This window comes from Ciconia boyciana, chromosome 5 (genome assembly GCF_034638445.1).
Source record: "Ciconia boyciana chromosome 5, ASM3463844v1, whole genome shotgun sequence".
Lineage (NCBI taxonomy): Eukaryota > Metazoa > Chordata > Aves > Ciconiiformes > Ciconiidae > Ciconia > Ciconia boyciana.
The window spans coordinates 51,261,530-51,505,814 of NC_132938.1; the positions used below are offsets into that span (position 1 = coordinate 51,261,530).

General features: G+C 47.3%; 14 protein-coding genes across 34 annotated transcripts; 6 read left to right on the forward strand and 8 right to left on the reverse strand.

Annotated features, from left to right (window-relative positions):
- Positions 1–13,695: 13,695 nt before the first annotated feature.
- Positions 13,696–22,268, forward strand: HOPX (HOP homeobox). 4 transcript variants are annotated; one of them, XM_072861480.1, is made up of 4 exons: positions 17,012–17,224; positions 18,348–18,473; positions 18,729–18,904; positions 22,129–22,268. In XM_072861480.1, exons 3-4 carry the CDS (start codon positions 18,761–18,763, stop codon positions 22,204–22,206), a joined length of 222 nt encoding a protein of 73 aa, XP_072717581.1. In that variant the 5' UTR covers positions 17,012–17,224; positions 18,348–18,473; positions 18,729–18,760; the 3' UTR covers positions 22,207–22,268. The 4 variants fall into 4 exon arrangements, with proteins under 4 accessions (XP_072717583.1, XP_072717581.1, XP_072717582.1 ...); XM_072861481.1 differs by having other exon boundaries at positions 18,395–18,473; XM_072861482.1 differs by lacking the exons at positions 17,012–17,224; positions 18,348–18,473 and adding an exon at positions 13,696–13,996.
- A 523-nt stretch (positions 22,269–22,791) lies between these two features.
- Positions 22,792–33,886, reverse strand: SPMAP2L (sperm microtubule associated protein 2 like). 5 transcript variants are annotated; one of them, XM_072861476.1, is made up of 9 exons: positions 33,632–33,886; positions 32,739–32,772; positions 30,465–30,515; positions 29,323–29,445; positions 27,558–27,677; positions 27,144–27,264; positions 25,899–26,030; positions 25,225–25,400; positions 22,792–24,618 (listed from the first exon to the last, which is right to left on the reverse strand). In XM_072861476.1, exons 1-9 carry the CDS (start codon positions 33,801–33,803, stop codon positions 24,504–24,506), a joined length of 1,044 nt encoding a protein of 347 aa, XP_072717577.1. In that variant the 5' UTR covers positions 33,804–33,886; the 3' UTR covers positions 22,792–24,503. The 5 variants fall into 5 exon arrangements, with proteins under 5 accessions (XP_072717577.1, XP_072717575.1, XP_072717573.1 ...); XM_072861474.1 differs by lacking the exon at positions 33,632–33,886 and adding an exon at positions 30,097–30,280 and having other exon boundaries at positions 32,493–33,568; XM_072861472.1 differs by lacking the exon at positions 33,632–33,886 and having other exon boundaries at positions 25,899–26,018; positions 31,145–33,568.
- Positions 33,887–34,018: 132 nt separating this feature from the next.
- Positions 34,019–40,072, reverse strand: ARL9 (ARF like GTPase 9). 2 transcript variants are annotated; one of them, XM_072861477.1, is made up of 4 exons: positions 39,889–40,072; positions 39,218–39,386; positions 36,273–36,448; positions 34,019–35,143 (listed from the first exon to the last, which is right to left on the reverse strand). In XM_072861477.1, the coding sequence occupies exons 1-4, from the start codon at positions 40,030–40,032 to the stop codon at positions 34,964–34,966; spliced, it is 669 nt and encodes a 222-aa protein (XP_072717578.1). In that variant the 5' UTR covers positions 40,033–40,072; the 3' UTR covers positions 34,019–34,963. The 2 variants fall into 2 exon arrangements, with proteins under 2 accessions (XP_072717578.1, XP_072717579.1); XM_072861478.1 differs by lacking the exon at positions 39,889–40,072 and adding an exon at positions 38,024–38,098 and having other exon boundaries at positions 39,218–39,356.
- Positions 40,073–41,637: 1,565 nt separating this feature from the next.
- Positions 41,638–56,235, reverse strand: SRP72 (signal recognition particle 72). The gene is made up of 19 exons (XM_072862334.1): positions 56,081–56,235; positions 54,739–54,859; positions 52,802–52,925; positions 51,850–51,993; positions 50,971–51,082; positions 49,789–49,820; positions 49,041–49,165; positions 48,891–48,948; positions 48,567–48,698; positions 48,029–48,157; positions 47,435–47,507; positions 46,803–46,867; positions 45,717–45,812; positions 45,149–45,252; positions 44,462–44,539; positions 43,677–43,814; positions 43,377–43,414; positions 42,902–43,061; positions 41,638–41,892 (listed from the first exon to the last, which is right to left on the reverse strand). Exons 1-19 carry the CDS (start codon positions 56,187–56,189, stop codon positions 41,718–41,720), a joined length of 2,013 nt encoding a protein of 670 aa, XP_072718435.1. The 5' UTR covers positions 56,190–56,235; the 3' UTR covers positions 41,638–41,717.
- Positions 56,236–57,163: 928 nt separating this feature from the next.
- Positions 57,164–63,485, reverse strand: LEPROTL1 (leptin receptor overlapping transcript like 1). Its single transcript, XM_072861337.1, has 4 exons — positions 63,323–63,485; positions 62,784–62,859; positions 60,635–60,821; positions 57,164–59,577 (listed from the first exon to the last, which is right to left on the reverse strand). Exons 1-4 carry the CDS (start codon positions 63,336–63,338, stop codon positions 59,461–59,463), a joined length of 396 nt encoding a protein of 131 aa, XP_072717438.1. The 5' UTR covers positions 63,339–63,485; the 3' UTR covers positions 57,164–59,460.
- A 182-nt stretch (positions 63,486–63,667) lies between these two features.
- SARAF (store-operated calcium entry associated regulatory factor) lies at positions 63,668–74,137 on the forward strand. 2 transcript variants are annotated; one of them, XM_072861336.1, is made up of 6 exons: positions 63,668–63,808; positions 64,272–64,447; positions 65,713–66,103; positions 69,211–69,316; positions 71,194–71,312; positions 71,811–74,137. In XM_072861336.1, the coding sequence occupies exons 1-6, from the start codon at positions 63,739–63,741 to the stop codon at positions 71,834–71,836; spliced, it is 888 nt and encodes a 295-aa protein (XP_072717437.1). In that variant the 5' UTR covers positions 63,668–63,738; the 3' UTR covers positions 71,837–74,137. The 2 variants fall into 2 exon arrangements, with proteins under 2 accessions (XP_072717437.1, XP_072717436.1); XM_072861335.1 differs by having other exon boundaries at positions 69,208–69,316; positions 71,811–74,136.
- Positions 74,138–86,780: 12,643 nt separating this feature from the next.
- On the forward strand, positions 86,781–103,373 carry REST (RE1 silencing transcription factor). Of its 3 annotated transcripts, none has more exons than XM_072861332.1 (4): positions 86,781–86,870; positions 88,202–89,112; positions 94,714–94,797; positions 97,819–103,373. In XM_072861332.1, exons 2-4 carry the CDS (start codon positions 88,212–88,214, stop codon positions 99,519–99,521), a joined length of 2,688 nt encoding a protein of 895 aa, XP_072717433.1. In that variant the 5' UTR covers positions 86,781–86,870; positions 88,202–88,211; the 3' UTR covers positions 99,522–103,373. The 3 variants fall into 3 exon arrangements, with proteins under 3 accessions (XP_072717433.1, XP_072717434.1, XP_072717435.1); XM_072861333.1 differs by lacking the exon at positions 86,781–86,870 and adding an exon at positions 87,085–87,204; XM_072861334.1 differs by lacking the exon at positions 86,781–86,870 and adding an exon at positions 87,214–87,231.
- Positions 103,374–110,455: 7,082 nt separating this feature from the next.
- NOA1 (nitric oxide associated 1) lies at positions 110,456–120,560 on the reverse strand. 2 transcript variants are annotated; one of them, XM_072861327.1, is made up of 7 exons: positions 119,567–120,559; positions 118,663–118,827; positions 117,606–117,802; positions 115,080–115,211; positions 112,750–112,866; positions 111,987–112,104; positions 110,456–111,398 (listed from the first exon to the last, which is right to left on the reverse strand). In XM_072861327.1, the coding sequence occupies exons 1-7, from the start codon at positions 120,507–120,509 to the stop codon at positions 111,193–111,195; spliced, it is 1,878 nt and encodes a 625-aa protein (XP_072717428.1). In that variant the 5' UTR covers positions 120,510–120,559; the 3' UTR covers positions 110,456–111,192. The 2 variants fall into 2 exon arrangements, 1 of the variants encoding a protein (XP_072717428.1); XR_012042462.1 differs by lacking the exon at positions 111,987–112,104 and adding an exon at positions 111,699–111,963 and having other exon boundaries at positions 111,261–111,398; positions 119,567–120,560.
- A 68-nt stretch (positions 120,561–120,628) lies between these two features.
- Positions 120,629–141,281, forward strand: POLR2B (RNA polymerase II subunit B). The gene is made up of 25 exons (XM_072861315.1): positions 120,629–120,799; positions 121,098–121,170; positions 122,912–123,062; positions 126,328–126,440; positions 126,707–126,926; positions 127,842–128,000; positions 129,054–129,218; positions 129,756–129,952; positions 130,672–130,791; positions 131,172–131,358; positions 132,477–132,620; positions 132,903–133,042; positions 133,159–133,270; positions 133,715–133,869; positions 134,136–134,334; positions 134,444–134,612; positions 135,082–135,178; positions 136,494–136,588; positions 136,869–137,119; positions 137,207–137,296; positions 137,572–137,679; positions 138,140–138,253; positions 138,347–138,507; positions 139,937–140,132; positions 141,027–141,281. The coding sequence occupies exons 1-25, from the start codon at positions 120,781–120,783 to the stop codon at positions 141,114–141,116; spliced, it is 3,525 nt and encodes a 1,174-aa protein (XP_072717416.1). The 5' UTR covers positions 120,629–120,780; the 3' UTR covers positions 141,117–141,281.
- On the reverse strand, positions 141,277–159,614 carry IGFBP7 (insulin like growth factor binding protein 7). Its single transcript, XM_072861328.1, has 5 exons — positions 159,075–159,614; positions 145,995–146,104; positions 144,296–144,412; positions 143,038–143,164; positions 141,277–141,471 (listed from the first exon to the last, which is right to left on the reverse strand). Exons 1-5 carry the CDS (start codon positions 159,556–159,558, stop codon positions 141,452–141,454), a joined length of 858 nt encoding a protein of 285 aa, XP_072717429.1. The 5' UTR covers positions 159,559–159,614; the 3' UTR covers positions 141,277–141,451.
- Positions 159,615–163,046: 3,432 nt separating this feature from the next.
- LOC140651634 (probable E3 ubiquitin-protein ligase HERC3) lies at positions 163,047–183,587 on the forward strand. Of its 5 annotated transcripts, none has more exons than XM_072861321.1 (23): positions 163,047–163,173; positions 164,183–164,315; positions 164,984–165,060; positions 165,623–165,844; positions 166,612–166,703; positions 167,302–167,432; positions 168,215–168,363; positions 168,680–168,756; positions 169,070–169,164; positions 170,395–170,454; positions 171,151–171,253; positions 171,414–171,597; positions 171,920–172,098; positions 173,268–173,363; positions 174,573–174,677; positions 174,752–174,874; positions 178,155–178,295; positions 178,401–178,567; positions 179,612–179,678; positions 179,882–179,961; positions 181,008–181,191; positions 181,575–181,674; positions 182,315–183,587. In XM_072861321.1, the coding sequence occupies exons 1-23, from the start codon at positions 163,089–163,091 to the stop codon at positions 182,527–182,529; spliced, it is 2,865 nt and encodes a 954-aa protein (XP_072717422.1). In that variant the 5' UTR covers positions 163,047–163,088; the 3' UTR covers positions 182,530–183,587. The 5 variants fall into 5 exon arrangements, with proteins under 5 accessions (XP_072717422.1, XP_072717425.1, XP_072717426.1 ...); XM_072861322.1 differs by having other exon boundaries at positions 163,074–163,164; XM_072861324.1 differs by lacking the exon at positions 170,395–170,454.
- PIGY (phosphatidylinositol glycan anchor biosynthesis class Y) lies at positions 176,776–177,452 on the reverse strand. The gene has a single exon (XM_072861330.1). It carries the CDS (start codon positions 177,450–177,452, stop codon positions 177,222–177,224), a length of 231 nt encoding a protein of 76 aa, XP_072717431.1. The 3' UTR covers positions 176,776–177,221.
- On the reverse strand, positions 177,486–178,011 carry PYURF (PIGY upstream open reading frame). Its single transcript, XM_072861329.1, has 2 exons — positions 177,790–178,011; positions 177,486–177,627 (listed from the first exon to the last, which is right to left on the reverse strand). The coding sequence occupies exons 1-2, from the start codon at positions 177,984–177,986 to the stop codon at positions 177,486–177,488; spliced, it is 339 nt and encodes a 112-aa protein (XP_072717430.1). The 5' UTR covers positions 177,987–178,011.
- A 4,386-nt stretch (positions 183,588–187,973) lies between the features above and the next one.
- On the forward strand, positions 187,974–241,215 carry HERC3 (HECT and RLD domain containing E3 ubiquitin protein ligase 3). 5 transcript variants are annotated; one of them, XM_072861319.1, is made up of 25 exons: positions 187,974–187,994; positions 192,878–193,135; positions 209,730–209,889; positions 211,349–211,425; positions 211,729–211,950; positions 214,360–214,451; positions 215,474–215,604; positions 216,197–216,357; positions 216,880–216,956; positions 217,718–217,842; positions 218,386–218,445; positions 220,825–220,936; positions 221,662–221,851; positions 223,604–223,767; positions 224,297–224,410; positions 225,680–225,703; positions 225,790–225,879; positions 227,697–227,867; positions 228,503–228,646; positions 229,980–230,146; positions 231,306–231,372; positions 233,176–233,258; positions 236,542–236,725; positions 237,485–237,587; positions 239,388–241,215. In XM_072861319.1, exons 2-25 carry the CDS (start codon positions 192,910–192,912, stop codon positions 239,594–239,596), a joined length of 3,153 nt encoding a protein of 1,050 aa, XP_072717420.1. In that variant the 5' UTR covers positions 187,974–187,994; positions 192,878–192,909; the 3' UTR covers positions 239,597–241,215. The 5 variants fall into 5 exon arrangements, 4 of the variants coding, with proteins under 4 accessions (XP_072717420.1, XP_072717417.1, XP_072717418.1 ...); XM_072861316.1 differs by having other exon boundaries at positions 187,982–187,998; XM_072861317.1 differs by lacking the exon at positions 187,974–187,994 and adding an exon at positions 188,094–188,209.
- The last annotated feature ends 3,070 nt before the right edge of the window (positions 241,216–244,285 follow it).

The window sequence follows — 244,285 nt, forward strand, 5'->3', positions numbered from 1 at the left end:
AGTAACATAGAAGGCTGTTACTGTAACCTTTAAACATGACCAAACCTTCCGCCAAGCATTCTTGTTAGCTTAGTACATCTGCATGAGGCTAACAAGCGATTATACTAGCTGAATGGCATGATTGTGAAACAAGATATGAAAGGATCTTTTCTGTCTGAGCTCAGATGGTTGGATAATATTTTGCTTGATTAGGATTTTACGATATTTTCTAGCTTCCCAGGATCAGCACAGTCTTGATCTGACTGGGAGGAGAATGTGAAGCCATCCATCTAGGTCAAATGAAGGTCAGAAGATGTCTTACTGGCTTTTGCTAATGAAGGGTAGATATGAATGCTTTTGTTCCTGGTTGAGCTACAAGAAGAGCTTTTTTAATTTATTAAATTCCCGACTCTCCCTCCTGTGGAAATATTAAAAAAAAAAATTTGTCCAGGAAATGTACGTAAACAAAATGTTCCCTGGACTCCATGCACTGCTGCCCAGCAGACACTGCGGTTGTGTTTTCTCAGACAGCTGGGCTCCAGCTCCCAGCTTAGTTGTGGGTAGTTTGGAAGCGCTCAGCCCCTTTGCTTCAGGCACTCTTTTGAGGGTTTGCAGGTTTTCTCAACCGGAGGCGGTAACACACTTTGGTTTGAACAAGGAGAAAAGCATCTCTCCTTGAATTGCTGGCAGAGTCTTTCAGGACTGGGGATCCTGAAGTTCTCTTGGGTGTGACAGAAACGTATTAAACCCACCATGCTTCGACTGAAACATTTAAGGCTCAGAAAATATTGCTAGGTGTTGAAAACCCTTGCCTATTGGAGAACATCAGTCCAGAGGTGCTGGCCATTAACAGTCACCCAGGAGAGAATTCTCTCTTCCTCTTAGGTACCAGTGCAGCGTTAGCCTGTACTCATATATAGCTGCTCCGTTTGTCCTGGGTGGCACAGAAACATGAGCAAGAGCAGAAGGGAGAGGTCTAAGTGGGAGACCCATGGTCTGAATCCTGTGGGAGACAAGTCAGGATGAAGGGCTTGAACTTGTGCATTTCCATCTTGTTCCCTAGGCGGCAGCATTTGTTTTCTTTTAAGTCTCATTTTATTTTGTGTTCTCAGTAGGGGTGTAGGAAAGACTTTTTCTTAATAATTATCGTTTGCATGCATAAATGTTCTGTTAGGAGCTGTTTCTTTTCATCTGTATTATTCATGTCATTGATACACAGTCAATCTCATTTACTTGGCAAAGTTAACCTGCTTTTTTTCTGATTATTGAATCCAAGTACGTTTGCTGAAAGAGACTCTACAGTACACCATTTTGTAAAAATTTTATTCTGCGGGCAGATGCCTCATAGGTGAACCTGTGACATTCATTGCCATACACAGGATTGCATTGGGTTCTGTCTTAGCTTTACGATTTTCTAGCTGGTCACATAGCAGTTGCTTCATTGTATAAACCCTAAACATTTATAGAAGCAGCATAGGTTTCTGGATAGAGCATTCTTAGCTAGGTAACCTCAGAAAAAAATAGAAATTTTCCTCTGTGACTGAGTCTCATCTTTACATCGAGGAAAAATTAACCCTTTTTAAGTGCTTTTTTGTCAACTGGTGAGAAATTATATAAGATTCTGGTACACTTGGTTTATTTTACCTTTTAAGTAGATCTGAATTCTTCTTCCTGACATTAGATGCAAAAGCATTTAGAGTTGACCTAAAATTCTTCCTACTTAAGCTAGTCTGTTCCAGCTTCCCCAGTGACAAGAGGCAAAGGGGCTGAAAAATCCCACCATGAGGCTCTCTGGAGCAGAGAATAGGGCAGGGACTGAGATGTTGAACTTGTCTAGTAATAGTCCGGCATCATTGTAGGTTCTGTGGGATATTGCAGCAAGCCTCAACCTGCTAGCCTGGAAGGGCCTAGGTTTCCTGGAAGTCCTTTTCCTTATATGCCAGTCCCCTTCAATATTTTGGATACCCTGCAAGCTGCAGATGTCCGTAAATGGACACCTGAAGTGAACCCTCTCTCTTCATCTCTGTTTGAAGAGCATCTGTCAAAGTGAGGAGTGGGTCCTTTAGGAAGTTTTGGGGCTGCTCTACAATAGCTATCTGCGTGCATACTCTTAACTTCTGGTAAGCATTGGGAAACTCCAAGTAGCTTGTTTCTCTCTGTGAATTTCTAACAATCAGCTTTGCATTTACATGGGATTCAGAGCTTTTCTGGGAATTTTTTTTTATGGTGTAGGTGGTGTTCTGTAAATTAATGGATATGCTTGCCCCACAATGTTCCTGCCTTCCCTAAGCTTATGCTAGGAGAATAAATACAGCTAGAATGCACAAAGCAGTAGTGAAATGATTGTGAATGCGAAGTGATGTCAATGATTAAGTTTATCTAATAGGAATCATAGAATCATAGAAGAGAATCAGTGGAGACAGCATGGGGCCCATCCTGCCCAAGCCGCCCTGACGGCCAGCCCCTGGCAAGGGACACCAAGAGCAAGGTGTCCCTGGGCAAGGGACACCAGAGCAGAGTCTCCCGAGGCCCCATCCCTGCCACACAACAGCGTCCCATGGAGCTGCGGGCACCCGGCACATCCCCAAAGCCTCTCTGGGCACCTGCCCCTACTGGGAGCCCCGAGCGGCTCAGCCCCCAGCCCCGAGGGCAGTACCGTGCCCTGCCCTGAGGGGCTTGGCTCTCGCTCTGGGTTAGAAGCCCCCTGGCCATCTGCCCCATCCCCCACTTAGCCCAGCCTTCCCCCCGCGTGCTGCAGTCGCCCATCGCCCAAGTCAAACAGCAGTGGGGCTGCCTGATGGTGTCCCCGGGGACAGCTCCCATGGTGACCTGTCTTCTGTGCTGCCACAGCCACCACAGCAGCATCACCACCTGGCAAGCCCCAGCCTTCGTCCCCACCGCCCGACTCAGAGGGTCCTGGGCATCACACCGAGTACAAACCCGCCCGGCAGGAACGAGCTCCCAGGGGCTCTCTTGACAAAGCGGGCAGACACCCCCCAAAACTGTAATTGAAGTGAAAACGGGGATTGTAGGTGGATGTCCCTGACTTACGTAGAGAGGTGCAAAGTTTTCTGGGCCAGGTGGTCTGACCCTGAGCTGCCTTGAAAAGAAGAGCTACGAGCCCTTGGGCAGAGACAAAACAACTCCTCCTCCCTCTTCTCCTCTTGGATTCCTTCTTGGACTTGGCCCTGCAAACCCTGACGATCAAGCAAAATGCAAATCGTGTCCCTGGTGCAAGTGGAAAAGAGCCTGTGGCTCCCGTCTCCGGCTACCAACTTGCCCCCTGCAAGGGCAAGCGAGGGGGCTGGAGAGGCCATGCCGGGGCCCACGTGTCTCCGCTCCCCCGGGGTTTCCCTGGTTCAGGAGAGCCCCCGGTACACCGCACTAGAGCACTCTGCTGCGGATCGTGCCTCCCAGAAACGTGGCCTGTACTGCATGAGTGCATGCCTTGAGACCCAGACACCTCAAAGCTTTCTTTAGCCTTGCTGCATATGTGCCAAGACTGACACGGGTGCCATGTGTCTGTCAGTCCAGCACGTGCAGAACCATACATCCGAAGCGCCTCCTGTCCAGAGCCTTCTGGAGGCAAAAAGAGGGAGGGGATGTCAGTAAGCGGGAGCATGCCCTGAAGACCCTTTCTGTGTTAAGTCTCTCTTGTCAAGGTGGTGGGGACCTGAGGTCCCAAGTGGAGGGAACATAGAATCATAGAATCATTTAGGTTGGAAAAGACCCTTAAGATCAAGTCCAACTGTAAACCTAGCACTGCCAAGTCCACCACTAAACCATGTCCCTAAGCACCACATCTACACGTCTTTTAAATACCTCCAGGGATGGTAACTCAACTACTTCCCTGGGCAGCCTGTTCCAATGCTTGATAACCCTTTCAGTGAATAAATTTTTCCTAATATCCAATCTAAACCTCCCTTGGTGCAACTTGAGGCCATTTCGTCTTGTCCCTATAATTTGTCACTTGGGAAAAGAGACCGACCCCCACCTCGCTACAGCCTCCTTTCAGGTAGCTGTAGAGAGCGATAAGGTCTCCCCTCAGCCTCCTTTTCTCCAGGCTAAACAACCCCAGTTCCCTCAGACGCTCCTCATCAGCCTTGTGCTCCAGACCCTTCACCAGCTTCGTTGCCCTTCTCTGGACACGCTCCAGCACCTCAATGTCTCTCTTGTTGTGAGGGGCCCAAAACTGAACACAGTATTCGAGGTGCGGCCTCACCAGTGCCGAGTACAGGGGGACAATCACTTTCCTAGTCCTGCTGGCCACGCTATTCCTGATACAAGCCAGGATGCCATTGGCCTTCTTGGCCACCTGGGCACACTGCTGGTTCATATTCAGCCGGTTGCCGACCAACACCCCCAGGTCCTTTTCTGCCGGGCAGCTTTCCAGCCACTCTTAGAATCATAGAATCATAGAATTGTTTAGGTTGGAAAAGACCTTTAAGATCATCAAGTCCAACCGTTAACCTAGCACTGCCAAGTCCACCACTAAACCATGTCCCTAAGCACCACATCTACACGTCTTTTCCCCAAGCCTGTAGCATTGCATAGGGTTGCTGTGGCCCAGGTGCAGGACCTGGCACTTGGCCTTGTTGAACCTCACACAATTGGCCCCAGCCCATCGATCCAGCCTGTCCAGGTCCCTCTGTAGAGCCTTCCTACCCTCAAGCAGATCAACACTCCTGCCCAACTTGGTGTCGTCTGCAAACTTACTGAAGGTGCACTCGATCCCCTCATCCACATCATTGATAACGAAATTAAACAAGACTGGCCCCAAAACTGAGCCCTGGGGAACACCACTTGTGACCAGCCACCAACTGGATTTAACTCCATTCACCACCACTGTTTGGGCCCGGCCATCCAGCTGGATTTTTACCCAGCAAAGAGCAAGCCCATCCAAGCCATGAGCAGCCAGTTTCTCCAGGAGAATGCAGAGAGCAATATGCGGTTTGTGGCAATTTTTGTGTCTGGAAGTCAGATAGTTTTGCAACAGTAATCAACGTTTAAAACTTGACTATATGTATTGTTGTCAGCTGAGAGCTAGATAATACTCATGTCAGAGTCAAATAGGAGAAGGCAGTAAGCAAGTCATCTGCCTGGATCAGCCAAGGTAAACATTTCCTAAACTCTGGGCATAAGGGTCTGTAAACTCTTCTTAGCACCTGTTATTATCTGATTGAGCCCAAAGAGAGGAAAAACCTGCATATTTTGGGGACTTCCTCTACTCCTCCACAGAGGAAGAAGGATGCTGTTTAAAAAAGTAGTCAGAAGAAGAAAAGGAGATTTTGAACTCTGAAAAGAAAACCAATTGTTTGGGTTCATGGGAAGGGAAAGAAACGTTTGTTCTCCCCGGACAAACATTGCCTTTAGACTCTGCCATGCACCGGTAAGCCAGAAAACACATATAAGGCATAATGTGCTAGAATGGGGATCTTGTATACATGCAAAATTTTTATTAAATACTAACAAAAATTTGTTCCCCGTGAGGAAACAAATAAACACTAGAACAGGGACCCATAGAGGTTCTAGGAACAACACTCTTCGAGATGTTCACAATTCAGATGCTCACAGACCTAAGCAACCTGATCTAGAGGGCCCTGCTTGGAGCGCAGGAGATTGGACTTGAGAGGTCCTTTCCACCTCAATTATTCTGTAATTTATAACATCAAGAGGCTAGTGCATTTGCAACTGGCATCTGCACTACCCAAAGTTGGGTGTGATCAGAACCACCCTGATAGGGCTGACTACTTACGAGAAAGCACCTAAGCCATCTGGAGTGCTGTGTGTAGGTACATAGCAGAGAAATGTCTCTGAAGTTTTTGCTTCATTTCCCATCTCTTGGATTCAAGTTCTTGGGCGCAAACGTCATAAGATGAGTGCTTAGGTTCAACAGTCAGCGATTAGGGAATGGTAAGATGACTTTCTTCAGAAGAGATAGTACAGTCTCAGAGGCTCAGGAAAGCCTCCAGGTCTGCAGAAAAGGCAGGCCTGAACCACTGCTGACAGAAACCAGCAGGCTGTGAACAGTCCCTGGCTCACACCAGGTCTCTCCGGGCAGGGTGCATGTGTGTTCCCACCCCCAGGTGACCCCAATTTCCAGTGCAACAGCAGGCTGGGCACGGAGAGCAGAGCTGACCCCTCACGTATTTCATTTTCCCCGTGGCTCATATTTGCTGTGACCAGGCACAATGGCATTTCTGCTCACCCAGCTGAGCCGTGGGAACGCCACTGAGCCCATGACAGCCCTGAGATGTACTCGGAGCCCTGATCCATTCTGGGGGTCAGTAACATGGGACACGGTCAGGGGGTTGGGTGGCCAGGCTGAAAGCAGGAGCTGGCTAAAAGCAGTGCATGTACATCCAAGACACACGACAAAGAGTAGGTAACCCGGCCAAGCTGAGACCCCACTGCAGAGCTAGTGATCTAACTCGGCAATTACACATCACAACAAAGAAGGGATACCACTCTCAGCTCAGTAATGAGCAGACACACACGAGCTACTTGTACCCATTCTGTTTCTTTAGCTTACCGTGTTATTGTAACATTCAGTCCCTGTAAACTAGTTGTGTCTGTAGAAGTGGAGTCACTCTGGAACTCTATTGCTTCATCCAAAGTCACCAATTTTCTGTCCTGCCTGTATGTAAAACCCAGGAGCTTTGACAAATCCCTTCTGGAATTTGAGCTTTGCTTCAATGCACACCTCTTCCTCTCATTTTCAGCAAATGAGACCCCAGTGGCAAGGGGAGATGGTTTATCAGGAGGTGGCACACACAGAAAAAACTTTCCCTAAGGGCTGAATCTGGCAGGGCAGTTCCAGTGGGCTGCTGGTTTGGGTCTAACCTAAACAAACATTTCCCTGCTTCTTCCTCTTCCCAGGAGAGTTAATGCCAAGAGGTGACGCTGCTGCCAGACTGGGCAGTGGCTGGGAGCACCCGGGAAAGTGTCGGTGCATTGTCAGGGCTGTGGGTGATGAGCTCCCAGCAACTGGTGAGAGCTTGTGGAGCAGAGAGAGTAGGTCCCTGTGCTCTGCTGTGTCAATTTATGGCCTAGTTATAAAGCACAGCAGTGATCCCAATGGTGAAGGGTTCTTCTGTGTCCTTGTCATCTCTCCAAGGGGCACAAGGGCTGGATCAGTGAGAAGGAAGCTTCCCTTTGGCTTTCAAACAAGAGGGATGATGACTGCAATCTTCCCCTGGCAGGTGAAGAGTTCAGCTCCAGTGTCCAGAGCTGTTCAGCATGGAAGATGGTGATGCACATCTTCAGTGAGTTCAGCCAGGCTTCCAGCAGACTGGTGAGGACAGAGCATGAAGCTTTGGGCTTCACTCCGTGCCCTGGGAGCTCCTGCAGTCATCCCTGAAAACGGGGAGCTACACATATCAGGGCCACATATCAGGAAAAGATCAGCAGTGCTCAATTCGACAAGTTCCCTTGGTAGGACCCTGGTCATCCCAGGGAATAATGATGTGGCACAACTCTTCCTCAGGCATGCAGGGTTGCTCTCTAGCTGTATAATTCATTTCTGAGTCTGAAGAGGGTCCAGAAGTATGTCGCTGTGAACACCAGGATGAATGCGGCCAAGTTCCAGAGCTCCCTTTTGAGCTCTGCGCCAGGGTGAGATGGACGAGCTGCCCACACCTCCTTTCCTGGCACCAAGGGAGGGAGCATGGAGTGACAAGTTAAGGACAAGCAGAGTGCAATCCAGGGTGGCTGATACTGGGACGTGTCAGCCCCTTCTAGCCACCTGCTCTTTCTCTTCCAGACTTCATGGTCCTTCCAGCCTGCTAGATGAGGGTCAGTGAAGTGGCATTTTCAGCCAGAGAGAACTCCTTTGTCCCTGCTTTCCCCTAGGCCAGAGAAGGTCCAGAGCAGCTGGATGCACTCTACAGCACTGCCATGAACTGTTTCTTTTGAAGCTGTGCAGAGATCTAGCACAGAGGTGATGCTGCAGCATAGCAGTAAGATGCCCTGGACAAATCCTGCCACCCTGGCTGGTGCAAGTTTGTCCGTTCTTCACTTTTGGCAGAGGTTGCCCAGTGCCACAACCCAGCGATGTGGGGGCCGGGGGAAGAAATCAAGTTGGGACAAATCAAGTAAGGAGAACTCAAGACTACCGTTCCCTGACTTAAAGCCAGCTCAGCCCCACAAGTCAGCAAAGCTATGTCTATGTGCAGAAGAGCTGAATGGGCAGCAGAAGCTAGAATTAGTATCTTGCTAAAAAAAATATCTGCTAAGTGAAGTGTATTCCAAGGGAAGCAGGCTCTGGAAAGCCCTGACAGCCTTGTCCAGTCCTCCCTGGCCATGCAGACAGGCCAGCGCTGGACAGCAGGAGCAGCGCGGTGATGGGGACACAGCTCTCCAGTGGGCTCTCTCCGCTCAGCCCCGCTGTGCCCACCCCACTGAGCAGGGTTCCCTGTGGCCAGGCCAGAGACGTAAGAAACAGGAGACAGGGCCCTACACCAGGCCCTCTCTGGAGAAGATCTTACTAGCCAGGAATAGGCCTGAGCCAAGAAACAGCCTTTGAAGAAGGGAGGAAAACCCACCCAGGGAAGCCAGACACACTGGCTGTATGTACACCAGCCAGCCAAGAGACGGGCAGATAGACACTCGGAGCCACATGAAGGCAATCCCACGCCAGCACCAAGAAGCCCTCCTTCTGCTTCTAACAGCCTCAGCTTGGCAGTGAGCCCCCAGGACCTGACCTCACTGCCAATGGGAACTGGCACCCCTCGCCTCTTGTGTCCCCCAAACCACTCCCCTCCAGCAGGACAGGGAGCAAAAACTCAGGCTGCAGGCAAGAGTGGGACTTCCGCAAGCAGTGGTGCAGGTACAGCTTCTTAGCTCAGGTTTGCTAGGCTGTTTGTGTTTGTCTGAGCCTGCTGGGCTCTCCCCAGGTTGAGCACTCTCCAGCTGCTTGCCTGTGCAGCACAGCACCCTGCTCCCAGTGCTCCTCCCTGGAAAACACCCCCATCCGCCAGCCCGGTCACTGCATCCTGAGAGAGACAGCAAGGAGCATCCTCCTCCAGCCTGGATCCTCTCTCCGAGACACGCTGGACACAACCAACCCTCTGAGAGCGGAGTGCCCCAGCCCCCAAAGCTGGAGCAGGGGGGAGCTCCCAGCAGCAGGGGATGTCCCGCTGCGGGTGACCCGCTCCCTGGGGCGGCGAGGCTGTCGGAGCAATGAGGGAGCCAGCTCTGAGCGCCTCTGTTGTGCTCACCCAGCTGTCCCCATGGCCAGCCCAGTAGAGAAGACTGTTGGCAGCTAGCACCCGGGTAGCTGCAACACCTCCATCAGTGCTGGCTTCCCAAAAGCAGCAAAACTCGGGTTGCTAAAGAGAAAAACATTTTTAAAAAGTTAATTGCACAGGGCCCCTGAAGCCGCTCCCCGACACCCAGCAGCCGGAGCAGAGGTCCAGTCTCCATGACATCCCTTCCCTGTTCACTGTCACTCTGCAAGTCACCTTGGTCACCTGCCAGTGCCATGGGGGCCCACGGGTGCCCTGGGGGCTGCGGCGTGTGTGGCAGGGAGACACCCCATCCTGCTCACAGCCCCGGGGCCTGTGGCGATGCCCCAGCAGCTGGTGGCACTGGGGTCACCTCTCAAGCAGGCGCCCACGATGGGTGGCCCTGTGCCACCCACCCAAACTGGTCCGACAGAAACCGCAGGGACCGCTGCCGGCTGCGTGGCAGCGCTGCCGCAGAGACCGGGCGCCTGCTGCAGCCAGGGACGCTCTCCCTGCCCCTCACAGCGAGCAGCACCCATGGGCTGCCCGGCCTGGGACAGCACAGGGGAAAATGTGGTCCTTGTCCCTCACAGTGAAGGCTGAGGAGAGCGGCTGGGCTCGATGGCACAGCTACGGGCTGGTCTGCGCCCGTGCTCACCCTGCTTCGGGTACGCCTTCGTGTTGCCTGCAACCGGGAGGGCCACGCTGGACGCATGCTAGAGGTCTGGCAGAGCTCATCCCTGCTCCGGGGAGGGATAACCTCCTTTCCTTGACCTGTATGCAAGTATTTGAGTCAGGACTGCCAAAACCAGGCAGCTTCAGCCTAGAGGTTCAGACCAGGACAGATTTCAGCAGACATTTTCCAGCCTCCCGCCTGCCTGACTTCCTCCCTAGAAAATGTGCAGCCACCCGAATCTCTGGAAGGGCGCTCATTCCTCCTCACATCCCTTCGGCGCTCCAGGAGTAGAGAGCGGATTTGCGTGTCTCCTCTAGCCTCTTCCCAGCCTCTCACCAGTGCCGGGGCCCGTGTTTTCCTGGGCTCACACGTGCGATGCCCTGCTGGCTCTCTCCACGTGCTGGGGCACGCTCTGCCTACAAGCACTGGCAGCGCTGCTGAAAAAGCCTCCTGGCAAGGAACTGCACGTATCGGCGCCTGGTTTAGTCACTTCAAAACAATCTGGTTAGTAAGAAGGAGAGAAGGGAGGAAGACTGTACCCCAGGCAGAGATTGCACATGGAAATACCGATGAGATGACACTGTTCTCTGAGAAGTATTGGAACAACTGGAGGAGCAATAAAACACTGCAGTTTCCATCCACACGGCTGTATCCCATGGACAAAGAAAAGGCAGGGATCTTATTGGAAGTCGCGTCTGATTCGTATCTGTCTGGCCTGAATCAGTTGGATGCCGAGGAGAGACAGGCTGAAGCCTGCCCACTAAAACAAAAGGAAAAGGCATGAAGGAGAGTGCAGCTGAGGCAGCTGCTGAGCCCGGGTGGGCAGCGGGCAGCCCTGCTCCAGCAACAAGGGCAGCAAGGAGCCGCCTGCGCCCACCTCCTCCTCTTCCCCCTGCCGGGGACATGATCTGAGCACTGTGTGCTGCTTGCTCTTGGGCCGCAGCTAGTGTTGCTGCTCTCCCAGGGCAAAACTGATCAAAAGATCAATGATTCAGTCAGGTTCTTGTGTTTTGGGGTATCCGACAAAGGCAATTGTTAGCTGCACCCTGCAGAGCAACCCATCTCTTACGCTGTGCTGGGACAAGTGGGTTTTGCAGGTAGAAATCTCATCTGATTAGCTGCAGGAGTTACCCTGTGAGTCAGTACTGGCTGGTTAGGAAACTCTTCTCTAACTGAACAGAAGCCAAAAAATTCTGTAAAGCCTTGTTTCCAGACACATTTTTTGTGTTAGTAGCCAGAAAACCCCAGCACATCAGGAGAAAAACACTGGAAAACAAAACAGAAGATGGCTTTTGCGGTTTTCCTTTGCATTGGTGTGTTCAGGGGGAGAAGGGAAGGTTTTGCTCCCGCTCTGACAATTGGGTTGGGGTGGGTCTCTGGAAAACACACACTTTTTAACTCACGTACTTAGAAGAAGAAGATCTCTGCTTAATGCCCAGACGAGAGCTGCTGGTACTAAGACTCATTTTCAGGAAGGAAAACATGGCAAAAACGAGGAGAGATACGTGCATGCAAAGGAGGCAGTATGAACAATCAGAAAAGCTGAATTATATCCTATTCTCTCCTGATGGCTTGATAAGTTGCTTCCCCCCTCTCCTCTTCATCTTTTTTCCATCCTGTCTCCACGCAGCGTTAGAGGGACAACATTTGGGCCAGGATGGCCATGAGCTATGTGTCCGATGCCCCCCACAACACGTTGCCATAGTGCAAGCACGGGATGATATTTAAGCCTCTGCAAGAGGGGTCCAGAGGAGTGGGATGCTGAACACAGGCTGCAGCTGCCAACTCCTTGCTGCAATGCCACGGTATCATGCAAAATTGTCAAGTGCACATCACAACAGCTGTATTTCTTCCCCTGCAGGGAGGAAAACTCTGTGCTGGACCTGGGTGCACCCTGTATTTTGTTTCTCTTTAACCTAACTCTCCTGACAAAGGGACATCCTCTGGGGACAGGATCTCCTCATACCAGCTGAGGCATAAACACCAGCAGTACTCTGACCCTCTCCCAGGAAGAGAAATGGGGCCTAAAAGATTTCAGGATCAGAAAAGCATTAGCATTTGCCAGCCAGACGCAGACGGATTCATGACGTGAGTCTCGCACTGTCACTGCAGGACTCCCAGCAGCTCTGAAGCAGTGGCATGTCTCAGCCTGAAACACGTCACTGCCAGCGCTCCCAGTGCAAGTCTGGGCTGGGTTCACAGGCTAAGGGAAAAGGGCTTTTTCCACATTAAAGACTTGCTCTCTGTTGACAGTAATAAACAAGGGAAGAGAGGAGCCGATCCTGTTCCCGCGGGTCAGGTTACTCACATTTTGCAATGCTTAGGGCACATGCATGGAAGAAAATAAAAGACAGCATACAAACATAAGAAAATCCTTCTGGGCGAGACTATCTTCCCATCTGTCCTGTCTCCAAGGGCTGCCAAGAGCAGGTGCCAGGGCAGAGCATAGGCATGGGGCAGGTAAGTAGCAATACCCACCAGAGCTCCCCCGAGCACGTGGCAGTATGCAATTCAGGGCCTCTGCCTGGCCCTCCCACACTGGGTTCAAAATCCAGGGCTGTGTCCTGCTGCAGGGGTCTGCTCCAGCCCCCTTGAACGTGCCCCGATCCCCCCAGCCACGGCTGCTGGAGCCATCCCAGTGGACATGTTTTCCAACCTGCTTGCCCCCACTCATCGCTAGCCATGCTCCGGTCACTTAGCACCAGTGATAAACGGGGCATATCCCCTTGGCCAGGTGCCTGCCTCAGGCATGCAGGATCAAGTCTTCTCCTGAAAACCTCCTCTGGCAGCCACTGAACAGCACCGCTTGGTTTATCAGGCAGTGAGGCCATCCCTGTAGCAAAAGCCCTCTTGCTGATCACCGACACCCTGCTAGGAAAATTGGCGCTGGTCTGCCTGCCCTTTGGCGCAGATCTCTTTGCAATCCCCTTGCCTTGGCCCATGTCTCCCGCCAGACTACAAAACCACTCAATCTTCGGGACGGTTTTGGCTCATTGCTAAATGTATGGCAGGTTTCTTGCCTGGGTTTGTCCAGCCACTTCTCCCCAGGGGAGGACTCCCTGCCCCTGGCTCCAGCTAGCTCCACAGCTTTTTGCATCCAGTGCCAGTTTTCCCTTTGCTCTGGCAGATAATCTCAGCCGTTGCAACCCATACTCAGTTTCTCATGAGCCCTTTCTCCAGCCCCTCTGGTTTTCCAGCATCCCCTTCCAGCTGTCTGTGAGCCGAGAGAAAATCAGCTCCTCCCCGCTGCACCCTGCCCCGCAAGATGCCTCTTTTTAAGGTGCTGTCTAACGCTTCCAGCCCACCCCACTGGGGACTGCAGGCTCCCAGGCACTTGAATCGAGGAGGGTGTAGGTCTTTGGCAGAAGAGGATGCCCTGCCCTCCTCCCCATCCCCAGCCAGGCTCCTGCCCTGTGCCTCTGAGGGCACTTGGGCTGCAGCAGCAGGTCAGAGCCAGGACCCAGTCCTGCCCCTGTACCCAGCCTGGCGGGATCACAGGGCTGACTAAAGCGACAGCAGAGTCAGGAACTTTAAACCTGGACAAATCATTTGCAGGGGGCTGAAGTGAGACGAGAAGCCAGCCCTGCACAGCAGCGACCGCCGCCATGCTCCATCAGCAAAGCCAGGAGCGGGGCTTCCCACGGCAGGGGAGCGGGTCGCAGCCTGGCCGCGGGCGCAGCGGTGGGGGCCCCAGGACCCCCGGCGGGGAGGCAGGTTCAGCTGAGACGCCGAGGAACGGCTGAGCGCGGTTTCCGCCGCACCCTGCCTTCACCCTTCCTGCACCCCTGCAGGAAACGGCCCCAGCGGCCCTCGCCCAGGGCCCACAGGATGGTGTCCCCCAGCCCAGAGCATGGCGGGACGAGCCCCGACGGCTCCCCGTGCCAGCCGTCCGGCGAGCCCCGCAGTGCCTACAACCATGCGTTGAGCCCTGCCAAGGAGAGTGGATGCCAAACCTGAATTACCAGCCCAGAGAGTGGCTGTGGATCCCGGGAGCTCCTGTGATTTGTGGCAGGTTTTTCAGGTCCCCGCCTGTCACACACACACGCAGATACTTAAGCAGTCACCCAAGGACCTGCGGGGTTCTTGTTTTACACATTCTGGGCCCTGCCAGCTCCAGGTAAGCGCAGGCTTTGAGCTGGGGGTGCTGGGCTGGATTTGCAGTTGGGGATGGTGGGGGGTGAGGGCGGGAGGAGCTGACCTGCGCTTACTGATGCTGGGGAGGCTGGAGCAGCACCCAGCAGGGCTGTGGTGGGAAAGCTTCACGCTGCGGCAGGGAGAGGGGCACTCAGGCAGGCAGAGACCCCAGGCTGGGGCTACCATGGGGACCTGCCTCTGCTTCAGCAGCTGCTGTCCTCTTGTTTGCTTTGTTCCCGTCTGATATTATCTTCTGAAAGGCTGAACGGGTGGTTTACAGGATGCATGACAGGTGGTTTTTCCTTATTTATGGCAGGGTCTGGTTTATTTTTAAAGCCTCCGTCCCACCTTATCCTGTGCGCCATGCCGGCTGATGTTATCCACAGCCACCCCACAGCAGGAGGCCGAGCAAAGCTCGGGACAGGACATGGCTCTGCAGCAGAGCAAGGGAGGGCAGGAGGGCTCGTTTGCATTGAGAACTGCTATTTTGATCCCTGCAGTGGCAGGAAATAGCTGCAAGCTAAAACCAGCCGCAGATGCCTCCGGTCGCATCCCAGCCTTGACAGTGGGGAGAGCACTGTGGAGGGGGGCAAGAAGCCCAGCAGGGGCTATGGGCCCCATCAGCTGGGCAGGAGCTACTGCTCAGAGAGTTTTCCAGGGGCTTCGGCTGCAGTAAGTCATTAGAAAGCTGCACAGCCAGCCAGCTATTGTGTCTGCCGTTCAAAAAAGTAAAGCTGAGCAAAGAGAGATCATGTCTTTTCTGGAAAAGTAGCTGCTTTCTGCCAGGATAGTAAATGCTGACTGCACTAGCAGCGCTGGGCAGGCACGCTGGGAGACAGAGGGATGTCCTCTCCTGTCTCAGGCCAGAGCTGGGAGCCCTGCTAGTAACCCCAGGGTGTCTTGGGGGAGCTGGGTGCAACCGCAGGACACGGGCAGTATAACTGCGGAGGGAGGTCTCTCTCCACCCCACTGCTCCTACCTCACATCTAGGTCAGGTCACTCAGGGCCTCGTCCAGCCGATTTTGAGAGATCACCAAGGATGGAGGTGCCCCCACCTCACTGGTCCCTGTCCCCATGTTGGACCCCCCCACACTATGAAGATTTTTTTTCCCAATATCTAGTAAGACTTTCTCTTGCTGCAACTTGTGTCCATCAGCTGTTGGCTTTTGTCTGCTCGCTCCAAAACGGCCCCGGAGGTGCATTTAAATGCCCCATCAGCCACGCTAAGAGCAGCAGGTGCTGCCTGCACAGCCTGCATGTACACAGCAACGCTGGCTGCAGCCGCCCGCAGCCCCGGCAAACAATGAGCCCCTTGCAAGCTTCAGCTGGTGGCTGTTCTCACATTGCTCCACCTAAAACAAGACAGTCAGAGCCAAGTGTGAATTCCCCAGGGCTCTTCAGCTTGACACATAGGACAGAGCAGGTGTCACCAGAGCTGTGGTTTCACTGTGACAGTGCATCTGGCATTGTCATTTCTGCCTGGGTGGGTAACTCCCTGCCGCCGAACCTGTGCTGCCCAGGGAAGACAGCAGTGGGCATGGGACTGCTCACAGAGCTGAATGACGACCACAGCCCCCCAGCCTTGCTGAAAGCCAAAAGGACAGTTTACATTCTTTGCCCTGAAAAAGCCATGTTTTTCCAATGCCTGCAAAATTTAGGCAGAAAAAAGCAGTGAGCAGTGGTGCTTTTCAGCAGCTGAGCAAAACAGTTGTGATTCTCCATATTTCTGCCAGGCTTAAAGAAATGTAAGCAGGAAAATCACCTCTCCTGTACAGGGGAGAGGTTCTGACGGCCAGGCTCCAGGCCTGGGATTAAACGAGGCTCCATTTAAGTAGCAGGTAGGTGAGTAGTGGTCCAGATACAGCCAGTCAGGACATGTAGGGACTCCCGGTGCCCTCAAGTCCTGTCATATACCCCCAATTTTTAGCAGCCAAGAGGTGCCAAGTGCTGGGTGCCACATGCTACATAGGGCCACATGGCTCCTGAAAACCTCCAGAGCCCTCCAGGACCCCCAGGTTTTAACCTTTTCCTGAAAGCCATCTCACAGCCTTGAGAGGTAGGAACTGTTCTCCCTCCAGAGCAGGGGTAGAGGGGAGACAAGGAAAAACCATCAGGCATCACGTCCTGCGTGCTGGGGCACCCCGAGCTGCCAGCAGGTAGAAGATACTGTGTCCTACGGGGAAACGCCTCAGGAACCTGGAGATTATCAGAAATAGAAACAGCTGTGAAGGTGAAACATGAAAGTTGAAGCACGTGTTCCCTATGCAAATCAATGCACACACATCAATGTACATTAATGCAGCAGCAGGCTGCAAACGATGGTTTATAAACCGCCAGGACGTGTTGCTGCTGGTGGCCCAGGCTAGATGCATGATCCAGAGGTGATGAGGAGCCCTGTGGTGACTGGGCTTTCTAGGAGAAGGGCAGGTGGCTTGGAGTTGACGTGGGGTGCTGATCAAGGAGGGGAGGAAGGACTTGTGGCCTGAGCCTGGCCTCATCTGCGCTTTGACCTCATGGAGAGCCCGGCAGCCATAGTGCTGGAGAGCAGCACCTCAAGTCCAGGGGATCTCCTCCCCCCCTGCATCATTTCCAGAGGTCTCCAAATGCCCAGGGTAGGTAAGCAGCATTCACCTGCCCCACCAGCTCACACGCATGAGGGACTGAGCTTTATCTGCCCCCTTTCTGTACGGACACCTCTGAACTGAGCTGACGCCAGGAAAGCCCAGGCAGCTGCTGCCGCACACCTGAGGCTGCAGCGCTCTGCAGACAAGGCCAGCGTGGCTTGCAGCACCCGGGGTTGAAGATCGTCTTTCCCCAGCCCATCCCGGGTGGTGGATGATGCTACCAGTGCACTCCATCACGCTCAGAGGGGCTCCAGCCTTATGCAACCACTGTGTTACAATCGGTATTTACCAAGTGACTCAAGCAGAGTGGGCTGTTTCACAACCAGCTCTGGTCTATTTATAAGCCCCTACTCAAATGCCAAAGCGTCCTTTTATTAGTCGAAGCAACCTCCTGCAGACAAGGCTCAGTGGGGCCTTTGCTTTTTGAGGTAAAGCTCAAAGAAGAGGATCTCTCCAGCCTCTTATGAATAGGAGAGCTGGCTCCCTGCAAGCTGCAAGGCAGTTTTGGAGCTGAGCCCCATCCCAGCAGTGCTGTCAGTGAGAGCCCTGGGGCATTTAGTACCCCCCAGGGTACCGAGTGGGTTCAGGTGAGTTATCCGTCAACCGGGAAATCAGTTGGGTTCAAAGCTATGCAGTAGGGGTGCAGCATGATGGAGGTGCCAGGGTTTCATCCCAGAGCCAAAGAGGAGAAGCTGGACTGCAAGGCGGAGGCAGGGCAGGTCTGGAGCTGAGGAGGGGAGCGGACGGCCCAGAGGAGTCCCACGGCGGGCCAAGGGCTCCTGGCAGCACTGGAGAGCCAGCAACACCAGCCGGCCCGCCTGACAGAGATGGGCCAGGCAACTTGGACAGCAGGAGAGCAGATCAAGAAAGGCCACATTTTTGCATCCAGCTCCTCCTCCGCCAACACCCCACAGCTTGGTTTCGGAAACACCACGATGATTCAGTGTCAAGGGACTTGTGCATGCTTCGTGGGGGCAACGCCTCGTGTTTTAGTTGACCGAATTGGCAGGCTTGACCCTCTGCCCCAAGGGAGCAAACTTGAAACCCTGCAGAAGAGAAGTGTGGGACTTACCTAAGGTGTACTTACTTGTTTTGCTTGTGCTTTTGTCCCAAGCCTGCCAGAGATTCATGCAAAGCACAAGTGGGACAAACATTACTCTGGAGGAGAATGTGGGCTCCTTGCTTCTGCCACTGCCGGGAGCACCTAGCACTGATCACAGCCGAAGGCAGTGAGTGCTTGGGCAACGGACATGCACCGGGTACGGTTCTCCGAGGACTGACCCTTCACTTACACACCGAAAAACAAACAAACAGTTCAGCCATGCTCAGGAACAACATGACTAACTGTTTATGCCTGTGCATGATAACATTAAGTATTAGTAAAAACAAAGCAGCTCACCTACTCGTCGCCAGCTTTGTGTGATGTCTGGCCATGCTGCTAGGAGGAGGACCACGACACTGATCAGGAGGGAAAATGGGGTGATTGCTGCGTGCAAGCCCATGCTCCCAACAGATCCTGCATCCTCTGGTTTGTGATTCCCCTGCACAAACTTGCGTGGTGCCTAAGGAGAAGAAAAAAACAACAAAAAAACCCCACTAGGCTGGATGCCAGATACTGTCCCCTCACCCAGCGGATAAATAATGTTTTTTTAATTAATGTCTTTAAATTAACCCCCCCAACATGCCCGTTGCTGTGACATCACTCCCAAGTGACGCCCAGGCCTAAATACGGCTGTAAACAGGAATCGTCCCCACAGGAGTCACACTGGATATAAATACAGCAACAGGGGAGCACTGAGCAGAGGACAGGCTGCAGTTTCCTGCCAGCTAAGGATGGTGAGACAGCTCAGCTGGGCGCTGTTGGCGTGTGGTTGCCACAGTGGGGAAACCGAGGCAGGAGTTTCCGGGGGGCTGGGGCTCCCGGCTGAGCTCCCCGGCATGCCTTTGGGAAGGGAGTTGTGCCTTGCTGCGGCCAGAGGCTGCTGGGGAGGAGGGAGCTGGTGGGGACGGGGATGGCAAATTTGGGGCTCAGCAAGCATGGCCCCAACGGCCACTCCCAGCTTGGGCAATGACACCGGCCCCTCTCCGCAGTGCCTGGCCCCATAGCCCTGCCCCAGGAGGAGATGGCCACAGAGAAGCCAGTGACTCCCACTGAGGAGCAGCTGGAGATCTTGGAGTACAACTTCTGCAAGGTGAACAAGCATCCTGACCCCACCACACTGTGCCTCATCGCAGCTGAGACCGGGCTCTCCGAGGAGCAGACCCTGGTGAGTGTGCACCCCTCGCCCCTGCCTTGGCACCAGCCCTGCTCCCCCTGCATGCCTCTGTGCCCCACACACTCCTCCCACATCTCCTGCCTGTCCTGTCCCTGGCTCTCTATCATACCCCCTGCACCCTCCTGTCCCCCCACATGCCTTCTACTGCACCCCCTGCACCCCTCTGTGCCCCATACGCTCCCTACGTACACCCTCTGCACCACTCTGCACCCCGCGTACTCCTTACTGCACTCCACACTGCACCCACAAGTCTCCTCTGCACCTCTGCAACCCCCAGTGCACCCCCAACCCCACACTGCACCCACAGAGCTCTGCTGTACCACCACACCTCCCTGTACCCCACATCCTCCTTGCACCCCACATGTTCCTGCCTCCGCATCCCCAAAGCCCCTTCCCCTGTAATTGCAGCCCCTTCATCCCACAGCCGTGGCCTCCTGCATAGCAGCCCTGTGCCCTGCTGGGAGCCTTGCGCCCTCCCTGCCCGGGAGCCACATCCCCAGCCTGGGCTTGGAGACCAGGCTAGTGCTTCCCGCAGGCAGAACAAGGGCACACGCCGAGGGTCACTGGCTGGCTGCGGAGCCCTGAACATACAACCCATGCACGCTGTCCTTTCCTTCCAACCTATTTCTGATAGTCTCAGGTGCCCAAAACCACTGCTGGCTTTACGGTCTGAAGAAACTACAATCATTTGAAAACAGATACAGGATAGATGCAGCTCCTGCAGATGTGCTGTGGGACATGCTGTGGATGAAAAGCTGGACATGAGCTGACAATGTGCACTCGCAGCCCAGAAGGCCAACCGTATCCTGGGCTGCATCAAAAGAAGCGTGGCCAGCAGGTCGAGGGAGGTGATTCTGCCCCTCTGCTCTGCTCTGCTGAGACCCCACCTGCAGTACTGCGTCCAGCTCTGGAGCCCTCAGCACAAGAGGGACATGGAGCTGTTGGAGCGGGTCCAGAGGAGGGCCATGAAAATGGTCAGAGGGATGGAACACCTCTCCTATGAGGAAAGGCTGAGAGAATTGGGGTTGTTCAGCCTGGAGAAGACTCCAGGGAGACCTTATTGCAGCCTTTCAGTACTTAAAGGGGGCTTATAAGAAGGATGGGGACAGACTTTTTAATAGGGCCTGTTGTGACAGGACAAGGGGTAATGGTTTTAAACTAAAAGAGGGTAGATTCAGACTAGGTATAAGGAAGAAATTGTTTATGATGAGGGTGGTGAAACACTGGAACAGGTTGCCCAGAGAGGTGGTAGATGCCCCATCCCTGGAAACATTCAAGGTCAGGTTGGACGGGGCTCTGAGCAACCTGATCGAGTTGAAGATGTCCCTGCTCGTTGCAGGGGCGTTGGACTAGATGACCTTTAAAGGTCCCTTCCAACCCAAACCATTCTATGATTCTATGCTCAGGCTGTGCACACTCCCCCTCACTGCAATTAGCTAGTTCAGCGTCCCCAAGCCCAGATGTCAGGCACGTCTGTCAGCCTCTCCAGGAGACATAGAGGCCTCCAAATGTCCCTCCACAGGGACAGGCTGCCACCGTCTGGGGCTTCCACCGAGCCCTGTGCTCCACCTGGCTACCTGCAGGCTACCCTGGCCTTCAGAAGCAAACAGCTCCTTCCCAATTCCTTCAGGTTGTGGTGCAGCCATTTTTGATGCAGGTGTTTTATAAGCCACTAGACCCATAGCAGCATTGATGGGTATAGAAAATAAATCCAGTCCACTGAAATGTTAGCAGCATTTTGCAGAGAGCTGCCAAGCCTGGCTCTCCCTGGGCAAATCCAAAGGGATATGAGAACTGAGCAGGCAATGCCAGCATTTAGCCTGTCCCAAGGAAGGATGCTGGTATAACATTCATTGCCCTGGTAGTCCTTGGCTGGAGTGGAAAAGGAGACCGCTCCTCTACTGTGCTTTGGTGACAGGGGGGTACCACATTGCACTGCGTGTTTGGGGCAGCAAGGAGGCAGTAACCCTGAAATACATTTTCCTCCTTAGAAAGGGCACTGCTCCATTTTTTTTTCCTAAAGCAAGTTGTAAATACAGGCCATATATGCCCAGGACACCTCTGTAGATGTCTTAAAATCTTCCCTGATAGCCATCTTTTTCCATGAATCCAAGGTGCTCCTAGAGATCTGGAGATGAAGGTCATGTTAGGGACAGGATCGAGACTGGGATGGTGAGCTGCAAAGTGCCTTCATTACGTATGACACAGAGAATCATCGCTCCTGACATGTGGAGTGCTTTATCAGCTAAATATAGCAGCCATTTTAATAAAAAATTTAGTAAAAATGAGATGCAAAGAGGTACTGAGTCAACAGGAGACGATGGTTTAGGACAGGAAGTTAAATTTTTGGGAGGAGGCTAGGCAGGCAATCATCTGACTGGATGTGGTCCAAGGCAGTGCTAGTGCAAGAGCCACTTGTAGAGAGCACCGTGGTTGTATCATTACGGACCACAATAGATTCAAAAATAGCCATGAACAAATATAGCAACAAAATGAGCAGCAACAAAGCAAATCACAGGCATATTCCCAAACAAAAGGCTGAGCTGTGCTTCCGGCACACATGAGTTATATCTCTCTTCTTACAGAGGTAATGTGGCTTCATCCAGCTGCATTTTATCTAACATTTGAAATTGCAGCTGTATTGAAGTGGCATCAGCAGCTCTGGGAGTGGGCTTAGAGATGGTAAGTTACTACAGAATAACATAGTCATGCACATTGCTTGAAGACTAAGATCATTTTTAACCCATTTTTTAAATCTGTTTGTTCTTAAATTTGCTGAGAGCCACTGTGTTGTCCCTCTCATCCTTTCTGAAGCAGGTCAGCTTTTGATTCCTGTCAGTTTTGGACCTGCAGTGATTGTTTCACTGCTCCAGCCATTTAAACAGACACCATCCAGCAGCTTCTTAGCCAATCTCTTGCTGTGTTTGCAAGAAAAAACTGGACTCACAGCAATAAAACAAGGACTCATCCATACTGTCAGGGGCTGAAGCGAGCAAGAGAAATGAGTTTGAAAGAGGTGCACACATAGGTGACAAGATCGCTCGGTCAGGAACAGCTGTCCTGCTGCCTGTACTGCCTGGGAACAGTGCAGTGCCTTGCCACCAGCTAGCAGTGCCGCGAGTTTCCCTCACCACATCTGCACCTTTAGCGAAGTTATTCAGAGGGTTCGCTCAGTCCAGTGCACTCAGTCTCTGTTGTTTTCTTTTTTCCTCCAGAAATGGTTCAAGCAGCGCCTGGCAGAGTGGAGGAAGTCTGAAGGGCTGCCCTCAGAAAGCGGGTCTGTCAGGGACTAGAGGATGCTGCTCCAGTCCCCATGCCTGCTGTAAATGATGGCGAAGCTCTCCAGAGCGGGTTTCCTTGGGGTTCTTCTGTTGCAATAGGTTTTGAGATACAAAGTAATACCCTGCTATTTAACACAATTTTTATTTAAAGTGTACATAACCAGGAAAAAACTATTATATATATATGTGTATACGGCTTCTGATGGCTGCATAACCTGTCTAGTGATTCCCATCCATTAACAGCAGCTGCACAAGGCAAAGCAAATCTCATGCCCTTGTCCCAGGCTTGCAGAAAGGCTGCCATGAAAGGTTCAAACATAGAAGGGGGAAAAGATTTATTTTCGTTGTGATCCCCACAGGCCACGTATGTGTGCTAGCTTTAATATACAGCTCATCCAGAGAGGAGGGCACCTGGAAAAGCAGATGTGTTCTTCAGGTGATTCAGGCTCAAGATGCCCGAGTCAGCTCTGGATATTGGCAAACCGAGTGCCTACACCATAATCAGACCAAGCCAAGCCCCCCTTGAATGCATCTCTCACGTTTCTGTTAAAGGTCACCAAAGGGAAAGAACTGGTCTTCTTTTTTTTTTCCAATGCATTAATAAAAAAACAAAGTTTTTTGATGAGAGGAGCTGTGTTATGTCCCTGCTTGTGCTCCCTGCCCCAGTGGCAGGAGGCAGACTCCTCTGGGAGGGCAACACTTCTCCAAGGCAGCCTCAGTGCGCACCGGGGGTTTTCCCTCTTGCCACAGGGATAGCCCGCAGACATGGGCAACCTCCTCTTCTAGGGCACCCACGGGTCCATCCCTGGCAGCCCACAGAGCCCCACGCACACCCCAAGCCCCGAGGTGGTAGAGGCTGGTGGTGCTAGGGTTGCCCCGCAGGGTGGGGTGGCAGACCCCAGCCTCCTTCTGACCATTCTCAAGCCTGAGGGATGCAGCTGCACTGGGGCTCTTGCACAAAGCCCAAACTCTCATCCATCCTGGTACAGGACAATGCATGGGCCAAAAAATAACCAGCACCATTGCCCAGTGACCTTACCTTGTTCGAAAGGGTTCAAAAATCCTCTGCTTAGTGGATTATTGAATCAATTAGTGGATCCTCTGATTAATCCTCTTCTTGTTTGTGGTCACCTGCCTCTACCCCTTTGGAAGCAGAATCAGCTTAACACAGGGAAGATTAAGATACACAGGCACTGAAACTGCCGCATGCTTTGGGTTTGTCCCTCGCTGGAGAGCATCTCTCTTGCCCCAGTGGTTACTGCCCATCGCCAGTGGTTAGTTGTCAGTGCAAAGCACACCAAACTTGTAGGAAGCAGACAAAAGCAATCTCCCTGTGCTGTGTCCTACACAGGCTGTGTTGTTTCCCTGCAATCCAGCTGACAAACTGACTCACCCTCAGACCCGACTGGCGCTCAGAGTTTGTTCTGCAGAGTCTGGCACCGATATCTGTTTTCTTCTTAGCCTTTGCAACGTGCCTTCTCCCTTACACTGAGGGGAACTCTGCTTCTTTGATTTAGGCTCCACAAATCCCAATGCAGAGCTCCATTATTTTGCCCAGGGTCACACAACTGAATATCTGAACTGCACAGATTTAACCCACCTGTGTAACTTGTATCAAAGATGCATGCAAAGCAAAAGGCTGGATCTGCCCATTCTCCAGGCATTTGAGAAAACAGGCCCCAAATCCAAGCCAACTCAAAGCACATGCCACCCCAGCATTTCCAAAGTCTGTACTAAAGCTTTGCACCTTATCAAATCCAGCCCTGGATCTGGAATTTTGCAGCTTTTTGTGTTTCTACTTCTGTCACAAGCACAAAACTTTAAGTGTCACTAAGAAGATCTCTAAACTTTAGCAAAAATTTTGAAACCCAAGGTCAGGAGTTGTGTTGCATCAACCTATTGCGCACTGTCGGCTTTGGTTTGCCACACTTCTTTATGTGAAAGAACAGTTCCTGTGCTGGCTTCCCCCAGCAGTTGTTTCATTACTTCTTTAACTATTACAGCAAAAAAATAAGAAGAGTGCTAAACTCCAGACATAACCTGTCCTAAGGAGAGAGGCTTCCCACATTAGGTCAAATTCTGCTCGCTTCCCCTGGTGACTCTTTTGTTCTTAAGGAATCACCATTTTATTTAACTCCCCAGATAAGCCCAGTGAAAGTGGCTGCTCATAAGAAAATGTTCCTGCTGGGTGCTGCCTCTGCGCCACGTTCAAGCAGGTTCTCCAGCCACAGCACAGCCCAAAGAGGGTGATGTTCCAAGGGGTGATGGAGGCAGCCGGCACGAGCAGCGGGCTGTGTTTCTGAGGGAGCTCAGTGCTTAATTGGACGAGCCAGGTCTCGGATCCGCGCAGAACAAGTTGCCTTCTTAGCAGTCTCCTTCACTGTGAATGCGTCTGAGTTGAATTGAGCTGAGCCCATAGGAGGCCTGGGGGAGCAAGGACAGAGCCTGTCAATTCCAACTGGAGCAGGGCCAGCTCTCAAAGCTGCCTGCCAGCTGACACACCTCCACCTGAGCCCTGCCCTTCCTTGTCCAGGGAGGACAAAAACAGTCATGCCTCTGCTGTTGTCACCAGGACACTAGTGAGAGGGGGTGCCCCATCTCTCACTGAAGCTGTCACAGCCACTACAGCCAGGCATTTCCTCACACTCCGTGAAACATCCTACCCAGCGTTTCCTGTAGCCCAGGCTGAGGCCAGCTGCATCATGCTGGGCAACACGAATGTGCTACACTGTGCCATGTGTCAGCTGGTTGCTTTTTAGTTAATAATTAAGAAGTCCCAACCAGTAATTCCTACTGGAATTAGAAAGTTCCTATTTCTTCTCTTTTCATTCTCCTTCCACCTCAAAAATGCTTTTTAAACCACAACCCATGTAGCATTGGCACATCCACCCATATAAAATCCATGCATTTTGGAAGTGGAAGAGCAGTGGCTTAATCACACTGGCCAAACCCAAATCAACAAGGTGCCATGGCCTGCACAAAATGGGCTAAGGGCTGATCATTTCCCCACGGCAGGGAAGCAGCACCTACCTTTTGCAAGGCTGGGCCAGTTCCACAAGCCTTGGTGTGGCCACTGCATGCTTTGCAGTCTTCGTCACTGGCCACTCAGCATCCCGCAGGGGCACATAGTCAGGATGCAATCTTTTTGCCCCAGCCAGCTCCAGGGTCCGAGGGCTCGCAATTGCCTCCTGAGCCAACTTGGAAACCTGTGGAAGAATGGAGAGGAAAGTCCTTACAGGTGCTCCGGGCATTCAAGGGTGACCAGCCTGCAACACTGACCACGCATAGATGGGACATGATCCTGTCCACAGTTGTGTCTGGCACCAGACAAGCTGTGGAAGGAGAAACCACTGCCTGGCCAGTCCCACAGCCTGCCCTCCAACCTCCTCTTACTCACAGCCCTTTGTCCAACCCATCCCCCAGCACTGGAGATCCCAGTTAGACACTTGCCCATCTCTCCCCATCCCCACAACTGCAGGCCAGCCACAGGTTTGCCCTTCTCCGGGGATGTCTGCTGGGAGACAGGTCATGCTCTGGATGGAGGACAAGTCCTGCTCTCCAGCCCAGGAAGCAGCAATGTCAGCGTCACAGAGAGAAGCACATCCAGGGCTGCCATGAAAAGAGCCACCAGCAACTGGGCACCCAGTGCCCTCCCTTCCGCACGGCGTCCCTCCCATGCACGGTCCTGGGTGATGCTGCCTTACCGGACGGATGACAGATTCGGGAAAGCTGTGCTCATAGCAGCAGGTCACCTTCCTGACCCGGGGCTCTGCGAGACATTGCAACCGCGAGGATGCTCTGGCCAAGGCCGCGACATTTGTAACCTGTGTTGGCACCTGCATAGGTTCAGAATGGGGGAGGGATGTGCAGACACAGAGCTCATCCACAGCAGCCCACAGGGATACACTCCCTTCTCCAAAGGGATGAGCACCCAGCACCCTTCCTCTACAGACATGGTCACAAGAAGGAGCATTCTTACTTTCCCAGCACCCGTTATTTTTCTTTCACCTGAACTACAAGGTAATTTTGGTGCTTTTGGGATTTGTACGTCTTAGCCAATATTACTTTTTCCCCCAGCTGTCACCCACTCATAGCCAGGAGATGAATGCCTGTAATGAGAGCCTGTTAAGCCAGGTAAAAGTGCAGAGAAATTTCTTCCAGAGTAATGTTTATCATATTCATCTTCCTGGCTGAATCAAATAATTTCCTTGCTAAGGAGAGATGCTCAGATTTCAGGGTAAAAGTGCTGGTGCAGTTAACTGCATTCCTACAGCAAAAATGATTATTGCTCGAGCATGGGACTTCTTCCCCTATTTTTCATAGGGTTACTGATGCCAAGGCCCGCTCCAGCACAGCCTCCCTTATTTCCCAGCCCAGAGATTGCAGCCAGAAAAACTTAGCCTTTGCCATGGAGATGACTGTAATCTGAGATTGCCCCAAGCCCTTTCACTCCTGCCAAAGCAATGACCCACCTAAAAGGAGCAAGTTCAGAAATACATCTCTAAATTAGGCTTCTGGTAAAACACTGTTAAAATATACATAGTGTTAGCAGGCTCATCCCCCCCTACAGACACAGACAGGACCACAGCTGCCCAACTACAAACACGACTGTACTCCCTAGGAGCTAAACAGGCCATTCCCATCAGGTTTCTCCACTTTCCCAGGCTGCTTTATCAGGGGATGCAGCCCAGATTCCTCCCTTGGCTCTCCCACTGTTCTAGGCTGCTCCAGCCTGGCTGTTTTCTGTCTCAGCAGGGAGATTTTCAAAGACAGCATCTCACTCTGAAAAGGCAGTTTCTCTCAGTATCTCAAACCTCAGCAGAACCAGACAGCTTCTCGCCTCCATAGCACACACTGGGCACATCCAGGGGCAGGACACAGGGTGTAAAAGCTCAGGACAGTTTGCTGCATCCCCGTCCCCTCCAAATCTCACTCAACCACCTCCTCACCTCTCTGGCCAGCAGGAACTCTGGGTGCAGCGCCTTTGGCCGTGCAAGCTCCAGGATCCGCGGGGAGGCCTTATAGCTCAGTGCAGCTGGCGACACGGGCCACTCGGGGGACGGCCGAGGTCTGGAAGCAGAGAGTGATGGCACTGCCACTCACAGATATTCCCCCACAGTAGTTAAACCAGGCTGCAGCTGGGATATTTAAGCCTCGTGTAGAAGGCAGCTTTGTCTTGTGGCCATTTCCAGTGTAGAACCCACTCATCCCATGAGAGAGTCCAGAGGTCAGAATCCCAGCTCTGCATTTTGCCTTCTGTTGTACCCATCCTCTGTTCCTGTATTTATTACTCTGAAGCTGCACTGATGCTACAAGACCCAAGGGCCTACCTATAGCACCCTACAGGCTTTCTGGCCTCTCACCTTTGCTGCAGGTAAGCAGCCTGGTATTTTTTAGGTTCAGACAACTTCAGCAGCCGATCAGAAGGGGAGCCAAAATCCACTAGCGGGGGACGCTCCCAGATCGTTGATTTCCGTCCACAGCTGTACAAGAACAGGGATCATGAGGAAGAGCACAGAAGAGTTAGTAAAAGGCAACAGACAGGGAACATGATCCTGGCAGATGGTATCCTAAGTCTGGTTAAACATCTGTGCTTGCTGCATGTACAAAAGTTGGCACCGGTGCACATGGAAAAGCCACGAATAAATGGGCATTTACACTTGAGATTTCCTGACTTCAAAGGTAAATGCTGTTTGCATATGCAGAGTCCTCTTTTAAGCACCCTCAGTGCCTTGCTTTCAAAGTCTAGGCCTTTCCCTGGACCATGTCAAGAAGCCACTCCACAACACAAACCTGGCAGCATCTCTGTTGTTCAGCTCTGAAAGCTGCCAATTTAGAAACCTCTTTGTTGCAATGGCTTAATAGCACCTTGTGCTCTTGCAGCTCCTTTCTCCTTGGGATCTCCCCAGGCTTGCCTAGCGCATGCTCACCCAGCTTTCCACCAGCCACAGCTGTTAGCAGATGCCTGTCATCATCAGGGAAGAGGTGAGCAGAGGCAAGCAGGAAGGGCTGTCAGACGGACACCGTTAGTCAGAGACAGAAGCTCTCAGGCAGATGAGAGCCCCTGAACTGGTGACAGTGGCAGAGGAGAGAAAACTACAGACACACATGTCTTGACATTCCTCCAGGTAGAGGAAAGACAGGAGTGTAACATGGTTTCATCTCTATTCTCATTGCTAGGACTTCTTCCAGACTAGCAACCACCATCCTGTCTCCAAAAGAGCTTCATCCCCTCCAACAGAGCTACAGATGAGTCGCTTCAAGTAATGCAGCATCACCCGGCCTCACTGAGGTTTACATTTTTTACATCATTTTTCACTCCTGTTCCCAAACATGGACTGCTTTGACTGGTTGTTCACCATGCAGTGACAGCAGAGGTTTAACTCAAGGCAAGAGACCTGGATTCCCTCCAGCCAGCAGGATGCTGCAAGATTTCTCTGTTCATAGCACTTCCTAATCTTTACCCTCAAGATTTAGGCGAGGCTCCAAGAGGATGCAAAGGTTCACTAATTGTTTCCAGGTGCCTGGATGGGCTGCATCAGCCCCAGTACAGACAGGGAACACTCTAGGGACAGACAGTCCCTCTACATGCACAGGTATGACACATACATGTTTCCATCAAGGCACGCATGCATGCACATGATGTCTCTGCTTCCAAGCTAAAGCAGAGCTGTTGTTTTTTTTTTCTTTTTGTTACAGCAGAGGAACATGCTCCCACACCCTTGGAGGCTGAGACCAAGGCTGGCTCCTATGGCAGCTAATTCAAACCCAGAGTTCTAATCACACCAGCAAACCACCACGTGTTGCAGAAGCCCTTCCCACAGCCAGGAAGTGGGTATGAGGAAATAAAAGGGCACCAAAACTTAGCACCCCCCAGTTCCTCCTCATTTTGGAAGTCAAGCACTCAGGGTGACTATGCCCCCATAGCACTTTCTTCCCTGCTACAGATGGCCCTTGTTCCAAGCATCAGTACAGCCTGGTGGGTCTCAGTGGCATGGAGCCACCTGTGGGGCAGCGGTGGCAGGAGAGGAGATGGCATCTCCCCTTCCCCTGGGAGCCAGCACATCCCCCTGATTAGAGAGCATCTGAGCTGCCTCCTTCCCCAGGATGTGCTACCACATCACTGACCTGCACTGATGCTTGCCAAAATCTTGCTTGGGCTTGGCCAGTGCCACTGTTCTTGGGGATGGTCGAGCTGTCACAGCACCCCGCGAGAGGGTCCAGATCGTCTCTTGGTTTCCCCACACAAGCCTAAGCAAGAACAGTAAGGGTGTGAAATTTTAGAAACATGCACAAGTGTGAAATGTGCTTGCTGGGGCTATCCTTCCCTGCCTGATGGCACACACACACAGTGCCTATGGCTCCCCACAGCTCTACAGTGCTGCTGCCATCCTCTAAGCACTCACCTTCTCTGGCACTGAATTTCCTAACACTGTCCAGGTGGTTGTTGTCAACTCAAAAAGAAAAGAGCCTTCAAGTGATGAGTCTGGTTTTACAGTTCCCAGTGGATATGCAGAAAGGGTCGTTTCATTACACCTCTGAAACCCCCGGGGGACTTTCATGATTGCATTTTTCTTGCCTCACCATTACCACCTAACTATAGCACAGGTATGACAGTAAAAATAATAATAATGTTACGGTCAGGGTGTGCCATGGAAAGTGGGTGAGGTTTCGCAGCACATTAGTGGTTACTCTCCTGTGCCCAGGGCAAATTTGGAGTTGCTCATGCCCCATTGACAGAGAGGTTGTGGTGGGAGAGGGTACCAGCTAGTCAGGACAGGGAACAGCAGGGTGATGGGTTTGTAGAACCTTTTTCAAGCACAGTGACACCCATCCAGACAGTGGAGAAGAGACGTTATTATCAAGAGACTGTTGCCCTGGCTTGTCAAGCCATAGATTGACCTCGTAATGCAGACAGCAACTCTGTTCCTAAAGCTTGACTGTGTTACTCCAGGATACAGCAGCCTGTGGCTCCAACAAGGTCCGGTCCCCTGGCACCACAGCACCATCCTACCCCGCAATGACTCAGTGAGGCAGCTCAGATGGGGCAGCAAAGGCAAGACTCAGGTCAAGCCCAGTTTTTGGACTGAAAACAAGAAAGAGCAAATTGAAGAGAGCCCCTCACACACTGAACATCTCAATCTGGTTTTTTGGAGCCACTTCTGCTCTTGAGAGGAAAGCAGTAGCAAGACAAAGGCAAAGGGTCTGCACCAGCTGAGGCCCCGTCAGTCCCCAGCCCTCGATCTAGGGCTGTCTGGGTGCCTCCTTACCTGGGATCATTTGCACAAGCTGCTTTCTTGGGTTCTGCAAGTTCTCGTATCCTGTCAAAATTGTAGAAAAGGACAAACGTGCCATTAAACATACAGTTAAACTGACAAAGCATAAAGAAGCTACTGCTGTACTCAAAGCCATATAACACACTCTCGAACCCCCATGCCTTTGCCTCCATCCCTTGCGAGAGTGTGTTTAAGGGATCTCTCCCTCCAAGTAACTTTCCATTCATTTAATCTGGTGGACTCAGCAGCCCATGGATTTTTGTGCTATCTCTTGGATTGCAGAGACACGAATTTGCAATTCTGCCCTCCCTACAGGGTCCCTTTGGGACATGGCAGAGAGAGGGGGAAGGTACTTTTCTGGTTAATAACATGCCATGCAACCCAGCAGCTAGGAGATGGATGAGCTCCCAGCCTACATGAGCCCAGATGAACAGAAACACCTCTTATCAACACTCTTGTGGTTTACTAAAAGGCACCTTGGAGGCAGCAGTGTTCCCACATGGCTTTAGGAGCACTGGTGAAGACATATTTTTTTATTTATCATTTTATTTTCTCTCTTTAGCACAGAGGTCTTAGATGCTATAGGGACACAGGAATATACATAGTCTGTGCCCTAGGAGCAGCACTCCTAAAAATGTAAAAATGTTTTTACTGAATATTCATCAGAGCAAAACCTTTCAGGAAGATCAGATATCACTGTTTGCTCCTGCTGCTCAAGTGTCCCAGGCCTGAAATCCCAGCGGCTGTGAAGCGCTTGTGCTTTGCGAGCCTGGGTACAAAGAGAAGAACGAGACGATGCCAGTGCCACGAGTGCACTGCAGAACTCCCTGGGGTCACGGACCAAGCCCACACCCACCCACTGGGGCTGCAGGTGCCCGCCACCAGCCAGCTGGGGAACAACCACACGATGCAAGCAGCTGTGGAATTGCCCCACCATAGAAAAAGCACAGAAGGTGAAAGCCTGGGGCATTGCCTCTCTGCCTAGTACCACCCGGCAATAAGGCAGCATAGCTCTAAAGAGGAGCGGGGATACCAACGGAGAGAGATGTTTGCTGACAGAAAATGGTCTGTGCTTTGGGGACACACCTGTGGTTTCTCTGATGGGGCCGATACCTCTAGTGAGACGCCAAGCCTCAGCAAACGCTCGCCAGAGAGCTCAGCACCACAGAGACCCTTGCAATGGCAGGCTGCTGTTAGAGCCTCCTCACCACATGCTCCCTGCGAGACGCCTGCTGATTTACCTCCCTGTCACGCCTAAGCACCGGTCACAACACTGCAAACATGGCTCCCACTGAGATCCCACAGAGAGAACTGCCTGGGGGACTTTGGCCCCCTGCTACCAGTTCAAGACAGGACACACTCTGGAAGCCAGCTGCCAAAAACCAGTTTCAGCTGTTCATTCCCAAGCGGCTCCCCAGAGGCTTTTCCTTGCAAAGTGCAAGGGGGTGAAGGATAGCCACGCGGAGGTGTCCTCCCCAGCCCAGCTGTACACAAAGCTGGCACTATCTCTGCAGGCAGGCTCATCGCCTTTCCTCTACCGCTGGCACAGATCCGCCACATAGCCACAGCCAAACCTAGCACAAAGCGCACGTGGCCCTAGTGCCCTACACCGCTGGCTTGGACACTGCTGTGCAAAGCTTGCATCATGACCCAGCCAAGGGACGAGTCACACGTACATCCAAGTCAGGTTCCTCAGCTCACTCAGGTCCGGTCCCTCAATCGTTAAGGTTTGGGTTTTTTTTCCAATTACAAAAATATTTCTACTCTTCTGTCATGGCAAAAGCGCTGGACAGACAGGCATCCCCACACAGGACGCACCTGCAGCAGCTCTGCGACTTGAAGGAGTTAAGCCACCACATTGAAAAGGGGACAGCCCTGGGGGAGCCTCTGCCTTTTGGTCACACTCATGCTTCCCGGCAGGGAAAACGAGGCCTTGCTGCAGCCAGACACAGAAACACACCCCCCACACACTGCCTGAGCTCACACAGACTCATTGCTTAAGCGGGATCAACTCCTTCTGACCTCAATTCCTTGTAAAGCAAAGGGTCACAGCTTCCATTTTGAAAGGGCAAGACGATCAGACGTTGTTAGTCATGAGAAGCAGGGGACGGGAAAAACCAGGCATCATTTCCTCTGTGTGTTTATCACAGTGTCATCTGATATATCGACTCGCTGCTCGGCATAAATCCCCAACTGAGCCCTCCCCAAGAGATGTGGGGCACGGCCTGGGCACCCAGCCAGGAGGCCGGGGCTGGGAGGGTTTCTTACCTGTCACGTGAGCGTGCGGACAAGTAACAAGAAACTGCAAAGACAAGAAGAGGTGAATTTAAAAGCTCGGTAACGCCTGCAGCCTGGGCTGCCTGGGCTGCCTGCTCTTCAGTGTGAAATAATACGCAAGGCAGATGAAGTTTGTGCACCTCCTTAGGACACAATTGCTTGGCAGGTATTTATATTGTGTTTCCCCGGCACCTTGCCGGTGCGGCTGCATAGCAACGCGCTTGCACTTGTGAAGTGCTCCTCGACGGTGGCTGCTCCTCGCCGGGGGTGCTGGCAGCCCCCGAGACTGCAGGATGGAGCACCCCAGCACCACCTCCCCTCACAGCGTCCTCCTCCTGGGACGGGACAAGCACCAGCGGCCACCGCTAACCTGCGGGCTCCCACCTGGCTCAGCGTAGCTACCCCTTATTATCGCCTTCAACAACCCCAAGGGGATGTTTTGAGAGCCTCGGGGGGGTAGCGGCTGTGTTAAACTGGGACTCTGTAGCAGTACGAAACAAGCCGCCATGTTTTAAAGGGGGGGGGGGGGGGGCAGGAAAACCAGAGACGTGGTGACACCAGGCGCCATTTCAGGGACCCACATGCCCCGATGGCGGCAACGAGCTGGCATCGCTTCCCCCGGCAGACGCTCTCAGCTGTGGTGCCGGGGGCCTGCCGGCGCCTGCCAGCCGTGCCGTGCCGTGCCGTGCCGTGCCCGGGAGCCCTCCCGCCGCGGCTGGGCGAGGCGCCGGGGCACGGGGGAGCCGCTGCCGGCGCGGGAAGGGCTGCCCCCGCCAAGGGCCGCCGGCCGCGGCACCCCCGCAGGCCCTGTCCCCCCCGCAGGCCCCGTCCCCCCCGCAGGCCCCGTCCCCCCCGCAGGCCCCCGCCGCCCCGTCCCCACCCACCGCCGCGCGGCCCCGCCGCCGCCATGGCGCGCGCTCCCGTCGCCACGGCAACGGCGGCGGCCGCGGCCCCGCCGCGCCGGCCCGCGGCAGAGGGAACCCGCCGCTCTGCGGCGCCCGGGGAGAAGGAACCCGGCTGCCGGCGGACGCCAGAGCGCCGTGGGCAGGGGAGCATGTGCAGGGCCCCTGCGGGGGCGGGCCGGCTGGGCACCGGCCTCTACCGACGGTCGGGAAGACCCGCTTTCAAGGTGGCTGTGCAGGAAAGGCCTCGAGGGCCTCCCGCAGCGCTCCTTGCGGGGGTAAATGAAGCCCGGACCACTGGTTAGGTAAAATTGTCTGCTTTACGCATCCGTTCCACAGCACAAAACTAGAAAACCCTCATACAATCAGTGCGGTTGCAAAACAGGTCCTTTACAGAACTGCCCGGATCCTGGATTACATTCTTGGAGTGTAATTACGAGGACGCTGGGAGAGTGACGCTCATCAGCAACTCATCTTCCTCATCTGCTGCGCTAACAGAAATCACTTTCAAAAAACAACAGGTTTTTCACACGTAAGAGTGCTTGCTTGAGGACAACCTGGGCTAAACCAAAATAAGCCGCTCGGCCCGATGGAGGAGTCTCCCACCTTTGGTGCCAATTTAACTTAGATGGTTTCAGTCACTATCTTAAATCACAGTGCTATTTTTCCCCTGTAGGCAAAGAAACACTTAATGTCTTATCACTTTCATTTTCTTGTTCTTATCCACTAAAGAAGCAGCAACCAGCCCAGTTTCCAGAGATTACCAATTTGCCGCTCCCTTAAAAGCCGGCTCCAATATAGTGACAACAAAATTGTCACTGTCAAAAATACCAGTCACAGCACTTTATACTTCTGACACTCTCAAGAAGCAAGGTCTCATTTTTAACAGAACAACACTGTTAACAGGGTTCTGCAAAACCTGGGAAGTAAACATATTTCAATTTAAGCCTGAGACAGCAAGCCAGGTTAAATTCACTGGATACAACTTCGTTCCACTGAAGTCAAGGCTTGATTCCCACCTGGCAAGAAGCCATCTCAACCCATCTAAGCTATATATCCCCTTACCTCTGCTGTCTGAGAGACTAATTTTCCCCTACAAATACGCTAAAAAATACACTACTTTTCAAATGCATTTTCAAACCACTATAAATTAGATTTTCTTACCAACTAGACATCATTTTCATAGGAATTACACACCCACAAGGAAAAGTACATTTCTGTATCTGTACATTTCAGTCCCCACACAGCAAACTGACCATACACTAACACCTTGTCTCCCTCAGCTGCAAATATCACGTTGTAGGAAAAGAGCTGTCACTGTGTTTCCAAAACCAGCTGCGCTATCAGCTCCTTGGCATCCTTCATGCTGGCGGAGATCTCGGAGCCATCCTCTGCCACGTGGGTACCAATCAAGAACATCTTCCTCTCGTCCCCAATATCAGACAGTGCCAGAGCATCGTGGATATCGGTGATGCAATATGCACCTTCGAGGTCCTGATACGCAAAAACAAAACAAGCCTGTTAGTTACATGAGGTGGCGGCACCATTCCTGCTTTGAGCCACTGCCTTTGTCCAGGGAGGGGAAGGGTCTCAAAGGCTCCGGGGGCACCATTCTTACGTACCTTCATGAGATCAAGTTCCCATGCCCTAAAATGCTTTGGGGAAAAAAATGTTTATCCTTAACCTAATTTCTTCCCAAAGAAATAAGGGTACAGTTCTGTTTATAGTAATTCCAGTGTTTCTGATCACAATGTACGACAACCTGTACAAGGCAGACAAAAGTCTTGCTGGCCCAAGACTCCAGGCGCCCCGCACAGAGCTACAAGAACAGGGCAAACGTACAACAGTCATTCCCTGCGAACCTTCTCAGCCACCCGTGTTTCTGACTCTGGGACCCAGAGAATCAGTAGTAGCATTTGTGTTTGATGAAGCCAAAGCCTGTGCTTGCGTTCAAGAGTAACACAAAGGGCCACTAGTAACATGCCTAAGTTACTAGAAATTTAGGAGGTAACAAGGTAGAGCAAACCAAGCACACAGCCCTCATAAAAGAAAATCCGCGCTTAAAAACCCTGGGCTGTTCCGTCATCTGACCGTAGCACAGGCACAATTCTATTCCAGGGACAGCACCAGTCATTGACGCTTTCACAAAGATCTTAGGAGAAAGCACTGCCTTGTGAGGAAAGCTGCTCTTCTCTCATGCTTCAGCAGCAGCCTCGGGAGCAACCAACCGGACAATCTGAAGGCGAACAACAGTGCTTCACTTTTCGGCTGCTGCGAGGTAAAGTGGTACCTCTAGACAGACATTCAGAACAGAAACCTAACTCCAGGTCTAACTGTGGTCCCCTTGCAGCTCCCAAGCAGTTTCCCAAGCTCTACAGCAGTTTCCACCATTATTTCCACCCACAGCTCTGATTACACTGTCTCCAAGCACAGGACCTGCATCTTGCAGATCCAAAACTCAACCCCAGATTATTTTCTTTTGCGGTCAACAGGTGTCCCAGAAAGACCCCCAGCTCCCAGCCATGTGGCCTCCTTAAAGGCATGAAGCCTCCTTTGAAAGGCTTTGTTGCTGTTTTCAGAGCTGCTGCCAGCCCAAGCTCAGCCAGCAGCGAGGAACTCTTACCTGCTTGTTGGCCAGAACCACCACCGGCAGGGTGGAGTTGTTCTGGATCAGTTGATGAAGCAGCTGTTTTGCCACAGGCAGTCGGGCATGATCAGCCGAGTCCACGACATAGATTAGCAACAGCACATTGGGCAGGTACATCTTCCAGTATGAACGCAGAGATTCACTGCCCCCGACTGGAAGAGAAGACAGCAGTGCAAGATTCACCAAGTAATTCAAGCAGCGCTGCTCCCAGAGGTGCAGAGAGCAGGCCCTGGGCTAAAAACCCAAGGTATTTGGGTTCACAAAAACTCAAAGTATTTAGGCTACTCTATATGAGACTGGAAATAGCTTTATTTTCCCCAGTCAAGTCCCATGCAGGCATATGTGTATGTTGGGGGGAGGGGGGAGGAGGGCGGAAATCTTTCCATTCTAAGCTCTTATTTTGAGAGGATTCTGGGTCCAGTTTCTTTATGGTTGCTTTCTGCCTTGTTGGTTCTTGCTCTCAAGCTAGTAGGGAGAGCTGAAAGAGGTTCAGTGTCCATAAACACCACATGAGAATGTCCCTATATAACTTATCTCCACATGCCCATCTCATCTTAAGACAAAGCAAGCCTACAATTTCCAAAGAAGAAATTTAACTCTGAGGTGGGGAGGGCTCTCATCAGATTTGTATGACACTAGGGACTAGTTCAAAACTCCCACAGCTTTCATACTGCCAATAACCAGAGGTGCTTAGTAGGAAAGAAAAATCAAGTCCCAGCAGACTCTTTAGGCAATTCTTAGGTGATGGGAGAAATCTTTGCACAGGATACCCCCGACCCGTTCTCTGCTGCATACAGAGGAAAACTGTCCACCTTCAAAACCAGGTCTTATAACAATTCTGTGGTGAAACCATATGCAGAAGTTGCCCGAGACTGTTGTTCCTATCTGGGGACAAAAAGAGTTTGGTAGTTTGCAGAGTCTGACAGGAGCAGGAGTAGCAACGGTATATTTCAGATGTGTTTTCAGTTCTCCGGGTCTTCTCCTAGGTACACTGCAGAACCACTCGCCCAAGCGTACTGAGGTGCTCAAAAGGTATGGGTGAGTCCCCCAAATGCAGCAAGTTTTCAAAGCAATACACTTGGGGTTCCCTGTAATTGTCTCCTGCCTTATATGGGAGCTCTTTTCAAAACTGACTTGCTAGTCAGCCACCTTTTACTGCCCTCAGTGAGTTTGCTCTGTTTCAAAGCGATTTTGCTTTCACTTAAGTCGAAACGATTCAGTAGTTTCAAGAACGTAGAAAGCAAAGCAACATCTCCCAGTAGGGCGTGCCTGACTCTTCTTCAAGAGCCCCAGCGTACCTGTAGGCAGAACTGTGAGTCTGCCACTGTGGAAAGGAGCCAAAGGGCTGTGACTGACACGTCACGCTTGGGACAGATGCCTCTGATTCTGTACTGTGACATTTTGGGGGCTCACCACCATTCCCTCCATTAAGTGCATTCATGCATAGCATAACCCAGGGGTCAGCAACCTCCCAGAGAACATTTTTTTTCCCAAACCAGAAGGAACTCAGCAGAAGCCAGGAGCTCCTATCCCTTGCAAAGGCAAGATACCACACGCTTATCTATATGATGGTACAAAAAAAAGATAGAACAGTTTTCTATCTGTCTGCCCTGCTGCCTGCTGATCATCTTGTGCCACGTGATCACAGCATAGGCTGCTAACCCCTGGGCTAGGCAACGGTACAGACTAGATAAGTAACCAGATTAGAGAGCCATGCACGGATTTACCTGGCTGAAACTGGCCTGAGACATTTCATTTCCCATGGGTCAGATCACAGCCATGACATCTCAGTCACTACCAACCTGGACCAGAGAGGGAAGGACGACTCAGAAACAACAGGTTCTGCTGTGGGGTGCGCAGCGCTGGGCCCAGGCCATCACCGGGCAGGAGCAGAGATATTGTGGGTTTCTCTGGGCTCAGCTACACAAAGCACCTCCCAGTAGGAGACACGGGTGTCTCATACCTACTATGAGAGGGGCACAGACTACAAGCATCTCTGGAGAGGTGATTTCCCTAAGGCACCGCAGAGACTCCTACGGTAGTAGGACTGGGAATGAAACTCTGCCTTAGCGGCCTCATCCTCACATGCCAAAGACTTACCTGGGAATAGAACAACTCCTTTAGGCCTGCTGACAAAGGTTCGGAGGCATCTATGGGCTAGCTGCCAAGTGAGCCAGTCGAGCACTGGTACAGCACAGTGCAGAAACAGTAGGAAGCAAAGGGCAGCCTGTGCCTCCACAGAAGGCAGGCACTGATGAGGCTAGGATGTCAGCCTCTCTGTACCAGGGACTGACCTGACTCCAGGGCCTCTACCTTCCCCATCACCTAGAACAGCTGTGACACCCCAAAAGCATCACGGGAGATGCTCTCTGCAGGCACAGACGATACCAAAAAATCAGTGCTAGGGACAACACAGAAAGTTTAGTAAAAACCTACAGACATTCAAAAGCCATTAAAGACAAGAAAACATCACTTATGAGGCTTTTGAACAAGAAGTGTACAAAGCTTCTCTCTTCTTTCACCTTATTACTTATTCCTCTTCTGCTTTTGCCCTTTGCCAGGCATGAGCACTAAGGAGAAGCTGTACAACACACAATGGCTACAGACCACAACACAGGGCTTACTGGGGACACCTCTGCTTTGGGCTGGTTTCACGCAATCAGTCTTGTTACCCTTCTCTCTCCGGGAGCAGAACTCCCTGGAGGACAGGGCTGAACACACACAGATCCCTTCTAACACCAGTGTATCATTTTGTTCAAGAAGTGGGGTGGGAAAGCAGAATCCCCAAGGAGAAAATAATCACAACTTCACATTATCAGAGCAGGCATGAGGGAATATGGAGGTTTTAAAATATAGGCCTGATCCCAAGGACATGGGACAGGAACTTATTTTATGTTCCGTACTAAAACAGGTTCACTTACTCTCCAGGAACTCCATCTGGGACTCTTCGGTGTTGACGCAGATGGCGTTGAAGCCCTCGGTGGGAGCCACGCTGCGCTTGACGTGGTTAGTTGCCAGGGAGTGGAGAACGCTGGTTTTCCCAGCCCCATCCAGGCCCAGCACCAGTATCTGCTTGCCACGTCCTTTCCCCTGCAAAACGAGGGGCAGCACGCTTAGCCAGGCAGCCAGGGCATGTGCAAAGCTTAGCAGGGCTGGGGAAAAAGGAGGCTTAACAAGGGGCCTGGGGGGAACAGCAAAAGCCACTCGACGGTGAAGAGGGAGAAGGTGCCTGCTGGGCTCCTGCGGCACAAGTACAGGGCCGCAGGGCAGGCGGGGCGATGGGAAGCCAGGGACGCGGCCCCGGCGCGCCCGGCGAGACAGCACGCAGCTGGGGAGGAAAGCGGAGAGAGCGGCCCCGGCCTGCCCGGCCGCCCCGCCGCGGCCTCGGGCCCCGCCGCCCGGCCCGGCCCGGCCCGGCCCGGCCCAGGGCATCGCCGCGCTGCCGGAGAGCGCCAGGGGGGCGGCGGGGCCGAGGGGCCGGTAGCAGCGAGGCGGGCGGGGGCGGCGCAGCCCCGCCGAGCGGCCCCGGGCGGCCCCGCCGGCGCTCCCCGACCCAGCGGCCTCGCCCGCTGCCCCCACCCGGCCCCGGTACCTGATCAGCGGCGGCCGCGGCAGGGCGGGCGGCGGGCGCCGCGGCCCGGCTCCGCAGGCGGGCCCAGGCCCAGGCCCAGGCCGCGCCGCCCGCCAAGGCCAGCGCCGCCCCCCACAGCGCGGCGGGCCGCAGGCGGGCGCCCATGGCCGCCCCGGACCGGCCCGCTCCGCTCCGCGCCCGGCGGCCCGCAGGGACACGGGCACGGCCGGACGCGCACAGAGCTCCCCCTGCAGCCCTCAGTGCACGGCTCCCTCCGCATCAGCTGCGTGCTCAGGGTCAGGCCGAGAACTTACTAGTTTCGGTAAAATAGAGTGAACCGCTCCGCAGGTGGCTTTTTGCTGTTAGAGGAAGGCAGCCTTTCCCCACAGCTGCTGCCGCCGCCCTCTCCCCGCCGCAATGGGATTTGTTCCCAGCTTGCTTCTACCTGGGCACCCACCTCCGGGGGAAGCAGTCGGGGCACTGTCCAGGCAGCCGGGTCAGGGCTCCAGCAGTGCCGCAAGTCAGCGCTTCCATCTGGTCAGCGTTTCAGCCAGGTTTGACCAGAGAAGACACCCGGAGGAGAACACAGAGTTGCATTCTCCTCCAGTATCTCCTCTCTCCAAATCACCCTCCGGAACCTCCATGGCTGCAGGATAGCACGCTCTCTCCTGTAGTCACCAGCTGCTGGCTAAGAGGCAGCACGGCACCCAGGCCAGTCATTTACAACAATCCTTGCTATTCAGCACTCACTTGGCAGCAAGTGACTCTGCCAGCCATTCATAAAGCTGTTTTCTCTACACCGTTCTTCTTTCTTCTCACCCAGAGCACAACACACATTCAGCCCCCTTCCAGATGCTCCCGGGGTACAGTCAAGGTAATAAAGACTGGATTCTACTTAGTAGATTTGTACTCCATGGGGACTCAGGGCAGGTTTAAGCCACAGTAACATTTCCCTTGCTCCCCGCCTCTCCAGGCCTTTGCTTTAAATTCTTTCAGAGGCAGAAGCCTTTGCCTTTTGGGCTGACATCTGACAACTCTCTCACACCCGAGGTGCTATTTCTACCCACTGAAAGTCCCTTTACGGAAAAATGTTTTTGCTACATTTCGGACCAAACCAGAAGTTTCAGGAGATGCTTGGGGGCTACCTGGGGAGAGCAGACATGTCTTCCTTCTCACCGCCAGCTTCCACTTGAGCTTCCACTCTTCAACGCAGCCCACCACCACAACCAGCCACTTTGTTTTAGCTCACTCTTGTTTTGCCAAGACCACTAGAATAAGGCAGCTGGCTTGCAGAAAAGGGAACACTGAGTCAGCTGCCACACACTTCGCCACGCTTTCTCCCAACAGCCTTGTTCTCCCCCTTCAGATTATCTTCTCCTGTATAATCTAGCCCATATGTTGTTTTCCAAGACCCTTTGTGCTTGTGCTGTTTGGTGGTCAGACTGACTGGCATGAGACACAGAAGACAGGGCTTGCATCATGCATAGTCAGAGACACTGTCAGATAAATCTGTTAAGGCCTTAACATATGCAGGAGGAGTATAATCTACATTTCAAGAAGTTCTTGATTATTCCACATCTTTTAAATGTTTGGCAACGTGGACAAATTTCTTCTTAGGGGCTGCATTTGAGTTTGATGGCAACACCCTAAGTCACAGTGGGGGCAAGTGTGAGGAAGGCAACTTGGTGAGCAGACACATCACGGTGCCTATACCAGCCCATCTTCCCCCAGACCACTGACAGACAGGACAGAGATCCAGACGCCAAGAGCCTTTTGCCAACACTTGCTTTTGACCTTTATTCTGCAACCAGCATCACCTCCTGAGGGAAGGAGGTTACACATCCTGCTTTTTACCACCCTCCTTTAGCCCCTTTCTTCTTCTTCTGCTGCTGTTTCTTCTTGGTGGCCGGGGCACCAGCGGGTTTTTGGTGCCTGGGGGGGATGACGTTACTTGTGGCCGATACAGCTGCAGCGCTGCCGGGCCGAGGGGAGGTAGGTGGGCTGCTGGCAGTCCTACTGGCGTCCCTGCAGGGAAGACGAGAGAAAGAGATACCACGTGGGTTCACAAACACCTGCAAGATGTGGCACTACTGCAGGAAGCTGACAGCGAAAAACAGCAGCTGCCCCATAAGACAGCATTAGGTAGCATTATGTATGGGGGGGTACTCATGCAAGGAGATCTTAAATAAGCTTCAACACACATAGAAGGGCTGATGGACGACGGGAACATGTCTCAAAGGGCAGGCAATCGCCTTCTAACTGATGTTCACTAGATAGTGTAAGTCCTCAACAACAAAAGCAAGGCTAACTTTTGAATAGACATGTGACAGCTCATGCAACACACAAGAAGCCTTTCAGGCCCCCACGCTTAGGCAGTGCAAACCCAACATCCTTCCTCTCTCCTTAACCACAAAGGCATCTTTGTGCCAGCTCTCCTTGCAAACACTGCTCAAGCCAACAGTACCACAAAAGGCTTTTCATGCTTCTGTTTTGAGACAGCTGTGTAAAGAGAAACTATCAGACAGCACTGGCAATTCCCTGCGTTGCTATTATTTCAGAAGTACTTCCTTCTCTCAGATGCTAGCAAGTCACCATCTTGCTGTCAGGCCTCATACACAATGGTAAATCCCGATTCCAGCTCAAATAATCAGTGTCAACTTAGAAGGAAGTACAGTGTTTTCCCAAATCATGGCTAATGGTTCTCCAACCAGCAAAAGACTTGAAAGCAAACAGCTTGAGAGAAAGCATGCAAAATTCATCTCATCGTCAAAGCTAAGCACATTAAAAGACTATGGGAATTTTATTTGCACCTTGGCACCTTCAAGCATGCCTATCATGTCATTTTGGTTTTCAGTGACCTACAGGGATCTTCAGGAACAGCAGCTGGTAGAAGGTTCAAGTGGCAAAGTACAGTTTCACTTGTGCTACCCACAGCTGGCATGGTGACAGAGCCACAGAAAAGCAGCACAAACCCAGCCCTCCCAGCCGCGACGGAGTGATTCCCCACACCAAGCCCTGCAAAATGGGTACTTACAGTTCAGAGGAGCCAGCTGTGGTTGAACCCTGAGTCCCCTTGCCAACCTGATCCTTCTTCTTGCCCTTCTTTCGTCCACGATAGTAGGAACGCTCTCGCATTGGAAGCCACCGCTCAGGGTCGGGAGTCACCTTGGGGTCATAGTTCTTCGGCAGCTTTCCTGGAGAACATCCAGTGCCACGAAATGAGATTGGTCAACACACTAGAGAGGCATCACCAAGGGATACGCATGGGATGTCAGTAGCCAGGAATTGCAAAGAGCCCAGCAACCCACATCATCCTAGCAGGGTGTTGCTCTCACTTTTGTGGAAAAACGCCCCATCCAAACAAGCTATCATGAAGATCTGGGTTCACAGGGACCCAGTCCCAGCAAAGGACTCCTGCTCCTGCGGAGCTGAAGGCTGGCTATTTGAAGAAACAATCTGGCAAGGTCTCTGGAGCTGTGCCATGTCAACAGCTAGGAGATGCAACTTACCCTTCTTTTTTTTCTTCTTCTTCTTCACATCGCCTTGTCTGAAAAGCAAGAAGGGAAACAGCCACTATGACACAGCACGGACACAGCAGACAAGTCAACTAAAAACTAGCTCTGGAAGAAGCTAAACCACTCCCATCTCTCTCAAAACTTGGTCTGCTGCTACGTGAAGCTCCCTGCAGTTAAACAACAGGCTCCCTTTCTACCAGCCTGCCTTCTACAGCAATGCCTCCACCACACCAGGTGTGGTTCTTGTGCCACCCCAAAGAATGACTGCACCAGAGCTACAGCAGCCCACTTTACCCTTGCTCCTTCTGCTGGTTGTCTCCAGTGAGCTTCCCAGCTTTCTTCCGAACATAGGTTGCTCCATGGGAGTTCTCCAGCGCATCAACATCTACTTTCAGTGACATGGTGTCCGAGGAAGGCAAGTGTTTGCTAAGACTGCAAAGGAAGAGTTCAGGGATGCAAACTGGCAAGCAAAAGATAAACACCCAGGTTTGTCCAGATAACAACGGGCAACTTCAGCTTGAACAAATTCGGCGTGTAGCAATGCAGACACCAGACAGGCCTACAGGGCTAGTTGCAGCTCTCTCACCAGCTTCCTACACAAGCTGGGATGGGCTGCTTAATCATCATCTGCCTCATTTTTCCCTTCTTTGATACGGGGACAGAAGCAGCAACTTCCTCTGAAAGCTGCTCAGGGTGGCAAAAGCAGTATGTGAACCTGATATTTTGGGTCACTGAGAGCTTAGCCATATTTTGTCGGGCACAGTCCTGCATTACTACCGCAGGTTTAAGATTCCAGCAGAAAAGACGGAGGAGCTCCTATTTGTGGTTCCACCTAGTTTTAAGTTATCAATTCTGAGAGGAGGCCAAAGACAAAAGGGCCCCGGGATCCTGCAGTAATCAAACCAATTAGGCAAATAATGTAGCTCCAGACAACTTGACCTCGATATGTAGCTGTTCTGGAGATGTTCCTTGCCTTTCTTCAGGTGAGAGTGGGTCTGAATTCCCCACACAGCTGAAATCCAAGGGAGCAATGCTCAAATGCTTCCTTCTTTGCTCTGATACCACCATCAAAAGGATACACTTTAGCTTTTTCAGGGTCCACCAGGGAGTAGGCAGAGATGAGCTGTGCCAGAGTATGCACATCTTTTGGGTTTTGCCTTTATAGGGAAAAAAAAAAAAGTGGACCAAGTTACCAAGGTACACACTCAACCCAAAGACTTGTATCACCATGCAGTGCTTGCTGCTGCAGCATAGCTACTATCTGTGGGGACAGGCATGTCAGTCTGTGGTCTCCTCCAGAGCACATCACCAAACATCACTGGTGTGGACAAAGGGAGGTGCAGACATCTCCACAGTATCATGAAACAGGCAATGAAAGACAAAAATCCCTCAGGTCCCAGTAGCAAAGGCAAGTTAACAGTCCCCCCTGCAAAATTCCATCAAGTGCATAATGAAAACTAAAACCTAGACATCCATGGTTTATGCAGCACTAGAAAAAATGATGCATCCCAGTCCCCAAAGCAACCTTCACTGCACACAAGAGGCCTCTGGGACAAGTCAACCAGGTTTTCAAGTGAACATCAGCTATAGATCAAGTTAACGATCCCAACTCCTTCCAAAATAGGGCTTTGCATTGGAGCCCCTGTGCAAAAGCAACTCTAAAGGTGGGCTACCACTAAACCAACATTGTCAGACACTGCCTGGCACCAGACAGCTTGCAGAGGTCTCTGGGTGGAGACCTCCTGTTCAGCAACCACCCAACTCACTTCCAGAGCTCCTCCAAGTCGCTGATTGCTTCCTTCTTCCTGCCATGCTTTAGTTTGAAGTTGGCAGCTTCCCTTATCAGCGACAAATGGACAGGAGACTTTGGCTGAAAGACACAGCAGCCATTAGTTCCTCATTACCACAGCATGGAGCCCAGCTCTAGCTGGCTTTAATACCCCCGAGACCTGGCCAAGGAGAACTAGGTTAGCACCCTGTCATGCAGAAAATAGACCACCTTTGCACTCTAGGATGTGAGGCAGAACTGCATAGGACAAGGCAGCTTGCTGCTCCACAATGTTTTCTAATCAGGGAGAAGGCCCAATTGCTACATTTGGGCACCCATTGCCCCCACTCTCCTAATGTGACAGGAGCTGCTGCTCCCCATTTGCAATACATCTAAAATAATGAAACAGTGATAAAACGAACGCTTACAAAACAGGAGCTCACAGGTCTCCAAAACCCCAACTGGATGAGCTGCTGGGGCCGTGCATCAATAGGAAAAGCTGAGTTGGACTAGCTAGAAAAGACTGGGACAAAGCCTTGCACATCAGTTCATCTGGTCTGACTTGCCTGGAATTGCTGATACCACTGGATAGCCTGTGTGAAGACCTCGATTGCACTGTCAATGTCCTCTTCATGACTGTACATTGTCACCAATGCAGACACCTGCAAACATTCAAGAGCAGCTTATAGCAGATCCTCACAAAAGCTGTCTGTAGCCAGAGAGTCAGCAGTTAAATGACGGGATTTCCTAAAAAGCAGACTCAATGTGAGCTTTCTGCCTTGTCCCTAAAAACCAGCTGTGGTAACAGGCAGGATACCCAGGTGAGACCTTCCTACCCAGGTCCCTCCCAAAGAAATGTCCCCACCAACCTTTCTCCTACAGTACAAGCTTAAGACTGCATTCACAGAAAGAACCTTCTTGTCTTGACACTTTCTTTGCTTGCCACTGGGGACAGTTTCATTAGAAACCCTTTTTCTTCCCCCATTTTCTATCCCAAGAGCCATTAAAAAAAAAAAAGCAGCACTGAAGAGGTGATACAGACACCACCTGCTTATCTACACCCCAGTCACAACTAGAGGTGACCCAGGGCAAGGAGCTGGTATTGCTGACTGCCCCCATAAATTACTTTGATCATTCGCACTTGCAATTGGAACAGACCTACAACTGTCAAGATGCTTACGCTGTACACTTGAGCATTTTCAAGGTCATCAAGCTTTTCCAAATACCAGATGTGGACATGCATGCAGACCGGGCTGATGCTGTGGGGATGGAACATATAGCACTTTCTCCCTAATGCCTGTTGTCCTAAAGCTGCTTCAAAAACTTCTCAACAGTACATACCAGGGAAGCAGCTGCTCCAGTCATGTTATGCAAATAAATCCAGGCATCACACAGGTTTGAGGGATTACGAGAGAATGGGAACATAGGCAGAGAGCATCTCTGCTGACAGGCAGAGACTTCTGTGGCTAAGTTCAGGCCACCTGATGCAAGTTATAATCCCACCTTTGTCCAAGACAAGGAAGATGGGCTCAAATTCCCTGCAGACACTCAGGTCAAGTGAAAACCACAGGGAAGAGGCAACAGGGAGCAGGCAGTACAAAGCTGTGCTACAAGGGAAAAACCTCACACAGTTCAGACTGAGTTTTGCTTACCATACCAGGCTTGTGCTGCAGTTCTTCTATGCTCCTCAGGATCATGCAGGCTTTGGTGACACTGCCTAGAAGAGAGACAGGGAGGAACATGCTCTGAGTGGCACAGTAACACTTCACTCTGCCTGTGAACTTCCGACCAAAGGTAAACAATGGGGACATAAGGATCCCCTTCTCAGAATACCTCCCCCGTTTCCAGGAATAAAGGACAGGCCTCTACACAAAGGACCTTTGTGCCCTTGCCACATCCTGCAACGGTTCAGGAGCAAGGTTTTGCAAGCAGGGTCCTTTCCAGGAGCAACTCTGTGCTGCCTGACTGTATACAGGAACGGTGGCATCGGGGAGCCCCACGCTGCTCCCGAGACCCTCCTGCCCCAGAACAGATTCAGCCCTATTATTCACAAAGACTGGGGGCATTCTGCCAGGAATCTGTGGAGCCTGGACATCCAGACATTAAGCTATGAGCTCTATCCTGCCATAGCCATATATACAGAAAAATGACTGAAAGCATCTCTGTTTTGCACCCCTGATGCAGCAGTGACTGCAGCAAAGATTGCCCCCTAAAGCCTGTTTTTCTCAGCCCCTGTACCATTATCATGTGCAGACACTTCCCAACAAAGGAGGACACTGGATACCTTGAGCAATTTTTAGCTGGGCCATCGTCAGCTTGATCTCAGCTGCATTGGCAGGGTGCTGGTCTGCAAAGTCCTGAGAGTCAGAGGAAAGAACAATTCAATGTGTGTGGGCACCAGGCTGTTGCTCTGGTGAATCATCTCTCATGCTCAGTCACAGCAAGCTGGCAAGAGCCAAAGGAAGCTTTCCAGCACAGGCAGGCTTCAGCACACAGCAGAGGAGGGCCCCAAGCTGTGCCAGTGGCCCATCGTCCTCTCAGATTTCCATCCCAGGCCACTCACTCCCTCCCAAAAGGAGGCTGTTGCAAACTGCTTGCAAGCAGAGCAGCAGACCCCATTGCTTACCCTAGAAGAAGTCTACTACAGCTTCCTAAGCATAAAAACCAGAGGTGCAAGGGAACTACTTCCCTTTAAAAGCAGTATCGTTCAGTTGGGTGTAAACGCTTTCCAGCAGCATTAAACCAAACCAAAATAAGCACAGTCAGATACCCGTGGAAATTTAAACCAGACAAAACACGCTAAGGGAAACAGCACACGAGAACACAAAGCACAAGTTTAAATGGAGCTTGGCCAAAGAGGTACTTTCTCTTAACCTACCTGCAGAAGCCCTACGGCCTTTGCATGCTGCTTCTCACGACACAGTTGGGCTGCCTGGATAAGCACAGGGAGCAGATGCTCAGGGCTCTGCGACTGCAGGCTTGCCGACAGCTTGCGGCACTGATCTGCCTGAGGAGTGGGAAGAGAGAATACACTTTTCTCAACCTCTGCAAGCACCTAACACAGGGCTAACATACCAGTTGTATCTAAGAAGAGATGCTCGTGATGGCTTCCCTGAAATGGGTATACAGAACCAAGAACAAGTCCTCTTAGAAGCACTTCAGATGCATAAGAGAACCCCACACACCCCTTCTGTCTTTAGTCATCTCCATATCATCCTCCCTACAGCAACACCCAAGTCACTACACAACGGGCTGTCTATTCTTTTAGGGATGATTTTTTTTTTCTTCTCACTTATATGCCTAAACCAAGTGGTCTTATCTTCTGACAGAACAGCTGCATATCCATTTTTGCCTAGTGAAACTCCAGTGGAGAGTGCTAAACTGCTAGCTACTCACTGCAGATCAGTTTCCCCTACCTGGTTAGTGTACATTGCCAGCAAAGCTTTGTTGAATTCAATCGCCTGGAGCTGTTTCTTGGAGAGTTTATGCTCAACACCTTCTGCATTGGTCAGCTTCACCTTTTTCTTTGAGTCAAAGACATTTTGGTCCTGGAGAAATAAGACATCATGAGAAGATTTCACTACGTTCCTTGAAGAAGAAAAGGTCTCTGGGTCTGTGATTTAACTACTGTTTAGGAAGGAGTCTTTCCTGATTATCCCCCTTCTCTCCACAGAAGCAGAGAAGCAGGCTGAGTAATCACCAGGAAGGGCCACACTGAAAGCGGCAAGGTAATTCTATACCTTGTTAATTGTGATGATGTTATTTGCAATGACAGCAAGCAGTCCTACATCTGTTGGCCTGCAGATAAGAAAAGCAGAAAGCGCGTTGTTATTAAACAGTGGTCTCCCTACAGATAGAAGACTGAGCGTTTGTTTTAGAAAAGCCCTTACTTCAACTTGATTATTTGATTGTAGAGCTGTAGAGCATCCTCTGTACGACCCTGCAGTTGCATGATATAAGCCATCTGACCATGAATAATGGCCAGTTCAGCCTCAACGTCTTCCTCTGTCACATCCTGAAGGAAAACCAAGACAAAAAGAAAAAAGCTGTCAACTCACTTCTCTTCCCCTGGCTTCAGCATTCTGTTGGCAAATGTCTATGAGCTCTCTTGGGCAGCATTAGCAGCAAAGTACCCCAGCCACTACAGGTGAAGGTTGTAGCCACAGCACGAATACAAGCACATCTGCGTTAAACCAGGAGAAAAGAAAGCTTCACCTGCTCTTGCAAGAATCTGAGGATACCCTTAACTTGTGTGCTGAACCTGGCCCTCTTCTTGAGCCAATGACAGTGATTACAAAATTCCTGTTTCCTACCACCCACTCAGTGTGTTCATCCATAGCATGAGCAGGTCACAGGGAGGTTTCAGACAACCTGCACCCATCCCTGCATGCACCAGCATAGGCAACTGTGCAAGGAGCACAGCAGCAAACAGTCTGCAGTCTTAGCTACACTTCTGCAACAACCACGATTGCTGCCCCAGCTTCAGAAGCAGGTACTAGCAGCAGTGGCAAGTCTTGCTGGGTAATAGTGCACAGCAGCTTTAGCAATCCTCTGGCTATCTGCAGTACACTTTATGACCGCACCCGCGTTCACGCTGGTGCAAAGCGAACACTTTCCAGAACAACATCAAGAACTTACAGAGTCTTCTGATAGCGACTGGCGGCACAGCTCTAAAAGGAAAAACAAATTGAAGAACACAGTTCAGAAGGCTTTAGGGGAAAACAACAGCCTAGAAGCGTGGGGGAACATAAACTTCTTTCATGTGTCCCTGAAACTTCTGCAGCATTACAAGGGCACATCAGACTACAAGTCTGATGATGGATGGGACTGAGCATGAGGGAGAAGACTAGATGATGCAGAAGAAGTATCAAATGCACAGGACATACTGTCCCTCCCAAAGCTACCTTCTGAGAGCAGAGTCACACACTCATTTTTCTCTCCTGAACAAATTTCCTTAAACCTAGCTCCTGATCTTTTCCATAGGGATCAGTCAGCTGCAACTGCTCACCATCTTGGGAGTCAAGTGCTGCAAGCCTGCAATATTCACATTACACCACCCTTTATGGGGCAGCAGTTCCATCAATTTTCAGTACAGATACCAGTCACTTCTTAACTTGCTCATATATCTCACCAGAACATCACTTGTTTTGCTCTCCAAAGGACTACTATCACAGCACATAGGTTCAAATTACACATGCTCAATAAATCAGTTGTATGGGAGAGCTGCTATCCTATCATCAAAATTGGGACAGAACTAACCTATATATCTGCAAGAGCAATTAGGTCAGAAAGAAACTAATTCTTCCTAATTCTCCCCCCACCTTTTTTTTTTTTTTTTTAAAACACACACAAAATCCCCCTTCCACCCCATAGAAAAAAATCCTCTCCACAAAAAAAGCTCATTTATTGGCTTATACTAATTTCATACCTAATTCAGACCATGAAGTATTTTTATTTTTTATAGTATACTTTTATATATATACATACACTAACAAAACCAGGAGTCAGAATAGATGAAACATCTCATGCTTATGAGAAGAGATTATACTCATGTCTACTTTCTACTTCAAAAAACTGCTCAAAGGCATTGAACACCAATCAGGGGCTCTAAGAGAGCCAGGAGATGGTACATGCCGCATGGCTCTGGAAAAGAGCTGTAGAGGAATGCTTTTACAAAAACACCAGTTCTGTCAGGAACCTTACAACAAATCCTGCTGCTGGTCAGTTTTTAAATTTTCAAAAGGTCTTTCTCTCTGATTAAGCGTGTCTACAGAGAGCAAGTAACTACTACTATCATACAAAGCTTCACCATGTTTTTACCTTCTGCTTTCTGTAGTTTTTTCATTGCTTCATTCAACTTTCCTTGCCCAATCAATGCACATGCACTGTTATAACACAGCTCGTAGGTAGCTTCTCGAAGGCCCAAATCCTCCTATAGCATGAAAAGCAAATGTAACACTGCATAAACACCAACTGATCTATACAGATTTGACAGGCAATGGATACAAACTATCGTTTTCATGAACACCAAAACTATTCCTTGCAAAATAAATTTAGAGCCAATTTTAAAAGGGCACACACCTGGCAAATAAGTCACAGTGCAAAGGATCTTCCCTTACACTGCACAACAAAGTCAGAGGCAACTGACAAGGCAGCAAAGGAACTCCAGCCTGAACGTGAGGACTACTTAGGCTGCTGAAAGAAGGCAGGTAAGAACCGCTACTCTAGAGAACTACAAAGTGGATCCACAGCGCTGAACAGAAAGCTGAGCATGCTGTGCACACCTCCAAGTACAAAGATTTCTAAAAAAATGAGAACATTACAATCTGCACTGCTCATTAACAAAATTATTCCCAAGCATGGCTGGGTGATCCAGGCAGTTAGCTTTACCCTGGGCAAGAGGGTAATGAGACAGAGGAAAGTGCTAGTCACCACAGGTGTTCTGCCTAACGCAGGCTCAGAGAGATGTACTTCCTGCTCTGCTGTGACATCTACTAATACGAGTCTCCTAGAGATCAAAGATGAAGTACAACTCATGAACAATAACAGCATTTATTCCTCCATACAGGGGAAACCACTAGGTGATCTTCAATACACTCAGAAGTCATTAAGAGACAAGAACACATTTCTATCCTGTTAAATATCTACGCTTCCAGATTGTTTATTCCTTGGCTCTCACTCACACACACACTTACTTACTGGCATCACCTTCTCCCATGTGCTTTGGGCTGCCACAACAGCCGAGAGGTTGGTTTTTCTCTCTTCCTCATACTCATCCTGGGAGTTGCGGATGAGATCCCTGTATGCAGCCAGACAATCATCGTAACGCTCCAGCCTGTACAACTGAGAAGGGGAAGAAATTAGCCTTCAGAACAGTATTTCCCTGTGTACACTAGTAACTACAGCCTCCTTCCTCCCTTCCCATGGACTGGCAGCAGCAGAGCATCATATGTTTTAAGCAGAACACTACTAACATTTGCATCTACCTTTAAGAGCAAACTCTATAGATTACATTTGCAAGGACTCAAGCAATGACACTAGATACCTGCACACAAACGGCACAGTTCTTACTCGTAAAACAGCTTCTTTAAAAGCAGCAGTTTACACAGTTTTGTCCTCAAACAGCCTTTTTCCAGATTAGATCACCTCTCTGAGAGCCATGAAATGAACGGTCTTTCATGCAGCTGAGAGAAGACAGCCAATTCTTCACAAAACTGTTCTGATCAACCAGGGAGAAACCAGAGAACAAATGCAACTTCTTTTCTGCTTCACTCCTAACACCCAAGATGTCAGGTCCCATAAACCATTCCTGGACAGGTATCCAACGCAAGCAGATGGTTCAACCCCAAACAAATCTCATCAGCTCTCTTCCATCCTCCGTCCCCTCAGCCAAATGGCTATTACCAGGCCAGACCCAGGAAGGGAGAGGGAGTCACAGATGCATTGGTTTTGTTCATGGCAATAAGATGACGACTCTGCCTCCAGCAACAGGTGACTGAAGCTCCACAGAAGTTGGAGCAGTTGGGAACTCTACCTCTCCTTACCTTCAAGACAGAGAAGGAAATTCTGTCCCCATACTTGTCCCACATCAGATGAGGGACAAGGCATCCAGCATATGAAACTCCCACCAGGAAGAAAAGCTTGTAATTACCACTTGTCCATAAAGCTCCTTCAGTTTGTCTGTCTGCTGACTGGCACTCTGAATGGTCTTGAGAGCATTTTCAATACGATTCAACCTGTATTCACAGTAGGCCTTCTCAAAGGCAATAATGTCACTGCAAGGACAAGACAAAGGCTGAGAGCAGGCACTGCAGTCTTCATTCAACAGCATTCACCCACCTGAACACACTTGTTTAAGCAGCCCTAGTTAGTCAGGCTGCTACATTCCCAAAGAGCCAAACACCAGAGGTGAGCACATTATCCCAGATTACTGAATTATGTATCTGTTGAGCACTGAAAATATCTTAAACCTACTTTGTGTTCAACAGAGAAGGAATATCAAAACTTCACCTAAAAGAGGAGGTTTCTTTTTCTGGTGTTTCCAGACACATGGCATTTCAAATCCTCTCCTCCCCCGGCCTCCTACTGATTATGTGAATCAAATGCTTAAAGGTAAAACAATACCAAACTTCATTATGTGACTCCTTCTTAAGGAGAAGGTATACCATTACAGCAAAAGATTGTTACTGCAAACTTTCAAAGACAATTGACTCGCACAGAGAGAGAAAGGAAAGACTGTATAAAACACAGTCCCTCTTATAGTCTGATACTAAGCCAACGGTAATATTAACCTATTTTGAAATATCAGCACAGCAGAACTTGCTGATGTTAACATAAACTTGGCTTCAAAGCAAGCTCACGCCAGCAGGGAAGTGCATTATCAAACAAGCAGAGCCTTGAATGCTACGTTCCACCTACCCCTGAGTTACCACCTAAGCCAAAGGAAAATTGGAACTAAGGGAATCAGTGGTTCCCTTAGGTCATCACTGGTGCCACTTGTCACCAGCTATTTCTCTGTCTATTTAAAATTATCTCAGTCCAGCTGAGTATTAGGGGAGTCTGAAAACAAACGAGTGGCATTAAGAATTAAAGCAAAGCAGTGGGCCAGCCTAGTACAGGACAGGACGACTTCAAGGCAGAACAAGAACCACCTCTTTCCCTGCTCTGCAGGATGCAGAGACAGACACATAGTAGAGCCAAGCTAAAGAAATTATAGGGAGAACTCTGAAGCTAGTTGAATTTAGAGAAATTACTCCTCCTCCTCACCATATACTAAAAAAAACGAGCTTAAAAACTTAAATTAAACCCCTTCCATCCCAGGAAAGAAAGGATTTGTGAATAAGGTAATTATGTTTTAGTCAGATGTGAACATAAACGAGGGTATGTTTCTTCGCACTGATACTACAACACACTTTTCTGGGAAGTTCCTTAACAAGAGCAGTATCTGAAATACAACAATTTTGCTGCCAGGCAGTTCTTGGGTATCAATTTTCATCCTAGTCGTTGCACAAAGAGCATCTTTATTAGGAAGAAAATGAGATTAATGACAGAAATGGGAACCTCGACTTGTTCTCAAACACAAGTTGTCTCCAAGGTCCTGATTTTGAGAACGTGCACAAAGGGCTTGGACCACCCCAAAAGCTGAAGCAGTACCTTCAGGCTGGCAAAGAAAAGGAACCCCAAGGAGCAGTATGATGAGACAGCCAAGCAAAGCTAACAGCTCACTCCCACTGGCAAGGGCTTCTCCCTTCTCTTTTCACTCCCCATGAGATCTGTCCTCTTTCCTTGTACCAGCTGTGGTGCTCAACTACATCAACAAACAGAATCAGCTCACGAAGGTGGCTGAAAACTAGATTAGGGACAATCCCTTCATCAGTAACAGCAAGACATTAGGCTGTCTCAAACTCATCCAGACCACCTCTCACACCCAGAATAAACCAGTGTTTCACTGAGAAGCCCAATCCCAATAGCTCTGAGCACCTCCTGCTCTTTATTTTGCTGCCTCCTAATCCCCTCCACCGAAGCTGCAGCAGCTTCTCAAGGACTTGTGGTTTCATATTTTGTAGAGTACAGCAAGACACAACTCACCTGGTTAACACTTTAGTGTGGGTGTTGATTACGCCGAGGGCTTCCTTGAAGTTCCCGTTCTGGATAAGACACACTACTTTACACTGAAGTGCAGTCACATCGTCTTTGCTGATCTGCAGTACTGGATGAGAAACCAGTTTCAACACAATGATCTAACTCATTATCAGACACACTAAGGCTTTGTAAGAGCCATATGTTGTTACAGTTGCAAAAACCCATCATAGAGAGCAGTCACATCAACGTAAAAGGGTCCTGGCATGGCTTGCTTTGGCTCAGATCATGAAAAAAATCCTGTCAGGATAAAAGAATCCAGTATAAATACTGAACCTACCTGCAGTGACCGCTGCGCTAACATGCCTGGGACAGAGCTGCACCAAAGGAGCCGTACACACCTGGACAAACCTTTCCTTGGCATTTCACTTCCAGGCAGAGAACACAGTGCCAAAACCTCAGTGCCACGTAAAGCATATACAGGAAGAAAAACACTTGATATAGAACAACGGTATGGCTCTAGGCACGTAGTCACTTTATGTGCTAATACTTTCTGCCAGTGGAAGGCAGTGAGGGAGAAAAAAGAGAGAGAAACAGATTTTTGTATTTGATTTTTTCATGTGACCTCAACTCTCAGATCTGCCAGGACGGGAGATGAGCCCCTACTCCCTACAAACAGCAAAGAGAGGACTTTTAGCCATAACGTGCGCTGTACTGCAATCCCATTTTGGATGCCAAACTATCTAAACAACACATCTCAATGTGGACTCTCACTCCCGAGCAAGTTATCGCTGCCAAGTCAGTTGGTCCATATGCACAGCAGCGCTCCTCCAATGCCCAGGGGAAAAGCCCTCCTTCCTCCCACGATCAAAACTGAAGGAAAACCCACGGGTAGCTCTGAAGGCTTGGCCCGCAGCAAGGGCTACGTGATGCAACGAAAGCAACCGACGGTCCCGGTGCAGGAGCGGGGCCTAGGCGGCTGCCCCGTCGGCTCCCCCACCACCCGCTTCTGCCTCTCCCCCAGCACAGTAAAACCTCCGGCGGCGTGCCGGACCGCCGCTGGGCGCCCTTTGCCCGCAGCCCTGCTCCGGCGGCCCGGTAGGAAGCCTACACACGGAACCCCCCGTTCCCCACCACAGCCGTGCCCCTGCGCGAGGCCAAGCCCGCCCAGGCAGAGACCACGGGCAGCGACGCCGGCCGGGAGAGATATGAGGCCGGGGGGAGGGGACACGACACGGACGCCGGGAACGGCCCCGCGCCCGGCCCGCACGCAGCCTCCTCCCGGCGGCGTGCGGCCCCGCGGCGCGGCAGGGCCCGGCGCCGACATGGCGGCACTCACGCGCTCACTCACTCTTGTTAACGGACTTGAGCGCGCGGGCGAAGTCGCCGTTCTGGCCGCAGCGGTTCACCTCGCTCCACAGCGCCGCCGCGGCCCCCGCGCCGCCCGCCGCCGCCGCCATCTTGGAACCGGGAGGAGACACACACCGCGGGGCGGGGCCGGCGGCTGCCCCGGAAGCGGAAAGGCCGCGAGCGCCGGCCGCCACGTCGCGAAGGGGCGGGCGGGGCCCCTCCCTCCGCCGCCCCTCCCGCTCTTCCGGCGCCCCGTTCCCGTCACACCGCCGCCGTCCCGCCTTCTCCCGCCAGGGCGCCTGACAGAAGGCACGGGGGGTGCACCTGCGGGGCGCACCTGCGGGGCTGGGGCGCTGAAATTTTCCCCGTTACGCTCAAACTTCTTATCCTTAACGCGCACATTGCGAGTTTCGAACGAGTTCATGAGAAAACTGCGTGCAGCTGTAGCGTCCCGGTTATTGCCGAATTACTCGGCTCCACCTTTCTCCCAATGTTTTAACGGAAGAACTTCTTTTTTGTTGTTAATATTTTAACCAACTTTTCCCCCCTCTCAGAATAAACAAACGAAAAAAAAAATTAATCAAATGAACAGATATGAGCATGTGTGGGGAGGGGGAAGGGGGCCATTGCCCCCCCCCAAAGGATTTTCCACCAATTCCCATTACTTTCGTCTGCTAAAAGGCTACCATCAGTTTTCAAATTTCAGAAACATCGTGAATGATTACAAATATTACAAAGCCTGGGTTTTTTAAATAAAAATTACAAGCGCACCAGAGGGTGAAGGTGGCTATCACTTTGTAACGCTACCACCGTCTCAGAATTTGGACTTCAAACACAAACTGAAGATAAACTGCGGACGTGAGATGCGACCAGCAAAGCCAGCTCAGCGCAACCAGTACGGCGCTGCACGGTCGAGCCCCTTTTCGTAGAGCACTCCAAGAAAAATGACACAAATACTCACTCTGAAGGACTACTGAGTAATCTGGTGACATCTCTTCAACAGGAATGACAACCACATTAAAGAAAGAAAAAAACAATGAATACTTTAAACAAAATACTCTTTTATTAGAGTATTTTTGATTAAACATACAGAACTCAAGATTGCTGTTTAAAACTTTTATCATTCAAAGTTCTTCCCTCTAGAAGGATGGTAACGCTCTCTCAGTGCATGTTACATGGAAGGATCATACCTCTCAAGTGTCTAGCTCGTAAATCAGCGATACTGCACGTACTCAGCGTGCAAGCAAAAGAAGGTAATGCTGTAATGCAATTAACATTCAAAAAATGCACCGCCACTACATACACGGTCAGCTCTATGGCCAGTGATCCAGAGATCACTGTTGATCCAGAGATCACAGTGATCCAGAGATCACATTGAGAAGTAGGCTTAGCAGCACAGGAATGAAAAAGAAAACACAGTTCCTGACCACAAAAAAGGAGTCGGTAACAGAAGGTTTGTACAAGCCCTAAGCGTTCCTCCTTCGCAAGGACTGCAAAGGAATGCAAATTTAGCCACTGGTTTGGAAGATTTTCCGAAGCATCCGTCGTGCTGGGGGCAGGGATGCAGAAGTCTTGCTGAAAAAGGTGATGAAGCGAGTGATTCTACAGCTGGTGAACCACTTACTTATGGCTGAAAGACCATCTGCTATAGACTGCCTTCTGCACTAGGGACCTGACACCTATTTGTTCCTCTACCAGCACGGATAAAATCGAGCTCTTATTTTATACAACAGGACGACATTAACAAAGCAGCGCGTGTAGCTACAACCCCTGCTGCCCCTACCTGCTGGTGTAAGTTCCTTGAGCACATCATGTAAGTAACTACCATCGCTACCAGACCTCAAATATTCAAGCTTTTTACTTTGTTTACATCTGCGCACAAATACTACAGTTAGGACCTGCAATTCAGTGCCTTTTCATACTGCTCCACTGTTAAGCAAAACCTAAGCAATTGTCAGCTTTTAATTATGCACAGAAAGTTTTCTAGACTTTTTTTTAAAGACTTCAACAAAAACATAGTTTGGAAGTATGTTTGGTCAAGTTTATAACTGCTTGTGGTACAATCAGACCTGGTTAACTGGCACTCATCAACTATCTCGTGACGGAATGTCTAATAGCACATTTCTTTAAATGAAAAATCCAGACAATTGAGAGGTATGCAGAAAACTTGTCTTAAATATTTGGAGCTACATGTGCAATCTTACAGAACGCAAGCTACAGTTACAGACATAACATTAAATCTTATTAACCAATAGTGCCTCAGAACTTAAAAACAGTCAGTGAAATCAGTTCAGCCAGTGACTTCCAAAAAAGTCATGCCTCAACTGCATTGTGTGAAGGGGGGAAAAAAAAAATCCTTCTTAGGCAAGTTTAACACAAAGTTTTCATCTACATTTGAAAAACTGTTTTATTATATATATATATACTATGTATAAAATAAATTAAAAAGGGGAAGGAGGAAATAGCTTTGTATATGCTTCAAATTAACACAGACCAGTAGTTCCATAAATGAACATTTTACCATCTTTGTGGTAAAAAGTTGACATAAAAGTTCAAAACCATACAATACTTATAAATAGAAAGAGTTCAAAAGATATTTTTTTAAAAAATGGAATTTAAACATCATTTTCCCTTCCCCTACAATACACTTCAGTTTTGTATGTCATAGCATCAATACATTTACAGAGCATTTGAATGTCACATCCACACAAGACTTGATAACAAAGCAGGTAAAAGTGCTAGCGGTGATCAAATTTAGGACTTCTCCCAAATAACTCTACCTGCTCCCCAGCCTTCTCCTGAAATGAAGGCTATCAACATTCATCACCCAGTTTGAGGTATGGGCAGAAGAAAAATCTGCAACTAGTACTCCCCGCCCCGCCTCACCTCTGCTAAAATATAGCAACAATCTATTGATCTGGTAATTGACAATGGTGGTGCACAATCTCTTACCTCCATTCAGCTTGTATATAATTTAATCACTATATAAAAAGTTTTTTTGAAACACAGTATTAATGCTTAACTTAAAAAAAAAAAAAACAAAAAAAAACCCACTTTAAATCTTCTTTGAAACCATGTTTAAATGTTCTTGTTCCAGATTTAAAGCTTCACATAAACACCGGACAGAAGGATGACAATTTTAAACCAAGAGAGCACCTAAAAACATACCATAGGTAAAAACTAAATCGATCATCTCTCCACTTCATAAAAATGTAGAAACCCTGTCAGCAACAGTAGCACACTCTGAATGAACAAGGTGAAAAGGAGCATCTAAAATACTCAAGAGGCTTGCTACGCTACTTCTCTTTATTGCCCATTCTCTCATTTGTATGGATGGCCACTGCATGACAAGATGCCCATGATAGTTCTCTTATCTTCCTTTCACCACTGCTGCCAGCTGAAGTCGTCGTTGCTGCCAAAGACCAAGAAAAATCCTAGGATCGTGGCGAAGATGACTGTATTCCCCGTCAGAACAAGTGCACATGCACCCCAGTAAATCTGTGAACAAGGGGAATTTAGTTAGACGCGTTTTGAACTGAATACTGGCAAGACAAAAGGTAACATCTTAATGTCACATTCTAGACAAAGTTCAGCAACAGGTCCGTGCTGCAAGAAGGTGGTATCTCATGATTTGTGGTTACGCCAAGAAGGCTGGGTCCTCCCAAAATGACTCAACCAATTCACAGTTACCCAAGCAGCACTGCAAGTTTCCTCTAGCCGTGTTCAAAGCGCTGGCTAGAAGGCACAGCTCTTTTGCTGTAACATCCAAGAACAGTAAAGTAAGCCTAGGCAACAGCATCAAACACGGCTGCAGCCCAGCTATACTTGCTAACCATGCTATAAGACTTTTTTAAAGAGACATTTAAGGATGCAGGTCTCCAAAATGCCAGCAGATATCCCAGTAACAAAAAAGGAGGTGAATGTTTCCCAAGGAGAGTAAGTGGATTACTCAAAGGGTATAAGGCATTCAAACTGACCATCTGAGCTGTTCTTGCCTAAAGAGATTTTATGAAAGTGCACTCCATGTTTTTCGACTTCGTAGTGCTCTCTGAAATTCACACAAACAAGGTCATCTTTTAAAGGATTTTAGTGAAAAGCCGTATACTGGGAGAGATGTAATGACAACTCAGAAGTTTAAAAAATAACACCACATATCATTAACAGTGAGTGCAAAAATGCATTGTTTATTCATGCTTCTTTAGCCCAACTATTCCTCAAATTGCCTTCTAAGTATTCTATATGCTTTTATATTTGGTTACTTGCCTATTAAGTTTTCACACTATTTTCTATCTCATTTTCTCTGCATTGCATATAGGCTGTTAGGATTTATTCCACAACCACGTGAAGCAATTGGCAAGCACGACGTTCGGCCATGCTTCCGTTTCTACTGTTAGTTCTTCTTGCCAAAAGAACTCTTACTCTGTTTCTGCTGCAAGCATCTTAAGTACGTATTTGTAAGAGCTGCTTAGTGCATGAGAGCTTTACCTTCAGTAAAAGCCATAAAGAACAAAGTTTTCTAGGAAAAAAAAAAATCATAGATTGAAATATTACTAACCAGTTCTGCTCTCGCAAACACTATCGGTAGCCCAAATGCTGAGACAACAATGCCTGTTGTAAGAAATATTGCTAGCTCCTTGCAGGCATTACTTGTAGCGTCTGTGTCATCTACCAATCTTCTTGCTATGCAGTACGGGATAGGAGAAAGGATGTAAAAAAACAGAACAAACAGTGGCCAGTACTGGCTGAAAAAGAAAGGAGAAGAAAAGTTAAAATTAACTTGATTTACTTCCTGTTCTTCCTAAAATCAATGCAAGGCATTTTCCCCATCCCACATCCACATTCTGGAAAGACAGACACAAGCCCAGAGGAAGCAAATCCTTTGCTTTGGAACAAGCTGACAGTAATCCAACAGACCATGCTTGTGAGCAGCTTCAGCTGACCTCAACAGCAGCAGCAGAGAGCTCACTAACAGGATATTCATAAAGCAAGATTTCACTAAGCAAGCCTAGATCTAACAACACCTCACAAGATGAGCTTAACTCTTAAGTTTAACCTGTCAGCTTTACTTAAGAATTGCAGAGATACCTTTGTAGAGCCCCCACGTCATTTTGCCCGTAAGCTTTCAGTGCACATACATGGAACAGGGTATTGTTCTCAGCCAATACTCAGCTGCCATGGGGCAGAGATACTTTTTTTTTTTTTTAATCTGAATGCAAGCAACAAAAACCTACAAAAATTACACCATCATATTTGGCAACGTTTTCTTTTATTGCTTGCAGCTCACCAGACTAGATTTCCCAGACACACCAATGCAGCTGCACATTGTTTCAATAAAACTTTATTGCAGCTTGAAGAGTGACTGCATAATGATCTCCTTCCTAAGGGTTTGAGTCACCAGCCCTGGTTTTCTAACAAAAGAAAGCTGGCATAAGGAAGCGAGTCATATATGTAGAGAACTGCAATTCACAATCACTACCAGGACTATCAACAGGATATTTGATGTTTATTTAACATTAAATAAGTCGATTTAAAAGATTTTCTGTTGTCGTGGTTTAACCCCAGTCAACAACTAAGCACCACGCAGCCGCTCGCTCACCCTCCCCCCTCCCAGAGGGGAGGGGGAGAGAACCGGAAAAGCACAAATAAGAAAACTCATGGGCTGAGATAAGAACAGTTTAAGAACTGAAATAAAATAATAATAACAATAATAATAATAAATTGTCATGAAAAGGAAAATAACGAGAGAGAGAGGAACAAGACCCAGGGAAAAACAAAATACCAAGTGATGCAACCGCTCACCACCCACTGACCGATGCCCAGGCTGTCCCTGAGCAGCAATCGCTGCCCCCTGGCCAACTCCCCCCAGTTTCTATACTGAGCATGATGCCATATGGTATGGCATAGCCCTTTGGCCAGTTGGGGTCAGCTGTCCTGGCTGTGCCCCTCCCAGCTTCTTGTGCACCTGGTAGAGCCTGGGGAGCTGAAAAGTCCTTGCCTAGTGTAAGCACTGCTTAGCTACAACTAAACCATCAGTCAGTGTGCTATCAGCATTACTCTCATACTAAATCCAAACCACAGCACTGTACCAGCTACTAGGAAGAAAATTAACTCTATCCCAGCCAAAACCAGGACATATGTAAAGTCAGCATTCACTTGCAAAGGGTCAAAGCCACAGGCCTAACTTTCTGAACTTTTGGTCTACTACATCCTATCTCCTGGCAACTAAGAGATAGGAATCAATAGGCCGAAAGTACAGATAGCAGCTGCAATTATTCCAGACACTACATTACCAGGTGTGGTACACAGCCAAGGGTCCACCTGACAGTCACCGACAGCCCAGCTACCACTAAGTAGCCAGAGAAAATGCAAACGCTCCCCTGATAATACAGACTTGCTGTCTACTTCAGGAGAAGCTGTCTGCATATCAGCTGCAGAGGGACAACACTGGAGACATGCTAGGGCAGTGCATTCTCTAACAGTTTGCAGCCAGGCCTGGTAATTTAACTTTTGTTGCCTTCACTTTTATGGTGAATTAACTCCTAGATGGTCTTTTTTTCCCACCCCAATCTTCTGAAGCCAAAACCCCCAGCCAAAAACCCTCCTTCGCACAGAAGGCTTATCAGTCCATCATTACGAAAGCCAAACTGTTCTGGAGTTACAGACATGCAAAAAGAAACAAGGAGTAGGAAGAGAGTGCACGTTACTTGTATTGGGGAAGGGCACATCCAAGCATCAAGAACATCAGTCCGACTGCTCCCCCAAAGGACAGGCTAATCAAGGCTACAACGAGAACACAGACCGACAGCAGGTGAAGGGTTCGATGCGCTGCATAAAACGCCGACTACAACCTTCAAGCAGCGGCGACCCAGCCTCCGCCGTGGCGAGAGCCAGGGCGGGGCCGGGCGCGCTGCTCTCCCGCTGCCGCGGCAGAGCTCCCCCCGCCCCCCGGGCCCGGGGCTGCCGGGGCGGGCAGCCCCCCGCGACGCCCAGCTCCCCTCCCGCCCCAGGAGGGCCGCGCGGCCCCTTCACCGCCCGTCCCCGCGAGAGCCGCGCCGGGCCTCCCGCGGGGGCGCGGCCCCACCGGCGCCGGCCACAGGGCCGCCCGCCCCCCCTGCCCGCCCCAGCCGCCGCAGGGCCTCCGCCAGACGGCGGGGCGCCGGGCGCGGCGCGGCCCACGGGGGGGAGCCGGGGGCGCTCCGCCGCCATTGCCAGGACAACCGCCCCGCCCCCGCCCCCCGCGCACCTTTGATGCCGGCCATGGCGCCGCCCGTCCCGCGAGCCGCACAGGCCGAGGGGCGCGCGCCGGGAAGCGGAAGTGGCGCGGCCCCGAGCCGCTTCCGGGAGGGGAGCGCGCAGGCGCCGAGCGCGCCCCGCCCGCTCTCCTCGCCCGCTCCGGCCGCATGGACGCGCGCGACGTGGTGCGCGCGTGGAAGGGCCCACGGCGCCAGCTCCGCCCCCTCCCCGAAGCGCGGGAAGCAAGGGGCCCTCCCACTGCCCGCGGCTCCCTCGCCGCCCATTGGCCCTGATGGCTACTGGGGCGGGGCCTGAGGGCGGCGCCGCGGTGCGCGTGCTCCTATTCAGGCCCCGCCCCTTCCGGTAGGATCAGCCAATGAGAGGCGCGGTTCCCGGAGAAGAGGGGTGACTCGGCTTAGGGCTGTCATGGCGCCCGCGCTCGTCCTGCTCCTCCTCTGCGTTGCTGCGGGCCCCGCGCGGTGCTGGGACCAGCCGGGTGAGATCCCTGGGGCTGGGCGTGTCTCCGGTTGGAGGAGCCTCGAGCCCCTCAGCTGCCCCTTCCGCCTCTCCCGTCACCGTGGCGGCGGGGCGGGGTGGGGGTGCGGCGGCTTCTCACGGCCTGGTACGGAGGAGGGAGCGGGCCGGGGCCTGCGCCTGCGCCAGGAGGGCTTTTCGGTTTGGGCTCCCTCTGAATCGGCTTGTGCCGCGGTGCCGTCAGTGGTGGTTGTGCCCCCCTGAGAGGAGTAACCCAGAGCCCCCTCCCAGGCAAAGGGGGAGCTCTGCCGTGTTCCCCTCCGCGCGTCTGAGGCTTCTCAGAGCTTCGCCTCGTGAAGAGGCGCTGTCGCGTCCTCTGCCCTGTCAGCCAAAGGGAGGCCCTGAAGGGAGGCCCTGAAGGGAGGCCCTTGTGGCTAAGGGGAACGCGTCGGGAAAAACGTTGACCTTTGCGCTCCCTGTTTCAGGGAGGGTGCTGCTGAGGGAGGTGCAGGCGCTCACTCTCCACAGAGGTCAGTACACGACATCCCGGCGGACAGCTGCAGTCCCTCAGCTACAGTGCACGGGAGGCACTGCTGGGTGTTCCCGTGTCCCCGAGGTTGTTCAGTGTTACAACAAAGGCTGGGATGGCTACGATGTACAGGTAACTGTTTAAAACTTGTTAAACGCTTAATGAAATCATCTTCCCCCAGACTTGGTAACTTCTGAAGGAGAAAAGAGTGACAGGCTAGGGTGTCAGTTCAGCTTGTGTTTTGTTAGAGGACCTTTGACAACTAAAGTTTAACCTAAATGCTTTTGGGGGTTGGATTTTCTAGAACTACTGTGGGTATATCTTTGAAATATTCCTGAAGGCTGTAATGTAAAAACACTGCATAGCAAACTTTCATTGGTTTTAATTAAAATATTGCTCGAGTTTATAGAATCAAACTCTTGTGAACCCTTGAGGATGCTCTTGCTTTGGTATTGCTGTGTCGATTTCCAGTTTTTGGAGTAGGAGGGGCTGTAAGTATTTGCATCACTTCAGCTCTACCTTTTAAAAACTAAATTTCAGACTTGCATGACTTCCTCTTGCATGTTAGTATGTCAGTACTAGTCAGTAAATAGTTGTGTATTTCTGTTTTCTTAGCTATCATCTAGGCTTCTGCCGATAGATTAAGCAGGAATCAAGGCTGAAGATAATTGTTAAAACTGATACAGCATTGTAAAAGTACAGTCAAATTTGAATTGGCAGTTGGTACTGCTGTCCTGAATTATTAATTTAGAAACCTTTTTGCCTTTTTTTTCCCCCAAAATATGTGTCCCTTGCAGTTAGAGGTGATACCTAAGTTCAGATACTTCAAGTATATATTCTGCTGTTGAATACATACTTCGGATATATTCAACAACAGCAGAATCAGATGGTCGTTAAGTGTTGCATATGAATGCCTAATGATGTCTTTCCCAATTTCTTTTGATTTCTTTGTGGACATAAATGGAACCAGGTGCACTGCATTTCAGGCTTCCATATTATATTTTTGTAGCTGCCATCCAGTTTATATGGGACAGGCATTTATTAAGTAACTGTTACATAGGGTACAGGTTATCTTTAGAAGTATTCCTATATCTAAAGAAGGGATATTTGAACAAACCTGTTCAGTGAAGAAAAACAAAATCTTCAAGAGTTGTAACACTTCTATGTTCCAAAAGATAAATTTTTTTTTAACTTTTAGAATTTTAAAAAACATTCTTAGTTAACTTCAAATTCTTAGTCCTTTTCAAAATAAGAGTCCTCAGAAATTTCTTACTCTGTGGCCTTTCAGATGACTTGTTAGCAATTACAGCTTTATTTCAGAGCGTGTTTGGCGAAGGAGACAGGTATTTTCATCTCTGGAGCAGGAGGTTTTACTTTGTATTGTGTTTATTTTTCAGTGGCAGTGCAAAGCAGACTTGGAAAATACCTACCGTTTCGGACGGATCGAAGTGAGCTGTGAAGGCTACGATTATCCGGATGATCCTTACATCTTACGAGGCTCCTGTAGTTTGCTGTTCAGACTGGAGCTGACTGAGGAAGGTGAAAGGAAAGTGAAGAACGCTGGAAGCTTTGGCTCTGGCTATTATCAGTCAAGGAAGGATTCTTCAGATTCTGGTGCTGGAGCAATTGTTATAATTGTTCTTCTGGTTCTTGCTTTTGGAGTGTACAAGCTCTTCCTCAGTAACCAGCAGCCTCAGCAGAGTTTTGGTGACAGTGATGGATTCAGTAGGCCTTCCTGGCAGAGTCAGCAGGCACCTCCTCCGCCTGGTTTTAAGTCCAGCTTCACAGGTAGGGCTCCAAGCCATTTACAGTACTCAAAAGAGCAAGCGGGATTGTACTGTTTTATCTGCAGTAAGCGCAGGTGGGATAGACAAAACCAATACATTGGCAGTTGACTTTGCTGAATTGGCTGCAGAGCCTGCAGCCAGCTTTGCATTCTGTTCTTTGTTCAAAAGTGAAAATAAGAACTTGGTTTCCCACAGGCTTTCAGGGCAGGCTGTGCAGCAAGCTGCCCTTTGAACCTTTGAAAATCCATCTCCCCATGCTCTGCAAATGTTCTTTTTGCACTCTGTGAAATATGAGGATTGTGACAGGGAAGATTAATTTTCATAAGTAATCTGGAAGAGAGGGTAGTCTTACGTAGGCAGAAACAAACTCATGCCAAAGAAGCGCTTTGAAACTTTACAAGGAGGATCTTTCAGCCATTGGGCTGCTGACCCCTGATTTCACTCACAAAACAGTTGATAGAGTTGCGTATCATGTACCAGTCCTCTGTTTAACATGTGTTTTGGTGTAGTCCCAGAGGTTCAAAGGTTTGGTTCCTAGAGCAGAGAACAGTGTCTGTGAACTATCATTAGAGGTGCAGCACCTGAATCTCATGTGGTGCCTTTCATCTGAAGTTGGAAATTGTATAAGCAGTGACAAGGCTGCTGCTAGGAAAAGATGGGCTTTTTCTTTTCCCAGAAAACTGATTACTTTTGTCACTTAATAAATGGACCACCTTAGGCGGTCATAGTGTCTAAGGGAAATAAACGTTATTCATCTGGTGTCTGACCAACTCCTTAAACCCTGTGAACATGTGAAATGCTTACAGCACTGGAACTGAAATTATATTCTGACAAGTTGCATAATCTCCATCTTTTCTTTATTTTTTTGTGAGCTAGAGAAGGGGTTCTATCAATTAAATAAGTAGCAAGGATTAAGTTCGTTTAGTGAAAAGCTTATATTTTAGTAATGCTTGTTAATGCGTTCTTCCAGGCTTGCTCAAGCCACTTGGCCAACAGAGGGTGCCAGTATAACTAACTCTTTTGGATACCCTTGTGCAGCAGAAACTTTCAGATGTACCTGCAGCAGAAAATTAAAGGGGTTCTGCTTCTGTATTGCTTGTGGCTTTGCAAATTGGTTTCCATGTAGTTATTTCAGACTTCAGACAGTCTGTCTCTGCTGCGTGTGCATCAGCGACTTTGTGTGTGCATACCACTTGCCACTGGCGTTATTGTGGTAGTTACTAAGAGCCCTGGTCATAAGACGGGGCTCTGTCGTACTGGGCACAGGCAAAATGGAGTGAAAGGTTACTTTGGGGTTTTTTTTGTCCTGTTCCTTGTCAATTAATTGCACCGATGCATTTTTTTCATTGCAGGAGTCTGAAATCTAGCAAGGGTAGGGCCTTGAAAATGTTTTCTTGATTAATACTGAAACTTGAGACACTCAAAATGCATGTTGGGAGCCATATAAGTCTTAACTTACGGCATTTTTAATAACGAGTGTCAATGATTTCTCCTTAGATTTCAAACAGCATAAGGAGGAAACCTCTTGAATGTGGGGCCAGCTTAAAAATATTAAGTGTTATGCTACTTCGTGCATTTAGTATCTGCCTTAAATTTTGGCAGCAAAGCAAAAGCACATCTCTGAGTGTGCATGTCCATGCGTTCCAGGAATGTATTAGTCTTTCAAAATCTGGATGGTAGTGAAAAGCAATGTCATTCACTTATTGCTGTTAATATTTAATTTGCCTCACTTTAAATCCTCTTAACATGCAGAATGCATCCTGTGAAACTTGTTTAGCTAGCCTATCTTAATTAAATTCTGCTTTTTCTCTGTTAGTGGTTTGACATGATCCTTAATGTTTACTCTAGATATTTCAACAAAAAATCACTCAGTTTTCCGAGTCAGTGTTCAGCCATGGTGCTTTTGAACAAATTAGTTGGTTCGTCTCCCTGATTAACATCACTTTTACAGTAAGTGTAGTACTGGGGGTTTTTTTGCTCCAAGTCAGCAGAGTTTAATCAGTGCATCACCCAATGAGAGTTTGTCTTTCTCCCAATGTATTCAGAAAGAAATTCAGTATCAAATCCAACGTAGACTTAAACTGAATATTTAAACTGAATATTTAAATATTTTTCTTTTTAATCTTCTGTGACTTCAGACGATCCACACCAGCTTGAAGACAAAACAGGCCCTGTATAACTTTTACACACAAAATCTCTGGTCCACTTGTTTAGGTGGCATATTTCAGGGAGACCGTAATCTTCAGCAGTCCTTGCCTTTTACAGTTCCTTATGTGCTAAACCTATGGTGGAGCTTGTTCTTTCATCCTTGTTTTCCTCTAGACCAGAAAATGATTCTACTTTGGTTTTGCATCTTCTCTTTTTATTTCTAAATGGAAGACATTTGGTTCTGAGTCAGAACCTCATGTTATGCAGGTCACATGAAAAATCTGTGACTCTCCTCCCCTCACAACCCACTGGATATGCTTGCAGTTTCATCAAGGTATTTGTCAAGTGCGGTGACTCACGCATAATAAAAAAACATTGCGATGTGATTGCAGTTAGCATGTCTTTTGGTAACAAATACCTGACTAGAATTACCAGAAACAATACAAAGTAATGTTAGCCATTAGACTGATCCACTGTTACTCAAAATGTGCAGCTGTCTTGAGTGAGATTAGAAGCAGTGTGTCCTAGTGGTTAGTTCACTCTCTGGTCTTACATACTTGATTTCTGTTCCTGCATCTGCTTTTGGCCTGGTGTGTGACCTTGAGCAGATTACTTTTTCTTCATTTCCTTTTCTATTTTTAATCTAACTTGTCTGTTTATAAATCTGCAGGCAGGGTCTCTTTGCCATGTTTTGCAAACATCAGGGCTGTGAGATTGAGTGGAAGCTAATTTTTAACATAAAACTCTTTACATTATTTAGTGTTTGTTTCTATGGTTTTTTTCCTGCTTTCTGAGCTGTGAGGCCTTTCAAGTTAAGCTTGGTCAAGAATCTGCTAAAATCAGGAGTTTGTGGTCTAATTTTCCATTATCTTTAACAGAGGAGAGTCTTGTTGCAACAGCTGGTCTGAGGATTAGGTGCCACTAGCTGATATGTTTTCCATTTTCATTTTGTTTAAGAAGGTAACAGCTTTGGGACTCATTCCAGTCATGGAACCAATTCAGGACCAGGATTTTGGACTGGATTAGGAGCAGGAGGCTTGCTAGGCTACTTGGCTGGCCGTCACAGGTAAAGTATGTATGCTATGCTGTTGGATTTTAAGTATTTAAGCTTTCAGGGGGTATGCCGTATACTATGTTCACACTGTTTCTGAGCTTTCAGGCCTGTATCATTCAAGCTATAAAATCCTACCTCTAGAACAATTTTGAGGACCAATCTATAGCTCCAGCAGCAGAGACATTTTAAACGTGTTTCTGGGCAAGAAGAACTGGGAGGACTGAGGTACTTCATTCTGCTTTAGCTGGTTAGTCTGACCTGGAACGATGGCCTGCAAATTTAAAATGAGCATTTAAACATCCATCTGCAGACTGCCTTAAAACATGGATAATAATATTAAGCATAAAACCATCTCTGGATTGGTCTCTTGTATCAGTGTCATCTTTCCTAAAGTCAGTCTGGATGGCAGCTGCTCTTCTGTGATTCTCAGTGTGGTTAGATTAAACAGCCTTTAATCTACAGTCTCCTAATGGCCCATGTATGGAAATCCAAGAGGTGTGGTTTTTCCAAAGGGTTTGTAGGTCGTATGTAAGTTGCATTTTGGAAAAACATAACACAAAGAGCATTCAAAAGCAGTTTCAGTACTGGAGTAATCTGCTGGTCATATTTGCTAAACACTTTTTAAACATTTAAAATGCATCATTTTTAGATAAACAGTTTAAAGGGAGCAATTGCTGCCATTTTAGGCTTCACTAGAGAAAATATGTGGCTCCTGCAGGGAATCCTTAGAGCCCAAGCAGTTTCCTCTATTTATCAAATAACTGCATGTGTATCAAGTCTAATTCTGTAGGAATGCAGTAATATAGTGATTAAATATAACCACATATGTTTTTATATATTGAAAGTTTGTGAAGAAGAGATCATGTGGACAGGAGTGTGTTAAAGCATCTTCTTCCATTGTGAAGTTTTTTGGTAATGACAGAAGCCTTGTCAGGATTGCCTGTTTATTAGGGAAGTAAAAACTTGGGACATAAGAGAATTTCTAAAGTGTGCAATGTGCTGTCTTGATCTCATAGAGTCAAGTAAGGTGAATCTGGGACAGTGATGCCATCAACAGCAGAAATTGTCTATAAATTCACTTTGAGTAGAGCTTTAGAGGTTGAAAGGTCATATCTTGTTCTATTATATTAACCCTGCTAAGAATTCTTAAAAGGTATAATGTGTTAAAGGTTTTATTGACTTGATATTTCTTAAGTCTTAAATACATGACCCTTGTGTTTAAGCATTTTATTTATGTATTATCTACATACAGGTTCGTTCCAAGTCAAAATACATGAACAAGCTTCCTAACCAGGGCTTCTTTTCTTTTAAAACAGTCTTTGGTCCACTATTACCTTTTTCAATCATTTGAAATGATGTGCCTGAAAACGCTGGTGTGAGATAGCTATTTGTAAATTTCAACAGCAGGAAATTCCATATCCATAGAAGCAAGTAATTTAAATCAGTCAAAGGTCATGATGTGTTAGTCTTATTGATACAACCTTTTCAAGATAGTTAACAGGACAGAGGGATGTTTTCTTTTGGCTTGCATGGCTGGGATGTAGGTGTTGCCAAAATGCATTTAAGCTTCAGATGTCAAATCTACTTTCTTGTCTGAGAATTTCAGAGGAGAACATTTCCTCATTGGCAATTGTTAGAATTGCTTATCCTGAAGAATGAGGTTTAACTTCCTTTTGGAAGTCTACAGATGTTATTGTGACAACACTGGATATCCTTGCTATCAACATATATGTTAATTATATTAAATAGAGAGATTTCCAGCTTTGAAACAACTGCCTGCTTATAGTTTTTCCTCAAAGATGCAGTCCCCTTGTTGTTTGGAATGGTAATTCCTTAATTTTTTCATAAGGGCACTAACGAAGCCTTTCTTCTACTCTGTTTCTCATCAGAGCACAGCCACGTTCCCCATATTACAGTATGTGGACAGATCCCACAGCTGCACCTCCAATGAACGGGCAGTCAAGCAATTCCACACGAGGCAGCAGTTCAGGAACAAGAACTGCTTCTGGTAAGGCAAAAGACCTTTTAATCTCCTGAAGCTCGAGGCACTTTGACCTATCAAAAATACGCAGATGTTAGTTGAAGTTCAGCAAGCATTATTTGTTTTATCTTACCACTTGGTACAGGTGGGCATGTAACAATGTCCCTGATTTGTTTCCTATGGAAGTAGGGCAGCATTGTGGGGCATGAAACTCCCCACAGGCTACAGTGGGCATGGTACCACCAGCACTGGGTTTGTCTCTATCTGCAAGGTGCATTAGCTTTGGTTTGGTTTGCACTACCCATGCCCTTCTCTAACAAACATGATTTCTTTGTAGAAAGCAGGTTGTCTAATCTGCAAGACTAGAATATTTTTCAGGCCAGTCAGCTCAACAGTTGCTTGCTGTTCTACTTTGTGTGAATATGTTTAACTCATCTTGCTTACCACCTTTAGCCTTTTTAGAACTGGGGAGAGCCCAGTGCAAAGGCTGTGGTAGAGCTCACACTTTTTTTCTTCTCTTTGCAGGCTTTGGGGGCACAAAAAGAAGATGAAATCCTTGATGTTATTACATCTGAGTGATTGAACTAAATCTTCCTGTGTGCTAGCACTTTTTTTATTAGTTGTAGGCTTCAGAAGTGGATATGAGAAGAGGTGTGAAGGACTAGGCAAAGAATTCCTCTCTGTCCCTGAGGAACTGTGGACCCTCCCTCTTGTTTAGGGTATTACAGGTGCTGGAACATCCACTATTTCACAACAGCAGCTTCTCATAAGATACAGAATAAACTCATCCAAGTTAAGAAGAATGATGTTACAGTGCCTATACATCTATCTGTACTTGAGGGATTATGGCAATGGTAGCCTTACCAGATTTTCAAAGCAAGTAGCTTACAATTGTTCTGGGCTTAATTTCATGTAATCCAGAATTTCTGAGTTTTTCTTTTTCTTGGTGTTCCAGCATCTGAAAGGCCTAGTCTTTAATCCACCTGATATCTGAGGGGTGCTGCTCTTTGAAGCTACTTTCATTTGTCTTTGTAAGAAATCATGTGAACATTACTGTAAGTGCAGTCAGCTACTCAGATGGGTGTTGGGTTTTTTCCTTAGTGGAAGAGCAAAACTGTATACATAGAGAGAGACTAATATAATGTTTGTATCTGTGCTATGTGGCTATTGGAGCCAAAATTTGCAGATTCAAGGACATTCCATGTTTTAGAGTTTATCCAAGTGGCTGTGCAAACCTGGGGGATTTTGTGTATAAATTATGAACAAAATAATAAATAACCTGAAATGAGACAAGATGGTCTTCTCTAATTTGGACCTTTTTCTGGAAGACTGAGGTCATTTAAATTCAGGTGGCTACACTTTGCCCACATCGAGGCTCTAAACTTTTCCTTTTACGGTGGATGTGAGCAATGCTATAAAAACTTCTGATGTGAACTGGCGCTTATCTCAGCTCCTGTCTGTCCAGGACACAGTAAACCAAAGGTGCTCATTGCAAAAGGGAAGGGAGCATTCTTAATCCAAAGCTGATGGTATCTCTAGAACACAGCAGGCCTTGAAACTAAGGAAAGAAAGGAAATTGAATGTCTAATGGAATGTAAACTTTCCCAAATGTACTTCTTAAAAACAAAGTGTTGTCAAAGAGTGGGAAGCAAAGAGGCCTTGCTTTGTTCTGTAATATTTTGGGGCTCTGAGAAGTGTCATATAGTTCTTGTGTGATTGACTGTGCCCTGGGAGAGGCATTGCTGAAAAAGACAGAAATTTCTCAGGGTTTGCAGGGAGGGGAGAGGGGAAGACTGAAAAATGGTCTGCTTGACCACCAGGTCTTCTCCAGAGGCCATCCCAATACAGGTTAGAAGTGTGTGTGTGTGCACAGCTTTTCTATGCTGGCAGCAGTCTGAGAAGCATAGCTTCATCCTTGTGAAAATACTGTGTCTGGGAATTGATGTAAACTGTTACAACAAAAGCAAAGCACTGTTTTGCTAATACCAGCTGCATCTCCACAGGGAGATTTAGCAGGTATGGTTAGTCTAGGAAAGTGACTTCAGTGTTACTCATCAAAAAACAACCATGTCCATTCATGAGTACAAGAAATAATTGGCTCACATGATAATGCCCGAGTTCAATGTCTGGCTTAAGCAACAACAACAAAAAAAATCTTCAGGTAGTCAACAGAAGCTACAAAAAAGTGTAGATCTTGTGCTGAAAACATGGGAATCATGATAAAATTGATAACTTAAGGATAAAATAGTGATTTGCTGCTCAGAGCTGCTTGAGGATTATGGGAAAATATCTTCATTAATAGCCTGCTCTGTCAACCTAGAAAGCAGGGAAATGACAAAGACCTTACTGTTGGCCTATTAGAAAGTTTTACCTCTTATGAGGACAAGTATATGATAAATCTTTATCTTGTTGACTGAATATAGCAAAATAATGTATTTTAAATGTGGAGTTTTTACTTATTTCTAAGTGTATTCAGGTTGAAACTTGTTGCAGCCAATACTCTGTTTGCCAACTAATTACATAACAATGAAAATATTTTTGCTAACTGTTTGGGTAGTTTGAAGCTGAAGTTTGCTTTCAAATTATGATATGTTATAAAATGTTTTAGACAAAGTTTTCATTTGTATTTATTGTTTCTGCATGAAATGTTTTGCTGCATAAACCTGATTAATACCACAGTTTCTGAATCTTTGTAGCATATTTTTTGCCCTTCCCTCTGGTAAAGTAATTAAATAAGTGAATAAGGGGTACTTTTGTCTTTAAAGCACTATCTTGAGGCCTGCAGGGATGGCACTGTCTGTTTTTCATGATCAACTTCCCAGCTGGTGTAATAACAGCCTTTACCCCCAGGTGCAGAGCTGGTAAGCTGTATATTTTGTTTCAACAAAATAAAACAATACTGGGAATAGAGTTATTTTATTGATGGGATTTTCAGTAACATACTGAACCATGTAAAGAAATGAAAGATTTTCTGTAAATCAAGGTTTCACATCTGAGTCTGTAGAAAAGCTCCATTATGTTGGTGAGTTCCTGGTTTTACAAGGTGGTTAGCTGAACCTTTCAAAAGAAGTTACAATCACTGCTGCTGTTCGTGGTTGTGGATTTAGTGGAACTTTACCCTGGGATAGCAGCTGATAGATCTGCTTCTTATACTGAGAATGTGTCACTGCTGAACAGAGACGTGGCCTACAGATAGAGGCAGTTCAGCTTCTTGGCAGTAGTAATGTAAGGTTAAACGGAAGCCTGCAAATTCTGATATTGAAGTTTCCTTGATCAAAGATCAAGGATGTTGGTGAGGCTCCTGAAAATGAATGAGAAGAACTTATGGAAGGCAGCTTAGAGCTCATACTTGTGAGAGACCTTGAGCTTCCTTCCTGAACATCTCACCTGGAAGGTCCTAGTCTTCATTCTGCTCCTGGACAGGGTTTTGGCAGCATCTTCACAGCAACTTCATAGTTGCAAGGCATATGTAAATGCTTAAACTGTTAAATGCTGTTGTAGGATAATTGCAGTTCTATTTGGCACCTGGGACTCGTTCTGCTCATGCTCTGACATGGCTTATATCCTCACAGAAAGCTAAAGCTCATTACAGGAACAAAACTCCTGGTTTTACAGCTGACTTCCCCTGAAGTATGTGATGAAAGAAGAAAAGGTGCAGAGATAAGCTTTCTCTATGCCACTCTGTCTTGTGACTCAAGCCCCAGCTCACATCTTGGGCTAGTTCTGCAGACTGTCATGATATGCAGCTTGCTCTTTTCTGTGGGTGCAAGGTGTGCATTAGACTTATCAGTCAGGCGAGATGGTATGTTGTTTCTTTAAAAAATAAAAATCTTCCATGATCATTACTTTATATCACTAAGTTCCAAAAGGGAAATTAAGCCAGGTGGCACGATTTCCAGCACTAGGAGTTGTTGCACAGAGAAATTGCTGGAATAAAGTAGCAAGTAAGGCCCACCTAAAAGCTGAAAATGCAGTATTTGTATGCAGACTGTTGTCCACTTAGCACCAATTACAAGTGTTGTATCTTTCCCTCCTTAGCAAAGCAAATTCGTATTGGTTCTTAATGTTTTTCAACCAGTGATTCTGGTACAGAAATAGCCCAGCTGCCTCCAAACTAAAGTATATGAGCAAAACCACAAAAAATAAAGAAAAATCTCATGGAGATGCAGTCTGTACCAACAGACAATGCTGTTGTCTCGTGTTGTCTGTAATGAAATGTTGTTAGGTCCCTTGTTCTCCTTCCGTACCTATTGGGGCAGTTCAGGGTTCATTGCTGCTTGGGAGAGGCCCATATCCCTCAGCATATTTTGCTGAAACCTTCTGCAGCCCATTCTCTTGCTTTCCCACTATTGTGTCTGACTACAGTAGTTTTCACTTTCTGACATCTCCTTTTCTATTGCAGCTGTGTTTTCCCAGTGCTTATGAAAATAATCAGCAGCCTCCCTTTGTGGCCTGTATTTCTTATCTCCCACTGTCTTCTGTCTTATAGTTCTGTCCGTTCCTGCTGAGTGTCAATGTTTCTTCAGTGAGGAAGTGACAAGCACTTGCAAAAAGTACATTGAGCTGCGAATGGCTGGAGTAGATTGAAATGAAGTCAAGGGAGCAAACTGCCAGGCTGTGAATTGACCTTTGTAGGCAGTATGTCTGTGAAAATAACTTTTTTCAGCCTTCTGTCAGAGAAGGATTTTTGTCAAGGGTACAGTATTGGCAGCTGGTGACTGGAGCAGATTAAGGACTGGTGAACTGGCAGCATGGAGAAAACCTGAAAACATCCTCTCCATCCTACTTTAGGAATGACAAGGACTTGTATAACCAAGAAGCTGGCCTAGGATGTGCTAGCTCAGCCACTCCACAGACGTGCCATTGCAAATCCTGTGGGTAGATGTATGTTTAAAGATACCAGATGCTTCTGAAAATGCCACAGTGCTAGTGCCAAGCACAAGGAAGGGGACTTGGCCCTGCATCCATGTTTCTTTCCTACTGCAGCGTGTCTTGGAATGAACTGAGAAGGCCAGAAATGGAAAGGGTAGCAGGTTTACACCTGCACTAGCCAAAGCCAGGCTTGCAGGTGGAGCCTTTGCCCTGGTGTGTCCTGTCTGCTTGCTCTTCTCACATGACAGCAGGAAATACTAGGCAGCTCTACTAGCAGTTGTATCGGGATTATTTTACTGGGCTTGAAAGTTTCATCCTGCATCCCTAAAGAGGTCCTAAGGGCAATTATCAGTAATATGTATTGATACCTTTTGCTCTGAGGACGATCTCAGCCATAGCCCAATTCAGTCTTGAAACTATCCACCATGAAGTTTGGTGGAGACAAATCACCATCTGCTTAAAGACCAGGTTCTCTGAGTTACCACACAGGGAATTTTTCCTCCTTGACTGGATTTGCCTTGACTTCCCTGGCACTGAGACTCTTGTGCAGTCTTTGCTTTACAGCCGTACTTGGATGTCATTGTACAGGATCCTCTGAGACTTGGCCTTGAGATCATGGCCCCATGATCATGGCCCCTGCTAGCCATCTTCTCATAGGTCTCCTCTGCCCTTGTAATCAGCATGTGGGGATGTATTTATTGAGGGGGCACTGGAATTACCAGCCATCCAAAATACCTTTTTGCTGCTGCTGAGTAATGGGAGTTATTAATCTCCCAGTCAACCCCTGTAGTCATTTTCATGTCATTTAGCAGCTGTAAATGCATCACATCTGCTTTAATGGACAGAAAACAACTATGGTTGAGGGGAAAAAGGAAATAAAAAGTGTAATCAATGTAGATAAAATGTTGAGGTGGAACAACTTTGCGGAGCTGACCTTCACGCTGGGAATACTTTATCAGCATTCTTTTTCCAGGAGGAGGAGGAGTACTTTATTATTGCTGTGGATTTGAATAATACCACTAGTGCTTTCTGCACCACTCCAGCAACAGTGGGAGACCTAGAACTGTAACAGGTTTGGTGTTCAATAGTCAGACCTGTTTGGGGCTCTTTTGTAGTTTGATACACAGCTTGCAAAGAATTGGTAGCAGTAACAAGTGCAGTTAGATCAGTGCAGAAATTCATGTGGTTGCAGCATAGACAGGAACAAACTGATCTGTGCTGTTTCTGAAACTGAGGTCAAAATCAAGCTCAAAGTAGGCTGAAACAGCTCAGAAAGTTGTTCCCGTCTTTGCTTTCGAGTCAAGGAGATCCTGTTCAGCACCAATCGTCATGTGCTGCTGACACCTACTGTCAGCAGTGAAGTGCTCTTTTCCTTAGGTAGGCAAATCCTGTGTCCTCATCATGACTACTACAAAACCAGCCAGGCCCCCTGGGTCACACTGCGGTTTGATTCTCCCTTGGCAAGCTTGGCGGGTTAATTCTACATGCTCTCCTTCATAACAGGTGGAAGGATTTGCTTCCTTTTTAACAAGGAGCTGGGGATTAGGCTGTAACTAAGTCAGTGTGTAGAGAGCTGAAACAGTGCAAACGTAAGTGATGAGAGGAAGACCACACTTGAATCAAGTAATCCAGTTTTACCCAAGATACTAATACATTCCCTTTAGCTCAGCTGATGCGGCTGCTAAAGAGAAATTAGGGTTTGGACATTTTGGGGGTTTTACATCGCAAAGCTGCTTTGGGCATAACTGAGAAACAGAACTTTCTCCAGCAGCTGAGAGAGAAACACAACGTGAACCACCTCCAACAGCATTCAACCTGAGAAGAGCAGGGGAGAGCAAGGAGTCCCAGACGGGAACGGGTGAGCGTTTCCAGCCTGAACGTGCTACTGAGTCATCTGTTCCTCTCCAGTCTTTGTTTGCTCAAGCACCTGAGAGGCCTCGTGGAGCAACGAGTGCTTCCACTTAGCCTCAGCTTGGCAGACCTCCAAGCCGAGAGGCTGTGGGCGAGGGAAGATTGTATTTGATGACCTTTGGACAGCTTGTCAGGAGAGGCCCGGGAAGACAGCTGAGCTACAGGAATGTTTCATGCCCTGAATTGACAAACGAAGCAAGGGCAAGGGACGGTCAGCAACAGAGATCTTTGAAAAATGACGTCGGATGCGCTGGTGAAGCCAGTCGACATACTGGAGGGTGTTCTTGTGCTCTGTGCACGCTAAAGGAGCTGCACCCCCCAGTCTGCACGTGGCTCATGAGGACGCCGTATACATTCAGCTGCCGTCCCTGCTGTTCTCTTCCTCTCCTCCCAAATGTATGGCCTAACCATACATTTTCCACAGTCTTGCCACCTCAGAGATACACGCACCTCAAAATACAAGCCCTCTGTTAGGTTTATGAAACTCCTTACCACAGGACATTGTAAAGGCCAAAACCAAACATGAGATGGAAAGGATTAGGCGATTTCTCAGAAAGTAAACACAGCAGTGATTGAGCCATTACGTGACTTCTGGCTCAGAAATCCCTAGGTCTTGAATTCCAGAAGCAGAAGGTGTTAATGGCCTCTGTCAGAGTGGGAGTACTGGGGTGGACAGAGCTTTCCTGAGGCAGTGTGGCAGCTTTTACATCCTTATCTACTAGGACGAGTCTCCCGGCACAGCCTCCTAGTGCAGAAAGGTAATGCTAGCTGAAAAGCGCTTTTCCCAGTACAGTTTACTGGAATTCTGCAAACAGCATACCTGTAATTGCACTAGCGCTTTTGCTGGCGTAGGTAGAAGGAGAGAAGAGCATGGGTATTTTGCATTCCTGTCCTAATATACGTTCTTGGCAGAAAATTTAAACGTAGACCAAACTTAATAATAAAGTTACAATAGTCGGCACCCCATTATTCAGCATGTCTGTTAGACCAATGATTTGAATAATGAGTTACCCTTACTGCATTCAGACACCTTCACACTTTGCAGACAAGACTGCTAAGCAAGTGTTAATTTTTCAAAGTGCCAGACAAGGGCAGGTAACATTATTACCTGTCTTCCAGGTACGTTTGTGCATGAAACATTGTTAAGATTTTGATGATGAAATAAAATCCACATTCTTTCACCTCAGTAAGTGGCCTGATTTCCCACTGAAATCAGGAGAAAAGGCATAGTCAACATTTTGGACAACTATGCCATTTTTACTGAACATCCTAAATAAACAAAAAGCCAATTATTAAATACTTCATTTGCGTTTCAAGAGATGGAGCTGTAGGCTGTGCTGTATTACAGCGTGTGCTGTATTACAGCGTGTGCTATATTACAGTGGTCACACAACATCTCGATCTACAGAAGATAAATCTTAAGATCTCGTAGATCTCAACAAACCTCATAGATTTTAGCGAATAAAATCTCAGTGCACTAGTCCGCATTTCCACCCAAGACAGGGGCGTTGCAGGAGCTGCTTCTAGCCAGAGCAGTCTACTTTTATAAGGCAGGTGAGAACTCTAGCGAGAAGAAATATCTTCTATTAGCATGAAACTTGCTAATAGCATTTTGCTATTGCATTTTGCCTTTTCTTCACTACTTTTCTTCCATAAGCTTGTTTTCCCCTAACAACTTGCCTTGCTACTGAAGCCCGCTGAGTTCAGATGAGAACTGCATCTGTCCCAGACGGGCGGGCTGGCTGGCAAGGGGAGAGTTAACAGGACTGGGACGATTTTGCTGTCCTGCAGTAGCGCCTGAGGGCCCCAGCCCAGACTGGGAGAGGAAACCGATCGTACTGGGCACTGTATCCCCCCAGTAAGACACAATCCCCGTCCTGCTGGGCCCCCAGACAAAAGGCTGGGGGCAGGGATCACCCTGCAGGGATGGGTGGATGCGGTTTGTCCGGTTCCTTTCTTACCTTGTGGGCAGAGTTTTGTTAGTCCCAGATGAGCTGCAGAGATATGCGAAAGAAAAGAGAAAAGGGAGACGAGACATTCCTAACGGGGGGCTGAGACTGAACTGCCCATCTAGGGCGACCGGTGAAGGGGCAGCTCCCACTGAGAGCTAGTGGTCTGGGGCGCTTTGTTTCTGGCTTCCCATGCGGGGGGGGAAGGGACAATAGAAAAGACATTTTCTCCGCACAGGGCACAGGGCAAATATGGAATTTCCATATTTGAAAGAAATGTTAGGCCTCGCTTAAATCTGAGCATTAGCCAGTACGGTACCGGTGTGGCTGCTCTCTCGCAGCTGTGCTGCAGCCCCACAGCTCACCTGGGAACAGAAAGGCAAAAAACACCCTCGGGGGCTTCGTCCAGCCGGTGAATGGGTGTCCTGCCCTGTGCGGCGTTCCCAGGGCTGACGGCCACAGCATCACCAAGAGCTGCGCCTTTGGAAGCGCCTGTAAAACTCCAGGGAAGCGCGCAGGGCGTGCTTGGGAAAATGCTCATACACTTCACTGATTCTTAGGGATTATTTCAGGCTGGTGAAACGATGTTTCTGTTGACTGAACAATTACTGGAGGCGAAGTGGAAAGGACACATAGTTTATATGTTTATCTAGGCTACGTTTTCTTTTTTTTTCCCCCAGTGTAGTTGTGCTGGTGCAAACAGCAAGGGTTGGAGAGCTGGGCTGGAGTGAACAGGGACTCGATACAATGAGATGCATCCTCACATATCTGGAAAAAAGCCTGTACACTGAAGCAAGTGGCAAAGATGCTTTTACCACATCTCTACATCTAACGCTGGATGTATTTCAGTCTTACCGCGTTCAGGGAACCTCCCCTCACTACTGTCCAACTTCTGACCTCTTTTGTCCCTGGTACTGGAAAGGTACAGCTCTTCCAGAGAGTCAAACTGGGGGTTCAATATTGCCTGGTTGTCAGAGGGCGAGCTTGTGCTGCAGCAGGTAGCGAGAGCAGGCAGCGGCTCCTGGGCTGGGGAAGATACGGCAAAGACCCGGTGAAGGAGGGAACGGAGGAAGAAAGCGCTCAATTAAAGATGGGGTGAACATCCCGAATGTGTTTGGCTGGGAGACACTTCCAAGCCAGCGGGCACCGGACGCCTGGTGAGAAGCAGGAGTGAAAGGATTGTGGGTTAAACCCAGAGAGATTTAGGAAAGTTAGGCAGAATTTCTGAACCTGAGGTGAATAAACCAGACTACTCCTAGCAGGAGAGTTACTGAGAGCAGGCACGCAGCGTGGAGTTTAACTTGCCGGGAATGAAGGGGAAACCAAGGGACAGGACCCGTGGTCAGCTGAGCCCTGCTGCACAACCGCACGTTCTTTCTAAAGAGGGCCTTCCTCCTCCCTTATTCTTCCTCTTACCCAGTAATTGCCCATTACATCCTCTCTCCTCCCCACGTAATCCCTGTCGCTGCCAATTAGCCAGTGGCAAAGAGCAGAGGGCCGTTGCTCAAGAAAAAACTGCTCGTCCAGAGTCCAGAGAACTCTTGTCAAATACCAGACCCACCGTTCCCTACCCTGCCATCGCCCAAGACAAAGGATGTACCCCTCCAAAGCCAGTTACAACAGTGCAATCTCCTCTGCTCCCATAGGAGAAAGGCTTTTAAAAACAGTTTTACGTGTTGCAGCTGCACCTCTGCTTAGGCCGTGGCACTAACTCCAAGGACAACATTACCCTCCCCTCCAAACGGTTACTCGGGCAACTTTATATGTCTGGTTTAGAAGCCAGGAATCGCTGCAGAGGATGAGGTGCTATGGGCCTAGCCCTGACACCTGACTGCATGGCTTCCAGCTGCAAACTTGAGAGCAGGTTTTCCAGAGCACTCGGTACCTACCAGCTCTCCCTTCCGTGGCCTGAATCATTTGGAAACCCAAACACATAAATGGGAGCTGTGTAAAGTCTGATGGCACAAAATCAACCGTTCAGAGCATCTTGAAACGAAGGGGGCTCGACAGGATGTGTTTGTGCCAGGTTCGTGCTTTGAGTCAGATGGCTGTGGTGGGTTAGGTCTGGCTGTGGCAGCCTGAACGTTGGATTTACTGCTCAGTAAAATCATGGCTGCAGCAGCTGGTAACAGGCATACATTAGTATCCAAAAGACATTTTGAAAAGGCTATGTAAAAACAGGTAGAAATCTTAAGCCTGATTGCTTGTAGAGAAATGCCCTGTGAGCAGAAAAATTACTTCCAGTAAGTACTTATCTGAAGAGCCTTTGCCTTATTTGAGCATGATATTTTGTACTGTGTGCAATTATGGCTTTGCTGAAGTTTGCCCCATCACAGCATGCACTGCTATCCAAGCAGGTGGCAAAACCATAACAAGTGCAATCTATTCTGTGTGCTTTTCTGCAAGAGCTAAGAATGAGTGGCTAAGTCTGGATAACCATCTGTAAACGGGTATTCCCACAAACTGGCCCTGCATTACATTCATTTTTAGGCAGAAGAGCTAACGTGGCATTTCCACTGACCTTGCAAGGTGGGATAAGCTGGCACTGCTGACCAAAGAGGAGCTTTTTGGAGAGGTCGTTTTAATAGGTGTTGTTTTACTGATCCTGCTCACCACACAGATGCAGAAAGCTTCATGCTGGAAGGAGGGAGGAGGCGCCACAGTGGAATGGCTGCAAGTCGGAGAATTTTACTGACTATTTGAAACCAATAATTGATTAGATTCCTGTCATCATGAGACCTGCATATTCTGAAAGCTGTAGAAAGAGCTTTTTCAAAAGGATTAAAGCCAGAATTTCTGAAACGCAAGTGATGCTGCATATTGCTGAAATGTAAGTGATGCTGATGCTGAAGGTCAGAATGGCCTTGAAATTTTGGCCCATTCTGACCTTCAAACACGAGATGTGTTATAAGTAGCAAATGATGCAAAACAGAGCAAATGGAGACCTTTTTAACCCAGCCAGCAATGCTTTTTCTCCACTAGCACCAAAAAAGAGTCCTCTCAGAGCACGATGCTGCAAAGTGTATATATCCTGTGATGCTCTGAATAGCTTTTCAGAAGTTCAGTAGAGCCTACACTGTATTTTTAAAGCAAGTGCTTGTAGGGTCTATTTTCCTGGCAGTGAAACAATTAATATTTAAGTTTTTTAGAACACTGGAACCATAAACACATTTTTACAACATTAACATAGACAGTTACAGCAAATTGGCATACTTGCAGAGTACAAAAGTTGAGAAATCTGGTCAGACTGGTTTCTGAAAGGCCAAAGAGATTTCTGTTAAAGTGATAAACATTAAAATACTATTAAGATAACATTAATAGTGGTGCTTTCAGAGAAGCCTAAGCAATCTGGTCACTCAAAAAAAAAAAACAGATGAGGAAAACCAGACGGTGCAAAAAAAAACCCGCTTCCAGGGAATGAACCTAAAAGGGCACTTATGTCAAATCCAACTGTGAAATTATACACAAAGGAAAGAACCTAAGTTCCCTTAGGAACCTCGAGTCATCTAAAATGCTTTAACAGTTATAAATGCAGCACCTTTATTTTTATAACAGATGGATGTTAATATTGAAGTATGCTTTCTATTACAAACCCAGTTTCGACTCCCTGCTCCCCAGCTGATCCAGAATGGAAACAATCCATCTTAACCTTAACGTCAAGTTTCTTGTTTTGGCAGAAGTTTTTATTTACTATTGCATTTTTTTGCAGACATTACAGGCTTTGATGTGGATCATTTCTTTCAGGATACATATTCACTGCAGAATTATCTACATTCGAGCTGCTTGAAAGCATCCCGACCACAAAATAATTGCTGTAGCCACTTCCGTGTGTCACTAACATTTCTTGGGGTGCACATGTGGGATTTTTTGGAAAGCGCTGGAGAACTAACAGCACTTGACTGCTGGCGCAGCTAAGGAGTGGTGTAACTTGAGTTTTAACCTACAAATCTGATGGGGCAGCCACTAGAGTTAAGGGGGTTTGTGAATGGCTCAGACTTGACTTAGGGGCAATGTTCAACTTAGAGCTCAAAGGAGCTTTTTTCACCGGGGAATGCATCTTTTGTGTTGGGCTGGGATAAGGAGAGCATTGAGCAAAGAGCTGTCTGGAATAAGGCAAGTTCTTCAGGAAGAGGGGTAGGCGACGGCAATGTCGAAACCACTTGTGGAAGCTGGACTAAAAGTTGGGTTAGATTTTTCGGAGCCAGGTAGTCTGAGCCAGCTGCATCCATATCTTTTGGAAAGGCAAAGCTTTGACGTGAGTCTGGCCTCCCATGCGCTCAAGTTTCTCTGCCTGAAGAGCAGCTCAGAGCTGTAGCCTGTGGTAATACCAGAGCCCAGAGCGGCTGTGGTCCACGCACCCCACTCCAACCTAGGGGAAACTATCCTCAGAGCAGGAGAAAAGACACATGGAGGTTGCAAGAGCATGACGCTTTGGCAAGGGACCTAAGGTTAAGATTTGAGGGCAGACTCTTTCAAAAAAACCCATAACATAATATACATAAATCCATATATATATGTAAAAAAATATATATAAAACCAGAACATAGAATACCTGTATTACAGAGTTCCTCTTCTGGATGAAGAAAATGACAGGCAAGCAGACAATGGGGGCTGGAGAAAAGAGCTTGCCCTTGGGAACCAGAAATACGTAAGTAGAATTTGGGCCAGTCGGAAAGATTTGCAAGCGTGGTTGGCATTTCTGTAACTGCTGATGAACCAGTCTTTAAAAAAAAAAAAAATACAATTAAGAAACTCTTCTAGAAACGTAAATTGTAAAAGGTGCTTAAGAGTTTTTCAAAAGAGGTGGGAAACATCAAAACTCCTTTAAAATGACTTAGAAAATGAAGCCTTATTGAAAGAAAGTTAGGTTCTTAGGTTACTTATGTGCTCTGCTAAGTTTTACTCAGCAGCTTTCTGAAAGCTGGAAGTGCAACATCGCCGTTAAAAAAGCACTGAAGTGGTAGAAAAGTCCACTTTTACATTTTCCTGAAAAAGAAACCCTCCAGCGTAAAACCCAAAGCACCACGGGTCTGCATCAGACACTGAAAAAAAGATTCGAGGAGCTGACTCGTGACCGAACCGTGGTGGTGTGTTAAACCGAAGGGTAACGGCGCGTGCCTGTCGCAGGCGCATTGGCAAGGAGGGTGGCAAGGCGCATCCGGCACACACCCCGAACCTCTGCTGCGCGGGCCGGGAAGGTTATTACTCTCCATCCGCATGTGTATTCATAACACTTTGGGGCGAGTCCTAAAATCTCAGTGTTTGTCTAAATATCGATTTAAGTAATTATGAGGGCTCGGATTCTGAAAAACACAGATACCAGCGCCTCTGGAGGAGTTAGCAGGCTGTGGTCTGCATCCCGCCGCCCGGTACTCGCGGCCTGACCTGACCCCAGCACCTGTACGGTTCAATTAAATCAGATGCTGTGCAGTTGCTTGGCAGCTGAACTCCTCTACCCTGCTTTAAAGCCTTCGGGGGACTGGTTCGATCAGAGCCTCTGCTGACGAGGGTTAGGAAAAAACCAGCTTTCAAAGCCCAGGGACGAAAACGCCGTATGAAATCCCTCAGCCATCGGGGGAGAAGCTTCAAAATTTTCCACAACTGGAAATGCAGCCCAGGAGCGTCGGCACCAACCGGGCTCAGCTGAGCTGAAATTCCTGTCGGGATACAGACTAAACAGGAACAGACCAGGGATGCTCATTAGGTACCCCATGTAAACATCCGACAAAACATCTTTACGCTCCTTCAACAATTCCCGACGTAGTTTTAATTCTCTGCTTATTTTTGCATCTAGGAAAAACCCCATTTGCTTTCCCCGGTTTCGGAGAAGTTTCCGCTTTGCCAGCCGGGGAGGCTGCCCCCGTCTCTGCGCCCGCCGCCAGCGGCGCAGCAAAGCAGGCCGTGAAGGCGGCCCGAGGAAGCAAGGAGAGGGATTTTCGCAGCCCCCGGTGATGTCGGCTCTTTCGGTACCCGGCTCCCGCTGAAAGGTTCGCGATTTACGCATCGCCTCGGCCCGAAGAATTCCGGGCCCAAGGTGACTTTTCGGATATTAATGTCGAAGGGCCAAGAGAAGAAAGAACCACTGGGAAGCCTGGGCTCCTCATTTAGGACTGGAATGTATCGTCGGCCCGACTGGCACCGGCCGCTGCTCGAGGGACCTGCCGCAGCCACGGCAAGCGAGCGCAGGGCCAGGCGCCGCAACGGCAGCGGGCCGGGGCTCTTCCCTCGTTTTGGGACAAAGAGGAACCACGGCGGAGCTCTGGGGTCCCGCGGCTCCGCCAGGCGCCTCGCATTCTACGGGCGATTCGGATAACGCCGAGCGGCCCGGCCGGTGCCGCGGCAGAGCGCGCTGAAGGCGACGCCGCGGCCAACACCGCGGCGCGGGTCGCCTGGGCCGCATCCTCCCTCAGCGGGACAAAGGGGAGCGCGGCGGCGGCGGCGGCGGCGGCGGGCGCGCACAAGCCCCCCGGCCGCGGGCTCCGCTCCCGGGGACGACCCTCCTCCTCGGGCGGAGGCCACGGCCGCCCCCGCCGGGGGGCCGCGCCCTGCCGGACCCCCTCCCCCGTGCGAGCCCCCGCCCCGCTCCCGGCTCACCCCACCGGCCGCGGCCCCTCCCGCCGCCCGCCCCGCCCCCTCGCGATCGCGGCGGCGGCCGGGGGCGGGGCGGGGCGGGGCGGGGCGCGCGGCGCCGGTGGGGGCGGGCGGGGCGGGGCGGCGCCGCCGCTGCGCGCTGTGTGCTGGAATGCGCGGCGCCTCCCGCCGCGCCGCCGCCGCCAGCAGCGCCTCCCCGCCTCGCGCGCGCCCGGCCCCGCGCCCCGCAGCAGCCGCGCGGCCGGGCGGCCCCGCGCCGCCGGTGAGTGCGGCGGGGCCCGGCGGGGCCCGGGCCCGCGGGAGGGGGGAGCCGGGCCGGGCCGGGCCGGGCCGGGCGAGAGGCGCTGTCCAGGGCTGATCTGCGGCCGGCGGGCGGGCGGGGCGGCCGGGCCCGGCGGGGCGGGCCGGGCCGCGGGGGGGATCAGCACCACGGCTAAGGAGCCGCGGCCGCCGCCTGCGCCGCGCCGGCCGCGGGGGCGCTCGCCGGGCCTCGCCGCCGCCGGAAGGCGATGCCGCCGCCGGCCGGGCCGGGCCCCAGGCCGCGGGCCCGGGCGGAGGCCCGGGGCGCCGCTCGCCCTCCCGCCGCCGGGCACCGGGTGGGTGCGGCCGCCGTCACCTTGCCGGTACCGAGCCGTTTCCCCTACCCCGCGGCCCCGCACCGGGGCCGCTGCCCTGCCCTGCCCTGCCTTGCCTTGCCCGCCGCGGGGGGGAGGAGGAAGCCGAGCCCTCGCCTCGTCTCCCGTCCCCGCGGGCCGGCGGCAGGGGGAGCGGCGGGGCGGCCGTGCCCGGCCAGGGCCCCCGGCGGCGGCGGCGGCGGCGGGCGGGCCGGGGGCGGCGGCGGGCGGCGCGGGGAGGGCCGCTTTGTGTGGGCAGGCAGAAAATGGCCGCATGCCTGGCAGGGAGGGAGGGCGGCGGCGGCGGCGGCGGGGGCACGGCCCGGCCCGGCTCCCCCGGCCGCCTCCCCCGCCTCCCGCGGCGGATGTGCGCCGGGCCGCGCCGGGCCGCGGGGGGGGGGGGTGTGGGGGTGGCGGCGGCGGCCGGGCCGGGCCGGGCCGCCCCCTTTTGTTGGCGGCCTTGGGCCCGGCGGGGTCCCCCAGGCGGCCGGCAGCCGGGCGGGGGCCCTCGGCGGGGCCCGTGGGCCTCAGCACCCACCCGCGGGCGCCTGCGCCGCCCCCGGTGTCTGACATGGCGGGCCTCGCGGGAGCTGGTGGGTCCCGGCGGCCCCCGTGGGAGCGGGCCGCGCTGCGAAACTGCCCGGCCCGGCGCCCAGCCTGGGCCCTGCGGGACCAGGGACGTGGGACCCTGCCGTCAGTGCCCCCCGCCCGGCCTCCCCACGGTGGGATCCTGCGCCACACGTAGGGCGGAACCAAACAGCCCTTTCGGGAGAGGAACGGGACCCCCCGCCCCGCCCCCCGGGGCCGAGCGTGGTCTGTGGTAGCGGGGAAGCCTCTCACGCCGGGTTCTGCCTCCCGGTGCCTCCGCGAAGAGGCTTAAGGCTGTGGTGTTACCTGGAGGGCTGCAGGGACATTACAAAGCAGAGGAGGCCTTTCCGCGACTCGGGTGCTTACAGGTGTTCCTTTTCTCTTGCAACAGAATCACTGCCATGGCAACCCAAGTGCTGGGACAGTCGAGTGGGAACAGCCTCTTTCCTGGCAGCGCTAATATCGGTATGGCATTGTCCAATGACATGTATGACTTACACGACCTTTCTAAAGCTGAGCTGGCAGCTCCTCAGCTTATTATGTTGGCAAACGTGGCCTTGACAGGAGAAGTCAATGGCAACTGCTGCGATTACCTGGTTGGAGAAGAGAGACAAATGGCAGAACTGACAACGGTGGGGGACAGCAACTTCTCAGACAGCGATGGAGAGGGTATGGAGGATACCCAGGCTGCGGAGAGTGACCGCGAGGCACCTGAAAATGTGGAATTAAGCTCTCTTGAAGTTCCTAGTGTAGAAACCCAAGGTCCAGCTGCTTGCCCCCCTCCTAAGACTCCCAGTGTGGACAAAGATGTCTCATTGGAAGCACCGGGTACTCCAGAAAGCGCAGAGGACAAGTGTAAGAGCTTAAAGAGCAAGCCGTTCCGTTGTAAGCCTTGCCAGTACGAGGCCGAGTCTGAAGAGGAGTTTGTGCATCATATCAGGGTTCACAGTGCTAAGAAATTCTTTGTGGAAGAAAATGCAGAAAAGCAAGCCCAGGTGAAGGAGTCGGATTCTTGCACTGCAGAAGAGGTGGATTTCTCTAAGGGCCCAATCCGTTGTGATCGTTGTGGCTATAACACTAACAGATATGATCACTATCTGGCTCACCTGAAGCACCACAACAAAGCAGGGGAAAATGAGAGAGTCTACAAGTGTACCATATGCACTTATACTACCGTCAGTGAATATCACTGGAAGAAACACCTAAGAAATCATTTTCCCAGGAAGGTGTATACCTGCTCACAATGCTCCTATTTTTCAGACAGGAAGAACAATTATATTCAACATATTCGAACTCACACAGGTAAGTCTTTAATCTCTTTTGATTTAAGCGTGGTAAGAGTACTGAGAAACTGTGATGAATGAAGCAAGCTGAGAGTCTTCTATTTGCAAAGTTTGTTCCACCCCGATAAAGCTCTGTGCTCTCTCCTCTTGGTGCTAGCAGGTTATAGCCTCATGGAAGTGTGGATTTGGTTTGAGCTCCAGTCTGCAGTCCTAGAGGACTGAGAAAATCTCTCAATGTTAGGGGCCCAAGAGGAGATGAAGCACACCCTGTTTAGTAATTTTAAGCCGATTTTTTGAAGAGGGCATGACAAAGTGTGCTGGTGATGATTGTCAGGGTCTACAACACGAAAGCCTGATGTACTGTAAAAACAAAACAAGCAGGTTGACAAAAGGTGCCTAAATCACATAGGTAGTTTTGAAAATGGTACCTTCAGACTGAGCTGAAACTTGACCAAGCTGTTATTACAGAGAAGAAAGAGCTGATACACACATGCAAAGGAGCCCTCCAGCATCTATGAAGTCAGAATAAGAGTTGAGTAGTGTTCCCAGTGAATGAATTCCTCTTAATGTACAGGGGCCTCGTTTTTTCTAAGGTCTGCATCACTGCAGTAGGCAGAGGTAGACACATACTTCTGTTGGCCTATAGGAAGCCCTCGAGGGAGTCTTTGGCCTGATTTCCTGTCTTCTCCTAACATTGGTTGGTAATCTCAAGGAAAAGCGTGAGGCCCCTTTCTACTCTGGTTTATACCAGTGAAATCAGAGGACCTTCAGTGTTACCGCCGTCCTGTGAGCTGGGGCCGCAGGTGATTTGGGAAATAGATTGCTTTGTATCAGAGAGCCTCGCCAGCCTCTCACATGGGGAGTCCTGAAGCGTGGCCAAACTTGAGACTCCCTTCTAGGAGGGGACCTTGTAGCCACCTCACCTCTTTGGGCAGTGGGGTACAGTTGCTTTGCCTCCTGATCCCTTTTGTGGAAGTGTGAGGGCAGTTCAGACCTTTCTCTGAAGCTTTTATTTCCACCTTGTCAAGGCTTTCTGAGGAGAGGGCAGACTTGCTAACCATCTTCTAGCGTGCTGACCTGACTCGGTTCCCCTTTATTGTAGGCTGTGCCAGCTGAGCAAAACACTGGGGAATTTCTCCTTTGAAGTCATGTTTTGTCACAGCAGTGACATGAATGGTTTGGAGGCTTCAGTTCAGTTGTCTGCAGCTGTCTGGAAGGGGAGGGCTGGGCTCGGGCGTCCTCGGGGCTGGGCTTGAGCTCAAGTGTGCAGAAGTTTGTGTTCATCAGCATGCTTTAGTATCTGCTTTGACGGGGTTGGGAGGGTCTGCTGGGAGTTTTAGTACATTAAGACATATTCTTCTCCTAACAATAACCACGTGCTGTTGTTTAGAGGATACCATCAGTTTAAAAATCAGTCCTGTCTAAATATTTTTTCTAAACAAGTAAACAAAGATTATTGTGAGAGATGTTAGGAAAATGGTGTGGTTTATCCTCCAGTTTGTTTTCTTTGTGTGTATTGTGGGAGGTAACGGGAAAGAGACCAGGTAAAAATGGCAAAATAATAGGAGAAAACTAAATAAATCATCCAGGGAACTCATGGCCAAATGTGAGCCCATGCTGTGGTGCCTGCCTGTTTTACATTTGTCTCGACTTTAAATTCGTCCCTGCTTGTGTTCGTACATGACATTAGGTCCCTCCTCTGATCTCTGAAAGCTCTTGTTGAGTTTTACAAGAACTAACCATGAAAGCATGTTTGCTGAGGAAGCACTCTGTTATCACTGCATTTGACCAATTTACCAGTGAACTGTATTAAAATTAAAAAAAAAAACAAACCCACAAGCATGTTAAACTATGTAGGATATTGTCCAGTTCCTCTTTTCACCTTTAAAAATAGTGGTGCAGTCAAGGTTTCTGGTTCTTTGGTTTGCCATATCTTTTCATTATTTTAGTTAAGCTGAAATGAGTGATTATTATTATGATTTCAGTATTTTTTAGTCCACCTTGGTAGTTGTTTCTTTGCTAGCTCTTACCTAAAAGTTAAGATCTTTCAGCCAGTTCTCACTTGATAAAAATCTTTCAAACATGTTAGTAGACTCATTTAGGAATGTGCCTTGTTTCCGGTAACATTGATTTTGTGGGGGGGAGAGTGTTAAAGCTAAAGGGTATTAGAAGAATGAATAAGCTACTGGCAGGTATGTTTATACACCAGGCTAAAAGTTTCTACTGGTATTAATGTGTAAGCAATTGCCTTAAAAAAAAAAAACAAACCACAACGCACAAAAAAACCCCAAACAAACAACCAACCACCAAAAAACCCCAGAAAAAACACCCACAGATATTTTATAGTCAAAAGTGTTTGCAGACTGTTAACATAACAGTACTGAATTTAATAAAAACTGTCTGAACAATACTAAAATATCTTTGCATTATAGTTTTCATTTAAAACTTAAGAAAAATATTTGCTGGAAACAAGATGAGAGGGATACATAGATACTGCATTTTCTTCCTATTTTATGGGTTCAGAATATTAAGAAGAAAGTTGTAATTGTTTGTTTCTTTAGTTTCCTGATTGTTAGTAGGTTAAATAATTTTGGATAGGTACTTTTTTCTCTCTCCTATTTTTTGTACTTCACCTGCTTTTTTCTGTGTGGGAAAGTGCCTCCTTGCAGATAATTGGATTCTGCTGTGTCTGAGCCATCCAGTTTTCTGAAACACTGACTCTGTACAGAGTGCAGTTTCACGGGATCAAATGCTCTGCTGCTGCTGCTGCTGCTAGAGAAAGGCACTCTCAGTTTTCTCCCTGTATGCTGGGACTGGTTGATTCAGCTCACTAAAATGGCAGTAAAATATTCCATTCCTCTTCCCCAGATTGGTTTTCTGCAGGTTAGCGATCTGAATCGACTTACTAAGGACACAAACAAATGCCAGAGCACATGGACAGGAGCAGGGAAGGGGGCTGCCTGCGAGTACCTTGCATGGTGGGAGAAATACCTGTCCTCGGCATGTTTGGGGACCGTGGGAAGGCTGGCAGAGGTTATCTGCTTGCCTGTTGCTTGCGTCCGTGTTGGAAAGCAGGTGTCCATGAACCCGCCCTGTACTGGAAGATACCTTGCAGCTTGTGACAGTGCTTGTGTGGCAGGCTGCTGACAAATATGGGGGCCCTTGGGCAGAGGGGTGGTTTAAGGACTCTGCAGATGGCCATAAGCTTGTCAGCTGGGAGAGCTACATCTGGAAGAGCCTGTCTGCTGCCCAGGAGGGGGTGGCTGGAGATGTTCAGGGCTGTCCCTTCCTTTGCTGATGGAGCAGAAGGGACCCTTTGTGTCAGGGACAGATCTACCTGGACTCGTTTGTGCTCATTAGACATGTTAGACCAAGTTTTGACTTGATTTGTCCCATCAGCTACCCACACTGCTGATCCTGGAACTGCACTACGTGCAAGACAGTACAGCATTGTTCTCAATTTTTTCCATTTTACTTGTTAGAAGCAATTTCTAGAAAACTTAATTGAAAATCATCTGCAGGGCTATATAAGACAGACATCCACTTCAGGCAGTCCCATTGTTCAGTGCCTGGCTTTGGGCTGTCATTTTTTTTTAATTTTGGTTGTCATAGGGGATCTTTCTTGCTTGCCACAGTGTTGGAAATTTGATGGAAGCAGTTTCCTTTCAAGCAGACAGAACTTTTAATAGCACTACAAGAAAAGCTTTATAATGAGATGATCTTAAACTCTCTGATGCTCACTGATGTTGGTCTGCCTGTTCATTTGCATAGAGTTAAGTGCCTGCTTAAGCTTTTGCTAGGTCGGTGCTTATTCTTTAAGTGTCTTGTGGAGAGGTTTTTTTGGTGGCTTGTTTGCATGTAATGAGCCTGTAAAATTACAATAAAAATCCTTTGGGGAATAGCATTTTATAAAAGAGCCCTTACAATGTAGTCAGGCATTTAATTCTCAAGTGGCAATAACACATTTTAAATTAGTTGCATTCATCGTACTTTAAATCTAGTACGTTTTGTTGCTGTGCCCTATATAAAAATACCTGAAAGAAAGGCTTTTCCACATTCCTAATGTTGTAGGTAACTTTAAAGATACGAAATTTCAGGTAATGGGAAGAAGACATGACTGAATATTCCAGGACCTTTGGCCACATATTTTCAGATTGTAAGGAGTCATTTAAAAACAAACCCATTTCTTTATAACAAAAGGCCTACCCCTCCCCTGTACATGACTTAATCTTACTGTGTGTATTGCACCAATCTCCTACCTTGTTTTAACTGGAAAGGGGGGTATGGGGTAGGGTGAATTTACCTTTAAACTGCTGATCTAATCAAGAATGATAGTCTAAGTGTTTGATGGGAGGAAGAAATGTGGGATTAGTCTGCATTACAAAGACTGCTTCTACTGCTATTTTGGCAAAGGCCTGCACTGGAGCCTCACATCACACACTGGCAGATGAAGGTCTTTGCTGCTGCAGATAGAACTGTGCCTCTGAAAGTGGACAAATAGCCTGTATGCAGGGCTTTTGCTGATGTCCGGATCTCAGTGGTTTGGACAGCACGTTGGTTGTGTGCTTCAACTGATGTAGCAAATGCTGTAGTGTAATTCTAACCATGGCTTGAATAAATATTAAAACTGAGTAATAAATATTACTTTTCCCTTCCCAACTTCACTCCCCTCTTCTGTTGGGGGTATCCACCCTAGACTAAAAAGTGTTTTTACAACTGGTAGTGGAGACAAGGCAGCCTAGAGCTCTCGGCTGTGCTAGCAGTTTGGAGCAAACACTCCTGGTACTTATCTGGACCTGCCTAATAGATGTTAATTCTAAAACTGTCTGCCTTTATTTGGGGCTTGTCTTCACTTGAAAAGGATTTTCAAGTATCGTACTGATAGTTACACAAGCTAACTGTCCCTTGTGGAGACCTAATTTATGACAGGTTAGTTTCCATTAGTTCTCCAGAAACAGTAACTCTGGAGGCAGAGAGATTTGAGTCTTCAAAATAAATGTTGCTGCTACACTTGAGCTTTTACTAGCAGCATAGTTTCACTGAGCAGGGCATCATGCTTTTCCACACTCCAAGCTAATTTCACTCTGCCAATAGCATGTTGGAAGTAGAGACCCAGTCTCTATCTACGCTTGTGTTCTGGCAAATGCAGGTCCGTGCTGAATGGATGGTTGCTCCCCATCTTAATCCAAATTAAATACGGAGGTTTCAGGTAAGGTGTTACGTGAAGCAAAAACATACCTGGTTTCTTACAGGGTCTGTATCTTTTGTACATCTTCTGAGTGTTGGGAGAAAATACTGTAGGAAACTCGGTTCTGGTGGCTTAGGGCTTCCTAAAGGTGGCTGTCCTCATCACCTGTTGCCTGAGGTTACTGTCTGACCCCAGATGGACATGAGGATCTGCCTCTCTCATATTCTGCCCTTTCGCTACCCTCATTCATAAGGCATGACACATCGCACTGGTCCAGCTCGGGCATATGCTTCTCACTGTGGCCTTTTGCTGAGAGATAATGTGCCCTCAAATACAACTTGGGGATCTGTGACAGCCTCGTGTGTATGGCTCGGTAACCAAGTTTGGGAATCAGCTGTATTTCAGTAACTAATTTGCTGTTTGTTTTTGCAGGAGAGCGACCCTATCAATGTACTATGTGTCCTTATTCCAGCTCTCAGAAGACCCATTTAACCAGGCACATGCGCACCCACTCAGGTTGGTAAGGGGCAGCAGCAGCGTGACTCAGGAAAAGCGGGTGGTTCACAGAATCACAGCATGGTTGAAGTTGGAAGGGACCTCTGAAGGTCATCTGGTTCAGCTCCCCTGGTCAAGCAGGGCCACCTAGAGCAGGCTGCCCAGTGCTGTGTGAGATGTCATGCAGTATGGCCTGAGCTTTAGCCCCTGTTTTAACAGGGAAGGTTATCTTTACCTGCTAAGGAAATGCTAAGTGTAATTAATAAAAGTGATAACAGGGGAATATATCTTTTTCTTTCCCTTTTACTTTCCAAGGTGTATTCTGAGGTTCATAGGGCTGCTCTAGTAGTCCTAGTAATCTAGCAGCAAATACAGCATTGTAATGATACAGGAGCAGATTCTCGTCTTCTGTCTGCTGCCATAACTCAGTTCAAATCAATGAAGCTGGGAAAATTTTGAGCAGCTGAGAGACTCCTCTGTGATGTCTGCGATTTCATCTCATCCAGGGGTTCTGAGGGAACCCTTAGCTTTTGCTTAGTATTACAGAAAGATGTAAAGTAGTGTCTGCTTATGGCAGGGAGACACAGAGGAGAAAAAAGCAAACTCAGAGGGTGTTCACAAGTGACTCAGTCTTGTGGCACTAAAAGCCAAATTAGCAATTTTCAGTAGCCTTTATTTTCCATTACTGATCATAAGCTGTGATGTTACAAACATCTGCTCTCGCTCTCTTGCAAATCTCTTTTTGAATGAATCAATAGCATTTTTGAGTTGTAACAGCACAGGCATGCTAGACATAAGCACAGTTGTCCTTTGTGGCCCTCGTAGGGGAGTTCAGGTAGATCTCAGCCTGTGCTTTTGGTTTGCTAATATCTGAATTAACCAGACCTAGGTGAATTCCTAATCCTAGCAAACAGTAGTGAAAGTCTCCTGAACAGTAATTATTTCAGTTTCAATAGATGAGGCTTTGAATTGAAACCAGAAGGCAGGCAGTTTTAACTGTTGTGCACAGGGGGGTTGGACCCATTAAAACCAGCTAGATTTAGAATGACATGCCAGTATTTTGGTTTGAGAATTTTGTGAATGAAGTGTTCTGCTTCCAGAAACAAAAATCATTTTTGGCTGAACCTCTGGGCTCGATGTGAATTTGCAAATGGTTTGGTCAGTACTGAGCCTGGAAACTATTTCATGAACATCTTATTCTCCCCTTGTCCGTGCAAAGAAGTCTCAAATCCGAAGGAGATGAGGAGTGGGATCTGCCCTTGGCTCTTGACTCAAAGGTCTGGGAGGCGGGGTGTGAGCTGTGCTGACAGAAGTGGGAGTGCACATGGGACTCTTGCTATCAGGGATGTTTTATTAATAGCTCTCATAACGTCTATTGCATGTCTTGCCGCATTGCCCAGGCAGCTGAACCTTTTCTGTGGCAATTTCTGGACTCCTGCAGTTCACAGGATGGCTTTTAAGGCAAACTGGTGCCAGAGCTGTCTTCAAATGTCAGGCTGTGAACGACAGTGGTTTGGAGCCTACTTCACAGCTGTATTCTTAGCCATCTTGGTACATGCCCTTTCCACTTGTGCGACAAAATCCCTGGATTTAGCAGAGGTGATGGACACAAACTCTTCACATACAACCTTTGAGTTACCCTGTTGCAGCTACCTCTGAGCACTCTGTGCAGTTAAAAGAGCTTGTTCATGTGTATGTAAGAGCGAGGCTGTTCTTGTCCTCACTCTGTGTAACATGGAACTGTTCCTTAAAGGGTAGGCGATAAAGGGCCGTACTTGCGAGAAGGATGAGCAGTGAAGCACATCAAGCTTAAACTTGTGGAAAATGTCACCAGGAAGTGGGAGGAAAAAGGAGGGAAGGAAAGAAGATAGGCTGAAGATGGTAGGGAATCAAAGTAACCCTTCTTTAAATAATAAAGAGATGCTGATCAGCCATGTGGCTAACACGCAAACAGGCACCACAGTCACAGTGACTTCATCTTTGCTGCAGGCTGTTCTGGTCTCCTGAGTCGTGCTGCAGAGGAGCAGCATGAGTATGGGCAGTGTCAGGGCAGTAGGTTGTAGGGGTGGGAGAAGTACTATTGTACCGTGAGCAGAAGGGGCGGGAGTGTATTTTCAACATACTGAGGAAGTGGCATGCATTAGTTCTGCAGGTCAGTTTTGAGATGCTGGTTCAGAGCTCAGGAGCATCCCAAATCCCTCAGCTGAATTTGCACATGCACAGATGTTCTCAAAGTATTTCTGGACTTGAGTTGTTGCACTAGAAGTGTTTTTCCTATTTGCTTTGATGTGTAAGTGGAAAGCCACTTCTGCTGCAGCAGCATGCACTAAGCAGAACATTTCAGGAACACTTCTGCAAGAGTCATTGCAAAACTGTAAATCCAGATTTCAGTAGTAACATGGTGGCTTGGGACTGCACATGGTTGGCTTGCCACGAGTAGCCTGCAGCCAGTACGTCGTGTGTTTTGAGACACCGTAACAGTGAACTGAATTATCAGAGGTAAAGATCATCTGAGCAGTGTGTCTTTTTCACATGCTTTGGGTTTTGCTGGCTTCTTTTCCCTCATTTCCTTTTCAATGCGAACATGAAGTATGCTAAATCTGTGTAAAGTTGGACTTTTTTGAAACGTTTGTGTGAAACTGCTATTCATCAAATGTTACATTTCCATTTTTCTACAATGCATTCAATGGACCAGTTGGGTATGGATTCCATTTGCTAATATTACTGTAGAGAGATCTCTGCCGGTATGTATGCATAGCCAGAACCTGTGACGTTGTTACTGCTTGTTTGGTTTTGGATCCCCTTCCTCCCAACCCTTGCCCCTTCTCTCTTTTTTTGTATTTTGTTCTTGGTGTCTTGTGAATGTGTTTGTGACCTGTGGATTTCTTATGTTGACTTTACTTAATTTTAAAGGCGCATGGATATTTTTTTTTCTTTTTGAGTTTTATATTTCTGTATCTGTATTAGTGGGAAGTGATTCCCCGCCCCCCCCTCCCCAATCTTAATAATCACCATCATTACCTTCCGCCCTTCCTTCCTTAGGTGAGAAGCCATTCAAATGTGATCAGTGCAGCTATGTGGCCTCAAACCAGCATGAAGTAACTCGTCACGCAAGGCAGGTTCACAATGGGCCGAAGCCTCTGACTTGCCCACACTGTGACTACAAAACAGCTGACCGCAGCAATTTCAAAAAGCACGTTGAGCTCCACGTCAATCCGCGCCAGTTTCTCTGTCCTGTTTGTGATTACGCAGCATCTAAAAAATGTAACCTGCAGTATCACATCAAATCCAGGCATCCTGATTGTTCTGACATCACCATGGATGTTTCAAAGGTGAAGCTACGGACTAAAAAGAGCGAAGCTGACTTTTCTGAGACCATTAATGAGAAAGCGGAGAAGGAACAAACGAAAGGGGATTCAGCTGCAAAGAAAACTGAGAAAACTGTGAAAGTGGAGAAAAAAGATAATTTGGCAAAGGAAAAGAAGCCTATGAGCAATGTTTCTGCAGGCCAGGTGACAACCAGAAGTCGGAAATCGGCTTCAGAAAACAAGGAGGTGGATATTAAAACTGAGAAAAATACTGAGAAAACATGTAAACCAAAGAAGATCAAAAGAAAGGCAGAGACTGAAGTAACTTCCTCAAAGCAAGAGCCTGCAAACGATACCTCAGCAGCAACAAAAAAGAAAAAGAAAGTGGAAACTAAACCCAGAGACTGCCAGGAAGCTCAAAACAGTGATGTTGTACCAGAGGAGGAGCCTAAAAAGCAAAATTCTTGCCTCAAGAAAAACAGAAAAAAGAAAGTTCTGAAAAATAAGCACAGTAAGAAAAGCAGTAAACTTGATCAGGAGAAGATCGAGGATGAGGAGATGCCAGATGAGTGTCCTATCACAGAAGAGGATGGATGTGTGAAGCCTGACACGGAGGTCAGCAACCAGAAGGAGCAAGATCCCACTGACACAGCGGCATTAAACAGCAGTGGTGGCCATGCTCTCAAGGGGGAGAGCACCGATCCCAAAGGAAACTGCGTACAAGACCCAGGGCAGCTTTGTCTGCCAGCTCAAGATGCAAACACAGAAGCTGAGGTAGAGGACCAAGAAATGCCTGCTGCAACAGGAGAGAGTGAAGACACTGTTGGTGAAAAAGAGGAGGAGAGAAAGGCAGACAGAGGGCAGGACACTTGTCTTGAGGAATCTTCCCCTGCATTGTCTTCTGAAAAAAGCTTCGACGTGCCCATGGATGTGGTACCAGATCTGGCACCTGAGAAGGAGCCAGAGGAAACCTGCGTGGCAGAAACTGTGAGTGACTCAGACCCGATGGACCTGACTAAGACGTGCCTGCCAGCAACAGAGCCAACAGGAGATGCTGTGCCGGCACCTACACCCCCAGAAGGGTGTACGCAAAGCCCTAAAGTTGCTCTGGCCTTATCATCTCCAGATAACACAGCAGTGAATGAATCTCAGGAAATGGATGAGGATGAGGGCATCCACAGCCACGAAGGCAGCGACATAAGTGACAACATATCAGAAGGAAGCGATGACTCGGGGTTAAATGGCGCTCGCTCCGTACCAGAGGAAACAAGTCCAAAGACGTCACAAGGAGCTGCAGACACCACAGTGGCCAGGGAGAACTATGTGTGCATTTTTTGTGACCGCTCATTTAAAAAGGAAGGTGAATACAGCAAGCACCTCAATCGCCACTTAGTCAATGTGTATTATCTTGAGAAGGCAACAAAAGGGCAGGAGTAGAAATAGCTGTGGTTGGGGGAATCTTCTTTTGTAAGGTCTTATACAGCTTATGTACAGATATTGTAGATTTTTTTTTTTAAGCACGGTTTGCTTTAGTGTCTGCATTGGTTTGTTTTTTGATTTGTTTGGATTTTTTTTAAGTTGAAAATATTTTTGACAACTTTTTGTGTAATGGTGAACTCATTAACTATTGGATCTTTTCATTAGAGAAGGCAGGTAGGGTGTATGAGGCTGTGTCCTGTAAAGTCAGTGTAAGCTTCTAGTCTATTAGCTTATGCAATTCTTTGATAAATTGAGTTTTAGGAACAAGGCTGTAGCTAACAATACATAAGTTGGATGTTTATAGAGCCATTGGCATTAGTTGCTTTTTGTTCTAGCAGCCAACTCCTTCTCTCTCTCCCCTCTTCCTTTCCCCTTTTTTTTTTAGTTGTTCTCGATGTGTCTTGATGTTCAAAGTGTTAAACTACTTGATGGTTTTTCTACCAGGAAGATAGCTTCTATTACATAAAAGAGCACTTTGTAAAAGAAATCAAAGTTGGCTAGTGATGAACGTAACTGTTTAAGATAATTATAATTGTAAGCATACATTTCAGATCCCCTAAGCATGAATGGTGAGCCAAAATTTGGAAGTAGTCCTTCCAACTTTTGATTGGAGAACCTCTGTCTTGATTAATATCTTAATGACTATGATATGTAATTGGCTTTGTTGTGGGGGAGCAAGTTTGTTATTTTTAATTTCTGCCTTTTTTTTTTTTTTAATTGTGCTTTAAGGGCTTAAAATATTGCACATTGTTTTTGATTTTTACCTATGCAGTTTAATCCTTTAGGAATAGCGCTTGTGCAGTACATGTACACTTTATATATGCATGTTTGGTTTTGTTTGTGTAAGTTTTTTGGTTTTTGTTTGGTTTTTTTTTAATTTGGAAACATTCAGATTCGTTGCTTACCATGGAACAGTTTTCTGTGACAGTTTTCTGTGATGCTCTTTACTGCAGATTTTTCTTGTTTTCCTGGGGTATTATTAGTTGTGCATGAAGTTGCTGAAGTTATGAAGTGCTTGGCTATATATTTTTGACTGGCTTTAAAATTGTATAGTTCTTGAGCAAAAGGATATCAATGCAATTTCAAAACACTATTTTATAGGATTTGTTTTATCATGGAAATGCCACTTCTGATATTTTGAATACACATACAGACTAATAAATTCTAATTTATAATTTGGGATCACCAGACAGGAAAATACTCACTCTCAATGGAAATGGTCTGCAGATTCTGCAAGTCCAGATTATTATTATTTTTTTTTCCTCCTCTTTTCATTTCTGTGGTGGACAGCAGTCAAACTTCATGAGCTTAAAAAAAGTAAAATAGTAGCACTGATATTAAGTATGGTTCATCAAAATCTAACATCTCGCACACCAAAAATACAAATAAAGATAAATCGACTGGTAAGCAACAAACCTGGCATTAAAAACTGTAGGAATTCCTGCTCCTTATTCATTCAAGCTGCATCTAATAAAATCATCCTGCTTCCATGCAGAGAGAAATGCGTAAGTGATCAGATTGTCATCTCAGGTCTACATGCAAGAAATGTCATACCAGGAGTTTTTAATTCTAAACAGGTACAATTTCTGGCACACACAAACACGAGAGAGATTGCATACTTACTGCTTGTAGCCAGCCAGTGGCAAAACAAACAAAATCCAAACCAGCAGGGAAAAAGCAAAACCCTCCACTCCCACCTGTGCACTCTTCTGACTGTCATTAGCCGCCTTTCCAGTGGGAGCAGTTGGGGGCAGCTTCTCTGGCTGTCAGCTCCAAAGAAGCAAATTTGGAGGCAGGTGTTATTTGGAGAGTGGAGTTGAGGAGTTCAGACAGTATTTGTCAGAGCACTTTATGGCAAATACTCTCAATGTAAGCTCTGGAATAAACCCTACTCTTCTCTGCATCTCCCCACAGCATCTTCCCCTCCAAACAAACCCACTGCCTTGAATGAATAGAGAGCAACAATGCTACATTGCTTCTGCTTTTGGGAGAGATTGGTAATAGGAGGCCAAAGATTTGAGAGGGAAGGCATCCCTCGTGGCAGAAATAAACTGTATAATGTATAGTGAGTTTTTGTTTGCTTAGATAGTGTTCAATCCTTACCTTGGCTGCGACAATCATTGTCAACTGAAGATCAAGTTGCAACTATATTTATGTTAAACATTAAGAAAATAAACCTAGTTGAATTGTTTTCCTAAACAACCAGTTGTAATAGTCTTAGATGTATTTTTTTTTCTTCATAATAGTGTTTCCTTTATATATAAATGTTGCCACCATTTGTGAGCGATGTAAGCAGATGCTGGGAATTCCAGTACTGTGTAGAGGTTTTATAGCTCCCTTCATATCCTTGCGAAGAGCCTTTGCCATCTTGTGAGAGACTTCAAGGACTTTAGCTATGTTCAAATAAACTTGTGGACTGGCCTGATAATTGTTCTGGTTTGTTTTTAAATGAAAATAATGGTGTTGACTGACTTTAAATCTCTGTTTATGAGATGAAAACAAAGATGTGGTTCTCTCAGATACTCTGCTGCACATTTCTGTGAAGTGGTCAAGGTTTCAATGCTTGATCTGACAAGAACTCTTTGAAGACAACAGTCGGCTACTGTTCGGCAGTGTTTCCTACCACAAGATTAGAACCTGAAAATAAATTATTAACATATTAAGAAGAAGAAAAGTTGATTCTTTCTATCTGAGACCCATCAACAATGTCCTGAAATACCTAATGTTGGTGCAGAACTGTGTTGGAATTCTCTGCTTGGTTAAGACCAAGGTTTGGGAGTATGTTATGGTAAAGCAGCAACGATGTAATGCATTATGTGTAACTAAAATGTTAGACATTGCTAATACTGAGTATTTGAGGGGGGGTGCAGGTCAGGTAACCCACCGTATACAGTGGTCTTACATTGCTGTATCTCCCTTTAAACAACACCTTTTTTTTTTTGGTCTTTTTCAATATTCTTAAATTATTTTGTGTTGGTTTTGCCAATGGTAGCATTTTTGTGTTTCTTGGCAATAATACCTGTACGAGTGTTCAACCTCCAGTATGCGGTTGGAAGGATTAGCACACTGATACCCCTGCACTGCCAGCCCTCGGTTGAGCAACGTGGTGTTTTGGGCTTTTGCTGTATGAATCTATACACTCAAAGTAACTGCCCTGAAAATGATCTAGAAGTGGGTAGCTAGGCATTAATAATAATCCATGGTATTGTAATTGCTATTTCTGGATTTTGATGATCTAGGCTGGAACTTTAGTCGTTTAAAGAAGAATGTTTAACAACTGACAGGCCAGTTAAGATATGGTAACGTCATTGATTTCAACAGATTTAACTGATTTCAACAGATGTAATGTAGCTGAAAGGTATTAAATTCAAGAGTTTCCTTGAATGTCAGTTGTGTAGATATGTGGCATGCATACAATATTAACAGAATCCAAATAGCTAATGGAATTGTTTTATGTGTACATATATTTTCCCCCTCTAAAATTACACTAGCTAACAAACTTTGTAAGCTGGCATGAAAACATGTTTATGATGTTTAGTTGCACCATGTTTGATGCTTTTACAGTGCAATACTTGTATTCTCTGAATTAAACCAAAGGTAATTTTTTTTCATGCTCTCTCTACTGTAGTGCATGACAGTCTTTTCTACGTTTGTAATAGATGTAAAACAAGCCAGATCATACATCCTGTTTTTACCTAAAACATGTATAAGAACTCTTTTGTCCAAAATGTAGTATAAAGTTAAACTAAATTGCATTATATTAACCCTTTCAAGTGTATTTTCCTAAGCATAGTTATGATTAAATAAACTTTATTAAGGAACTTGCAGCTTCTATCTCCCACTTATTAATGGCTGTGAAAGCCGTTTGTAGCTAAAGGCAGGAGCAGTGCAAGCATGGTTGACAGAGCTCTTCAAGACCTCAAGCCAGCACGGTCTGGGGGAGCCAGTACATAGATGCCACGTGCGTGCACACGCAGACTTGACTGCAGACAGGGACAGCGGCTCCAGAAATAGGTTCTTTGTCCATTTCAACATACGGTGTTCATTTCCCTGCCCGCTTCAGTGAGGGCAGGGCACAAGGTGGGAGATGAATGCGTACGGATGAGGTTCAAACTTGATGCTGGACCTGTTTGTGACTTGGCAGGACAGGCCTGATGGGCACGAAAGGCATATTCCCTGCCATGTGAGAAGAAATGCAACTTGAGGGAAAGCTGCAGCTTTTAAATTTGAGTTTCAGAGGTAATGCAGGTGGCAATTCCTTCTGCATTCCCAAAGGGCTCTGGTGCTGTCTCATTTGGGGAGCTAACAGGGCTTGGTCATTCTTGCTTCCTACTAACGCAGAACAATTCTTACTTGCCAAGGGATCAAGGCAAACGACATTTGATGAACTTGTGGGGGTAGTTATATATGCAGCTGCTGCAGCTTTGAACAATTTGGGACGCTCTAGAAGCCTAAGAAGTGAGCTTTTGTCTTCTCTGATTACATGTTTTCTCATAAGCCCCCCCAGAGTGGTCTTTGTCAATGAGAATTTGGGTTTCTGAGCCATGCAGTTATTAGTCAAGCAACAAAGAGCAGGGTGCACCGCTACCACGGGACACAGCCTTGGAGGGCTGCAGGGTGGCAGGGGCTGCTGTTCCCGGGGTAAGGGGCAGGTTTTGGTTTGCTCCTCTCAAAGCCTTGTAGACAGCGTGTATGCAGTTTATGGTAAAGCTGGTGTAAGGACGAGGCATAGGAGTGCCCGAGCCTGGCTATGGGCTGCAAGGGAGATGCTCTGAGAGCGTGGCATAGAGACGGCAGCGTGTGGGTACTTGTGTGCCTCTTTGCCTGTGCTGTGTGAGTTAATGATTTCAAACTGGGTCGATGGAGGAGGCCCTGCCCTTTGTACCACCAGCTTGTGCTGTCCCCCACCCCCAGGACGGCGTTCTGGGGACAAGCTAGCCGAAACGAGAGATCACACGTGGGTTGGCAACCTGAGAAACCATTTTCCTTTAAACCTGCAGTCAGGCCCTCCTTATCTTTAACTAGCTCCTTGCAGCTTGGCAGAAAACCTGCTAGTTTTTTCCTGATAGAAAACCAGGATAAAACCTGCTAGGCTGAAAACATGCTTAGAAGCTGCTTTATGCTAAGTTGTTTTTTTACAGAGCTGGGTAACCGAGCACAAGTGCATGGCTACACGGTACCTTGCAGGCCAGCGTGAGGTCCTGCCCACGCATCAAGATGCCCAAAAGTTGGGGGATGGCTTAGCTTCCTGCTGGCTTGTACGGGGACAGAGCAAGCTCATGTCTTAATTCAGCTGCCTTACTCAGGCTTTGGTGATGCTCTGAAGGAGACAAAATGCTAGGTTCCTGATATTGGTTTGGTGGTTGGGTTTTGTTTGTTTGTTTTTAAAGCTTAGCCATGCTGAGGCAAGTGGCTTTACCTTGTTCACGTACAGTATAACCTAGACATAGGAAAAGCTAATTCTAGAAAGGCAAACCCCTTCCCTTGGCCAGGTTGTATTTTTAAGCTCGGTAAATTGAGTTCCCTGCATCTCCCGCCTTTGCTGGAAGCACCCGACCTGCAGCAAGGCAGTGCTGTGGCAGTGCTCCGACACCCTCAGGCTCAAGCCAGGTGGCTTGAACCTGTCCCTTGCCCATGGTCGAAGGAGCCATTCCTGGTCTCCTTTAGCCCTGTATAGGTCAGAGCACTCAAATGCTGTCATCTGCAGCAGAGGCCATGCTGGAGGTGAGGGGACAGATGAGGTTTGTGGCTGGGTTTGTTTCCATCACAAACAGACGAAGGAGAGTTGCAGCAAAAAGTTGAGTTGGGAAGATGGTGACCGGTCCCTTGGTGGGGATGTGGGGGACAAGGACATGGGCAACACCCCGGCTGATTACAAAGCGGCAGGACCACCTCCCGAGTGCTGGTGCGGGTGTGTGCTGCCTTAAGCAGGGACTCAGGAGGTGAAACTGCCAAGGGGCAGTAATTTTTAAGTGGCGATTTCAGGAGCGCACGCTTACAGTGGAGCACACGCTTACAGCACAGCACGCGCTTGTGCAACACACCTAACACAGCTGCGGCACGGCAGGCACGCACCCCAGCTCGCAGCATAGCACGCTCTCCCCAGCTAACATATGGGCAGCATTGCACGTGTTCGCCGGCCCTCTGATCTGGCCTGGCTGTTTGCACTCTTTTTTCAGCATCCCTGAGCCCTGCGATCACGGGAGAAAACCAAAAAGAAGGCTGAGCCCCTTTCCTGTCACTGTGCTGGGGTCCTGGTTTTAATACAGGGCTCATATGCTGCTCTCGTCCTTCCAAGAGGCGCTAAGCCCTGGGCCTGCTCAGAGCTGGCCAGAATAACCCTGATGGTTTGAGGGCTTTTTTTTTTCTTTTTCTCCTCTTTCTTGATTTGGTGCTGCCTGGTGAGGCTGGACTGGGGACCTGAGGCACAGAATAACTCAAAGATGTGGCCATAGCCACACCGTGGCACCCAATATGTGGCATGGGACGTTACCACCAACTCATCCTCAACAGCGGCCAGTCAAGAATTCCCCTTGGTGTTTCAGGACGCTGCTAGCTGACCTACACGGACACAACTCTCCTCTGCCACCGGAGGAACCAGCGGGATGGGTCAATGCACCTCCAGGGCACCGACCCACCCTCAAGTTTCTGCTCCAGCACCAGTCGTGTTGGGCAACCCCCAGCAGTTTAGCTACCAGACCAGTGAAGACAGTTGCTGGTGAGGGGCAAGTTTACAGGCAATGACAAGCTCTGAATCACAGGAAAACCAGCAGGAAGCAGATGCTTGAAACTTCTGGGCCATTAGGCTCCCAGCCCAATGCACCTCTCCCCACATTACACGCTATTTTGGGAGCGTTAACAGTGGGCAAAATTTCAAACTTTGCACGGGACTTGTTCTACTCTCGCCATGAAAAGCAGCGGCCATTTTCCTAGGCTGGGAGTCCCCTGCCATGAGCAGCGCCGAAAAGGGAATAGCCACCGGGCAGGGAAAGGAAGCCGCCTTTTTTTTTTTTTTGGGGGGTGTGAGCTGGCGCCACATCAGATGCGTGCCAAAGCAAACCAACCCACGGGCTCCCAGCCACGGCAGCACGGCAGCACGTCCCTGCTTGCAGGGCAGCGGGGAGATGCAGCCCTCCCTTGGCTGGCCCAGTTCTGCACCCCGCGCTTCCCCAGCTCCAGCCCAGCCCTGTGCTTTGCCAGGAGGTCGGGGAGCACCCCCATTCAGGTATGCAAACACCCCTGGGTGCTGCAACCCCCCGCCGGCTCAAAGGTACTGCCAGCCAGCTTTAGCTGTTATATGTTCAAATCTATCCTTCTGTAGGATTTTACCTGTATTTTAACTACCCCATCCTAAGCCGTGAGCTGTTTTTTTGTGCAGTTCTCCAGCAAATTGAGCACTTCTGCTGTATACACTCTTCCGAAGCAGCTATAAATGATTGCACCCCGCTAGTGCACACTGGGACACCCATGAAAAGCAGACCTTCCCAGGGGGTTGGACCTTCCCAGCCCTCTCCTTACGCCTCATTTTTGCGCACAGACTGAAACCACCTTTGCTTTTGCCTCCTGTGCTAAGATGAAATTAGCTGTTGTCCACAGGCATGATAAAAATTGTCTTACCTTTCAGGCTGTCTGGCATAAACCAGACATGAACCCTCCCTTTCAGAAGCATTTCCGAGCAGGTCTTCAGCTCCAGTGTAATTCAGCCCTGGGAGCTCATAAAAGGCACGTCTATGCTTTCATTGAGGCACTAATTGCTTCCACATTACAACCTCCTGCATGCCGAGGTTTAGCATCTGTCAGGAGCACCCATTTTTGTTCCCGGCTGGGGCTGTTGCTAGCTGGCTGCTGCTCTGGTGGCACAGCACGGCTTTTGCAAAAGCTCTTCAACACCCACAGAACTCGAGCCCCTGCGCTGCCCCAGCTCACTGCTTGCCCGTCTGGGTTGGACACGAAAGGATGCTGGGCACGGGAGTCATGCACGCCCCCTCCCCGCACATCCCCATGTTGGCAGCAAGCCTTTTCTCCTGGGTATGCCTCCGGCACCCCCTGAACCCACGCGCAGCCCAGCCATCCTTGTGAAAAGGTTTTATTATTTTTATTTTTTTTTCCCCCAAAACCAGGGGACCTGCAACACCACTCGCCTGCCTTGGCTGCAATTTTTCACATCCAGTCCCTGGGCTGAGGACCACCGCTGTAACAGAGGCAGGTCTTCCAGTTACTCTTTCTGCATGCAGAGCTGTTTGCCTTTCATGTGTCTTTCTCAGACTTGCAGTGGCAGAGGAATGTTACAGGGGATGCCTGGTTTGGATTTGTCAAGCTGGTTTGAACAGACCGCAGCCAGACCCTTTTCCTGCCTCCCGCTTCAGCTGAGAGCTCCGTGCCTTTTTCCATGCCTGCTTTCCTAGGGCTGCTCTGCATACCCCCCCCAAATGAGGAGGTGCAAGCAGAAGAGGTGCTTTCCACTGTCTTCTCCCACACCCCCTGTTAAAACAAGTGTGTTACTGGCACAAGACAGGTTCTCCTTAAGGCACAAACCATCGTGTATCTGTGTGACAGCGTAAGTAAAAACTGACGCCTGTGCTTAGCTCTGGCTGGAAATGTCATTGTAGGCAGCAAGATGGGGCTAGTGCCGGGTTCCTGCAGGCTGGCCCTGTTGAGCTGTCTAAACGTGGCTGCAGTGCAGGCCAGTGAAGAGGCAGCTTTAAGCATCATCCAAACTAAAGCAACTTCTCCAGCCCAGGCCGTACACAGACAGTGGTGGGAGGGAGACCCCAAATAATGCCCTGCCAGGATACTCCCAGGCCCACCGTCGGGGCCATCAGCCCACCAAAGGCCCACCTGCACGAGCCTAGAGCTGCACAGGGGCACAACGGCAGGCAGGAACCCTGCCCTGGTTTTGGCTGGGATGGATAGAGTTAATTTCCTTCCTAGTAGCTGGTACAGTGCTGTGGTTTGGATTTAGTATGAGAGTAATGCTGATAGCACACTGATGGTTTAGTTGTAGCTAAGCAGTGCTTACACTAGGCAAGGGCTTTTCAGCTTCCCATGCTCTGCCAGGTGCACAAGAAGCTGGGAGGGGGCACAGCCAGGACAGCTGACCCAAACTGGCCAAAGGGCTATGCCATACCATATGGCATCATGCTCAGTATAGAAACTGGGGGGAGTTGGCCGAGGGGCAGCGATTGCTGCTTGGGGACTGGCTGGGCATCGGTCAGCAGCTGGTGAGCGGTTGCATCACTTGTTTTTTTCCCTGCCCCGGGTTTTGTTCCTCTCTCTCTTGTTATTTTCCTTTTCATTACAATTTATTATTATTATTATTATTGTTGTTGTTATTTTATTTCAATTCTTAAGCTGTTCTTATCTCAGCCCATGAATTTTCTTACTTCTGCTCTTCCGATTCTCTCCCCATCCCACTGGGGGGGCAGGGTGAGCGAGCGGCTGCGTGGCGCTTAGCTGCCAACTGAAGCTAAACCACAACAAACCCAACTAAAGGACTCCTGAGGAATGAACGTCCTGTCTGGGCCCCTTTCAGGGCTGTCTTTGCAGAGCCATCAGCCCCTCTGTCCAGGAGCAAAACGAGGGTGCAAAGAGGATGGAGCCAGTGACAGGACCAGAGGCAACGGGCACAACCTGAAACACAGGAGGTTCCCTCTGAGCATCAGGAAACACTTTTTTACCGTGAGGGTGACTGAGCACCAGCGCAGGTGTGGCACAGGGCAGTTGTGGAGTCACCATCCTGGGAGATTGTAAAAAAACCATCTAGACATAGTCCTGGGCAGCCTGCTCTAGGTGGCCCTGCTTGAGCAGCAGGGTGGGACCAGAGGACCTCCAGAGGTCCCTCCAACCTCAGCCATGCTGTGAGTCTGTGTGTCACGGAGCTCTCCAGGTCACCTTTTGGGCTGAGGGGGATTGCTGTCTAGGCGTGTGGGACCCACCAGGGGATGCAGGGGCAGAACATTTTGGGATTGCACAGGACTTATTATGGGATGTTCAGGGGAGGAATCAAAGGTGGGAAAAGGGAGGGATTTAGGTGATTTGGGGAACAAGTGTAGGAAATAGAGAGGTAAGGGGATAAAGAGGGCTAGTTGTGAGTAAATAGCTGGCTAGTTGGTATACTTGTCTGGCCATGCCCTGCACCTGACCAGCATAATCTGTCCCACATCCTTATTAAATTCCTTTCTAACTTTCCTGGGTGAGGGCTCTGTGTTCTGTGCCCATGTGTGCATATGGGGATGTGAGTGCAGCAACTGGAGTCAGACTGTGGGTCAGAGTTGTGTGTCCATGGTGCAGCAACTGAAGTGGGGAGGGGGGTGCAATTGCTAGTGAAGTTCAAGCTGGACTAGCTGGAGAGCAGGTGAAGTGGCCTGGGAAAAAAAGAGGCATGGGGGTCTCTAAGGGCCAGCTCAGGGTGTCAGAACACCTGGATGTCTCTAGGAGTGACAAGCACAAGGCTACGGGCCCAGGGTGTGCCTGTGAACAAGACTGTCTGTACCAGTAACTGGAGCGGGGCTGCAGCCTCAGGGGCTCACATCTCCAGGTACCAGCAACTGGGAGAATGGCATCCAGGGACCAGCAGTTACTGGGCAAATTGAGTGTCTGAGCCCAGCAGCTGGAGGGATCCACCATGTACGCGTGCGTATACAGGCCATTGGTGCTACGTTTGCATTAAGTGCTACGTGTCTGTCTGATCTGTGCGGACAGACGTGAATGTATGCGGTGTGTACATGTGCTCTGTGCCTACTGGGAATATATTTTCAGCCTCACCTCTCTTCAGCTGTCAGATCTGGCATGATACACTTTCCTCTAACACTGGCCTTCCTGCTAGAGCTTTTGTGTAGTTATATGCCCACACAAGAGTGCTTTGTCAGCGATTTGAAAAGGATACAAAGGAGTGTCTTTGAAAAGTTTTATTCTACACCCTCAGTTTCAGAAACCTTTACACAAACTCTAGAAAACAAATCAAAGCAGTGAGTTGCAAAAGTTTGCTCTTCAGGCACATGAGCAGCCTACTTTTCATTAATTCACCTTTCCTGTGTCCAAAAGCAGGCTGTTGCATGCCCTCATCTCCCCCAGATGTTGAAGGACTGAAAGGACCTGATTTTTGGTCGGTGTTGTTGACTTACTATCAGCCACTAGGAGCGTCATACCCATGCTGGAGCATTCCCCGCTCCTCCCCACTCCCTCCACCTCCTTCAACTCTCAGAACACCATAAAGCCTCCAAGAACAAGGTGGTGGTTTCTGACCTGCGGGAGCATGTCCGCAAGAGAAGACCTACTCTATGAGCAAAGCCAGCCCAGGGCAGGCAGGTGAGTTTCCAGCCCGTATTTCAAGAGGGAACAGGTAAAGGAATTTGCTCATAGATACTGGCAGGTCCCAGGGAGAAGCTGTTTCACCTCTCATAGCAAGGTACCAGCCACTCAGCTCATTCAAAATGGCTGCAGTTCAGTAGCTGCATCAGGCGTGGACTTGTGGAGTCCTGAATCAGGCGCTTTACTTGCCCCCAGGCCTGCTTGCAAAAATGTGCCTGCCTGCCTTTAAAAAGGAGTCCAAGTTCTCCTGAATATCAATAAGCAACAAGGTTCTCCAGAAGCTGTTCTGTCTTCTGCCTTGCTCAGATGATGGTAAGTGCTATTTCCTCCCCGTGGTTTTCAGGTTTTCCACCAGGGAAGGAGGCTTTTTGGTCCTATAAGCAGCAGTGCCTGCAATCCGGGCCCCTCTGATGGTACTGATGTACGGCAAAAGGGGAGGTTCCCGCACCACCAACGCAGTGCCCTTGGGAGTATACGCTCGGAGCAACAGTTTATCTTCCGCATGAGCCGTCACTGCCACCCAGCCTGCACAGCCAAAAAAAATACAGACAGTCAGCGAGACGAGTGACTAGTATCAGAACAAGTGTTCTGACGCAAACTCAGTGCCTCCTGTGTTGGCTAAGAACCTGAGCTACCCAGGTGTGATTTCTTTGGGAAACCAAGCTCAAAGGTAACATCCAGCCCTTTCCCAATAGAAGGCAGCACCTAAAGCCACATCTTACTCTCCCCAGACACAGCTCGTTCCTGGTGAGCTTAAGAGGGATGGTGGGAACTATCAAAACCACAACAATAAAGCTTTCTAGTCCATGGCCCTTTGCCTCTCACCTGGACAGCGGACAGTGCCACAGCCATTCCTGATGCTGTGGAACCTGTACAGCAGCCAGAGCATAAAGTATTCCAACGTGGTCATCCTGTACAAACATCGTTGTCAATCTCCATTGTTGGAGGTTGCCAAGCCTCAGCCGGACAAAGTCATGGCTGCCCTGATTTTGTGTTGGTGATAGTCCTGCTCTGACCAGGAAATAGGGCTTCATCCCTTCAGAGGCCTCTTCCCATCAATGTTTCTAGGATGCAGACCCTGCAAAGCAAACTAATGAATAAATATTAAATTACCTGCAGAGGAAAGCTTGATATCTGCGACTGCCTCAGTAGTACCAATTCCTTCCAGTGTAATATCCTGAGGGACAAGCCGAGGGAACTCTTTCATTCGCTCTTCCCCACCCATGGGAACCTAACATCAAAAGATGGAGAAAAGATTTCACAGTCAAGAGATGCTTCAGCACTCCTTAAACTGGCAAGCAAGGCACAAGGGGGAATAAAGATATTGGACTGTTGTTATCCAAGTAAGAGCTGGCTTGAATACCCTACAGGAGTTATTTCAGGCTTGCCAAGAACAGAATGCGGATCACATCCAGAGCAACCCAGTGAGAGCTCAGAGGTGAGCAAAGATGGCGTGCCCACTGCAGGACCTAGCTGGTGGCTCAAGCCAGCTGCCTTGATGTGAGTGACAGCACTTGTTCTCAATGTGCGCAGGAAGAGAGCTGCCAGGACAAGGACAGCTCACCCTGTCCCCCATCAATCTGCATGTGCTACACAGTATGTGGCAATACCAAGGAAAAAGTCAGACCACCAAAATATGCAGGGATGTGCAGAGGATCCAGTAGGGAAAGAATAAGAAAGGTACACATACAGCTGCAGCCATGCAGTCTGTGCAAGACTGCGCCACACTGCAGATCTCCACTCTCCCACTGCAGAAGTCCCAAACTCCTGACACGTGCTGGTTTTCCCCATCAATTGTGCCCCAGACAGGGCGTTTCACCAGGTGGGACGGCCTGCCTATCTGCAACCAAGAGCCCATGACAGCACCTCCTCTTACCTTTAGTAACTCTTGGCCAGCATGCTTCTCGTAGACAGCATCTGCGTTACTCAGGGTAGCAATGCGGACTGGCAACAGGTTAGAAGCCACGACAGAAAACCAGGCAGGCTTTTCTCCCTGAAATAAATAACAAGAAGAGGATGTTACTTATGGTAAGAGAAAAGCAGCCCTGAATTGCTCTCTCCTGTTCCATTTCTTTCCTGCATGTTGAAAACCTGTTTGACTGATGTCCCCTCCTTGTCCAAGGAGGGGTCCTTGCCTCTGTCACTGCAGAGCAGCCAGGGTTTATATAAACAGGGGAGCTGAGCTTCCAGGAGAGAAGCACCCATGGCTTCACCATCCTGCCTCAAAGCACCCCCAGTACCATATCCCCTGCCATCACATCTGCTCAGCTCAGGCAAATCATCCAAGAGATATCTTTGCTCAGGTTTAATTCCCAAGAACAAACTCAGTGTGGTTATTTAGCATGAGAGGTGATGGACATCTGTGTGGTGCTTCTTCTCCTATCACTTTACATTTCTAACATGCATCTCTCATCAAATCATACTTGTCTCCAAGCTGATCTCAAGCTATGCAAAGACTGAACACGGCAATTTCAGCAGGCTCTCTTATAACCTTTGCACTTAAAGCAAACAAGGTTACAGAGGGGAAAGACCTCTACAAACACTGCTAACAGCCTGAAATAAGGAAACCCAAGCACAGCAATTCCTCCAAGTTCCTCACAGATCTAATCTGAGGCAGGGGCTCCTCCATCGTGGTCTGAGCACAACTGTCTTCCTTCAAGGTCTCTGGAGGATGTAGATATACAAGACTGATACAGCAATGGGCTGAGACAGATACTGGGAATCTCTGGGGCCCTAAATGCGCACATCTGAGCTTGCCAGGAGCACCATTACATGGAGAACAGGCTTATAGCACAAAGCTTAACTGCCAGCCCTGCTGCACTGGACATGTCTCTGAGCCTGATCCTCTCTCATCAGGAGGTGGTGTGACACTTCTTTACCCTGACCTCAGGTTCCCCAGGCTGCCAACCCCAGCCGCATTCTCCACAACTCCCAAGAACAGAAATCATCCCGCATGACAAAACAACCCCTCGGGCAGCCCTGTGGCTGGACTGCCTGCCCTATCCTCTTCATCATGTGAGAGGCCCTGTCCATGCCCACAGCCTGGCCTCATCTTGCAGCGTTTCTGCAGAGGGTGTTTACTGCCAGCAAGATGTCACCACCTGTATCGCTGTCCTACTTTGTCAGGGATGCAAATCCAGGTGCTTTCTCAAGTCCCTGATAGAAAAGAACTAGGCAAGTTGGTTTGGCACTGAGAGCTTTGCCCAAGACAGCATGGGTAAAGACAGGGTTTTTTTTCTGCTGGGTTGCTCTCCTGACAAACAGCATTTTTTCTTAGTGAGGCATTACTCCTCTGTACTGCAAAGCTGGTTTCTGGGCTGAGGTTCTGGATTCTCACTTTAACTATGATGGAGCTCTCCTGCCACACTGGTACACTAGTACTTACAGAATCCTGTTCCCTTCACCTTTCTGGTTTTCTTCCAGCAGGTCAAGACTGTCCTCAGCAAAGTACCAATTCAACGTTTCTATAGTGATCTTGGAAAGCTGACTGAAACAAAGGAATAGCCATACACACACGTCCTTCCCAAAATGGGGGAAACTACTGAGAAAGGCATTATCGTAAGTGCTAGACCCATATCTGGAAGAAACCACTCCTCCAGAGGAAACATAATGGGAGGTCAGCTCCACACAACTCCATAAAGGTGTATGGCATGAGATTTCCAATAAATCGAAGAAATCAGCAGCAGGGGCAGAAACAGGACACACAGAGCGCCTTTTAAAAATATTTTTACAGAAACTAAAATACACGTACATTTAATTGCTTCCTTGGGCAAATTCTTCAGAGAGGTCTGTGTCAGGAAAGAAAAATGCCCATGCTTTCCTCTCTTGGCAGACAGCTTTCATGAAACACAGAAATGAGGAAAACCACCTATTTTTCCCAGTTAATTCTGGCACTCTCCTCCTTCCCTCCCTGCCGTGTGCCTTTGTATGTTATGGGAAGCACATCAAGCTGAAGGCATTTGTCAGCATTCAAAAGCAGTTACCATTATACGATATAAAATATTGCACACTAGTAAAAAGTATCAAACCTTTCAACTGCAACTCCCCATCCCAAGGCATTTTGACTTTATGCAGTGCTTTAACAACAGATTCATCATCTCAAAAGCAGCAAAGAAAGGGTCTGGGAAAGCTACCCAGAAAGCCTTTGTTGTCTGATACTCTAACAAGAGATGAAGCAACTGCTCAGAAAATCCTTTCTTTCCTTACCTGTAAGTAGTCTACACGTCCCAAGGCTGCTAAAAACAAGACCATTCCTGGCTTGAGAATGAAGGTCCGTGGAATGATGGCATGTGTTGGCAAAACCAGCTTTACTTCTTTCTCTGTCAGGAGATTTAAAACCTGCAAAAAAAATTGCATGGCCATAACTCATTCCAGATGTTTCAATGGGGACAATGATATTAATATTGATATTATATTGCTAGAGGAAAAAGATCAAGTAGAACAGTGTGAAGAACGTCCAACAGAACAGTTCAATTCTAGTCCACATAGTAAGTGAGAAACAGGAGGAGGTGGGGATGTCACCAGTCTCCATGGCAATGCAGGGTCCATAGCAAAGTAAAACAGCTGCCAGCAGCCTGTTGGACCACGGATTCGGGAATCCTGGGTCTGGCTGGAACAAGCTCACACAAGATTTACTGTGCTTTAGCATGAGCGCAGCCATGTGCAGAACCGGAGACCAACTTCAGCTATGATATTTGAGTTATTCCACTTAGGCAGTGACGCAAAGCACCGAATCCATACTAGCAGCAAAAGCCAGTCTCAAATATCTCACTGAGAGGAAAGTACTGGATCAGACTGTGAAACAACTAAAACTGCAGGATGACCAACCTGCCATACAGCATGGATCCCTACCCTGGGCACTGTGAAACAAGCTCTCCCATCTGTGAGGGCTCCCAAATGCTCCTGCTACTTGTATTCCTCTCCTCCCTCTTTCCTTCCATCTCCTGGCTTAACTGGCCCATCTGTTTAGGTGCCAATGTGTTTCCATAAAATGAACGACCCCAAAGTCTACTGAAAAGCCAGCAACTTAACCAGCAGTGCTGCAGCCACAGTGGTCTGATCACTTCCTAAAGAAGCACTGTTCAAACCCAGATATGAAACAATGTGCAGGCACAGAAGTTCAGGAAGCAGTGCCTTGAAGGAAACAACTAGTCTCCAGGGTGATGGTGTCTCTTTCTTAAACACAGGGAACTGCCAGTGGAAATGCTTCCAACTGTACCCCCCATGCATGCCACAGTCATGCAAATACAAGTTTGTAGCAGTCTGGCCGTAAGGATTAACCTCAATTCAGCATTACAAGACCAAACTAACAAGGGTTGTGGTGCAGCCAGAACCCCGAATGCTCTTCCTATGTTCACAAACAGACAATCTTTAGCCTGAAAGTCAGGGCAGCCTTCAACACCGATTCTAAAAGACCAGGAGGCTTTGCCCTGCTAGCTGCAGGTTTTCTGATGTGTTTGGCAATGCTTAAACCAAAATTTGAGAGTCATTAGTTATCCTTTTCTATGCTTTCCAGAAGTTTGGCTTTGGAAGGAGTCATGAGAAAGCAGCTAAAACCAAACCTCCAAGGAGTAAGGACAAAAATGTAATTCCGTCATATGCTAACAGCCACTTTCCCTCCCTCTTCTTCCAAAATAAAAACCAAAAACCAAACCTGCTCGTGACTAGAAATCTCCCCTGCCAAAATCTGCCACATAGACCATCTGCTTGTCCTCCAGCCAGATTGAACACTGACCACAGAAACAAAATTTGATCTGAAACTTGACATGCAGCTCTCCAAAGGCACAACAAGGATAATCAAAATCAGAAATGGCAGCAAGTATTTCTGGATGCAGGAAAGCCCACTTGTTTTCCACTTATTCAGCTCCAGAAGAGAGGAAGAACACATCCAATCTCCAGTTACCAAACCAGGTCTCTAAGCTGATCACTGTCTTTATACTGGACACTAACCAGCTATCAGAGAGCAAAGTGCCACAGTAAAGTGGGTTACGATCTGGCAAATATATCTACTAGAAAACCAGTAATTTTCTAGTGTTCATGAAAGCAGTATCTGCACTTGAGCTGTGTAGTCTCAGTACAGTTCTTGCATTTCTTTCTCTTCAGAACTTTCCTATCTCCTTGTACTTTTTAATCTTCCTAAAAGATGACCTCCAGCTCTGCATAGATATCAAAGCGATCAAAAATCAAAACATAACTTTTTTGGATGCGTGTGCTACATTAGCACTGGCTTCAGAGCCATTGCTCTCCTGAAACATTGAGGTAGGCCTGAGGTACTGGAGCTATTAACGGGAACACTGCAGATCCTGTTAGCTTCAGGAGAATGCTTTCTCAAAGATTTGGTTCAGTCACATAACACTGGTTATCGTCCTAAGCTCCACCTCTTGCAGTAGGCTGGCAGAGCTAAAAAAGTGCAAACTTCTTTGGGTGATGCTGGTATAAACTTAATTATAGCACTGTTGCTTACTTCCCTTCATTCAGATGTTAAGAAAGTTTGCTGATGCAGTCATACAGTTCCTTTGCAAAAATCACAGTATGCACTATTCAGAAATGCAACAGTGTCAACACAATGAACCCTTCCCAAATAAATACAAACCATATTTTAACACGGTTGCCCAAACAAAAAGAATCCTAATCCCAGGACCACAGCAGAAATACTCTCCCACATGCGTAGCTAAGGCAGAACAGTCATCCCAAACCCTGACCTCCCGAAACACAGCACCACAGAGTACCTACACAGTTTTCTTTTATAATCCCTGGAGTGTCAAAACACCAGCGAGCATCCTTCACTTCATTGTATGTGAACTCTTCCCTTTCCTCTCGCTTCCTAGGGGAATGTCTGGGATCTTCATCTCTGCTGTATGAGAGCATGTCAGGGTCAAAGTCAACCACGGGGCTGGACTTCTGCTGTTGAAACGTTCTTCCAACTCTTCCTGGATTAAAATCAAAGGTTTCCTGGTAATTAATTTATTAACTTGCCTTTCCTTCAATTGGACATCTGTCCCTTCCCTTGCTTAAGAGAGATGCACACTGGTAATATAAAGGTGATAAAGATGCTATGTGGCTAGAAATTTGTGTGTTCAAAAGCCAAGATGCTAAGAAATTCCGTCTATAATTCTTGCTTAGCGCTCCTCAAGTCCAAAAACCTTAGCAGGGACCAGATCACAGATACCCCATTATTTCCACTTTACAGTAAAGCAGGCTGCCTTCTTTTTTCAGTGCCTTAGACTGTCAAACAGAATTATTTGAAAATCAGAGCTATCTTCTGGCAACCCTCTCTTTTGGATACACACTAAAATGATGCACAACCACTGCAGCCAAAATGTGATTATTTAAAAAGGAAACTTGTTTTCTTCCTTTTGGGAATGCCTATAATGCAGTATCACTGTAAACTACTAAGCTATCTGAACTAGGTTAGCAAATACCCAGCTGATCAGAGCTGCACTGCACAGAGGAAACCTCTGCAATGCTACTACAACAGCTGAAAAATAAGGACTCAAAAGAAATACTAATGATACTACTTATGGAGGAGCTAGAGGTGTTGCACCCATTACTCAGGGAACAAAAACTGGTCAAAATAACTTGAATGCAAGTTTGGAAATTTTTTATTGCTACTACAGAAAGCACGTTCTTCCCATAACTAAATGAAAATGAGTTCTTTCAGAGTGGGAAGAAATTACTTGCCAAAACCAGCTGGATTCTACAGCAAATTAAGGAGTTAAGAGTCCTCTGTGTAATGCAGTATTTTCATCGGGAGAGAGAGAGGCAATACCTTTACTCGGAAAATACTCACCCACTAAGTAACCTTGCTTTTTAAGGTGATTAAGGTACTTTTTTTCTTCACTGCTTAGCTGATCTTCTGTTTTTGTTGCCTCCTCTTTCAGCCTCTCCTGCCTTCGGAATATCCTGTCACATGTAGGATTAATAATTGGAAATTTCAGCAGGTTCAGTGTTGTTCCTGGAAAAAAACAGAAGGCACGTTTGGGCCTCTGACTACCTGGCACATTTAAGCTCTGAGGAACAACAAAAAAAAATTGCTTCTCCAACTTTTGGGTGAAACCCAGTAACACAAAGTTGGAAGTAGAACTACAGCTGCTCCCATAAAGCACTAGCCTCCCCAGCCAGGGTGGTGGAAATGAGGCATCCATCTGCTTGAGATCTGCTCTCACCTATGGTTTGATGAAACAGGTCTCAAAGCCAAGCGGTGCCAAGACTGACTTAATACACCCCAGGCAAGTCCCGCCTCCAGGCAGCTTGGTTGGGCCTACGATGGTTTTACAGGTGCTCACCAGTCCACCTCTAGGTCTCTCTCTAGACTGGAGGGCACCCCTAACTGATAGGGAGAGGGCAAGGCACGCAGATAGGGTACCGTCCCCACTGGCAGGGGAGCACACGGGCCAGCTCTGGCTTACCAGCCCCCTTACTGCTATGAGATGCACAGCACCCTCTGCGCATGCCTCCCACCCTTGCCGCCCTGAAGAAGGCAACAATTCGAAGCACGGTGCAGCAGTGGAGCTCTCTGCCCGCAATGGCGATGCTTCGGGGTGGCGGGCACCCATTTGGTGACAGGTGACCCATTTGGTGACGCCCCCGGGGTGGCCGAGTGTAGCCTTGCAGGAGGCCCGGAGCTAGCTGGCCCCTAAGCGCCCGACACCGCACGCGGCCCGCGCCACCACGGGAAGAGCGGTGCCCCTGACCTGGCCAGGGGGAGACGGTGGCCCTGTCGACAGCGTCGGGGGCATGGGACTTGCAGTAGTCGGAGCACAGCAGGGTGTTGAAGAGTGTCGACTTGCCGGAGTTGGTGGCGCCCAGCAGGTAGACGTCGCCGGCACACCTCCAGGACCGCTGCAGCCGGCTGACCAGCCCCTCCATGCCGAAGCCCGTCTTGGCGCTCACCAGGCGGACGTCCACCAGCGGGGCTCCGCGCAGGCCGGCCTGGGCGCAGGCCGCCACCACCCACTGTCGCAGCCGCCCCAGGTGCCCGGGGGAGTCGGCGGGCAGCAGGTCCACCTTGTTGCCCACCACCAGCAGCCCGGCGGCGGGGACGTCGGGGCCCAGCAGCCCCGGCAGCTGGGGCAGCACCGGGTCGGGCAGCTCCAGCACGTCGAGGATGTAGAGGAGGAGCGGGCCGCGGCCGTGGCGCGGCGGCCGGCGCAGGGCGGCGCTGACCACCTGGCGGTGCTGCTCGGGCGGCAGCCGCAGCCGCAGGGCCTGGCCGTGGTGGGCCAGCAGCCAGCAGCGCTGGCAGACGGCGCCCCGCAGCCCCGCCGCGCCGGCCGGGCCCTCCGACAGGCTCCGGTACTTCTCCGCCGGCACGAAGCCCGGCGCCGCGCCGTCGCGGCACTGCAGCTCGGCCCCGCAGCCCGAGCAGCTCACGCCGCTCGGCGGCACCGAGGGGTCGGGCCGCCCCACCGGGCCTCGCTCCCGCCGCTCCCTGCCCGGCTGCCGCGCCCGGCGGGGCGCCGCCGCCGCCATCGCCTCCGCCACCGCCATCGCCTCCACCTCGCTCTGCTCCGGCTCGTACTCGGGGAAGACAAACGGCTCCTCCTCGCCGCCGGCCGCCGCCCCGCGCCGCGGCACCGGGGCCCAGGGCCGGGCGCGGGCCAGGCGGGCCAGGAGCGCCGGGGCCAGGCGGTGCATGGCGGGGCCGGCGCCCCCGCGGCGGGCGGGAGGACGGCGGGGCTTAGCACCCGCGCATGCGCGTTTCCCCTGCCCCGTGCGGCCTCCTGGGAGACGGCGCGCGCAGCCGCCCCGCCCCGCGCGTGACGCGAGCAGGGTGCGCAGCCGCCGCTCCGCCGTCTCTCGCCGCCGCTCGGCCGGGCGCTGGGTGCTGAGCTCCGGGTGCTGAGCCCCGCCGCCCTCCTCGCTCCCCTCTCGGCCGCCGCCGCCCGCGGCTCTTCCCGCCGCCACCATGTACGACGCGGACGAAGGTGAGGGCGCTGCGGCTGCGGGCCGTTCCCCGCTGGGCCTTTTCGCCGGTTCACCCAGGCGAGGCGGGCGGGGGAGCCGTTGGGCGCGCGCAGGGCCCGCCGAAGGTGGGGGCGGGGGTGGGGGGTGCTCCGGGCGCGGCGGGGTCTCCCGCAGGCTCCTGCGGCCCTCGGGCGGCCAGGGGCGCTGCTGGGGTGCCGGAGGGTCCCTCAGCCCGCTGGGTGCCGGCCCCCCCTCAGCAGGCGAGGAGAGACACCGAGGTGGTTGGAGCCTGACTGAAACGTTGTGCTTCCTCGGCAGATATGCAATATGATGAAGACGATGATGAAATCACCCCCGACTTGTGGCAAGAAGCGTGCTGGATTGTTATTAGGTGACTTTTTAAAACTCACGGTTCTTGACGCTTCAGCATATGTGCTCTAGGTCTTACGGGTAACATCCAGTTCGCTAGCAGCATGTCATGGAAGCTGGAGGCTTGGTTATGCTAAATCGTGTGGTTTAGCACTTTCAGAGCAGAATGGCTTTAAGCAGAAACAGCAGGGTTGTCACTAGGGATTAAGAAGCCCTATTGACCCCCAGTGGGGTGCGCTGTTTTGAATGAAGTAAGAAGTGATTTTGATGCCATATCAAGTGCATGATTTTGCCCACTGCTCTCACAGCTGATGCTGGCATTAGGAAATCAGTATGTAGCTATTTCACCATGTTAGTGTTTTTCTAGCAGGACATGAACGTCCAGGACCTGCAGTTTCTTGTGGCTGTTAAGGAGTGGGATGCTGTGTGGAACTGAGTAAAAAGTGTTTATTTTGCTAATTGCATCATTCATAATATGTATATGGCTGGTGTCTTAGGGCAGCAGTTGCAAACAGAACAGTAGATCTGCGGGGGTGGTCCCATAGGCAGTCTGGATGGAGAGCAGAGACGAGAAACTTTGGAGGCAGGAGGAGGTCTTTTCTCTTGCAGCCCAGTGAGGAGTGCTACCTTTGCTTTCTGTCAGGTGGGAGGTAACTGAGGCAGGTCCTTCAGCTGAGGCTGCACCTCGCTCTGCGTGAGGAAACAGTTTTTTACTGTGAGGGTGACCAAGCACTGGCACAGGTTGCCCAGAGAAGTTATGGAATCTCCATCCTTGGTGGTATTCAAAAGCCATCTGGACATGGTCTTGGGCAGTCAGCTCTGGGTGGCCCTGCTTGAGCAGGGTGATATGACAAGATGACCTCCAGAGGTCCCTTCCAACCTCAGCCATTCTGTGATACAGGTTGCCCTTTCCCTTCCTCCTTCCCCTTGTGCAATAGCAGACCGTGCTGGCAAGATTCACTGTGGCAACAGCATGACAGCCATGTTCCCCTTCTTGGGGAAGCCTGAGGTTATTGGTAGGGAGGTAGTTCTTACCAGTTTTCTCTAGCGATCTTGGCAGCGATGGGGCAGAAGCTGAGGTAGTGTGGGTTCCCTTGCTGGCTTCAGGAGTGTGAGGTAAAGGAGCTTGCTGGCAGGAGCTCATGCAGCAGACATGGTTAGGTCATCCCATTAAAAGTTAGGATGTGGGGCTTCGAATTTAGGCTTTGATTTTTACAGCTAGGTTGTGCTGGGTTGAAGCTGGGTGACACAAAGGCTAGGGGAAATCCAGAGAAGGAGTGAAACTGGGAATCTCTGTGTGGCTGGAACACAGGGGATCCAAGCTAAGAAAAGTTCTGAGAACTGTTACCTTGATTTAGGGGCATGCACTCAGTTTACTGCAGCTTGGAAAATTAGTTAAAGCAAAGTAATTTACATACATTGTTGAAAACTTTAGCTGAAGCCACTTTTACTATGGTTTCAGTCATCATGGTTCCCTTCTAATTTAAGGTAGACTGTACGTACAGCCACGGCTTAGCCAAGAGGTAGCAGCAAGTCTGTCACTTTGTAGTGTCTGTGCCTTCAAACACTGAGGGAGAATTGTTTAGCATTTTTGAGCATCTGTGTTTGAAACTCATGCCTTTGGAAAACTGAATGTGTTTGATTCTGTACTGTATTTCATGGCTTTTGAAGGTATTGTAAGAAATACATCTTAAACTTGTTGGTGTATAAAGTACATGACTTAAATTAAGATCTCTTGTTCATTAATGCACTTTTTTTTTTAGCTCCTATTTTGATGAAAAGGGTTTAGTCAGGCAACAGCTGGATTCTTTTGATGAGTTTATTCAGATGTCTGTGCAGAGAATTGTTGAAGATGCTCCACCAATTGATTTACAAGCTGAAGCCCAGCATGCCACAGGAGAAGTGGAAGAGCCGGTAAGTGGAGATCCCTGGCAGAGGTGATGTGTTTTTACAATGCAAAATGATTTTAGGTGGGTTTTATTCAGCTCCCATCTCAAGAGACGGAAATACATCTGAGTTATAACACTGCTCATGCAGTCAATAGGACAGAAGTATGAACTCTTGGAGTCTATGAGGTACATGGCCAGATTTCCAGATAGTCAGGTATATGGCTGAGAAACACATGCAAGAGCTTTGTTATCCATGGAATCGAACTTCTCTCTCCTATAGAGTTACTCTCTCCTGCTGGTTAAATTGTTGGCTGAGTTGAGAAATGACCAAGAACAATTGGCTGCTGCAGCTCGTGTTGTCAGTTACTGTATGAAACTGCAGTGACAGGGATGTAGTAGAGCAAGTCAGGTAGCCAAAAGCAAACCATGTTTTGGTGGGATTTGGATTTTCAGTAGCTTTACTATGGCAAGAAAGGTTTATGGCTGAAAAGTTCTCTGTTAGCTTTCTTCGGCTGAAGTTAGGTCCAGGTTTTCAAAGGGTGCCATTGCTCATCATCTTCCATTGGCACGGTGTTCCAAAGGAGAACAAATTGTTTAAGGTCTGCGCTGTGTGATGGCTCTTCTGTAATGAGTATGCACCTTCTACAGTGGCAGTGGTGCTTTCATTCTTGTCCCTCATGTGGTGTGATCCCTGTTCCATAAGTGATCCGTTCCCCTGCTATCAGTCATTACCTTGCTGCTTCCCTGTAGAGATTAAAGGAACTTTAGGACACCTGAGCATTGAATTTGTTACACGTTTTGACTGTCCCTTTGCATTTTTTTTGCAGGCAAACAACTACACTGTAGAGAGAATAACTGAGATTTCTTTAGTTTCTTTGTTAGACAAACAGTTCATAAGCATTTATCTCACAGTAATTCTCCTTAATGTATCTTCTGTTATTCTATGTGTATTATTCTATGTGTATTATGGTGGAATTCTCTAGGTGTGCAGTTCTGCAGTTGCTATATGCGCTGTACGTGGTTAAGGTTCAGATCGCAAGCATGGTATGTGCCTGGCTTCTTTTTGCCCAAAAGCTAGTATTTTACTTTCTCAAATCAGAGAGGTTAGTTTCTTATTTATCAAAGTTTTTAGGAATAGGTCTAGATATAAGAAAAAGGAAACTTGCTTTTTCCTTCAGAGTCGCTTGCAGGCAAACTCTTGCCTCATTTGAAGATACTGGATTAATTTAAGGAGACTGAGTGTATTGGACTGATTTGACTTTTTGTTTCTTTCTCCCTCCACTTCTCAGCCTCAAATTTTGAAGGCAATTTGGGCAATTTATAGCACATCAGAGGGTTTAACAACCATGCTCAGAGATAGGAATTACAGTAAATGTGTTCTCCTTGAGAGTGCTTGCATGAGAACTTGGGAAACTTGGTACTATACATGGCTGCTGCGGCAAATCCAGGGAAAAGGGGTTTCTTTGGGTAAGAATTGAGAGTATTTTTTTGGCCTACAAAATGTTTGCCAACAAGTCTCTGCCACCTACTGTTGTAGGAAGCTTTTGTGCCTTTTTGAAATCAGATTGTTTTCAGGTCTTTTCTGATAATTCAAGTCTTACTTTGTTTACTGATCCTATAGAATCATCCTAGGAACTGATGTTACCCAACTTGCTGTGTTTTCCGTTACTGATAACAGTTATCCTTCTCCAGTAGCAGTTTTGGTTAGTCATAAGAGAGAATCTCTTGAATACAGAAGACTAGTTATTAGTATATCTTGTGGATAGAGCAGCAATGACACTTGACTTTGTCTGAAAGCTGTGGTTTTTTTGATAAATTGATGCAATAATCTGTTTAATCTCTAGAGCAAACGAAACCACCTAGCACAGATGTTAAAAAGATGGTTTCTGTGGCTCTGTGTAAGACAAAATGTATGGGATGGGTAATTTGCACCTTTGCCTTTAATGGTGAGTCCAGAGAAAGGGCTGAATATGAGGACTTTGAAAATATATTTTAGAAAGGCTAAAACAACTTGTGACATAAACCATAAGTTTACTTTTTTTTCTCTGCATTGGAGCTTGCTCTGCTAGGGCAAGTGTTGCTTTGGTGGTGTGCTACAGCCAATTCCTTATGGCTGAGATATGGTAAAATGCCTGCATGGAATTCAAGTTTTGTTTTAGTAATAGATATTCTTAGCTGACTTCTAGGCAGATACTTAGTTGGGGTGGCAGTACTGTAGTTCTTTATTTGTGTTGGCTTCTGTTCTGCGAAGAGACACGGTGGGAAATAGCAACTTGAAGCAAAGGTCGTAAGGCAGCAAGCCTTTCAACTTGTATACATGCAGGTCTGATGATTTGCTTATGTTTCCCTACCCACCTTGATTTTGGTCTGTGAAGGAACACTGTGTGAGTAGAGCAGCTCATCTCGAGGTCCTTTTGCACGCAAGGGGGCCAAGAGCCAAGTTGCCTCGGCATGCTTCTGCACCACACATATGAAACACTTGAACAAAGCTACTGTTGTGTAACTGCTTGCTTTCTTTCAAGTTCTAGCTCCCCCTACCAGATACACAAATGCGCTTTGATAAGACTACTGTTTTAAAACTTCTGCCCCTTTATTTGAAATGCAAGGCTTTTGATTTAAGTGAAATGCATGCTCTAAATCTCATTGCAGTAGGATTCTGAGGGGTGAGTGGCTCTCGGAGCAAAATGAAGATCCTGAGAATTGTTCTATAGCTGAAAGGCATCTGTCCTTTTGTGCCCATGGTTTCACTGTAACATGTGAAAGGATTTCTGTGGAACTAAAACAAAGCTATTAAATTTAATCTTTTATGCATGGGAGCAAAGCTTCACAAAAACTTGCACCTTGTTCGATATGTCAGCTATCTCATTGCATGTGTTGAAGCAGATTCACCTTTTTGCATCACAAAACTAGCAGTTTTATCTAAAGTTACATAAACAATAAATATCTCAGTAGGCATATGTGAGGCATATTCTATTTGTTAATATATTCACTGACTTGGCAGATTTTGAGTTTGTTAGCTTTTTATAGGAAGAAGACCTATTTGGGTACTTTTTTCTTCTCTTACCAATGGTTTTGACCCTTCAGTTTACTCTGTTTTTTTATTAATGAGGTGTTTAGAAATTATTGACAGTTTTGGAGTGTTTTATTGACCTAGTCATCTGAAGCGGGATTGTTTCCATACCTTCAGCTGAGGACATGCAGCAGCTTTGGGTATTAAGCTCTAGGGCCGCTTTTGAACAAGCAAAATGGATGTTTTTTCCATTACAGATAAATGTATTCTTGTTTTCCAGCCCCGGTATCTGTTGAAGTTTGAACAAATCTATCTCTCCAAACCTACACATTGGGAAAGAGATGGAGCACCCTCACCTATGATGCCCAATGAAGCCAGACTGAGAAACCTTACGTAAGAGCAAATTCTGTAGTGGATAAACACAAGGAAGGACTGGTCCTGTATTATTAATTGATAGTCTTTTCCAATTTAGTAGTGCCTTGAAAACGTAATAATTACTGCTCTATTTAAATTTCAATATCTAGTTGTTGAATCCAGATGATGATTTGGTAATAATGCTTAATATTACCAGTGAGTGCTTGAATAACTGCATTTGTTAGCCTTCTGTAAAACCTGGAATAATAATTGACAGATAACACAATGGTGTCTTTATTCTGTAGGTATTCAGCCCCCTTGTATGTCGATATAACTAAAACAGTTATTAAAGAAGGAGAGGATCAGTTACAGACACAACATCAGAAAACTTTTATAGGAAAAATTCCTATTATGTTACGTTCAACATACTGTTTGTTGAATGGCTTAACTGACCGTGATCTTTGTGAACTGAATGAATGCCCACTTGATCCTGGTGGCTACTTTATCATTAATGGATCAGAAAAGGTAAGGGATTATACGTTGCACAGTCATCTTTACAGACACTCGAAGTTCTGTTACTTGTTTCCATATGTTTTGCCAGGAACATAAGCACTTTTATTCCAGTGTATCACGGTTACTGCGGGCACTTGTAATCTTGTAGAAAGGAAGACAGGCTTTTAGTCCTCTGTGAGGACTTTCTCAAGCCACCTTTTCTTCTTCTGTGGGACACATTTCCCTTCTTCAGTTTCATGATGTACTCTAGATACATTCCTTTCCATTTTCAATATTGCAGAGCAGCATGCACTCTAAAATGAGGTGGTACTTCATTCAGAGGCTCTTCCAGTTTGTTCACAGCTGTATAGATGCATTTTATTATAAGAATAGGTTGTTCCCTCCATTGCTGTGGATTCAGCTTTAGCAAATGATATCCTCTGCCTCCTCGTGCCTCACCAGTGAAACTGACAGTTTTTTGTAACTGACACCTGGGCAAACGCAGCAAAAGAAATAGAATTGTATTTTTCTTCGGGGGGGGAGGCAGGGAATAAATCTGGCTTTGACCATCGGAGCTGGCATTTAAATTTAAACGCCTGTGTGGCGTGTTGGCCTTGGAAACAGATAGTGAAATGCTTTCTTTATCAGTGTTGTGCCTAAAGCTAACGCAAATGTCTCAGCACAACTAGCAGATGCAGTAAGTTACATCACAGAGAACGGTGTTCTCGGAGTCTTTTGTTTTGGTTATTCTGTCTTAACTAGGTGTTGTGCTTTGCTTAATACTGTGTTTTTAAAATGTAGAGTATAATCCAACTGAGTTTGGCAAATTGACTTCATGCTGTGCAGTGCTCTTAAGGCATGTGAAGGAATAGTAGAAACACACTGTGCTTGTTACTTTCAGCATACTCTTTTGTCAGTTATTTACTAGTGTTCTTGTTTCTAACACAGGTTCTGATTGCCCAGGAGAAAATGGCTACAAACACAGTATATGTGTTTGCAAAGAAGGATTCAAAATATGCATACACAGGAGAGTGTAGATCGTGTCTGGAAAATTCCTCTCGACCAACAAGTACCATATGGGTTAGCATGCTGGCCAGAGGTGGGCAGGTATGCCTAAGCAGTAATATGCCCTGCCCTGGGGCTTACAATAAAGATTGTTTTAGGAGTTTTGTTACTGTCCTGTCTCTTCATGTCATTTACTTTTGGGATTTTGAGAAGAAATTTCTTCTGATGCTAAGTTGTAAAGAAGATAAAATTAAATGAAAATGTATTCTGTTTGTCATAGATTATGCCTATCTCTGGGACAAATAATTTGAGGATTGAAATGAAGAGTCAATTTGTGGCAGGTTTTAGGGCGAGGCTAAAAACTAATTTTAGAATTACTGTAAATGAATTTTTAGAAGATCCAAACAAGCTGTGTGCTGTTTTTTGACAAAGGACAAGGATAGGAGCAGGGACCCTGTCTTTGCTGATGACCAAGCCTAGCATTTAGATATGTTTCGCAGACCACATATTAATTCATATTTAACATCTAATTGTGCCATCTGTGAGGGGAAATAAGTGCTATTCATAACTTCAAAACCAGAAGGCGTCAGTACTCATTTACCATTGCACCGATATTTGGAAATTCCCGAACATGTTCCAAGAGTAACTTCAACAGAAGCCTTACGCCACGCACGCTCCTGATGGCTGGGGCACTCTTGAGTGGTTGTCCCTCTGCTTCCCACAGTGTTTGTTTCTTTCTGGGAGTGGGAAGCAGCTTCTTGAATAATCATGAGAATGGAGAGTCTTATAGAGTGGATTAGAAAAGCTGGGCTTAAGATGTCAGAAGGAAAGCTGAAGGTAGATAGGATTGCTCTTTGCAAAAGGGAGAGAAGCTATGCACACAGGTGAACGAGTCATATTATTTAAATTCCTTTGTCTCAGCAAAAACCTTCCAAGTTTTTGCAGACTTCTAAAGTTACAAATGTTTTTAAAATAAAAAAGTCACTGCTGGAGTAAGGTTTCAGGATAGCTCCTTAGTTGGCCTGCTGAGAAGTCATGGTTTCCTGTAGTGCTTGAATAAATACACTAAAGCTGTATCATCCAAATCCAGAGATATATTTTTATTTGAAGGCAAGATTGTTTAAGACTAATGTAAGTTTTTCCCCATCTTTTCAGGGTGCGAAGAAGAGCGCTATTGGTCAGCGCATTGTAGCAACTTTGCCATATATCAAACAAGAAGTCCCCATCATAATTGTCTTTCGTGCACTAGGCTTTGTATCTGACAGGGACATTTTAGAGCACATCATATATGATTTTGAAGATCCAGAAATGATGGAAATGGTAATATATGTTAAATAACTTATTTCCTGGCTTGACATTTGGTGATGTATAGGTGTGGCTAATCATCATGCAAAGTATTGTTAATTTTCTAATTGTAACTTATTACTTTATTATTTTTGTGGGTTGTCTATTAGAAATATAAAAAGTTCTCTGCCTAAATCTATTCTAATGAGTATTTTAAGTGAATAGAGTGCATCGGAAATTGCAAAGAGTTAATATGTATTTGGAGAGGTAAGGTCTTATCCTGCTGCCATTGACTTTAATTGTAAAATCCTGATTTATACCTGAAACAGCAACAGGCCTAGAGTGTACTTGAATGAGAACTATTTTCTGAAGTTTAATCTATTTTTTTGTGTGCTTCTGGAATACTCCATTACTGTTTGCTGCTGCTCCTGAAAGAGCTACTACAGTAAAGCTAGAAAGAACTGGATCAGTAATTAGCAGTTCCTGAAAAGAATCATCAGCAAATTACTGTGTAGTTTCCTTCAACCCCAAGGCACTGGATGGTACAGGATTTTGTTGTATTTTGTGCATTAGGTCAAACCTTCTCTGGATGAAGCGTTTGTCATTCAGGAGCAAAATGTTGCTCTAAACTTCATTGGATCAAGAGGTGCAAAGCCAGGTGTCACCAAAGAAAAGAGAATCAAGTACGCTAAAGAAGTCTTGCAGAAAGAAATGCTCCCCCACGTTGGTGTCAGTGACTTCTGTGAAACCAAGAAGGCCTATTTTCTAGGGTATGTCAGTATTTTCTGTCACACATCTGCAAATGGACCCTGAATACAGATTTTATTCACATATATGTATATGATTGGAAGAATGCACTGAATGGGAGTTTGTTTTTAACCTCAGTCTTCTGGATACTCAGTGATAAACTTTAGGGCACTGGTATGTTTTCATAGCTGAGAAAATGCAGATGTCAATAAAATAGAAAAAAAAAAATTGAAACAAACCAAGCCTCCAACACATTCTGGATCTTAAGTTAGATGTGGTGATAGTGATAAATGACTCTTTGACATCACATTGCACGGACAACATATAGAGGTTGATAACTAATGTGTAGATAACTACTGATAAGCTGTTTGCAATGTAAACCCACTCTTTCACTGCTTATTGGTATGCAGATGAACCGTAGCATCGGGAGACTTACCATTTTACACCTGATTCCACGTGCTTAAACATAGCCCATATTACAGTACAGGCCAGGCATGTAGCAGAAGACACATTGCCATTATGATGTAAATACTAACTTCTCTCTGTAGTTACCTGAACTTTCAGTGGGTCATTCACCTCTAAGGACATATGTGCTGAAGAGGTCTGTTTTAGGACAGCAGTATCCTAAAGATCTGGAATGGACAGCCTTTAGGAAACAGTTCACTGATTTATCTATGAAAGCATGTAATCTTTGTTGTGAATGTCTGCTGTAAGTTTAAAACAAACTATCTTATTTGCTTAGGTATATGGTTCATAGATTGTTGCTGGCAGCGCTGGGAAGAAGAGAGCTTGATGACAGAGATCATTATGGCAACAAAAGACTGGATCTTGCTGGGCCACTGTTAGCTTTCCTGTTCAGAGGGTAACTATAATATATATGTTTTCTTCAGAGATAATTAATGGTAGAGGTATTGCCAACTCTGTGCTTCTAAATCAATCAGACTATTCTGTTGTGTCTGATAGCCAGTCTTGGGCAACACAGCCTTTATCTGATTATGACTTTTTCATGGAGTGGGTAAGTTTCCTCTAATAGTAGGTGGCTAGCATCAACTTGTTTTGGAGCATATTTTGTGCATGTTCACAAACAGGTTAATTTGTTTTGGTTTTTCCTCCCATTCTTCCTCTGGTTATAAATTACTTGCTTCTGTTCAGGAGGCCAGTGATGTTTTTTCCAAATAGTACTGGGTAGGCTAAATTGCTACAGTACTGTTTAATCATGTTTCTTGGCATCTTCTTCTACAGAATGTTTAAGAATTTGCTGAAGGAAGTGAGAATATATGCACAAAAGTTTATTGACAGAGGGAAAGATTTCAACTTGGAACTGGCAATTAAAACAAGAATTATTTCAGATGGTTTGAAGTATTCACTGGCAACTGGAAACTGGGGTGACCAGAAGAAAGCTCATCAGGCCAGAGCAGGAGTATCTCAGGTACAATAGCTGAATAAGGCATGGTAGCATTTGTCAGGTTTACGCAAGAGTAAAACTATATCCTGGAAGAGTTTAACATTGCTTGGCAGCCATGCATCTTGTATGTTAAAGAGAACCACTTTTAAAAGGAAACTTTCATAGGTGAAACAGATGAAGATCCAAATAGTTGAGTCCAGTGTGGGGTTTGGGGATTTTATTTTTGTTGTTGTTTGGTTTTGGTTTTAGCTGTTGTGTTCACTGTTAAACAGTTGGTGTAACTGTTGTAAAGACTTTTTGTGTTAGAGCATATGCTTGTGTGTCTGGTCAAGTCCTAGTCCCAGGGAATCTTTAGGGAGGATGGGTTTCTTTCCTTCAGTTACTTCCAGTGCTTCACAGGTGGCTAAAGAAACTTGAGTGATACCTTTTAATGTAACAGTTACATATTCCACAGCTAATGATGAGGAGCACTGACTTTATTAGCCCACAGCAGTGCTTAGTTGAGCTTGTTTCTCATAAAGCTGGAAACAGGAGAGAGGTGAGAGTTTCTAAATGCCAGCACGTTTTGTTGTCTGGAGCCCTGGTGAGATCATAATTTGGGGAAAGCAAAGTTAGGAAAGGGGTGAAGATGGTAGCTGTCTCTGGATGGTATGTTGTTGGTGTATGTGTAGGAGGGACTTGTTTGCTTTTTAAATAAACTCTCACATTTCAGGCTGTAAAATTAAATTTTCTTAAATTTTTGAGAAGCCTTGAGCAGACTCTGAAAAGAATGTAAATGCTGATTTACTCCTAATAACTAAGTCGTCTTAGTTTTTTGAACCAAGTTTGAAAAGATGTCTGTGTCATTGTACTGGCAAACCCTCCTGGTGAAAATGCAGCTTAAGAAGTATTTTTATGAGTATCACTCATTCTAGTTACCTGATCAGTAAGGTGTACTACAAAAAACAGATTTTAAGGGTAGACTTAGTCTAAGATTAATGGAGGTGAACTAAAAAGTGTAGCTAACAAAAATCAGAGCTATTTTAGTTCTTTTGAAGTACATAATTTCTGGAGGGCATTGATCCTTTGCTCTAATGTATCATGATGTCTGTCAACAGCACACTTAAGAAGCTTTGACTAACTGAATTCCTTACTACATGCAGGTGTTAAACCGCCTGACTTTTGCATCTACCCTTTCCCATCTGAGACGCCTGAATTCTCCAATTGGTAGAGATGGTAAACTAGCAAAGCCCAGACAGCTACACAATACACTGTGGGGAATGGTTTGCCCTGCTGAGACTCCAGAGGTAATGAAAGTAATATTTATGCCAGTACTTACTGATGCCTAACTGCTTTTATCCGCTTGTCATTTTATAGCCATGGCACTTGTGATGATCACTTGCACTTTTTTTGAATGCTGACATGAATGTTTAGCTTTATAGTTAACTCTCTAGTTGAATGGTAGAAATTAATAAAGTGAATAGCATGTTTTGTGTCCAGTTCCTTGAGGACTTGACGTTTAAGTTCTCTGATCTTCTTGGGGGAATCTCTTGATTTGGAAATGCAAGTTAACTTTGTGTTTCTACTAGGGTCATGCAGTAGGACTTGTGAAGAACTTAGCCCTGATGGCTTATATTTCTGTGGGGTCTCAGCCATCCCCAATTTTGGAATTCTTGGAAGAGTGGAGTATGGAAAACCTGGAAGAAATATCTCCAGCAGCAATAGCTGAGTATGTGCAAATGAAACTGTTTAAACAGACTTAAGCTTTTTATCCTGTACAACACTTCAAGGGTTTGGGTTGTTTGTTTGTTTGTTTTTAATTTGTTTGTTTTTCCCTCTTTCTAGTGCTACCAAGATCTTTGTTAACGGCTGCTGGGTAGGAATACACAAAGATCCAGAGCAGCTCATGAATACCCTAAGGAAACTCCGTCGTCAGATGGACATCATTGTGTCAGAGGTATGAATTTTACATCTAGAGTTTGGGTGTCTTTTTAGGTGAGAGAGGATAATGGCTTGATACTACTTTGCAAGCTCCAAATAGCATTATTTGCAAGTCTCTTTCTGAACATAATTCACATTGCTTGGGATTTTTTGTTTTGCGAGTTTTGGGGGGTTTGGTGCTTTTGGGGTTTTTTGTTTGTTTGTTTTGTGTGGTTTGTTGTTTGGTTATGGGGGAGTTTGTTTTGGTTTTGGTTTGTTTTTTGAAAGAGGATCCAGTTAAAAAAACAGTTGAAAATAGTCTCTTGAAATGCTCTCTTTGTAGGAGTGTTAATGCTTGTTCTGTGCTGCTGATAGCACCTGTAAGGTCTTTTCTTTAGGGAACTTTGTTATCCTATTTTGTGTTCTGTAGTTCTGATTCTGGGCTGAGACTTTGTACTTATGGTGCTGCTTTCTTGCACAGGTCTCAATGATTAGAGATATTCGTGAGCGAGAAATCCGCATCTATACTGATGCAGGCAGAATTTGTCGACCCCTTTTAATTGTGGAAAAACAGAAGTTGCTGTTGAAGAAAAGGCATATTGACCAACTGAAGGAACGAGAGTATAACAATTACAGGTGAGATGTGTTCCTGAAATTCAACTGAACTTCTAATTTTCCATCTTGGAAGTTGCAAGTTCCCGCCAGATTGGAGAGAGAAATGTTTAAAGCTTTGTGCAACACAAAGATGCTTTCTCTGCCTGGTAGCTTAATGCGTTTTTTTTTTTTTATCACACTCAGGCAGTGGTAGTACTAATAAGCTACCAGAGAAGTCCTTGTTCTTGTTACTGCTGAAGAGACCCATTTTATGTGTTAGCTGAGTATTTCACACATTGGTTATTCAGTTGGCAGGATCTCGTGGCCAGTGGTGTAGTAGAGTACATTGATACACTGGAAGAAGAGACTGTGATGCTGGCAATGACTCCAGATGACTTGCAAGAGAAAGGTGTGGCATATTGTTCAACATACACGCACTGTGAGATTCACCCATCTATGATCCTGGGAGTATGTGCATCTATTATCCCTTTCCCTGATCACAACCAGGTCAGTGCATCACTCCTGACATCCTGCTTTTACAGTTGATAGAAAACCCACAGGTGTATGTGTAAAGAGCTTAATGTACATATATACTGGTCTTCCCTTGTCTGTCTAGTCTCCCAGGAACACATACCAGTCTGCTATGGGTAAACAGGCTATGGGAGTTTACATTACAAACTTTCATGTTCGTATGGATACGCTGGCACATGTGTTGTATTATCCTCAGAAGCCCCTTGTAACAACACGCTCCATGGAGTACTTGCGATTTAGAGAGTTACCAGCAGGTATGTTATCAGTTTAATGTTTATTAAACAAAAATACTACTGTTTTGTTTAAACTATGTCACAAATGTTGTGTGTAGAATACCTGAACATTTAGCAAATGTATGTCATTTAAAAATTAATTATAGGTTAAATGTTAACTTGTAGCTGGACACATAGACTGCAAAAAATACATTGCTAGTGTTGCAGCTGAAACTACTTTATCCATATAGTCTTCTAGAGTCTAACTGGAAAAATGCATTTTCTGTATTGGTATTTGCTAGGTTCTTCACAAGGGGTCACCCTTGACTCTCTTTTCTACCCAAAGTTGCATTTGTTGATACTACGTGGTTTTTGTGTGGGGGACATGGAGATTTTATCTCAGAAAGGGTAGAACAGCTTCACTGTAGAGAATACAGCTTATTTTGAGTTACAAGTAATGCCCGTCTGGTATGTGTGCATTCTTTCAAAGTATTTGCTCTGTATATTATAGGTATCAACTCGATTGTAGCCATTGCATCATACACAGGCTATAACCAGGAAGACTCTGTCATCATGAACCGTTCTGCTGTTGACAGAGGCTTTTTCAGGTAAGACTTTGTAAATTTTTTTAACTGCTTGGAAGAAAAAAAAAAGTATACTGACTTGTCCAGAGGCTCAAGAAAAGTTCATCTTCCGCTGGAAGATACCATTCTCTAAATCTTTCCAACCTGAGAAGCTTTTTACTTTTTTTTTTTTAACGGGGGTGGAGGGAGCAGCACAATGAAAATGGTGAATGTGTATCTTAGCAACACGCAGTGAGGAATGGTTCCTCCTTTGTGTAACCTGACTTCCCACTCTGTCTTCCCAACTCTTCTAGTTTGGTCTTTACTGTGTTTACTGTTCTTTGTACAATGGTTAAATGAAAAAATATTTGGACTCTTTGCTGTTATATTTTCACGCAACTGTTGCCAGTTATATGAACTCCTTAATATTGCAGTAATGGCAATATAATTGTAATATAGTCTTGTCTTTAGTAGCGTGACAGTTGCTACCAGTGAGGATTGGCATGTTCCTCTCCTTAGTAGGAACTGCTGTTGGGACAACAGGCAACTGATGTGACTGTGCATTATAGTTTTTAGATGGCTGTGGTTAGCTGTATAGCTGGTCAATGGGTTTCTAGTTTCGTTCATTTTCTTTTGTCCAAGTTGAGCCCAAGAAGTGTGTGCTTGATATCTTGGATCTACTGCCTTCCAACGTAGAATAAGTATGAGACTATTAGACTTTTATGGCTCACGTGAAGCTTTTATGGAACCTTCTGCGTGCATGGGAGCAATGAAACGTGGATATTTGTCTGACAGGCTGTGGCTTTGGTGTGCTGGCAACTGAGGCAGCAAACAAAAACCCTAAAGCCCAGAAAGAAGCCTATATAAATTGAAAGTTTTCCACTGCAGCTCAGTTGTACTGCGTGTGGCACTGCAAGGTAGCAGTAGAAGCCTAAAAATGCTTGCAAAATGGTGGGTAGAAGGCGAAAAGTAATATGAGAATGATATGATGATGTGAATAATCTTTAGGAATAATAACTAGTTTTGACATGTCAAGCAGATCCAAAGGTCTCTGCAGTTTATAAAAAATTAGCATGTTAGCTATAGGTACTTTGGCAATATCTGAAAAGTGACCATCAAAATGCCATCTGAAACTGGATTTTTTTTTGTTTGGTGGGGTGTTTTTGTTTTCCTCAGTGATGGTCAGATTAACAGGACTTAAGAGGAAAGGTGGTGTGGCATATGAACATTATTTGTTTTGGTTATCATTGGTAACAGTAGCCATAATATGTGATAAAAGGGTGATTATAGTGAAATTGAGAGGTACAGATGAGGAAAAATGATGCTGGTTTCACTGGAGAAGGCTTTATAACTTTTTCAGATCTGTGTTCTATCGCTCATACAAAGAGCAAGAGTCTAAAAAAGGGTATGACCAAGAGGAAGTTTTTGAAAAGCCTACACGCGAAACTTGCCAAGGTAAGACATGAGAGTGTATGAAGACTGAGTTTTTAAATTGAATTTTTGTGGGCAAGGTTGTTAATGTTAAACTGATTCAGTCTTTATTCTGGGACATACAAAATAGCAGAAATGTCTGTATTAATAGGAAAATACATTAGCTGAAATATTTGCATAAAATTATCTTTAGCCATTTTAGCACTAGTCTGAATTTGCAAGCAGACTTGTTGAATTTCTACAGAACATCAAAGTCAATATGTTGAAAAATTTGGGAGTCTACTTTTTTTCTTTTTTTCCCAAGGTATGAGACATGCAATCTATGACAAACTTGATGATGATGGTTTGATAGCACCTGGGGTACGTGTGTCTGGGGATGATGTCATCATTGGCAAAACAGTAACGCTGCCAGAAAATGAAGACGAACTGGAAAGCACTAACAGACGTTTCACAAAGAGAGACTGTAGCACTTTTCTGCGAACTAGTGAGACTGGTATTGTAGATCAGGTCATGGTAACCCTTAACCAGGAAGGATACAAGTTCTGCAAGATTAGGGTGAGCGCTGATGTGTGTTCTTTCTACTTTTACTCATTTTTGTTCTGTATTTAAATTACCAATTGAATGTTTTCCTGTGGCTTACAGGTACGCTCTGTAAGAATCCCACAAATTGGAGATAAATTTGCCAGCAGACATGGTCAGAAAGGAACCTGTGGTATCCAGTACAGGCAAGAGGTAGTGATTTATTTTTTTTTTTCCTTCTTAACATTTTATCTCTGATCTTCTTAGCATTGGAACTGCCTTGAGTGAGTTGTCTGCAGAATATCTACTCTGGTGCAATATATTGACTTAAATTTAGCTAAAATATGTTTAGAAAGGGACACAGCTGCTTCTTACATGGTACTTCAGTGCCTTTGAAATGCTTTAAAAGATTTAATTTTAATCCACACAACTGCTTTTCTTAAAGCTGATATTCTGGGAAGTACTGACTGTCTGTTTTCTTGCTCTAGGATATGCCCTTCACCTGTGAAGGCATCACACCTGATATAATTATCAACCCCCATGCCATCCCTTCCCGCATGACCATTGGTCACTTGATTGAGTGTCTTCAGGGGAAGGTAAGAAGAATCTTTTATGCTGCATGTCTGAGCAATATGAATTAAAATGTTGTGGTTCGTTTGTTTGTTTTAGTAAAGATGCTACTCCCTGGTAGGTGTTAATCCACTAAAAAATAAGGATTGTTCTCTGGTTACTTGATAGCAAAAGCAGGTTTCTTGGGGAAGACCTACAGTCCTGTAAATTTTGTCCAGCAAGTCAGACTACAGTGTACTCTCTCACTTGTTGCTTTTATTCCAAATGTTTCCTCTGACCTAGAAAAAGGAGTAGCAAAATTGTTGATACTGTGTATTTTTTTAAATCTCACTATAAATTGTGTAACTGATAAACAAAGCAAGATAGGGTACTGTCATGGGCATGGAATCTCAAGTTCTGGCATTAGAATTAAAACTGAAACAGCTTAATGTTGTCTGACCAGTCCTTCAGAAATCTGACAAGCTTTTGCAAATCTATCCTCTGTAGGTGTCTGCAAACAAGGGGGAAATTGGTGATGCTACACCTTTTAATGATGCTGTCAATGTGCAGAAGATTTCCAATCTCTTATCAGATTATGGCTATCATCTAAGAGGAAATGAGGTATAATCAAAATACCAGTTCACTGTGATTTTTTTAATATACATTTGATGGATAGTAAGGCTTATGATTCAGTGATTGCATTGACTGCTCCAGGTCCTCTACAATGGCTTCACTGGTCGAAAAATCACATCACAGATCTTCATTGGTCCTACATATTATCAGCGGTTGAAGCACATGGTAGATGACAAAATCCATTCTCGTGCAAGAGGGCCAATCCAGATACTTAACAGACAGCCCATGGAAGGTAGATCTCGGTAAGGATGTTTATTAGTTTCTATACAGTGTTTTCTTTTTCTTTGAAGTTTTTAGCCCTAAAAATTTAGCTGCCTCAACTTTGCAGCTAGAACTCAATCAGCTCAGCCTAGTTAGTCACCCTTAAGCCAAACAGGCTTAAGATGATGTATTGGGTGCAGGTGTCAAGGTTTTGGTAACAGGAGGTGCTGCTGGGGCGGCCTCTCTGAGGAAGGACCAGGCATTGCCCTGTGCTGGACACAGCCACTTACAGCTGGCTGCAGCAGACGGGCCACTGGCCAAAGCTGAGCCCATCAGCGATGCTGGTGGCACCTCTGTAGTAACATATTTAAGAAAGGGTAAAAAATGCTGTGCAGCAGCTGTGAGAGAGGAGTGAGAAAATGTGAGAGGAACAGCCCTGCAGACACCCAGGTCAGAGAAGGAGGAGGGGGAGGAGGTGCTCCAAGCGCCGGAGCAGAGATTCCCCCTGCAGCCCGTGGAGAGACCATGGTGAAGCAGGTTGTCCACCTGCAGCCCATGGAGGATCACAGTGGAGCAGCTATCCATGCTGCAGCCTGTGGAAAGCCCATGCTGGAGCAGCAGGCTCCTGGCAGGAGCTGTGATCTGTGGAGGACCCATGCTGCAGCAATCTGTTCCTGAAGGATTGTACCCCATGGGAAGGGCCGATGCTGGAGCAGTTTGTGAAGGACTATCCCATGGGAGGGACCCCACGCTGGGGCAGGGAAAAAGTGTGAGGAGGAAGGGGGGGCAGAGAGGAATGGTTATGTACTGACTGCAACCCCCATTCCCCCTGTGACCAGGGGGAGGGGAGGAAGGAGTTGGGAATGAAGGAGTGAAGGTGAGCCTGGGAAGAAGGTAGGGGAGAAGATGTTTTTAGTTTTGTCTTTGTCTCTCACCATACTATTCCATTTTTAATGGGCAATAAATTAAACTAACTTTCCCCATGATGAGTCTGTTTTGCCTGTGATGCTAATTGGTAAGTGATCTCCCTGTTTTTATCCCGACCCACAAGCTTTTCCATGTTATTTTTTCCCCCTGTCCTGTCGACATGGGGGAGTGAGAGAGCTGCTTGGTGGGCATCTGGCAGCCACTCAAGGTTAAACCCACCACAGATAAATAGAGAATGATTTAATTGTTTACCTCATTTTGCTATATGGTTGAGCTGTGGCTGTTAGCTGTCTGACATCTGCTTTAGAAATGCTCAGCAGCAGTTACAAATTACTGCGTTCACATTCTCCTTAACAGTTTTATTCTGAAGTGTTAGAGGAAAATTAATGCACAGCTTTACTCCTGCCTTGTAATACTGCTGTTGTGTTTCTGATAAGTTACTTGTTCCACCACTGAGAACTGATATATTTGCCAATGAACTCAAAAGTTGGTTTTGGTTTGTTTGGTGTCATCCCCCCCCACCCCCCCCTTTCCTCTTTTCAGTGATGGTGGTCTTCGTTTTGGAGAAATGGAACGAGATTGCCAGATTGCTCATGGAGCAGCCCAGTTCTTGAGAGAAAGATTGTTTGAAGCTTCAGACCCATACCAAGTCCATGTCTGTAACCTCTGTGGAATCATGGCAATTGCAAACACAAGGACTCACACCTATGAATGCCGGGGATGCCGTAATAAAACTCAGGTACGTGTGGTTTTCATCAGCCAGTGTTTCTCTTTGTGGGTAAGAGGAAATGCCACTCAAGTGAACAGGAGGATAGGAAAGTAAATATTTAAAGAAGCACCAGAACAGTTGCTATTTTAGTTTCATAACTGTTTTAAGTGTTTATAGTGTCCTAGTTAATTTGGATGTTTCCTTATTAATTTTACAGTGTTGGTTTGTCACTTGGCAGGAAATGCTGTTCAAGTATTTTGTAGTGCAGAATTTTCAGAGACTTTAAAAGTAAACGCTTGAGAGCTTATTTTTAGAAGTAAAACTCAGAATCACAGGAATTTAGAGCCATCGCCCTTGTGACTGTCCCCATGAAGATATTTATGCTTGCAGAGCTGGGTCCCCATGGGATGTCTTTTGTATTGCACTTTTTTTAAATTAAAAAAAAAAAAGCTCTATAGTGTGTGCTTGGTTACAGAACTATGTCAAAGGAGAGTGGCAGCAGAGATAAAAACAGTTGCCTTAAACAGGCTTGTTCTTGTGCTAGGGACTGTCTGCTGCAACTCTTAACAATGGCATTGGGGTTACTGAAGAGATGTGTGCTGGAAATCTTAACTGCATTTACTGCACATCAGGCACACTTTGCTATGCACGTTCCCTTGTTAAATGGCTCTTGTTTAAGGTCAGATCCCTTGGCTGCAGGTTTTATCGTTAAAAATGTGTTCTGGGCAGCTGCTGTGTAGTCTCTCCAGACAGTCTCAGCTTCCCTCTTGCTTTGTTACTGTCTGAGCAATTCTTGTTAATGCTTTCATGCATAACTTCAGATTCACTTTTGAGCCAAAAACTTGACAAGTTATTTGTGTAGAGGGTGGTGGAAGCTGATGCTTTAGGAGTGCTTATCACAAGCCTTTTGAAATCTCTTTCCAGATATCTTTGGTTCGGATGCCCTATGCCTGTAAACTCCTCTTCCAAGAACTGATGTCTATGAGTATTGCACCTCGTATGATGAGTGTTTAGCCTTTAAAAGGGTTTTGTTTTGTTTTTTTAAATGATGAGACTGAAGTGCTCAGGTTTTGTTTCATTTTGTGTAGGCTGCATTTAAAATACAGTTTTACTCATCTGCTATGTGCTGTTCAAAAGTATGTTTATTTCCTGTAAATAGAATTAAAATTTGTAATCAAACTTGTGAATCTCTTTATTTGTGTATCTGTGAAAGAAGTGTGCAAGCAAATTGGTACTTAAAGAATAAGGGAGTTAAGAGGGAATAATTAGTGAGCTAGAAAAAGCCAGAGGTTGCAGCTTTCCAAAGTACTAGTTTAAAACTCTGCGTAAGTGAAAGTCCTCACATCACATCACAGCTCTGCACCATCATCTGTGGAAAAACAAGAACATGTTATGCTCTGTACTGTTCCAAGGGCTAGTATCACAACTTGGGCAGCAGCACAGTGAGTGAGTTAGCTGATGGCTTAGCTGAGGGCGAGACCTGACAGCACGGTCCTGACGCGCTCCTTCCTTCTTTCCTTCCTTCCCTACTGCCGACTAACAGCAGCAGGGGGATGGTAATAGATGGCATTTTTCTGTGCTGAGATCACCTGGACATGGGACACAGACTCCCTAACCGTGTAGTGTGTAGCTATGATGTCCGACAGTTTGTTCCATTAACATTATCAATTTCCTTTAAGTAACTGTGGACTGCCAGCTTATTGCTTAGCTACAGCTTGCTTACTTGAGAGTTTTCCTACAGCTGAAAAGAAACAGCTGTGACGTGGTGTGTATAAGAAATAAACCATGAGGCAACAGGCAATCTCGCAGTAGAGTTACTGTGAGAGGGGGAGTGAACATCATCTATTCTGGGGTATAAGGGTGCTGCTCACGGCACAACTCAGTAAAACTCAATTTCATTCACATCCATAAATCAGATGTTTGAAAAGGGATTAGAGACTAGCTAAAAACCTTTAGCAAAGTTCTTATGTGTGATACTGGGATTCATTTTATGCTCTTATTTCAATGCCAGGTGCTGTTAATGTTCTCCTAAAGGAAGTCTTTCAGCTACTTTCAGCTATTCAGGGATATAAGGATACAGCATCACTGTATCATTCAGATAAAACTACTGGGATTAAAACTAAGGATTATGTCCAAAAGTGGATTTGGGCAGTACAGTATTCTCTAGCTGGATGCTTTGTTCCCAGTGCCTCTGCCTCTAGCATGGTTACAATTACTGTTGCAGCTCACCGGATTTATTCCAAAGCACATGTGGCCTTGGTACTAAGCCATCCTCTTTGCAGCTGGAACAAGGGTGGTTGGTTTGCTATCAGTTTTGCACACAGCCTGGCACAGAGGACCTGGGTTTGAAAACTGGCTGAGGGCTGGAGGGTAAAGGCTTCAGGTCTTGCCTAAAGGCCTGCTGTGGCATATCTGTCCCCTCCTGGGTTTGACGCTCCAGCATGCAGAGAGAATGGCAGGGTCTAGGATGTTTGCAGGATGGGGAAGAATAAGGAGGTGCAGGGACTTGGCAGGAATTTAAGCGCTTGAAGTTTCTGTCTTTGTCTTGGGGCTAGTTGTGCCAATACTGCTCCCAGGAGAGGTGGGCAGGTTTGGAAGTGTCCTGAGAACAGCTGAAAGGAGGATACAAATTTAAGGCTGGAAAATCACTGGAAGTTGCTTTGTAAAGATCGCAAAAGGTGTTTTTAATCTGGTATCTTAATGTCCAGTACTTTACAGCACTTGGGGGTTATTTAATAATGCCTTGAGAGCTCTAGCAGCTGAGATTTGCTGGGAATGGTTTGCCAAACCCAGTAAAAGCTGCATGTTAAACTGGTATTTCTACTGTGCATTTTTTTTTTCCAGAAAGCATTAAACAGAAGTGGTCCTTTTGTATCAAATAACTGAGTAAACTGTCAGGGGAAAGAGCTGCTGAGTTTTCAACCACACTACCTACCTTTCGTCAGAGCTATTTCATGCAGAGTTTCCACAACGTGGATTTTTGCAGAAGCTGTTGCCTCTCCTTTGGCATTTGATGCATGACACTCATATTCTCCAGCATCCTCTTTGCTCAGAGGAGATATCTAGGAGAAGAAACACCCCCCCATCCCCCAGTAAGTATCCTGTGCATAGGTAGAGGTGACTCTGTTTTAAGGTATCTTTATATAACTTGTTAATTGCTTGAGACATAATGAGATGAACAGAGTGCATGAAATAGCAGTTAACCCTTAGGGACCACGCTGACTGCATGATTTCTTCCATCTGCTCCAAACAGTCTGGTTCAGACTGCGGTGGCTCTCTTCAGTAAGGTTTGGGACAAACACCCACTCCTGTGGATCAGCCTAGCTTTCTTCTCCTCTGCTAGGCCAGATTACGTGTGCTGTAACGCTCCCTCCTTTTCTTTTATTGTTTACTTGGTTTGGAGATGTGTCAGACCACTGCCTGTGTGGTAAGGGGGGGGGAGGCAGGAAGAAGCAGCCTTCCTACAACATGCTGCATCAGTCAGTTCAGCAAAATTATTGGCTCAAATGCTCCCCTCTCCTTGTTTCCACCTCTGCTTTTGCAAGTGGTGCAGGAATCAACACCCTGAGCTGCGCTCCCCTGCTGCCAGCTTCTCCACAGCTGGGAGCCATTATGCTTGCAACTCCTTTACTGGGATGCACAGCAGCTCCCTCTGGCCACCCTACTGCTTCCCTCTGATGTGCGGCGATGGATCGCCGATTAGCCTGCAGGTACTCCTGTAGCTTAGGAGGTCTGCTGAGTGAGAGCTGATGGCTTCTGCACTGTGGTATTCTCGGGCAGGTGATGTGCTTCACTGAGGCAAGGACAGTTCTGCCAGATCTACACGGGCTCCTCAGCTGTGGGTCTTAGGGATGCCTTGCCTCTGTACCGATTCCTTCCTAGGCATGGAGAGGGTCTCCTTCCCAGTTATGGCAGCAGGAAAGTCATGACATACAGAAAGGAGATCTTTTACTTAAGTCTTGCCTTCTCTGATCATAGAATGCATGCTTCTACTGCATGCTAGACAAAGGGGAAAAACTGCACTGGGTGAGACGAGAGCCAGCAGCCACCCTTCACATCTAATTCACACAGGTTGTTTTCCTCTAAACTCCCTGTCTGTTGCCGTGTGTCTTCTGTACTGTTCTTTGTTCATCAGTTGTTTGCAAACCGCACTGTACTGTTTGTGCAGCTCTGTGCATACACAAAGTACTTACAAGCACCCAGCCAGTCACTTCATGTTTCTCAGGGCCCCCTCGGGTCTGGATAGCCAAGTTTTCCCGGTCCCCAGGCAGAAGCTCCATCCTCTGGACACCATACTGTCCCCGAATTATCTAAACAGAAGGGCAGAAAGGTGTGAGAACTTTGGGGCTTATTTATGCTAGAACTGTTAGGACCATACCCGCACACAGACAAGATCAATGCTAGTTTTACAGGAATGTGTTTTGTGCCGGAGCAGTGTTTTTTCTAGTGCCAGCATTTCACCTTATCCTCTGCGTACTGCAGCCCCACTACCCCAATACCTCAGCATCTGCACTGGGGCTGCGTTCTCCTCGCCTCAGCAGGAATGGATAGAGCAGCACAGCTTTCTGGTGTGGATGGTGCTGGGCAGTGGGGTGTGCAAACATGCCCTGCACTGATGGTCTCACAGAACTCGTGTGTGTGTTCCCAAGGGTGTGTTTAGCTCATCAAACGATGCCTGTGCTGAACAAGGAGGATTCGGCTGCCTGCAGCTGCTGATAGCCACACATCAATCCAGTTCAGCAGGCTGGAGCAGCTGCCTTCTGGCTTGGGACTGGGGGGACAGCAGGAGCTGACTGTTGTCCTTGTTTGGAGAAGCTCCCCTGCAACTTTCCTGACGATCAGGCTTTTTAGCGTGGCAGCAGCAGAGAACCGAGTGTCTGAATGTTGCTCCTGGAATGGGCTCTCCCTGCATGACCTATCCTCTTCCCAACAGGCCAGCGACAGCCCTGTAGGGCTTCTGCTGCAGCAAACCAGGCAGTCCCTCCTGGTGGGCGCAGCATTGATGAGAGAGCAGCAGTGCAGTCATTCCTCGGCGCTGCGTATCCGAGCCCAGAGCACAGCATGGGATAAGTGGTGCTCAGCCCTTGTTATCACCAGGTCAAGCAGTCTCTCGGCCATGAGGAAGAGGCACGAAAAGCAGAGCACCACTGACAGTCAGTGTAAACACGGCGTCTGCTTGTAAACAAGCAGAAAACGCTGTGTGGGTCAACACGCCCACACTGTATGCTCAGCCGACAGTCTGCTCTGGGACCCCTATGAATAGAGTTTGCTACCTCAGAACAGCAATCTCTGGGCCAATCTAGTTTTTTTTCTCTGTAGTATTCTTAATCTAGTATTGTTTCAGCTTAATTTTAAGACCCCCTCCCAAGCGTCCACAAACCTGCAGCATTTGAAGAGGCTACAGGGGCCACGCAGTGGCTCTCAACCCTACGGCTGGGATCCTCTCTGCTCAAGACTGGCCCCTGCCCTAAACCAGGTGTTACCAGCGCGCTGCCAAAATCAGTGCGCTGCCAAAATCAGCACGCTGCTGGCTAACGGAGATAACTGCCCCATGCGGTTCCTGTCCCTGACGTGGGCGAGCCGTGTCCAGCCACCTCAGAGTCACTGCCACCAGCAGGGTGACAGCAGGTCAAGGAACATTCCCTGCATGCTCTGAATACCAGGCACTACCAAGAGAAACTCAAGTCCTGTTCTGCCTTGGGCTCAACAAGAGTTTAGGAAAAGATTAAGCAAAGCCAGACGTTTGGGGGTGGACAGAACTGCACAGATAGGAGAACTCATCAAAGATGTGTGTTTCTAAGGAGGGATCTGCTATGGCCTTTATGCTTACCAGGCAGTTTCAGCTGCCTCAGGTTTCCTATGCTCTAAGAGAGCTCCTAGCAGGGCCCTTACTTTGTTCCAGATGAGGACAGGGGTTGGGATGCCGATGACTTCACAGCTCAGGTAGATCTGTGCTCCTGTGACATTCCAGATGTCCTTAGGAGGGGTCACAATGGAGGGTCCTGCAAAAAGGGAGAAATGCTTTTAAGCACCAGGTGACTGCAAGCCTGTCTCCTTGCTAGCCTTTTAAGTGGGGCCAGTCACTTCTGATGGGTTTTGAGGATAAGGTGAAGGGGGGCCCTGTTTGGAGCAAACTTGCTGGACGGATCCCACATCACAGCACTTCCCTCTCCAAAGCTACACATGCATCCGACCTTAAGCTCTTCAGGCTGATGGGCACTTGCTCCAGATGGAAACTCAAGTGCTGAGCGGTTCAGGTGATCAGCCCATCTACTTGCAAGACTGAGGTTAGAGGTAAGATCGCGTTTGTATTCTGTTATCTCAGGGGCTGATCAGGACTTTACAAACTGCTGCCTTTGCTCACCATGCAGCCACCAAGTGCATCACTGACGCTCGGCTGGCATGGAGGAGACGGACAGGATGGGTCCCACTCACTCTCCCATGCCACAGAGAGCTTGGCCAGCTTTGCAGCATCCTTTTTCCCAGCATGATTTTCATCTGCAGCAAAGCCCGTGGCAGCTGGCTAGCAGAATTCAGTGTTATGCTGCTCGTTTTACCTGTGTGCAACATTCAGCCAAAGGAGGCTGGCTGGAGGGTGGCAGAGCTCTCCTTGGGGAGCACCGAGGAAGGGACCAGGTGAATGCAGAGCTCCATTTTCCCCAAAGAGCTCCAATCCCTGGTTAATCAGCGAGTTGTTTCCAAAGCCAGATGGGAACAGAACTGTTTTGCAGATCTGGCTGGAGATGTTTACCCCTCGGGCTGGGAAATGTTGGAGACGCAACCCATATCCCAGGAAGGGAAGAATGGCCTTTTCTGTTCAATCCCTCTTTAGCGGGGCTGTTTTGCAAAATGCAGCTATTAATTCCCCACAGTAGGAAGTGCAGACCAAAGGAGCACATAGTGTTTATTTCCAGTTATTGACAGCTTGAAGAACACAGCAGATTTTCCCCTCCTGCTCTGAAGATGCAGGCAGTAACAGGAAACTGAAGCTCCCATTAGGCTCCACCAGGAGAAGGCATTTCCTATGCAAACAAGTACTCCAGAGCCAGCCTGACTGAAGCCCCTGGGTATGCTGGCTCACAGAGCATGGCTCGTTCCCAGCCCCATAAAAGAGGGGCAGATTTGGGTCCTGATGCTCCTTCTGGGGTCCTGAACATGCACTGACTTCAGCCCTGACAGGCACTCTGCCCTGCAGCCCTCTTGCAGGCAGTGGGGAGCAGGTTTCAGGTGCATCCCACTGCACCAGCACCTTCCAGCAGAAAGCTGGAGTCTTTTTTCCTCCTCGGGATCTGGGGGCAGATCCACACTGGTATCACCAGCCAGAGGACATCAGCCATCCCTCTGTCGTAGCACAAGGGATGCCGAGGTGGCTCCCCACTCCTGAGCAGCCGGTGTGATCCCAGAGAAGCGTTTGCTCTTCTCTTCCGAGACGCCCCTGTCCAGGCGTGACTGTACATGGCCTGCTGGTGGGAAGCTGCTAAGAGACCAGGGGCGGCTGCGGTCCAAATTTGCTGTTACAGAGGTATCCCAGCCCTGGTTTTAGCAGGAGGTAGCTGCACAGAAGCAAGGAATTTTTATGTGTAGCCCCGGGTGATGGTTAAAACCACACCTAATGACCAGTACGGGCTGGTTTCCTGGCAGACATCCCAACCTGGGTGCTCCTCACCTGCACACAACTGAGTCTCTTGGCTGAGAAAAGGATTTAAGCAGCGTTTCATTACATCGCTTACCCTGTTGTTGGTTGTGCTGCTGCACGAATTGATCCCTGTGCACTGGCCAGGAGAGGGGTGTGTGGGAGTCACAGCACCCTTTCCCGTACAGAAGGGTGCTGGAGTCATCCTTGCTCCAGGTGGCCCAGAGCAGATCCGCACCTCCAGACCGTGCCCAGCTCTGCACTCTCAGCAATACCCCGCTGGAGGCTGTTCCCCCGAGTACAACCGTAGCGTAGTACAGTGGGGTGATCCGTGGGGCTAACACCCCCAGCGCGCTCCCGCCCGAAGCACCGCCTGGCGCCTGCGCAGCAGCAGGGCTGCGGCCAGCCCAGGGTACGGCCATCCCCACGACGGGGCCGCCTCAGGTCACGCACTCTGCTCCCCTTCCCCAGCGCGGCTGTTTCCTGCGCGGCCCTGCTGTTCTTTTTCTGGTGTCCCTTGAACAATAGGGGCAATAGGGCGCTTGGCAGCTCCGGCATCTGGGACCCGGATGTCCCCAGGCGCCTTAGCTCAGCCCACGCTCTGCAAGGACCTCCAGCAGACGTGCACCCAGCATCGCCTGCTGCTGCCGCCGCCTTCTGCTCCAGCCATGCAAAACCCTACACGTGCAAGGCGCCCTTCCGAGGGCAGAGCCTGGGGCCTGTCCCCGAGAAGCATGGCTACGTTTGCCCCTGCACGACACCGTCCTCTTTATCGCTGGGGTTCTCCATGAGGCCGGAGAAATACGGCTGCTCCCAAATGACCACCATCTCCCACCGCAGAGAAGGAGAGATCCTGATTCTTACGTTAAAAGCCAGGTGGATTTTAAGGCACTGTTACGCTCTTCCAGGGTCTGGCTCAATTCTTCCCTGCTTGGGAACTGGCAGCATTCAATGCACCACTAAATCCACTGCCTGAGGCATCCCAGTCTCTGCTGCCGCCGAGTTTCCCGCTGTGTCAAGGGCCCGGACACGCTCTGCTCGTGGACGTCTGCTCGCCCTGCCAGGAGCAGGTCACACCAGGATTCTTCTGCAGCAACTGCCGGCAGGGGAAAAGAGAGAGGGAATTTCTACCCACCTCCTGGGCGAGCAGAAGCTGTTTACCTTCCCAGGAAAGGGGAACTGCCTGCACAGCTTCATAGCGAAGCTCCGGCTGGCTCGGCACAGCAGCCGCAGCACAGCGAGAGCGGCCGTTGCGAGGCAGCCCCAAGCTCGAGCTCGGGACGTACATCCTGACCGAGCCAGGAGGAACGCGAGACTCTGCCTTTGGCTGCAAGATGAACGGGGAGCATCCACAGGCCTCAGCCTCTATCTGGCCCCTGAGGCCGGGAGGGAATACACGTCCCGAGAGATGCAACCAGTGTCATGGGAAGAGTCAGCGTGGTCTCTCAGGATATTTGACTTAAATTCAACAGCCAAAACTCTAGAGCTGGGCTTCTTCCTCCACTAAAAATAAATGAGAAAGGCCAAGAAGTCAGCAGTTTTAAAGCCAAATCATGACAGGCCACAGCAGCAGCTAGACTCCCACCACAGCGAGCTGACACCCAGGCGCATGGCAGGCACCCTGCTTACTGCCTGTTTTGGTCCCACTCACGCTCTCTCCCACAGTCCCCCGAAGCAGCCCGAGAAGGACAGGGGACACGCCAACCTGCCACAACAGGAGAGGAGGGGATGCCTGAGCCTTGCAGGGACTTCTGCACGTCACCCCTCTTGCTTCCGGGGTCCTTGTGGAGGGAGCAAGGCCACCGTGTGCTCAGCAGGACTGGAAACAAGCCCACCTTGTACAGAGCAGATGACTTGATTCCTGCCAGCAAGGAGCTCCCTGGCCCTCATCCTAGAGCCTGCATCTTAGAGGCCTTGCTGCTCTACTTGCAGCACTGCCCACAACGGGGAACGCTTCTCCGTCCGCTTCCTTCGGGCTGGGGACTTGTGGGTTGCACCTGCTGATGAAAACGGTGACCACCATCCACGTGGCCGAGGGGTCTCTGTTCCCCACCAGGGACTGAGCCAGGGGCTCTGTGGATGTACAGGATGCTCCCTGCCGGTACTTGCCCTGACTGCGCAGGAGCTCCTTGACCAAGAGGACAGCTGTTGATGGAGATCAGCTGCTCTCCGCAGGCACTTCAGGCATTTCCTCCCTGCTCTGCCCATTGTTTGTATGACAAATAGCTCTCCCCGGCCCCAGAAGGGGCTTATTTACAGAGCCAGCGAGCTTATTCACCCCAGGAGAGGAGCCTGAAAGCACAAGGATTGTTTTTTCTGCGGATCGCAGGCAGCTGACAGCCTGCGTTATGTCAAAAGCAGCAGCCGGAGAGGAGTTCCCACTGCTGTTATGTAGTTGCTTTTCCGCCACAGCAGCACGCAGCAGAGCTGTGAGTTCCCTGATGAGGCTACCATTTGGCATCTGTTCCTGACACCCCTCCCGTGCCGGGCACCCCTTCTCTGCTCAGCCATAGCAGGCAGAGGCTGGGCATCTCCCAGCCCACCCACCTGCCCCTCGCTGGTACCAGGATGCTCTATCGCAGCTCAGGGTTAGCCGGTCCTCGCTGACCTTCCTTTGGTGTCCACACACACATACAAATAAATCACACCCCAGCAAGCAGAGCAATAACTTTTCTGCTAAAATCAAGGGGGCTACAGGTATGTCACTAAAGGCAAAAATAAGCTCGACATTAAGCACTGTGGGGTATGCCCTGGCGCTTGGGAGTGTGTGGGAAGTCCCGACCACAAACACACGAAGCTGTGTACCACACGCCGAAGCTCACGTGGGCACCAGCCTGGTTCCCAGCCAGCCCTCCTGAGCCCTGCATTGCCGTGCCACAGCCCCGGGCGAAACACAGGCTGGGAACACTCCCTGTGAGACAGCAAAGCAAAGCAAAAGCTAGACATGGTTCACCCTCACAAGCTCTTGCAAGTCTGAAAATAGACCCACTCCAGTCTCCTAAGTTGCTGGGAAAGTATTTTCCCTTCAAAATTACTTTATATGGAGAAGGGGAAACCTTCCGTAAGCAGCATCTACTCATTCTAGCTGGCACGGTCTCAGCTGCTCCCTCCCAGGTCAGTGCCCTGCAAGAGGCAGCAGCAGATGGGAAGTGCAAGCAGCTTCTGTCCTTCCCCGTTCCCAAAGCTGCCTGCTGCTTTCTGGCAGATTTACAAGCATCCTTCTTTACCTCTTTCTGAAGGCTTTTCTCCCCCTCCTTTAACCTGGCCGTGAAGAGACTGAGGAGTTACAGAAGGAAGCTCCGAGACATCCAGACCAAAGGAGATGCTGGATGCTAAGCCTGTTCGGATGCTCCAACTCAGACTTCAGCAGCTCAGTGACCCTGGAAAGGCTGCAAACGTGAACGCAGCTTTGCCCCAAGCCCTGGAGACTTGAGACTGAGTCAGTGTGAGGCAGGGCCCCGGGCCACCATCTGTCTGCCATGGATCTCCTCCTGCTTCCCATGCCACCAGGCTCAGCACGGAGGAGACTGGTGCAGCTGGAAATCCCACCCCTGCTGTTTTACCGCAGTTTGGGAATGCTGCCTTCAGAAACCTTGTGCATGACCTTTATATGGCTACTTATCAGTCCTCCGTGGGGTTTACATATAGGTGGGAGGGAGAACAGGGTGGCACTGCAAAGAACAAAACCTCAAGCCCTTTCTCCCTTACCTAGCGCACAGGATGGGTCTGCGCTGGCCCCGGCGTTGTGCCCAGAGAAAGGCTGTGCCTTTGCACACCTCATGCCTAGCTCAGTGCTCTGCTACACCCAGCAGCGTCCTCAACGCAATCCCAATCTCAAAGCTGGGGTAATGGGGAGGCCAATGTGGCTGATGCTGCACTGAAGCTCAACTGCAAGCTTATAACCACACTCGCCCCTGGGAACAGCCACATGGGGAAAGGGCAAGCTCTCTGAGCGGAGATGACACTGCCGTTGCTAGCGGACTACCACAAGCCAACCTCTCTCCTGCATTTTCCCCCGTCCTGCCCTTTTTTCCCACCTCCCCTTCCTTTTGCCAGTCTCTGAGGCATGCTGTCCCCAGGATCAAACAGTCAGTAGCTTTCTGCAAGCATGCTTGCTGCTTCCCAGCCATATCTGGATGCGTATTTGGGTTTTTCTGTCCCGGACAAGCTCTATCAAGAAACTTCTCTCCTCCCGGCCATCCCCTCCCCTCTTCTCTTCGTGTGACCCTGGCTCAGTTTTACCAAGAAAACTATCATTATGGCACAAGGAGGACCACGAGCTAAAGCCTGGAAAGAATGTGAAAAACTTGCAGCAGAGACACAAAAACAAGGCATAGCAGCATTTATGCATGGAAGAGCAAGTAGGGCTTTCAAAAGTCCGCCCTGATTAGACTTGTTACGTGGTAATCTCCTGTTTAGTATGAACCTCAATCAACCTCAGCCCAACAAAGGATTAAACGCATTTTTTAAAACACCGCATGCCTTTCCAGCAACAGAAAAAACAAACATGGGGAGGAATTTGCTGATCTGTAATCATTCCTTCCTAGTGATTTTTGGATATGCTATGATGATTGAGAATGAAGACACAGGTGAAATACGGGATCCTCTTGGGCAGTGGAGGTGTTTGCATAGTCCACTGCATACCAGTGCTCTCTAAGACTCTGAGCTGCCAAGTAATACATTAAACAGCTTCTCTAACAAGATTTTAGCACAGTAACCATAAAAACTCAAGCTCCAATGAACCAAAACCTTTTCAAATAACTAAATGCCTTTTAAGGAGGACTTTATGGCCTATCCTACAACAGTGGAAAAACCCAAAGTTACAGATGAATTTTAAAAATACAAGCATAAAGCTTCAGCCCTAGAAGCTCTGTCTCAAAATCCCAATGCACCCTGTGCTGGAAAAGCAAGCACCACACTGCATCACATCACATCCCCGTACCACGCTCCATCTGAAAGGACCCCGTGGTACAAAACAAAAGGTGTAACCCCCCCCATGCACCTGCACAGCACTGCTCTGCCACGGACTCGCTGGATGCAGCACAAAAATGCTGGCAAGATCCACCTGCAAACGCAATGCCTTCCTTTGCGGTGGGAGAAAGCGGGTAGCAGGCCACTGCTGCAAGACCCCTGCTCCCAGCTGATGCAGAAACCCAAACCAGCTTCCCAGCAGAATTAGGGAATTCGGTTCATTTCCAACCACAGATGACTTAGCAACAACTTGTCTAAATCGCTCTTTCCCCAGCAAAGAAGAAAGCACTCAAAACGTGGGTGTTAAGTCCCTTAAAATCCAGGAAAGGAAGTGGGGGGGGAGAGGAGAACTAAAGCAAGCTAAGCCACTTGTTAATGAAAAAGCACAAATCCAGAAGAGTTTCTGGCAAAATGTGATCAGATATGAACTATGCTCTCTGGCGTCTAAAAGACTTGGGAGCCTTTGAATTTAAGGCAGCTGTATCAGGAGAAGATGAGCCAACATCAGTGATAACAGCAGTCTGCCACCTCCCAAGAAGGTTTTCCCCCAAACCCCTGTTTCTGCTCTACTCTGGCAGTGGATTAAAAAAAAAACAAAACAACAAACAAAAAAACCCCCCAACATTCTCAAAACTAAAATATTTCTGGCAAAACCTCAACAGCTGAGTTTGGATGGAATGAGCCAACAGATGTGATCTATGTTTCTTTTTTTAAAATTGACCTGTGGAAACTCAGCACCTCTTTGTTTGCAGCACAGACATAGCTTTATGAGACACTGAGGCACTGGCAAAGCAAAACCACTGCTGGGGTAAAGTGGCAGGAATTTGGGGGGGTGTACTTGCCCCTGGGGGTGTCAGTCTCCACGAGAGCCTGGCAGCCATGATCCTACGTCCATCCGCCCATTTTTTTAAGCCCTGTGGGGAGCCAAGAAACCTTGCACCCACCTTTTCCTGAGCCCCAGAGCTGGCAGGTGGCACCTTAGCAAAAAAAACCCTTCTAGGAGGGATGCTGTTTGGGCTTCTGGCAAGCCAAAATGATACCCCTCTGGGGGACAGCTCAGCTGCCGTGACTGGGATCCCTTTGCTGGTGAAAGAGATTTAGGCAAGTTCAGTGCTGGTTACAGTCAGCTTTAAAAGACTCTCTCTCCTGGTCCTGCCGTTCATGAGCTCTGCAGCCTGTGGGATGGATCCTGCAAGGTGCTGAGCCCTTGTCACCATAGGGCAAACCCCTGCACGTTCCCAGCGCTGGGGAAAGACTTCCATGGAGCCACAGGGATTCAAGCCATGTTCAGAGCAACAGAAATAAAGCAGGCTGCTTGGCGAGCCAGCAAATCTAGCCTCCACCCAGAGAGGCCCTGAGTTTCTCCCTCTGGGAGGTCTCTGTAGGTAGGTGCAAAGCAGCACCGATTCCCTGGAGAGTGAAACGCTGTCCTCGGATGTCCGCCGAGAGCCGCTTTGTGGTATGCTGCGTTTGGGCAAGGACAGGCGCTTGGCTTCCACCAAGAGAGAAGTGAGCATAAAATATAGACAAAGCCTTGACTGACAATGGCAAAACCACCTGGAGACTCCAACCCTGCTGTAACAAGTATCACGGACTTCAAACCGTAAGGCCTTTGGGCTGTAATGAGGCAACTTCAGGAGTATTTCCAGCAGTCACGACGTGTCCCTTGAAGCAGCTATTTGCTGGTAGCTAACGATAAGAGAGACTCGGGGGTATTTGTCCCTTCTTGCACTGGTTAGGCAACAAGTCCGTGCCTGGTATTTTTCAGCTCAGAGAGATCGTCATGCCAAAAATCCTGCTAGCTGTTTGATGGGGGTTGGTGCTTTGAGGTTGTTTTTCTGCCTGGCTTGAGCTGAGCCACACAACCCTAATTCTTTATGCCAGCTGGCTTTGCATGGCAGCGGGTACCACGGTCCTCCTGCCCCAGGTCCTAGCTGGCCGTGAACAGCCTCAGTGCGTGCACTGCAAAATGAATTACTGAACGCACCAGCTCCGTAAGAGCCTCTTCTGAACATCTGTGCACAGCTGGCTGACAGCAGCGGCAGAGAGCAGCCTCCCCTCCTGCCGAGGGGACCACTGGAGGTGGCACCCCGACCGCCTGTCCCTGCCCCGCCAGCAAGCAGGCTTCTGCTTCGTGTCTGGGCCTGCCCTGCCTGCAAGAGCTGGCAGCAGACCTGAGCGTAGCTATGCACATTCATAGGCAGAGAGCAAAGGGCCAATCCATTTAAAGGCAATGCTGGAAAGCAGCTGGAAAACTTCACAGCGTCCATCTCCTGCACGGCCTCGGCACTGGGATTCCCTACAAAGAGGCTGCAGGGGCGCGAGGGCAGGGACGGGATGTGGGTAGCGGGTCCCTGGCAGGGAGGGGGACAAACCCCGAGCCAGCTGTGAGCGCAAGCGTGAGGGGACAGCACGAGCCCAGCCGGGAGGGAGCACCAAGGCATCGCTGCCTGCTCTCCTAGGGCAAAAGCAGGCAGCTCTGCCGTGCCCTGCTGGCACAGCACCGACAGCCAGGCGGCCTCGAGGAGTTGGGAATCGAGCAGGGTGCCTTCTTCCAGCCATTCCAAATGGTCCTGCCCACGTGCAACCCACTCCAGGAAGGACTGGCTGGATCCCTGCACCTGCTAAGTGCACGTATAGCACGGGTATTTCCATCCTCTCAGACTCTGCTCAACGCTGTCTTCCTTTGCCCTCCAGCAGGAAGTTTTGGCTGCAACGGAAATACCTTTTTCTGCATGGCTTCACTATTTTTGTACAAAGAACACAGGCAACGGATCCGAGAGGTCTGGGAAACAAGCAGCAGAAAGAGAATCCTGAGGACAAGGATCCGAGAGGTCTGGGAAACAAGCAGCAGAAAGAGAATCCTGAGGACAAGGTCAAGGCGAATTATGTAGGGCCAAGAACTGGCTCCTTCCTTTTGCTGTTTAACAACAAAGAAGCATCCAAGTTGTTCCCAGTCGGCGGGCAGTATCTCTTAGCAAGCAAAAACTGCCGAGCATTGCAGAGAAAACCCTGTGACAGGTACCGTGATGAATATGGAAAGCTCAACGGGACGTGCATTTGGTCAGCTTTGTCAAATATAATTTTAATGAACTTTTATCCCCTTGGAAATGTATCTGTGGTGGGAAAAGACGCGTGTCTCGAGGAGTATGTTGCATGTTAAACCTTATGTAGCTGAGTGCTTTGTTTCCAGGCTGCTTTACTCATGCCCACACGGTGTTGCCAAAAACAAATCAGTAGGACTGTCCCTCCCAGCAGGTATACCTCCTTCAGACCCTTTGAATACCTGGCACATATGGGACAGAGAGGGAGACGAGGCGAGAGAGAGTATGAAACGCAACCCCAGTTAACCAAGGAATAGGAGCCCAAGTCTTTTAATTGCTTGTGGCCAATCCCTGTGTCTCAAGCATGTACTTTAAGGCAGAAGAAGAGGAGGTAGCTGCAGTAACTCATTCCCATCTTGCCTGGGAGGTGACGTTTGAGCCTGACCTGAACAGTGGCAGGAATCAAGAAAGAGAGGAACCGGCAGCGTTTGCCCCATTTGCATCTGCCTGTGTCCTCTCTCCTGCCCCGCCACCCCCAGCATGTCGCAGTGCCAGGGTGGGTGAGGAGGAGCACCTACCAGTAAGCCGTTCCCAGGCACGTTCCCTTCTTCCGCTGGATGCCCCATCTCCAGCTGCTGCCCTTCCTGCCAACGACAGCAAAGGCCAACAGCAGCGGCAGCTCTGCATGTCCTTCTCCCGAGGACCAAACAGGATGTGCAAAACAAGCCCTCCCTCTCCAGCTCCACTTGGGGAGAAAAAAGAGCAAACACAGTCAGGACCTGCTGCTGGAAACATGGTTTTCTGGATCTCTTCTCAGACTTTCTGGATCTTCTCAGACGTGATCCTGACAGTCCAGCACGCGCATGTGGGCACCTCAGAGCCCATCTGCCACGAGCAGGAAGCCCAAGTCCCCTGCCCCCCAAGGACTTCTTTCTGTGCAAAAGCTGTCACACAAATGACTGATGCAGGCAAGACCCTGCCCATTTGTGGTCTCCCTGTGCAGGATCCCACCCTAGACAGCGCCTTAAGGAGATCACATCAATTTGTGGTGGGAAATGGCAACAGCCAGAACTTCCACTCTTTGACTCCCACAGCATTTAGGTTCTTTTAGAAACCCAGCAAAGTGCTGTCTCCTATCTGGAAAGATACTGAAAGAGGCTGTACCCTGCGGGGCTGATGGGATGGATGTCCTCTCCTGCCACTGTTTCAAAATCAGTGTGGAGATTACAACTCCCCTCCCCTCCCCACCCAACAGTCCTAACTGCCAGGAGGCCCTGAGGGCTACAGAAATACTTCCAGATGTCTAACACGTGTGTGGGCTGAGTCCCTGCCTCAGCTGCAAGCTACAGAGCGATCCGTATCACCAGAAGGTGGTCCACAGCACGACGAAGGTTCACGCAGCCGAGGGAAGTCTCAGAAGAGTCAATTGCGACACCACTGCTGAGCAGCCCACGTCCCTCCTGCTCCCTTCCCCGAGACGCTGGGTCAGAGCTCTCCCAGCAGCAGGATGCAAAAGAAGAGCAGCTCCCCAGAGCGACAGAAGAGGGGACGTTTTGCCAGTGGCTTGGCACCACATGCTCCAGCAAAGTTCTTAAACAACAGGTAGCAGCCTGCAAAGCGTCTCGCTGCACATCTGCACACCTGAAGGGACCTTTTCCAAGGAAGGGGTGCAGTTTGTGCACGGAGTGGCTGTCCTGCACTGTGGCCCTCTTCAGAGAAGCTGCCACTGTGATGACCAGAGGATGGAGAAAGTCTCCTGGGAGCTGTTTGAGGCTGGCGGGTTGGTGGCCTCCCACCATTCTGCCTAGTGGCTCGTGTTTGCATTGACCTCATCTAACTCTGTCTCCATAGTCTGGGTCAAAGCCCTACCAGGCCAAGCCAGCATCCAGTCTGGCGCGGACGCAAGGAAGTGCAGCCAAGGGTTGTGGCGGTCGCTTACAATATGAGTATCAATACTTGTTTTGCCACAAAGTCCTGGGTGACTTTGGGCAAGGCAAGTGAGAATGCAGCCGTCTTCTCAAGCACACACCTGAAGCGTGACCTCAGACATCTTTCAAACACATCTGCTCACTTGGTCCGGGCTGGCAGGGCCAAGAAGCAGCACGCGTTTTTAGGACTGCTGTGACCATCTCCCGAGTCCGCTGGGAGGAAAGGCTCCTTCCAAATGCTAGACGGAGGCCCAGACAGAGGCCGTTCTCAGCTCATCCCACATTGGCCTGAGAGCTGAAGCTCCTTCCCTCCAGCAGTTAACACTCTGTACCACAATGTTTCTGGCTAATATATAAGCCTGATGTTTTACACAAGGTTTGCGAAAAGCCACACAGGGCATTTAATGGGCAACATCAAAGTGCATAACCCAATCCTTACCCAGCCTTTCACGCTTTCCTCGGGAGTTTCAGAAACACTGTTTTGCAAGACATACTTGGCCTCGGTTATGGGAAGAAAAAGAAGGAGGAGGTGGAGGTTGTGACCCTACACATACTGTGTTTATGAAAACACTCCTCCACCAAAATGGCATTGGCGCTGCAATACTGTCCTTGAGATGTTCAGCAAATGGCTTGTGTGCTATGTCCCACCGCTCCCTCCCTCCCAGCAAAACCCACTCTCCTAACTGCTCGCCTCCAGCCAGCTCAGAAGCCAGGATTCCTAGTAGAGGCTCCGCAGCAGAACAATTTCTTCCTTGAGCACCATCCCTGAGCACAAGCTTGGGAAGAATCGAGCTCCTGGCTGTAAATGCTGCAAGTGCAAACTGCTACGTGCAGCTCACGGGAAGGTCACTGCTTGTTTTCATTTTGAACCAAAGCAAGCCAGTAAATGTCGGCTCTGAATTTCCGTGGCTTTCACATCCATTTAATCATTTCCTTTTCTCACTGTTTGCCATCTTCCTCTGCCGAACCCTCCCCTGGACGGCTCAACTTTTTGTCCCATGTCACAGCATCCCAAACTGCAAGCTGCCAGCAAAGTAAGAAAAGCAGGGCAGTGTAGTTCCGGCACAGCTGGAAGCCAAGAGAGATCGGCTACGTTTCTCTGCATTTCTGGGGCTGGTGTAAAGTCTTACTCCAAGTTTAGGCAGCATCACCCGACTGGGACTCTCAAGTCCATTTAGGGCGGCTTTGAAATCATCCTGACTCTACAAAGAAGCATCAAAATGGGATAAGCAGTACGAGGAGCACTCGGGAGCAGCTCTTTCGCCGTCGAGTCAGACAGCACAGCCGGACTTCCACCCTCCGAACGGCGCCAGCGCCCGCCCGCTCCCTTCCCCGAGCGCCTCGCCTCCGCTCCCCGCCCGCCGGCCGCCACTCCCGCCCGCGGCCCGCACCCCACCTTGCTCGCAGGCTCCCTTGCTGCGCTGGCCGATGGCGGGCTCGCCGCGGCTCTGGGCGCGCAGGCTGGCGGCGCGCAGCTGGCAGCCGCTGCCGTAGGTGACCCCGTCGCTGCCGCACACCGGGTAGCGGCTCTTGCAGAGGCACACGCCGGGCGGGCCGGCGGCGGCGGCGGCGGCGGCGGCGGGAGGGGGCCCCGGGGCCGGGCCGCCCTTGGCCTTGCGGCGCTGGCGGCTCTTCACGCACTCGAGGCCGGGGGCGCAGCGCCCGCCCGCGGAGCCGCCGCCGCCGCACGCCTCGCCCTCGCCGCGGCCGCACTGCCAGCAGCAGCCGCAGGCGTCCCGCACCCGGCCCAGCGGGCAGCCCCGCGGCGGCAGCGCCGGGCAGCGCGCCGCCTCGCAGGGCCCGCAGCCCCCCGCCGCCGCCGGAGCGGGCACCGGCAGCGCCAGCAGCAGCAGCAGCGGCAGCAGCGCGGAGGGCGGCATGGCAGCACGGCGCCGCCCGCCCCCGGCAGGCACTTAAGCCGCGGCGGGGGAAACCCCTCCCCGGCGCCGGGGGCCGGCCCGGCCCCGGCCCCGGCCCCGGCTACGGCCACGGCCACGGCCCCCCCCACGGCGGCGGGGCGCCGCCGCCCTCCCGCGGCCGCCGGCCCCTCCGCACAGCCGGCCTCGGCGCCTTCGTGGGCTGTCCCGGCTGCTCCTCGGCTCTGGCATCACGTTGCTCCCCTCTCTGCTGGCCACCCGCCCGTGCTCAGCTCACAGCCGTCAGCTGCGAGGGGCTGCAGAGGCCCCGGTGAGCCCGAGAGACGGGTCGGTGTCCAGCGGGAGTGGGGACGAGAGAGAAAAGGAGAGCTGTCGGGTTTCTTTTGTACATACTTGGGACAAACTTGTTGCCCGCTGCCTTCTTTCGCCTTGGCTTGTGGCATCTGCCCCAGGGGTCCCCGAGGGGCTGAGGGCGGGGGGCTGTTGCCACCAGCAGAAACTGGGAATGCTCCTCGGGCAGCACTGAGCGATGCTGCTTGAGCCTGTGGGGACAGTGCCCTGAAAGTGCAGCACCCAAAGCATCGTGGTGCTCGGGCGGAGGGCGGTGGGGCGGCACAGAGTGCTGCTTTCTGCCCTTGCCCTCGTTCCCTCCCCTCGGGCCTGGCTGCGCCTGCGGGGGCTTCATCCGTGTGGGGCAGTCCAGGCCGAGGTGATGCTCAGCCCTGGTACTGCCGGGGCCTGCGCGGCGGGCGCTGCTTTGGCACTCCGGAGTGGAGAAGGAGGGAGGTAGTCCGTGTCCCTCGCTGTGAAACCGGGGGATGCGGCACTGCCCGGTATGGGTTGCCAGCGGCTGAGCCCTGCTGGTGGCCCCCGGGTCACCATATCCCTTCCTGTGTAGAGCGGCTGGGGGCTGTGAGTCAGACAGGCCGGCTGAGAGGGGCTGCGATTTCCCTATGCTCCCAATCTGCTCTGAAGGGATTGACCCACTCGCGCCCATTCAGCTGCCAACACTGTGGGAATGGGCTTCTGCCGCTCTCTTCCTTGGCTACCAGGGGCCCCACCATGGGCCATTCCTCCTGGGACATCATGGCATCTGCATAGATTTCCTTGGATTTCTCCATTCCCCTCACCCTGGAAGTGCTCCGTGCTGTTCTCCTGGGAGAAGGGCTGCCCTCATAAGCAAGCACTATGGCCAAACTCGAGGTGTTTGATGCATGGGGGTTTTGGTTTTGTTTTTTTTTTTTGTATGGGTAAGTCACTACAGAAGTGATGAAAAGGGGTGAAATGGCCAAAGTACGGTCGGACACACCTGTCAAACCCACTTCTAGCTATGAAAACCATTTTGCCCAGTTCACCTTTCTCTCCTGCCAGTTGCCAGGCATCTCCCTCTCGGGGCCCCAGATTCCTTTTGGTCGGGCTACCACAGGCCATGATACCTCTTGGGCAGAGAACTGCAGGGCGTTTAGGAAACCTGCAGTAGCTTACCAGAGCAAGCCTTTCTGACATGAAGTCACTGTCAGCAGTCCACTTGGCAGAAGGAAAAATGTAGCTCTGAAAGGAAGGACATCCTTTCCTCCCCTCGAATCTCTTCATTTCTGTGCCAAAGAGGAGGCGAGTGCCCTTGCCTCTGCTTGGAGCAGTTTTTCTTCCCAAGGAGGAGGCGTTAGTTCGTACTTTGGTGCAGAAGGACCTCTAGTGTCCCTTCACCGCTCGTGCTTTGGCCTCACAGCCCTAGCTCGGTATTTCTTGATCTCAAGACCCTCCTGTGTACTGTGGAAGGAGATAAGGTCCCCATAGTGTATGTAGGGAAGTGGCTGCGAAAGACAGGCTGGGTTGCTCTTCCCTGGGGAGAAGTCAATTACTGTGTGCCCCCGGTTCACCGTGCTTTGCTTCCACGGCTCCTCCACATCCTTTGTTCTTCACCCCGGGAGCCTCTGTGTGCCTTTTTGTGCACCACAGGCTGCTCCATTCAAATATATTGCATTAAATGCTTCTGGTGTCTCAGTAACAAATTTTCCACTGCATTTCAGTGAATGGCAGTATAAATCTGTAGATTCATGTTGTGCTTCTTGGGACTTTTGTAGAGTGCCCCACCAAAATCTGTGCTTAGTATTCAGCAGCTGTCATGGTTTAACCCCAGCCAGCAACTAAGCCCCATGCAGCTGCTCGCTTTCTCCCCTCTCCGTGGGATGGGGGAGAGAATCGGAAGGGTAGAAGTGACAAAACTCGTGGGTTGAGATAAAGACAGTTTAATAGGGAAAGCAAAAGCTGCACACACAAGCAAAGCAAAGCAAGGAATTCATTCACTCCTTCCCATGGGCAGGCAGGTGTTCAGCCATCTCCAGGAAAGCAGGGCTCCATCACACGTAACGGGTACTTGGGAAGACAAACGCCATCACTCCGAACGTCCCCCCCTTTCTTCTTCTCCCCCCAGCTCTATATGCCGAGCATGACACCATATGGTGCGGGATATCCCTTTGGGCAGTCGGGGTCAGCTGTCCCAGCCGTGTCCCCTCCCAGCTTCTTGTGCCCCCCCAGCCTCCTTGCTGGTGGGGTGGGGTGAGGAGCAGAAGAGGCCTTGACTCTGTGTCAGCACTGCTCAGCAATAGCTAAAACATCCCTGGGTTATCAACACCGTTTCCAGCACAAATCCAAAACACAGCCCCACACTAGCTACTGTGAAGAAAATCAACTCTGTCCCAGACAAAACCAGCACAGCAGCATAAAATTTTCTTAAGCAGATTGAATCCAATTCATTAGTGGAAGCTATGAGGAATACAACGAAAATGCTCTTATGTGTTTTGATCCATTTCCCCATTCACATGGGTATCCCTTATTTCACCGTCAAGGTGGTCCTGCATGCATCACTCCGGTGAGGACGTGTGGGAGGTGGGGCAGGCTGGGTGGCCCTTCCTGGGGGGCAAGCTCCCAGGGTCTTTGAAGACAGGGGAGATTTAGCAGGCGATAGGAGGGACTATGTGAGAATGGCAGCAGACGGATTTTAGATGTTTATGTATTTCTGAGCCGGGCATTTCACTCGCTGCTTGGCTTCACGCAGCCAAGTAGCCCCTCCGAATTTGTGCGGGCTCTTACTCAGGATACAGGGCGCAGCAGGATACGGGGAAGAGCAGACTCGGTCTCTGAGCTTACGGAAACCTAGAAAGGATGGACGCAGGCGGGTCACTCTCCGAGGCGAATGATGAAGTCAAACGGGTGCCTTTTCCACGCGGAAAACCCCGGCACCCTTCCACCCGCTTTCCGGTTTCCCCTCTCCTCCCGCCCCGAGCAGCAGCCGCCTGCCGCGGGGAGCCGGAGCCCACCGGAGCCCAGCAGCTCACGCGTTTTCAGCGCAGGGCTCGGGGTTTGCCGGCTCCGGACTCCCAGGTCCCGGGGATCCCGCTCCTCCCCCTCCCGCTGCCGCCGCCGCACCCGCCGAGTTTCGGTTCCCGTTTCCCCGCCGGGGCGGGGCGTTCCCGGCGCTGCCCCGGCGCTGCCCCCGGCGCGCCGAGCTGCCGGGCGGCCGGCGAGCGGGGATGGCGGCGGGACGGCAGCGGCGGCGGCGGCGGCAGCAGCGGGGCGGGAGGCGCGGCCCCGCGCAGCGGCCGCGGGGTGCGGGAGGTACCGAGCGGCGGGGAGGGCGGCGGGCGGCCGTGCCGCGGGTGGGGGCCTCCCGGCCGAGCGCGGACCCGCTGCCGGAGCCGTGCGCGTCGCGCTCGGCGGTGAGACCCTCCGGGACGCGTCCGTGCGTGGGCGGGGACGGGTCCGTGGAGGTGAAACCCGTGAAGTTGCCACGATCTGCGGTGCTGCCTCTCGGGGAGAGCGGGCCGCGGCGTGCGGTGCTTGGACAGCGGGCAGCCGCCGGGGGAGGCTGGGAGGAGGCAGGCCGTGCCGGAGGGAGACGGGGCTTTTCCTCCCCGGTGACATGTTGTGATTAGGCTGGGGAGGTGGAGAGGGGCGGACAGTGAGCCTCCGGGGGTGTGCGGTCAATCAGGGAAGGCCTTGCTGATGGCTGCCTTTCACGCTTGGGCATCCTGGCTGTCCGATGCTTGTGCTGCAGGGGGGCCGCGAGTAACTGGGAGGATCTGGGGCCTGAGGGTCAGGAAAGCGCCTGCAGCCCGTCAGCTGCAGGCGAGAAGGGACTTGCTTCTGCTGGAAAGAGGCAACGTGTGAATTTTCCATCATTGCTTCTCCAGTGCCTTGTAAAACATCTGCCTTCAAGGCATCCCATCCCCAAGGCTGTGACTAGTCTGGGGCGGTCAGATACCTCAGGAGGTGCTTTATCTCCCCAGGACACTCTCCACAGCTGTGCAAAAGTAACAGAATGTGCTTCTGCTGACGTTTTGCTGATCGTCTTGGGAGCTGGTGGCACAGCAGCCTAAGAGATGGAGAGATGCCTTTTCGTGGTAGCCAGGAGAATTGCCTGGCATGAAACCAAGCAGTGGGTAGGACACTGAAACCCCAAGGGGCCTGAGAAAATAAGTCATGCACACTTGTCTCACTTCTTCCTGAGGAGCAGAAGCTCTTGGTGAAAGCAGTAGCACACAGAGATCTTGGGGAGGGGGCCGAGATGGTTAAGATGCCCGCTGCCTTAGCGCGACCGTCGCGCCTGTCCATATTTGTTCTGCAGAACTCACACAGTCGCAGAGGAACGTGAAGGTGCAGTGTTCAAACCATGATGCAACACATATGCTTGTTCTCTCCCCTAATGGGAAGCTTTCTGAACAGTGGGCTACAGCTTCGGGTGGCTGCTCTAAGACAAGGTAAGAAGCTTTCACGGGGTGGATGGTAACGGTCAGAGAAAGTGGCCCACGTTTCCTAAAGGTAACATCCAAGAGACTGAGGCGTGTTCCTGTTGTAGAGAGGAAACTGGAACACATTCATTCCTAGTACCCAAAACTTTATCTTCTTTTGTTACCCAGCAAAGAGTGCACTGATTTTGAGGATAACACCAAGATCTGAGCTGCTTGAGATGCACATGAGACAGCTTTCTCTCAAGCTTAGTAAGGATTGGTAGCATATACCAGAGTAATGCAGATGACTTGCAAACCACATGTGGCTTGGGAAAGGTGTCGGTGAAAGACCCAAGCACATCTGAACCTTGCCACCTTCTGATTGAGCTGTGAGGGTAACCATCATCTAAAAGTGGCACAGCAGTTTGCTGCGGGATTTTCTGTTAACTTGCCCAAGGCTGAGCCTGATTCTTTTCCAGCTTCCCATGGTGCAAATCACAATCAAATCAGTTAGTGCAGCTGCAGTAGGCTAGCGTAAGAGCAGGGTGAATAACTTACAGGTGACCTATATTTTTCCACATAATTCCCGCTAAACATGCTAGGACTTGGTGAGCAGAGGATCTTCTTCCTTTACTTTGTCTCATGGCACAGCATCTATCTATTTTGATTTGGTTTTTTTTTCCCCCTTATTTTTGTAGGCTGGTGAAAGAACTAGGAAACCAAGATGTTGTTCAAATAGCATGTGGGGACCAGCACGCCATGGCACTGTCCAGAGGTAGCCTCTTTCAAGCACACTTCTCATCCAAACGGGAGTCACATTATGGCAGGCTTGCTCTTGGAAGGGAGTGTTTGAACTCCTTCCAGTAGTTGGTGACACCATCAGAGATGACTGAGCAAGGGGTGGGGGACACAAAGTGCACTGGCTATCAGTGCTGCCCTTTCCTCCCAGCGCCCAGGGACCTGCAGCTCCGTCTCTCTCCAGTTCCTGAGCACTACCCCTCCGCAAAGGTGTGTTGTGGAGAGCAGACGTGGCCGCCCCACTCTGCAGTCACCAGACCTGATGGTTCTTAAGTTGGAGCACCTCTCTGGTTGGGAGCTTCTTCCAAGTATGGCTGTAGAGGTGGAAACACCCTGCCTTTATTCTTGCTGTGCTGAGTCACCCGGGCAGCATGGGACTGTCCCAAAGGGGTCAGAAGCAAACAGGGAGATTTGGTTGCTGCTGGTGGTCTCACTTGCAGCCAGATCCCTGAAAACAGCACTGATTTTCACTCCCACTCCCAAAGTGCAAAGACTCAAGGGAAGCAGTGAGGCTGAGCTGTTTTGTTTTGTGTGTGAAGGAGGTGACCTCTTCACCTGGGGCCAGAACGCCCACGGACAGCTTGGAGTGGGGAGCCAAACCACGCTCATCCCCCAACCACAGCTGGTGGAAAGACTAAAGGGCATCTCACTTGCTCAGATTGCTGCTGGAGGAGCTCACAGTGCTGCCGTGTCACTCTCTGGAGCTGTGTACTCCTGGGGAAAGAACGATTTTGGACAGCTGGGACTCGGAGACACAGAAGGTAAGGAAGGACAGCAGTAGGGAGGTGTTTTCCTGGTCAGTATGCTTACTGCAGACACAGGAGTGGCTCCTCAGGACTGCCAAGCCCCTTTGGAGCAGCAGTGGACAGTAAAGTCTTTTGAAGAAAGTGTATCTGGATAAGTTATTTGTTTCCTGACCAGGAAAGGCATGCAGGGACAAGGGATTTAGGGGTTGTATTTCTACAGAGAATGTCCAATCGTTTTATGTAGCCAGCTGGATAGCGTGGGCTCTTAAAACCATATGTCTCGGAGGTCTCTTTCCAATCCCATTCTCTCTCCAGGCAGTCTTCCATGAAGGAAATTCATTTTATTTCTCTTTGCCTTCTTTAATTCTCTGTAAACATAAGGTGAGAGGAGAATTAAAATCACCCATTGTCTTCAAACCTAGGAGGCCAGAGCAGAGTTGCCCTAGCCAGACAGAACCTGAAGTCAGTGGGATCTGAATGAGTCCATGCCCTTGAGAGTCAGATATTTTGAAGCCAAGTACCTTTTGGCAAGCAGATGTGAAAGCGCTGTGGTTTGTTTCAGATTGAATGTACGTAAAAAGAAAATACTATGGAAAAGACAGAACGTTATGAGAAAGAGTATGTTATAGGGGAGGGTAGAAAACAACTCAAACCCAAGTTATAAATACATGAATTGCTGTAAAAGAGGACTGAAATGCGCTAAACCCCCCTATTTTCTAAATCTTTCTTTGTGTGAGACCCCCCAGTACTCTTTCACTTCAGCAGTGCTACCTTCTTTCCAGACAGGGACTGCCCGTCCTATGTTGGAGCATTAGAGCACTGGAAGACTGTATTTATCTCATGTGGGGCAGATCATACTGCAGTTCTCTCCAAGGTGAGTCTGAAATGGAAAGTCAGCATCTGAGACCTCACCCGGCGAGAGAAGATACACTGCTAAAAGTCAGCGTGGAGAAATGGGGATGGCAACGCTTGCTTCCATCTGAGTCTGAAGACTATCCCCTAGGGATGCTAACTAAGCTATTGGGAAAACTGGCCTTTTCTCAGATTCCCGTCACCTGCATGCAGACTTTTGCAGAAAGATGGTGAATGGGAATCCTGGGGCAAAGAGGTGCAGTTCAACTCTCAGTACTTTTTGAAAATATTTTCTTTTTTATAGCATGTTGGGGACTTCAGAAAATGTGCTAGGGTTTACTCATACAAGTAAAATTCTTAAGCAACAGGGAGTTATTCTCAGGAGTTAAATTGCTTTTCTCAGGAGTTAAACAATTTGGACATTAGACAGTGGCTTGAGGCTTGATGAGGCTTGAAGATGAGGCTTGATGCGAGTGAACTCGGCCTGCGTTTGAATCAGGGATGTTTTGAATCAAGTCCCATATAACACATTGTGTCTTGCTGGCTCTCGCGCTCAGTGGTGACCATTTGAATGCCGTTAATAATGCAGCGATCCTGTTGTTCGTTTCTTCATCTTCAAGGAGGGGTTGGTGTGCACCTTTGGAGCAGGAGGCGCTGGCCAGCTTGGTCACAACTCCACCCGCAATGAACTCATGCCTCGTCTGGTGGCCGAGCTGTGGGGAGCGAGAGTTTCGCAGGTTGCCTGCGGCAGGTGGGAAAGTACCAATAACATGCCTGCTAAGGTCAAGGTCTTAGGGGAATCACTGAAGAACAGTAGGGAGGGGAGTCACCAAGATGTTCAAATCCCTGTATCCCAGTAGGTCAGCACTGTCAGAATATCGTCCACTCTTCAAGTGTAAGCCACCCTCCTGCCAGAGCCCCAGTGAAAGCAGAACCCTCAGCCCGTGCTGAGCAGAGGGAGACAGCTGCAAAAACCACCAGAAGCCCTTGGGTTTTAGCTCTTTTAAGAAACGAAGGGTGTGCTGGGTTCCAAAGGGCAAAAGACTGTCAAAAGCCTGCATCGGGAAAGTCACCGAATTCTTGTCCACTTTGACAAACTTGTGGGTCTTTAGAAAGAACCGAAGAGCAGTGATAATTATCCAATTTTATTCTGCCTTTCTGGAACTGGGCCAGAAAAAGTCTCCTGTTGACTTTCCTGGGCTTTGTATCAGGCTCAGCAGCATAGAAGTTGCGCTTTTAAAAATGGAAAGGCGTGAAGCTGACAAAGCGTAACACTTTATTTTTGTATGTGGAACCAGGGTGAACCACAAACGTTAGAGGATAGTACAGGAAATTTGAGTCCATGTTTCTTTATTGCTGAATGTTTATGCAAGGAGGGGTCCTAAGACTTTGGTTAAAGGGATTCTATAGCTGGACTGTCAGGACTTTTAAAGACAAGCCTCAGCTATCCACTCTGAAAACGTATCTGTAAATTTTATTCTGACTAGCCCAGTCATATTAGGTTATTATGACCATTTTTCTTTGTCTGAACAGACAGCACACCCTGGTCTATGTTCCCTCCTTGGACAAAGTCTATTCCTTTGGTTCTGGAGGAGAAGGACAGCTGGGAGATGAGGGAAAGCCTAATCAGTTGATACCACTTCCCATCAATTCACCAGTGAATGCTGGAAAATCCTGTCACGGTAATGACCATTGCAATGTGTACAATCTGTATTCATTTATTCCAGGGAGATGTTTGCTTTCTTGATTTCGTGTTTACACTGAGAGGCTAACATAATGTTTCGTGCTTGCTTGGTCATCCCAACAGATTCTACAATGGATAATTCCATTTGCTGCTTGATTTATCATCGTGGGTAATGGCCACATAGAATCAACTTTTAGACAGACAGCTATTATCTGAAGGGTTTTTTTACTGTTCCACATCTGTGCACTGAATTCTCTGAAGATAGTGACTGTCTCTTCAAATGTTCCTTTGAAAATCTTTTTGTTCTTTCACAGGAGAAAACATGTCACAAAAAGTGATTGAAATTATCGCAGGAGGAAACCGAAGTATTGTCCTTTCCAAGCAGAACAAGGTATATGCATATTTGATCATGGCTTCTAATTTTACCATTGTTCACATTACTGCTGTAAACATTTGGGTTTTTCATCCTGCTTTTAGCGCTCCAAGCTCATATATGTCTCTTGCAGTTCTTTCCATGCTTACCCAGAAACTAACTTGTATTGCAGTTAGGTATCTGTCCTGTGGTTAATGCATCTGGATCATGTTGGATGACCATTAATTCATTCATACTTGGGCTGAAATCTTCTTGTAATGATTGGCTTGAAACAAAGAATCCCATCTGCTAGGCCTGTAATCTTGTCAATATTTTCACGCATTTCACACAGAATTCCTATGTGAATGGAATTGCCACTCTGAAGGATAAAGATGTGGATGCATGGATTTCTAATTCCAGTTCGCAACACTGGGAGAGTATAAAAAAGTAAGTCAGAAACCTGCTGGTCTTTTTTTCCCCCCCCCAATACATGATTTTCTCTAAAAATTATTATTCTTTGGACACCATTGTAGGAGCTGATGTTCAAGAATTTAGCCCAGGCAGAATCTTGTACCAGCACTTCTTACCTAGTTTTTGCACAGCAAAAAGAGATGTTGATAAGCAGCAGCCCTTCGATAACCCTTTTGCAGGAACAGAGTGGACGTACTGCCTGGCTACAGAAGCCTGTCCTCTTCTTGCACAGAATGGTTGTTAAGTTGATGAAGAGCTGACAAGTTAAATCAGTGAAAGATTCAGTCTGCAGACTGAGGCCTTGTGCAAAAATCGTAATCCAGCGTACCCAAACTGGAATGTTTTGTGTGTGTCAGCATTTAAAAATTAGTGATCCCTTCTTTAGTTACCCATTTTCAAAAGCAGTAAGTGTGTACTACTGTGGGAAGCCTTACACTTATGGCCGAGAATTATGATTATGCAGTCTTTTTTCAGATCTTATGTGGGAGGTTATTTTCTTTGGGCAAGTCTGACTCCCGCTGCTGATTTTGAGCATTTAAAAATCTTGGCTATTTGGACCTAAATGTTTCCCTGACCACTTTTAGTACAGTTTGGATCATATGGAAAGTGGTTGTTGAGAGGGTGAGAGAGAGAGGATTCTTTCCAGATCTTAATAGGAAGGGCCTGACAGCAAATCGCTTGATAAAATAGCTGCTTTAATAAGAACAGAACCAGGAATACAGGTAGTTAGTAAGTCTAATGTCCCTTCAGATGGTGGGAACCCAGCTTTCGTGCAGCAGCAAGTGGATACCCTGATGGATTTTCCCTCAGCGTGCTGCAAAGATCCCGTCCGTGGAGGGGCTCCTCTTCCCTCCTGTGCCGCAGTGCCTTTTATTTTGCACAACAAACAAAACCAGATAACGTCCCAACCTGCCAGGAGAAGATATCTCCATCATAACACCCACCAGCATGCAACACAGGCTAGCGTGGGGCGCTTGAGCAGGTTCCCTTACAAGGCCCAGGAGAGCAGAGGTGGCTTGCCGAAGATCACTAACTCCTCAAATACAATGTCTTCTGCAACGCTGTCAATAAAATGGTGCTAAGAAAAGTTTTATGTGGTCAGGTGCAGACACACTTGTACACACGTTTTTCGTTCTTTCACAAGTAAAAACGTGACGTCGCTACTCACGTTGAAAGGATTGACTTTGGTTTCTTTTTTACTATCAGGAATATCAGACTGATCTTTTCATCTGAGGCTTGCATCAATGGAAGCTTCCTGGAGAAGAGGTAGCGTGTGCTGACTTAGACGTAACAGAATATATTGGCTGCATGTAAACTGACCAGGAAGTGTTATTTTAGGCCACATATGTAGAGAAGATTAGTCGTATCTGAATTTGCAAGAAGCAAGTCTGTATTTTTCAAAGCCCATGCTAAAATTAAGTTTTTTATCCCCCCAGTCCTATTGAAATTTGCTATAGAAGCTCACATGCTAGCAGATTATCCCATAGTGATCTCTGACAGATGATGATAAGGGTTGAGTCACCATCCTTGGAGGTATTGAAAAGATGTATAGATGCGGCACTTAGGGACATAGTTTAGTGGTGGACTTGGCAGTGCTAGGTTAACTGTTGGACTCAATGATCTTAAAGGTCTTTTCCAACCTAAATGATTCTATGATAAGCCCTTATTACAGCTCCCAAAGGATCCATAATAGTTCCTCCCAGCACTGAAGTGCAAGTTGTTTTAGGGTGAAATACAGGAAGCCTACCATTAACAGTGCACAGCTACACAAGACAGGAAGGACAGAATATTAATCAGGTCACACCACAGTGAGAATATCTTCTTAGAACAGGTGAAATTATACGACTGGAGCTGGAGCTGAACTTTCCAAGTATTTTCTGATGTTAGGATGCTTCACTATTTAGTCAGTAACAAAAAACAGCTTCTTACATCATTTTGTGTTTTTTTTTTCCTTTGTGATAGAGACAAATATTTCAAAACTTCCAAAGAAGTCTCAGGTGTAGACATCTCAGAAGTGCAATGTTTTTATAAGAAGATCAGCAAGAAGCCAAAAGTCTTCCAGGAGGTAAGGATTCAATATAAGGATTGTCACTACACAGATACTGAGGACCTCTGGATTTGTACATGAAACTTGGGAATTCTGTGCCAACCTAATTTATAGATGATTTTGGCAAAACATAATTGCATTTTTAACCCTTGTCTCTTTTTTCTTTTTTTCTCTGAAGGTGCAAAAGGAGATTGAGAAGTTACTGCCATCATTGTCTTCCTCTCCCATCTCACCTGAAAATTTCAGAGTCTACTTGATCTTGCCTTTCCTTCTGCAGGGAGAAGATGACAGCTCTTTCCGTTCTCTCGGGCTGTTAGCACAAGCCATCACGAAGCTCCAGCCAAAGGACCTGCAAACTCTTGGTAGGGTTTTATGATGATAGAATGGAATGATTTAAATGCTTGGTTGTTTTTGGCTGCGGAGCAAGAGTTAGTATCACCGATGTAATTTGTTCGAGAGTTCAGCCTGGAAGTAATGCTTTTGGTAGAAGTGGAAACATGGAGAGTACACAGCAAGACACAAGAAAAAAAAATTTCTCAGTCTGAGGTTTACTAATTTTTGTAGTGCAACATTAAGCATTTTCTTGGTTCAGTTCATTTGCTAAAAAGAGAAAATGCAGCTTCATCCAGAAATTACAGTTATTTGCATGTTACCTGGATACTTCACTAGCTGTTTTCTTTACAGAATGCCTGTGGTCAAATCTAGAAACAACTTTTTTCAAGGAGCTGGTCTTTCTATATCAGAGGGTTTCCCAGAAAAAACTGTCTCAATTTTTAATGGAAGTCATAAGTTTGCAAAGAAACCCCTACTACCTGCACCCACATGAAACAGAGACTCTGCAAGTACTGCAGATTCTTTACCAGGTGAGAAAGTGTTGTGATCCCGATTAGATAGGACATTTCAGTATGAGTTAGAGTATTTTAACCCTTTTTACTTGATAATTCTCTGCATTTACTTCTTACAAGGGAACATGGGGCCTTATCATTTGACATTGCTTCAGGAATCTCTTTGGCTCTACACCAGCATGGCTTTGAAGGAATCCTGCTCTTGATTTGTGCCTGGCTGACCCTCTACGGAAATGAAGAGCTGACACATGTTACAGCCCCTGACAGGGGGCAGGGGGAGGGATGCTGTCAGTGGTGTGAGGAGTGCATGCATTGATGCGTACACAGCTATGGATGTGCTGTCCGTTACATAGCATGCCCGTTCCCCTTTCTGCTAGTGAGATCCCTCATCCCAGTAACTGCTCACAGCATTTAAAAGACAACCCACCTGCTTGGCACATCATGGCTGCTACAGTAACACTGCATGATGCTTTAAGAGCCTGCTACCTGAGAAATTTTCAGGCACAATAGAATTAGAGCATCTTTAGCTGCATATGAACGAGGGGAAGAAAGGGGGCAATAACTGTATTATTCTTGACAACCATCCTTTCTCCTGCTGAGATGTCCAAAGTTTAGGAGAGTCAAGAGCTCAAGCATGCACTTAGTATGAATCAGAGAGAGTTGTTAAATTTTGTTCAGAATTGAATATCCTTTTGGCTGAGAATGCAGATTTGGGTCTCGAAGTTTAGACTCTTGAATCTGTATTTATCCAGATAAAGAAACTGAAAAGTGCAGCAGGCCTACTCCTCCCTAAGTGGTTACATCATTTGGAGCTTTACATGTTCACCGTCCCCCCCCAAATTTGTATCTTTGCCAGGCAACAAGTAGGAACATGAATAGGGAACTTCAGATTGTTCTGCAACATGAAAGACGCTCGAAGTGAAACATACCTTTCCTGATGGAGTCCTGTTAAGGGGTCTTCATTGTAAATGAAAATTGCTTTCCTGCTAGGTTATACATGGCTTTCTGAGACTTCTCACTGTTGAGTGCTGTGCTACTCGTAGCACTTCTATCCTTCCATTTCCATGCAGGGTCTCGGAGCTCTTTCTGCAGAGAGGCCCGTTACTCCTTAGTCCTGTCCTGCCACACAGACACATAGCTCACTAGATCTGCTGACACCCTTTTTCATATTGCGTGTATCAATGCAGGTGAACTCCAGAACTGGTTTCAGAGTACAAGAAAACAACTTCTATGTGCCCGAAGTGAAAGTGATTCCCACAGTGTGTTTGTTCTTTAATGTAGAAGTAAGTATAAAATCTTACCACCAGTGTAAACCACTTTTTTTTTCTGTTTTATTTAAATGAGTCAATATATATGAAAGTCAACTCTAGACTCTAGCCCAGTACATCTCAAAGACAGTGCATTTTCCCTAGTCCTCCAGCTGTTCTAAATTATGCAAGCCATTTACCATCCCAGTATTTTAGCAGCTACAATAGTGCCTTTCCTGAGATGACCCCTGGTTCTAAGAGTTGGAGCTGTCCTCCAGCATCTTAAGCAGCTCTATTTGCTTTGAACTGGTGATCAGCGTGAAATAGCACCATGAGGGATGGCTGCTATACTTCTTGTTACTCTGGATTTTATTATGTTTAATTAACAGAAATAATGTGAGGTCTTTTTAAACTTTTATGTAGAAACCCTATTGAGCATTTCAATTTACTTACGTCTAAAAACAAAGCCATAGTAACAAAAAATAATCTGTGAAATGGTTCATTTCTTGATGACAGGAAGGAGTGAAAATTAGCTACCAAATGCAATCGGCGTCACAGGAAGCAGCATGAAATGGAAACGTAGATAGTAGGGCTTCCTTAGGCAAAAAATGCAGTTTTCTGGCAACTTGTCTGGAATTCGCAGGGCAACTGCCTAATTCTTTCATAAGCTTTCGTTTGCTAATGTACCAATTTTTTACCAATTAACCAGAGCGGAGGAGGAAGTTTGAGAAACAGTATAGAATCAAAAGCCAAACAGGACATTACCTGAAGTTGCTGCCTTATCACACTGGAGGTGTAACACTTTGAATTAGATTATTTTATATACCAATGTCTACTTTTGGTATTGCAGATAATAAACCCAACAGTTTTTAACAACAATGTACCATAACCTGGGTATCCAGGACATTTTTACTATGTGTTTTGGTTTAGCTGAATTATGGAAGATGCTATTAAAATCACTATATGTCTGTTTTAGTCTTGGGCACTGTAACACAAGTGTCTGCCTGCACAGACAGTTTAGATGCCTCTCTGTCAGGGTTTCCCACTCACAGAAGTATTTAGAAGCTGCTTTTAGAAAGCATGCCCCTGTTGGTGTAGTGTTCATGTACACAACAAGAGCATGTTTCAGAGATACAGGAGTTTGCCAGAGTACAGACTGGCAGTTCAGTCTGCACATGTACCCCCGAACTCTGATTTTGCAAGAGAAAATCAACACATCTTTTTCTTTCTTCCATGTCATTTCAGACGGCCCTGTGGAAGCTGACCAAATATCCATGCATCTTTGACATGCAAGACAAGATCTATGTTCATTATAAAGAATGCGAAGCTCTGTCCAGACCCTTTATTGATGTAAGTGTGGCCAATTTTTTTACAATTTAGAAGAGATAAACACACTGCTAACACACTGTTACTTCAATCTTCAGAACTACTTAATACTGATGGGCCAGGAACACTGGGTTTTTCCGGTCAAAAGAGAGTGCCTTCTGCAAGACATATGGACCCATTTAAACAGTGCACCAAATGAGCAATTCAGGAAGATCTTACAGGTAAGGTGCCAAATTGTATTATTTGTTAGCTCTGAATACATTGCTGCAGTGTTCTTTGGTTTTCAGTGTTACTGAAGTATTGGCAGAAGGGTTTCAGTATTCACTGAGCATACAACAAAACAACTACTCATCCCATTATTATAAAACATGTTCCACAGGGGATGTAGAATAAACCTGGAGGGCAGTATCATACATTCTTATTCCAGGTAGCCATCAAGCTTTGTTGGCGTAAGTTAAATGCAAGTGGCAGTGCTATTTACTGTGAGGTTGCTTTGGGGTAATGTAATAGGATTGCTCAGGAAACTGGTAACTGGCAAAGTCCATTATTATTACTGCTAGACTGACTTTAAAGACTCTAGGCTAGTTCACTGTATGTGAAAAGCCTGGTGGCTGGGGAGCCATCATTAGAGGCCAGCAAATGACATAGCCATGAAAGCCATTTGTCTCATGGAGATGCTGCCTGAAGGGAAAGGAAGGATAGTGCCAGCAAGAGAGAGGAAAAGCTGATTATAATGCTGCTGTCTCTGCGTGGCTTTAGTCTGTGGTTTCCACACAAACCCAGTATGGTTCTGGCAGCCGTATTTTCTTCAGGTATCGCAATGCTAGCCCTGTCCTGCAAAAGCCATTAGATGGCTGACGTGGGAACAGGGCACCGGGCCGGAGCAGAGCTCAGCTCAGGGACCACATGCCAGTATCAGTCACTAGCACGAGGGCCGTCAGATTCTGGCACCACGCCTGTGCAGCAGGAACTATCAACCTCAGCACCCTATTACCCAGTTCTGGTTCTTTCCAAGTGAGCCTTCTTGCCAACCAGAGCTGTCAAAGCTTTTCCTTCCTGTACACTTAGGAGAAGATTCGCAATGGCTCCTAGAGCTACCTTTCCTTCCCCCTTCCTCACTACATCAGCTGAAAGAGGCATTTACCTATGGAGGCAATAAGGCTTGTGCTCTGTACTGTCCTCTAGATCTAGAGTCTCTCTAGACGATTGTACAAGGAGCCCCGACAAACAGCTGCACTTAGCTAGTCAGCTGTCGAATACACCTCTTGCGGATGCTGCCTTTCATACTGTGCATCACACTGTAATTTGCCCAGCAGCAGCCTGATCAATTTGACTGCATTATTAGTATCCCACCAAGAGACACTGGGGTCTGCAGTATTTACAACTATTTCTGAATTTTTCAGTAGGTAAAGGACATTCATGTGTCTGTGTTGCAGATATAAACCACTCAGTAACAAAACATAAAAAAGAAACCCTTGTGATAGATTATCATAGCATTAACCTGTCCCCTTCATACCTGTGTCCTGTTAAGACATTTTGTCAGACAATACCAAGAACTTCGCATGTGACACCCTCATAGCGGTCTGTCACTCCATTCTCTAGTGTTGCTGTAAATGAAAACAGGGAAGGTTGAAGTATTTAGCAGAACCATCTTCTGTTCCCTCTCTACTGAGGAGGATAATGCTAAGGGGAAAGATACTCTACATACTTAAACACCATTTGTAGCTGCTGACTTGGCTACCAAATCCTGGGCTCAGTTGGAGTTATTTTGCCTCTAACCTGTCAGGAGATGCCTCTTGAACAAAGATGACCCAGCCTGGCTATCAAACTTGGGCACTCAGACACATTTAACAAATAGTACAGGGATATACATCTCCTAAGCAGACACTGGAATGTGTTGTAGGCCACTCTAACAAACCCCCCAAATGCACAAGTCCATCTTTTATGCAGTGCTGTCACTTTCCTATCTTTAAAAAAAAAAAACCAAACCCCAAACAAACAAAAAAAAAAACCAAAACAAGCAAGCAAGCAGCTACTGGATGTACAGACATGGGTATCATCCAAGTAAATTTCTTCATTTAACACAAGTTTTGCTATTAAACATCAGCCTAATTTATTTTAAGTTCTTCTGACAGTGAGACAAATACATTTCAATACACATATCAGTTCAAAACAAAACCAAAGCTCATAATTCAAAGAGAGATTCATATCACTGCATGTTGTCATTGCTTATTATTTAAGATCAGTTATTTCAGTCAGGGTACAGTTCTTCCTCGTAAGAATGATCACCACCTAGATTTTCATTAGTGCCACTACAAACGCACAACACTCTTGAAGGGATACACTACAAGGAATTAGTGTTTCTTGTTATTTCTCCTCTTTATCTGCCCTAGCAGTAATCAAATAATAGGCTGCTGCAGAGGACTTCATACTGTTCCAGATACCACTAGAAAAATGGTAACATTCAGTAGAGCCAGAAGGGAACTCTCTCAAATCAACTGCAATACCTGATAAGATTAAATAAACTGCGTTGCTTAGAGAAGCCCAGGGGTTAGCAAATGCATCGCACTAATTGTGCCTAAAAAGCTTAATCCCCATCCAGGTCCACAGGTGGAAGAATACATAAACCGGTATTGTAACAGGAAGGAGGAGACTGTAGAAACATAAGCTGTTTGTGCTGGTGCAGCCCTGTGGGAAGGTTTCATCTACGCTGGCTGAGTAAAACAAGCCTGCTAGGGACAGGAGGGGAACAAGTACAGTCAGTGTGGGCAGGGAAGGGAGCATGCCTCCGCCGGCCATCGGCCCCAGGTTACCGCTGTGGTTGGTGGGTCCTCAGGGCTGCTTCAAGCCCTCAGCTGGGGGCTTCTTCCGAGTCGTCCTGGCAGCCTCTGGGATCATGTTCGGGATGCCGTCGATAATGGGGTATGCAATGCCCAGCTCCTCGTTAATGAGCTCGTTGGTAGCTTCTTCGTACCTGGCCAGGCAAGTCGGGGGAAAAAACCAAAACAAAACAAAAGAAAAGGAGTGAATAACCTGGGTTTGCCCTTTGACAGCCGCGCTCGCTCGACTCGGGGCAGCAGCAGGCCAAGGGCGGGCTGCCAGGGCTGCTCTCCCCCGGCCGGCCCCCGCCCCTCACCTCAGCGGCCGCTTGGAGAGCGGGCACACCAGGAAGCGCAGCAGCGACGGCTCCAGCGGCTGCGGCCGCGCTGAGCCCGAACCCGAGGCCTGCCCCTGGCCCGGGTCCTGGCCCTGCCCGCCGCCGCTCGCTGCGCGGCCGCCCGCTGCCGCCCTCCGCAGCACAGCCGCCGCGCCGCGCCCGCCGCCGCGCAGCATGGCCGCTTCCCCGGCCCGCCGCGCAGGGCGCCGCTTCCGGTGCGCCCGCCAACCCGCCCCGGGCTGCGCCGCGGCGCGCGCACGGTGGTTCCGCTCCCCGCCTTCCCCCCGCCGGTGCCGGTGCCAGTGCCGGTCTCCCCGGCGCTATGGGTGTCTCGGGGCTCGCAGGTGGAGTTCGTGGGCGAGGCGGGAGTGGATGAAGGCGGGCTGTCCCAGGAGCTCTTCAGCGTCGCCGCCAGGACCCTCTGCCAGCCCAGCACCGGCGTCTTCCGCCGCGTCGCCTCCGACCTCGCGTGGTTCCCCAGCCAGGTAAGGGGCCGGGCCGCCGCGGCAGCCCCGCTGCCCGGGGAGGCGGGGAGCCTGCTCCCGGGAAAAGGCAGTAACGGCCTTTTGTACGTGCTTGTTCTTAACCAGGCCTCGAGCGGCGAGCACACCTTCTTCCGGATCGGGACGCTGTGCGGAATGGCGCTGTACAACCGGCTCCTGGCGCCCTTCCCCTTCCCCAGGGCTCTCTACAAAAAGCTGCTGGGCGTCGCGCCCGCCCTGGAGGACCTGGAGGAGCTGTGGCCAGCCGCAGGCCGGTACGGGCCAGGCACGGCCCGGGCTAGGCACGGCCCGGGCTGTCGCTGGGAAGCTACGGCCGAGGCGGGCCGCCCAGCCTGCCGATGCGCGGGGAGCTCTCCCGCGCCGCGCTGGGGGTGCCCGCGGCAGCTGCGTCTGCCGTCGCGGAGCTGCTAAAAGCCGCGGGTTTGCAAGGTGCTCCTTGTGCAGGGCACAGGTGTTGCTCTCGAGCAGAGGCTGGCATCGCCAAAATAACAGGCCAAGCCCCGTGGCTTAGAAGGGGTCAGATTTCTGCTCCGCGTGAGCTGAAGTCCACACTGTGAATATATACTTCAAAACCACTTTGAGCTGTAGTTCGGACTTGGAAGAACTAAGCACCCGACTACTAATGTTGGGTTTTTTTCTGATTTACCAGTCATCGCTTTCCACCATGATGTTATGCATAAACACAGTATAACCATCTGCTGCGGTTGTGCCAAATCTGAGAACCCGCATGCAGGGTTTCCACGCGCTGGGAAAGGAGATTTCAGGCAGATATAGCTGGGAGAGGCGCTGCTGCTGCCCTAAGCCCAGCTTTCCACGCAAGGGCTATAAACAGCCGAGAAGATGAGAACCCCTTCCCATGAGCCAGTGACTGCTGAGGTGGACTGAAATGTCAGGTGCCTGCAATACTTTGAGAGGTGCTGCATCCCAAAACAGTTCTACCAGATCATCCCACTGGTCCACACTTAATTCCTCACTAGATGATATATTTGCAAGAACAAGGCTGTGGTCCAAGCCCACTTGCCACAGAACTTTTGTGTAAAGTTATCCCCACAGGGCGTGGAGATAGACTTGCCTAGAATCCTTCGCGGTGAAGGCATTTGCCCTCTGCTCATGGCAGCAGCTGGATGTAAGCGCACAGATCAGTTTAGGGCCATATATGAAGGTTCTGTGTGAGTATAGGTGTGCTGTATGTACATGCATTTAAATACTGCTTATCGAAGGATGGTTTTCAGCAGAATTTGAAAGTGCATTGAAGGGTCATGTTTCTTCTCTCTTTTTTCCCCTTCATTTTTCAAAAGGAGTCTTCAGGGAATTTTGGATGAAGAATATGATCATAACCTTGAGAGCCTGGACATGGACTTCACGGTAAGACATTATTGTGCCATTCAGACGTGCCATGCATGTCAGGCAAGACAATGTCCCACTGCAAACGACACAACTTGTCTGTAAACTCAAACTACTAAGAGTGCTATGTCAGGCTCTACAGAAAGGAAGAATGATAGATGTAGCACATATATATATATCTCATATATAGATATAGCATCCAATGTTTTCATTTATTTGTGTAGATAATGGAAGAAGGAGGTTCCATGGTTCCTGTTGAACTGAAAAAAAATGGTGCCAACATTCGTGTCACTAAGGATAACAGGTCAGTTTTATTTTTCTTTTTCTTATCCTGTTGTCTTGTTATGAGTGTATGAAATAGCATCTCTATACCCATCCCTATATACTCTTAGAAAATATTGAACATCAGCATTGTGCCGTTGGTCTTGGTCCAGTAGGTTGTATGCTTTCTGTTCTTGCTGTATGTGCTGCATATGTGCCAGACATCAACAGTTTGTGCAAGCAGTGGATAAGAAGGGGATCCTTGGACATGCTGGCATCTGCATATACAGAGATGCCTGGCCTTATCAGGGAAAATCCTAACAAATGTATAGAATACCCCTGAACAATATTTTCAGGGAAATGCAGACAACTTGTCTGGGAAACCTTAATAGGTACACCTTTATTAAGTTTTTTTTAAGAGCAAAATGTTTCCTGCTTAGTTACGTATATGGAATGTATCTTGTATATAACAGAGGAAGAGCAATCTATCAATAAGGTATTGTGTCAATATTAACCTCAGCACAGGGAACAGAGAGAAATTCTGTGGCCTGAGTTATGCAGATGATCTGAGGACCCATAGGGATGCATGAAATGGCTGTTTAGGAAGCTTAAAGTATAGCGTTTACATTGAGTTGATTGTACAAGTACAATGTCAGTAAATGAATCCCCATCACAAATAGAGAAGAGTGAATCCGTACTGATTAGCAGCTGTGCAAATATTTATTTTGATTTCAGGGTAGTTCTTGGGCATTCAGTGGGAGTTTTGCTGAATTTACACCATTTAGGTCTGCTAGGTTCCATCTTAATAATGAAGTGTCTGATAGGATTTCATTGGGGAGTTCACATGAAGTACAAGGAGTATTATCAAAATGAATCCAGGTTGGCCAGCATCCTCTTTTATTTGTGATGATCCTCCCAGCTTATTCAGTGAATAAATAATTGCCAGTGATGACTGCTCTCAGTAAAGACTGAGTCTTTACAGTAGAGCAGGTCATATGGAATAAAGTAATAAGGAATAAAGTTCTCTGTAATTCTCCTTTTAAAAAAGCCCCTATTGCATTTCTTGTTTGATTCAAAATATCTTTGCAGGAAGGAATTTGTTGACTTGTATTTGAATTATGTGTTCAATGAATCGATACGGGAGCCATTTGAGGACTTTATGCAAGGGTTTTTAAGAGGCTGCCCAGCTACAAAGTGGAAGATGTTTCTCCCTGTAGAGCTCCAGGTGGTTCTCCAGGGACACACAAAACTTGACTGGCATCTGCTGGAAAAGGTACTGGATACAAGCACAGTGTACCTCTCCTGTATCTGCTGAGCGTAAACTCTTTCTGACCTGTTCTTTTGTTGAGTGCATAGGTCATGAACAGAAAAACAAGCTCAAGGGACTTTCTCTTTTCTTGATTTGTGTCTTTGTTTTGAGTCTGTTTCTAATCTACATCAGGTACAAGAATAAAGGGGACTAAAAATCAAGTCGTAGCTCAAGGATTGTCATATGAATCTTTGAAAAACAAATGAACAAGCAGATTCCAGAGGTTAAGAGCATTTGAGTATCTATGAACAGGATTATAAAATTTATCAGATGAACTGTTGTTGCTTTAAATAAAAATGGAAATAGTGAGGATTAACTGGCCTGGTTTATTGTTATCTCTTTGACAGAATGTGATGTACAGACAGTATAAAAAGTCAGATCAAACCATCAGGAATTTTTGGACTGTGTTTCACAAACTCCCAGAAGAAAAAAAGAAAATGTTTCTTGGTAATATATCAGGCATTTTAAACTTTTCATAGCACTTTTCTCTACCCCACAACACACATTTTAGATGCTTGCACATGAAAAATACTATAGTTCCAAACTGCTTTTCGACATGTTTCCCCCCCCCCCGCCACATTTTCTAGTGAAAGCCAGAAAGAAGTGACACAAAGAATTGCACAGACACAGTTCTGACCCTTCTCACATCCCTTGAGGCTTGCCCGAGTGCATCTGACTGCCTTGAACCTTGCAATTACTTTATCCTTTACTTTTGAGGTTATCAGTTGTTGGTCAAAGGCCTCAACTTGTGTGAGCAGACTATGCTGATGTAAGCAGTTGAGCTTTCTCAAAGTATCGCAGAAGCTAGCTCATCCTTTTTAAATGTAGAAGGTCAAACCTCGCCTGGCCTTTCTCATCCACAAAGTCTATAGAAGTGAAAGTAAAAGAGTGCTTACAATTATGAATCAGCAAGAGATTTTATTATATTCAGGTACAAATTCAACAAAGCAAAATAATTAGCTTATGGAAATAGCCATATTTTTACACTAATTTTCCCTTGTGATTTTCATCCTCTGATAACATTATCTTGTTGGGTTTTTTTAAATTTGCTAACTTGTTTGTGTTTTTCTTTTTCCCCTTCCTTCAGCTTTTGTGTCAGGATCTGATCGAATCCCTGGCTATGGACTGGAACATTTAAAATTTTCTATTGCGGATCCTCAAGAAGAACATCCAGATGAGCTCTATCCTTTTGCCAGTACCTGTGAGCACATTTTGTTCCTTCCCAGATACAGCAGTAAAAAAATACTCAAGAAAAAGTTGCTCTCTGCCATAGAGCATAATGAAAAATTTGGCTTGCGCTAACTCTTGATCAGGAGCACTTTAAAGCAAAAATAAGAAGACAATTCTTTGTTTCACTTGTCATATTTTTCTCTTAATAACTCCAATTTACTGGTTTCTACCCTGCCTTATTTTTACTATACTTTATAAACACTTGAGTGTGTGTATTCACTGAGATTTTATATTGATTATAAAAAATGAGCTTAGACCAGATACCTGATTGTTAGATTATAAAGTTAGAAAAGAAGAATCCTATTTAATATACTTCTAAGAAGCAAGCTGGTAACCAAGTATATTTACATATGTGTCATCCTGTTTGCACTGTGCTGGTCTTGTTTAGTTGGTGAGCTTTCAGCAGCAGGGATTCTGTGATTTGTACATTACCAAACATACAGCCAGTATATGCTAAGCAGTCATTGTTACAAGAGGAAGCTAGGGTAAAGTTTTAATCTTTATTAAGATTAAAAAACTAAATTAAGATTTATTAAGATTTATAAAACTAAATCTAATATTAGTTAAGGATTCTTTTGGGGAGCAACTAACGCTAAGGGGACATGTTCCTGCAAACTGTGAATTGAAGGAACAGTCTGTGCTCACCTGGAAATGGCCTTGGACTTACCTGAGATAAGTTCTTAGGATGAGGATTTGATCATTCCTAGACTTTGTCAAAAGCTGTATTTGTAAAGCATTAATGGACTTACTTAGTGTGATAACAATGATATTTGTCATGTTTCTTTATATCTTCTAAGGAGATGTTTGGCAATTAAATCAATCAAAATTTTAGGCTTGCAGAACAGCTCTGTCTACAGAACCCTGTGGACACGAGGCTTGCAGGACTGCTGGAAGCTCATTGTCGAAACAGTGTGTAGCACTGGAAGGATATTGACAATGTCAGTCAGGATGTGTATTTTTCTGTATATTTTGCTTTCTGTAAAAATATAGAGAGAGAAAAAAAGAGAGAGAGAGAACAATCATGATTTTTCAGCAGTCCTCTTTCCTTTGGTGTGTTAAATGTGTCAGTGGACATACATAGGTAAAGACTTTTACTGTGTTGAATTAAATTATGATTGATTAAATTTGCACACCTGTAGTTGTGTTCTTCCTTTGCTATGCAGCTGCCTACACATGACAGTGTATCTGTGTTTTCTGTCCTCGTTGATATGGGGAAGCCATTCACAAGAGGAGTGAAAGGCTGATGTAAGTGTATTTCAAATAGGTGCATTGCGCCTATTGGCTGAAGAAGTCAAGGTCTTTCATGTTTGGTGCAGAATACGCTTTAGATGAATGTAAAAATTGAGAGTGAGAAGAAGATGGCAATTTTTACCTCCTGTTCTGTCTTGACTTCGTGTTGGGTATCACATGCACACCCTCTTGGACCAGGGAGGCCACCTCTTTGAAATGCCAGTGAATTATATAAACCTTTTTTAGAAGTGACTGTTAGGCTCATGGTTTTTTTTCTTTAGGAAAGATAACGTTTCCTAGGAAAGACATAGGCATTATTTATGAATTTCCAGCTCAGTAAAAAGGACATTGTTGCATATTAAGAAAAAGAAAGCTTCCTTTTACGTTACAGTATAGTAATTAGTAAAGAAAAACTTCAAGCACTCGCTTCAAGCACCAGGGCGGTACAGGAAAGCAGGTGGCACGGCAGTGGCAACAGGAGGAGTGGAAATTAGTGGCTCGGAGGACGCAAGCTGCCAGCCAGTGAGGGGACACATGGCCTGTGCAGAGCTAGCTCCCAGCCCCCTCGCCCGCCTGGGGCAGACAGGACACCACAGGGATGCTTGCATCCTCTGGGAAAGGCACCACCCTGCTGCAGGTGTGTTTTTGTGGAAAGAGGGAACTGGCAGAAGCCCGAGCTGTTGTCCTCATTGAGCCGGAGGGTCTCCATCCCACGCCCGGCTGATGCTGCCGCACCATCAGAGCTGTCTGTCGTGGCAGCTTAGCCTGCTGCTCTTCGCCAGCCTGCTCCTGGCTGCTTCTTTCCTTTATGTTTTTCTAAGCCTCCGGTTAGGGCTTGGAAATTCAGAGTGATCTTCTGTGCTGTGCAAGTGCACAAAAGTTGTATTCTGTTTGGATTTCAAAATAACCTATTAGAGATTAAATGATAATAGGTTTATTTAGAGCCTGAAGGAATTTCCTTCTCATCATGTATGATGCAACGTCACATGGGAGATTAAAGCCCAGAGTAACTTTCAAGGCTATTTTTAATTTGTCCTCAAATAAGCCCTGCTTTTATTTAAAAAAAAAAAAAAGAAAAAGACCTGCAGAGGGAGCAGAGTAGAGCACTCCTCTGTCATTTTCTGAAATGAATTTGAGCACCAGGCTGTGTCTACATTTTCTCAAGGAGAGCTCATTATAAAGTATGCAGGGGAATACAAACATGAGTGAGCCTTGCACTCAGCTACGAGTTTAAAAGGCTTTACACAGGTAGCAAGAGTACATTGAACCTGCAGCAGGAATTTTTTTTAGACCACTCATCTGATCGGAACATCACCTGTAGAGAAGCGCAAGAGCCTGGCGGAGCAGCTGATGTAACCAGGGTGGGTCTGGGGCGACCAGGACACCCCGGCAGCTTGTAAGCCGTGAGAAACGAAGGAGGTAGCCTGGTGAAGTGTGTTAGGGGTGAGCTTCGTGCTGGATTTGCTGCAGAGAGGACACCACACAGAAATACTGCTTCCTTGGGAGGTAGTGGGACCTCGCCGTGGCTGCCTAACCCCCAGCTGAGCCCCCTGAAAAGCTCTTTCCTAACATGGGAAGGGCCAAAAAAGAAAAAATACAGAAGAGTTCATTGCTTCCAGAGCAACACAGAGACATCAACGGCCACACAGAAGGATTTTCCCTACCCACAACAGCCTTCTGGCCCAGATGCTTGGGGCATAGACTTGTGGCCCGTGTGGCAGTTTCTCTGCAGTGGCATGCTCTGTGGCTAGCTTTCCCGCCCTCCTCAGGCTGCCATATTGGTGAAAAGCTCTGACAACAGGCAGGACTGACTAGGCATAAAGCTTCACTACCTCTGCAGACCCCATTAAAAGGTCTGTGCCATGGCCCATTGTAGCAGAAGGCTACCAACGGCACCTAGTGAAGGACTCTGGAGGAAAACACCTACTGGAAGAGGGTTCACAGGACAGGTGAAAGCTGCCACCCTGTCTTCCTTTGTGGAGATAACTCTAATGAATAATAACTTGTATTACCACAACATTCAGGAGACCTCACCACATGCTTGCCCATGTGGTTCTTGACACTGGACTGCTGTTCAGCTGCTTGGGGGAGAAGAAGTGCTTTGGCAATCAGGATGAGCTGCAGATTTTGGCTTCTCTGGATATCTTCAGACCTAGTCTCTTCATGACCTAACCCGTCAAGGAAATGGTGAGCTACTTGTTCTTCAGGCGAAGGTCCAACCTTGCCATGGGCCCTCCTAGGGCAGCCCTTACCCAGCAGAGAGATGTGGACCCCAGCCTGATCCAGCCTGACCACCCCCAGGTGAGGAAGACCCATGGTGCGATGAAACCTGGGCTCTTGCGAAGAAATCAGCAGTGGTAGCAGCCTCCAGAGGGGGCTGTGCGCAGTGGAGTGCAGGGACACAAACCAAATGGGTTTATTTTGGCGTCTTTATCTAATTTTATCCATTTATGAAGGACCAGCCTTGAAAATTCTCCACGAACCTGAAATGTAGCAGTTAGAAATTGGCTTAAGCAAGAGATTCCTGGCTCCCTCGGACAAATTCCGGGCTTTGCTCCCTCATCTACCTTTTTTTTCGCTTTTTTTGTGTGCATCTTCCCTTCCTTGATTACTCAATTAGAAACAAACAGGGGAAACTGAGCGTAAAGGGAAACGCTGTCTGTTTTGCAAAAGTCTCCAGATGATGAAATAAATAAAACAAAACCAAAGGAAATATTTTTTCCTCTACTCTTTCAGTTATTCTAGAAACTGCTTGTAACACTGGTTAAGTAAAAGCTATTACGTCACAGGTGTAATTTTACACTGGAGAGTAGCTCTTTTTATGCTAAACATGCATGATCCATGCAAATACAGGTGAATTTTTATCTGATACGTGACACATTGCATGCTAAGTATGCAAACACTGCAAAACTGCCAGGAATGTAGCGTAAGGGAGGTGAATACTGTGGGCACTGGACTTGCTTTAGGGACCTCTTCTCCCCCACTCTGAGCCCTTGCAAACATCTTGATGTGGTTTGCTCAAATATTGACTGTCATTTTGATGGTCTGAGTGGGATCCAGCTTGTGCATTGTGGTGTGCAGAGACTTTTTCTAATGGATGGCATTAAAATCAGAAAATGAATACTCAGGAGTTATACAATTGCTTGCTTATTGGCCTCTTCCCCCCCCCCCCCCCCCCCCCGAGATTTATCCTTTGACCAGTATTTCCTTACAGTTGAAACTTTGTCTAAAATGTCAGAGTTCCTAAGCAAACAAGCCTGTCAGGTGCCTAAAGGCCACATAAAATGCAAGATGAAAAAAAGGAGAGGGGAAAGGAACCGACTATTGCTGTTAATAAGTGATATTCCGTGCTTAACAAAACCAAGGGAGTCATTTGATGTAGTGGAAAGCTGGCTTTCCCTTGAGACCTTCATTTAGTGTAGCTTAAATTCTAGAATATTTGCATATGCTTAACTTTCCCCATTGATTTCTATTGTCTTTAGTGCAGCTACTGATCTGCTTAGCCTGTAAGGCTTGCTAAATCTCTGCAGTCACAACCCTTGGCCGCCGTTCGCGGCGTGAGCTGGTTATCCATACTGCTCCGTCTTTGGCAGCAGCCTCAGCTCCTCTGGCATTTCACCATCGGCGGGAACACGGGCATGCTGCGTGACCACAGCCAGCTCTGACTGCAAGCAGTGCCCTGGCTTCAGGGAAAGGAGATTCCCTGAACAGACCTTCCTGGTGGACAGGCAGAAACGGCAGCACAACGTCCCCGAGGAATTGTCGTGCCCCCTGCCCCGAGAAGCAGGCTACAGTCACTGCTCCCCAGACGCCAGCAGGCCGGGGAGCCCCGGAGAGCCGTCTGGCTCCCTCCTCACCGCAGCTCGGTGAGGCAGCGGCCTCCTCACCGGCCTGAGCGAGCCACGGCAGCCGCCCGCGCAGGCGACGCCAGCCTGAAGCAGCCCCTCACGCTGCCTCGGGCCCGGCCCGCCGCCGGCCGCTGCCGTGGGCTGTTCGGGCGGTGCATGCCCCGCGCGGGGGCCTTCCCGCAGCCGCCCCACGGGCCCGGGGAAAGCGCTGAGACGGCGGGGGGCGAGAGGCGTACGACAGCAGCAGCCACCGCCATCGGCCGCCGGCGGGGACCCAGCGGCTGACAGAGCGCCCCGCCCCACCCCGCGCGGGGCGGGGCGAGGCGCAGCGCCCGCCGCCGATTTGTGCTCCGGGGCCGGCCCCGCGCTTCCCATTGGTCGTCCTGCGCCGTCACTCCCGCCGGCGGCGGCGGTATCAGGGGGCTGGACTTCCTCGTTGCTGTGGCGGCGGGGCCGGTGGTAGGTGAGCGGCGGGGAGTGGGGGCTGGCGGCAGCTGCTTGACCCCGGCGCGGTCAGAGCCCTGGCGGGGTGGGCCTGAGGCCGGGCGGGCCTGAGGCCGGGCCCGTTGCGCTGGGGTCGGGCCTGGTCGGGCGCGGCGAGTGCCGGGGGAGAAAAAGCCCAGCTCCCCGGCGGGGCCGCCGGTAGGGCTGCTGCCGGTCCTGGTACCGACACGGTGTGTGGGGCAGGCGGGGCTAAAAGGCGGCTGCGCGGCGCTGCGCGGGGCGGCATGGCGGAGACCCGCGGCCCCCCCTGCCCGCCGCCCTCCCTGGCGCAGGACGCGCGTCCTCGGGCGGGGCCTGTCCGGGCCGGTGCGGGGAGCCGGGGGAGGCAGCGGGGCTGCGGCAGGAGCCGGTCGGCGCTGCTGCTGCTGCTGCTATCACCTGGCGTGGCTGGCAGCGGGGTGGGCAGGGGCTTGCTGCCGTGGGGTGCCGGCGCTGGGGGGGCAGCGGGTGTCCGAGGCCGCTGCTGTCGCTCCCTGCCACCGAGGGGTCGGTGTGCCCGCCGGGCCCCGCCGAGCTCGCTGGAAGCGCCGGTTTGGGTGTGGGAAGCAGGAGCGGTAAGCACGGAAGCCAAGAAGCTAGTGACTGGGGTGAAGGCAGGGAGGTGTTCTTACTGGGATTGCAGAATGGAGATGATGTGGGTCTTGTTTGGTTTTATTTATCTATTTTTAAATGTTTTCTGTGGGGGCACTTCTAGCTCGGGGCATGTGGTTATACACCGGAAATGCTCTGTTTCTGCTTTAACTCATTCGCTGTTGCACCTTGCGTTCTCTTGCTCTGTAGCCTGGTCTACATTGGATGTTGAGTTGGAGTAAGACAAAGGCAAAAGGAAGAAGAAAGTGGGCTTGGAGGCTTAGTTGCAGAAAGAAGCAGTAAATTCCTTCATTATTGGGCAATGCTGATAAAAGGAGCACACCGCTAGCTGAAATCTCACAAACAACAGGGAAGGAAAAAACTTGTTTATTCATGCCCTGCCAGTTGGCAGATATCTTTGTTTAGAGAGCATTCAGTCTTGAGTGGCGCTTGTTGCAAGCGTGGTATTTACTTAACTAACTTTCCCAGAAAGGGTGCAGTTGCAGCCACAGCTATGGCTTTAGAATATGTTTGTATAATTATGTGAAGAGACTCTGTGTGTCATGATAGCTATTGAAAAGAAAGAAAAGCAGAATAAAACACATCCTGTCATGATCTTACATGCAGCATTATTATTTTACCAAACCACCAGGGCTGTTTTCTCACCAAAGGATATACACTTAGTATGTCAGCTGAGCCTTATTATAGCAGAGGGTGGATCTTCTACCCACAATAGATTTCCTCAAAATATTCCCCACAGTGTGAGGTTTTCCTATCTCTAGCTGTGCTGTGTACATCCTTCACTATTTTGATGGTGAATTATCCTTGGAATTTCAGGGTTTGAGGATGTTGGGTTATACCTTCCGCCCCCTTTTTTTTAATTATATGTGGGGAGTCTCTGCAAATGACCAGCTCTGCTGCATTGCATCTGTTCTTATCTCTAAAACATGAATACCAAGCTGGCTGTGTTGTGATCTGTGAAGAACAGGAATAGGCGATGTGGTTGGGTACTGCAGCTCTTGTGCTTTTTGCAACCCAATTTTAAAAAGAGACTGGGAACTTTAATGCCCTGATGCATTTAAAAAACTCTACCTTCCCTAACCGTTTGTCCTCTGAAGATAAAAATTCAACTTTTTAAAGGTGTATTGAGCTGATCTCAGATAAGTGACTATAAACCTTATATATTTTATATATGTGTGTGTACATGCAGATACATGTCTGTGTTAGTGCCTGCCCACACTAGAAACTTTTATGTATTTGTTTTAGTATAAGGAGGGTACGCAGCTTGTAGAGTTTAGTGTAACATGCATTTTTACTTCCTTTGCTAATGTCAAAGAAGAGTAACTGCCTTAACCAGATTGGAAATGGAGTGTGAAATTGTCATTTGAAGCCTTGTTGTGTTTCAGGACACAGTTCCTACTTGAACACATGATGTATTAAGACTTGTAGCAGCTTTTCTGGGAGGAGAAAAAACCAAACATTAAAACAGTTGTGGTTTTAAAAATGTGCTATGTCTTCAAAATAAGTAAATTAAAAATGTGGCTCACCAGGCCATTGGAAAATATTTAGCTGTGCCTGTACACTCAAGTGGGAAGTGGCTATGTTGGTTTTCACTCTTGAGTGGAAAGTGCTGCTCTGTCCCCTTGGAATAGAGCTGCACAGGGATTTATCAGCAAAATGTTTGGAGGGTGGGGGGTGGGATTCAGTGGAGTTGATCTTAAAAAAAAAAAAACTAACAAAAAATCTAGTTAAGACCAGATTTTCTAAAGGGTCTGGCATGCCTCATTGTCTGCTGTAGGGATTGTTAAATTTCAAGGTGCTTCAGAAAATCTGGCCGCTAGCATGAATGAGGGTTGAACTCCTCTGAAATATCACCTTAGTGTGCATATGAATTACTGGGAGTTTTGAACTCTTCCTGTTTTAAATACTGCCTTACCTGGAGGTAGAAACCATCTCTTACCAATCACTTCGCATCCCCCTGCCCATTACAGCAACTTGTGTGGAATATGAATATGAGGAAAGTAATTAAAGTATTTTTAGCATTTTAAATTAAATTAGCACTAGGAAAGATGACTGTAGTCTATGGGGAGCAGATTGTTCAGGAACCCTTTTAGAAAGATATCCCAAATTAATATTTAGCTGATGTTGTACAATGTCATTGTAGTTCAAGTTGTATAGTGGTGAAACCTTTTCAGCTCAGAGGCAACATCCACTTATACTAGCCTGGAATGTGATCTTTGGATCTTCAGGTTTGCTGCTATTGTGCTGCTGCTATCTTCGTAACAAGGTAATTCCCTAGGCTGAGAGAAATGGCAGTTCCAGATTTCTGCTGTTTCAGATGTCAGTTTTGAAATGATTCCCTGCCTTAGTGTTGCCACCTTCAGGGTGTTGCTTATGCTGGTTTTTTTTGAGACAGAACATGAAGTTCAGTGTAAATATAGCAGTTGTGTCATTTAAAGCACATGCATGCACTTCAATTTTACTGTGTCCCATGGCATTCCTATTCTTAGTGTAGGAAATAGTGTAGCCAGTGTAGAGAGTATCTTCCATCAGGCTTTTGTGCTGAGGGCAACCAAGTACAGAGTGTACACAATGACTGATTTAACTAGACAGAGTCTTGTAACCTCCTGCTTTTTCCTCTGGGTGCTTTGGAGCTGGCCAGTGATCAGCACGTGTGTGGACGTGAATGAACTGAATTATGCTATAAAGGAGCAAGGGCTGTTAGAGATAAATGGGATTCATAGCATGCTTTAAAGCACCTAATAAGAGGTCCTAGTAAATGGTTTGTGGTAGGAAATTCCACCACTGAAGAAGTACAGCTGGAAAATCCAATCCTTTCCCTCCCCCATCCAGCTCGGTGGAAGGCACCATACCTGACTGCATGACCATAGCTGACAGGCAATGATATGAGGGGTAAGAGATGAACACCTGTTGCTTAGGGCTTAGTAATAAAGCCTTTCCTAATCTAATACCTAGAGCTTGAATTAGCACCAGGCTTTGGAAACAAACCAAATGCATGCATTTCCTATCTGCTCAGAGTGGGAGAAGGAATCTTGTTTCCTTGAGGAATATTTGGTGCTTCAAGGGTTACCTTTTGCTTTTCGATCCTGTGCTAAAATAGTAAATGCTGCTGCTGCTGTAAATTGTCTTAGCTTAAAACTTGGCATAGCGAGTCGTAAGACTTGATGTCTTTGATCTTTCATTTTCTTCTCTTCTTTCTTCTTCCCTTTACAAAAAAAGTTTAAATTGGTTTCTGGTTCAAGCAGAGGAGTTCTCAATGTCTTATTAGTATAGCATGTTTAACAAATAACCCAAACCTACTGAGATTAGGAGTGACAAGGGAGTGTTACTAAAATCTTTCACATGCTTCCTCTGGAATGAGAGCTGTTTCCCTCCCCCCAGCTTTTATGCATTAGCATCCTGTTGTCATTATCAAGTTCAGGCTGAGTAATTCCTTGGGCCTTTTATATTAATGTATTCTTTCCCTTCCCATGTTACTCTACTCTCTGAAATCCCTGACTTTCACTGAGTGCAGCACAAAAGATAACACCTGACTGCTGGCAAGTTGCATCAATGTTATCTGTCTGTTGCTGTTGGGGTCAAGCTGTCAGTGTGCTGCTCCATGTAAACTGCTGCTTCTTGGGAAATTCTTGCTGCAGTTTAGGGATGGGGGGGTGTGTATACATGCACATATTTGGGTTGCAAGAATGTGTTCAGTTGAACAAAATACTACTTAATCTGGATTTATCAGAAATAATACAGTTCTGCATTGGCTGGTACACCACAAATACCTATGTCGGTATGTTCAGGACTAGTCTGACCACCTTTGAGAGAGGTTTTTAAAGATTTCTTTAAGCAGTGGTCCCAAATATGACACTATAACTCTAAAAGTTGAGGTTTGGATCTGTTAGTCTAAAAAGCGTTACAGTTGGTTTGGAGAGTTGGGTGACTTGGTTTTCAGAGCAGAGTGATTTTGCTGAAATAAAAGCTCAGGTCTGCTGGGTTTCAGAACACTTCTACTGCCTTACAGATGGAGATGGCCAGGGCACAAAGGTGCTGACTCAGTACCTGAGCTGAGCTGTCTTGATTCCTCTTTGTCTGTGTAAATGATGGAAATCCCTTTTTACTGGCAGTCCACAACCCTGACAGTCATGCAGGAAATGCCTTTGTGGTTGTTTCCACCTCCTGCTCTGAGCAGCTTATCTCTGTAGGATCACTTGTTGAGTACTTGCTTCATTCACATGCCTCCCCCTGTTTCTCTTGCCCAGGAAGGATACATGACTTGCTGAAAAGAGAGAAGATGCTATGCTGGGGATACTCGTCTTTTGGACAACCTGGGATAGGTAGCAACCTCCAGGTCATAATTCCTGAACCGCAGGTGTATGGATTCATTCATGACAGAAATGTCAAGGAGGTGGCATGTGGAGGAAACCACTCCGTGTTCCTGTTGGAAGATGGGGAGGTGTATACCTGTGGCTTGAACACCAAAGGCCAACTGGGGCATGACTGTGAAGGAAGCAAGCCAGGTAAGTCTGCTTTTCATTTGCGATTCAAACTGTCTCAAGGCTGTTGGGCTGAGAAGATTATAGAAGCTGCTTTGTGTTGATTGCTCTGGAGCAGCTAACAGAGCTGAAGATCATGTGTAATAACACAGTAATGGTGCTGAAGAGTATTTGCTGGCTCTGGAAAGCTAAAGCTGAGCAGCATGGGTGGGGAGACAGGTCTGCTCAGTTTGTCTGGGAAATGCATCAAAACAGAGGCGAGTGCAGATGGTCTCAGGGCAGATTTTGTTATTTGGCATTATGCTGCCTTTTTATAAAAGGGAAGAGAAGGCCATGAGTCACAAGTGTCTTCTGCTTTGTCTTTCCAATTGCACTGCATCCTTATGCCTACTCTTGTTCAGTTATTGTTGGGAATTTTGTCACTTACATCAAAGAGAAGAGATCTGTGTTGAGTATAGTTGTGGAGAACAAACCTGGTTTTGGCCAAGAGGGTTTATAAATTTTGTTTTCCCCTCTTGGAATGTGGTGTTGACTTGTGCCTTCACCCCTTCATGCTTTCTTAATCTAGAAGAAGGTTGTTTTAGCCTTATGTTCCCCAGACTTACAATGGGCAGAACCTGTGTGTGCAGAACCACAGATGGCTAATGCCTCTCCTTCCCAGGGTGAAGGAATGGTTTAATGGTGTATTGTTATTTTAAGAAACCCTGAAGCCTTTCTTGTGGACTTTCTTTTGAATGTTGGCCTTCCAATTCACCTTCCATTAACTTCTTCATTTTGGTATGTGGTAAAGATACAGGTGTTTCTGTTTCCATAATATAATAAAAATCCCTCTGCGGGTAACTAGAGCAATAAGACATCATCTTTCCTCAAACTGCAGGCTACCCTCTGTAGGGCTTGGGGCTTCTGTAGGGTACCCTATTATTGCATGATAGAGATATGTGTACAAAATGGCCACAGTTCCCCATGTAGTATGTGCAAATCTGACCTGATTCCACCGCCCCTTTTTTCTGTCAGTGTGTCTTTTGTCTCTTTCTCTCAAAATGGGGTGGTAGATGTTGTATGCTGGCTGTCTGTGGTTCTGGATTAGAGGAGTTGACCTTGAATCTGGCCTCTCTTGCTTTTCCTACAAGTGGTTTCCAGACAATTGCTAAAAGAAGTTGGGATTATCAGGAGTGCTTAAGTCCTCTCTGTGCACAACCACTGCTCATCTTCTGAGGACTTGTAAATTTAGGCTGTGGAATAAATCAGATCCTTAGTAAAAGGAAGCCAAGCCTAGTGAATATTCCACCCAACCTGATGAGGGTACTTCATCCTGCAAATCACCTAACTAGCTGCATGACTAATGCAGAGGCCCCAGAAATTCAGTACTGTTCTGAGTGCTGTAAAGATGTGTACTCTGAGAAACATATTCGGGCTAGCCTGCTGTTTACGTGTGAAAGAAAGCAAGTATAAGATGATGATGAAAATGGAAGCTTCACAGTGAGTAGAAGATCAGAGCTGGAAATGGATCTCATGAATGCTGAAGTGTAGACCTCTAGCAACTAGGTAATCCTGCTTTCAGCTAGGGCTGTAGAAGAGGAGCAGCCTGAGATTTAGGAATAGAAATAAAAAGTTCTTTGGGTTTGATCCCAAGTGCCCTTCTACCCCTTAAATTAAAGGACTGTCACTAAGATGTGATGCCAAGTCCCAGTTATCCTGCAGGCTTCATTTATTCTGAAAAAGGTTCTGCAGTGCTGCTCTCCGAGGAGCCTGTGACCATCCTTGACAAACCGTGTTTCTCTATCAACACAGCACTACTGGCTGTGCCTGCAATGGGGTTTCTGCTGGCTGGGGCAGATGGGAGGAATGTGCTGTAAAGCAAGGAACAGCTTCCCTTGTTAGCTCATGGTGAACAGTCACAGCAGTCTTTATGATAACAACAGTAAACAGGGAGAGTCCTGTCCCACACACTGCTTTATGTGGGTCTGCTTTGGCTTGTGGCAATGGGAACTGAATTTCTTAGTTCTCCTTTGCAAATAGGAACAAGAAGAATCAAGCCCTCCTCTTTCACCCCTACCTCCCCTGCATGGGATAAAGATGACCTTACACCTTCTGTATGGAAAGGCATGTCAAAGATAATCTTTCTTATTCTCCATTAGTTGTGGACCTATGAATGAAGCCATGTCTGATAGGAAGTGAAGATGTGTGTGTGGGGCATAGGGTCCTGAGCTGTTGAAGATGATAGAGAGAAGACTGTCAGGAGGTGTCTGAGGTGGAGAACTGAGAGAAGTACCTGGACCTGGGAGTCTTGCAGCTGCACCTCTCCAGCCTCTGCCAGACAGGGCAGTGTGGGCTGAGGCCTCTTGGTTTTACTGCCTTATGGCTTGATTCTGCCTAGCCTGTGAGGGCAGCTAGAAGTGGCTGACCTCTGCCCAGCTCTGGAAGTGAGCCGCATCTCCTGCTGTGGGAGGCTGTGACACAATACTGATTGTCCCCTCCAGGCAGCCCCTGGAGAACCCCCTCTGGACTTCAGAAATGCTTACCATGGCCTGCAGAGTGGCTTGGTTGTGTTTGAGAGTAACATCAAGACATGAAAATATGCTGGGTGTCTTGAACCTTTGAAGGCTAGATGACTTCAGAGGAGTGGAGTGATCTCCTTCCTGCTGCCCAGGTCTGTGCTCATAAGAGGAAACTCCCTTTTATCTCTCACTTTGTGTGTGTGTACGTGAGGCTTATGCTGCCAGCATGCTAAAAGGTTCAATTAGTGTTTTCAGAATATATGATCATGTTTAATCAGAGATGGTTATTTCCCAGGATGGTGCCTGCTTGTCAATAAAATTCTGGGACTTTGCAATGCACTGAACATGGATCTAACCCTGTTCTTCTTGCAAATACTACGTATTCCAAACAATTACTTTTTTCTCTTGTTCTGCTGCCCATTTATGCATATCTGTAGTAGGAGGATTCAATTTTGCTTCTCATTCATGCTACTCACAAAAATATCAAACAGTGGCATGGAATTGTTTCAGCAATTCCTCTTAGAGGAGTCCTTTAGAGGGTACCTTTTGAAATGAAAAACTTTTTAATTAAAAAGCTGTGTTTACTGTCACATCAGCTGAGCTTGTGGATGTAATGCAGAGACAGGATAGCAGCTGGTGAAGTGATTCTTGTGCCTGCACTATAGGGAACAAACTACTGGCGGAGTGTGTGCCACTGAAAGTATGAGTCAATAGAGGTTTATTTTCTGGAAGTGCCCTCTTATTAATTTTACCACCACAGTGTAAAATCCAAGATTTAAGATGTCTAAGAAGTTTATCCTACCTAAAATAACGCTCCTTTTGACTAAAAGCAACAGCCTGTGATCGTTTCCAACTCTCCACTTCTGAGCTAGGATAATACTGGATGTGCCACTCCTATGGGCTCCACCAAGAGCCATCTCCCCATGTTGTCATGCTATTTACAGTTTCATTCCTTCTTTGAATTATGGTGGTTAGCAAGCTACTTCAGGAGTCCATGCCTCTCAGGGATGGATACCTGGCTTTGTTAATACTGAAATGATTGTTTTTCCTCACCTTTTTTTCCCCCTCAAACAGTCTATAGTTTGTGTCTCTGCAATCACTTTGCAGGGATGCAGAGGGTGAGATGCTATCCCTGTGTTCTCTCACCATGAGCATAAAGCTTCTGTCTGACCTGTCCTAATTTTTACTTTTGTTGTTATGCACTTGGAGTCCCTGGGGTCTCTGACAATGCCTTAGGAAAAGCAACTCAGTAATCTTAGTTGTGAAGTATTGAGCCCACTGTTCTGCAAAATCAGTCTGAGTCTGCGTTAATTTCCTGAGCATCATCAGGTGTTAACATACACTATGTCTCTAATGAAGTCATAATTTTGAACTGCAATAGTTTTAGGAAACAAGAAATTTATTCTCTAACTACATCTAAATTTTTACTTCCTCAGCCCTGTAATTTCACTTGGATTGATTTTCTTCAGGTCTGACATGATGTCTTGACTCCCTGTGATTCTTAGATAAATGTTTTATCCGAATGTGCATGCATATGCTGGGGAACAAAAGACAGGCCCACGTACCTAAGGTAAAGGCTCTTTTGGGATTTGGGCTGAATTATAGGAGTGTGAAATGGCTAGATGGTTGTCAGTCGTTTGTAAAGCTTTAACATACTTGAGTCTGAGATGTTGAACTTGCTTTCTGGTCTAGAGATTTGTTCTCTGCAAGTCATTTGGACTTCAGTTGACTTCTGCTAGTGAGAAAACCTGGGCTTTGGTAATTAGTGTCTCAGGAGAGTTACAGCAAAATGTCTGGTGCCAAATTTGCCTCTAACCTTTCCTCTGGTTGCATACAGCAGACAAAACCATGCTTTTTTACCAAATTTCCTGTCTGGATGCAAATGTGCAGGGTAGCATTGCTTCTGTGTGCATAGATCTATCTGCTCATAGCTGCAGGGCTAGAAATATAATTATGTTCAATCTCTTTCAAAAAGCAGGAAAAAAACCTCCAAAACAATAAAACCACTACAAGCTCCAGATCCCCTGGATTTCTCTGAACGCAGTCACCTTTCTTTTAAAATGTAAATCTGCTTGTCCTGAACTTCTGCACAGGGTTGTGGTGACCAGAGACCTTGGTGTTCACTGTGGCCTGCCTGTTAATCATAAACCCTGTAACAGCTGAGAATTCAGATGTGTGACCTGCTTGGAAAGACAGTCTGTATGGATCTTTTAGCCTCTTCCTGGTGGGTGAGAAGTCAGACAGGAGGCCCTGGTTCCTCAGGAGGAGGAGGAGAGGTGGCAGGGCTTGTGTTTGGAAGCAGCTGTGGAAGGGAACAGGTTGCAGATGAGGAGGTATGGCTGGTGCATTGAATAGGTAAGGCTGAGAGCTGCTCACAGGTGTGATGACAGTGGCAGGAGAATGGTTAGTTCCCCCTGCCTTTCTCCTCTCTGCACAAGGAGTGAAACAAGAAAAAAAGCTTAAACAGCAGTAACTCTAGGAGATTCCACTAAGCAGGCTTTTCACAGAGGATCTGAGATGGTTTTGTCCCTGTTTGGGCATGGAGCTGAAGCTCAGTGCACAGCTATTGCAGCACTTCCTGAGTGCTGTGGTCTGGGAGAGTCCTGCTTTGTGTTCATCACACTTTATCTACACCCCCAAAGCAGAGCCGCATGCTGTAAAAGGTGTAGTAGAGGCATGGCAGCCCTGCTTGTAGGCATTGGTCCTGCCAAAGCCTGGGTGGATGTGCCTGGAAATGAGTGTGCTGAGGGATCTGCAGGGGTGGATGGAGCCATCTTGGGGACAGAGAGGCCCTTGCAGAGTCAGGTCTTCAGTGCTGGCCTGCAGCAGCTGATTTTGAACTGGAAAAATAATAAAGGAAGTATTAGGACACAATTTGTTTCAGCACTTACTGTAAATCTTATTTAGAAAAAGAATCAGATTATTAAACTGGCCACCCCTTGCAGAGTCAGGTATGTTCATTTGTACTCATCCCTTTCCCTCCTTTTATCTCTCACAGGGTCTGACCAAAGCTATTTGAGGTTGTTATGCCTTCACTAGTGACTGCAGCAACATCCAGCAATGTGGACTTGGGTTATGGTGTGTCCATCTCAGCTGAATTGGTGCAATTTGGGCTTCAGGATGACTTTAGGCTTTAAAATTAGAAGGCTGGACTTACATATTACTTCTAAATGAAGTAATTTTTATATGGTCAAATGAGAAATAAAGTCAAAGGAAGTACTTTCCCTTAGATACCTTAAATATGCATGCATTGTGTTGAAGTGGTTGGCTGAGGGCTCTGAATATGCTAGATATTTATAGTGGTCTGTTTTAAAACTTGTGTGGTCTGGATCATGAGAACTGACTTCTACCAATACTCTCTGAGACCAAAGGATTAGGAGAGCCTAAACTGAAGGAGAGATAAGGCTCTTTAGGAGAGCCTAAACCAGTAGAAATCTGGTTTATTTTCAGTAAAGAAATTTATAGTCTGAGCCTGGAATGGCTGTAATGTGTTCTCAGATGCAACTCTGAAGTGCTGTCTCTAAAAACACATGTATTATTACAACCAGATTTCTCTCTTGATTTCACTTTGAGGGGTGAAAACAAGAGTGAGCCCAGGGAAGCAAGATACTGTTTTTTTAGAATCAATACAGCCTATTTTACTGAGGACATGGGGGATCATTTTAATGTCTCTTGTCTCGAAAGGCAGAGCTTCAGCTGGCATGACCAGCTTTTTGCTGTTTAATTGGGGATTTGTAGGGCAGTTTAGCAACCTAAACTTGCATTTATCTTGGTCGTATTTGTTATTCCTGTATCATGTGTACTATTCAGAGGCTTTCTGAACGTGCAGCGGAAATAAAGGCTGTCCACATACCTGGCTTGGAAGGAGTGTGAAACCCTGGTGTTGGAATGGTGTGTGGCACTAATGACTGTCTCCTTTCCTGCAACCACGCTCAAGCCGAAAGATGGGTTCGGGATAAAATGGGTGGGTAGCTGTGTGTGGTGATGTAAAGGGGAAAGGGCAGGGAAGAAGCTGGAGGCGATAAATGCAAGTTTTCTGAATGCCCCACCTTTTTGTACTCAGAATAGCTGTCTGTGCTGGACAAAAGTGATGACTTCATTAAGCTGAATGCATAAGGGCTGAGAGTCCCAGCTTCTAGGAGAGATTTCAGTAGTTTGGTGGCTGTTGATGCTGGAATTTCATCGTTCTTGTCTTCAAGATGTGTTATATGACACAACCACAGATCACAGAATCACAGAATTGTATAGGTTGGAAAAGACCTTTAAGATCATCAAGTCCAACCATAAACCTAACACTACCAAGTCCACCACTACGCCATGTCCCTAAGCACCTCATCCAAATGTCTTTTAAATACTTCCAGGAATGGTGACTCAACCACTACCCTGGGCAGCCTGTTCCAATGCTTGATAACCCTTTCAGTGAAGTAAAATTTCCTGATATCCAATCTAAACCTCTCCTGGTGCAACTTGAGGCCATTTCCTCTTGTCCTATTGCTTCTTACCTGGGAGAAGAGACTGACCCCCCCACCTCTCTACAACCTCCTTTCAGGTAGTTGTAGAGGGCGATACGGTCTCCCCTGAGTTTCCTCCAGGCTAAACAACCTCAGTTCCCTCAACTTCTCCTCATCAGACTTGTGCTCTAGGCCCTTCACCAGCTTCGTTGCCCTTCTCTGGACACGCTCTAGCACCTTAATGTCTCTCTTGTAGTGAGGGGCCCAAAACTGAACACAGTATTTGAGGTGTGCCCTCAAATGTTTGCGGCCCCTGAGATGATATGCAGTTATTGGGCAGCTTTTGTATAGGTAGGGGTCTATGAATAGACATCTGAAATAAGAAATAACTGCCCACCAACTCAAAAAATTCTGTTCTCACTCCTAGTAAAGCAGCCCAGGTGCTTTTCCTCAGTAAGGATGTTTTTTCCCTTGCCTTAATATCCTATGCTTCCTTTGCATGAAAACATGCAGGCATGTATTTTGAGGTTACAAAGTCTGATTTTAGTAAAGGTGAATGTAAAGCACTCTGTATGATTTGATCTTGAAGGCTTACAAGAGTGTGTAGGGTCTTCAGGATGAATGTCCCCTTTCCTGATGGAAAAGGGTGTTGGCTTGTTTTTCAGTGTGTAGCTATTGTATGGAAAGACTGAGTTTGATTCTGGCTCATGGTGTATACTTGTTGCTTTCTGTTATCTATAGACATCAGATCTTCCAGAAGATGCATAACTATGTCTGATTCCAAGTTTGACTCCGTCAACATTAAACAGCCTGATGTACTTCCTTAAACTGTATTGGAAAGAAGAATTTATTTCAAAGATTTTTGAAACTTCTTTTTCTTCTCAGAAATCAAATATTTTTGACACTTAAGGCTGCTAGCAGAAAACACTGTTCCTACAGTAGAGCTGTGAAGAAATGCTCAGTCTCTTAACATCTGACCTGCCTTTTAAACAGCTGCCTGCCTATATAGACTCACCAAAAAGGAATGTACAGATGCTCATATCTCCTTTTCTCAGAATGTCCTTCAAATCTTACAGTAGAGAAAATTAAACTTTTGTAAATGTTTAATAGGACTGCATTAATTACCTTCCTTTCCCAGTCACCATGCTTCTTTGCAGTAATGTGCTTTCAAGCAGTATTTGTGAACCTGATGGGGATGTCATTGAAAGCAAGGGCAAGGGTGCTGTGCAGGTGTGGCTTTTCAGGAATGTGTGGCTTTGTCCTGCTCCCATGCAAATCACTGCAGGATTGAAATAAATGGGAACAGAGTGAGGAGCACACCAAGTGCTTCTGAAAAATCACATGCTACTTCATCAAAGCCTGGGGCTGCCACAAGTGAGACTCTGCCAAGTGGAGCTACCTAGAAAATGTAGCCTCTCTTCCAGAAGAAAATATAAAGTGCCCACGTGAAGGCTAAATGCTTCCTATTGTGCAAAACTGCTCCAATAATGTGAAAAGATGGCAAACTAGCACGTGTCCAGGGGCAAAAAGTGGAGTAAAGACCTTGTAGCTTGCTTGCAGTGTGTATAGTATACAGCAACGCTCTGTCTTGCAGGGACTTGGAGGTGCTTCACTTTGAGCTCTCTGCGCAGACATGCTCACCTGCTGTAGAAGGGCACTTATACAGCAGTGATCTGCAGGATTGAGCACAGCAGATGCATAATAGTAAATGCTTATCTTGCCTACTGGGGCAGTGATTTGCTGTCTGGAGCAACTGACCGAGCCCCAAGGACAGGCTGTAGGTGTCCCTTGGCTCTTTGAGCCTTCAATCTGTTGTGGTTTGCCAGCATGTATGCTGGAAGAGGCTGTGTTAAGGCAGCTGGGAAGGGAGTGGTACTGTGTTTGGGGGAGCACTGCAGGGAAGAAATGAACATATATCTCTTACTTGCATTGCTAGGAGGTGAAAATGCTGGCTTTTAAGCAGAGCTGTCAATTTTACGCTGGTTGCCTTTTCTTTTGTGTTTATAAGGTTGGCTCAATAGTTGCCACAGGACTATGTTAACTCCTCCATGTGGCTACGATGGACTGTAGTGAAGGGCTTATTCTTCCTTTCCCTGGTCTACTGTCCCTGCTTACTGCCATCAACCTTTGTCACAGCTCTTAAGATTGCTGTGGCTTTGCGTGGGGTTTATCAGGCAGAGCTATGGCTTTGTACTGTGTAGTACCAGCACACCAAATCCAGTATTTGTGCACTCCTCTCCCTAATTCCTCCTTCCACCTCTGACGTCCATCCTCAGCATGTCACCCTGAGGTCTAGCGTATCCTGCCCACGCTGGAGTTGCTGCCCTGGAGCTGTGGCATTTGCTGGGGTGTGCGTGGTGGACCTTTGGGGTTTCTCAGCAGTCACTGCCCAGCTGCAGCTTCTGTGCTGCCAGTGGCCAGCAAGCCTGGCTGAGTGACTACCTTTACAGCTCTCTGCAGTAACCTGAGAGGAAAACAGTCTCTCTCTGGGTTTCCTGAACATACATTTTTTTTTTTCCTGTGTTTCTTTCACAAGTCTTGGTGCCTTCCCTCTTTGAAGGAGCTGCCCTTACTTGTTTACCTCCAGGGTCTGAAGGTAAGTTCTTCCCTCTGCCAGCTGATGCTTGTCAGACTGAAGCCTTCTCTGCCTGCCCAGCCCTTTCCAAGAGCCTTCTCTGGCTGGCTGTGCCCATGCCAGTCTGCCTATGGCTCCTCAGAGAGGCTACGTCCCCTAGACAAAAGGCAGCAATGTGGGGAAGTAAAAGACTTTCTATGGCTACGTCTGAGGAAGGGGTTTGCTTTCTCAGGGTAGGTGTCTGCTTTCACAGCTGTGAGGGGAGGTAGCTGGCAAAACATATGCAAAGTGACATCCTCAGGTGTCACGGTGGCCTCTCACTTCTTGCTCTTACATTTCTGCCTTGACATGACCACGGGCAGCTTTATAAAGTGAAGCCAGTGCTAATAACTAAACCAGCCTCTCTCAGACTTAAGCCTGTAAGTAGACATGCTAAATAAATTAATGGGCAGTACCGTATGTGTTGTGCAGGGAAGCAGTCATCTCAGTAAGTGACATCAGCATCTGTGGGTGAAAGGGGACTGCAGAATCATGTCTGTTACTTGGAACTACTTAGCCTTAACCTATGGACAGTGTTCCCACCCCTGTGACCAACGGTGTCCCTGGGACTGTCACCTGCTTTGGTCTGTCCTCTGTCCTTTACTGTCTTCTCCCCCCTCTATTTTTTTGTTCAGTGAGTCTACTCTGTGTTTACATTTCCTCCTTTGACTAAATTATCAGAGCCTTATCAGCTTCGGTGCTGCTGTTGTCAGTCTCTCTAATCAGGCTGCTCTTGGTACTGCTCTGCTTTCTGCTGCAAGCATAGCAGCAGTTCACGTAGTTCATGAAAGGAAGACCTCAAGATTTGTGAGTTGGACTTGTAAAACCCAGCCTCCTCGATGGATATAGTAAACTTCAGTTGTTGAAAGTCGGAGGAGGTTACATGCTAATGTAAACATTTGCTTGCTCCATACTTCAAAGCTTTTGCCCCATACTAAGAGAAGTTCGAGAATAAGGTGTGCTGCCATACATGGGTGAGAACAGCAGGCAGAAAGTGAGGGTAGCTGTCATACAGCAGGGATGTGGTCTCCCCACGGGGTTTGCTCTTTAGTCTTGTGCCATGCAGGTGCAGAGTACAATGTTACCCACACCCTTGCACGCAGTAGTCTCACGTAGTCTCAACACAAGATGTAACAAGCATGTAATACCTTCTTGGAGAGGCTCGGCAAGGAGGAGGAAGGTAGCAGTGGTGAAATTATGGGGCTGGTGTCGGGCAGGGCGGTTCCAGCTGCCTACGTGTTGTGCGTGTCATATGCCTGGCTACAGAGACTGTCTGCAGTCATGAAGGTGTGTTCCTGGAACTGTCCTTCAGCCCTCGCCTCCTCCCTGGGAGACTTCCTCTGGTGTTACTGCTGACAAACCACAGCCTGCAGAGGTGGTGTGAGGAGCAGTTTTAGCTGGCTGGGTTAGATTATGTTTTCAAAAGCACCTGATAGCTTCGGAAAGTCTGTATGTTCCTTAAGTGGCTTGTAGAGTTTGATTTCTTCCTCCCAGTCCCAGACTCCAGATGTTGTCTGTGGCAGCTGTGAGCACAAGATGCCTAGGTGGTTGGAGTTGAAAGTGTGCAGAAGGGAGATCAAAGGCTCATTCTTGAGGGCTTTAAAGGAGAGAGGAAGAGGCAAAAAGGCCCTGAGAAACAGCATGATTTTCCCCTCCCCAGTTACCAGTTTCCAAGTGGCAGAATCACACTTCCACTGGGGATGATGTTTCCTGGAAAAGTTGGTGAGTGTACTCGTGCTGCTAATGCTGGTAAAAGCATTGAATAGCTAAGATGTTGTTGAAGTTATGCTGACAAAATAAGGAGAAACCTTCATAAGGGAAGGGAGAAATCTTGGGTGTACTTCTCTCTTAGTGCACTTTGGATTGCAAGCATTTCAGTTGCTGCACTTTGTTTTTCTCTTTTCTTCTTTCCAGTTTCATTAAAACACTCAGACATGTTTTAATGCTCAGCTGACTTCATTAGGACTGAAATCATGAAGCTCATCACAGCCTAGAAATACAGCCAGGATGTCCATATGCAGAAACATCTCGGGATGTGCTGGTGGAGACTGGGGAATCAGCAGTCAGCTGAAATTTCCTACTTAATATATAAAAATCTTGTCAGGGAGTTTGGTGATCCAGTGTTGTTTACTTGCTTTTTGTACAGTGGTTTAATGAAATGCTGGTGACTGATAAGTTTGGGCCACAGTGTTTTTCTCATTTTCTTGTAGTACCTGTTGAAGGCAGTAGCAGGTTGTTCATGGAGATTTTTGGCTGTTGGATCAGGCTTCCATAAATGCTAATGCTGTTAGTGTCACCTTGTTAGATGGTTTAATGTGTTGGTGTAATTAATCTGCAAAAGGAGAGAACTCAGCTCCTTTCCTGTAAGAATTAAAGCTTTTCAGTACTTGAAGAACAGAAAGACCATATGGGTGAAGTTTAGGTTGCTATTGGTGTCTGCTTAAATATTCAGCTGCCTTGTGCATTAAAATGTTGTATCTCACACTTCTGATTTTTAGATCTTGGTTGCACAGTGCTCGGGCATCCTCAATGTGGATGTGGACTATATTAACAATCATGGCAAAGAAATTGGCTCATCTGTCCTCAGACTTGCCAGCTGCTAGCATTTAACCCACAGGAATTTCTTGCCAGCAGTTGTTTCTCCCTTCCCTGTGTTTCTACCACCATCTTTTTCTTATTCAGGCGAGCTAGTAAGACACCTATCTTAGTCTGTGAGCACTTTCCTAGCAGACGGCAACAACCAAGATGAGCAAATGCTCTGAGTTGCTTATTGTCAAGCTGGGGAGGCAATGAGGAGTTTTGGCCAGGTGTCCAAGCAGACTGAAATCACTTGAAATCTTCCAAGCCACCACAGCTTCTTCTCACCATCAAAGAAATCCAGATTTTGCCACTGAAGGTGTAACTTCAGGGCTGATAGTTTCTCTACATCGTTTTCAGGCAGTGGAAGCCATCTGGTGCTGTTCCTGTACATCCTGGTACACAATATGGCTGAAGGATTCTGCCATGTCCTCTAGCAAAAGCCTGTCTTGTGAGCAGCTGGAACCTATACATAGAAAGGGTGTACCAACTCTCTGATAAACTTACTAGGAGTAGGAAAGCTAATTAATCATTCATTGCCTGTGCATTCTAATCAGTGCAGTATAACTTGAGTGCTTCGTGCTTCCAGCAGTTGCAGACACTGAAGATCTTGTGTAGCTTTCCAACACTGTGGGGACAAAGTATAACCCCTGTTTTATAAATAGTGAAGCTATGGACTGAAGGTGGGCTTTTCAGGGGTTTTCATTCTTTGCCCAGCTTTACTGCCATTTCCAAACCTTCAAGCTAAATGTGCTGACTGTCAGAAGGCTGAGTTAGAAACATATAACCCCTGTCCTCAACTTTTGCTGGAGTGTCCCTGCAAACTACAGACAGGCAAGAAAACACAAGAGCAGTCCTGGGAACCAGGCCTGTCACCATTCAGAGAAGGGCTGTCCTGAAGGTGTTTTGCCTGGACCTTATTCTTTGGTCCAATGTGTATTTTATGAAAAGATTTAACAAGGTTAAGACCAAAAGAAGTCAAACCTTGATATGTCTGTTTATGTTGGGATCCATGAGTTAAAGTGGACAGAAGAGAGAAATGAAAATTGGAACTCCGCCAAATATGAAGAACTGATAAATGACTTCCAAGCATGGGTGCTGTTTTGACACAGCTGATGGCTTCAGAAAGAAAAGGTTGGGTCAGCGTGTACTTCTTGGAACTTGGGTTTTTGTTTGTTTTTTTGAAAGTTTTATGACATGTTGAAACACTGTATTGCATAACTCCTTCAGCCCTTCCTTGTTGCTTTCAGGGTTTTGTTCTGCTTAGCTTTGTATGTAATTGCGCCTATTAAGCTCCATATGACTGGTTTTATTCATCAGTTACTGAAGAGACAATACTAAGAATAAACTTGACCCTTTTCACCCTTCATCTCAGTGCACTGATGCATCTTTTCTAAGGAATAAATAATGGTGGTGTTACGCTCTGGAAATTAAAACAAATGTATACCAACCACTAAAACACCTCATATTTTAATGTGAGGAAGAGGGGGGAGGTCAACAAAAGTAATGGTCAGATGTTTTTGATAATACTACCCATGTTAGCAGGGAGATGGTACATTTGGTGGCTTGGCAAGCCTGACAGTGAACTGGGACCCTTGTTGGACTGCCTGGGCAGTCTGTGCCCCCAGGGGAAGGCTGGCTTTTTTCCATCTCTGGAAAGAGATGTGTGTAAGCATATAAAAAAACCTGTTTGGCATTTACATTTCTTCATGACTTTGCAGGCAAGCTGCAATTGACAGGGCCTTAGGAATGTACTATGGTGAGGTGAGCCATATGCATACATTTCTAAAGGCAAAGATCTTCAGCTCCAAGACAGGCACCTCTTTTCTGTCTGTGGTCATCCAGTGAGTCTAGGTGAGGCTGTACTCTGCTTCTTGGGTGAGCAGTACAGTCATTGAAGGCTTTTAGTGACACAGGGCAGCCTTTCAAAACAAGTTGGTATTTATTAGTCCCCTGGGATGGCACATAGAGCAAGGTCAGGTGTGTGTTGCCAAATTACACTTAAGATGGAGTCTGTGGGGACTGAAGCAACCACTTTGGATTTCTAAACCCATTGGATGTCCTCTCTGTGTCCCAGTCTGTGAAGCCCTTGCTAATATAGTCCTTGCCACAGCCTCCTGATATCTCAGGGCACTTTTTTGCCAGTTGCAGTACTGCTGTGGTCAGGGTCCTGCCTCCTCTAGCTCCTGATGCTGATCTTTGGTCTCTGGAGTCTTCTGTCACCTCCCCAAGGTGCTCTGATGGCTTGAGGGAAGTTTGCAATGGTCCTTCCACAGCAAATGAGACATGTATGCTTATTGTGGCAAATACTGCTTTCCCAGGGAACAAATTAGCTCAGTCATGCCTGCAGGTAGCAAACCATAGTCTCCATTACAGATGCCCTAGCCCTCCCGTCTTGTCCATGTTTGTCAATTTGTCAGACTTATGTTGTCCCCTGGAGTGTTTGGCAGTGTGCAGAGACCAGCTTTGGAAGAAGCGCAGGCTGGTGAGTTTGTGACTAGTTTTAAGAGCTCAGGCGCTCTGGATAATGGCCAGTCTCAGTGCACCCCAGCCAGCAAGTTGATAGCAAAATGATGGGTTCATGAATCAAAGGGATTCCCTGTGGAGATGAGGATGGCTTCATCCCTCTCTTCTTTTGATGGTGGGATCCTCTCCAGCAGGAGCTTTAGTTTTGGACCTTCAGGTCCCAGTACAGAAACATGCTTGGCTGAACTTAGGTGGTGTGTCAGGCATATTGCAGCAGGTGTGTGGGGTTTTTTTTGTCTTGCTGGCTGGCTGAGAGGAAGAGACCATAGCCACATGTGCTGTTGAGATACCTTGTCTGTTGTTTGTGATTGACCTTGACCAACCTGTACAGCTGCTGGTTGTTTAGACCTCATGGATAAAAATAGGCTCCCTCAATTATATATGCAAATAAACATAAAGCAGGCCACCAAGCAGTGCTACAGTTAAATGCTTATGGGCCCAAGCCTGGAAACTGCATGTGTAAATTGAGTTATCACCCTCAAAACCTGTCTGTGCCTTGGCATCTTCCACTTGGCAGTGGGACTGGGTGAAATTAGTCCTGCTGGAAGGAGCTTCAGGGCAAAGGGTGTTATTAGAAGGCAGGGCTAAAGGATGGTTGGACAGCAGGCAGGCCCAGTCCTCAAGCCATCCTAAATGTTTGTGTACTTATTACTTGTAAACTGCACCTCCATTGCTATTAATTATGTAGAGTGAAAGGAAGCACATGTTCAGGTAGCATTTTTCTCTGTTAGAATACATTTAAATAATTGTCACCTTTCTCTTCCATAATATCCATTAGGGATTCTTCTTCTCATTTTCTGACTCCCAGACTTAGAAGGCAAGCCCTCCTAGGGGTGCCTTGCTTTTAAATTAATTTAAGACATTTAGATTGATTGGTATTCAGGTTTTGGTGATAAGTATGTTAATGATTTCTGGATGCCCTTGATGTGGGGTATCATTTTTATAGAATGACACGTAACTACCCTTCTCTCTCATGTCGAAGGCAAGTGGGACTTTAATAAAACTGATTGCTGCCTTGTAGCTTACAGGGTAAAATCTTTCTTCATCCTCCTGAAACATTTGTATTTATTCAGGGAAGAACAAAGAAAACCAGCTTTGCTTCTGTCTGGCTTGTTAGGAGTTTTTCCATCAGATGTGTGGCATTTCCAATGTTTTATTGCAAAACAAGACTTTTTCATGTCCATTAGTAAAAACTCTGTGTAATGAATAAGATTTGGTTGTAGATGTTGTAAGAGTAGTTGCCAAACCTACTTCAGTTGCTTAATGTGATGTAATGATGAAAAGTCAATTGTGGGTGATCTTCCAGAGGACTAAGTGATTTTTTTTTTCTCTTTCATTCCTCCGTAAGGCCTTCTTGCTTTGCTTCCTTTTTATGGGACTTACAAGGATGTCTGGCAGTGGTAGTAATGTTGATAGGTTCAAACCTGTTCCAAGCTTAGCACGGGGGATGTTGTAACACACATGCTTTCACACATCAAGCAATAAAGCAAGGGGTTGGATGGGTTGATTAGCTTTGTGGATGACTCGTTTTCATTGGACGTGAGAGCTGTGGAAGGTCAAATATGTTTTACAAGGTCTGCCAGCTTCTGGGTCCTGGCTGATCCCCATGTCAAAACTGAGTGAGAAAACCTCAAATCTGGGAGGTTTGGTTGTTCCTAAATAACCTGATAGGTTTCCCTGTATCTGTGAGGCTGTCTGTAGACAGTCATTATGGTTGGGGGCACGCACCTGCCTTTTTCCTACTATTTGCAGACCAGGCTTTCAGAAAAACTCAGCAGCTACATGTTTTCAGTAAAACCTGGTGCTTTCCTCTTGTAGGAAGTGTTTTAAAACTAAATTGGGGATCAGTGCACCTACCTGAATGGCTTTGCATGCAGATTTGCCTAAACCTGATGTCTGCATGTCACTTTGAGATGAATCCTGTGACTGGAGGGGTTTTCTGTTTTCCTTAGAGCAAATCGGAGCCCTGGCTGGGCAGCACATTGTGCACGTGGCCTGTGGAGAGTCTCACAGCGTGGCACTCAGTGACCAGGGCCAGCTCTTCTCCTGGGGTGCTGGCAGCGATGGACAGTTGGGCCTCACCACTATAGAAGATGCAGTGACGGTACCAAGGTAAATTTTTAACAGGTTCAGGTTTCCTTAAGGCAGCTCCTTGGAGGCGATGCGCCAAGGGTTGCTTGCCTTCCAGCCTGGAGACAGTGGGAGCACTTTCTCTCAGAGGGGTAGTAACTGGGCACTTCTCCTGCAGGGATGTAAGGGTGATGACTCCTTTTCTGTACTGTACTGGTGCTTCCTGAGTCCCACTGGGATTCAGACAAGTCCTCAGGAGGTTTGGGCAGGACAGGCCTTCTGCCCGTGGGTGCTTGGGGCATGGAAAAGAAAATCAGAGTGTGCTTAGCTTCCTCAATGGAAAATGCCACTGTGTTTTGTACAGAGCAAGGAGGTGTACGACGGAGGACCCAAAAATAGAAATGCTGTGTGTGATACCCCTCTCTATTTCAGTCCCTAGGAAGTCCTCTGAAATAGGACATACATTTCAAGAATGGGGAAAAAAATATATGGCTGCATGAACTGGCACCTCAGCTCTGAAACTTTTTTGCAGTGTTGCCCATTAGCAGCAAAGCTACTAAGCCAGCCTACTGCAATTCTGAATAGTGAATGTTGCTCAGAAACTTTAGGGTAGTGCTCAATTTTCTTCATTTACTTATTTAATGTATCTTACCTGTTTCGGAGCACTAATAGGGTTAAGTGCAAGGTCATGTAGATGATGGCAGTGGCCAGTGGCAGACACCAAGACTCCTCCATGCAAAGCAGTTCACAGATGATAGGTCTCAGCTTCTTACCATCATAAAGATAACTGGTCTCTTTGTATGTAATGGTGTTGTATCATGCCACATTAATAACGGATATAGTCTGTCTCTTACTTGATCTGCCACTGCAGATCCAGTGCAGAGCAGAAGTTTGTGACACCTGTCTAGGGTGGCTGTCATTGTTGAAGCAGTATTTAAAGGAAAAGAGTTTCAGTCACAGAACATTAATGTTTGAGCTGAAGGGCTCTGTAGCAAGACAATCCTTAACTTGCAGGTGGCTCCAGTGTAACAGAGAGAGACAGGCTCACATGTCAATGTGATAGTGCCATTTTAAAAATAACATTTTCGTGAAATAACTTGAACTTTTGACATGCTATTCTCTGTACAAAGCACTGAAGAGGTTTTGGTGCTGTAACTTGTAGGAACTGCTAGGCCCCTGACAGCATGAAAACTCTCGATGCCTCAAAAAAGAATAGTGAGGGAGACACCAAGAACCAGCTATTTTCACCATTTCCAGATGGCTGGATTCAGCATTATGGCAGTAAACATAGTTGGAGTTAGTAGTCAAGTGTCTAAAGGTCTCTGCAGATTTGCATCTATTATGTATGGATCTGCATCACCTTCAAGACTCTGTTCCTTAGTCTCAAAACCATAGGGTATTTGTATATGTAGAATGAATATCTGAATGGAAACCTTAATTTCAACCTAAGGTGATACTGTATTTGTGGACACTTATTCTAAAATAGTGTTGTCTTCTTTAGGTTGATAAAGAAACTGAACCAACAGACAATACTGCAGGTTTCCTGTGGAAATTGGCATTGCCTGGCTTTGGCAGCAGGTACTGTAACATTTGTTATATATTACCAAGATTTGTGCTGTTATTTTGCACAGTGTCCAAGATCGTATATCGTTTAAGTTACAGCAGTCCGATATTGTATTTTGTGCTTAGTTGCACGTCTGTTTATTTACCCAGTGGCTTCAGACTGTGCTTTTATTTTGGCAAAGAATGTCTCGCTTGATTTTTCCATCATGAGGCTTGGGTGGGAGCGAAGCCCCCAGCACTGATTCTTGTTCGTTTTGACAAACTTGCTTTTCTGTTGACCAGCTTTTACTTGCTGTTCTCTTTCTTTCCTTGTTCCAGATGGCCAGTTCTTCACATGGGGGCAGAACAGCTATGGTCAGCTGGGGTTGGGTAAAGAATGTCCCTCCCAAGCCAGTCCACAACGTGTCAAGTCTCTTGATGGGATCCCTTTGGCTCAGGTTGCTGCAGGCGGAGCCCACAGTTTTGCCCTCTCTCTCTCAGGAGCTGTGTTTGGCTGGGGGAAGAACAGCTCAGGACAGCTGGGACTAAGTGATGAACGAGGTATTAAAATTATGCTCCTAGGTGAAAGAAGGATGGACTTTTTTGGCCTAGTGTCTCTGTTTGCATTGATAATATATTTTTATTGAGCGGGTATGTAACCCTCAGCAGCTCTTCTTGGGAGGAGAGGGCAGAGGAACACACTCTGATGGACTCTACAGGCTTTTCATACTTGGTAGGAAGAGAAACGCTTTTTTCCCCTTGTGGATGTTAGTGGAAGTGAGGAAGGTGAAAAAGAAAGATCTTTCAAATGTGAGTGTCAACAGGCAGGCATCGAAGGAAGTGCCCGTGTTCTTTCTTCCTCTTCTCAAAAATGCTTTGTCCATATTTTGTTTGAAGATGATGCGGAGCAAAGGCTCTGCCTGCAGAACAGCAGGCTGAACCCATCCAGTTGTTTGCCAAAGTGTTTTTGACTGGTGAGCAACTTCATGCTATAAAATGATGGCAACACAGAATATCTTAGCATCGTAAAATGTTGTCTAGTTTACCGGTTGCACAATTTTCCAGACACACAGGGCCAATGGTAGTTTTTTTCAGGTGGCCATGTTCAGTGAAGCCTAGCCATCAACAGACTTGAAGATAAGTTTATAAATGAGGCTGAAGAGTGGATATGACATTACCACAAGTATGAAAAGCCTAGGTCTCCCCTGCTTGTTGTTAACATGTTCTTAACTTTTTTGCAAAAGTAAGTGAGTGAAAGATTTTAGTTTTAAATCAACCTCTTCATAGTTTTCTGCATAGTTGCTGAGTAGCTTTAAATATCTAGGCAAGTTACTGAGTGTGGATGTGATGCCTACCATGCATGGATAATTTATTTTGCATGGGTGAGTACATGAGGTGTATATATTTGTAAATGTTAGGTTGCATAACATAGTAGCATATAAATACTGTATTTTGCAAGAGAAAAGCATTACCTCACATTTTGTGTACCTATAATGAGATGATGCATTTTGACAACCCACCCTACCTACTGAAATATGTATTTAAAGCCATTACTCAAAAACAGCCTGTAGTTTAGCAAAGGATACTCAAATGTTGTATGCATCATTTAATCTTGCTTTACATTTTTAGGAATATGAAACACAACTGTAAGACTTGTTGCATATCTTGTGTTCTCTCAAAAATGCGCCAGGTCTATTCTCTTGTACTATACGTAAGCTAGAGCTGATCTTGTATGAGAGCAGCCATGTTCTTTCAATGTAGACTGGCAGATAAATGCTTCTAATTTCAATGAAGCTGCAATTTATATATGAGAGGCTCGCTTTGACATGGGGCTAATCTTAGATGAATATATAAGGGGCATCTCTTGTGGGGCTGTGTTGGCCAGGGATCATACTCTGCTTACCCTCAATACATGACACTGTAGTAAATACTTGATATTTATGGTAAGTGAATCATAGTAAGACAGTGTGAATTATACTTAGTGAACATGAACAGCAAGGTCTACAAACATGAGTAGTCTGCAGCACTGTTATTTAAACAATTATGCTGTAGAGATAAGAAGTGTCATTCCTGTCAAAATAAAGATCAGAGTGCTAAAATACAGAACAAAGTAAATGAAAAATCTGCTCTCATTTCTAAATACATGAAAATGTGACCATTTTCCTTTCACTACCCAGAAAAAAGCACCTGTCAAACCCTTGGGTGAGAGTCTTAAAAAATGGACAACTTCTATAGGTAGGAACCTGATTTTTTGTTGGTATGAAGTAAGCAGCTGCTCCCCTTAATATCCAACTGTTTTGGGGTGCCTACTGCTCCTTGAAATGTTTAGCTTTTATTTTATTTTTGCATCAGTAAAACATGTAACCTTGCTTAGTGTATTCATCCTTGGGAGACCCACTTTTAATGATTAGAATGTCAGAGTAAAGGAGAAGAGCATCATTTAATGGTTGGCAGAGATTAGCCTTTGCAAGTAGGAGGATCTTCTTAAAGGATGACAACAGAAGGAACGCTAGGCATTTAAATATCTTGGGATTCAGCTTGTCATGTGTGTTGCGCTGGTGTCTCCCACGTGTCAGGATTGCTCTGTATGGAAAAGGTCTAAGCAAGGTTTTGGAAACAAATGTTTGCAGTCGTCAGTGAGGAGTCTGGAGTGGAGCATGAGGCTGAAGGTGGGTGTAGCTAGGCTGCACTCATACCTCCCAAACTGCAAGTGCATGTTGAGTTTATACAAGATTCTCAATATTTGCGTTCTTGCTCTGGACAATTTTCTTTGAGCCAGGACAAATCTTTTAAGAATTGTAGGAGGAAAGCAGCAGTGAAGTACTCAAGGATGTGTGCTTTTTCCCCACAGTTGTTAAAGCTTCCATTGCACGTGTAGACCACATCTGAAAATCAAACTGCCAATGGTTTTCTCAGACATTTAGGTTTGTGTTTATGAAACAGCTCCTTTATTTTCTTTGTCCAATGCAGACCGAGAATCCCCGTGTCATGTGAAGCTGCTGCGGTCTCAGAAGGTTGTTTACATCAGCTGTGGAGAGGAACACACAGCAGTTCTGACAAAGGTAAAGATGCTAACCTGGGAACCCTGGCTGCTATCTCGCCTGCCTGATGGTTTCACGTTAGTTTCCTGGGTAATGGTAGGAAAGAACAGATTGACTTACCATATTCCATCTGACTCCAGTAAAAGAAACTAAATGGAAAGTATAGTCTTATTATAATTTATTCTGAGATTCATTGCCAACATGATCCATTGCTGTTTTTGAAGATGAAGATGCTAGTAATCCATGATAATGAATAGTAAAACTCAGGTGAATTGCTTAAAGAAATTAGGTTTGAGCAAAAAATTTAACAAATGTACATCCAAAGGGGTGAAAATAGCATTTTGTTGGAAGATAAAAAGAGAGTGGTATTGTGCATCAGAATAAAATGCAAGTCAAAACGAGTGGGTGTTTAAATGAAACATTAGCAGTCCCTCACAGCATTTCCAAGAGGTTTTCAGTTCCAAACCTGCTGTTTCCAAGTGGTGTATAGCTTAGTGGACAGAGGACAGGGCTAGGATTTGGTAGATCACTGCTCAGTTCTTGCCTTGCCTCTGCCACTTCCTAGGCATTGCTTCCTTTTTTGGTGCCTCAGTGTTCTCCACTGTAAAATGAATTAAAACAGCTGACATTGGGATTCCTCTGGGGAAAAACACTGCAGAAGATCAGTTATGTGGAAGCTCCCGTTCAAGGAAAAAGGTCACAATCCTTTTGATCAACAGCTGACAGAGATGGGTGTAAAGTACTGTGGAAATGGGTGCTACTCAGCCATGTTTAATCCTGCTAGGATTTCAGACTCATCTGGTGACAGTGGGGGAAAGCTGGACTGGTATAGACACACCTAAAGATAATTCTGTCAATCTCTGACGTGTGGCAAGGTACCTGTTTGGAAGCTGCATTAGCAGAACCCAAGTTTCTTTTCTGAATCCTTTGAAATCCCCAGTAATCTCTGCCTAAGCTTGGGCTTGTACTGAAACTGGAGTCAGAGAGATACTGCTGGGTTATGGGTCCCTAAATGGAGAATATGCTGTTTGATTTGCTAACAGAGTGGAGGGGTGTTCACGTTCGGTGCAGGTTCCTGTGGGCAACTGGGACATGACTCCATGAATGATGAAGTGAACCCCCGAAGAGTTCTTGAGCTAATGGGCAGTGAAGTATCCCAGATTGCTTGTGGCAGGTGAGTGCTGTGTGCAGTCAGAAATTCTCTTTGGTGGAGGTTAATGCTGACACCAGGTCTTGTAAATAGGGGGAATAGTCTTGCTTCTGCATCCTATATGTGAAAACTAAATTAATTTAAATTTTACTTCCCATGAGAATTTTAAGGCCCTCTAAAGGAGGTTGCTTTTTAATTGGGGTTGTTCCCTGTGCTGTAACCTGGTAAAAGATACCTTTCCATCTTAATTCATCAAGACTTCAGAGCAGCAGCCCCTTTGGTCACAAGTTCCCAGCCTCTTTCATGAAAAGAGAGCTAGTAACACTGGTGCTGTGTTGTTGCCTTTTGGTATGTACAGGCTTAGTAAATGACTAAGCTAATTTTGTCTGTGAGCCTGATACCAGCTGTATGCTGGCACACACTTCACCTAAAGAGCTCCATCCCATAAACTGGTGCCATCAGGTGGCAAAAACTGAGCATTGGTGCTAGTGTAAAGATGCTGCTTTGCACCAGCTTCTGGCCCAGGGGAACTGGGAATAAGTTTTAGGCTGCATTTGTATGGTGGTTTTTTTAATTGTTAAACAAGGCCCAAACTTTGTACCCATCTCTGTTCCAGACATCACACTTTAGCCTTTGTGCCTTCTTCAGGAATGATCTATGCATTTGGCTGTGGAACAAGAGGCCAGCTTGGAACGGGGCACACTTGCAATGTTAAGTGTCCCTCTCCCGTCAAGGGTCACTGGGCAGCTCACAATGGGCAACTCTCAGGGAAACCTGGTATGTACTATGCATGATTTGGATTTGCAAATGGACGTAAATAATTTCATTTCACCTGTAGCTGTCTAAAGACATCTTGACATTGTTCTGTGAAAATTATTGAAATAGGAAAAGAAACCCATGCTCCTGTCCTAAATGCACTATGGAAATTACTGGGTGACCTCTTGCTCTCTCTGTTAATGTGTGCCCTCTCCCTTTCTCTTTTCATAGCAGAGCTCAACATTTGGTGATCTTGAGCCTCCATGAAATTGTACTAATACTGATTTCCGAGGGCTTTGGTTTCTCTTTAAACCCCCCATTGCAGTTTAAAAATTCCAGCTTTTCCCTCCTGCCAGGCCCTGTGTATCTCTCAAAGTGCTACAGTGCTTGAGTTCCAACTGATTTCAGCCTGGCCTTCAAGGGACTCAGGTGCTCCTTGTAGTGTAAAGCCTGAGATGCTGGCAGTGCAAATGTGGGGGAAGAGGCACAGTAGGAACTTGCATTCATCAGCCTCTAACACAACCATGTCTCTTTCTTCAACAGATGCCTGCAAATATCACATTGTTAAACATATCTTCTCTGGAGGAGACCAAACATTTGTGCTTTGCTCCAAATATGAGGTAAAACAAATGAAGTATCTTCTCAAGTCTGCTCCCCTGTCCCAGCCTTCACAATGCATCTTTTGGTTTTGGTAGTATCTCCCGAAAATGAAGTGTTGGTTTGGGGTCCATTCTGCTTTACAAACCTTACCAGTGATGACAGTTGTTACAGGGATTTACAACTTTTTAGGAGTGGCTGAAAGTTGCCTTCCTTTAGAGGCATGTCAAAGAGCCATTGGGAAGACACTGATTTCAGTTTGATCAGCAGGGAGGGGAGTCCAGTCTCCTTTGCAAATGGGAAACAAGGGGCTGCCTCCTGAGACACTGGGGCCATGGGCCACATACACAGGGGTTTTGTCAAGATATGCTGGATGGAGGGCTGAATGGTGAATTGGTTTTTCTGCTTCTGTCTTCTTATTTCTTTCATGAAGTGTTTGATACACACTTTTTGAGGTATGGAAATAGGTCTAGAATAAGTGTACTAAGCCTGTAGTTATATATGGTGGCATTTAAGAGGGCTTTGGTACATTTAAGGAAATGATATCTTGGTTTTTTTGCTTTTCCTCTTTTTAAAAATGTATTTGATGATGATCTTGTGTTTTTTCCGTGCCTTTCTATGCCTTTTCTTTTGGACTTCTTAGTAATGTCACAGCTTCCGAACCAAACCTGTTCAGAGACCCCCACTAAGGAAGCTATCAGTTATATATAGAAAACAGAGATTATGAATAAGAAGGAGTTGTTTTACAAGCCTTGTCTTTGCTGAAATCTGTATCTTCTCACAGAATTCCTTGCCTGCTGATGATTTCCGGACCATAAATGAAACACGTTACACCTGTTTAATAAATGATGAAACTATAGATGTCTGGAGGCAAAAGCTTTTAGAAAAGAACAGTTCTAATTCTGTCAAGTAGGTATTGTGGCACTGGACAAGCCTTTTGCTGAAAGTTTTATTTACATAATTTTGTTGGCTTCCGTGCCATGCTTTCACTTGAAATTTAGCAGCCTTTTCAAGTGTGGTTCTTGGTCGTATCCAAGGGGAGGACAGTTGCCAGTCACAAGGCTGCCAGGTTAGACCTTCCAAGCAAAACCAGAGGAATTTGAGGCTGCCTCAGAACATTGCAAATGGTGGGTGGGAAATGGATTTTAAAGTTGTCCTTTGTGTGCTTAGAGTTCATAAAAAGCAGCAAGAACTTGTGAACAGACTGATTAAATTCCTTCCCCTGTGTGCCTGCCATGAGAAGGGCAGAATAGGTGGAAAGGAGGCACTGCTAACATCCCTCCCTTCAAAGAGGGACGTTACATGATCCTGAATGAACCACTTACCCTCTATGCCTCTGAAGGGGTGATCCTGACATTGTTTCCCATAGAAGGAAGAGAGCTGAAGAGATTTGCTGGGACATGTGGTCATAACCTCTATCTCTGTTTTCTTTTGTCTTCCTGCTGCAAACAGTAATGTTGTTCAGATTCTGTCCTCAGCTGCCTGCTGGAATGGAAGCTTCTTGGAGAAGAAGTAAGTGGCAGAGTCCAGAAGCGTGGCTTTCCCTTGAGGCAGGCTGGAATCCCTTTACTTCACTCACTGCTGCAGTGGGATTTGGTTTTTCTGATCAGACAGGAGACAGGGGCAGAGAGTGTCTGCTAAAGAGGTGGGTGGTCAGAACTGGGTAAGGGAGGCAAATGGTCTAAGAAAGTGCATGGTGAGTGTACTGTAAGTGGCACAGATTCATTGGAGTTGTCACGACTGTTATTTTTCCATATGAAATGAATATCAACATCTTTAAAAGAGAGGGATAGGAATACGACATTAAGGGAAGTGAGTGATGCCAGGTGTCTGAAGAGTGTCTTACCCAGCTGAGCTAGCTGGTGGGGGCTGGTGTGTGTGGAGGTATACTTCAACATAGGCTGCTCTTAAAAAATACATCTGGGGCAGCATGGAAGCACTTTCCTTTTAGGTGACATCAGTTGTGGAAAGTTTTGTGCTCCTGCTTACAAAAGCAGGAATTGCAAATGGGTGTAACCAACAATAGGTGGTGACAAGGTTGTAATATGCATAGCTGAGTCAAAGTCTGTGGGTTGGGAAGGATTGTCTTGGCTGTGTCTGTAAATGTTGGGGAGGTAGCAGCATAAGATGAGGAGGAGGAGAAATTTTTTATGGTGATGTGATGAGTAAATGACCTGTAACTAGGTGAAGAAAAGCTTAGTTACTCTGAGTAATCTTTGAGTAATATTTTCCAAGAGCAACTTGAAAAAGAAAACAATTTACTCACTATTCTTGCATTTTTCCGCTTGTCCAATGGTTTCTTCTTTAGTGTTGTGACAAGGCAGCATGTTACTGCATCAGGAGAGTTGTATCATGTTGGTGTAAAACACTTGTTGAGATATCCAAGTTGTTGAGTCACTGTAAATAGTCCCATGTCTCCTTTGAATGTGGAAATGAGTGGAGTTATGACTTCATCACCCCAGTGCAGTTTTCCTTCTACTTTAATGATGACTTGGCTAGTGCAGGACTTAACTTTTACAGAAAATCTTTGACCAAATGAATGACAAAATTTGAAGCCTACATAACATACGCTGAAGTGAGGCTGTATTTAACCATGTACCTTTATATGTGAAGCCTTATGTCACGGTGCACTTGACAGAAATGCCCTAGTACATCCTTCCAGTATCCTAATGCCATATAGGCTTGTTTGCAATACAGCATTGTGGTACACAGGGTTAGATGGAAAAGCAGCTTTTCTATGTGTGACTGGGCATGCTCCAATACTACTTCTGCACATCACAGCCTGAAGCACTCTGCACTGCAGTGTGATTCTGAGGAGCTATTTCCAGCCTGGTGCCTGTGCTGTTACGGAAATAGCCATTCTACTACAGCAGGCTATGTTTAGCTTCTCGTGTTGTTATAGTCACACCAGCAAACTGACAAATGCATCCCATCTTTAATAGCTACCTTTTCCTTCAGAGTGTCTAATACAGTACAGTATCAGATGAGTAGTGACGGTCTTGGGAAATCCTTGAGGTCAATGGAATTGTAGCAATGATCTTTTTTACTAGTCACTGCAAGGTTTTATGTGCAGCTTTACTGCAGACAATGGTGCCAAGAGCCTCTGTTACAGATGCTGATCGTGCTCTAGACGCTGAGTTAGGTAATTTACCTGCTGGCCTGGACATTCAGTGTTGCTAGATCTGACTGTTAGGCTATTGTCCTCTGCAGGTTTGCCTTCGTTATTGCTCTTACACAGGTAGCCGAAGTAAATTACAGCCTTTCATGCACAGCAGAAAGGACAGCACATCTTTGTTGCAACTAAAGACCATGTGAAGACTGTTCTCAGCTGTGCTGTGCTTTGATTGTGGTTGTTCAGTTTTAGAAAATTTAAGAGTGGAATTGCCAAAAAGCTACTCTGAATATCTTCCCCTGTTTTCTCTCAAAACCCCTCATCTGATGTTCCCTTGCATAGCAGTCAATGTCTTGTTATGCATCACCCTTCCCTGTCTTACTTGGTGTGATTAAACAGATTTTGCTATAAAAGTAGTGTATCTGAATACAACACAGAGGATCCTGATGCATATGATAGATACATATTTTATAGGCTTTTAAGCAGTCTGGCCTGTCTAGGCAGGCTCTTAGGTCAGTGAAGGAGTCCTGGGGAAATCAAAGACTTCAATAAAGTGTTTCTCTGCAAGAATCCCAACCCTAACCAAGACCCAGAGGAGTTCAGAAGGGAGAGTTGTCCATCTTGTCTTTAGCAAGAAGATTCCAACTTCTGCTTTGTTTCTAGTCTGATTAATTCCCTAGAGTTAATTTCTCCATTGCTTGCTCTCGGGCCATGCCAGTACACAGGTAAGGGTGTCTCTTCCTTAAACTTAAGCCTGTCTGTCTGGGATTTTTTTAAAGAATTGATGAACATTTTAAAACCAGTCCGAAGATCCCAGGGATTGATCTGAACTCCACCAGAGTGCTGTTTGAGAAGCTGATGAACTCTCAGCACTCCATTCTTCTAGACCAGGTATTGCACTTCTGGGGTTTTGAGTATTCAGAGGGGAAATAAAGGCTTTGTCCCTCTGTAACATGCAAGTAACAGCAGCTTTTTTGTGGAAGGGTTGTATTGCAAATCTGCAGGCCAGATCCTTCATAGTATCAATGGATAACTTCTCCACTGTCCTGGGCTGATTGTCACCTTCTCGGAATGTGTCTCTTAAGACTTGTTTTTAGAAAAGTTTTATCTCATGGCATTTAATACTTGAAACGGCTGCTGAAGTTAATTCTGTGTATGCTATACTTGTAAGTAATGACTATGTGCTCATTTGTTGCCTGTCAGGAGTTGAGTACGTTATGGTTGTATAATTTATTCTAACTTGGAGTATTTCTCTCACGAGTGCAGAGCTGTGAGATAAAATTGTGTTTGTTCCCCATGCCATTTGTAGCTATAATTTTTATAGTGTGTTTTTTTTTTTACTTTGGGTTTGACTTTTAAAGCAGGGATGTGACCTTAACAAGAGGGGTTAACTAACCTCTAGCCAGCCCTGGAAAAACCTATCCCAATGTTTAAGCATTTTGGATGAATCAGAGTTTAGTCCTGTCCTATGGAGTGTTCTTAAAAGATCATCAGCAAAAGCTGTTAAGTCCACCTGTGCAGTGTGCTCCATTTCATCAGTTCTTACACATCATCTATGTTGTAGGTGCTCTGTCACTCAGGATAAGTTGCCTTTTTTTTGTCTTGTTTTCCTCTAGGTACTGAAGAGCTTTGAAAGTTTTTTGATTCCTCAGCTGTCCAGCTCACCACCAGATGTTGAGGCAATGAGGATCTATCTGATTCTCCCTGAATTCCCACCCTTCCAGGACTCAAAGTATTATATCACGTTAACACTTCCTCTAGCAATGGCTATTCTGCGTCTAGATACCAACCCCAGCAAAGTTCTTGGTAAGAGGTTGGCATTTGAGATGCATGTTGCTCTGAGCGTTCAGCTGGGACACAAAGTGTTGCCTTTAGGTTTTTCAGTCGTGTTTTTGTGTTTAATTTTTCTGTTACAACGGCTGCAATGATAATTGAGTATTATTTGTGGTATAGTGTTGTTATGAAGCAGTCACCTCTAAAAAGCAGCTGGGAACCAAAAGCGTTCAAGGAGTCCTCCCTCCAAAACCTGTGTTCCCATGTAAAACAATTATAAACATAAAATTTGAATTTTAAACATGAACTATGAGGAAATGAAGAATGTGCCCTACAGGTAAGATAGGGGAAGTTTGTTACAATAATATAAAACATATAAAATTTATGGTGGTGTGGATAATAAATGAAAGAAAATTCAGGTTAAGAACTGTTTTAATTTAGAAGTAAAATATAATTTCAAGGAACACTTACTAGGGAGGTTAATCTAATTTACCTTATCTAGTTTACCCACATTCAGAGACTCAGTTCCAGATAAATTTTAATGCCTCTCTGTGAACATAGATTTTGTGTATTTTGACGATTAAATTATCAATTCTCATAAATTTGTCCACATTAGAATATCCTTTCTGTATAAGGTAAATAAAAGAATATACTAAATATAACATAAAGTTACCTTGTGCTATATAAGTTGCAGAAAAACCTATTGGCTGGTCTGTGACCAAGCTGAACACCCCAGGTCTTCTCCCACTTCTGCATCTTTGCATTTCTGCTAATATTATTTCCTATGAGCTCATTTTAAGCTAAGCAGAGCATATGCTGCTTAATGATTGTTACTCGTGTTTGCTAAGCTATTACTTCTCTTGTTATATCTTACTCTATTTCTTAAGGTTATCTTATACTAAATCTCATAACATGTAAAATGCTATCTAATGCATTCAGACCTCCAGGAGCATTGCTCCAGTGAAATTTATTTTGAGCTTTAGTGACTTTTTTTTTTTTAAATTCAAAAAGGCTTTGGAACCAAATTTCTTCCTCTACTCAGCGTTACATAGTCCACTGTGATTATTAGCATACAGAAATGTAAAGGATTCTCATACTTCTGCCTGCCAGAATCTATTGTTGTGCTGACGCTTGAGAGGATAAATTGGTGTTTGTTTCTAACAGTTGACCTAATGGTTTCCCAGGCTCCAGCTTCTACTCTGCAGGTAGATTGGTTCTAGCAAAGAAGCTAATAGTGAGGGTCCCTTCAGAGGAGAGGTAAGGGTTACCTGTCCTTGGCAAGAAAGAAATCAGCCTTTGTAAAGAAATCAGCCTTTCTAAAGAGGGGGAGTTCAGACCTTTAGTGCAGATGTGCCGGGTGACGTGCTCTGACACCCACTAGAGAAGTATGTGGTACTATGGAGAATTGCCCAGGCAACTGCTTTCTTATCGCTCATGAGAGACAATGGTTTGCCCACAAGATCACAGTATCTTGAATACAAGATACTTGAAACAATATCTTGAAGGTTGATAAACCTTGAATTCAGGCTCTCACGCTGATCAGGCATTGGTGCTCAGTAATGACTGGGGTGGTTGTATGAGAGTGGAAAGGGAAGAGCTTTTTAATTTCTGGTATCTAGCTGACTCTTTGCTCACTTTCCTGGTGCTACACTTAGGAGAGAAATAGGGAAGTTTTTTGAAACAATCTTTGGGTGTGTTCCCCTATTTTCAGCTGTAACTCCTTAGTTAGGGGTTCCCCTGGCCTTTAATTCAGAATTTATATATTGATGTTCCTCTGCTTTCCAGACAACTGGTGGTCTCAAGTGTGCCCAAGATATTTCCTCAGGCTAGTGGATCTCTATAAAGGCGCGGTGGTTTACCTCCTCAGTGGAAGAAAGACACTGTTGATCCCGGTCCTGTTCAGTAGCTACATTACAGCTGCTCTCAGACTTCTAGAGAAACTCCACAAGGTAAGAGGAAAGCCTTGGCACGTGTTGGCTCAAGATGATTCAGTCTTGTCTGCCCTTTGGCAATTGGCAGGGACAAAGTGGTCATGGCCCTGGCTTGTGAGCTGTGTCATTGTCCACCAAGACACCACATGGGGAAGATGTTAGTGTTTTTCCTGAATTCAAGGTACTTGAAGATTGTTTAGTCTTGTCTCAAACACTAGGAAGAATCTACCCTAAAGAATGCTGCTGCTGAGCCACTGGACTGTGTGCACTGTGGCATTACAGATACCTGTCTCATGTTGCTTTCTGCTCCCACTGTGTTGGTGGTGGTTAGTCTGGGTGAGGAGGAGGGGGAACAAAAATAAATCAGAGGTTTATTTCGATTCTTCTTGGTTTGTACTAAAATATAAGGGACTACTTGTTTTTGCAAGACTTTCTGGGGCCTGTTGTTGCAAGCTGCTATAATTGATTTCATGAAAGCAAACCTGCGTGTTCTAAGAAAAATGCTGAATATATCCGTATTTTAAAACCAATCTGTTTTCTTCACCAGGTAAATCAGAAGGTTAAACACGTAGAATATGATAAGTTTTATATCCCTGAGATTTCCAGCTTGGTGGACATTCAGGAGGATTATCTCATGTGGTTCTTACATCAGGCTGGAATGGTAAGAAGTTTTATGTATAGCCATTGAAATAGCTGCCCATATTTGTGTCTCTGGTTGTAGAGATCTGTATTTTTAATATCCTTAATGAGCGTAATGTATTCAGTATAGGAGCATCTATATGTTAAGTCTGTCAGATTTGGGTGCTCAGTGGTTTGACAAAGTTGACTAAAATAAGGCTGTCAGAAGACCTGGAGCTAACAATGTTTACCTAATGCTTGCAACAATCTCTGTGATTATTCATGTGAATCTCATTCAATCCTTACACAAGGGGATTAATTCAGTCACTGGATCCTTTTAATGTAATCGAGACCTCAGGAGCCAAATCCTGTATTCTAAAATTATAATTTTTACCCTTTACTTCTGCTGTTTAGGCAGGTATTGTGAATAATGTAGCCAGTGATCTTAAAATGTTGCTCTGTAAGAGGAGGCAGTGTGGCGTTCTGGCTAGGGGACTGAACCAAGACTCAAGAGATGTGGGTTCTATTCCTGGCTCTTCCAGTAACCTGCTGGGTGATCTTGGGTAAGACCCTTCACCTCTTTTCTGCCTCATTTTCCCATCTGTAAGAAAGGAGATGACTAAGCTGAGGGCTGGAATATGCTGTGTAGGAACCCAGTGAGATTATTTAATTATAGCAAGGAAGAGAATCCCAAGTGTGAGAAAACACCAAAGAACATCCGCCAAGGGATGCTGCAAGAGTAAAACCTGACTGTAGCAAGAATTTTTGTGTGTGTTTTTATGGACTTTCTAAATGTTGTGTGTGCTGTGTCCCCTGTCCCCCACTTCCCAGCATTTAAATAGCGCTGTTCTGTGCTTGCTTTTAGTGAGCAGAGCAATTATTGACTCAAATTTATGTAAGTGATAGTTAAAAATAGTTAAAAATGTATCAATATGTCTAATGAGAGGAGTAATTTACATTGCAGGTCTTATATTGTCATGTTGTGGCCTTACGGTCTCTCCTGTTGTTTCATATGGTCTCTGCCTTGGGGGTAGTTTTCTGCGTAAGAGCAAGTTTCACTTATGGCAGGCTAGCACAGGCTTCTGTGCCCGTTAGTCCTCTTAGTAACCTTTGATGTGCAAGTTTTGAATCAGACTTGTGCGTTTTCTTGAGAAGGAAGTTCCCATGCTTTTCTTTAAGAGGAAAAAAATGGGTTGTTGGTCCTAGAGGAGAAAAATTTTCTTTGGGTCAGCTTTGAACTAGTCCATCCAAAAAAATACAAGACACAAAATCAAAAGAGTAAAATATTTTCATATTTCTTTTTCCTTCACAGAAAGTAAGACCATCTATCATGCAGGTAAGAAAACTGGTTTTCATGATTCTTGTTTAAAGAAGTGCTATGGAAGCTGTAAATAGGAATCAATCTGCCTGCCTTTCTTGCAGGATGCTGTGACACTCTGTTCTTATCCTTTCATCTTCGATGCTCAGGCTAAGACCAAGATGTTACAGACAGATGCAGAACTACAGATGCAGGTAATCCTTCTCTCTCCCAATTTTCCTGCCCCATTTAATTTTTTCCTGCCTTTTGTATTGGTGCCTGCAAGGAAAGGAGTTCACTGGGAGTTAGTGTGTACAGCACTTTATTATTTCCATGGTACGGGAGAGCAGGGTAGCTGGAGAACCTCTTTGTCCTGGATATTGCAGAGGCAATGCTTGGTGTCTTTCACTTCAAAATGTTTGGTAACATCAGAACTGCCAGATGTGCATGTGATGGAAATTTAAACTGTATACAGAAGGAGTGCTTATGTATTTATGATAGTCCAAGGATAAGAAGAAAGATGAGGTGTCTATTAGAGGAGCTGTAAGGCTGGAAAAGTAGACAAGCTTTCAGATAAGTGGGCACTTTTTTCAAGTTCCTGCCTGGTGCAGGAGGGGTGGTGGTGCAGGAGTGTCAGAAGTGAGGGTTGAAGACCAACTCCTGACACTGTTTGTGGTTGCAAGCAGCAGCTGTTGTTAGCAGCTCACCCACCCATTTGCAGTGAGGGGTGCAGACCTGAGGCTCTCCAGGAGTGTGTTCACAGCAGGTGTTCAGCTCCAGCACCCTTACCCTGTAGATGGCAGCCAAGCCAGCTCACAGGCAGGCTGTGACAAGGATGGCAGGCTTCTGTGCCAATGTAAACCTTCCAGTACCAGGCATTGTTCATGCAGGTGGCTCCTGCCTGTGCCCCTGCAGGTGCCCCATGCAGGGGCAAAGCATCGGGCACTGGTACCTCATCCAGTGCAGCTGGGGTCTAGAACTAGTGCCATCCTCTGTGAAACGAGTTTGTTGAGGTCCTTGGTCATCAAGTTCCTTCAGGGTGGAGAACTGTCATCAGTTACTTGTGGCCACGGTGCTGGTTCCATGTAATATCCATCTCTTAGCTTTTCTATGGCTGCTTGAACACAGCCTGCAGCAAGGCAGAGGAGGCTCAGCCTATGCTCAGAAGCTGGAGCCACCTTCTCCTGCTTTCATTTTGCCATCCTCTTTTGTATATTTCCAGCTGCCCAGTTTGTGAGCAGTGCACTGCTGTGAGGAGGGCATCTACCTTATCTTGGCAGGACAGCAGGCTGATAAAGGTTTCGTTGCCCTGAGAGATAGGATCTTTATGAACACAACCACTTAGAGGCCAAACAAACCAGTACTTCTGTGAGTGCTGGAACAGAGGAAGCCTGGTTTCTAGTGGATTTCTGTCTCAGGGTCAACTGGCACTTAAGTTGAATTTACAAATGCGAATTTGCCACTTACTATGGATGATGCATGAGAATGAATATACTATGTGTGGTCAAAGCTTTGACTGGACTTCATGCCTTACCCAGTGCCAGAAAAACCATGTAGATGAGAGCTTTGAATTGTATGCAGTGGGCTCCCTGGTGCCTTGCAAGGTGCGGTTGTCAACTGACTGCTCGCCTGGTATGTTAGTAACAGTGCTTTCCCTCGTGGACTCTCTGACTCTTGTCAGGGTTGTGTTCACACTGAGTTTCTTGACTCAGTAAGAGCATGAATAAAGTGTGTCTCACCCACCTGCCTAATGTCAAAGTGTTCAGGAATTTGATCTCTCTGCTCAAATTTGGTGAATCGATCAGTGGACCCAAAAGGTGTTGGTGTGGGAAATGGCGGGGGGGGGTGGGGGTGGCAGGTAGGTACACATGCACGCACACTTGTACAGAGTGAGCACACAATCCTTATACCCTGGGGAAACCAAACTAAAAGAGTAAGGAAGAAATGAATGCCAGGCCTATAGTAAACTGTTTTCCTTCCATGGGAAGAAAGGAGCTGAGCAGCAGCTGTTTTTCACCCCTCTCATTTACAGGTGGCAATAAATGGTGCAAATTTGCAGAATGTCTTCATGCTTCTCACCCTGGAGCCTCTGCTGGCCAGAAGCCCTTTCCTGGTACTTCATGTTCGCAGGAGTAACTTAGTTGGTGATGCTTTAAGGGAGTTGAGCATCCATTCAGACATTGATTTGAAAAAGCCTCTTAAAGTAAGTTTTCCCTACACCTTTAGCACCCTCTTATCCAGCTGACATTTCTGCAGCCTGTCAGCCCTTCATGTTACCACTTCACCAGCATACGGTGGCTTCTCCATACGTATAGCACACAGGGACACTTCATCTAATCAATGTGGGGGTTGAGTCTTTCTCCTCTCCAACTCCCAGTGTGTTTTGGTAGTGGACAGCTTACAAGAAGGCAAGCAGGGGTTTTACTCTCTTTTCTTGGTGCATCTACTGTATAAGGGGTGGGGGAGGAAACATTTCTGTGATACTATGCAGTCTCTGTTTTGCTCTTCTGCAGGAACAGGCTGCTTAGAATAGGACATGTTTTATCTCTGAGAGGTTGCTACAAAATTCAGCAGCTGCTGTCATGTTGCTGCTTCTGTTGTTGGGAGGACAGCTGGTTATTTATGATTTGTATAAGGAGTTAAACACTTTCAAAATATCTCATTTGCCACCCCCTGTTCCCTTTCCCTCCCTGCAAGCAGAGCACTGGAACAGGCTCATGGGTTGCAGTGGGTTTGGGCATGTTAGACAAATTGCTTTGCGTGGCTCCCAATTAGAAGGATGTCTGATTCACTCAGTCTCAGCTCTGTCTCCCTGTTATGGACCTGCTTTTTCTACAGGTCATCTTTGATGGTGAGGAAGCTGTTGATGCTGGAGGAGTTACAAAGGAATTTTTCCTCCTGTTGTTAAAAGAACTCCTCAACCCCATTTATGGCATGTTCACGTACTACCCAGAGTCAAACCTGCTGTGGTTTTCAGACACGGTAAGCCCTTGCCCTTTATACGCACAGGTTGAAATAGTATGCTGCATTTAAATGACAAGAAAGTTAGTGGCAAACTGTGGGAAAGAAATGATCTTCCTCTCATTTTCCACCCACGATACAATGTGAGCTCTATTTTCAGTCAGTGGAAATTAGTATAGGTCGATTAACTTTAGTAGAACAGTGATGATTGTGCCTTTTAAGGAGTGGCCTCTTTCTCTTTATTCTTATCCCATAATAAAACTTGTATTAAGTATCAGATGACAGTTAATAGAACTCTTATTATAATGAATGTGATAATCGTGCTATTTTACAGAACCAGAGGTTTAGATCGTAATGGCATTAGAATTCTGTGCTTCCCTTGCTGTTCATGTAATTGCAACCAATCCACTTAGTTATGCATCGCTATCACCTTCAGGGTCTAAATTTGTTAATGCTTTATATGAGGAAGCTCTTAAATGGCAAGAAACACTATTTGTAGTGAAAGTTGGTTGGTTTTGGAAGGGTGTGGAGTGCAAGTTCTGTACCTGTCAGGTAGCATTATGCTGGAGGTGATGGTTTATGTCCTTTTTTTCTTTGCCTGCCTAGCTAGCAAGATGGAAAATGATGTTGTCAGTCTTCCTGTAAGGTGTAGGTGCCTTGGGGGTTCTTTTAATTTATTAATTACATTTTACAAGGAAGGAAATTACATGGCACCTTTTGTAATTTGTAAACAGTATTACAGAGCAATTACTCCTCATGTTAATGCTGTAAAAACAAGCCTTTTGACACTAAGAATAATGACAGTGTAAGCACTGAAAATGAGTCACTTATTTACAACATTTAACAAATATAGGCAGCCAGTCTGTGACTGACATACCAGTGTGAGAGTAAATATGCGAAGGGATGAAGGCCGGTATGCCAGCACCCGTGTTGCTATATTTGCCTGGATGGCACTATGGTTGTGCGTAAGCTTCTAGTAGAAAATAGGATGGGTGATAGGGAGAGAACTGTTAACACATTTTCTTGCAGTACATAGACAGCAAACATTGAAGCTTTGTTAATGTCTAAATGCAGAGGTATGTAAAAAAGGAAACAAAAGGCAGATAAGGTGGAAAGCAGCTGTTGCTGTTTCCACAGCTCATGACAAAAAAAATAGGGCTTGGTTTCTGAATCTTCATTTCTGTGCCACACTCCAGCAAGGAATTCACAACCAAACTGAGACCTGATGGGAGCTCTCTGATTTTGTCCCAGCTGGAAAAGCAGGGGCTGGCTTCTTAGTACATGGGGGAAAGAGTACTGTGCATTGCACCCATGACAGTGTGTCTCATCAGGATGTCTCTGTGTGGTTTTGTAGTGTTTTGTAGAACACAACTGGTTTCACCTGATTGGCATCATATGCGGTCTTGCAATATACAACTTCACAGTGGTAGACCTTCACTTTCCCTTGGCTCTGTACAAAAAACTCTTGAACGTGAAGCCCTGCCTAGAGGATTTGAAGGAGCTATCCCCTACGGAAGGAAGGTATGAAAAACAAAATTTGCAGCCTTTCTGGGAAAGGAGACCATCCATCTGAGAACAAGAAATGGCAAACTGGGTAAAAACAGTTCAATAAAACACCTCCTGATCCTTTTGAGTGACTGATTAATTTGGGGGGCTCTGATCCTAGCAAAATACATAAGCCGGTCGTGAATTTCATGTAAGACTTCTCTCCCACAGGCTGTCAGATCCATCTGCTTAGGCTCTAACCACTGTACTCACCTTCTCGACCCCCAGAAATTGGATATCAACACAGCCAAAAGATACCTCCCACACTCCTTTGAAAACAGGGGTGGAGGCCTGTCCCTCTACTGTGTTATCGCATGCATGATCCCAGATCCTAGCCTTAGCCTTTCCCCCCAAGACAGGCTTGGGTTAGCAAGCAGATCCGCTGCATGTCTCATGATGTAGCCCAGGATGGGAACTGTGCGTAGGATATGAACTGTCCCATCCCTGAACCAGTGTAACTCTGACCTGCTCCCATACCAGAAAGAAGGGAGTTGAATGGAGTGAAGGAATTACTTTTTCTAAATGGCATATTGAATCTTTTCTGCCTAACTGCATGGGGATATTGGTTCCCTCTGACACTGAGAAGTTAAAATCCCACTGACTGCTGTCTTTTTTTTCTTCTGAGTTGCTGTCTGATTTATCTGCACAAAGCAACAGCTATGTTTAACAATAATGAGGTAAAATGCGAGGAAGACAGCAGCAGGATTTTGAAAGATAGGAGAAGAATATTTTCTACATGATGGGGATACAGATACAATCCACCACCCTCTCTTCCTCCACTCCCTCAGACCTTTGTGTGGTGATGGCATAAATATCTAGCACTCCTTAAGAACTAGAAATGTAATTCTGTTCTAAGGCCAGGATCAGTAAAGGGGATCCATGTACTATGTAGGCATGGACTATATTGATAACTTGTGTGGACTGGCATTTATCCTGCTTCTAACAAAGCATGTCTTTATTTGGGGTGTATTTCTTTCTTACCCCTTCAGGTGACTCAGATTCTCTCTCTTGCAATCCTATTACCCAGATGTGTGATGCTGTTTAGTTTTGCTGAATTTCTTTTCCCCTTTAGATGTATGGCTTTTTGAATCTCTGATTTTTTTTTTTCTCATTTCTTTCCCTACCTGTCATGTAGGAGTCTTCAGCAACTTTTAGATTACCCTGGGGAAGATGTAGAAGAGACATTCTGCTTGAATTTTACAGTAAGACACATTTACCATATAAGCTCTGTGATTGCGATGGTACAGTTGAAGCCCATCTACTTATTCATGTGTATTACAGTTTATTCCAAACTATGCCTGTAGCACATATGCCATGTTAATGTTAAAATGTTAAAATTCTTTGTTGTCAACTCCCTTGTTCTTTTGTATGTGGTCATGAAAACTGAGCTAGGAATTAGATTGAGCAGAGCGGTTTTCAAAATAGCCTTGTTGTTGCCGTGGCACGTAACTTAAGTGCCAGTGGCCAACTTCCCACACTAGACAGTGAGAAGCAGATTCCTGAATTCTCCTTGAAAATGGAAGTTAGGCTTTGACATCACTAGGTCAGTTCTTGAAATGCCAACACAATTTAGAATTTTCCTTGCTGTCATAATATTAATACTTTGTAACTTAAGAATTTTACTTGGTCAGACTTTCTTAGCAATAGCCTCCAGCATTTTGTTTCTAGGAGATGTGCCGAGGTAGTCAGCTTTCCTGTGCTACTGTGGCAGTAAAAGAATTTTTTTCTAGCTAGTGACCTAGGTGCAATAGTTTCTATTACACAGTGGAGATTCCCTGAAATTAAGAGTTTGATCTTGATGTACATTGGAATATCAGGTATGTCCCTCATCACATGGAAACATTTAGAACCTCACAAAGAGACATGGCATCATTATTCTCCAAGCTATGTTTTCCTCTGTTGACTCGGGCAGGGTAAGGGCTTCTGTGTTTCAATGTCTTTGCTTTGAAGTCCTGATGCTCTAACAGGTTCATCTTGAGTGATGGGTTCATCTTGAGCTTGATCTGGATTCTTGACTCTGTCCAGGGCCTGCCTGGGGTAAAAACAAGGTACCAGGAAACTCTGCTACACACTGTGAAGAAAATCCTTGCTGAGCTAGGAGAGTGTTGTCCATTTCCTTGTTTCGTAAATGAGAGTGCGTAAAGTCTCTTAGATCAAACTTGCCTCTGGAGTGAGTCAGACCTGTGTTGGAGTGTCTCGTGCAGGTCAGAGCTGCAATTCAGGATGAGTTAATGAAGCCATAATGATGATAATGCAGACTGTGTAAAAAAGAATACCTTTGAAGTAACATGAGATTTTTCTCCAAATTCGCTTTTCACACAAAAGGACATTCTTACTCTCTCTTTCTTGCACTATATACTGCATAATATATAAAGACATACAGATGCATCTGCTAAAACTTTGAAATTAATAAATAACTGATATCCCAAACCTTGAAATTAATAACTCATCTTGCATGTCAAAATCTGAGCTTCTTTTGTGTATGGCAACTTGAAAATTGACCCATTTGCATTTTCTCCACATGACCAATTTTGTATGTACAGAATATATGTTTGTACTGGTGCCATCCTAGGCCAGGCAAAAGCAGGAAGCTGTCTGTGGTCATGCCATCTTGCAGTGAGAGCGGATGAATTAACCTAGTGAGCTCCTATTGTAAAAACGAGAGTCCTTTTTATTGCCAGAGCATGTGGGCTTAGTTAAGTACAGTTTTTTAGTTACCAATCTCTTGGGTTTTTTCACAGGAAATTTACCTAAAATAATATTATTTTTTTCCTTTCTGAGTTTGCATTTAGACTTAATAGCAGTCCTACACCAAATGTAAATGATGGAAGGTGGTGAAGTACACAGGGCATTTGGAGCAGAGAAAAAACGTTCTGCATATACCCTTTTCTCTGGCTTACGCTTCACATGCCAGTCATCAACTGTGAAAGAGAACTCTATATCTTTCTGCAGGCATGTGGCCTGAAAAGTACTTCTGGTAAAATTAGTTTTCTGGTTTTGGACAGATCTGCAGGGAAAGCTATGGTGTGACAGAGCAGAAGAACCTGATTGAAGATGGAGATAAAATTCTGGTGCAGAAGGACAATAAGTAAGTGGGGCATATGTGGGGATGGACTCATACTTGTGGTGAAGTTGGGTGCAATGCCACAGAAAATTTGGCTGAGGTGAAATGTGGGAGAGAATTAGAAGTCACTGCAAACAGATTCTAAGACCAGTTCAAAAGTTACTGGGTGCCAGTGGCACTTGAATAAAAAGCGAGTTTTCATCATCTTTCCACCAATGTTTGGAAAATGTCCTACGCCCTTTTGGATGGACATCTTCCCTATAAAAGGCCTTCATATAGACCCTTGGCAGTCTTCTCATGGCAAATACAGATTGCAACGTGATTTTGGCCCTTTAAGGTTAATCTCCCTGATGGTTTAAAGAGGAACTGTACGTGACCAACAAAACTGAGCCTGGCAAACTTGTTTATACTATTAATTCTGGAGCCGGAAACACTTTCCCTTGAGTACACTTGATAGAGGACCACCATCCCTGATTAGAGCCATGAGGCCCTACTGTACGTAGATTCCTTTCCGTTTGGCTGAACACCTGAGAGTTATTACTAGCACAGCTACCATTTCCCTCCCCTTTTTTTTTCCAGCTGCTAAACTATTTTCTTTTCATAATCCTATAATTGGATTTCTACAAATGCCTTTATTAGTTGAAGCAGTGTTCAAATTTTTTTCTCTGCTGGCAAAACAGTGTGATCCAGTGACTAGTCAGCAGCATGGTTAGGGGCTTGTGCTAGGGTTGCTGAAGACCTTGCTGGCAAGCCTGGAGTTGAAGTCATTTCCTATTAATCTGATTATTGAAAAGGGTTCTGATGGTGTCTAAAGCCATTGCTGTAACAAAAGCTTTGTCTGTATTACCTTCTTACCTACTTTACTACTGCCTAAAAGAGAGCAATTTTACAGCTAAATAGCTGCCTCCATGCAAAACCCACGTGGAGATGGAGCAGTGTAGGTCTGTCTGCCTGCAAAGAGAAGATGGGCTTCAGGTAAGGAGAGGAGAATTTAATCTACACTTGTGACAGTGAAGTAAAGATGAAAATGCCAGTGATAGTACCCTTTGGGTTTTTAGGCAGGGCATGTAAACTCAAAAGAAAAACAGCCATTTTTCTGCTGTGTGCCATACTGGCCTAGGGGGAGGAAGAAAGATTTTAGCTGAGCACATGTTTGGGAAGAGCACCCAGGTTAGTTCCTGCAACTGTTTATTAAGGCAGGATAGGTAACAAGACAAGAAAATCCTTAAGGAGAAAGGCTAGTGTGTAGTTCTATCGGCTTAACACATTCCCAAATGCAATTGCTTCATCTTGACCAGAGTTTTGAACTCAAGCTAACCTCTAAATCCAAGTCTAGACATGGCTGTCGGTTCATCCACCTTACAGTGCTTAATGACTTCCTCCACCCCCTACATTTAGAGGCCAGGGACCACTTTGCTGCCCTCCTGGCCTGAATAGTTTGCTGTGTGCATGTCTTTGGGCACTGCCCTTCCCGCTTGAGGAAAGTTTACCAGGAACTGTAATACTGGGAACCAGGATTACTTTGACTGAAAAATGCCAAGTAGGAAATGCCTGCATTTTCCCTTTCTCCTTTGGAGTTCATATTGGGTGTTACAACATAAAATGTTCTTGATAAAGGGTTCATGACCGTAACAGCTAGAGAGGTATTAAGCAACAGTTAAGTGCTTAATCAGCTTGGATTTCCCTAACGCTCAGGTGACTATCAGGAAAATGACAATAAAACAAATGCGCTGGAAAATAACTCCCTCTTTGCTACATGATTTCTTATTCCAAGTTTTCATATTTGTCAGTCTGCTTGCTTACTTTTCTTTTTTACTTTCTCACTTATCCCTTGCTGCTTTTACATAGCATATGCATTGAGAATTCCTCCACCAAAAGGTCAAAATATTTCTTTCAGTTGTGACCTCCTCAGCTGGAGACTGAGATATCTGATTCTGTGGTGTTCCCTGATCTGCTTGTCCTCTGAGTGCAGGTGTGAGCTGCTCTCGAATGTCAGACAAAAATGACACCTCCACCCACAGTGGAGTTTTGTGTCCCAGTTTGCCACATTGGTTGATGCATTATTGTCAGGTTTTAAAAAAAAAAAATCGGGAAATATTTTAAGTCATTGCACAAATAAAATTCTAGTGTTGCACTCAGATCTTGGTGCTTTGAGAATATGAAAGAGAGTAGAATAAAGATGCTTAACCTCCTAACAAAATCCAGAGACAGGGTTTGGCCAGGGCCTGCCACAAATTTCTTGCCAATGACTACAGAATGGTGTTTTTATTTTAATGCTGTTCTTGGGAACCCTTGAAGCAAAACAGGGTTGTCATTCTGAGAGGAGTCATTCTCTTTGCTACGTACTCCAAATGCACAAGTCCTGTATTTATTTAACCAGGGTGTGAAGGCTGAAGAGGAGGTTTCCTAAGACTATTTTCTTGCTCTGTAGTGAGGGGTGTTTCTTGATTTCTTTTGGTTGCTTTCTCTTTGGGGCCAGGAGGGAGGGCCATGCAGTTTCAGATCAAGACTTCAGAGAAGGATTTCCTCAGTCTGCCTCTAGGCTACAGCTTTGGCTTTGAAAGTGCTGAAACACTGGCAAGACTTGTTGGGGACTGAGTCAGCAGCAGCTGCCTCTGAAAATTCACAGGGTACCTAACTAGGGCTCCATGAGGCTCTTGGTTTTGGAAGTGGTAGTCTTCTGGGTACTGTCTGTTTGATTTGGTTCCCTCTCCCCAGCAGGAGCACTTGCTCACAGCAGCCTGGCAGTCTGAGGTCATTGCAGGTGGGCACAGAGCCCTGTGCTGAGTAACCCCGGACACCTGCGGACTGAGAAGAGCTGTAGGTTATTTCCTGGACTTGCTAAATGTAGGGTTGCAGGAGCTGGGCCAGGGAGTGGACACGTTCCTCTGGTGACTGAATCCTGGTATTTGCTTCACACAACCTCTGTGCAGGCACAGGTTCCACAGGGAAGAGGGCTCTGTTCCTGACACCTCTCCAGTGCTTGGTGTCACCCTGGCTCCCTCCCAGCCCTGTGGACAACTGGGTGCAAGGCCACTGGGTGGGTTTATTGGTAGTATAGAGCCTGGGCTGTTGGGGGGACCTCCCACACTGCCATTGCTGGGGAATAAGCACACACATGGTGGTACTTGCTGCCTAATACTTTGTCCATGTTGCGGTGAGGAGGGCGGCAGTGGGTTGAACCTGTTGGAGACTCATGTTTGCAGGACACATTACGGGCAGAAACAAGAAAACTTAGCATATCCCCTGCTGCTCAGGCATATGATTAAAAGTGCTTTCCTTTGCCTGCTCTCTCTCAATGCACTAGGGAAGAATTTGTTGAAGCATATGTAAATTACATCTTCAACCTCTCCATCCATGAGTGGTACACGGCCTTTTCCACTGGCTTCCTGAAAGTGTGTGGTGGGAAGGTCCTGGAACTCTTCCAGCCCACAGAGCTCAGGGCCATGATAGTTGGAAACAGTAACTACAACTGGGAAGAACTGGAAGAGGTAAAGCTTCCCTCTTGCTGTATTTTTCTTTTTCACAGGTACCAGGATTGCGCAGTTGTATGAGGTGGGCACTAGCCTGGGACATGAGATGTGATGAGCCACGGATGTCTTTTTTTTTTTTTATGCTCCTTGTACACCTTGCCATCATTCACATGAAAAGTTTTACTGGGCTGTCCTGCTACTGACAAAGCTCAGGGAGGAAATTCAGGATGAGAAAGGACAGGGGAGAAGGACTTCCATCTGCTGTTTTTTAGGGATGAAACCTAAGACTGAAGGGAAGAGACAAAGTCAGGGTCTTCACCTACAGGAAAACTCACTCCACTGCACAAGGGCAAAAAGTACACAGCCAAGAGTTGGAAGGGGAGTCTGGACACAAAGTAGGAGTTGTATCCTTTCAAAATGCATAGATCAGCAAGTTACTTACTCTGTCTCAGCCTCAGCAGTAAAAGTGGCTTTGCAATGCAGAACACATAATCCTGTTCAGGAGCCCAGCCTGTGAACAGGTACTCCGGGATTCCTCATGACACATGTAATTAGCTGAATAGCTAGACGCCTGGTGCTTGCCTTCCACGTATTGCTAGGAGAACTCTTTGCTGTGTCTTTAAGCCATGCTATTGCCCATGAGCCATCCTGTGCTCCATTTCATAACTGTCAGACATTGATCTGATGTCAGATACCAGAAGAGATCAGGTCTGGTTTCTGCTTAGTCTTTGCTTTCTAGTGCCAGATGAAGTGATGTGCCTTTTTGGTTTTTAATAGAGTGCTGTCTATAAGGGAGACTACACTGCGACACACCCGACTGTGAGAATGTTTTGGGAAACCTTTCATGCATTTCCCTTGGAAAAGAAGAAGAAATTTCTCTGTAAGTATCTTGCAGTGGTGCAGAGCGTCTCCTGAAACTGAAGACTCAGGTGGGAGTGTCTGCAGAGCTCCCAGGGCTATGGCACATTGCATTAAGTGCTAGAAGCTGACCCAGCATGACTGACTATCCCCTGAGTTATCTGCTAGTCAGATAATTTGTTTTCTCCCTCTCTTTGTTTTTTTTCTTTTGTGTTCATTTTTACCCTCAAAATCACTGGGTGATACCTGCAGTGCAAGATCCAATGCAGTCTCTCACAAGGGGGTGCAGTATCCATCTGTTTGCATTGCCAGGAGGTGAATTCATAGCAGTCCCCTGTGCCCATACTTAATCTGGTTCCTACTTCTGCAAGCTGAGCTTTCAGGCATTGCAGCACTCTTTTTAAGGGCAACGGGGCAGTTGTAGGGTGGCAGCTGAGTGGGGAAGCTAGTGTATAATGTGACAAGAAAATGAGACCACGGATTGGTGTGACTGGGTGGCAGATACCTCCCCTCCTGATGGTGGTCGTCTTGTGCTGGTATGGTGGGTGGTGTGCTGAGAAGGAGAGGAAATCCCCTGCAGAAGTCGCCTTGGGAAGTGCATGTGTGTGTGTGTTGCTTCAAGTGTCCCAGCCACCCACAGATCTGAGCTGCTGTGTGGGGGTCACCTTATTTGGGGACAAAAGGGGAGACGAGGAGAAAGACATGGTTTTAAGGGCAGGTGGTTCTGAGTTTGTTATTACAGCCAGCAGCTTTTGCTCCCTTGGGAGTCCTGGTGGACACCAAGTTGACCATGAGCCAACAATGTGCCCCTGCTGCAAAGTAGGCAAATGGTATCCTGGGCTCCATTATGAGGGGTCTTGCCAGCAGGTGGAGGTGGGTGATCTTTCCCCTCTACCTGAAGTGCTGCGGCCAGTTCTGGACTCCCCAGTGCACAAAAGAGACGTGGACGTACTGGAGAGAGACCAGCGAAGGGCTGTGAAGATGACTGGGGGACTGGAGCATCTCTCCTTTGAGGAAAGGCTGTGAGAGCTGGGACTGTTCAGCCTGGAGAAGACTCGACTCACAGGGGACTTCATCAGTATATATAAATACTTGAAGGGAGGGTGCAAAGAGGATGGAACTCTTTTCAGTGGTGCCCAGTGAAAGGATGAGAGGCAATGGGCACCAACTGCAACACAGCGGGTTCCTTCTGAATATCAGGAAACACTTTTTCCCTGTGAGGGTGACGGAGCACTGGCACAGTTGCCCAGAGAGGTTGTGGAGTCTCCATCCTTGGAGATACTCAAAAACTGGACACAGTCCTGGGCAGGGGGGTTGGCCCAGAGGGCCTCCAAAAGTCCCTTCAACCTCATTCACTCTCTGATTCTGTGACTGCTGGAAAGATAAAGGCCAGTGGTTTTATGTGAGGGGTTTCTTTTCCCCCCAAAGAAGTAAGTAGTCAGCTAGTTGTCCTGCATGTTTGAGTTGGAAAAATGGCTTGGCCAAAACTTGCATGCTGAAGTTTGCAGCCATGTAGAGAGGGTCCTGGGAGTCCCGTTTCACAGCAGAGGCTTTTGTGGGTAACTCCCCCATAAGAGGGAGCTTTTAAGGGAAGGGGGAGCCGTGGGCTGCTTTATTTACTCATCTGTGCACCCAGCAATGGCCCTGCTTCTTGCCTCTGCTCTCCTGCTCCTCCCCTGTGATGCCCTGCGTGATGTTTAGGCAGCATTTCAGCCCCTCCAGGCAGGGTCCTGCTGTGCGGGTAGGGATGAAGTTTGCAGGTGCAGCCATCGGCGTGAGGTCACCTGCCCTAACTGTCCTACCTTCCCTCTGCTTCTCCTAGTGTTTCTGACGGGCAGCGACCGCATTCCCATCTACGGCATGTCCAGCCTGCGCATCGTCATCCAGTCCACCGCCAGCGGGGAGCAGTACCTGCCCGTGGCACATACCTGCTACAATCTCCTGGACCTGCCCAAGTACAGCAGCAAGGAGATCCTCAGTGCCCGGCTGGTGCAAGCCATCGATCACTACGAGGGCTTTAGCTTAGCTTGACCAGTGTGGGAGAGGCACAGACACTTGGGTACGGAGGAAGAAAACGATGGGCTTGGCTTTATTTTTGTAAGGGAATGGATCAGAACGTTTGGGGGAAAATATAATTAATAATAATAATAATAATAATAATAATAATGCAGTCTCAGCCTGATGCTGCCAGCATTTTGTGGGGCTTCAGCAGGGAGAGGCTGTTGCTTTGAATTTTCTCATCTACTGAACAAAATCAGTTCCGTGGGTATTTTTGTTGTTTGCCCTCCAACTTGACACCACTGCCCTCCTGGCAATACCTTGTAGTTTGCTTTTATTGCCCCTACACACACAAATACTTACCTCTCCTTTTAGTCCAGTTTAAATATTTTGATGTTCCTTGCATTTAGGCTATGGTGGAAATTGAGGATGAAATAGTGATCTCCTTTTTGAAAAGCTGTGATTTCCCCCCCACCCTTTTTTCCTCCCTTTTTAAATGCAAGCTGGTTCTTGCTTGCTTGAAATGGAAATATCCCCTCTGCCCTTTGGTTCTTGGCGGATGGTACAGGGCTGGGATGTCCTTTGTGACCCCCAGGGCGGTGTATTAGTGATGCTCTGTCTTTTTGCACCAGGATGTCTCATGGAGAATATGATGGTTTGGGGGGGTTGGCTTGTTTTTCCTTACTTGTCTTGAATTTTGTTTCCAAGCAATGTCTTCTTAAAGAAGCCTCAGACTCCTCTGGAGCGGGGTTTGTGTTCAGGCTTGTGGAAGGACAAACCCTACCTATAATAACGGGTTTCTCAAATTGCATCTCTCTTGTGTTGTGTTTCTGTCTTGGCAAGTCTACAAGTTAGACGGGTGGGCTTTGCCGAGCCCTGTTTTTCCATCCAAACAGACCTGTTATTCCAATACAAGGTGGGGTGTCTGCTTTTACCACTGCCGCCTTTCTCCAGAGGAGTCATGCGTGTGTGAATGAGAGTGTGCGGGGGTGTGTGAGTGTATGAGGTGTGTACAAGCTCTCCAGTCTCATCAGGGTCAGAGCAAAGAAATAAGCATGAGATCCACATTTGAGCGATAACCTTCTGTTTGGAGATTGGTTTTATTTTTGCAGTTAGGGTTACTTTATTTTGCTGTTTGAGAGGAGCCCTTTCACTTGACAGCTGTTTTGCTGGGGGGCCCTAAAGGACAATCTGTATGAATTAGACTGGAAATGTACGTTAGGACTTGAGTACACAAAATCATTACCTAAATAAATCTATCCTGTAAGACTGAAGAGCCTTTATCCTCTTTCCCCCAGTCTCCCCCCCCCCCCCCCCTTAAATGAAGTTTGAATGATTTCCCCCCCATTTTCAGATCTTGATGTAAATCTCATTTTAAGCCTAGGGTGGTTTTGACATTGACTTGTTATTAGGACATAGTATTTATGCACCATGTTCAATATACAGTATTGAACTTTGCACCTCGTAACAAAAGGTTTTAGGCTTCTGGGTTTTTTTAAGACAAGCTGGGGGCTACACCGAGAGCCCTCCAGCCTCTTTCTAATGCAGCATTGAAGACAAATATACAATTATATCAAATGTTTATTTTCAATGTGTGTGTACATAGTACAGTATTATGCAATAAATTTGATGTTTAATTCTGACTGAGTGGCTGCCTTTATGTCAGGAAGCAAAGGAGGGGCTGCTTCAGGCACCGGCACTGCCTCTCCTGCTGGTCTCGCCGTACCTCTGAGCATCTGGAAGAAGGGAGCTGCTTGCCTCTGCCTTGGCCCTGCTGCTGCTGAGCACCCCAGCCCATCCCCTTGTCGCTTGCTTTGATCAAATGCTGCCGTTCCCCTTCCTCACCTGGATTTGGCCCGGTGTGCTGGTTGCTAAATGAGAGCAAGGCAGGATGCAGCCCCAGCCCCAGGGGACTTGCTGTCTCCACAGAGAGAGCAGGAGGAGTTTTATCTGCCCGTCCTGTCTCAGCCAGAGTCAGGCAAGTCCTCTGTGGAAGAGCTGGGAACTGAAACCAGACCTGAGTCTGTCCATCCCTATCCCTTCATCCCCCCACCCCTGGGGTTTCTCCTCCTTTCCTCCCACCTCACAGGCAGCAGGACACGCAGGGACGCCTTTCCTCATGGCACTGAAGGCCACCAAGGCTTCTCCAGGCTGTGGCCCCGCAGCCCTGCAGGTGTAGGCAGGACCCCTGGGACAATGTCCCTATGTCCCCTGTGGTCTGAGCATCCCGAGGCGCATGGGGCCCTAGCTGGGTGCTGGAGGCAGGGAGGCTGTGGCAGCCCTGCAGTACCCTGTACCCCTCTTCTACATCGGGCTAGCCTCAGAGCTGTTTCTTCCTTAATTAATGGCAAGTAATTAATTAACAAGGGGCCTGTGTGTGTGCGGGAGCTGTGGCAGCAATACCAGAGGAATGGCAAGGCCGGACACTGGCAAGAGGGAGAGCGAGTGTGTGTGTGTGTCGCGTGCCAGGGTGCAGTTCGGCAGCTGCGATGCTCCCTCGGGCGCCAGAGCCCTCTGCCCTGTTTGCTTGGGGAACCCCTACCACCTCACCCCAAAACAGGCCCAGGGAGGGGTCCTCAGCACCCACTTGTTAGCTGCTGGGGGTTCGGCCAGCAATGAGGTGGCCTAAGGGTGCTTGCCTGGCTCCCCAGCACCGTGGGATGCCATTAGTGTATGCAAGTATAGTTACTTTACTGACTTAATACAGGATTTCTATCGCATGGGCTTATGGCTTCAACTTTCCTGAGCTTACAGAGGAAGGGCGCTGCTCTCTTTCCTTTAGCTGTGCAGGCAAACACACAGCATCGAGGTAGGATTAATAATGAGGTACCATGTGCATATATATATATGTTTGTGTATATATATATATATATAAAAATAAACATATATATGTTTGCAACATAATTTGTAATTAATGTTACGTATGGTACTGCATCTGTTATAATATACCTACAAATAAATCTTATCAAACTAAAAGTATGTATTCAAAGTATTTGTGTTGTATCAGCAAGACGGGCAAGCTGAAGTGAACCAAAAAGACTCAAAGCTCTGTCGGGCTGCCAGGGAAATGGCTGTCGCGGCACTGGTGAGTGCTTGGTGGAAAACGGTGGCGCTGCTCAAGTGCCAGATGTGAAGAGGAATTTTTATCAGGAAGTTTATTTAAGAACAAAGTCAAATGCCTCTCTGCCTCCATGGAAAATATACATACATATCTAATTAGACACACATTGCACACATGTATGTATATATGGATGGACCTATGTGTACATATATGTATATGCACATACCTTGTATGTACTCTCTCTATAAAGATAATGTATATACTGTGATCTGTATAATGGTGTAAGTATATATAGTTGTATAATAGTGTATATAGAGTGTATCGTGCATATAGTGTATTGCATGTGTTATTATAGACATAACGTATGTTATATGCAATATACAGATAACTGTGTATACTTTTTAATAGAAATATACATGCAAAGCGTGTGTAGATGCATATTTATACATCATACACACACATCCCTTTTCCACTAGCAGATGTCAGCCCTGATGGCCAGGGCTGCTGAGGACGGTGTGAGCCCCTCCGGGGGGGCCCGCACACAGCTGCCCACCAGCGTGAACTGCGATGCACACGCGGCTCCGGCCCTGCCTGGCCACCTCCTCCTGGGGCAACGTCATATTTAACCCAAGGGGGGGGGTGAAGCGGCAACCCCACTGCTGCTCTCTTTTTTAGCAAGAAGACCAAGAGCGAGGGAGCCAGCTGGGAGGAGGGCAGGGGGATTGCTGCTGCCTGGCCACTTGCGCACGGAGCTGAGCCACCCTTAGCAGTGTCACGCACCTAGCGAAAACTGTCACCAAACACCTGCAGTCAAAATAGTTTTATTTTCTTGTTTTATACAAAATACAAAATGTACATGTTATGTTTGTCGATCCATATATGTTAAAAAAGACACTGTAGATTCAAATTAAACTTGCTTACATAAATCGTGTAAACATAGACCCAAGCCTGTATTTGCTAAGGTTTCATTAGCTGTGGAATACACTACCTGCATGACAGAGTTATCTAGTTGCTTTTGTACAGCAAATGTAGTCTGAAAAAAAGTGATTAATTTTTTGTCAGGCACCCCCCTCCCCTGTCCCGGTACTGGCTTGTGTACTCCAACCAACTCAAATACTTGACATACATACACCAAGTTACTTGCATAAATGTATCTATCTTGTTTGATGTATATACCTATCCATATACTAGGAGATGGTTCACCACTGCATGCAGGTGTCCAAAGGGAGGCCCAAGGGTCACGCTGAACATACAAGGTCCAGCAAGTGTACAACACCCGGTGCTGCAAATGACCGCACAGGCTGCTGAGACTCAACTGCCCCTCCAATACCTGGAGATGTTGATCCACTCCCATCTCCAAGGGCAAGAGTTTTTTGTGGTGTGTTGTTTTTTTTTTTTTTTTTAAAGTTTGTCCATGCATCTTAGTGTGATGTGAGGTGCAGGTGGGTTGTTCACAGTTGGACTCTCGGAGCCACTTTCTGTGTCTCACACGCCAAGCAAAGGGCCTTAGGCACTGCACGCTGTGATGGTCAAAGGCAACAATACTTTAGTAACCCCCTGAAGAAGAAACAGGAGGAGATGAGGAAATGCTGCTTAGCCCTCAGCCTGGCTCACTCTCATTTTGCTTCTCTGCTTGTTGACTCTCTGATGTAACCATTGCA

What these genes read in the sequence shown, in the direction of transcription:
- HOPX (XM_072861482.1), top strand. Translation starts at nt 18,761, where the DNA reads ATGGCCACAGAGAAGCCAGTGACTCCCACTGAGGAGCAGCTGGAGATC. An exon ending in TCTCCGAGGAGCAGACCCTG is followed by an intron (nt 18,905 to 22,128) that starts GTGAGTGTGCAC and finishes TTTTTCCTCCAG; the next exon opens with AAATGGTTCAAGCAGCGCCT.
- SPMAP2L (XM_072861471.1), bottom strand. Translation starts at nt 31,479, where the DNA reads ATGCTGCCTTATTGCCGGGTGGTACTAGGCAGAGAGGCAATGCCCCAG. An exon ending in GCTGCTTACCTGCAGCAAAG is followed by an intron (nt 27,265 to 27,557) that starts GTGAGAGGCCAG and finishes CTCTGCTTCCAG; the next exon opens with ACCTCGGCCGTCCCCCGAGT. An exon ending in AGTTCCTGCTGGCCAGAGAG is followed by an intron (nt 26,031 to 27,143) that starts GTGAGGAGGTGG and finishes GAACCTATGCAG; the next exon opens with GTGCCAACACAGGTTACAAA.
- ARL9 (XM_072861477.1), bottom strand. Translation starts at nt 40,032, where the DNA reads ATGGGCGCCCGCCTGCGGCCCGCCGCGCTGTGGGGGGCGGCGCTGGCC. An exon ending in CCAGATGGAGTTCCTGGAGA is followed by an intron (nt 36,449 to 39,217) that starts GTAAGTGAACCT and finishes CTTCTCTTCCAG; the next exon opens with TCGGGGGCAGTGAATCTCTG. An exon ending in TGGTTCTGGCCAACAAGCAG is followed by an intron (nt 35,144 to 36,272) that starts GTAAGAGTTCCT and finishes TTTGCGTATCAG; the next exon opens with GACCTCGAAGGTGCATATTG.
- SRP72 (XM_072862334.1), bottom strand. Translation starts at nt 56,189, where the DNA reads ATGGCGGCGGCGGCGGGCGGCGCGGGGGCCGCGGCGGCGCTGTGGAGC. An exon ending in GCTCAAGTCCGTTAACAAGA is followed by an intron (nt 54,860 to 56,080) that starts GTGAGTGAGCGC and finishes TTTCTCATCCAG; the next exon opens with TACTGCAGATCAGCAAAGAC. An exon ending in AGTGGTATCAGCAATTCCAG is followed by an intron (nt 45,253 to 45,716) that starts GCAAGTCAGACC and finishes TGTGTCTTTCAG; the next exon opens with CCAAAGTCTCCTGTCCATTT.
- LEPROTL1 (XM_072861337.1), bottom strand. An exon ending in TGTGCCCTTCCCCAATACAA is followed by an intron (nt 60,822 to 62,783) that starts GTAACGTGCACT and finishes TTTCTTTTTCAG; the next exon opens with CCAGTACTGGCCACTGTTTG. An exon ending in TGTTTGCGAGAGCAGAACTG is followed by an intron (nt 59,578 to 60,634) that starts GTTAGTAATATT and finishes CCTTGTTCACAG; the next exon opens with ATTTACTGGGGTGCATGTGC.
- SARAF (XM_072861335.1), top strand. Translation starts at nt 63,739, where the DNA reads ATGGCGCCCGCGCTCGTCCTGCTCCTCCTCTGCGTTGCTGCGGGCCCC. An exon ending in GGGATGGCTACGATGTACAG is followed by an intron (nt 64,448 to 65,712) that starts GTAACTGTTTAA and finishes TTTATTTTTCAG; the next exon opens with TGGCAGTGCAAAGCAGACTT. An exon ending in AGGAACAAGAACTGCTTCTG is followed by an intron (nt 71,313 to 71,810) that starts GTAAGGCAAAAG and finishes TTCTCTTTGCAG; the next exon opens with GCTTTGGGGGCACAAAAAGA.
- REST (XM_072861332.1), top strand. Translation starts at nt 88,212, where the DNA reads ATGGCAACCCAAGTGCTGGGACAGTCGAGTGGGAACAGCCTCTTTCCT. An exon ending in ACATATTCGAACTCACACAG is followed by an intron (nt 89,113 to 94,713) that starts GTAAGTCTTTAA and finishes TTGTTTTTGCAG; the next exon opens with GAGAGCGACCCTATCAATGT. An exon ending in GCACATGCGCACCCACTCAG is followed by an intron (nt 94,798 to 97,818) that starts GTTGGTAAGGGG and finishes TTCCTTCCTTAG; the next exon opens with GTGAGAAGCCATTCAAATGT.
- NOA1 (XM_072861327.1), bottom strand. Translation starts at nt 120,509, where the DNA reads ATGCACCGCCTGGCCCCGGCGCTCCTGGCCCGCCTGGCCCGCGCCCGG. An exon ending in GACGTGTAGACTACTTACAG is followed by an intron (nt 112,867 to 115,079) that starts GTAAGGAAAGAA and finishes TATTTATTTCAG; the next exon opens with GGAGAAAAGCCTGCCTGGTT. An exon ending in CTGGCCAAGAGTTACTAAAG is followed by an intron (nt 112,105 to 112,749) that starts GTAAGAGGAGGT and finishes TTTTGATGTTAG; the next exon opens with GTTCCCATGGGTGGGGAAGA.
- POLR2B (XM_072861315.1), top strand. An exon ending in TCATTAATGGATCAGAAAAG is followed by an intron (nt 126,927 to 127,841) that starts GTAAGGGATTAT and finishes TTTCTAACACAG; the next exon opens with GTTCTGATTGCCCAGGAGAA. An exon ending in TGCTGGCCAGAGGTGGGCAG is followed by an intron (nt 128,001 to 129,053) that starts GTATGCCTAAGC and finishes CCATCTTTTCAG; the next exon opens with GGTGCGAAGAAGAGCGCTAT.
- IGFBP7 (XM_072861328.1), bottom strand. Translation starts at nt 159,558, where the DNA reads ATGCCGCCCTCCGCGCTGCTGCCGCTGCTGCTGCTGCTGGCGCTGCCG. An exon ending in CAAGGGAGCCTGCGAGCAAG is followed by an intron (nt 146,105 to 159,074) that starts GTGGGGTGCGGG and finishes CCCTTTTTGCAG; the next exon opens with GACCCTCCATTGTGACCCCT. An exon ending in AAGTGACTGGCTGGGTGCTT is followed by an intron (nt 143,165 to 144,295) that starts GTAAGTACTTTG and finishes TTCTTCTCCTAG; the next exon opens with ATATCTCCTCTGAGCAAAGA.
- LOC140651634 (XM_072861321.1), top strand. Translation starts at nt 163,089, where the DNA reads ATGGCGGCGGGACGGCAGCGGCGGCGGCGGCGGCAGCAGCGGGGCGGG. An exon ending in GCGGCCGCGGGGTGCGGGAG is followed by an intron (nt 163,174 to 164,182) that starts GTACCGAGCGGC and finishes TTTGTTCTGCAG; the next exon opens with AACTCACACAGTCGCAGAGG. An exon ending in TCGCAGGTTGCCTGCGGCAG is followed by an intron (nt 167,433 to 168,214) that starts GTGGGAAAGTAC and finishes TTGTCTGAACAG; the next exon opens with ACAGCACACCCTGGTCTATG.
- PIGY (XM_072861330.1), bottom strand. Translation starts at nt 177,452, where the DNA reads ATGGCCGGCGGAGGCATGCTCCCTTCCCTGCCCACACTGACTGTACTT.
- PYURF (XM_072861329.1), bottom strand. Translation starts at nt 177,986, where the DNA reads ATGCTGCGCGGCGGCGGGCGCGGCGCGGCGGCTGTGCTGCGGAGGGCG. An exon ending in CTCTCCAAGCGGCCGCTGAG is followed by an intron (nt 177,628 to 177,789) that starts GTGAGGGGCGGG and finishes TTGCCTGGCCAG; the next exon opens with GTACGAAGAAGCTACCAACG.
- HERC3 (XM_072861319.1), top strand. Translation starts at nt 192,910, where the DNA reads ATGCTATGCTGGGGATACTCGTCTTTTGGACAACCTGGGATAGGTAGC. An exon ending in TAAGACCATCTATCATGCAG is followed by an intron (nt 225,704 to 225,789) that starts GTAAGAAAACTG and finishes CCTTTCTTGCAG; the next exon opens with GATGCTGTGACACTCTGTTC. An exon ending in ATTTGAAAAAGCCTCTTAAA is followed by an intron (nt 227,868 to 228,502) that starts GTAAGTTTTCCC and finishes CTTTTTCTACAG; the next exon opens with GTCATCTTTGATGGTGAGGA.